The 259,540-nt window shown below is 34.6% G+C and overlaps 27 protein-coding genes, 3 long non-coding RNA genes and 2 other non-coding genes across 48 annotated transcripts; 17 read left to right on the top strand and 15 right to left on the bottom strand.

Annotated features, from left to right (window-relative positions):
* Positions 1 to 22,600: 22,600 nt before the first annotated feature.
* On the bottom strand, positions 22,601 to 37,834 carry LOC108219273 (uncharacterized). Of its 2 annotated transcripts, none has more exons than XM_017392630.2 (14): positions 37,429 to 37,834; positions 35,152 to 35,228; positions 34,369 to 34,527; positions 33,636 to 33,849; positions 32,343 to 32,429; positions 32,088 to 32,227; positions 29,952 to 30,032; positions 28,850 to 28,914; positions 27,320 to 27,495; positions 25,362 to 25,492; positions 25,176 to 25,263; positions 24,176 to 24,389; positions 23,685 to 23,791; positions 22,601 to 23,412 (listed from the first exon to the last, which is right to left on the bottom strand). In XM_017392630.2, the coding sequence occupies exons 1-14, from the start codon at positions 37,594 to 37,596 to the stop codon at positions 22,942 to 22,944; spliced, it is 2,178 nt and encodes a 725-aa protein (XP_017248119.1). In that variant the 5' UTR covers positions 37,597 to 37,834; the 3' UTR covers positions 22,601 to 22,941. The 2 variants fall into 2 exon arrangements, with proteins under 2 accessions (XP_017248119.1, XP_017248120.1); XM_017392631.2 differs by having other exon boundaries at positions 34,369 to 34,505; positions 37,429 to 37,491.
* Positions 37,835 to 41,381: 3,547 nt separating this feature from the next.
* On the top strand, positions 41,382 to 43,113 carry LOC108219316 (histone H3.3). The gene is made up of 5 exons (XM_017392683.2): positions 41,382 to 41,523; positions 42,188 to 42,259; positions 42,340 to 42,416; positions 42,507 to 42,597; positions 42,680 to 43,113. The coding sequence occupies exons 2-5, from the start codon at positions 42,188 to 42,190 to the stop codon at positions 42,848 to 42,850; spliced, it is 411 nt and encodes a 136-aa protein (XP_017248172.1). The 5' UTR covers positions 41,382 to 41,523; the 3' UTR covers positions 42,851 to 43,113.
* Positions 43,114 to 45,350: 2,237 nt separating this feature from the next.
* On the top strand, positions 45,351 to 48,019 carry LOC108217998 (protein WEAK CHLOROPLAST MOVEMENT UNDER BLUE LIGHT 1). Its single transcript, XM_017390920.2, has 2 exons — positions 45,351 to 45,627; positions 45,746 to 48,019. Exon 2 carries the CDS (start codon positions 45,764 to 45,766, stop codon positions 47,741 to 47,743), a length of 1,980 nt encoding a protein of 659 aa, XP_017246409.1. The 5' UTR covers positions 45,351 to 45,627; positions 45,746 to 45,763; the 3' UTR covers positions 47,744 to 48,019.
* Positions 48,020 to 49,340: 1,321 nt separating this feature from the next.
* On the bottom strand, positions 49,341 to 51,680 carry LOC108219070 (14-3-3-like protein). Its single transcript, XM_017392325.2, has 4 exons — positions 51,032 to 51,680; positions 50,169 to 50,291; positions 49,714 to 49,830; positions 49,341 to 49,625 (listed from the first exon to the last, which is right to left on the bottom strand). The coding sequence occupies exons 1-4, from the start codon at positions 51,506 to 51,508 to the stop codon at positions 49,575 to 49,577; spliced, it is 768 nt and encodes a 255-aa protein (XP_017247814.1). The 5' UTR covers positions 51,509 to 51,680; the 3' UTR covers positions 49,341 to 49,574.
* Positions 51,681 to 60,455: 8,775 nt separating this feature from the next.
* On the bottom strand, positions 60,456 to 62,046 carry LOC108218445 (ras-related protein Rab11D). Its single transcript, XM_017391377.2, has 2 exons — positions 61,631 to 62,046; positions 60,456 to 61,127 (listed from the first exon to the last, which is right to left on the bottom strand). The coding sequence occupies exons 1-2, from the start codon at positions 61,855 to 61,857 to the stop codon at positions 60,683 to 60,685; spliced, it is 672 nt and encodes a 223-aa protein (XP_017246866.1). The 5' UTR covers positions 61,858 to 62,046; the 3' UTR covers positions 60,456 to 60,682.
* Positions 62,047 to 63,027: 981 nt separating this feature from the next.
* On the bottom strand, positions 63,028 to 67,215 carry LOC108218443 (phospho-2-dehydro-3-deoxyheptonate aldolase 2, chloroplastic). Its single transcript, XM_017391375.2, has 5 exons — positions 66,480 to 67,215; positions 65,502 to 65,779; positions 65,001 to 65,277; positions 63,812 to 64,057; positions 63,028 to 63,491 (listed from the first exon to the last, which is right to left on the bottom strand). The coding sequence occupies exons 1-5, from the start codon at positions 66,951 to 66,953 to the stop codon at positions 63,225 to 63,227; spliced, it is 1,542 nt and encodes a 513-aa protein (XP_017246864.1). The 5' UTR covers positions 66,954 to 67,215; the 3' UTR covers positions 63,028 to 63,224.
* A 6,526-nt stretch (positions 67,216 to 73,741) lies between these two features.
* Positions 73,742 to 78,469, top strand: LOC108218444 (uncharacterized). The gene is made up of 3 exons (XM_017391376.2): positions 73,742 to 74,492; positions 76,818 to 76,928; positions 78,095 to 78,469. Exons 1-3 carry the CDS (start codon positions 73,878 to 73,880, stop codon positions 78,293 to 78,295), a joined length of 927 nt encoding a protein of 308 aa, XP_017246865.1. The 5' UTR covers positions 73,742 to 73,877; the 3' UTR covers positions 78,296 to 78,469.
* A 459-nt stretch (positions 78,470 to 78,928) lies between these two features.
* On the top strand, positions 78,929 to 92,763 carry LOC108219381 (uncharacterized). Of its 4 annotated transcripts, none has more exons than XM_064091864.1 (15): positions 78,929 to 79,176; positions 79,336 to 79,401; positions 79,483 to 79,534; positions 79,827 to 79,960; positions 85,938 to 86,039; positions 86,342 to 86,413; positions 86,493 to 86,602; positions 86,699 to 86,780; positions 88,947 to 89,039; positions 89,165 to 89,229; positions 90,350 to 90,362; positions 90,459 to 90,539; positions 91,660 to 91,768; positions 91,877 to 91,987; positions 92,400 to 92,763. In XM_064091864.1, exons 1-14 carry the CDS (start codon positions 79,036 to 79,038, stop codon positions 91,984 to 91,986), a joined length of 1,230 nt encoding a protein of 409 aa, XP_063947934.1. In that variant the 5' UTR covers positions 78,929 to 79,035; the 3' UTR covers position 91,987; positions 92,400 to 92,763. The 4 variants fall into 4 exon arrangements, with proteins under 4 accessions (XP_063947934.1, XP_063947933.1, XP_063947932.1 ...); XM_064091863.1 differs by lacking the exon at positions 92,400 to 92,763 and adding an exon at positions 92,077 to 92,205; XM_064091862.1 differs by lacking the exon at positions 92,400 to 92,763 and having other exon boundaries at positions 78,930 to 79,176; positions 91,877 to 92,205.
* Positions 92,764 to 95,167: 2,404 nt separating this feature from the next.
* On the top strand, positions 95,168 to 96,186 carry LOC135152332 (uncharacterized). The gene is made up of 2 exons (XR_010291366.1): positions 95,168 to 95,628; positions 95,714 to 96,186. It is a non-coding gene; the product is annotated as an uncharacterized LOC135152332 (long non-coding RNA).
* Positions 96,187 to 99,384: 3,198 nt separating this feature from the next.
* LOC108215671 (haloacid dehalogenase-like hydrolase domain-containing protein At4g39970) lies at positions 99,385 to 105,163 on the top strand. The gene is made up of 11 exons (XM_017388210.2): positions 99,385 to 99,847; positions 100,048 to 100,141; positions 100,249 to 100,293; positions 100,391 to 100,441; positions 100,835 to 100,909; positions 102,788 to 102,821; positions 104,096 to 104,151; positions 104,245 to 104,304; positions 104,461 to 104,520; positions 104,639 to 104,685; positions 104,763 to 105,163. The coding sequence occupies exons 1-11, from the start codon at positions 99,492 to 99,494 to the stop codon at positions 104,809 to 104,811; spliced, it is 927 nt and encodes a 308-aa protein (XP_017243699.1). The 5' UTR covers positions 99,385 to 99,491; the 3' UTR covers positions 104,812 to 105,163.
* A 456-nt stretch (positions 105,164 to 105,619) lies between these two features.
* Positions 105,620 to 105,692, top strand: TRNAE-CUC (transfer RNA glutamic acid (anticodon CUC)). The gene has a single exon. It is a non-coding gene; the product is annotated as a tRNA-Glu (tRNA).
* Positions 105,693 to 111,306: 5,614 nt separating this feature from the next.
* Positions 111,307 to 112,862, bottom strand: LOC108217844 (transcription factor MYB93). The gene is made up of 3 exons (XM_017390733.2): positions 112,622 to 112,862; positions 112,406 to 112,535; positions 111,307 to 112,293 (listed from the first exon to the last, which is right to left on the bottom strand). The coding sequence occupies exons 1-3, from the start codon at positions 112,752 to 112,754 to the stop codon at positions 111,612 to 111,614; spliced, it is 945 nt and encodes a 314-aa protein (XP_017246222.1). The 5' UTR covers positions 112,755 to 112,862; the 3' UTR covers positions 111,307 to 111,611.
* Positions 112,863 to 123,003: 10,141 nt separating this feature from the next.
* On the bottom strand, positions 123,004 to 124,953 carry LOC108216241 (large ribosomal subunit protein uL29c). The gene is made up of 2 exons (XM_017388948.2): positions 124,514 to 124,953; positions 123,004 to 123,363 (listed from the first exon to the last, which is right to left on the bottom strand). Exons 1-2 carry the CDS (start codon positions 124,835 to 124,837, stop codon positions 123,184 to 123,186), a joined length of 504 nt encoding a protein of 167 aa, XP_017244437.1. The 5' UTR covers positions 124,838 to 124,953; the 3' UTR covers positions 123,004 to 123,183.
* Positions 124,954 to 125,822: 869 nt separating this feature from the next.
* On the top strand, positions 125,823 to 130,407 carry LOC108215592 (ubiquitin carboxyl-terminal hydrolase 3). The gene is made up of 6 exons (XM_017388097.2): positions 125,823 to 126,192; positions 126,327 to 126,443; positions 128,569 to 128,667; positions 129,017 to 129,205; positions 129,436 to 129,617; positions 129,827 to 130,407. Exons 1-6 carry the CDS (start codon positions 126,076 to 126,078, stop codon positions 130,236 to 130,238), a joined length of 1,116 nt encoding a protein of 371 aa, XP_017243586.1. The 5' UTR covers positions 125,823 to 126,075; the 3' UTR covers positions 130,239 to 130,407.
* Positions 130,408 to 130,928: 521 nt separating this feature from the next.
* On the top strand, positions 130,929 to 136,339 carry LOC108216311 (cyclin-dependent kinase C-1). Of its 6 annotated transcripts, XM_017389040.2 has the most exons (13): positions 130,930 to 131,109; positions 131,203 to 131,322; positions 131,446 to 131,527; positions 131,611 to 131,701; positions 131,959 to 132,071; positions 132,154 to 132,226; positions 132,313 to 132,433; positions 132,529 to 132,676; positions 133,266 to 133,381; positions 133,493 to 133,550; positions 134,594 to 134,664; positions 135,371 to 135,434; positions 135,987 to 136,339. In XM_017389040.2, exons 2-13 carry the CDS (start codon positions 131,210 to 131,212, stop codon positions 136,011 to 136,013), a joined length of 1,077 nt encoding a protein of 358 aa, XP_017244529.1. In that variant the 5' UTR covers positions 130,930 to 131,109; positions 131,203 to 131,209; the 3' UTR covers positions 136,014 to 136,339. The 6 variants fall into 6 exon arrangements, 5 of the variants coding, with proteins under 5 accessions (XP_063948833.1, XP_017244529.1, XP_017244531.1 ...); XM_064092763.1 differs by having other exon boundaries at positions 130,929 to 131,322; positions 132,358 to 132,433; XR_010291621.1 differs by having other exon boundaries at positions 130,931 to 131,322; positions 135,366 to 135,434.
* Positions 136,340 to 137,258: 919 nt separating this feature from the next.
* On the bottom strand, positions 137,259 to 141,124 carry LOC108215854 (probable LRR receptor-like serine/threonine-protein kinase At1g53430). Of its 2 annotated transcripts, XM_017388445.2 has the most exons (7): positions 140,965 to 141,123; positions 139,561 to 140,848; positions 138,817 to 139,136; positions 138,418 to 138,553; positions 138,101 to 138,237; positions 137,841 to 137,985; positions 137,259 to 137,769 (listed from the first exon to the last, which is right to left on the bottom strand). In XM_017388445.2, the coding sequence occupies exons 2-7, from the start codon at positions 140,837 to 140,839 to the stop codon at positions 137,441 to 137,443; spliced, it is 2,346 nt and encodes a 781-aa protein (XP_017243934.2). In that variant the 5' UTR covers positions 140,840 to 140,848; positions 140,965 to 141,123; the 3' UTR covers positions 137,259 to 137,440. The 2 variants fall into 2 exon arrangements, with proteins under 2 accessions (XP_017243934.2, XP_017243935.2); XM_017388446.2 differs by having other exon boundaries at positions 137,465 to 137,681; positions 139,561 to 141,124.
* A 16,408-nt stretch (positions 141,125 to 157,532) lies between these two features.
* On the bottom strand, positions 157,533 to 161,325 carry LOC108216082 (receptor like protein kinase S.2). Of its 3 annotated transcripts, XM_017388757.2 has the most exons (7): positions 161,218 to 161,325; positions 159,808 to 161,115; positions 159,066 to 159,385; positions 158,667 to 158,802; positions 158,382 to 158,518; positions 158,122 to 158,266; positions 157,533 to 158,045 (listed from the first exon to the last, which is right to left on the bottom strand). In XM_017388757.2, the coding sequence occupies exons 2-7, from the start codon at positions 161,096 to 161,098 to the stop codon at positions 157,717 to 157,719; spliced, it is 2,358 nt and encodes a 785-aa protein (XP_017244246.1). In that variant the 5' UTR covers positions 161,099 to 161,115; positions 161,218 to 161,325; the 3' UTR covers positions 157,533 to 157,716. The 3 variants fall into 3 exon arrangements, 2 of the variants coding, with proteins under 2 accessions (XP_017244246.1, XP_017244245.1); XM_017388756.2 differs by having other exon boundaries at positions 159,808 to 161,282; XR_010291367.1 differs by having other exon boundaries at positions 157,905 to 158,045; positions 158,399 to 158,518; positions 159,808 to 161,290.
* A 1,817-nt stretch (positions 161,326 to 163,142) lies between these two features.
* On the top strand, positions 163,143 to 169,709 carry LOC108218808 (cyclin-dependent kinase C-1). Its single transcript, XM_017391927.2, has 12 exons — positions 163,143 to 163,433; positions 164,372 to 164,453; positions 164,572 to 164,662; positions 164,755 to 164,784; positions 164,989 to 165,101; positions 165,182 to 165,254; positions 165,333 to 165,453; positions 165,564 to 165,681; positions 166,767 to 166,906; positions 166,989 to 167,046; positions 168,615 to 168,685; positions 168,823 to 169,709. The coding sequence occupies exons 1-12, from the start codon at positions 163,321 to 163,323 to the stop codon at positions 169,349 to 169,351; spliced, it is 1,539 nt and encodes a 512-aa protein (XP_017247416.1). The 5' UTR covers positions 163,143 to 163,320; the 3' UTR covers positions 169,352 to 169,709.
* Positions 169,710 to 170,248: 539 nt separating this feature from the next.
* On the bottom strand, positions 170,249 to 172,487 carry LOC108218810 (probable mitochondrial adenine nucleotide transporter BTL3). Its single transcript, XM_017391928.2, has 4 exons — positions 171,809 to 172,487; positions 171,362 to 171,665; positions 170,766 to 171,233; positions 170,249 to 170,431 (listed from the first exon to the last, which is right to left on the bottom strand). The coding sequence occupies exons 1-4, from the start codon at positions 172,279 to 172,281 to the stop codon at positions 170,360 to 170,362; spliced, it is 1,317 nt and encodes a 438-aa protein (XP_017247417.1). The 5' UTR covers positions 172,282 to 172,487; the 3' UTR covers positions 170,249 to 170,359.
* Positions 172,488 to 179,671: 7,184 nt separating this feature from the next.
* On the top strand, positions 179,672 to 184,058 carry LOC108216152 (uncharacterized). The gene is made up of 5 exons (XM_017388839.2): positions 179,672 to 179,839; positions 180,748 to 181,035; positions 181,188 to 181,284; positions 182,801 to 182,909; positions 183,846 to 184,058. The coding sequence occupies exons 1-5, from the start codon at positions 179,816 to 179,818 to the stop codon at positions 183,922 to 183,924; spliced, it is 597 nt and encodes a 198-aa protein (XP_017244328.1). The 5' UTR covers positions 179,672 to 179,815; the 3' UTR covers positions 183,925 to 184,058.
* A 1,621-nt stretch (positions 184,059 to 185,679) lies between these two features.
* On the bottom strand, positions 185,680 to 188,900 carry LOC108217367 (ras-related protein RABH1e). The gene is given in 7 exon segments (XM_017390202.2): positions 185,680 to 185,984; positions 186,200 to 186,290; positions 186,461 to 186,572; positions 186,796 to 186,884; positions 188,396 to 188,466; positions 188,690 to 188,767; positions 188,769 to 188,900. Coding segments are annotated over 7 exon segments (624 nt in total). The 5' UTR covers positions 188,808 to 188,900; the 3' UTR covers positions 185,680 to 185,840.
* Positions 188,901 to 191,506: 2,606 nt separating this feature from the next.
* LOC108216694 (uncharacterized) lies at positions 191,507 to 194,367 on the bottom strand. Of its 2 annotated transcripts, XM_017389523.2 has the most exons (3): positions 194,120 to 194,367; positions 193,547 to 193,977; positions 191,507 to 191,811 (listed from the first exon to the last, which is right to left on the bottom strand). In XM_017389523.2, the coding sequence occupies exons 1-3, from the start codon at positions 194,240 to 194,242 to the stop codon at positions 191,805 to 191,807; spliced, it is 561 nt and encodes a 186-aa protein (XP_017245012.1). In that variant the 5' UTR covers positions 194,243 to 194,367; the 3' UTR covers positions 191,507 to 191,804. The 2 variants fall into 2 exon arrangements, with proteins under 2 accessions (XP_017245012.1, XP_063948823.1); XM_064092753.1 differs by lacking the exon at positions 191,507 to 191,811 and having other exon boundaries at positions 193,423 to 193,977; positions 194,120 to 194,365.
* A 726-nt stretch (positions 194,368 to 195,093) lies between these two features.
* On the bottom strand, positions 195,094 to 196,367 carry LOC108217831 (short chain aldehyde dehydrogenase 1-like). Its single transcript, XM_017390721.2, has 2 exons — positions 196,195 to 196,367; positions 195,094 to 196,020 (listed from the first exon to the last, which is right to left on the bottom strand). Exons 1-2 carry the CDS (start codon positions 196,350 to 196,352, stop codon positions 195,213 to 195,215), a joined length of 966 nt encoding a protein of 321 aa, XP_017246210.1. The 5' UTR covers positions 196,353 to 196,367; the 3' UTR covers positions 195,094 to 195,212.
* A 667-nt stretch (positions 196,368 to 197,034) lies between these two features.
* Positions 197,035 to 205,357, bottom strand: LOC108219078 (UDP-N-acetylglucosamine transporter ROCK1). The gene is made up of 6 exons (XM_017392335.2): positions 205,097 to 205,357; positions 200,195 to 200,470; positions 198,894 to 199,092; positions 198,653 to 198,796; positions 198,102 to 198,176; positions 197,035 to 197,477 (listed from the first exon to the last, which is right to left on the bottom strand). Exons 1-6 carry the CDS (start codon positions 205,234 to 205,236, stop codon positions 197,316 to 197,318), a joined length of 996 nt encoding a protein of 331 aa, XP_017247824.1. The 5' UTR covers positions 205,237 to 205,357; the 3' UTR covers positions 197,035 to 197,315.
* A 3,895-nt stretch (positions 205,358 to 209,252) lies between these two features.
* On the top strand, positions 209,253 to 212,015 carry LOC108216812 (annexin D2). The gene is made up of 5 exons (XM_017389653.2): positions 209,253 to 209,520; positions 210,207 to 210,352; positions 210,464 to 210,682; positions 211,023 to 211,235; positions 211,564 to 212,015. The coding sequence occupies exons 1-5, from the start codon at positions 209,445 to 209,447 to the stop codon at positions 211,858 to 211,860; spliced, it is 951 nt and encodes a 316-aa protein (XP_017245142.1). The 5' UTR covers positions 209,253 to 209,444; the 3' UTR covers positions 211,861 to 212,015.
* Positions 212,016 to 215,324: 3,309 nt separating this feature from the next.
* On the top strand, positions 215,325 to 217,367 carry LOC108217366 (glycine-rich cell wall structural protein 1.0). The gene is made up of 3 exons (XM_017390201.1): positions 215,325 to 216,168; positions 217,093 to 217,166; positions 217,269 to 217,367. The coding sequence occupies exons 1-3, from the start codon at positions 215,325 to 215,327 to the stop codon at positions 217,365 to 217,367; spliced, it is 1,017 nt and encodes a 338-aa protein (XP_017245690.1).
* Positions 217,368 to 217,739: 372 nt separating this feature from the next.
* Positions 217,740 to 221,985, top strand: LOC108218096 (uncharacterized). 2 transcript variants are annotated; one of them, XR_010291070.1, is made up of 4 exons: positions 217,740 to 217,951; positions 218,101 to 218,312; positions 219,801 to 221,417; positions 221,697 to 221,985. It is a non-coding gene; the product is annotated as an uncharacterized LOC108218096 (long non-coding RNA). The 2 variants fall into 2 exon arrangements; XR_010291069.1 differs by lacking the exon at positions 221,697 to 221,985 and having other exon boundaries at positions 217,760 to 217,951; positions 219,801 to 221,686.
* Positions 221,986 to 228,786: 6,801 nt separating this feature from the next.
* Positions 228,787 to 230,555, bottom strand: LOC108218767 (uncharacterized). 2 transcript variants are annotated; one of them, XR_010290865.1, is made up of 3 exons: positions 230,351 to 230,555; positions 229,811 to 230,232; positions 228,787 to 229,591 (listed from the first exon to the last, which is right to left on the bottom strand). It is a non-coding gene; the product is annotated as an uncharacterized LOC108218767 (transcript). The 2 variants fall into 2 exon arrangements; XR_010290864.1 differs by having other exon boundaries at positions 229,811 to 230,555.
* Positions 230,556 to 231,009: 454 nt separating this feature from the next.
* Positions 231,010 to 232,642, top strand: LOC108218766 (cell wall integrity and stress response component 3). Its single transcript, XM_017391860.2, has one exon. It carries the CDS (start codon positions 231,205 to 231,207, stop codon positions 232,474 to 232,476), a length of 1,272 nt encoding a protein of 423 aa, XP_017247349.1. The 5' UTR covers positions 231,010 to 231,204; the 3' UTR covers positions 232,477 to 232,642.
* Positions 232,643 to 239,238: 6,596 nt separating this feature from the next.
* LOC135152106 (uncharacterized) lies at positions 239,239 to 241,242 on the top strand. 2 transcript variants are annotated; one of them, XR_010291308.1, is made up of 3 exons: positions 239,239 to 239,753; positions 239,828 to 239,924; positions 241,115 to 241,242. It is a non-coding gene; the product is annotated as an uncharacterized LOC135152106 (long non-coding RNA). The 2 variants fall into 2 exon arrangements; XR_010291307.1 differs by lacking the exon at positions 241,115 to 241,242 and adding an exon at positions 240,015 to 240,148.
* A 2,234-nt stretch (positions 241,243 to 243,476) lies between these two features.
* On the bottom strand, positions 243,477 to 245,461 carry LOC108219279 (uncharacterized). The gene is made up of 2 exons (XM_064091937.1): positions 245,082 to 245,461; positions 243,477 to 244,827 (listed from the first exon to the last, which is right to left on the bottom strand). The coding sequence occupies exon 2, from the start codon at positions 244,792 to 244,794 to the stop codon at positions 243,709 to 243,711; it is 1,086 nt and encodes a 361-aa protein (XP_063948007.1). The 5' UTR covers positions 244,795 to 244,827; positions 245,082 to 245,461; the 3' UTR covers positions 243,477 to 243,708.
* A 6,582-nt stretch (positions 245,462 to 252,043) lies between these two features.
* LOC108216414 (protein SCO1 homolog 2, mitochondrial) lies at positions 252,044 to 259,076 on the top strand. The gene is made up of 7 exons (XM_017389167.2): positions 252,044 to 252,363; positions 253,624 to 253,747; positions 253,925 to 254,003; positions 255,269 to 255,469; positions 255,572 to 255,661; positions 255,730 to 255,862; positions 258,604 to 259,076. Exons 1-7 carry the CDS (start codon positions 252,293 to 252,295, stop codon positions 258,710 to 258,712), a joined length of 807 nt encoding a protein of 268 aa, XP_017244656.1. The 5' UTR covers positions 252,044 to 252,292; the 3' UTR covers positions 258,713 to 259,076.
* The last annotated feature ends 464 nt before the right edge of the window (positions 259,077 to 259,540 follow it).

Below are 259,540 nucleotides of genomic sequence, written 5' to 3'. Positions count from 1 at the left end.
GCTCCTTGAGCCTTCTTTTTCTTCTCTAACATTACATTTTATACAAGAATTTAAGATGATAACGATGGTTTTTAGGTAAGAAACCTGAAACTGGTTGTCTAAAGGGTATATAGAACTCTTAGGTTTAGTAGTTTTGAAAATCGACCTCCAAAATTAGGATTCTAGTCACCACTTTTCCGCTTTTCCAGGACCGGCTCAACCAAATTTAGGGCCCTAAGCAAAATTTAAAAATAAGACTCTTTTATAATTATATATAATTTTTTGATATTATATAATTTTATTAATATAAGGCCCTTACCTTAATATTGGATGTTGAACGATGAAATGAGAAAGGTAGCAAAAAAATATTATAATAGTTTAGTACTCCCTCCGTCCCCCTCAATTGTTTACATTGGAGGGGGACACGGAGACCAAGACGATGTATGAAAAATGAGTAAAGTTAGATGAAAAGTGGGTAAAGTGGTGGGACCTCTCAATATTTAATAATAAATTTGAGATAGTGGAGGAAAGTAGTGGGTGTAATAGTAGTTTTTATTGTTAAATATGAGATAGTGGGGGAAGATAGTGGGTGTAATGATGAGAAAATTTTATTATTTATAGTAACGTAAAGAAATGAGAGGGACAGATGGAGTAGCTTACACCAGAGTCATAGATGCACACACAGCACTGAAAACTGAAAAGACAAGCTCAAAGAGTAATTTTTTGGTCTAAACATTTTTTCATTTATATAGATAGAAAAAAAAATTAGTAATTTTAAAATTGATAATTAATATTTACCTCGATAAACTTGATATTACATTTAACTAGCAATTATTTATGACACATATTTGTCTTTAGACTTCTTTTACGTCCGTTGTTATTATTTTTTATATTTGATTCTATACCTTTTGTACATGATATATATTAATAAATATAATAATATATTTCATCATGATTATTCGTGATATATATTTTTTAATTTTTTTAAACAAATATTCATATAAATATGATAAATATTATTTATAAAAACATAATAAAAATAATTTATATTTCAAAAAAAATGATAAATTACTTAATTATTCTCATTTTTAAATAATAAATCAATTTTTTATATTAATTAAATATATTAAAAAATTAAAATTTTTTGGTAAAAGTTTGTTTTCAACAAATTTTTAATAAAACAAATACTAATATTTATGTTTGCATATATATAAAAGAGTTTTAAAATTTGGGGGCCCTTTTTTGTTTGGAGGCCTAACGCCACTGCTTAGCTTGCCTTATCGTGGAGCCGGCCCTGCGCTCTTCCACCCTCATCCTCTTTATTGATTAATAATCTTCGCTTTTCCATCTTCTATCATGTTTATCAATTTTATTAATAAAATCAAGATCTAGCTTTTTAGGATGAATTCTTGTTCAATACCTTGTCATCAGAGTTTTTAGTCGTATCCATCTTTTTGGGATGTATGTTTTTGTTTTGATGTTCTTGGTGTGTTTTGCTATGAAGTTTCGTAACGTTTCTAAGAAGGATTTACAGTATATTTTTGGTGATCGCAATACCTATATCGAATATGGCACAGTGGTGAATATCGCAAGAGCTCATCTTTCAAGACAAATACTGATCATGGTTTGGGATCATTTGTTGATCTAATTGATAATTTTGAATATTGTGTTACGGACGTTGGTGCTTATGTGAAGGTCAATTGCGATGCTACTATGTTCATAACTGATGTAATTTGGTTTGTTCGAGATTTGATTGTTATACTTTTTAGATTAAAAAATTTAATTATTCTTCTTCTTTTTTTTTTTGGCAGAAAAGAATTTAATTATTTTATGTGTTGTGTGTTAAGTGATAAAAAAAAAGCGGCTATAGTCAATATCGTACTTGTTTAGGAATTGACTATGTAATTTCAAAAAAAAAAAGAGAATTGAATATTTTGTCTGTGTATTTTTCTATAACACTAAATAAAAATAAATATATAAAAGTATCATATGTTTGTATATATGTGATATTAGAATTTTAATTATTTTTACATAAAAATGTATGTGTATATTTTTAATCATGTACGTTAGCTTTTAGGAGGTCATCGGATTAAATTCAATTAACAACTAGGATTAATTTTCATCTTGATTTTAATTTCTGTCTAATAATTTAGATATATATATATATATATATATATATATATATATATATTTGATATAATTTCATACTCCCTCCATTCCTTTTTAAGTGTCGTTTTTTGACTAGGTTTGAATTCCAAATTAAGTGTCACATTTATATTTTCAGGACAATTACTTATGTTCTCAATACAAATGTATATTCTTTTTACCTCAATACCCTTATCTTTGAACTCTCATTAAAAATTATTCATGGTAGTTTGATGGACAAAATTAGAAAATTAAACTTACATTAATGATAGTATAGCATAATAATTGCGCATCTTAATAGTTGTGCCAAGTCAAAAAATGACACTTAAAATGAAATGGAGGGAGTATACAGTAAACGAAATGAAGGTAGGAAACTATTTTAATTTTTGACAGTGAAAGATCTTCTAGAAAATTGTACAGTAGCCCGCAAAGCCTCCAAAGGGCCCTCGTGAGCTTAAAATATTTTAGATGGGGCATCTCATTTTCAGCAATTTGAATATTTAGGCCGTTTACATTGTCTTATACGTATCGGTGGGGACACATGAAGGTGAAAGGCTAAATATAATACACATATAAATTAACAATAACACAATTTTTAATGCTAATCTAGCTGGATTAAGAAAAGAAATGGGATCTGGGAAAGAAGAAAGGAACAGCTCCGTCTCCATCAGAACTACAGCATCATGTATCATCAGCTTAGCTAAAGGTGAACTTAGCCGGCTAGCTTGTAAATCCGGCACTAAAAAGTCTTCGGTCTTTTCTAAAGCTCATACACCACCATTGAAATAACTTTAATTGTAAATTTGTAATTAAGTTATGAGTAATTATTTGTTAACATGTTTCTTGTTGACGTTGGGATGTTGATACTTGATAATCTGCAAGAAGATCTAATTTGTTTTTGCTTTTTCAAATACAATTATATTTATGATAAAAATTTATGATATTTCATCGTTTAATCACGTAACACCTACTTTATACACCTGCTTCTCGATGTTAATCCAATAATTACATTACAAGTCGATGATCTTTCAAAATTTTTGTCCTTCCACGATTAAAAAAAACACATAAAAATGTATTATCAACAAATTCTTGTGAGGATTCTACACATTTTCATATAAAAATTTATTATATATATTTGTTATCTAAATAATTTTTTACGAAACAATCATAATTATAACTTGTAACAAAATGTACTTAACAGTTATATAGCTATAGAAAAATTAAGTGGGCGTTTGGCAACCTCAACTTATGGCTTATTTATAAAAAAAAAGGGTTTCAGCTTTTTTCATGATGTTTGGATAACTTATAAAAGCACTTAAAATGGTGCTTGAGAAGCCAAGAAAAAAAGTTAAAAAATCTAACTTTTTTTCTGATTTGAAACTTATTTACGACTTATAAGTCACGGGTATCCAAACAGTTTCAATAACTTATAAGTTTAAACCAACTTTTTACTTATAATTTACTTCTTTACTTTTAAACAATAAATTATTTATTTTAAGTCGAGCCAAACGGCCCTAAGAATGGCGCATTCTTTTTTTCTGCTAGCCAGGGTAGAGTAACATATTCTTGCTTATAGTTATAGCTAATGCGTAAGAATTAATAATACTATCGTTTCAGACCAATTTAATAAGTTGCAGATCCGAGATTACAGATACAATCTCTACTTAACAATCGACGTCTGGAGATCTTATCTTAAAGCACTGAACCATTCAGTAATCCATTATTTTTTAATACGTTTAGCAGTACATCGAGCAGAGATTTCTTAGATTTGATTAATATACGTCCATATGATGTACAGGTTATTTTATGAATTGAAAGGCGTCTAATTAGGAAAACAAATAAGTAGCAATATTATTGACAGCAGCTGATCCTAGATTAATTCCCCTGGACATTTTCATGTGAATTCACGCTAGAGTTTCCAGTACTTGATATATGCGCATATAAATAATCTGTACGTCAAATTTGAGTATCTTATTCTATATGGAAAGATTCCTAGTTAGGTATTGAATTTCGCTACTATCTTCTCTGGTAGAGAGCCTGCCTGCAGATGTCTACAGTATAGATATGATTAATTATTTTAAATATCTAATATAATTTATTATAAAGAGACATTGAGCACTGTATCCGGTGTTTTAAAATTTTCTTATTTATTAAAAAATCTTTGATAAATTTTTAAGAAGAAATTTGTGGATTTACTGATTGCATCATCTGAATAAACATTTCTAATTTATGCAAAAAAATCTCAGGAAAAGTTTCGTAGGGATCTTAAATCAGTAAATCAACCGATTAGTTACTATTCCCGATTTATACAACTATAACACATTCCTTATAATATTCCTGTGTTTATGGTTATTTTTTTTCTGAATTAGTAAAATCATAACGAGCACAAAAATTTTGATTCAGAAATTTGAATTTATAAAAAAATCTCTCCCAAATTTTAAATTTAAAGATCAACCGATTAATTATGATTCCCATAAATTAAATCAATAAGCACAAAAATTTAAATGTGCTCCAAGAGCTCAATAGAGTTGGTTCCTAGGCTGTGTTCATTTGTATGGAATATAATTAGAGGAGAATAAAATGAAAAATTATATAAAAGTTTTAAGAAGAAAGAAGAAAGTGCGTATGAGATGTATGTGATAATAGTGACAAAATCTGAATGTAGTTAAATTTCTTGTGAGAAGGATTGTAGAGAAACATGATGGAGAAATAGAATAAGCATTCTTTCAAAACATGTATGTAAAAATTATAGTTAAAATAGTAGGATTGGAATGATTAAAATAATGAAAATCATATATATATTTTTTGATCAACACCATATTAGAGTACAAAATTCATTTCATTCCATTCACTCCAAGTGAACACAACCTTATATTGCGTTTGGTTGGAATGAATGGAATGAGTATAAATAAAAGAAAATAATAGAGTGTAGGAGGGATGACTTTGAAAAAAATGAGTGAGTACAAATTTTGTGAAATAAGATTTTGGTAGAAAATTGGTATGATAGGCAATGGAGCATTCATTCACAAAATGCAGGGTTTGAATTCTAATTAAAGTGTGATAAGAATGAAATAGCAGAAGGAATTAAATTATTATAAACATTCAACTAAATTATAATTCAAAACTCATTCTATTCTCACTATGTTCATTCAACCCGACCAAATACAACATAACTACATAACTGATTTGAGGGTACCAACAGTGTCACATTTATTGACACCACAAACGCGTTATCCTTTATTAAAAAAGCGTACCTATTTTTCACAACATTGTTTAAGTTAAAAAAAGTACTATCAATCCGGAATTTAGATCTTGCTAATCCACTTCACAGCTAATGAAACACATGTGACATAAAATGGTGTGTCTGATTAATGTACAACATTAGTTGTAAATGTTTAGGAGAAAGCCAACATGGAAGCATATGTTACAGCTAAGGTAGGTCTCCAGGTTCGTTAAGGGGACATTTCACATGGCTTTAACTCACCGTACTATGTTAATCCTAGCTTAATTAATCATATGCAAGGTCCCCCGCCAATAACATTACGTACATTCTCAATTTTATAAGTTCTCGTGATCTTGATTTCGACTGCATTATTCACAAGACAGATTTATTGCAAAAAACATATCACACAGGTTGCGATGTTATGTTGATGCATTCGTATCGATATAATCTGATAATTAGCAATTTAGCATCATCAGGTTAACAACCTTTTTTCATTACCTGCGTGAGAAAGCCATTCGAGCGCAATATTTACATGTTTTCGACGATTTCCAGTGATTTTACAGGCTTATTCAAAAAATAACATGTCTTAGTATTTCGTAACTACAAATTACACAAAAATTTGGCTGTGACCATGATTATATACTTGCTCAGTTGTTGATTCCCGTGCTAATATGAAAATGGGCATGAGTCTCTGACAATCGCTTTTTACGATGATATTTTTATTATTATTCGGCACACATTAGAATGTTCTCGTAAAATATGGTTTGACAAATTATTTGGAACTTCTTTTTTCAATCTAAATATTTAATGTCTAAATTTTTATAATAAAAAAAAATCTGATGAAAAAATTATGAAATTATGTGTTATATGTGTCTTAAAATACATGTCGAGTAATGTATAATAAGTAAAGAAATAAGCAGTACTACATATAAAATAACGCAGAAAATTTATTAACAAAAAAAAATTTCAAGCACCATCTCCGTGCGAAAATACAGGGGAATATATATTGCTAGCACTCCTATATTAGCACAGGGAAACAGGGGAGAAAAGATGAATGTGACAGAGTTGGAAGCAAGTGGTTGTGGTGGTATTGAAAAACAGGGTGACACCGGATTCCTCCAGCCCGAAGACGGACAGCTCAAACCCAAGAAAAGACAATCCCTCTTTTCTCTTCATTTACTTCTATGGGCCCTGAAAACTAGGGGCTTCTTTTACTGGGCCCCACCTGGTGCAGGACACGCCCCAAGTTACCCGGACATATTGACCCGCTGATGGCAACTCCTGATAAAAGCCTCATCAATCCCGAGACTCACATTTATGTACTTTGTATTTCAGTTTTTAATTTACGTCGTCAATTTATTTCTTTTATCGGTTTTTATATGGTATGCCTATGGGGATATGCTAAGCGAAGAAATTTTTGTGTTCGCGGAAAATTTTGTGTTCAGATCATTTTGATTGGTTCCTACGAGTATTTCTTAATAATGATGGACTCCCCTGCAAATACATCAACCATACCAATCAAAATGATTTAAATGCAAAAATTTCCGCGCTTAGCATGTGCCATGATCATGGGCACACACCAGACAAACCCATCTTTTATTTACACTTGCGTATTCATTACTTTATCCGGAAAGTATTTGATAAATCTGAGATTTTTAATTAAAGTAAGATATATTTGATAAAGTAATTTATTAAATTAATTAGAATATTTTTAATTTTTAATAAATAAAAGAAATTTAGAACACTAATTCTCTCACTTAACAAGAACGCTTTATGAAATTTTCTCGGAAAGGCGAAAAAGACACATTCGAACTTAATCGACGAGAATAAGACAAGTTATGTCCTTGATTAGTACTTCCACTTTTATACTTGCTGTTTTACACCGATCCAGCCGAATTGGTGATTGAACTCAATTGTGTATTTTCTTCTTTCCCTGTCCATGGATTCGACCACAATCTGAAATGTTTTAGAGTTAAAAGAGGTTGATCTCGTTCCAAGGGAGAAGAAACAAAGCAAAGATTTTGATCCTGCATCTCAACTTTCGTGAATAGTCGGGATTACCAAAAAAAGTTACGGCGTAACCGGCAGAAGTTGTGGACTCATATATGAATGCTCACAGACAACACGAACTTGGTTTAACACAGATTTTATGAATTCTGAATCGATTACACCTCCAGGACTTATAAAAAAAAGAGAGACGGGATACTTATTTCGGGAGACATGAGAGATCTGTAACAAATAAATTTTGAATTAATTACAGGCCCGGCCCTTAGGTAAGGCGACCAGGACGAACGGTTAGGGCACCACTATCCCAGGAGCACCAAAAAACCTATACATATGTAATATATAATGATAAATTTATGCATTTATATATTTACATGCATTTGATTTGATTGTGTTGTTGAACTTAAAACAATATTTTTGATTATGTTATTGTATATTGATTTGAATGTATGTAAGTTTTCCTTTAAAATCTTAAAAAATAGAGGCATCATTTTTAAAATTCGTCTGGGGCACCCAAATCTTTAGGGCCGGCCCTGAATAATTATTTTCTATATAATATACGTATATATTGATTGATATTTTTGGATAGGATATCAGTTAGAGAAAATGATTACTTGTGATTAAATATTAGTTATTAATACAAATAATATTAAAAATTATTATAAAATTATTTGCTACGCCGAAAATATGACATTAATACATATGACATTAAATTATTTGTATAACCGATCTTTGACTCACTGCTCACTGTGGTGGCCTCTGCAAACTGCACACAGCCACATGAGAGTGAATCCTCTGCTGAGCTATTCTAATAACAGTCCATACATATCCCTCTTTTCTACGACTACCGCTTGATTCAGAGCCCCCTGTTTTGTTGTACCCCCACCTATTACTGTATCATTTTGGATTCATGCATGCATCATCATCATTATACATTGTTTCTTGCTCACAACCGGTTGTTTCTGAGGACCAACCCGCCTGTTCAGCTGGAGCCAACAATTCCTCCTCTCTTTTACCAAGCCGATGAACATTTTTTTTAAAGGGAAATACTATCCTGTTTTTAATTTCCAGAACAAACAAAACATATATAAAACCAGTGTTCTAAAAATCGCCGAGTCGGCCGAGTACTCATTCCGAGTACTCGTTTTTAACCCCTCGTCCGATCCGAGTTCTGAGTAATCGGGTTCAAAACCGATTTATTAAAAAATCGGTCAAACTTCGGTTTGACTCCGAGTACTCGAGGTCATATCCGAGTTTGACTTATCAATTTTTCATTGTTTTATTTGAAAATTATTTCAAAAGAGACTAAACGTAAATTTATGTATGTTTTGATCTTTTTTTGGTAAAGTATTGACATTAATTAGAAAGTATATGTGTTTTATGATTAAAACTTGTGAATGATTATTATGTCAAAAACTATCAAACAATTAACTTATATTTGAACTTCATTATTCCAAGTGTTTTATTAAAATATTAATATTATTAGATAGTTTTATTATTAATCAGTATATAACTATATATGAGAGAAAAAAATTAATTAAAAAAAATACCCGATTAGTTATCCGATTACTCATTCCGAGTACTCGCCCGAGTTCCGAGTACTCATTTTTCCGGAACCAAACCGAGTTGGACCGAGTTCCGATTTTTACAACCTTGTATAAAACTGATCTGTGCATACATAATAACAACAAAAGAAAAAACAATATGAGGATAAATTCATCTTTTCCTGCCTCTTCTGATCTGGATATAAAAAATCTGCTCTAGACAAAATATTTACCTTTTTTAAACGTGAACATTTTGGAGAGCATATTTCTTCTTTTCTTAAATTCGTGTTCGTATGAATCCTAATTCCAAATATCAATTATTTACTATGGCTAAATTATTTTTAAAAAATTCAAGACACATCTATAGTAATATCTTTACTCATTTCCTAATTATTAATGTACAAATTATATTTTATTTAAGATATTAATACATAATATTATTCTTATTTTTTAAAATTTTGTTATTAAAATTATGGGTTTGTCTAGTGTGTGTCCATGGGCACATGTTAAGCACCAAAATTTATGAATTTTGAAGATTTTAACTGGTGTGATTGTTGTAAATGCTGGGGATCCACCATTATTAAAGAGTGTAAACCAATCAAAAATTTTCAAATTCATATATTTTAGCACTTAATATGTTCCCACGGGCACACCATAAAAAAACCGTAAAATTATATAGACCATTGCTCATAATACATACTCCCTTCATCCCTTCAATATTTGGTACATATTTTAATACTTCTTTAAAAATATTGTTTTACATTTTTTTTTCAAAATTTTCCTTTTCTTCATAAAAGAAAATTTCTAAAAATAAGTTATAAAAATGTAATTTAGAGAAATATTAAAGTGCGTGCCGTCCCTTACGTATACAACTCAGTAGGGGTGAGCAAGAAAAACCGAAACCGAGCCGGAAAACCGAAAAACCAAACCGAAAAAACCCTTAACCGACAAAAACCGCAAAAAACCGTAACCGAACCGATATAACGGTTTGGTAACGGTTACGGTTTTACCCCTAAAACCAAACCGAAAAACCGAACCGTTTATATAATATAAAATTATAATATAACATTTATTATATATTATTATATATAACATATTATATATATGTGCTACAATATATTATATATATAGTTTAATAAGAGAAATTGATATTATAAGTATATAAATATTTTTCTAAAATTAATAATATTATTAAATTTGTATATAATTTCTAATCATATAAAAACCGGAAAAAACCGAAACCGACCAACGGTTAACCGAACCGAAAAAAGGGTTCTAAACGTTTCTGTCACGGTTTCCACCTAAAAACCGAACCGAACCGAAATACACAGTTCGGTAACGATTTTAGGTAGAAACTGAGCCGACCCGACCCGACCCGTGCACACCCCTACAACTCAGGGACAAAGGGAGTATATATAATGCTAGGTACATGGAATTAGACAGATGTCTAATTTTAGTCCGATAGTTTATATACTCCCTCCGTCCCCTTGAATAATATACATATGAAATGGGCACGGAGACTATGAAAAGTGTATAAAGTAGTTTGAAGTAATGGGAAAGAGAAAGAAAAGTGGGTATAGTAGTGGGACCCATTAATTTTTAATATATAAAAGAGAGATAGTGGAGTAAAAAGTAGTGTGAAAAGGAAAGAAAAATGAAAAAGTGGTGGGACCCATTAACTAAATTGGAAAAATTTTGAAAGGTATAGAATTAAGTGGGACATCCCAAAAAAAAAGTGTATAAAATTAAATGGGACGGAGGGAATACTAATTTCTTCCTTCCAATAAAAATACAGCCAGACTATTGACTATTCCTCCCATTTCAAACTGTGAATTTTCCTTTTTTATATATCTAAATGATTGTATAAAATTATTATATGTATACATTGATATATTATTTTTTTCAAAACATTTACGTTCTCGTTTCCTGTAATCCATAGAAGTATAAATCAACCGAACAATTTTAAAAAAATCGCTCTAGTTAAAGTGACTCAAATAAATGGATGGATGTAGTCTTAGAGCAAGTCCAACAATGTCCTAAATTGAAGTCCTGAATTAAAATATAAGATAACCGGAAGAAATGTGTACTCCAACAATCTACTAGTGGTGCCTTAAACCACTGGGACATCCAACATGTACCTTATTTTTGAGGCACTTCTAAACATGTCCTAAACTAATTTTCTCATTAAAATATTAACTTCCCACCATTTCAATGCATCTCTCTCCTCTTACCTTTTCATTTCCCTTCAAATCTAATTCAAATAAATAATTAGTTTAATAATAAGGCACAATTATAAAGCATGTTGTTGGAGTTCATGTATCAAAAAGATGTTCTAAATTAGTGGGACATTATTTTTTATTATATTTATAAAGCACTTGTTAGGACAATGCTGGACTTGCTCTTGAAAATAGAGTGCTGCAAAGACGGGTAGACTGGCAGTAGCATCTGGTGTGCATGAATGGATAAGCACTACTGTACAGGTTAAGTTGAAGTGAAAGAAGCAAACCCACGTGATGATACTTGTGGGCAGAGCTAGACTTGTCCTCACTTCAGTCCTCTGCAACTGTTCAAGTTTCAGGACCACCAATGTCACTTCTTAGTTTTTAATTTCTTACCCAACAGACGGTGTTCACCCATGCATATTTTGTTTAGGGAAAAATTAAATTGTAGGGTGATGAAGAACTGATAGTATTTTTTTTGTCTAGGTTCATAAATTAAGGATTTTAACTTTAAGATCTTTATTTTTTGTTCAAGTCCTTCTGTCTAAAAATCAGAAAGTTAAAATTATTGTTGTCCATACGGATCAAACAATTTCAAAGTTGTTACTCATATCTAAACCTAAAATTCGATAAATCAAATTGAAGCTTAAATCACGATACTTATATAAATTCAATTTTCACAAATTAGTTCTAATTCAAAAAATCTCTAAATTAGATCATATATTTAAGATTCATAATCGAATTTTGAAGATTTATTTTATAAATCCCACTAAATATAATAATTTCTTTAAAATAATAAATGTCACCATAATTTCCTTAAAATGATAAATTTCACTAGTTATAGAATGTCAGAGGTTCTACTCGAAGTACAAAAACAATAATGTAAAACCCACTAGAATCCATAATTATTGTGGCCCAAAGTAGAAATAATCACACCCAACTTCATGGCCCAATCTACCTGAACACATCATGTTCGAAAGATGCGCGCGCGTTATATCGGTCGCGGTATATTGACCAATTTTTTTTTTTTTTGCCTCTTAAAATAATAATTATATATTGAACATTTCTTTCTTTCCAAGTTTATTTTATAATAGATAATATCTCTGTTTTGATATATCTTTTTATAATACTTATTTATCTAATTTTTCGAATAAGTTTCATATCATGTATTTTCATTAAAATTTTCTTCAATTAGCTTATATGTTATTTTCAATATCTTATTTATGATAAAATTTCATCAATTATGAGTGTTATCAAATTATATGTGTTTAATTGATGTTAGAAGTCTTAATGTACGTATATGTCAGTATATTATTTGAAATTCAAAATAACAATATATATGATATATACTAATATGCGGAGAATTGATTATAATTAATATTTTATAAATATTGAAATATCTCTCCTATGAAATAACCTCCCTAAAATGATGTTCCCGTAATGTCAGTTTGAAACCCACCACAATCCATAATTGTTGTGGCCCGAAGAATAATCAAACCCAACTTCTTTGGCCCAATCTACTTGCAATCATGTTTAATCCAGGGTATTAAAGGGATGCTTATAATTTGGTGTATGTGCGCGCTAAATCGGTAAAGGTATATTCAACATTACTTCGTTTCCGATTTTACTTTAAAAAAAAATAATATATTTATATATAAACTCATTAATAATTATTATAATCACCGAGCTTGATATCGAGGCAATACAAGATCGAGATTATTTCTGGATACTTGTATGACCCTTTTATATTCAGTCTACTGCATATTTGTATGTCATGTCTATAACTAATAAGTATTTGCGTATGATACGAGTCTCAACATAACATAGTTGGTTAAATGATGGGGCAAAATACTACTTTCTCCGTCACTCTAGGTTGTTTACACTGTAGACACGCATTTACTAAATTCTCATTCGTTTTTCATGAAACAAATCGAGCCTACGACTATATTGATACTACAATAGGAATTTCAAATGAGTTGCATCAGAAGAGTGCCTTCATGAATTCTCACTTGGTAGTGAAACATATAGGCTCACAACAGACTCGTAAACTCGAACACAAACATTTGAAAAGTATGTCGGATGGAGAATTACGACCAAGTCCTTGTTATCCATCTATGACAAATTCAGCAGATTATATACTGTATAGCTTTCTAATAATTGATCAGCTTTCAAAGACAACATGAAAAGACACAGTAGTAGTGGTAATAAGATGCAAGTGAAAGACCTGACAAAAATACAAGCGGAAGATGCCAGGTAGTCAAAAACAAGGATCCGAGTGGATAAAGAGTAGGAATTAATTATACGAGTGGTAATTTTAACTCATCTAAAAAGAGCTAGTTCATGTCGTAATGTCTTCTTCCTTCGATATTTCAAAAGCTATTACATCATAAACAATGAAATAATCTCATATATAACAGTGAAACAAGTTAAGAACTATTTAATTAATCTATATTTAGGTTGCAATTATTATAAAATAACAAAACTAAAGTAAGAACTTACTCGTAGAGGGAAAAGGTACACAACTAGTCTAAGACTAAAACGAGTGAGGAGTATCGAATCAAACGTCTATGGTACTTGAAAAATATTTAAAATCACAGTAAACAAAAAGATGCTGTTGATTATAATACAGAGATCGAAGGGTTTAACTTTGTTTATGTCTCGTACACACGAACATAACTTTTCGTGTTAAAGCTAAATTTATATAATCCGAGTTTGGATCTTAGTATGCTCTTGGTTAGTTCATAAACAATTTATAAATCCAAGAAGGTTTATATGCAAACGACTTGTAACGAAACTCAAACACGTCTAGTAATATTTGAACGGGTCCACTTATCAACAGGGCACAACATCCTTTCTCTACCACATTATTTGTTTTAATCCTGTCAAAATTATTCGAGGAATATTTCTGTTGCACATGCTACCTCTTTTCGTTCTTGTCTTGACATCTTCGATTTATTTTTTCGCTTTTGTAATTATTACAAGAGTTTTGTTTGTTTCTAGATGTGATTTGCAGATTGTAGTATATGGCAGTTCTGTTATCTCATCTGATCGGTAACTCCGATGCAAACAACGACCCTAATTAGGGACAATACCAAACATCAGTGTTATGGTTATAAACGGCTACTATGTGCTTGTTTGGTTGACATCTAGATATGTGGGTAGATATGTGGGAAGTAGAAGTTCCTAGGAAGTAGTATTTGATGAAACTGTTTGGTTGACATTAATTAGGGAAGTGTAAGTTCCTTGAAATTTTAAATGCCTACAAAATATAGGAAGTTAATGACCTAGATCCCCTTTGGTAACTTGCACTTCCCGTAGGAAATTAAAACCTATCTAATATCAACCAAACACAGATTTTAACTTCCCATTAATTATAATTTCCATAATAATTTCAAATTACATAAGATTTAACTTCCTATTGGTAACCAAACAAGCACTAATTTCTATCAGTTATTGTCCTCAACTAATTTCAGTGATTCATGAACGGGTGCATTTCAATAATGTGAAAATGAATTAAATACTTTGTGTACACACCGGAAACACGTAACTAAAGTCTGAAACGGTGATATGTTGCTTTATTGCGGTCTCTTCCCAACAAATACTCAATAGAATTTAATCATGCATGTTTTCTAGTTTTTGGTTTCTTCTTCTCTTTGCCTGATTTGTTTTGCTTCATTATTGTAATTTACACACATTTTCACTTATATACATGCAGTTTAATATTTGGTTGAATCACACCAGGAGTCAAATATAAGTGATAGGTGCTTTTTATTAATATATTAATAGGCGGAAACTTTTACTTGTTCAATGCACGTTGACGTTGTATTTTTCTTCTGACCGCAGTTAGAGATTTCAAATTCAATAGTTATTTTTTGAAAGTATTTTTATGGTATAATATACTAGCTCTTGTCTCTTCATCCGTACGAATCACGGGTTGGTATATAATTCGTAATTTATTTTTTAAATTTTAACATCATATTATGAATATTTAAGTATTAATGAGTTCAATTTTAATTAAATTATATTAATCAACTGATTATACGTTCTCACGAAAAGTTTTTTACAATTTATTACTCCCTCCGTCCCTATGAGAAGTATACATATGAATTGGGCACGGAGACTAAGAAAAGTGTATAAAGTGAGTATAAAGTAACGAGAAGAGAAAGAAAATGGGGTAAATTAGTGGGTTCCGTCAATATATAATGGATAGATTTGAAAAAGTAGTTGAAAGTAGTGGGTGGGTGGGGTTTTTATATTATAAAAGTTTACTATTTTGGAAAAGTTTTGAAATGTATAGAATTGAATGGGACATCCAAAAGAGGAAAGTGTGTAGAATTAAATGGGGCGGAGGGAGTATCTATTTATAAATATTTTTTTGTTATTAATATATGATAATTTATTATTCAATTAATTTTAAATTAGATTTTTCATATTTCGTATATCTTCGTACGTTTGAAAAAAAAAACATGTATTATGTAATAGATTAGAGTTAGAAACGGTTATGTAATGGTTAATGTTAGTATTGAAATAAAACATGTTTGGGAAAAAAATATATGAAGGTCCTTGTTAAAAAAGATATGTAAAATTGGATATTTATAATTTTATTTTTGACATCATTATAATTTCTTTTATAAAACATTATATGACAATGTATTGTTTTAGGTGTTTTTAGTATTTAAAAAGTTAACAACGTAAGAGTAATAGACTTGCATATGTTGCACACTTATATTTTTAGAGGCAGAGTATCAAAAAAAATATAATTAAAAATTTAGATCAAATATTGACTTATTATAATATAAAATAGATGTTTGGAATGAATGAAATCCGAACCAAACGACCCTAAATAAGATTATTTCGTGGCTTTTCCTAATGTTACTATCGACCGATGAGCAGAGGACCATTCGCCTCTAGGTATACGTAGTAGTTCAGCTCTTTATTTATTACACTAGTTTGTGCAATGAATATAATTATCCAAGCTTCAACCCCCAACGTCTACGCTAAAACCTACGTTCACTTCATCACCATCTACTAGACTCCTACTAACCGCATTGCAGTGCACATTCAATTCTACGAACTTACCACACGTGTGAGTTGAACGGTGGGGCCATCTCACCACATGCATTGTTGACCGAAACCACCGACCCGTGTGACTCGGCACCAACGTTGCTTCCATGAAGCATCCTATCTCCATTTCTCTCAATATATTATCATGCATGTAAATACGTACTCTTTCAACCAATACTATTAAACTCACTCCATTCCAAACAACAACTCGGCTGTCCCCACCTCCGGGCCCCAGCCGGCTATTTTACACATCTCTCTCCCCACGCCCTCTATCATTCTCTCGCACACGTTCTCTCCAGCCCATCTCTCTCCCTTATATACACACAATCCCAAGGCCAAGCCCATAGGCCATATCCACCACATACAAAAATTCACACATTCTATCACAACAACTTTTACATATGGGCTGGTCGGAATTAGACATCAGGGTGTGCAACCACCACCCCGACCACCGTCAACAACCCGGCGTCTGCTCCTGCTGCCTCCGGGAAAAACTCAACCATCTCTCTCAATTCTCCGATCCCTCACGCACCAAGATCAGAACCCTGGTGGCGGTTTCTTCTGCCTCCGCTTCTTCCGGCTCCGAGTCTCCGGTCCACCACCACCGTCACCGCCGTCATGCTTCGACCGGAGGGTCTCTAGGGTTTATTATAACCAACACGGGTGGGCTGAAGAAGAGCAGATCTATAGCTTTTATTGCGACCAACCCATTGACAGAGCATGAGGAGAGTAGGCATCATAGTAAAGGAGGGTTTTGGAAGAAGTTGATTAGATCGACGGGGAAGGGGACGAAAAAGGTTCTCATGCATTCGAGAACTGTTAGACAAAAAGCTCAGGATGATCTCCAGTTCTAGTCGATCATGATTTAGATTATTACATTATATATACACACCACTGTATCTATTGTTTTCGTTCTTCTTGTGTAGATAATATTTAGGTTACTAGGTTTTTATTGATCATGAATAAAAGCGATCAAATAAATTCATGTTCTTTGAGAAACAAGATTGGTTATTTAATTCTGTCAAAAAAAAAAGATTGGTTATTAATTATGGTGATTATATTATTAACTTCTGCTTAATAATTTATCAAATGAATCAGGTTTTTATTATTTAATTAATTATTAAATTGATTTTTGATCAATGTAACTAATATCTGGTTAATTCTTGTTTCTTGTTTCATCAATTAATTTGATTACTATTTTCTATGATAATGTTCAGATAGATGTGTTCCTGTGCCCTAACTGGATGTAAATGATAAGAAATTATACTTGTTTTTTGGTAATATTTAATTCAATTTTAGATTGATTAATTAACACCGTATAATGTGATATATAGTTTACGCTTTGTCTAATAAATAAAATACATTATGTTTTAGCAAAAAACTCAGCAAATTAAGCACGCTTTAACTATGTAAATCCATTGTACACTCTTCAGATAATTAAACAGCAGTAAGATCTAACAAGATCAACAGCTGAAATAGACAGATATTTTCTTTCTTTTTGAGAGCAAAATACAGACAGATCGATAACATTGTTACAAGTTCAACAAGAATATCAATAACATATTTGATCATTTATTACTTAAAGAATACCAGTATTACATCGAATAGGGGCGAGCAGGAAAAACCGAAACCGCAAAAAAAACTTAAAAAATCCGAAAAACCACACCGAAAAAAACCAAACCGCAAATAAAACCGAAAATAACCGAGATAAAAAACCGAAATTAGTGGTGCGGTTTTATTTTCGGTTTTATGCTAAAACCGCACCGAAATTAACCGAACCGAAATATATATATATATTTATATATATATATATATATATATTAATAATAGTAATAAAGCACCTTAGTCATTTTTAAACTTCACATCTAATTTATATGGAGGTTCTTCTTCCATACTTGCATACTTGCTGAGTCACTTAAATAACCGGGCACCCAAATATTTGGAGGAGCGCTTGATCAAAAACTAGGGCTATTGTGATTTGCCACAAAGTAGAAATATTTCTGTTGTTAATCTGCTGATCAAATTTTATTATGAAACATATTCTACTTTTTTATTTATGTACTTTTTGAAAACTTTTTATTTGAATTTCATTATTAGTTGATTTTGGGTAATTTTATTGACTTGACATCATCTAATTTCTTGTCAAAATATGTATGTTTTAGTTTTTATTGTGTATTAAGGTTCTTTAGATGAAAGTATGTAATATTTCCTATATCCTCATATAGAAACAATAGTAAATAGTAACCGAACATATTGTACATGTTCATGAAAATTTTATATTTTTTTAAAAAAATCATTATGCACAAGAGTAGCAAATAATAGTGGAAAAACCGAAAAAAAACCGCAACCGACTAATGGTTAACCGCAACCGAAAAACCGTTTTAGTTGGTGCGGTTACGGATAATGATGATTAACCGAATCGAACCGCATTCATCGGTTTGGTAACGGTTAATGTCCGGAACCGCACCAAACCGCACCATGCACACCCCTAACATCGAAGGTCATGAATTTATGATAGAGAAATAATACTATTAGTGGGTCCAGCGAAATTGACAACGCAATTTATTCTGATGTAACGACAACTTTCCCACCAGTCCCGTGAAATTGTTAGTCTTTGGTGTGCATCTATAATGATTTACTCCCTCCGTCCCATCCTCCGTCCCATCAGTTTATTTACGTTACTTTTTGGCACGCATTTTGATGCTCTTATAAAGTATACTTACATTACATATTTATTTTTGAAAAAAATCCCGAAAAAAAGTTTGACGTTTTAACTTTTATTCAAAAAAAGAAAAAAAATAAAAATACGTTATAGAACTATACTTTACAAGAGCCTCAAAATGCGTGCAAACAGTGTACGTAAGTATCCTGGTGGGACGGAGGGAGTATGTTTTTATTAATTAAACGGTGCGTCAAAATCCAGATGTTGCACGTACTAATATTGTAATGTAACAGACACCAAACTTGACGATTTAGTGCCTGTTTGGGGTTGTGGTTGGCAACCACAACAGCAGCTTTTTGTCAATAAGCTGTCACAAGGTTGTTTGGTAACAACCAAACCAGCTTTTTCTAACAGTGCTTTTTGTCTAAAAGCTGCTTTTACAGAAAGCAGGTATACCCCTGCTTTTCATAAAAGCGGCTGTTGCGCCCCGCTATTACAGGTCCTGGCATCAAACCCTAGCGTGCAATTGTTTTTGTTCTTAAAACAAAACAACAAAAACAAGCATTACACACTTATGAAATATATTTTTTATTCTAATCTGGATTACTTTAAGCATTTAAAATTACGTAATAATAAAAATTATTTTATTTTATATTTGAATATAAAAAATAAATGATAAGTTACTGTTGAAAATATTTCACCTTAATTATATAGTTTTGCAAATAGAATATAGTTTTTAATCATAAATTTTAATAGTTATTCCTACATATTTTTATAATATAAATATGATTTGTATATCATTACTTACTTTATATTTTTTTTAGTTTAATGAAGAGATTGACTTTAATAACTTATAAATGAACTTATGAAATATATATTATTACAAATTATATATATATATATATATATATATATTTTAATAACATATATTCTTTTAAAAACTTGACACATTATTAAACAAAATTAGTTAATTTTTTTTATAAAAAAAGGCAGTATTAATAAATTACAGATGTTAATAAAACTTGCAGTACACGTATAAAACATTTTTATTGTAATAATGTGTAGTAAACAACAACAAATTATCTTTTCAAGTTTTATTAACAACAAGGAGCATCATGCATCCTCCTTCTCCATTACTCCTATAGTGTTTTAGTTGGAATTTGACTCATAATCGTTTTTTTTTTTGTAAAAATAATCCTATAGTGTTTTAGTTTGACTTAATTTTTACCCTTTTTTTTGTGAAAACTTAATTTTTATCTTAATTAATTTTTTATTTTCTTTATTTTATACAACTCTAATTTGTTGTTCAATATTTTTGTCTATAAAATAATGAATAAAATATCATTTTATTTATAATTATAACTCCAAACAGCAATTTAACAAAAAAATTACCAAACAGTTTGTTTTGAGCTTTTACTCAAACAGCACATTTGAAATCAAATTTACCAAACACTGTCAGCTTTTATAAACAGCACTTTTTTAAACAGCACTTTTACTCACAGCAACAGCAATTTTCAACAGCAATCCCAAACAGACCCTTAATCATAGATAGTGGATGCATGATGCTGTTAAGATTGAGTTGTGTGGATTTAAAAGTTGAATTTCAAACATGGAACTATGATATATATATTGGTATATTGTGAGTGTAATTTACTCCAGGATGACGTTCAAAGTTGGCCCATTTGAAATATTTTCTCCCTTCAAACTTTGAATGAATGAGTGTATCTATCTTTTGAGATACTCCTATTGTATTGTTTTCTATCATTGTGAAATTTTCAGGATTTAAATAACATCGTATAAAAGTTGTTCAAGAGATCAGGGTTCAATAATATCTAGAATTACGTGGGGAAAACTTATTTAAATATTACAATCCATATTTTATACATCCAGACTATGAAATATTTGGCTATTAAAATATTTGTAACATAATCTCTTTCGACGAATAAAAGAAAACTACACATAGAGTCTTGAATGGTTTAGATATTTTCCGAATTGTCTATATTTCGCAACGGGGTTGTTTACTCAATGAGAAATATATGTAGGATAGCGCTCAAAGTAGAACCAATCTTTAAAATAGAGCCATAAAATCACTAAAATTCTGCTGCACAACCCAATATTTTTCATAAATTTTCAGCATTTAAATCTAAATACATGTTTTTTTTTCATCGTTGTGTGTGTTTAAAGGTAATTTTAAAATATAATATATAGACATTTTTTTCATTTGAAGTTCTGTTGCAGAACCTTAACTGATATTAGAAAAGGATTCTCTCTTGAACATGATCCAATATTTATAATAAAAAAATTGAAGTAATACTGGGTGTATTAGTGTGTTTCTCAATCAAGGTTCTGTCAAATTAAAGTTTGGTACTGGAGTATGCATGCATACCTATTTATTGTGTATATTTTTTGTTTGAATGTTGACTAGAATGATGTCGTTTTAACTAGGCATTTCCTTTTTATTTTAGCCTCGAGAGTTCCTTCCATGTTAGGAATACATCATTTTTGTGGACATTTTTTTCTCGGTGTTTACTTGGAACGAAGAGTTGACGAACAGCGGGGCGACACCTTTTATAAGTTATTTGGTTTTTTTCACATTTTTATGAGACTGGATGATTAAAATTATTTTTATCCAACAGTTTTTTTGAATAAATGTTTAGTGTGTATATTTTTGGTTAGAAAAAAAATTCTAAAAATTATTTTTATATAACACTTTTTCTTGAATAAATGCTTAGTGTGTCACATGCTCTTGTAAATAAACACCCCATTAATTAATATTTAATCCAAATTTCAAATTCTGATGATTGAGTTCTTGAATAATATATTATTTAAACGACCGAACTATACTTATCCTAGTCCCCTTTTAAATAGTATAACATATTATCTGTGATATCGTTTATATTACATCTAGACGGTTGTTGGTTCTTTAGCTTTTTGATTGTCAAGAACTGAACAGAACAAGAACCAAAATCTTTTAAATTTAAAGAACCAACAGGATCCATAAAATACAAGACCTGAACCAGGACAAAATTTCGGTTGAATTACCAGTAACCTGGGAAATGTTCACTCATACTGGTATTATGTTCCAATCTTGATTAAAAAAAATTGATTTTATGAGGTAAACTTAATCACCCCAATATACTCAAACCACTGGTTTGAAGCATCTGAGGAGCTGAGACATGCCTCAAGTGCTAGAAATGATAGCCATTTTTAACCGAGTAATTGCCAACTTTTCTACTTGATCTTAGAAGAAAATGAAAATCACGGCTACACGTGACGACCTTTCACTGTGTGTATTTGTAGAGTTCGAAAATATATCCATGTCCCTCTACAAATATAGCTAGTGAAGCACTAAAGCAGCTGTTTGTGAGATCATGACGGAAAAATTGCATAGATATGTTGTCGAGGCATTCCTAAACTGGTGGAATGTACTATCATTTCTAAAAAATTAAAATATATATACAATAAAACATAATATGATATGATTATTATTGGTACCCTCTCACCCAAATACATTAAAACCTCCCAATTTGATGGAAGAATTTGTTGTGCAGAGATTGTTTAAAATTTTATACAATCGGTCATTAAAAAACCTCTTAAAGTACCTTAAAATTTGAATACTCTGGACCTCATAAATTAAGTCAATAGTAGTATTCTTTTTAGGTTCTACAGGATCACAAGTTTAAAAATCCAACTTGAATATCCAAAAACTAGTAAAATTCTAGAACTCTGAATTAAACTTATATGATTGTAACAATAAAGGTTGTAATGAAATGGCATATGGGAATATATCTTGATGAATAAACTCGTATATTAATATATCAAAAAAATAAAATGAACTACATGTTTATAAGACAGTCAGAACTCTACACAGTTACTTTACTGTACCGTCCTCCATAAGCCCCAGACTGACAAAAGCATATAACTAAAGCCTCCTTCCCCGGCTTCTCTTTCAGAAGCAAATTATAGTGTTCAATAACCATGGTGTTCTTTCTAGTAGGGCCTGTATGTATCTTTTGTATTTGCTCTCACCTTGTCCAACTTTACAGCAGTGAGCGGTAGTATCTCATCATATTGAGTGAAACTAATATCATTTGAAAAAACTCAGATATCCATTTCTCTATCATCCTCTTCCGGGCGATTACCTCGCTCTAATTCAGGCCGTTTCAATCTTTCAAATATATCCTCAAGCGACTCCGATGAGGAAGCACGGTGAATTAATTTAGAATCCTCACCTTGGCCCAAAGGAAGGAACTTTTTTGCTCCTATTTTAGTTTTAAAACTTAAAAAACCAGATTTCATAGTTGCCCATTTTGCAGCAACACCTGAGGATGTCACTCCTGTATTACTAGTAGAGTTGCCTGCATCCAGCAACGAAACTTTAGCAGAAGATAAATCCTCCACTGGTTTCACGTTAGACGGGTTCCTGCTCTGTTCCCGTATAGCAGCATACTTACTGCTAATGGCTTCTCTGTGCCCACTGTACCTGCGAGTTTCACTAGGCCGTGATAAACTCCACTTTTGATCCTCCTCCAGTAGACTGGATGACGGTTTCATTGGAAAAGAGCTTTTATCCTGCAAAAGCTTGCATTCCAGTTAGCCTAAACGTGTAGCTAAGATTACGGAACAATGTGATAAGAAAAACAAATGATAGTTTCATAATGACAGGGATATGTAGGATCATTACTACTTTGAATCTTTATATCTGAATGTGGTGCATTTAGGCCGAAAGCTACAACAAAATTTGTATTCTAAAGATCAAAAGTGATGTTTCTTCATACACAAGATCTTTATATTTGAAATATAAGGAGTTGCACAGATATGATTTCCATGGGTTGGATACTTACCGATGTGTTGCTGCCAACCTCCACATCCATACTCAAGTCACCAAAATTTCTTGCCAATGGAATGACAAGCTCGCCTACTTTCCGTCCTTGTTCAATCCAGGTTCGTTCTGGGAAACCAGGTATCAATTTCTCTCACAAGGATGTTAATAATTATTTAAATCAATAATGCATAGCCCTTCGAATAATCACAAAATTTTAGAGTAAGTTTGCAATTTGCTATTGATTATAATGGGAGATGGTCCCTGACAATCGATTTTTGGCAACAATCTTTCTGCGCCTATTTATAGCGGAAAGATAGAAACCCCAGATTTGGTATCTAAAGCACTGATAGGCGACGTGGGCCCCTGCTTTCACATAAAAAAATTAGGTATTGTGTCTTTCAGCGATCAAAAACCAAGGATAGATTGTTGCAGAAATCGATTGTTGGGGACCCGGACCCTTACATTATTACTTGACAAAAACAAAAAATAAACATTTGTTAGCAGGGTTACCTCTTTGCAGTAAAAGTAACCCTGACGAATCGAATCCATCCAAGTCATTGGCTTCACTTTGAAAATTAAGCATCTTCCAGTTACCAAAAAAACTTATCATCCGATCAAAGAAATTGCCAGCAACCAAAAGCGTATAAATAACCATAATAAGTGGATAAATTTTGTTGAAACCTTCCCCAAAGAAAGGGACAGCCTCATCAATATTCCCCATTCTCTGCAACCGAATGATATCATTAGCATACAGGAAACTGAAATCTTGTGTTCTAGATTTAAGTTTGCATCTCATACTTTTAATCTGTATATTACTTGCAACTATGAAGGCAGAATACTATACTCGTATGTATAATTAAGATAACATTATAGAAATTTCTGAAAATTGACTTAACAGGTACACAAGGTACATAAAAGGGCAAGGGTAACCATTGCTTAGACCAGCAGCACACTTACTGAAACATTATTTCACAAGATTCAATAGAAAGAGGGGCAAACATAAAGAATACGAGAAGTTCATCAAGCATCTTGCATCTTTGGTTTCTCCATACATATAGTTATAAACTATAGTGGCATTCTTCTGTTTATAAAGATCATGCTGTCCTAATATATTCTGTAATATATGAATTTCTGTTTGTCATATGTAGAGAACATTAAAAAGAGAAAACATATATTAACCTTAAAAATATACATACAAGAGTATGAAGCCAAAATTCCACAGTTCAGCAAAAATGTCAGTAAACAGATCGAAAAATGTCAAATAGAACAGTTCTGGTGCAATACACTACCCGCTTTACCAGACACTCGATCTATTAAAAGTCGTTTAAGTCACTCCACAGTTCATAAAAAAAAATACTTCAGCTAATTTGCTTAAACATTTTTGCAAATACTGAAGATAGATATAGACTATCAAATTTGCCAAAGTGTAATTATAAAACTGAGCATGTCAAAACACGACATATCCCTGTGTAAGAACTTAAGGCAGTTCTAAAATACATGAGAGCCTGACCTTTTCGAAGATTGTTGTCTTCTCTTTTCCAAGACTAATGAGGTTCAAAAAATTATAAGACACTGGAGGAGCATACCGAGCAACCATTCTGGCAAAAACATTAACAATGATAGTTATGAATTCTCGGTCAGAAATTGCCAAAAAAATAAATTTTCATTATAACACAGTTTATTAAAGAAAACTTACGCGCAGATCATAAGCAAGTTGACTGAACTTGTCTGTCTTGGAGTCAATGAATAAAACATCAACATTCCAACTTTAAATAATGAAAAGTATGTGCAGACGCACATATACACCAGTGGAACAAAAGCAAAGGCCTGGGTGGATATCAATAGGAATATAAGATTTATTTAGTCTTGATCTCATAATAATACTTGTTCATGAAAATCCAAAAAAAAAAAAAAAGGGCACCCAACATTGAGTTCAGGCGACATATCTACATACAGTAAATTAAGAAATTGGTCACAATTTACGAAATATAAATTGCCCAGCGTAGTTGTGAAGGGGACTTCTTATGTACATTTACAGATAATAGATATAAATATCTAAATGCCTTGTGGCCATGGCATCCTGGCCCCCTTGCCAGACATCGTTCCGCCATTGCAACGTGTGATTTTTGCTCATTATGCATACATAGTACATTATGAAGATGATTAAAACCCCTTATGAAAACCCAATAGAATCTTTTCTTCTTCCCAACAAGCTTAAATTAGCGTGCAAATCTAGTGCAGCTGGAAAGACGTCGTTATGCACGCTTAAGAACCACTTTTTAAATGTAGCAGAAACTCATTGGTTTCTGGGCTCTGGGCTTAGATATAGCTTAAGAGCAACTCCAAGAGACTAACTAAATGGGCTCCCCAGGTGATATAGAGGGAATTTGGAACCAAAACTTGCTCCAGCAGCCTCCTAGTGAAACCTTAAAAGGTTGAGAGCTTGCCTCATTTTGAAGAGTTCCTAGTCATCCCTTCTACTATTTTTGTGAAAAAAATATTCACTTCCCTCCAATTTCAATCTTCTTCTCTCTCTTACATATTATAAGGTTCTACAGAGTCCGCATTTAACCTGGAGTATTGGAGTACCAGTCATCTAGGAAGCATGAGTGCGGGTGCGGGAGTAGTGCGGGTGCGTGATACGGGAATCGGGCAAAATCAAAAATATGGGGATACGGGTGAAAATATTAAAATTATTTTATATGTGTGTGTGTTACACACACTCACCAATTATACAAGTATACCTGAGTGCAGGAATCAACAACTTATATAAACACACGAGCAACAATTCATATACACGCACAGATATATTATTTTGTTTATTTTGACTAATTAACCTTTTTAAATTGTGTAAATTAAAGTTCTTTTTAAAAAAAATTGTTGGAAATTACGAAAATTGCCATTATGACGTATCCCCGCACCCCCATTTACGTATCCTCGTCTTTGACGTCACCGATACGCCACGCGGCGTATCCCGTACGTATCTCGCCGCACCCCCGCACTGTGAAGTATCCCATACGCAGTTCTTCGCCCAGGTGACGTATCCCTGCTTTCTAGCCGGTCATAATTTTTTAGTTTAATCGTAAATTATCTTTGATTATCCAAATTTATATATAATTTATCATTTATAAGTAGTCTTAAACATAATTATCAATTATATCATTAATATCTTTCAACTTTAACAATCATTAAGATTATTGTTCTCCTTATGAATTATATTGTTGAACATGGTGTCTTGTGATTTATAAAAGTAATTGCTCTATCTTTTGATCATAATCGTTATGTTGTAGAACATAATCTGCAGGTTGTCTTTACAAATATTATAGAACAAAAAAAATTAAAATTTAAATGACTACATTATATTTTATCCAATTTCATACTCCAATACTCCATAGAACTTGACCCTATAATATTAATAAGGAGTATATATAAGAAGTGTTCTTGGAGTTGCAATACTACCTTATAATGTCCTAAATCGCTAAGAGCCTAATTGTTTATATTATATATAAGGACTACACTAAGAGGCTCTTGGAGTTGCTCTGAGCACTTTTATGTTTTTTTCGCAAAAAAGACACTCTTGTAGCAACTATGGTTCCACATGTACTACAGTACTAGATCCCTTGTGAGGAAACATCAATGACTAAAGTAATATACCTGCACAAGCACCTCCTCTTTTCCAACTGATTTTATCATAATTGAGAAAAGAGATAAATCAAGACCACTGGGCAGGAGGGTGGCCTCTGCTAAAAGAATGGCCACTGACATGCAACCAAAAATGATGGCTAAGAACTTCTCCACGTACATCCATATGAAACATCGCCAAATAAATTCTGCAGGGAAACATCAGGTAGTGTAAACATATTTATCAGCAGTATTTTTTCTTAACTAAGATCAAAGCACATTCTCATACATACACGGAGAATTTAGAAAATGCAAGGGAAAATAAACAGAACTGGGAGAACTATATAGTGCTTGCAAGGCCTCAAAACTGATATAGGAAGACTATAGACCCAAGAGACTTATAAGAGGGCATACGGAGTTGGAAAAATGCATATCAACGAAAGAAAAAAGAAACTAGATGACTTTGTTTAGTCGCAACATCATGAGATAAATTCATATCCTTCCGTCAGTGTGTTACCTAAACAAGAGTGGAAGTAATTCACTGACGCAAACAGATCATTTGCTCGCATTTTCGAAGGCTTCCTTGGATTATACATATGGTTTTTAAAGTTAGTGACTGCAGTAATAGACTGAACAATTTAAAGTACTTCTGATAAATATGGAATATCTTATTTCTTTATAACTATTCATTATAAACAAAAATTATACTCTAACTAAATATATTATTCATAAATTAGCATTCATCATTTATACAGTTTGAATTTACACTCTGCGTCTATAATTTAGTTTACCACAAGAACTATGCAAGGTGTCCCAGAATACTCAATATGCGTAAAACAAAAAAATGATATCTGTATGGCTTGGTAAACAACATTATGACTATCACGTAGCTATCATAACTCATGTGCAAATTAGACCATCTGAGATGCAAACTATGTAATATTGACCTTCTGTCCATAAGGCAGCTCTACGGCCCTAGCAATGCACATAATTTTAGCAAATGAAACACTGTTGATTTAGCATTACTATTCCTTTTGGGCAAGTGAAAGCCATATAAGCCCCGTAAAGTAAGCTGGCCATCAAGACCGTATATATCCATATATCAGATGTTCATAAAAAGACAGTACAGTCGCTAAGAAAAGAAAAATTAGTTGCAAAACACATCCCTTTAGTTCAGGCCAATTGCACTTTGTTACCTAAACTTTAAATTATTGCACAATGCATCCCTTAACATGTTTTGGCGCTGCATTTTGAACCCTTTTGGCCCATTTCTGGCTATTTTGACCAATCGCCGTGGAAATTAAAAGGGTGAACAGACTTAAATATTAACTAAAATATAATATTATAGGTTCTTACGTCTATTTTAACCTGTCAAAATAGACAAAAATGGGCCAAAAGGGTTCAACATGTGGCGCTAAATATGTTAAGGGATGCATTGTGCAATCATCTAAAGTTTAGGTAATAAAGTGCAGTTGGGCCAAATCAAAGGGATGCGTTTTGCAATTAACTCTTAAAAGAATTATACAGGCTTAACAATTAGACATTTAATTATATGAATAGTACCTATGGTACTGAGGTAAGGTCCCAATGAGCCTGTCCGATCAGGTCTAAGGCTTGAAACAAATTTCCTGCACTTGGTGTAATATAATCAGTCAAGATGTGTGAGAATTTTCTACAAATACAAAAAATTATATGAATAAGATAAGAAAAATGGTGTGATACTTCTATACAAGTGTACAATTTATATTGTAAAAAAGAATATGTAAAGGTGAAATAAGTGAACTTTGAAACTGCCTTAAAAAAAAAAATCGATATAAATAAATGGAAGAAGGTAAGAATCTCCTCAAATGCCAATCTCCTATTTATATTCATTATATAATACTAATATTAATAATATAAAGTCTTGTCTTCTTAGATTTAAGACAGTGATAAGAATGGTATACTTTTAACTGAAAATTTGTGAAGACCAATATGATGAGGATAATACCGAGTTCTTTTTTGTCGACTCACAAAGTTAAAGTACGTACTTCCTACTTCATCCGCTTAAACTCACAGGCCGATTTTAGGTCATAAGTTAATCTGGACAGAAATTAATTTTTGGCTTGCAAGTTGACAGCCAAGCATGCCCTCTAGTTCACATGTACAATATGTAAGAGATTATATTATTTGGTCAAATACTAAAGCAAGTCACAAGGCCTCACAATGGCTCAATCCTAAACTGTACGAATCAGAAAAGGAACAAGTACCACTAGGGTACCGCAAATTTGGCAATATCATAATCGAAGATACACAATATATCAGTATCTTCATGTTAATTCCTCGTCATATTATAATCTATTTTAGAAGCAGAAAGCTAATGCAATAAAGAAAATTTTGGCTGAAAGGGGGTTAGGATTGATTGATTTTGATGATCCTCCTTCGCAGGTTATGTGAAGGTCTGTTTAGCAGAAAGCCTGGAGCAAATTGACAAATCAGTGATTTTTACAAGGTCCCGCAGAATACGTCACCAGTGTATTTGCGTTTTACCATTTTAATAGTGTCAAATTGTACACATTAAACTACTTAATACTCCAGTAGCTAAGCGAAAACTTAAATAGTGAAATACAGAGAGCTAGAATAAAGAGGTGTACTGGATTATCAAATATTTTAAGAAGTGAAGACAAACCATCCAGTTGATTTTCGGCGTTCATAATTTTTTACTGTGTCTTCGAGTTCAAGAGCCTCCAGTACATATGTCATATACTCACTGCAATACTAAAACAAATTAGATCAAAACAGGCACTATAAGGATAAAGAATATTCAGGTAACTGTTATATATCCCCTAAAAAGTCGATATAGTGATCAACACTGGATGTTAGTGGTTGTAAAGTTGCTAATGACTAAAAATAAAGAAAAGATTCAGGGACTCGAAACAACTACAGAATGTAGTAATTTTTTTAGTAATTAAAGTTATGTGTGAACAGAATCTAGTAAGCCCTGGAATGTAGTACTAGTGTATCATTATAGCTACTAACATTTACCCCTTTGTTTGCTCTTACAATGGGAACAAAAAAATTAGTAATATGCTTGGACAAAGTTCTCCCGAGTCCCAGCGGAAATTATAATTAGTTTGATAACAAATATCATGCAAGCATAAACTATACGAAAGATAACAGTCCTCTAAATAACTGAAAAACATGCCAACAGTTGTAACCCCAAGTCAAGCAAAATTTCCACTTCTAAAGAAGAAAGCAAATTTCTGTCAACGATTAAAAAAGAATTACAAAGAGTATCAAATCAAGGAACATGTCAGGATTAGTAAGATTAGTAAGGCTTGGTAACTCCATAACAGTAATGACTAATGAGTATTAGCAAAATCATAAGGAACTGTCCAGAAGGGTTACTTTAGTCTTTCCACAAACTTTTAAGCTTGTGATAGTAGAAGTGCTATATATAGCACTTGTATTCTGTTATTATTTGAATATATGAAAAGGAATGTTATTCCGCCAAACTTTCTCTCTCTGAAACTCTGTCTTCTACAAGTTTCTAGCTGATTTCTGCCTATCTGTCTACATTTTTGTGCTCTATGACTATCTCTCTGATTCACTCTCTACTGCTAAATCTCTCTGTTTCTTACATGTTTCTTGCTTAATTCTCTCCATACAAAACTACAAATATATACCCAAAATAGTTCAGGATTTCATCAATTCCTGACAAAACACCCATGTGGCAAATGATGGGTGAAATACTTGTTAAACTGAATAAGAGATCATGAAGCAAATCTAAGCTATACTATGGAAAGCTGCATACAAAATATCATATAATCCAGGAACAGATCCCCAAAGTATTAATGAACTAATATTTGAATACGGCACAGGGTTGTTATATGGAACTGACGGGAGGACAAACAGCAATTGAAGCATTAACTAGGAAAATAGAACCTGTAATCCATTCTCTACATAAACACACCCCGGGTGGCCGGGTCAAAAATATTACCAGATCCATATCAAACAAGAGACAAGAAATAAAAGCTATGGTGAAACAAAGAACAGTAAAAAAAGAAACTTCCACCCGTTCTACTACAGGCCACATTTGCCTTTAATCCCTAGGCCAAAAACAGTTCAATGAAAAAACAATCCAGAATTCTACCCACAAGTGTTCATATCATTTATGTAAAAGTGAAAATTCAGGATCCTGATAGGGTGTACAACTGAGCTAGTAATACGCAAAATTTAAATTACGCCAAAATTATTCGAAGAGATTAAATTTTAAAAAATTATAATAAAAACAGGCAATTTTACTTTTCATTAATGACAGAATCATGCTTATCATTTAAAAAAATAAAGGTTTCATCAATGACCTAAGCACAATTTTTAGTAGCGCTTGTCGTTCTAGAAATCTTTAAGTGTATAAATCTAAAGGTTTTAGGGGTTGAACTTTTCTAGATCTTAGCCAGGAGTCGAATTGGCCTTTTATATATATAGACTTAAGTTGTGTGTTAGGGTTTGTCAATTACAGAAATTTAAACACACATTTCCGCTGAGACTTAAATTCTCAACCTCTCGCTACCATTTTCATCCGTGGAGGTTATTAATATATTTGATAAGAGTCAGTGTAAAGGACCTCTGTTCTTTTCTTTTCTGTATTACATGAAATATAAGCCACCCAGTTGGTATGCTAGAATGTATTAGATAAATCGCATATATGACTTTGATATAAAAGGTAAAGGGGAATTGTATATTTGTAATAATTCATGGAAGAGTTAAGAAAATGAATAAGTATCTACTACTCACAGACAAGCAAAGCTTTTATTTATATTACCTTTTGTAACGATAATACTCTTCACGAGCACCCCTCAGATGACGTCTAAGTGTTGCCATAGATTTCTCATCTGTATCATAGTCCATGTCATTGTCCCCTAAACGACCACCCTGTGGTTTAAACGATGGGTCTTCCCTGAACTGCAAAACGGTCAATGATTTTTTAAAAATTGTGGGAAGAACCATGTGAAAAGATATCTAACGCGTGTGTGATAAACAAGTAATGAGAAAGATAACATCATAGAAGCAAATATACCATTTGAACCAGCATATTATCGATGATATCCATGTAACGTCTTAAAGGATCGCGCTTAGAGATCTGCTTTGATGTTGCCTGAGCTACCTAAAGTATTACAATTAAATGTGTTCAGATTCAGTAACTCTTAAACAAAACTAAAGAAAAAATTCCTTACTAAACATATTTAAGAAATACAACAATTATCACTTCCACTTCCAGATATATTGACCAGATTCATCCATTATAAGTTTATATAGGCAATTCTATTAGAGAGATGCAAACTAATCTCAAATCTTAATGACAACGATAGTACTTAACCAAAAACAGGCCTATAGAGATGATTTCTATACCAGCATATTCATAACTAACTGGACTTGATAGAATATTAAGTCAGAGCATCCGGTGCAGCACTTTGGAGTTTGACCAAGTTGGGATGTTTTAGAAGCAGATGAATTTGGTACGCAGTAAAAATAAAAACTCAACTTTAACTAGGGGCACAGTGACAGGTAGCAAGAATAGCTCTTGCTTACAGAGTAATAAGATAAAACAAGAAGACCCAAATCGATGAAAGAAGTACCATCTCATACAACAGGTAGAATGAGGGTGAAGATGTAAGATCGTCTCGACTCTCAAGAAATCAGAAATATTCATGAATGGTTTTTCCTGGATATGATTCGGTTCATTTTTATAGTCTTAATAAAATATTTTCTGCTTTGTCATAATATGTACAGGTCTGCATACAACGAAGGTCGTTCATATCAAATCCCCACATTTCACATTGGGTCCGGTTTAAATTTTCTACATTATTAGCTGAGGTCACTAGACACCCCTTCCTTTTACATGGAACTACCCGCAGCATATTATACTCTTAAGCAGATTAAACACTGTCAATAGCCTCAATGTGATGAAACATATTCAAGGGCTTATTTGCTTTATGTTGCTACAATGTTACTAATTTGAGCTAGAAGTAGCAACCTAGAGCAGTACCGAGAAACTTCAGTTCATTTATACATTTTGCCTAAACAATTGTGGAGAGCAGATTGAGTAGTAATTTACTGAATGCTGCCTCAATTTAATTGGTACAAAAAGAAGAGAAAATCCAAGAAGAGACAAAGTAAAAGAAAAAACATATATTAAGAACAGTCTACTACTGACTAAAACATTATACAACAAAGTAAAAAGTTAAAAGTCAATGACCCAAAGCAGTGTAGCTTTCACTTCATGGAAACAAAAATATCCAAATTTAACTGATAGGTGTTACTTCCACTTCATGGAAACAAAGATATCCAAATTTAACTCATAAGCACTTACAACAATCGCATTTGATAATTCTTGATGTGCATTGTCAAGCTTTACAGCCATTTTAGCAATTTTATGAGAAAGGAACTTCTGGCGAGTAGTCCAGTCAGAATTTCTCCATCTGCTCTTTGGAATTTCACTCAATCCAAAACCAAGAAGAAATGCACCTGTAACAAGTCCAAAAGTATTGGAGCATGCCATGGCAAGCCCTAACACAGTCCCATTCCTGCACGCATAAACACCAAGCAAGTATAAGTAGTATGCTCTATAATTTAAGGGCCAAATCGAATTTAATCAACAGCTAATATGTGCTAGCTTCGCTACTTAGGATCATAGACCTAAGAAACATAGTATAATATACTTGTGCCAAAAAGAGAAGATCCACACCCAGTATGGTATAACAGAAGATCCTGCAGCTATAACGGATACCACCCACTCCCCAAAGAAATATATAGTTCCTAAGAGATTGTAAAACTGACTTCTCTATGCATTAAATTCCAAAAGATACAGGTGCTTCATCGACAATCTATATATTTGCCCTCCCGCAACCCCCCTCTTCCGCCGCGCGCAAAACAATATATGAAAACTAGAAACCAAGTGAACCAACTTACTGTACGAAAAGTTGCAACTTCTGCCATGCAGAAGCTTTTAATCAATCAAAATAATTCGTAATTGTTTATACCCACCAAGAAAATACAGAGATACTATACATTAAAATAATAGCTTGTAACAGCAAGAGACTAACTTATTTTCGCGCATAGTGAAGAGAAGGACAAGCCCCAAAAGACCAACAGATCCCAGAATGAAGTAGAAGATTAAATTTACATGAATGCTGGTCTTTAGCCTTTCCATTACAGTGAAGTCCCCGGCGTCTTCATAGCCCTGAATAAGAGGAGCCACAAGCCTGTCCAATATAAAAGGAAATATATGCATATATGCTTGTATTAACAATGTTCATCAAACACAATAATGTCTTTAGGGAATATAACCAATTACGAATAAAAATAATGAGAAAGACATATCAATTGCAAGCAACGATAAATTGTTGCCTGTAGTGGACTATTAAAGCTAAAAGATTCAGCAAATGTTAAGAATCCATTTAAGAATGAGAACATGTGTTATTAATAAACAGAAGAGGAGCTTACGCTCAAACTAACACAGCTGAAAGTCCAAAATAAATAAATTAGTCAGAAATTATGAAGGTCTATGCTCAAGCCTCAAGGTAGAATTCCTAGTAGGGACTTGATGATTATAGGTGAACAATTCTAGTTTTCAAGAAGCGCCCAACTCTGCATACTTCTTTGCTGGAATCTTCTATATAATTAGATTCCCAAAGGTCATATTATTTATCAAATTAATACAGGTCGTTATAAAGGTACAAGAATCATGTCTGCACCCCAAAAAAAAAAGGATAAGCAGATACTGGACCCCCCAACTAAGTCGTTTTAATCTTCGCATGAAGATCATGCAACAAAACAACTATAAGCAGAAGAATATAGAATCATTCCAAAAGTCTAACCCAGCATACCATGTAAGCAAGAACGTACTCCAATAAGACCAGCTCCAAAAAAAAGAGATGCCCCCATTGTCATGCCCAATAATTGTCTACGTAAAAAAAACATAATTAGCCATCACTAAAAGCAATAAAATAACATATAAAATGCTTGCATAGTCAAAGTTGTATATAATGCTAGTTTCATCTTCTTTTTCCTCTTTTTAGTAGCAAATTTATTTCGAAAAAATGAAGATAAAAACTAATGATCTGCACAAACAGAATGCCAAAAGTTGTCACAATTCACAAAAAAATCAAAGAAAACAACTCTTCTATAACATCTTTTTTTCATATATTGCCTATTAATCAAGTATCAAGTCCTTTCAAAACAATTTAATATGGGGCAGAGAATGAAAAGACTAATTTCTATTCATTGATCTGATTATTTAAGAGTATAGTCAATTATGATATATTATAAAGTTCCATCCTATATTATTAAAAAAAAATGAAAAAATCTTAGCAATTATTGTAGGCTTTGGTAGTAAAGCTATAAAGGAGTCGTTTTATTTATTTCATAACTGGTGTATCAGTATTCGAAAGCAAGCATCGATTAGAAGTACTTTCCTTATCAATTAGACAAGTCCTAGGGTTATACAGGATATGTAATCTTTACTGCTTACAATCAATTAATTTAAAAAATTGTTCATCTTTTAATGGGCTGTAAGCCATCAGTTATCTCCCTAGTGTTCGCAGAACAGCAAAACCCTACGGGCAGTGATTTGATGCTTGATTCGCAGAAGCTCCTATCTTGGGGCTGTGGAATTCATGTGGGTAATCCAGCTGAATACCCAAAATCAACCTTTTTTTGGTTCCCTCTAAGATCTTTTAGTGCACACTTCTATTTTTAAAAAAGAGCCAAGGACTGCAACTTCAGTCGGGCTACAGTCTCCTGTATTCCACTTCCCTTCATTTGATATTGCAAATAAAAAAATAACTAGTGTAGACTTAAAATAATCTGAGGATGATTTTTAGGTGAATATACATAATTTTCAAAATAAACATTATTGATCATTCATAATGAGGTAACAATATAATTATCCAACTTAATATAGTCGGAACAAAACAATAATTTCTCTTTCTAAATTTTAGGAAATTCAGTGTTCTATATTGCTTTTTAGATAGCCAACTACTTGAGATGCCTCTAAACTATCACTACTCTAGTGTATAATCAGGAATAGATCTTAGGTAAGTTATTTTCTAATCTAGCAATATTTTGAAAAAATATAAAAGATATTTGCCTAACAAATGTTTCTAATAATTCTATAAACAAATTTGGTATGTTTTCTTCCATTTGCATGTATTTAGGTGTGCACTTTCTGTACCTTTGTTCTTACTTATTAATGTAATATTTTTTGTTAAGTGTCCAGCTTATTGTTTCCTGTAATTAGTGGTGTTGCTTACCTTGTTTTTTAACTTTCTCCACCACCGTACAATTTTAAAATAAAATAAAAACAATATTATCTTCCTACACCTTTTACTATTTATGCAAACATTTCATTTTACCAATTCAAACAAATGCATTTGCCTCCGGATATTGAATACTGAAGTTGTGTAAAAAGGAGAGCTGACTTACAAAAAATAACTACATTCCTCTCTGTCCCTCCCTACAGTATTATTAACTTAATTTTATATCCAATTAAGATGGCGATATTATAGTTAGACCTACACAGACCGACAATCTTTTGCGAAAGGAAAAATGTATTGATAGATTAATCAACTGTGTTGGCCATCTTTATTACCTATGTGTTTCAGCCAAACCTCGACAAAATATTTGAAGCTAAGCTGAAGTGAAATAATCAGAAAACACATCCCTTCATTATATCTGCATCTCATCTACAACATAACGATGCTACATCGGTCCGAACAAGTCCAATAGTTCACTACTCCTTAAAACGTACCATTGCCTACCAAAGATAGGTGTAAAAGGCCAGAATGCCATAGGTTGTACTTGTACCAACATATGAAAAGTTATTTATATAGGTCTCCAACACAGAGTACCATTTCCTAAAAATCTGCCTTATTTGAATTCGAATTACCTGGAGAATAACTCTGACAACGAAGCTATGAGTTGGATTAAATTTTATGATGCACATTATTATTTCAGACAATTGATCCACAAAAAACATCTATACACACATATTAATAAAAAAAACCGTGTAATCAATCAGATAAACAAGCTAGAACTAGGTAAGCAGGGGAGAGAGAGAGGGAGGGAGAGGGAGAGGGAGAGGGAGAGGGAGAGGGGGGGAGTACCGTCCAAATGTCAGCAGGAACGAGAATGATGATAGAGATAGAGCAGAACCAGGTGTAACCAACAGTAAACAGAACATAGCGAGGCACGTCTGGTCCTGCAAAGTATCTGAGTGTCAATACCACCATTCCTAATGTGAGAGGTAGCGACATCACATAAAACACCCACATCTCTGACTATAGGTTCTGTTTTACAACGATGAGTTGTTCGAATCAGAAAGATAAAGTTGAAGATCGAGAAATATCGGAACAAGTGAAATGGTGGCGTGCAAGTTGTGTTTATCGAAAGCTGGTTAGCGTGACGATGATTGCCTCCGATGACTTGCCCGTAGAGGTTAGGAAACCCCGCTTTGAGTTTGTTCAAAGACCCGGACGCGTCAACTACTCGGTCGGTGTCTAGTGTCTGTTTAACCGGGATCAAAAGTCATTAAATTGGAATTAATACGAGAGTAATAATTGCGTACCACCTCAACTATTGGCCTGTTTATTATTTATTCATGAACTAAAAAGTCCTGTTTTTAACTTCAAAAAATTCTGATTCGCGTCTCTCATTCAGAATTTGACTAAGAGATGTTAGTCAATATTGTCATTAAAATCAAAATAAATTTTTTAAAAAATACCTGAAAAATGACATAATAACAAAATTCACAAATTGAATTGAAATTTCGATATGTTTAACATACTGTATTGATAAATTTCTATATATTATTAAACTCAAAATCGAAAATTCTTTAAATTATTTGGAGATTAACATATAAAAATTCACTTCAATCCGTGAATTTTGTTTACCACATCATTTTCCAAATCATTTTTTTTTATTTTCGATTTCCACGTCAGAGTTGACTAACATCCGTTAGTCAAATTCTGACAGAGGGACGCGAATCAGATTTTTTGAAAATTAAAAGACATATTTATTGGATTTTTTAGTTTAGAGACCTAAATCATAAACAGCTTATAATTGAGAGACTAACGAAGTAATTGTCAATGTCACGAAGGCGTGCGGAAGCGTGCTACGGTTAAAATTTTCGCCTTAGTGATGCGCCAACTCTACTCCTAGAGCTTGGCCAGCAATGCACAGCTAACCTAACCTGCAAAAAAGGTTAGTAATAACCAACAGAATCACAACAGCCACGATATTCAGGGAAACCCCCAACCTTTTTATTTACACAAAAAGGTCTTAACAATCTAGGCCAGCTGTCCTTATATATTGGGATCAGCTACCCACTAACTGCTCTCTCTAGAACTTTAAGTAGTTCTCTCTGTATTTGCTCTCACTTCTCTCTACAAGTGATTGCTCTCTGAATCTGAATGAATGAAGAGAATAAAGTTGCTCCTCCTTTTATAGGTGGAGTCACGGGCTTTTGGGATGGCCTGAGGCCCGGAGTAAGAACAGTTTGGCAAGCGAGGCTTACACCACGAGTGTGTAGTTTTGTATTTTCTATACATATTTTATATTATAAAAAAACGTGAGTTGTTCAAAAAATAAAAAAAAGTTACTCCCTCCGTTTCAATTTACATGTCCATTTTCAAGAAAAATTTTTGTTTCAAATTACTTGTCCACTTCAACTTTCAATGCAAAATCATATTTCCAAAGTCAATTCTACTCCACATATCTCTTATTTGTATTTCCTAGATCAATCTCACTCCACATATTTTAATCATTTAATGCAATTAATTCGTGAACATCCACTTTTCTTAAACTGTGTGATTTTTTAAAAGTGGACATCTAATTTGAAACGGAGGGAGTAATATTTTATTTATTTGAGTGATAAAATCGATTTATATTAAAAAAAACATAAGAATAAGATAAAATATTTAAATAAGTACGTCGTATCAACTTCTACTTTAAATCAATTTATATCTTATTTTTAATTTTAAATCAATTTCTGACTTATTTCACGAATAAACAAGTTTAAGTTTAAAATTGAAAGAAAAAATAAAGTTATACTCTTAAAATCCACGCAAATGGCCGCAACGGTCGGCTCCTTTGGTTAAAGAGGGGACTTGTATCCTCTTGGTCACAGGTTCGAATCCAAAAGAAGGAGGATTTTTGATTATGCTTCCTGGACCAGAACTGTAGCTTAAGTGCATTTACCCTAGTTTGAGCTCGTGGGTTTACGCACCAGAAGGGCCGTAGTTGTGGGTTCTTATGTTAAAAAAATCCAAGCAAACGAACTCTAAATAATGGTTTGATAATTATATAAATATATTTTGTTGTGTGGTGGCCAATTTTCAAAATATACGGTATATATTTCAAAATTTTGACTTTTAAATGATGTGTGAGGATTTCACGTTCGTTACAACAAATAATGGCTTGAATTAAACTAGAGGTAATATCGTCTTTTCATTATAACAACTCTTTTGTATCATTATCTATATATTCTGTCTTTTCTTTTTACCTGTTTACAAATTTTAAAAAGAAAATAAACACAAATCATGACTCATATCTCATATGTGTTTTTTAGATTTTAGACAACAGAGAAGAAGTTATTGAGTAAACGATATGGACGTAGGTTCTTAGCATATGTTAATGCTAGTTGCAACTATTTTAGTAGGTTGAAATTTAGATTCACGGAATCGATGTGTTATTAGCAATTGTGTTTTTTAGATTTTGGGCAGTAGATAATAAATTATCAAGTGAATGACATGGCCATAGATTCTTAGCACGTGCTAACATTAGTTGCAACATTTTAAGTAGATTGAAAGTTGTATTAACGAAGTCAAGGTGCTGTTGGCAGTCTTATGACACAGTTAAGGAGACATGCAACAGAACTGGATAGCTTACGAATAATACAAGGAGTTAACACCATTAAAGAACGCAACTTGAAAATAGCTATGCTTTTTCTTTTATTATTATATGTTTTCAATTACTGAGTTGGCTATGCCATGAAGGATGAATAAAACATGAAGGCTCATGGTCATTTCCGTCTCAGCTTGCATGGATATTGCTCTCGAGGTCTCTATCCCCTCTCACTAAACCACTATTTATTGTCTTGCCCGGTTCATGATCAATTCCGTCTCAGCCTGCATGGATATTGGTATTGAGGTCTCTATCCCTTCTCACTAAACCACTATTCATTGTCTTGCCGCTTCATGTTGGTCTTTCTAGCCATGTGGACCTGGCCCCGAGAGTTATGAGTTTCTTGACGGTGGTTTTCATGGTCTGGTGAACTGTGGCCTTGATAGATTTTTGCAAACGATCTAAGTTATTTCTTTATAAAAAAACTACATGCAAACTTGAATCTCGGTAAATAAGGTGCGTAGGATTCTTATATCAATTCTATAATTTCGTGAGTGAACAATTAGATGACACTTTCTTCTGCTTTCGCGAGATCAAATGCAACTATATAAGATCAAACACTCTTAATCACTTTTCGCACTCTATTATTCATGATATTCTTCACTCTCCAAGCAAATTATCGAATTTGTTGTCAATTATTTTCGCTTTTCGATAACTAGACTTCTTTAAATAACTACATAAAATTATAATTCAGGTATGAGATGAAGATGATTTTACATTTAAATTTTTTATGAATTATATAACAATAAATCAAAAAAGAATAAAAGTGTTAATTCCGTATATATCATAAACATTTTATTTATATTTTTATTTCTAGAATCATGTTTTATATCATAAATAATTTATATATCATAATAAGAAAAATGCAGTAATTTATAAACAAAGAGTATGCAATTTTTTTTGCTTCCATATATTTCCACCAATTTTTATTTCTAGAATCATGTTTTATATCATAAATAAGAAAATACAGTAATTTATAAACAAATAGTGTGAAACTATTTTTTTGAATCCATTTATTTCCACCAATTAAAAGAGAGATATCCAGCTCAGCGATCCGGCACAAACAAATAAGACAAATCTGAACCGTACATTGAACTGCAGAAAACACAGACGACCCAATCACAAACCGTCCGATAAAACCGAGTAAAAGCACACGGATAGCGAATCCTAGCCGTCCATCATCTAATCTCCCCCCTGTTGATCTAACAATATAATAAATAGATAACCACCACATCTTCGTTCAAACTTTTCATTCGCCCCTCTTTCTCAGCTTTGTATTTTCTCAGCGATTCAAACAGGTGATTCTTCTTCCCCGATCTTCTTTTTCGTATGTTTATATGCTTCTTTTGTATCTGTATGTGTTCATATATATGCCTTCAATTACAGTGATACGTGTTGATGTTTTTATTCTGATTCGAGCGAAGAAATCTAGGGTTTTGAATTTGTTTTTAGGGCTTGCGTCGATCTGATCCATGTTCTTGCGATTTGTATATCTAGTTGTGTATGTGTGTGTGTTTAGTTTTATGAAGATTAGTTTTACTTCTTGTGATGATTATGAATTAGGGTTAGGTGAATTGTTAATGTTTGTATATATTATGTGTTTGGGGTTTATAATGAAAGTTCATGTTATTTAATTGATGATTTAATTGATCACTCTTTCTTATCTTGTAATTTGAACTCCAGATGCTTGGATTGTGTGTGATGTACATTTGTGTTTGTTTTTTTATGTTGAGGGCTGTTTTTGCCTAAAATTTGGTTGAGAAGATTGAATTAATCCGATGGTTGTCAATTGGGGTGGTTTGAAGAGTTTTTTTTATATATAAAATGAATGTCAGGTTTTGAGCTCTTTAAGATGTTTATGCATTGAATTGGTGATTGGATGTGATTTTGTTATTATAAGGTGCATTGAAATAACTTGATGAGTGGTTTGGTTGATAAAGAGATTTAATTGTTGGTTTGCAGATGGCTCGTACTAAGCAAACTGCTCGCAAGTCCACTGGAGGAAAGGCACCAAGGAAGCAACTGGCTACCAAGGTTGGTGTCTGTTTGTATAGTGTGATTTTGCTGTATGTTTGATATCGAGCTTCTATGATGATATGTGTTGGTTATTACAGGCAGCTAGGAAGTCTGCACCAACCACTGGTGGAGTGAAGAAGCCCCACAGATACCGCCCTGGAACTGTTGCTCTGCGGTATATATTTGTTTATTTAGTCTTGTTCTATATTATGTCAAAATTCCTGTTGGTGCAATTTTTTTAATAATTGTTTTATTGATTTTCCAGTGAAATTCGCAAGTACCAGAAGAGCACTGAGCTGTTGATCAGGAAATTGCCTTTCCAGAGGCTTGTGCGTGAGATTGCTCAGGACTTTAAGGTAAGCTATTGTTGATAATTTGATATGATGTGTTTACTGATGCTTGGGTGATGCTGATTCTGACTCTGTTAATTTGGTGCAGACTGATCTTCGTTTCCAGAGCCATGCAGTGCTAGCTTTACAGGAAGCTGCGGAGGCATACCTTGTGGGTCTTTTCGAAGATACCAACTTGTGTGCCATCCATGCTAAGAGGGTGACAATCATGCCAAAGGACATCCAGCTAGCTAGGAGGATCCGCGGGGAGCGTGCTTAAGGTGCTCTGCCGGATGATTTGGGGGCATGGGGTGGTGGTGTTTGTGTTCTGTTTTAAGTTGGTAGATATGGGTAGCGTGGTGGTAATACCTCCTTGGTTATACCTTTAGTTAAGAACTTAAGATGTAGCTCTGCTGATGATTTTATTTCTAGGATATGTTTTCTCTGGTCCCTATTCGGTGGCTTGTTTGTGGGAACCCTGTATTGTATGTTTTTACATAACAATCTTTTATATTAACTGCTGGTTTGAATTTGTTAGTACTAGTTACTTGTTTGAATTTCCATATACTCATTCTTTGGTCTTTTCCTTTTTGATGTGTTTTTTGAATCGCACTTGCTGTGCTGTGTTTGAGAGTTCTTGCATCCGTTTGAATTGTTTATAAAGTAGATCAAGGAGTTTTTTCGACTGGGAGTATGTTCACATGCTTGTTAGAGAATGTAGAGGTTAAGTTATTGCTGTTTTGATAATTCTTATCTGTAAAATCTCTTGCAACTCGTATGATATGTATTACCCTTTTGAAGTTTTGATTGTGGTTTGTGGTTCATAACTTGACAAGTCGTGGAATGCCAGGATTTATTTCTTTCGTGACAAGCTATGATAAATTCTTGTCTTCATTGTGGAATGTTTCATATCCATTGCTGCCTTCTATAGTTCTATGGTCACATTTTTGAAATAGCATGTTGCTGACGAGTCTGTAGAGTTAGAATAGCTATGCTAATTCATACAGTAATTAATTTATATAGTAAGATATATAAGGTGAAATCTCAGCGGGGAGAAAATGAGAATGCACAAAAATGAGAATGAGAGTGGAGGAGGAAGTTAATGTACGAGGATCACTATGCTTTAACATAAGTTTCAATTCAAACAAGTTTGCAATCAGATCCAGATTTCCACTCCAAGAGGCTCTTCATTTAGGCTACTAACTTGAGATTTGAGGAGATTTGAGGAGGGAGAGGAAAAATGTTACTCCGAGAGACTCTTAAGTGGCTCTTAAATCTTAAGAGCCTCTTGTTTCTCTCTCCTCTCTCCTCAAAGTTAAGAGTCCACATGGCTCCTAACTTATTTTTTTACAATAAAAAAATCTTTCCCTCCAATTCACCTCCATCTTTCACTCTCTTTTGTTGTAGTGGAGCCCAATATATGAATAAAATATGAAATATAGAAGAGATGTAGAGAGTATTGTTGGAGTTTACACTCTTAACTTTGTTCTAAATTGCTAAGGGTCACATTTTTTATATTATATTTAAAAACCAACAAGGAGACTCTTGGAGATGCTCTTAGACGGCTGCAACTAACTGGTCCTTCTCTGTGTACATTACAATAGATTATAACTCACTGGTCGTTCAGTTCTCCGGGGCTAACATAATTAGTGAAAGCGACTCCTAAAGTCTTTTTTTTGGACTAACATGGCTTGTAGCCTTACAATTAAATATCTGGCCAATTAAGCTATCTAATCGTGCTCGACTCCTAAAGTCTTTTAAGACGATTTTAACGTGGATATTTTATCAATCCAAAGGATTAGACAATATACATGTTCCTCTGAATTATCGTCGATGAGTATACATGAACCCGGGGTGATGTGAATATATATTAGTCTTCACATTTCGGGTTAATGCTTCTGGAAATCCGATAGCTATACCGTTCAAGGTGACAGATCCTTCACACCAAACTCTCAAATCTTAAACTGAATTGGGGATCGCCGGAGGTCAAGATGATGTTAAAAGCAGAGTAAAATACTTAATGGTCTTATTTTCATTTCGGGAAAAGCCTGGTAGGCTCAGTTTTCATTTTGATTCTTCTTAGAATTAGGTAATCTGATTAAACAATTCCAAGATAAATCAAACTATATCACAATTCCTGGTAGACTTCTAATTGTCATTTACTGTTAATCATCTATATCAGGTAATCTGAATAATGGTGTACTAGTTACAATCCAAACTAGGAAAAATAATCAAAATTAACTCTGAAAGCTGTAGTAATTTCGTTTTCAAGCAGAACAACAAATGTAGAATAAAATAGAGCACACAATATTACTTAAAATAAGTCCAATGGTGTGTTATATCTCGTTCTAGAGCTATATTATAGAACAAAACTAAAAATCATCACTGGTGTTTTGTATCTTGTGCTAAAATAGAACAATGTTAGAGTTTATTCTAAATATAGATTAAAAGATTGATACAACTGTAACACGGAGTTCTAAAATTAACTTGAAATTTAAAATTTATAGATAAAAGAATAGATTAAGATACATGAGTATAGGACTATAGGTAAAGAAGGAAACACCCCCCAACCTCGGAGTTGTCATAACCAATAAATCTTTAAACAAACCCCTCCCTCTCAATTCCTGGATTTTGTTGTTGTATGCTGTTGTAATATTTGTCCTACATTTTCTGGTCATATCTAAAGATAGAGGAAGAGATATTCAACACTCAACTACAATCTCATTCCCACATTGTTAGCCCCCATATCAAGGTACTATATTTCCTCTCCCTCTTTTCTTACCAATTTTTTTTTTTAATCCATCTCCATTTCTAAGCTGGAAAATCATCTCTTTACGTATTTATATATTGATTGTTGTTGTGCCACACTCATGCAGGAGCCTCGTGCACTGAGCAAGACGTTTATCGCATTGCTATTGTGATCATCCTCCTCCTCCTTGAATTTGGAATCAAGACTATGTGAGTTGCTGTGTTTTTTTGGATCAGGGGCTTTAGATTTTCGAGCAAAGCACCATTCTTCAATTCTTTCTGGCATTATCTTCCTCAAAAGCCATAGAGGTATTAAATAATCAAATATATTTATTAGTCTGAAATTGTTATCTTTTGATATTATTCATTGATGAATAATGTTGTATCATGTTTTTGTTATTGTCTTTGGTTCTGGATCTATAATCAGCCTGTTGGAGTTTTAATTATGCAAAGGACAAAGAATCAATTGGATGCAGAAGAAGAAAGAGATCAAGCCCTTGATCAACTCCGAGAAAAAATGGTGGCTCACGAGGTCAATACGAAATCAAGTGAAGCATTGTCACCTCGGAGGGCTAGTAAAGTATTTGCTGAGCTTACAACCGTGAAAGAGTTGCTGTCCAATTCTCAAAAGGAGTTGGCTGCAAAAGAGAAGAGTTTCGAGTCTATGAAACATGAGCTTGACCAGGCAAAGCAGTTGGAAAAACAATTAGCTGACAGAGATTCAACAATAAGTAGATTGGATGAGGAACTTCGTAATGCCAAAATATTTGAGCTCCGTGCTATGGATTTATATACAGAAAGTAAGATGAGGAATAAGGAACTCGAGAGTGAGTTGGAAAAAGAGAAACAATCAGAGAAGAGAGTGTTGGAATCAGGAGTGTCCCAGACCAAAGAACTCGAGGCAGCAAAAACTGAACTCGGAGAATCTAAGCTTCTAATTGCTTCTCTTCGTGAGCAGTTGCAGAAGCTTCAAAGTTCATCATCAGTAAGTAGCAGAGAGAAAAATCCTAAGAATGAACTGGCTGAGAAATCTGCCTCTTCAAAGACAGTTAGTTCACAACAGGAGATCGATGCACTTAGGAAGGAGCTAAAGGTTGCCCTTGAGGGAGAAGAGCATAACATGAAGGCCATGAACGATCTAGCTTTAGCATTGAGAGAGGTCGCAACAGAGGCTAATCAAGCAAAGGAAAAGCTTATCACTGCTGAATTGGAACTAGAGCACATGAAGGAGGAGGCAGAACAAATGAAAGTCAAGGCGAGGAGCACTGAAGAGAAGTACCGGAAGCTTTTGGATGAAGCCAAAGAAGAACTTGAGCTACACAAGAACACTGCAGATAGACTAAGGCTGGAAGCAGAGGATGCACAGCTTGCATGGAGCGGTAAAGAAATGGGATTTGTTGGCGTCATAAGACAAGTTGAAGAGGAAAAAGCTCTTACAGATCAAGAAAATGCTAAATTGACAGACTCCCTGAAGGCATCTGAAAATACGAGCAGAAAAGCAAGAGAAGAAAATCACAAATTGAGGGAAATAGTCAAACGGTCCCTTAATGAAGCCAATGTTGCTAAAGAAGCTGCAAAAATTGCTAAAGAAGAGATTTCTGCACTTGAGGGCTCTCTAGCAGAGAAGGATGAAGCCCTTGATTATCTCACTCGAGAGATTGAAAGACTAAGGATAAGTGAAGCTGCAGCCAATGAAAAAATGAAGGAGCTAAAGAAACTGCTTTCTCAAGCTAATTCAGAACTTAGGACCGAGGATAGGGAGGAAGCTAGTACAGCTTTCATGTCACCAGAGTCCGTGTTTGAGGATCATAAGGAAGATTATAGCAAAGAAGACACGACAATCAAAAAACGTTTTAGTTTAGATGCAGCAATCAAGAAAGGATTTAGTTTTGATCTTCATGATATAAAGTTACATACCAAATTCGAAGATGAAGATGATGAAATGCTGATAGATGAGGACCCTGCAAAAGCTGAAGCACTCAAGGGCTCCATATTTGACCCCTCCAGTGAAACGCCAAGATCAGAGTCTTATAGATCAATGTCTTTTAAATCAGAGTCTCATACGCCAATAATAGCATCCCCAAGGCAACATCATCGCCACCATCAGCGAAGTAGTAGCATTACGGATGTAGGAAATGTGAACTCAGTAGATGTTGATCCTCTAGATGCTTTAACGCACAGCCTAGATCATTCACACTCACACCATAGTACTGAAGGGACGCACCCTGAGGATTTAGAAAGTGATAGACAAGCCCATAAAAAGAAGAAACCAGCATTGTTAAAGAGCTTTGGTTCTCTTCTGTCAAGAAAAAGTTTTTCCCATGCTCATCACCACCACCATCAATCTCATTCTCATGCTCATTCAAGTCATTCGAAAAAGGAACCAACCACCCCGACCTCCAGCACTACCTCTGATAATCAGTAGTCCCTTCTTTGAAACTACAGTCATCATATAATGTCACACTCTGTAAATTACAATCTGGCTTGCCAAATACAGGGCAGCATATGCCAGGTTCGGAAGAAACGATTTATGTCAACAGTTACAAGATTAGTCACAAGATTTGCCTAATCTTTAGAAGGAAACGTTTATGAGGTTTTTGGCACTTCTTTATCTTTATATTCACTGTGCATAGGAAGATTGGAGGCCATCTCTTAGTTGATAAGCATTTGTACTAATTTTGAATCTACATATTCTTTCTGGTCAGTCATTGCTACTGCTTAGTATTTCTAACTGAAAGTCTGAAGTTTCATGTGATCTAAGTTATCTTTTACAGGGGACCCCAAATATTTTCTTACTTGATTTGAATTCATTGACATTCAAAATCTGGCAGAAGAAAAAAGAACAAAAAATGGAAGAAATTGTTCAGAATTGTTCTTACTTGAGTCTTAACTTTTAAGAAAGTTAAATTATCACGGCGATTGTGTAATTAATTTGAAATTGGTGTTCAATATGTACTCACTTCCATAGGTTATTTGTTTATTATTGTTCAGATATGCACTATATCTAAGCAGTCCTACATCCAGAACATAAAGTATAGAAAGGTATTAAAAGAGAAGGTGGCACAGGACCACCACCGGCCATGGCTTTAATGTAATCTTCAAATGAACTGTTGTATCTTTTCATCCTTTAGATTTGGTCAAGGTCATAATGAAAATAGCTGATGAAAGGACAGCAACATTACCCATGGAGAAGATACTGTCAAGTAGCGAGATGAGACTGGCTCACAGTACAAGTGGAAGTGGCCGCTATTACAGTACCAGCCACCAGGGACATTTTGAAGTCGAGCATAATTTTAGCACTGAGAATTTAGCTGAAAAGTTACTAGAGATGTTATGAAGACAGTTTAAACTTGTAGGAACACATGCAAATTGCAAAACTTGCTACAATCATCTTAATTCAATTAGACGAAGAATCATCAAGCTTGGGTGGAGCAGTCTAATAACAGGATAGCACAATCACAAACATTAAAAGCCAAGGGAGAAGCACATACGATAAGGCTTAAGAGCCCATGGAGAAACACAAAAGAAGAAACAGCATAGTTAGACCACATGAACTCACAAATGCACACTCTGTAGTCAACTATGTAATTTTTAAGTTTGGTTTAACGTTTTAACTTGGCGTCTATACGGCATACGTTAAGTAAAACTTATTGTTATTACTTTTATTTCCACCACAACAGTAATCACTATATTTATTATTCCTTTGCATAAAGGTCTTTGTGCGCACCTTAATTTACAAAGTCACAGCTCTTAACGAGTAAGAGTGGTCACCTTCATGGGGCATCACATATCTCAAGTTCAAATGACTTGGTCCTTAGATTCAGGTTTCAAAAAGAATCTGCTTCATCATTCACCCGGCTATTAGATACAAATCTTCACATCAACAAATTATTCTTGCAAGACTGCTGCTGTGTGGGAAAAAATGGTTTATATTTTCTCTGTCAAACCGCCCATTAATTTAAATGGATGACCATATGCCCTGACGGCACATTTTTTGAGTTTAATTAGCCAGTTGAGACCGCTTCAAAACTAATCGCCCACTTCATACATCTGAATATCTGATGTGTTCAAATGGCAAGTTTGACAATCAACTAAATAAAGGGAGGTATCAAATAGTCATAGCACTGCTAAATGACCAGAATTCAAGACATCCTAATGCTAGAGTTGATACTCAACAGAAATACACAAGCAACACTTCCAATTTATAAAGGAACTATTACAAAGCATAGGCATGACCAATCCTGAAAGAAACTTCACTACTCATTCTCAGGCTTGGGTGCATCTTTGATCTCCTCTGTGCCATCATCCTGTGGGACGTAACCAAGAAGAAAATTTTGATCAATAAGAACAACAGCATAATAAACAAATGCCAATGAAGAGCAACACAAATTATACCTGCATATCTGAAGTCCATAGAGTGAGGTTATCACGGAGAAGCTGCATTATCAATGTGCTGTCCTTATAGGACTCCTCTCCTAGAGTGTCTAACTCCGCAATTGCTTCATCAAAAGCCTTTCCACAGTGACAACAAACATAAAATCATTCAGGGATGATTATCCACAAGGACCTTTAACAGTTTTTCTTTACCAAAAAGATGACCATGTAGAAGGTAGAACTACACAACAGCACTATTGTATATCCAAATCAAGTTCACATTCAAACCATGTAAATCATGTGATTGTCAACTATAGACAGATGCAAATGTATACAATAATCATGGCCTACCTTATATAATCAATTACAAATATTAATCTTAGTAATTATTTCCATACAAGCAATTATGCTAGAAGTATCCATAAAAAAATAGAGACTTGAAAAGAAAGTAGATAGATATTGTAGGCTATCATTACCTGTTTTGCAAGATTACAGGCACGGTCTGGAGAGCTCAGAATCTCATAGTAAAACACAGAGAAGTTGAGTGCCAACCCTAGACGGATTGGATGAGTTGGAGCTAACTCCGCATTTGCGATATCCTACAAACACAGGATTATCACATCAGCAAGGTTATATATATAAAACTGTTGCAACATACTTATAAATGCTAATCTAATATACCAAAAGCAGAGATTAAATAATAAATGTGACAAAAGCTTGCAAGTACAATAAAACATACAAAATACACAATAATTTTCCATAACAAAAAATGTTATACCCTATAGACCACAAAACATATATGTTTAACACAATTGCCACAAAATTAGCCATAACAATAGATATAACTAGCCAATTGAAAGCATAACCTAGACCAATATTAAAAACACTATCAGGTTAGATCTTCTATAGATACGTATCAGCATTAAAACTTTATATATCAACGACTATTACAAATTCTATTATACATCCAACAGAAAATAGAGAATCTATAACAAAGAGAATATATGCGGCATTGACATTCTTCACACACACACACACACTACAAATAAATCAACAATAAAAGAACAAAGATTACAAGTATAGTAGCATAAATAGCTATACAATTATCAATTTACCATAACAATAACTATATACTCCTCAACTATTTAGACTGCAACAAATAAATGCTGAGCAAAATTTCCATAAAGTAGCAGAAGAATATATTATAGCTACCTAGAAGCAAAATCTAAACATACTTAGTGGAATCATAACTAAACACTATCACAAAATTCATATATACACCATACAAATAAATAATTTACTTAATATGATCTGTATTCTTAAAGCGAAATTGTCGAACCTGAGCAGCTTTGTAGGCGTTAAGAGTATTCTCAGCAGCTTCTTTCCTCTCGGAAGCGATCTTAAACTCAGCAAGATACCTATAATAATCACCTTTCATCTTCAAATAGAAGACCTTGGAATCACCGTTAGAGGCAGCACCGATGAGTTTGGAGTCGAGAAGCTTCAAAATGCCATCGCAGATCGAGGAGAGCTCGCTCTCGATCTTGGATCTGTACTCACGGATCGTTGCCACGTGTGCATCGTTGCCGCGACTCTCCTCTTTCTGCTCGATGGAGGAGATGATGCGCCAGGAGGCACGGCGAGCGCCGATGACGTTTTTGTAGGCAACGGAGAGGAGGTTGCGCTCCTCAACGGTGAGTTCCTCGCCGGAGTCGGAGGCGGCGACGACCTTCTCCATGAACTCGACCATCTCTTCGTATCGCTCGGCTTGTTCGGCGAGTTTCGCCATGTAGACGTTGTCTTCGCGAGACGCCATTGATGATGGGAGATAGAGAGGTTGTATAGAGAGAGAGAGAGCGAGAGAGAGAGAGAGAGTGTTTGGGACACGGAGAGTGGGATGGAAAAGGGCGTTTGGGGATTTTGGGTTTCAATTTAATTTTGTGTGTGTAGTGTGTGTGAGAGAGAGAATGAAAGGAATACAGCTGTTGCGGGCCATCTAGGTTTTGTTTGAACCTATGTGCTTCTGGATCGGGTCGATTTCTAAGGGATTGATCTGGCCTTCCCAAATCTTTAATGTCGTGTATTTGAGCCCAACTAGTAATGCATTCAAACATGTTATATATTTTTCGAATTATTTGATTTTATACATTACCCTATTTTTAAAGCCATCGACGTCTATGCAAATGAAGATTGTAGAAAACACAAATAGTTCGATGTCAGGAGCGGGAAATGTTGTTAGTTAGTTGGAGATTAGCTATTAATACAGAGAGCATAGCAAGTAGAGCTCAACTTTTGGTTCATGTTTTTCATTCTGTTCTCAACTGTGAAACAGATTCTACTCTTCCCCCATTCTTGTAGTTCATTCTGTTAATCAATATACTTTTATCGTTACAAGTGGTATCAGGAGCGAGACGTTTCTCACACATCCATGGCGTCGAGCACTCGTTCTCGCGCCTCTGAAGATCAATGGAAGGAGTTGGATAGCAGGCTTAATGAGATCAATAACTCCTGTCATCGATTGATTGAGACAAGCAGTAATTCATTGGAAAACAAGCTTATAGAGAGGATTGATCAGTTGGTCTCTCTGGTCACAAAATGTGATGCTAAGATTGAGTCGTACACCGAAAAAATGGATGATCGAATTAGAAATCACATGACTGGGTTCTTGAAGAATAAAGGGTTGGAGAGAATGGTCTCTAGGGATGGTGAAATCTTGGTGGATAGAACACCATTACTACCAAGTCCAGAGGGGGAACCATTCCGTAAAGAAAATGACAGATCAGGAGCATATGAGAGAGGGCATAAAGACAAAGGGGGCAAGAACAACTTGCAGCAGCCAAGAATTGAGCTATCTTCATTTCAAGGGGAAGATCCAAGAAATTGGATAAGGAAGTGCAACAAGTTCTTTACAGTTAATTTGGTAAGTGACCTTCACAAGCTTGATTATGTAGAAATGTTTATGGATGGTAAAGCTGATATATGGTTTCAAAGCTTTAAGTTGGGTAAAGAAAACATTTCTTGGTCAGAATTCTGTGAGGCAATTACTAAGAGGTTTGGCAAGAAAGGGGGTCTGGATGAGCAAGAAGAATTTAATAAGTTGGTTCAATTGGGGTCTGTTTTAGAATATGTGGAGAAATTTGAGGAACTTAAGTCTGTGCTTATTTGTAGAAATCCACAGTTAGATGAAAAATATTTCATATCTAGTTTTATATCTGGCTTGAAAGCAGAATTAAAGCCTATGGTCAGATTGATGAAACCAAGAAATTTGTTAGATGCTATAGAAGTGGCACAATATCAAGAACAGACTATTGAGGTAATGATCAGGAAGCATGAGGTTAAGAAAACTGTTAGTAATATCAATGTTAAATGGAATGCCAGTGAGAAGAAAGGAGAAGCAAAGATGACAGAAGAGAAAAAGGAGGGAAGTTTTAAAGAAAACTTCAAGAAGATCTCTCCTGAAGAATTTCAATATAGAAGAAATAATCACTTGTGTTATAAGTGTGGTGAGAAGTTTAGTCAGGGTCATCAATGCAAGAATCAGCAGTATACATTTATGCTGTTGGAGGAAGGAGAGAAAGATGAATTAGAGGAAGTTTTAGAAGAGGGCCTAGAGGGTACTGTAACAGAAGTATCTCTAAATGCCTTGTCAGAAAAAATGGCAAGGAAGACAATTACACTGGAGGGAATTATTCAGGGATATAAAGTACAGATGTTAACTGATACTGGAAGTACATTAAGTTTCATTGATAGTAAGGTTGCAGCAAAATTGGGGTTACAGAAACAAGCCTGCAATTCTGTCACAGTCAAACTGGCAGATGGAAGGACTGTAATCAGTTCATTTTATATTCCCAAGGTGAAATGGAGAATTCAGCAGTATGACTTTGAATTTGATTTGAGAATGATAGATATTGCAGGGTGGGATATGATCATTGGAGTGGATTGGCTGGAGCAATTTAGTCCTATCATGTTTGATTTTAAGAAGCTATATTTGAAGTTGAATGCAGATTCTGAGGATGGAAATCAGATGTTATTAAATGGAAGAGTGGAGTCAGCCACCATACAGTTGGTTAGAGGCAAAGAGTTACAAGTAATGAATAAAAAGTTGGCACAGCAAGCATTAAAGGAAAATGTGTGTGTTGCAGAAGAAATACAGGTGTATCCAGGGAAGATTAATGACATACTGCAGCAGTTTTCAAAGGTGTTTGAAGTGCCAGTAGGATTGCCTCCTAATAGGAGTGTGGACCATGAAATTCCACTACAACAAGGCTCTGTACCTTTCAAGATGAAACCCTATAGATATCCTCATTCACAGAAGACAGAGATTGAATCACAGGTGCAACAAATGTTAGAAAGTGGAACCATAAAGCCAAGTAACAGCCCTTTTGCTTCACCTGTGATTTTGGTGAGAAAAAAAGATGATACATGGAGATTTTGTGTGGATTATAGGCACCTCAATAAACTCACAATAAAGGATAAATTTCCTATTCCAAATATTGATGAGTTATTGGATGAATTGCATGGAGCCAAGCTGTTTTCAAAATTAGATTTAAGAGCAGGATATCATCAAATCTTGGTGAAGCCAACAGACACCTACAAAACTGCCTTTCAGACTCATCATGGCCATTTTGAGTTTGTAGTTATGCCCTTTGGGCTGACTAATGCTCCTGCAACTTTTCAAGGGCTTATGAATCAGGTTTTTAAACAATTTTTAAGAAAGTTTGTGCTTGTGTTCTTTGATGATATACTGGTTTATAGCTCTTCACTGGAAATGCATGAACAACATTTAGCCACTGTTTTAGAGTTATTACAAGCAAACCAGTTATATGCCAAGATGTCTAAGTGTAGCTTTGCAGTAGATTCAGTAGAGTATCTGGGGCATTTAATTTCAGGAAGAGGAGTTAGTATGGATCCTGCAAAGATTGAAAGTATGGTGAAATGGCCTATTCCTGATTCAGTTAAGACTTTGAGGGGATTTTTAGGTTTATCTGGTTATTACAGAAGATTCATAAAGGGATATGGAATGCTGACTAAACCATTAACTGATCTGTTGAAAAAAGATGGTTTCAAATGGGGACAACAGGCTACTGAAGCTTTTCAATTGTTGAAGAAGAAACTGTGTGAGGCTCCAGTTTTGGCAATGCCAAATTTTGAGATTCCATTTGTTGTAGAAACAGATGCTTGCTCTACTGGTATGGGGGCTGTACTTATGCAGCAAGGCAGACCTATTTCCTATTTGAGCAAGGCTTTCAATAAAAAAAATAAAGGATGTTCAGTCTATGAAAAAGAATTATTGGCACTAGTTCTTGCTGTTACTAAATGGAGACATTATCTAGTAGGGCAACACTTCATTATAAAGACTGATCATCAGTCATTAAAGTACTTGTTGGAGCAGCCCTTACACACATCACTACAGTACAAGTGGCTATCCAAGATGTTAGGAATGGATTATGAAATTCAGTATAAAAAAGGATGTGAGAATGTTGCAGCTGATGCACTCTCCAGAATAGTTGAAGATCAGCCTGTTGAGATTAATGTAGCAGCTATTTCAGAGTTGCAACCATTGTGGGTACAGCAGGTGGGGGAAAGTTATGAGGGAGATGAGGAGTGCCAGCAATTAATGGCAAAGTTGATATTGATGCCAGATGAAACTTCAGAATATCAGTTAGTTCAAGGCATGTTAAAGAAAAAGAACAGGATATATCTGGGAAAGGGTGGAGATATTAGGACAAGAGTAATAGAGTCATTACATAATTCAGCTCTAGGGGGACATTCAGGCCAGACAGCCTGTCTGCAGCGCATTCAGATGATTTTTTATTGGCCAAAGATGAAACTGGATGTGGTTAATTGGATACAACAATGTGAGGTATGTCAGAGGTATAAAAATGAGCATGTTAGTTCACCTGGATTACTACAACCATTACAGATACCTAACAGCACTTGGAGACACATCTCTATGGATTTTGTGGAGAAACTTCCAATGTCAGATGGAGCAGATACAGTGTTAGTGGTGATTGATCGACTTTCAAAGTATGGACATTTCATCCCACTAAGTCATCCATTTACAGCTGAGAAAGTTGCATCCTTGTTCTTAGATAATATTTTTAAACTGCATGGGTTGCCAGACACAATTGTTTGTGACAGAGATAAAATTTTTACCAGTATTTTTTGGAAAACATTGTTTGAGAAGTTAGGAGTCACTTTGAATTTTACATCTGCATATCATCCCCAAAGTGATGGACAGACTGAACGGCTGAATCAGTGTCTGGAGGCCTATCTGAGATGTTTCTCTGGTGACAGACCTGCTAGCTGGAAAAATTGGCTAAGCATGGCAGAATATTGGTACAATACAGCTTTTCATGCAAGTTTGGGAATCACACCTTATGAAGCTCTGTATGGAACAAAACCTGTGCCACTGAATTTAGGCACATTACAGGATATGATTATACCAGCAGCACAAGATCTATTAATACAAAGAGAGAATGTCATGAAACAGCTTCAGGAGAATTTGGTCAAAGCTCAGCAAAGGATGAAATATTATGCTGATCAAAAGAGGACTGAGAGGGAATTTAAACAAGGGGATTGGGTCTTTCTCAAACTTCAGCCTTATAGGCAACATTCAGTGGTGGGAAGAGTCTCATTTAAGCTGGCAGCAAAGTTTTTTGGACCATTCCAGGTTGAGGAAAGAATAGGTGAAGTTGCATATAAACTTAAGCTGCCATCTCATTCAAGAATCCATCCTGTGTTTCACGTATCATTGTTGAAGAAGTTCGTAGGCAATACACCTATCACTGCAGGGGAATTACCAGATTATGATCAAGAAGAAGTATTGGTGTTGGTTCCTGAGAAGGTCTTACAGCGCAGACAAATTGAGAGGGGAGGCAAAAATATCAACCAGTGGTTGGTGAAGTGGAAAGACTTGGATGACTCAGAAGCATCATGGGAGGACTGCACTTTCATTAAGCTTCAATTTCCTCAGTTTAAAGCTTGAGGTCAAGCTTAAATTCATGGGGGAGCTATTGTCAGGAGCGGGAAATGTTGTTAGTTAGTTGGAGATTAGCTATTAATACAGAGAGCATAGCAAGTAGAGCTCAACTTTTGGTTCATGTTTTTCATTCTGTTCTCAACTGTGAAACAGATTCTACTCTTCCCCCATTCTTGTAGTTCATTCTGTTAATCAATATACTTTTATCGTTACATTCGACTAGGTTTTGTTTGAGAGTCTTTGAAAAGAGTGTCATGTATTTTTCTCATATTTTATATTCGTTTCAATCAAATTACGGTGTCCAAATCTTTAAATCTAAAAATTAACAATAATAATAATTTCATGTTATATAATATATAGGTAAATACTATATATTTATACTAATTATATAATAATATTAATAATTTATTAATAATTAAATAATATTATTGACAACACATTAGCAATAATTGAGTTCCAAGTATACATACTTGATTGTTTTTGACAATACAATAAAACATATTTAATAATTGATCATGTGTAAAAAATTTTAATCATTACTCATATTTTACGGAACAAGTTAAATCTAATTTTGACCGATTCTTAATAATCATTTTACATCCGATAATTCGAATTTTAGATCGAGTTAGGGTAAAAACAAGTAGTCAACTAAGTTATATTTTTGATTTTTCAAATACCATTGAAAATACATGTAATTATATTTATCATTTTTTTGCCACATTATATTTATCATATAATTTTCATATGAAATCAATAACCAATATCTATTTTTATTTTTTTTAAGAACCAATATCTATTTTTTTTAATAAACTAATTAAAACTTCTCGTTATATAAGAAATTACTATAATCAGAGAATTGATACTCTACCCTGCATATATGTAAGAAACCATCCATCATAGTATTTTGATATAAATGTCATCCATGTTATCGACTTATCGGATTGTTAAAAGTTCATCAGAACCGACATAAGTTTTGGATTCTGTTATAACATCTTATTTATTAACTTTGCAATGAATTAAGAAATGCAAGTGAAGTTGATTTACAGAAAATTAAGGGTCTGTTTGAGATTGTTGTTGAAAATTCCCTTTTAATCTTGTTTTTTTCTACTCCCTCCGTTTCAATTTATATATCCACAAATAAAATTTGTTTCAATTGAGTTGTTCACTTTTCAATGTAAAATTATATTTACAAATTCAATAGTACATCTGTACTTCACATATATGTTATGGGATTTTCTGTGGTGTGCCCAAGGGCACGCAATAGTTCCTAACTCCCATAAAAATAGTTCCCTTTGATTGATGGATGAATAATAAATGATGATGGCCCCTGCATTCACATCAACTCCACCAATCAGAATAGACCATTTTTATAGAATTTAGTGATTATTGTGTGCATTCACATCAACTCCACCAATCAGAATAGACCATTTTTATAGAATTTAGTGATTATTGTGTGCCCTTGGCACACATTAGAAAGACCGATATGTTATTTATCTTTCAAGATTATCTATTTTGACATTCAAGGTGTCCTGCATTTACACCACGTGTTAAATGTCTAGTCCCTGCTAGTCTGTGACCAGAAGGAAAATGTCGATTTTGGTTCGTAAAAAACCCGGCTTTTGCCGTTGGTACTTGGTAACGGCAGAAATGATGAATGATGCATGTCTTGTGATGTCCATGATGGTCTCTGAGTGTTGATAATAATGTTGGTATGCTAATATCTGTGCACATTGCAGGGCATACTTGATTCTGTGCTAGATTCATGCTGTAACTGTAATTCAAGCCTGTTGATGTCTCAAACTTAAATTCGAGTGCTTCAAGACCTGACCTGACCATGATAATTAACTAATTAAGAAACCTCATTCTTATCTTATTATTAATGCATTTCTATGCTGCTTTCACGATCATTTGATCTGTAACCTTCTCGTTGTGATATAAATCTTTTGCAGGAGGGTTTTTTCTGTTATTATTTTCTAATCTCTCAGTTGGACCCTAGGAAGGAGGTCTTGGAATATCCTACGATCTTCTTTGTGGACCTGCAGGGTTCATATGGACTGCACATTTTATGAACAAGATTGTGGGGTAAGAATTGGTACCTTTGGATTTCTATATGCCAATGGCAGTCGTTGAAGGCAGCCCTGGGGATAAGCTGGTACCATGGTCTTATATTGGAACTGACTCCGCAATCACACTGTGCAAGGCAACCAACGTATGTCATACATATGTCAGGGACCAGGATCCATTAATAATATCAGGTTTTTTTTTTTTACAAACTAAAGTGTTCTATTTGCAAGAAATGAAGTCTATATAATGTGTGCTTTAACTATCTAATATTTCAACACAAGATTTAGCAGCCAATAAGTCTGTTTGTCAAATTGATCAAAGTTCTGTTATAAGTTACTATAACAGAATCACAAGGGAGTTGCATCTGAAATATTGTTCTGACCTCTCTGTATACAATAATTAGCTTCTTGTTATAAGTTATACTGTAGCTGCAACTTGCAGCTATAGAAGATGCAGAGGCAGTGTGGAAGAGAGGGTTGGTTGAGAAGCTGGGACTTGCCAATGGACCCTCTAGAAACACTTAGGCATTCTTGGCTCTCTATTGTTAGTCAGGCATAGACATACATGTAGAACAAAAGAATTTGCAAGGTTTTCTAGCCACCAACTCAAAGGACTTGTGATGGTCAGAAGCTATTCAGAACCCAACTACACTTCCTCTTTCCCTAGGACTTGCCAGTACAGTATGCCTATCATTTCATTTGCCTAAGCCAAGCACCATCGACACTAATGTAATATGGTAAACTAATGTTAGTCTTCACTAGTTAAGACGAAGTGTTTAGACTTTCATATGTATTACTAGTTACAACTAAGATCATCCCTCAGGATTTCCATATTGTTTGATTTGATGTTAGAGATACTAGTTTGAACCATGGAAGCTAAAAGAAAGGGCTTAGACGGGACTTGAGACTGATAGATTGTTATAAGAACTAGAATTCTCCAAGTACTTTCCATGTTGCAAAGATATAGTGAACACCCGAGTCAATACTATCATCCTACCAATAACTACGGCTGTTAAGAACCAGTGTAAAATTACTCTGAATTGGTGAATACATGTTCTAAGGTTCAAGCCAAGATTGAACAAATATCTATACAATCGGGATCTTTTTTACTTCAATTGTGAGTCAGATGTTCATAAACACCACCACTTTTCATCTTAATCATACACAGATAAATATTATCAGGTATATTCATTATATCTCACGCTCACTGCCTGCAAATTCTTCTATTCATATGCATGTTTATACGTAAATTGATTCAAATTTATCTGTAACAATACGTTTCAACTCCCTTGACTGTTTCTTGTAATGCTAGCTAGTTGCTTATTTCTATCTAATTCTGAGTGTATCAGTGTATCACTTTAACCGCTCTACTTGCAAGGAAAGAAGTCTCAAACATATGAAATGCATGCTTCAGCTAGTATAATTTTTAAACATACTGTAAGATTTAGCAGGCAATAAACCTGTCAGTAAATTGATCAAAGTTCAGTCGTGACAGATAAATAACTAGGGAATTGCATATGAAATATTGTTCTGACCTCTCACTGATTCTCTTCCAGATACGAACTGGTTCATCTCCACTTTCCATTAGGATTCAGGAACTGTAGTTTCTGCTAGGCTTGAAGAACTTCGACTGCTTTTCTTTGTAGACACTAGCAATTTTTTCCTGTCTGTGTAGATAAGTTTGGTGCTTCAAGGTTTAACATGAGAAGCTCACGAGATACCAGAAAAAAAAAACCACATCTTTATTTTTTGCAAGCAGCAGAAGAATACTAAGTTGTATAGCTTATAAAAAATTTACACCAGCACAGCACACTGCAACAAATAACATAACAAAATCCTCCAACAAATAACTCTGGTAATGAAAATTATACACCAACCAATACGCCCACTGCTTCCTGAAGGTGTCAAAAAATCTCTCAAGAAAAACATCAAACTTCAAAACATATCAAGAAGAACAGCACATCCCCTTCTTTGCTGGGACTACTTGTCCAGGACCAGGTACAAGTATTTGCTTGCTAGTAAGCAATGCAGGGTTGCCATTACTTTGATCCTCGCTGGCAACAAGGGTTTTCTTATTGACAATGTTAAATATTTCTGTCAAAACGGTCATAAAGGCATCTTCGACATTGGTTGCTTGCAGTGCAGAGGTTTCTAAGAAGAATAGTCCTTCCTGTTGAGCGAACTCTTTGGCATCCTCCGTGGAGACAGCCCTCTCATCCTCCAGATCATTTTTGTTTCCAAGCAAAATAATTACTATATTTTTGTCTGCCTGACCACGTAATTCTTGAAGCCAACGTGGTATGTGGTCGAAGGTTTGACGTTTAGTTATGTCATAAACCAGCATAGCTCCAACAGCACCCCGGTAATATGCACTCGTGACTGCTCTATACCTGACCATTAAGAAGAATGCAAAACTCAAAATTAAAAGGCAAGAAACCACCGATTGTAACACCTAAATAATGAAACTTTCTCAGAAACAAGTGAAATAACCATCTGTAACTGCCGAGAACAATGAACAAGTTACAGAAAAGAGGCAATTGTACAAGATCTGTAATCACATATGAGAGCTTTCTTGGTAGATACCCAATTATTGTTAAACCATTCGTCGGAGAAGAGCCTTAAATAAGCATCCCCTACTCATATAGATCGTATTTATACACAATAAAACCACAATTTTCACTTAAATTAACTATCTCTAGGACCGAGACTACTTCTAAATTGTGGTCCGTGCCTCATCGCCATCTAATAAATGTTTTCAGTACAAGGTTGTCCTAAAACCGAGCTTACATGATATTCAATTTGCAAGTGAAGTATGTTGAAAAGCTGATATGAGCTAAAAGCTGAGACTAACATAGTAAATGAAGCTAGTAAAGAAATGAGCAATATAAGTTACCGTTCTTGGCCAGCGGTGTCCCAGATCTGAGCTTTAACAGATTTATGTTGAATGTTCAAGGTTCGAGTTTGGAACTCCACGCCAATGGTTGCTTTAGAGTCTAAACTGAACTCATCGCGAGCGAAACGAGCCAGTATCTGAGACTTCCCCACGGCGGAGTCTCCGATGAGCACCACCTTGAATACATAGTCTATCTTCTGGCTTGAGTCACCATAACCACCAGCCATTTTGCTGCTGTTGCTGCTTTTGCTTATGCTCAGCCTTCTTCTCGAGTAGAATTAATGTTTATACGGATTGTTTTTCGGAGAATCTTGGAAAGAAACGAGCCGACCAAGATCTTGAGAAACTCCAATTTGCTCTGCGAATCTTATGCTGTATTATTTTGATACTATGTGGTTTATAATCAACTGAATGATGGCTTTGCAATTTTTGTTTACTCTTGGTTTTAGATTTGATATTTTTAAGACTAATTTATTTTAAATAATACAAATTCAATGTTTTAAAAAAAAATCGATTTAACTGATTAATTTTGATGATCGGCCGATTCGATTTTTGAAATCCGATTAATTCTTATAAATTTTCCTTAATCGAAATAGTATATAAAGGCAGATGGATAACTTTAAAAAAAAATGCTTATTGCTTAAAGTAAAGAAGTAGACCGGAATTGATAAGTAAATTAAAACTTATAAGTGATTAAACTGTTTGGAAAAGAAGTAGAAGTCTTAAAACATTTTTCCAGGGTTTAAAGGAGCATATCTTTCCAGGGTTAATTTTTACTAAAAAATAAACATTTTTTAAGAAATAAATATACTTCTAAGGAATTTATGATCTGCAACTGAAGCATCCAGTGAAAACACCTCAAGTAAGTGTACCACAGGCCACACCACAGCTTCGTATAACATGGCATTTCCCAACAGACATGTAAGTTTAGTGAGTACCGTAGGTGGCTTGAAAGGATAATCCAGAGGGAAATGTATAGTAACAAGAAAGACGCCACCTACATACGGGATGAATCACAGAGTCAAAGAGATTAAGCTTATGCTGCAGCCCTGCAGCACAGAATCTACCAACACTTTCATGTTTGTGTTAGTGCCCTCTACATCACTCGAGCAAATTCAACGTTGGCACTGAATAAGTATATATACATCTATCTCTTGCCAGATCATTGATCAAATTTTATATTATTTGGTCCTTTTAAGGGAAAAAACACTCATGTTTTTAATATTAGTAATACTAACAAAAACCCTAGAAATCTATACCTAAATCAAAGTCATCAATCTTTTTTTTTTTTGCTACTTTCACATTGATTTCAACACAAATAATCATTTAGTTTTTTTCTACATTTAAAAGCAGAACTACTTACTCTACCCTTGATGAAAGAAGAAGAAAAAGAAGAATACTCCAATAATTCATTCTATCATATAACATCACATACCAATAACTACCACAACTGCGAATTGAATGCATATCTTAGGTTTCCTGCAAACCCGCATCGAAAGCACGGTTTGCAGTTGGCCAGTCTCAGATTTATTTTACACCACCATGACAAGCTTACGACTACTTGGCAGTTCAACAGAAAAATTATGCTAGGCACCTAGAAGGTTAAAGATGGGAGTGAGCTTGGGGATTTGACCCTTCTCCTCCTAAGTCTCTCAGCGACAATGAAAGCCAGCTCGAGAGATTGAGAAGCATTAAGTCTTGGGTCGCAATGCGTGTGGTAGCGGGAGCTTAAGTCATCATAAGTCACTGTGCGTGACCCGCCAATGCATTCTGTCACATTTTGTCCCGTCATCTCAAGATGAATACCTCCAGTGTGGCTACCTTCTTGATCATGAACATCAAAGAAGGCTCGAACCTCAGCCTGCCAGAGCAAATTAAATGATTATGTCTTTGTATGCAAGAGCAAGGAAAACATGAGATTTATTCAGTCATATCATATCCATGCTAACAAATTTGTAATGAATTCTTCTGTTCTTTATCAATTTCAGGCAGCAGAAAGTAAAAAATAGGGAACTAATAATACTTCTTGGATCTTATGGATATAAGAAATAGCAGTCCTGCATAAGATTTCATTTACTCATCTTGACCAAGGAACTAAGGAAAGCTATCTAAAGGTCCAGAGACTGTATTGGCAGATGAAAAACTGGACTGACTTATAAAGGTTTGTTTGAGAGAATGTACCAGTATAGCATCAAATGGGCGCGTTTTGTATCCATTTGGTGCCTTTATGGTGTTCCCGTGCATTGGATCACAGACCCAAGTCACAATTTGCCCTGCACTACGCACCGCTCTAATCAGATGAGGCAATTTGACTCTCATGTTCTCAGCTCCCATTCTTACAATCACAGTGATCCTACCAGCTTTGTTGCTAGGATTCAAAATTTCAACAAGCTTAACTAGCTCTTTTGGATCCATCTTCTGGCTAACCTGCAAGTCAAATTATATGTTTTTTAGCCATCTGACTGATAAGAAAAAATCACATATATGACGAAGTCCAACAATTATATATTTGAACATGTATCCACATAAAGTAACATGATATATATTCAATTATTCAGACATTATTACAATAATACGAAGAAGGTAGTAAAGACAGCATCTGCGAATAATCCATGCACATTTAGAAATTAGAGGCTAAACAAGTGCAAAGATATTGATCTTTAGATATGACCGACTATAATGGGCACAAGTATGAAAAAGAAAGATATTCCGACTATACCAAAGTGCCATGGCTACACTATCATTAGTGGGCCACATAACTTTGAAGCGACTACATCTTACAAGTTTGAATAAATACTTTAAAGTTGCAGGTGTGGCGAGTAATACCTGACATGATCTTAAACAAGAAATGTGAAGTGTATATAGGAAGTACTGGTGAAGTAGTTTACAGAATATCCTAGGATCCAAAATTAGTCATTAAGGTGTCACACAAGTGAATTTTTCTGTAAAATAACTTGTTCATATTCAATACACATAAGTGTAAGGAATTAGTCTTGAGAAAATAAGCAAAACATGAATGACAAAATTAGGATCATCCTCCCTGTTCTATCATCTCTGTCTTTCTTAAAAATGACAGATATTTCTACCTTCCTGACTATTAATTTGTTCCTACATTATGCTCTAGTTGGTTATTCTATCGTTTACCTCTCTAAGTCTCAGCCAGGCTGTGAAAGTCCTAACAAATAGTATTCCATTAGCCTGATTTTAATTGTGGCGCTTGAAGCAACACTGACTGCAGCTCATGTAATAATCTAATTACAGATACTAGTATAACAAACAATTAACAAATGCATATGCACAATTGAACACTCCAGTCAATAATTAAGCACTATGAGTAATCTAGTCGATCAATATTAGCCTGATGCAATACCTTGATTCCAAGGGGATTAGCAACTCCTCGTAGAAACTCCACATGTGCCCCCTCTAGTTGCCGAGTGCGCTCCCCAACCCAGATCATGTGAGCAGAACAATCATAGTAAAGGCCAGAGGTTGAATCTTCTCTAGTGAGGGCTTGCTCATAAGGCAAATGCAGGCACTCATGGGAAGTCCAAAAGTCAGTTGTTGCCATTATAGGGTGGTCAATAGTTAAGCCTGCAGCACCCATAAATCCCAAAGCTTCATCAACTCTGTGAGCCAATTCCTGGTACCTATCAAACCATCAGATTGTGAAAGTTAGACCTTTGAAACCAATTGCAATTGTAAATATCAGCTCTAGAAGCCAAGATATGTGCCTTCATGTTGGCATGACACATATACTATAACTCATCAGACGTTCAAGTATTAATTATTTAGGATAGATGTCAAAGAGACATATATCACCCATATGACTCAGAACAAGAGAATATGTCAAAATTGTTGCAGCTTAAATTACCTATCTCCTTGCTCACTGTTTTCAACGAAATCAAGATTCCATTGTGTAACTCTCTGCATTGCAGCATAACCTCCGGTTGCAAAGGACCTGAGAAGATTTAGTGTTGCTGCAGCTTGAGTATAAGCCCTTATGAGTCTTTGAGGATCTGGGGTTCTGGATTTAACATCGAAAGCATCACCGTTTATGTTGTCCCCTTTATAACTTGGCAATTTCACTCCATCCTTCTCCTCGTGTGTATCTGACCTGGGTTTGGCAAACTGACCAGCCATTCTTCCCACCTAAAAAATTTATTTAGCAATTTAATAACAATCAGTAGATAGATGGTTCTAAGATTGTAGTTTATTTTTGAAAACAAAACTTAATATAATCGATTTTAGAATCAAGTAGCAAAAGAATGAAAACGAATATTGTCGGTTATCATAAACCGACATACCTTGATAACCGTCATACCGAACTTTTGAATCAAGACGTTATTAATGTCTATATATGTTCAAATACGACAAATTGATATCTAATTTCAAAAATTAATTGAAAGCAATGCCTTGCCAACAGGCATCTGTCTGCCACACATAACGAACTAAAGATACAGACATGTTACACTACTTTCCAACTAAAAACATATTCGTTAACCCTTTTGATTTAGGCTAATTTTAGCAAAGCTTAATATCTAATCAAATTTCAACATCACTATCAATATTACGATCACATATCATATATGCAAGGTCATGTCCCCTACATGCTATTTAGGCCGACAAACTCTACAAACCACAAATCACCATCACCACACAGTAGCACAAATCACCATCACTGTACTACCAGTCACCAGTCTCAGCTTTGCAGGTAAAATTCATTTAAATCTACACTACACACACATACACGGAAAGTTATAATCTTTGAAGCATAAACATGATGCAAGTATATAATCAAACATAATTGAAACATGTAAGAATATAATCAGGCAAGAAAGCAGAAGAATACCTTAACAATAGGCATTTGACCACCAAACATGAGAACAACACTCATCTGAAGAATAATCCTGAAAGTATCCCTTATATTATTAGCACTAAACTCCTTGAAACTCTCAGCACAATCCCCTCCTTGCAGCAAAAACGCCTTCCCCATGGCCGCATCAGCCAATCTCTCCTCCAAATGCCTCGCCTCTCCGGCAAACACAATCGGCGGGAAATCCTCCAGCGTCTTCAACACCTTGTCAAGCTCATTCTTGTCAGGGTACTCAGGGAGTTGCAAAGCTTTCTTGGTTTTCCAGCTGTCAATGGACCACTTTAGCGGCGGGGTTGCTTTGGTGGTCTTGCTGGGGTCGGCGGCGTGAACGGCGGAGATGGGGTTGTGGGGTCGGTTGGATCTGAGGAAGAGAGATGGGTTTTGAGTGTGGGGCGATTTGGTTGAGTGGAGAGGGGAGATTGTGTGGAAGAGGGTGTGTGATAAGGCCATGTTTGGGTTGTTAGAGAGAGAAGATTGTGTTTTTCTTTTTCAAGGATTGGAATGGAAATGGGGTTGTTTAAATATAAGAGAGAGGTGTTAGGTGGAGAGAAATGAGCAAAGGAGAAGCTTGTCGAGAGAGAGAGAGAGAGGGTGGTTGGGCGGGGGTTGGTAAAATATTTATAAAGGGGGCGGAGGAGAGATTGATATCCAGAGTGCACCAGGGTTAAAACTGAAGAGAGTTAAAAATACGAGTTTTCAAGCTGCCACGCACGAATAATAAAATTGGGAGTTGCCAATTTGTACCATACTTTTCAGAACGTGCGTTATCAGTTTTTACCGTATATTCCGGTATATCAGATTTTATAAATTAGTTCTGCATACATAAAAGATTGGGTATGTCTGGTGTACTCATTGCGCATACTTAAATCTTCCGCTTGAGAAATTTTAATTGGTGTGATTTTTATATAGGTAAGGGATCCACTATTATATAAAAATCAATAAAAATGAGTTAAATTTATAAAATATAAAATTCCGCGCTTAGCATGTTTCCATGGGCACACACTAGAAAAATCGTAAAAGATTTTGTCGATCAATATTTTGATAGAGGATAATCATTATTGCAGTTGAAACTCGATTAAATAATAATCGATAAAATAATATCCTCACTAAAGTAATATTTTTTTTAGTCCCAACATAATATAAATAGTATATTTTTACTCTCAATAAAGTAATAAACTTGATAAAGTAATTTTTTTCATTAGTATCAGCGTTATTACTTTAAAGAGGTTTAATTGTACGTGTCCACACCCACACACGTGTAGTTCTTAACTATATTTCCTCGCTCTCAAAATATATATCCTTTTTGAGATAAATATATATGTTTCATATATTTTGAAATGTAATTTTTTTATTTTCTTTATAAAGATATATAATTTTTTATGTAAATATATATTTTGAAATGTAATCCCTTATAATTTAAACTTAAACTTAAGGAGGTGTGTTCAACTAGTATTATAAAGATTTTTCATAATGATGAAATCCGAGAGTATTTAACTCTGATTTAAAAAAATTATAAAAATATTAGGATATTCAATTAAGATTTTATATTATACTACAAGATATTCAACTAGGATTATAAGTTAGGCTTAAAATCCAATTGTATTCAATTGAGATTGTTTAATATCCATCAAAATGATATTGAAATGATGATATATTTTTTTAGACATGGTGGATATGGTGGATTTTGTGAGATTGTTCAATATATTTTAAATCTTTCAAATCTCACCAAAATTTATAAGATTTTACAACATTGTGCTTAAATCTTAAAGTATCTATATCAACTCTGTGACATGTTATCAATAATCCTAATAAAAGTAAAAGCATATATATTTCATTAAAATTTATAAATTAATATTAATTCATTAAAATTCTAGTTAAATACACCCCGTTAATTCATATTAATGCAAATTATAAATAGAGGAGAGGAGAGGAGGGCGGCTGCTGCTATCTATAACTTAGTGGGAATTTGTTACTCCCTCTGGACCTAATAAGAGGCGTTTTGGTTTTTTACACGTAATTAGAGGTGTAAAAAAGAATTTCTGTATATATTATTTTTCAAAATTTTTTTTAATAAAAAAATAGATATTAAACTTTTATCTTGAAAAAAAAATTGAAAAATAATATATAGATGTGTGTTTTTGTAGACCTCAAATTAAGTGTAAAAACGACTCTTATAATGAGACGACAAATGGAGTACTCCTCGTGTCCTTATTCTATACGCTTGGGCCATAGAAGTCGACACATATTTTAAGTTTTTTTTATATAATATGATTTTATAAATTATTTTAAAATTCTTATTTTTTGTACAAAATTTAATATTTAAAATATTTTTTTGTTTATAAATAATTTTTTTATAAAAAAATTAAAATATGACTTAAACAATTAAAAATGAAATCATATAAAATTGAGACTACTAATAAATTTGTCATGTACTAGTAGTACCGGCGACTAATGGTTCCCAAGTCCCAATTCCCAACAACCGGTCAAAGAATAAAACTTAAAATTTGTACTACAAACTACTCCTAGCATCAGTGTGTTCGCATTTAAATGATTTATTTATCTACCCAATTTGATACTACTCGTTCTAGACTTTATTATAAGATACCAAGACTTTTGGCACATAATTTTAGGTGTTTTGACCATCTACTTAAAATTATTTTTTTTTAAAATTTTTTTTTTCCTTATTATAAGACACCAAGACTTTTGGCACATAATTTTAGGTGTTTTGACCATCTACTTAAAAAAAAAAATTCTGAATTAAAATATATGATATATATTTTAATTAAAAAAAATAATTTAAAAAAAATAATTTTAAATAGTTGGTCAAAGCACCTAAAATTGTGTGAAAAAATCTGAATGCCTTATAATAAAGACCAAAAGAGTAATCGAAAGAAATCTTGTGGTATATTCTCTCGTCTCTGTCGGCCGAGTTGAGTCTACCAGCAACAAGTCACACCAGTCCCCGCACAACCTAACCCACGGCCCAAGAGTCCCAGACATGCTTCACATTGCACGAATTTTAAAATTGTTTCACAATTATTCCCTCCCGCGTGTGTATATATGTGTATATACATTTGTTTTAATTTTTATTAGTATGGAGTGAATTTTTTTTATGTATAGATTTAACACCCATGTCATAAGCAATTTTTAAAAAAAATTATAAATATTTCATATTATGCATTATATTTTTTAACCATGGTTAACAACTATATTTAAATTACAACCGAACATAAGAAATAAAGATAGTAATTATGAATTTAAATAAGAATCATATTTATTTTATAAAACCTAATTCTAGTTAATTTTAAACATGAAAAGAATAAAGACTATTTATACAAAAATACGACTTGCAGCTTATGTAACATCATTTGTAACATCAGTTTGCAACTGTTGCAAATGAAATTGCATAAGTCAAATGAAATTTCTCATTTGTAATTGTTGTAGATGGCGTTGCAAATGAGTTTGCAGAAGTTGCAAGCCGTATTTGTTACAGAAGTTACAAATTAATTTCTCATTTGCAACTATTTGCAACTGTCACAAAATGTTGTTAGCAAATGAGTTTGCAGAAGTTGTAAGTCGTATTTTTATAAATAATTTATAAAAAATAGTATTTTTAAAATATTGAAAATTTGCAACAACATTTTTGTAAAAAAATTAAAGAAGTTATGTGGTTATGAAAAAACTCCAGAGAATAAGAGTCACATTCTATTCCCAAAACCAATTCCTGACATAAAAAGTATAATTCATATTTATATATTCAAATATTGCATAGAAATATTATTTAGTAATCATGAACGTTTATCAAATATTAAGTTATATTTTTTATTTATTCTACTGTACCATATTAAACAACCAAATAATCCTCATGATATGATTGTATAACTAAAACAACAACAAAAAATATATCATTGAGGATATCTAGTATACTTTATAACGTGTCTTGTTATTTTGTAAAATTATAAATAAATACTTTTTAATATTTAGTTAAATATATATAAATTTAAATTCTTTAATTATAAAATGAACATGTAACTAGCATCGAAGGGAGTATATTTTATTTCCAGAATTTTCATTTTACACGTCTTCTTAGATTATTACGAATACAGGATACTGTCCAGGTTAAATCCTATTTGGACATCTTATTAATTATTATACAACTCGAGGATCGATCTCACGCCTCCTCCATTTCTGTCTCATGAATCTATTGTTGGAAATAACATCAGCAATTGAACAACTAAAATAGAACAATTACATTCAAGTTATATTGCAAAAATCTAAGAATACCAAGCAAAATCAAATACAAAATTCAGGAAGGTGCGATGAAATAATAATCGGCATTAATAATTTAACTATTCCGAATTATTATTGAAGACAAATCAGTAATAAATACTTAAGTCTAAATTGTTTTAGCGAAAATACTACATTTTTTAAAATATTTTACAAAAATACCAAACTTTTTAAAATATTTACAAAAATACTATATGCGGCCTGTTGCAACCACATGCAACCTAGTTATTTTGCAAACATTTCCTAAAAATTTAATATTTTTACAAATTTGTTTAAAAATTTAACATTTTTACAAATTTGTTTAAACTAAGCGAACCTAACTCGATAATAGCACAATATTGTCCGTTTTGAATCTTTTGATCCTAACTCGCACGATTTTGTTTTTGAACACCTCCCAAAAAACCACATTTCATTGGAGTTGTTCTAACTACTTACTCCTTTCCTTTTCTGGATGTCCCACTCAATTGTCAATTCTACGCATTTCAAAACTATCCTTAAAAGGTACTCCCTCCGTCCCTTTTTAGTTGTAACATTTGGTTTTGTGCTGATCAAATTGACCAAAGTTTGACTGAAATTTATTAATATTTTATCAATTGAAAAAATTAAAAAAAGATGTCATTGGAAATAACTTTTAATTTACTTTAAGATGTAATTTTCAGTTTTTTTTTTTGACGAACAATAAGATTTTATTGAACATAAAACATAAGAACACAGTCGGGACAAACCACCAAACTGACAACTACAACCTGATTGTGAAACAAAAATCGAGCTAAACAAATAGCCGCTTTGTTTTCAGATTGCTTAACAGATAGAATATAAATATTCTTGATAATAAAAATGATTACAAAAGTTTCTCGAGCAATCCAGTCGACACCAACATCACTGAAAATAGTGGAATCACAATTGACCTGCGCACATAAAAAACCGATGATGGAACATTGTTCATATCCATCAGCACTAACTGAGGTTGGGGGTACAGATGCCCCATATATTGAACAATCCTTTGTTATGCGAGGTGAGCTCTCGTGATAAGTATCACAATTCCAGATTTGAAGCGGGTTGCCCAGATCTCCCAATACACCGTAGAAATCATTCTTCACGCAACATGACAACGAATAAAAAACGCAACAAGACATACACCCAAAAATTGAGGACAATCAACAACCCAAAAAGATGGGTACGGTAACAAGATCACACCCAAAAGGATTTAGATCTCGATTTTATTGAAACTATTATAATAGAAATTAAAGATATAGAAATGGAGGAAACGGGATGAGAGGATGGATGGGATGGATGTGGTTTTGATGGAAGAAGGGGACGGTGAAGGATGAATGATAATTATGAATGGCGGCCGACTCTCATTAGATGGTGTGTGTTTAGGAATTGGCTAGGGTTTTAATTTTCAGTTTTTTTAAAATGATGAAAGAGTGACTTATAATCTTTGGTCAAAAATTAGTCAATTTGACTAACAAAAATAGAAATGTGACGACTAAAAAGAGATGGATGAAATAACTTTTTATAATATAAAAGCCTCAACCACCCCTTATTTTCATTCACTTTTTCAAATCTCTCAGTCAAATATTGATAGCTTCTGCCACTTTAACCACTTTTCTTTCTATTTTGCCACTACTTTATCTTATTTTGTACACTTTTCTTAATCTCCGTGTCCAATCCAAACGTATATCTTTCTGAGGTACAGAGGGAGTATATTATAACTTTCTACTTTTCCCACAAACAACCTAGACGACTCCTAACAAAACTTCATACACTTTAAAGTGACTCCATATATTATTAAAAATTTCTATCAACTTCAATATTAAAAAGTTAAAATTTTATATTAATTTAATATTTTTAATTCAAATTTTCAAATTAATAATTTATACTCCCTTCGTTTCAAATTAGATGTTCACTTTTAAAAAATCACACAGTTTAAGAAAAGTGAATGTCTATAAATTATTTGCATTTAATGAGCATAATGTGGAGTGAGATTGATCTAATAAATATAAATAAGTGATATGTGGAGTATAATTGATTTTGGAAATATGATTTTACATTGAAAATTGGAATGAACAAGTAATTTGAAATATTTTGTTTCAAAAAAAAAATTAAACATGTAAATTGAAACGGACTAAGAGCAAGTCCAAGAGTGTCCTAGTGATTGCCTTATAAATATTATAAAATTTAGTGTCCTATTCGTTTAGGACATCACTTTTGTACATCTACTCCAATAATGTGTCTTATCTTGATGCCCTATTATTAAAATATTAATATATTTTAATACAATCACATGTAAGACAAGTGTAAAAAGGAGTGAAAAAAAGGAAGAAAGTGAATATTTTATGAATAAAAATAGTTTTGGACAAGTCTAGTAGTGCCTTAAAAATGAGGCACATGTTGTGTGTCCTACCGTTTTAAGACACCACTAAGACACTCTTGGATTATATTTTTTTGCCTCAAATACTTTAAATTCTAGATTAAGACACCAATTTAAGGGTATACACTTGACTAAGAGCAACTCCAAGGGGCTCTCTAAACAAGCTCCTAAGTCTAAAATTTAGGAGCAAATCAAAATTTAGTGCTCCAATGGGCTCCTAGATGCTCTTTAAAAATTTAGGAGCCTACTCTCTCTCCTTTCTTTTTTAAAGAGCATCTAGTAGCTCCTAACTCAATATTATATTATTTTTCCTTCAATCTTCTCTTTCTTTTAGTTAATTTTTTCCTCTCTTTTATATAAAATAAATATAAAATGTGAATAAGGAGCCAAATATAAAGAGTAGCATTGAAGTTCTCACGTTTTCCGGTGTATATACTTACTAGGAGTCACATTTTATATTACTATTGTTTAGTGAATGATTTAGGAGTACTGCTGGAGATGCTATGAAGATTTGATAGTGGACTATTGAATTCAGAAACCATCGTAAAGGGCCAAAGGCTACTCGTAATCAATTTTAACTACGTTGGCACATCGAATACATCGACAAAAGTCAGTTCTTGAAATTCTAGCTGGGCAGTTATGTACAAAACCCTAGAAATCATGTCTTCTTGACAATCCTATCCACTCAAACATTGATCAAATTTCACCCGAGAATGTCACTCTCTACTCGTAACCTCCTCAAAAATTATCAATCACACTCTTCTTTATACTCAAAAACCCCATCATTACATCCCTCTTCAACCTTTATTCATTTCACAAAACCCCCCCTTTTTCAATTTTTAAAATATCCAATCCCATGTAAATCTTTGTATACATTTCACTCACCCATCAGAGCTTTTGAATCAGATAATGTAAACACATATAATAATCAAGAAGATAATGCTAGAATTCTTGATTTTGATGCTTTTCTTTCGATTGCGGAGTTTCTTTGTTTGGTTTCATCTGCTGTTATTTCATTTGGGCTTATCTTGAAACCCCAGAAGCCAATTTTGGTTTGGTTGGGTGATAAGGTTTCTGTGTGTCAGTTTTTGTTGTTGGGGGCAGGGATTTTGATAGGTGCCGTGATTCGGAGAAGGCAATGGAGGAGGGTTTGTATGGGGTTTTCGAAACCAGGGAGTTTAGAGGTTAATGTGGTTGATAAGATTGAGAAATTAGAGGCAGATATTCGGAGTTTAGCGAGTCTGGTTAGGCTTATGTCGAAGCAGTTGGAGAAGCTAGGGATTCGTTTTCGGGTTACTAGGAGGACTTTAAGAGACCCTATTGCGAAGGTAACTATACTTTTGATGATTTCGTATTTAATATGTTTGATTGGAGGATGGTTGATTGGTGTATGGACAAATGATGAAACACAATGTGTTGCAATTTTTTGGGGTGGTTTGAGCTAATTTTAAGAGCTTAACATGTTTAAACGTGGTCTCGGTAGTTGTATATTTATCCGGCTAGTAACTTAGTAGACATAATTTTCTGAACATGAATCCATATTTTCCCGTATCCATCTTATCTGGTGGTAATATAGCAGTGTTATTAACTTATTGCAGCTTTTGTGAATGGATAATGTCATCCATTTCTTTGGCCTATTTTTTTGGTTAGTGCTATAAGATTAGTCCTGATGCTTAAACCTCATCTTGTTTAGTAGAAGTTTGGACACGGGAGCAGTTTTGATTTTAGCTTCTTGTTGGATGTTGAAAGCATTTAGAATGAAATTGAATTGGTGTGCACTGTTTCTATTGGATAGGTTGTGTATTGTTCGGAGATTCTTTTTGCTTTCGTTTCCCAAATTAGAGAGTAGTTGACACAGCACATAAAATAAAATTAGGATTATAACAAAACTATGATTACAAATCTTGTGAGATTGAACTGCAGCCCATATTAGAGAGTAGTTGACACAGCCATAAAAGGAAATTAGGATTATAAGAAAACTATGATTACGAATCTTGTGAGCTTGAACTGCAGCCCAATCTTGACTCCAAGCTATCCCCAATTGATAGTCCATAATGTTCAGAGAAAGAAGTTTATACTATTCAAATTCTGTTATTATGATTAGCTAATACAAGCATGAAGCATAGATAGATATAGGAAAACACAACACAGGCGGGCTAACATTAATATGCTGAACTACAGTCATACACAAACCCAACTATCAACTACTCCCTTCGTTTTTTTTAATTTGTTGCTTTGACCTTTTGGCACACATTTTTAGGTGCTTTGACTGTATAGTTAAGATTGCAATTTTTGAATTTTATTTTTGTAACAAGTTTAGTTCACAAAAAGAAATTTTAAAAAATAATAATTTTAACAAGGCGGTCAAAGCACCTGAAGATGTGTGTCAAAAGTCAAAGTGACATAAAAAACGGAGGGAGTAAGTAGTAATTATATCTAGCTGCAACGCCTAGCTTACAAATTCCTGGTACCAAGCAACATAATAGTAAGTAGGATAAGCAACATAATAGTAAGTAGGATACAATGCCTATCAGTATTCGGTGAACTATTTTATTTGTGGTCAGAATTATGGCCATGTGTTGCTGGGTAGTATTTTTTTTTTATATAAAAGATATCTTAAAGACAGTAAGCATGTACAATTGTACATAAAGCAAATACTGGTGTGCAAATGTATGGTGTTAATAGACAGTTAAATATAGATAAAAGAATTAATCAGAAATTGTTCTCCAGGATTGGATTGGAACAATAATCATTAATGGGTCTTAGCCTCTTTCCATACTCCTATAAATTAAAGGAATGTAATTTTCAATGGTTATTAATTTCTTATGGAATTTGTAGAGGCTATAAACAAGCTAGATAAAGTCTTCTCTGGTACAAGATGATTTAGCACATCTTGTGATCTTCATATCTTTATTTGAAACCTAATGCCAATGCCTAATTCACCCACAGACCATTATCTTCAAAGGTGGCTAAACATAAAACAAATAAGTTCCTTGCAATATGAATGTAGTTCTAGACCTAGTAGTCTGAAACTGTATTGGTCTGAGTTCAGGACACCCGAAGAAGACTGAATAATCGAGGAGGGTAATTTGGAACAAGTTGAATGACAAAACATATCCATACAAATAGTTTGATAAATTGATGTAAGAAATCTGCGAGGAAGAATCTAACCTCAGCTATATAATTTGAACTATGAAATACTTGAATTTCCCTAAAAGAGAACTTTGTGGTATATAGTTAAAAGATTAGTTTAGAATGTGCTAAACTGTGCTCTGACCTGCTTCAGTGATTGTCACATACAGTGATACAGTAATACCAGGAGATACATCCAACAGTATTTCATGATAAGGAATATTAAAGAAGAACAAGAATGTTATCATCTAGAATCTTTAACAATGAGGATATAATACAGTTAGGTATTTGGGTTAGGATATATCTGAAGGCACAGTAATGGTGTTGAAAACTTCAGTTTGAGCAGTATATAGTTTGTTACAGCAATGTAAAATAATGTTTCTATGTTTAACTGATAGAGTGAGGCACTTGCATTAGTACTTAGTCCACTCACGTTACTTTGAGACAGTGAGTTCTACCTTCATCTGCATGGGTCTCGTTCATTTAATATGATTATTAACCCTATACTTCTGTATGTGAAGGCTGCCGATTTGGCCCAAAAAAATTCAGAGGTCACTCGTGCACTTGCTACGAAGGATGATATATTGGAGAATGAGCTCGGTGAAATACAAAAAGTTCTTTTGGCAATGCAGGTAAATGCTTCAATTTTCGGATCCCTATTGTTGTTGACTTATTGTTAAGAGCTTATCGTTGATGTGATTCAGATATTCACCTGTTTAATTTAATGTTAAAATGCGCATGCTGACTCATTTTGGTGGAATGAGAATTGTTAAATTGTTAAATTGGTACAATATCGTTGATGGCAGATACCCTCCCATTACTCCTCTCTAATCAATAATGTAAAAGATGAGGATAATCATAACAGTTGTCGACATCATAGTCACTATTCTTAAATCAATTTTTTTTTCCAACATATAAATGCCGGTTTATAAATTGTCCCTTTCATCTTCTGAAAGCTCCCAATTCATGCGCCAATATAACATGAGTTTTAGAGAAAAGAGGGATAGAGATTAGAGAGTAACGAGAGACTAGTCAGTATACAATAATTAGAACAAATTCAAAAGCTTATGGTGCTTTATAGTTTATGCTTTATATTGCTAAACCTTGTTGTGGGTTTTGCACTAGTACACTGGTGAGTCTATTGTACGAGAGGGAATGGTGATTAGTATCCTGGGTGTCTAAAGGACTGGCTCTCCATTTTCTCATTTCGTTTCTCAGCTACATAGGTATGAGTGTGCAAAAGGACGAGTAGAAAGTTTAAAGATTGTCCTAACAAGTAATCAAGTCATGTTCGTGAAACAAGAGACTATCTACGGGGCTACATATAATTTGAATTGTAGGGGGACAATCTTGTATTCCTTTGCATGAGTATTAATTTCTTATGCTACACGTATGGACATTGTTCTTTTTCAAAATTCATCTAGGAATAAATTTCGAACTTTGTTGTCCTTTAGTGTGTCCTATGCCAATCTACAATGAATACGTTGGAAAATAAACCTTATTTGATATATGGGGTGTTACATCATATACAGTAATCTGATCATATATTGATACTTTAGTAGGCTTGGAATTAGATGATTGATGACAGTGTACTCTCCCAAGGAGAGCTGCATATTTTTTAATCCACATTTCCTGTATCAATCATGCATTCCAAATTTGTAGGAAAAGTGTGTATGTATGCATGTGTTTATCACAAAATTTATTTTCGACTCTGGATTGTTATATGTTTGTCTAGTTGCAATGACTCTGTTACTATGTAGCTGATGTTTTTGTTATCCTGTGATCTTATTTATTATAGGAGCAACAGCAGAAACAGCTTGAACTGATTCTTGCAATCGCGAAACATGGGAATTTGTTGGAAAGCAAGAAGGGACCTAGTCGAGATCAGGAAAGTGCAAAGGAAACTCGCAAACCTGCAGTTGAAAGAATCAAGCAGATGTCAATTAACCAAAATGAAGCTTTGGCTGTACAAAAAGATATTAGCAATGAGAGTGTGTAGAATTTGATGAATATGCTCGGTAATGCAAGAAATTAAGCGCCTGATTATTTTGCTGTGTGCTCTATTGGAGACTTAGTTCCTGTACTTGTAGCAAATTTGTAGCATGTCGATGTATGTTTTATCATAATATGAATATGAATTCATTTAATTATGAATATGATATAATTTTTGGAACCTCCATATTTTTACAAAAAAAATTCAAAAAATTGTATTTTTGTAATTCTTATTTAGAATATTAGTATATTTTTGCATATTCTTTTAAAATAATTAAAGTATTTTTTGAATTTTTTTCTAGTTGGATATTTATTAAAACTCTTTGTAATTATATGCAAGTTCAAGCAAATTTAATACAAAATTTGGAAGAGTTGATATATTATTTTTATGATTTAAGCATAATCATTAGAACTTTCATGAAATATGATAAATTTTTAAAACAAAAAATGCCCTCATCAATTTCACAAAAAATGATTTTTTTTATGAAATTGCAAAAAACCATCAATATTAAATATTATTAAACTTGAAATAAATCTTATTTAAAATACAATCAGATTTTTTTTTCTTATTATCAAACTTTTTAGAATAACAATTCTCCTGCCCGAATACTATAAAACTTCATCCTCCGTGTGTCCAATAAAAAAAGTACCAATTTGCTATCAGCAGCACTCTACTTGCCGGAACAACGGAGGGAGCGAGAGGGAGAGGGAGAGGGAGAGGGAGAGATAGATAGATAGAGAGAGAGAATGGAAGGATTAAAGAAGCTGGAAAAAGTACAAAATACGATAATGTTCCTACAAAACCATAACCTTATTGACTCCTCTTCTTCTCCTCACTTGAATCATCCTGACTCTAATCGTTTCCTTGCTAATCTTTTGCTTCTCCTGGTAATCCCCTTTTCTAATTATATATTCTTTTCATTTTCTTTATTCTTGATTACAGGAACACGAACGAAACCTTATATGTTAATATTTCTACAGTGCAAGCAATTGATGAAGTTCCATTTAGCTAATTTGTTTTTTTGTTTTCGAAATTTTGTGCTCAAGATACAACCATGTGGACAACTGGATATGGAGGCTAAATCCCATTTAATTTCTGCAACTTTGCCCAAGGTTCGTATTGCTAGCATGTTGCGCATTTTAGTAATCACAAAGGGTTCACTCTCACTGACCGAGGTTCTCTACCATTTTCAGATTTCAGCATCATTTCTCGAGGAAGCATCACTTTTTCTCGGTGAAAATATTGGTATGACCTTGATGGTAGTCTCCCCTTCTATGTTATTGTTCTTGTATAATATTAACTGTTTTTATCACCACTTCCTTATGTTATGCAATTCCAGGGGCCTTTGTTATGATTAAGTGAGATTTTTGAATTTTGGTAAAAAAAAAAGGGAGTTGTCATTTGTCAATAATTTACTTTTTGTTTATGTCTCATCAACCAAGCAAATTGATGTTAACTGTTAAATGTATATCAAGAGAAATCTATAGCATTGTGATGGATGGATAAGTCATATTGTCGAAATCTAAATATGTAACAGGCGAAGAAGGTTTTTGCAATGGAATACACTCTGATCAGAAGGCTGTTGTACAGTCTCTAAACAGCGAAATTAGCGATATGGCTATTGTTGGTTACGATGCAATGCAGAGAGCAAATTCTACCTTGGAAGATTTTGTAAGTAGAAACCTTACATCAGAATATACCAAACAATTCAGATTGTAGCAGCTTTCTCTCTATATTTTTTCGTTCACTCTTTTCTCTACATTGAGACTAACTGATGATCTGCAATTTAAATCAATTATGGTAGTACTATGATGCCCAAATTGTTTGGGTTGTATCTGAAAACTTTTGTAAATCTAACATTCTAAGAGATGAGTGAAGTTACTCTCCTTGTTCATTTCATTTCATCGTGTTTCATAATAGACCTTAACGTCTCTTTTTGTAGAGCTGAATACAGATATGGACCACTTACAGATATGGACCACATGTCCTTTTCGACCAGTACTAGGTGGAGACAAAATATGCTAACTAACCTCCTAGCAGAGACAGCAGTAACAGCTGCTACTGTCCCCTGAATCCCTCTGGGATCAGGTGCACTATTTTAACATAAGACAAATACTTAAATAATTAAACTTCTAACTGGACTGGATCCTGAATCAGCTTCTAACTTGGGCCACATTCTCATTGGGCTCTTCAACACTCCCCCTCAAGCTGTGTGTGTTGGAACACAAACGCCCAGCTTGTCAAGTAGAATGTGATGTTGTCCTACTGTGAGGACCTTAGTAAAAACATCAGCAAGTTGCTCTTTAGTAGAAATGTATGTTGGAGTGATTTCATCTGCAACAGCCTTCTCTCTAATGAAATTGCAGTCAATCTCCACATGTTTTGTTTTCTCATGGTGGACAGGGTTAGCTGCAATAGCCAGAGCTGCCTTGTTATCACAGAAGATGGTAGTAGAACCAAGATGACTGAGGCCTAAATCTTTGAGTAGCTGCTTCACCCATAGCACTTCACAGACAGTCATTGCCAAAGATCTATATTCTGCCTCAGCTGTGGATCTTGCAACCACAGATTGTTTTTTAGACTTCCATGCTATAGGAGATTTTCCCAACAAAATGCAAAAGCCAGAAGTTGATCTCCTTGTGTTGGGGCAGCCTGCCCAATCACTGTCACAATAGGCCTTTAATTCTGCTGCAGGACCAGATGCCAATAGAATACCTTGGTTTCTTGATCCAGCTAAGTACCTGAGCACTCTTTTTGCTGCTTGAAAATGCACAGAGGTTGGTGAATGCATAAACTGGCTAAGAACATGGACAGTAAAGGCAATATCTGGTCTAGTTATAGTAAGGTAGATCAATTTACCTATGAGCTTCTGATAGATGTCAGGATTAGGAAGAAGGTCCCCTGCTGTAGTGGTTAACTTCACATGGGTATCCATAGGAAGTTTTAGAGGCTTACAGTTTGCCATTTTATACTCTTCCAGAATATCATTGACATATTTCTTTTGTGACATAAAGATCCCTTGATCACTTCTGTCAAACTCAATTCCCAAAAAATACCTGAGCTCTCCCAAGTCTTTCATCTTGAACTGTGAGCTGAGAAACTTCTTTGTATCATTGATTATCCCCATGTTGTTACCAGTGAGCAAAAGATCATCCACATAAGCTAAGACTGCTATGAACTTGCCATTAAACTGCTTAGTGAATAATGTAGAGTCAGCCTTTGATTGAGTGAATCCATCTTTCTTCAAAGCTGCACTCAGCTTGTCAAACCAGAGCCTGGGTGATTGTTTGAGGCCATATAGAGTTTTTAGGAGCCTACACACCTTGGTCTGTAATTTAGAATTATCCATATACTCCCCCTGGCCTGCAGTTCTGAATCTGAATCCTGCACCTTCATAGCCTGGTGGAAATTTCATATAGACCACATCTTGTAGTTCTCCATGTAAGAACGCATTCTTTACATCCATCTGGTGGGTATACCATCCTTGGCTAGAGGCAACAGCCAACAATGATCTGACTGTTGTTAGCTTTGCTACAGGGGCAAAGGTCTGGTCATAATCAATGCCATATTTTTGCCTGTTCCCAAGTATCACAAGTCTTGACTTGTATCTGAGACTTTCTCTCTGAGGGTCATACTTGGTTGTATATAACCATTTGCACCCAATGGCTACCTTTCCTGCTGGTAAGTCAGTTATTTCCCAAGTATGGTTGCTTTCAAGGGCTTCCAACTCTTCATTCATTGCTTGCAGCCAATGACTATGCTGAGCTGCTTCTTTGAAATTCTTTGGATCTGGCATTCTTGAAACACTGTTCATGAAGCAAGAGAACTGAGGACTTACTTCAGTTTCAGTTGATTTTCTAACATAATTTGAACTCATCTGATAGTCATTGTGCCAAGATGGTTTTTTATGTTCTCTGGTTGACCTTCTAACAGGGGGTTGTTCTGGTGGATTCTGTTCCTGCTCACCCTCTTCTTCTGTTGTATTTACTTCCACATCATTGTTGTTTGTTGGATCTGTGTCTTCACACTCCATCCATGTATTCCTGTTGCTTCCTTCTTCCTGATGTATGATTCCAGATTCCCCCTCAGAAGCTGTTTTGAACACTTGATAAGGGTAGATTGTTTCATAGAATTTCACATCCCTTGTTACAAAGGTTACACCTGTGAGCAAATTGTGCATTCTATACCCTTTCTGTGAGGAGGAGTATCCAGTGAACACACAAGGCACCCCCCTTGGCTGGAATTTATCTTTACTTCTGCTTGGATTGTAGGCAAAAGCAAGGCACCCAAATGCTTTCAAGTGTCCATATTCAGGTTGTTTCTTGTACATCAATTCATATGGTGTCTTGCCCTTTATTACCATGCTGGGAAGTCTGTTAATAATATGTGTAGCAGCAAGAATGCAGTCTCCCCAGAACTGAAGTGGAAGACCAGCCTGAAATCTCAAGGCCCTTGCCATCTCCAAGATGTTCCTGTGCTTTCTTTCTGCCCTTCCATTTTGCTGTGGCCTATCAACACAGGAGGTCTGATGCAAGATACCCAAAGCACCAAAGAAAGCCCTGCATTTGTAGTCATCAAACTCCAAAGCATTATCAGACCTTATGACTTTAACTTGTTTGTCAAATCGATTGCCTGCCATTTTTACAAAACTTTGAATGGCATTTAGAGCATCAGATTTGAGTTTAAGTAGATGTACCCATGTAACTCTTGAGTAGTCATCCACAAATGTGAGGAAATATCTGAATTTCCCCCTATACTTCACCTTATAAGGCCCCCATGTGTCAATATGGACCAACTCAAACAAGTCACCAGCTCTTGATTCACTTTTACTAAAAGGGAGTTTAGTAAATTTTGCCAGAGGGCAAGCCAAACAAACATCTTGACTATCTTCTTTGACTCCAATTTTCTTAATCATCCTTAACTTTCTCATAGGTGCATGACCTAGCCTTTGGTGCCATAAGGTCTCTTTACTGACTTTTGGCACATCCTTAATCACCATTGGTATCTTTTCTCCAGTATTCACAGACATGGCCACCTTACCAGATAGGTTTTTCTTAGACTCATAATTATTACTAAGAGTCTGAGCTTTAATTTCCCTCAGGGTTTTCTGAATTGGTTCATTGATCAAATAGTATAAGCCATTCTCACCTCTGCCTATACCCTTAACTTCATTAGAATTCTTATCCTGAATAATGCAATAATCAGCATGGAATACTACATTACAGTTCTCATCACAGCATAACTTGTTGACTGATAGCAAGTTATGTTTAAAGGTTGGAACACATAAAACCTTTTTTAGCTCCATGTTATTATTCAGCTTCACATTTCCACTGTGTGTTATCAGAGATGTTTCCCCCGTAGGTAAATTAATTTTAGGTGTGTTTTGACTCTCACCTACATCTCTTAAAATTTCATACATCCCTGTCATATGATCAGAGGCTCCTGAATCTATAATCCACTCCTTATTTTTTATTGAATCAACAAAATGACAGGAGACCATACCTGCATACAGACCATCAATTTCCTCATCTGTATCCCCTCCTCTTGAAGTGGTTGGGAGCAGTTTCAGCAGCTGCTCCAGTTGTTGAGAAGTGATGGTTGTACCAGTACTGGCTACAGATCTGTTATCATGGTGGATTTGGCCTTGAACATTGGCTGCAATCCTTTGTCCATTGTTTTGCCTGCCTTTGTTCCACCTTTGTTGGTTGTTGTTACCAGTCCCCCTTCCCTTCTGTCTTTGAGGAGGCTCACTTGTTGGTTTAGCTTTAGCATGCCATGCTGGGTATCCCACCACAGTCCAGCATTTCTCAGTGTTGTGACCTGCCTTGCCACAAGCACCACATTGGACAGACAAGGCTGTTTGGACATTTGTTGGTGCTCTTGACTTGCTGTACATTGCAAGTCCATCTGACTCTTCTTTAGACTGCCCAAGAACCTCCCTCTGTGCTTCTTCTTGTTCTAAATAGCTACAAGCCACTTCAACAGACGGCAGAGTACTCATCATGAGTATTTGGCTTCTCTGAGCTCCATATATTTCATCCAAACCATTAAGGAACTGAAAAAGCTTCTGCTCCTCTCTTTGTTGATTTAAGACTGTAATAAGCCTTGTGATGTCTGTGGTAACAGCTGTGACATCTGGGAGTGTGACCAAAGACTCCAGTTCCTCCCATAATGCCCTCATTTGAGTGTAGAACTCACTAACAGGTCTACCACTTTGCTTTGTTTCATACAGCTCCTTGTTAAGCTTGTATTTTCTGGAACCATTTGTAAGGGCAAATCTCTGTTCAAGATGGTTCCAGATGTGGTAGGCACTGTTTACAAACATGATTGATTTTTTAATGGACTCAGAAACAGACCCTAATATCCATGATATGATCATGTTGTTACAAGTGTCCCAAGCTTCACTCTTAACTACATCTGTTACATCCTTAGTTAAAGTACCCTTTACAAACCCCAGTTTCCTCTTAGATGAGAGAGCAATCTCCATTGACCTCTTCCAAGATCTGTAATTCGAAGATCCTTGGAGTTTTTCAATGGTCATGAAGTTATTCCCATCAGAGGGATGAAGATAAAGAGGGCTCAATACATCTATTGTTGTTGCCTGGGAACCTGACCCACTTACAGCTGCCATCTCACTTCTCAGGAGCTATAGACACAGCTTTAAGAAGTGAAGAAAAAAAATAACGCACACAAAGTAAGGCTAATACTAACTATAGAGACACCAGGTGGTAACCTCGCTCTGATACCATGAAAACTTTTGTAAATCTAACATTCTAAGAGATGAGTGAAGTTACTCTCCTTGTTCATTTCATTTCATTGTGTTTCATAATAGACCTTAACGTCTCTTTTTGTAGAACTGAATACAGATATGGACCACTTACAGATATGGACCACATGTCCTTTTCGACCAGTACTAGGTGGAGACAAAATATGCTAACTAACCTCCTAGCAGAGACAGCAGTAACAGCTGCTACTGTCCCCTGAATCCCTCTGGGATCAGGTGCACTATTTTAACATAAGACAAATACTTAAATAATTAAACTTCTAACTGGACTGGATCCTGAATCAGCTTCTAACTTGGGCCACATTCTCATTGGGCTCTTCAACAGTATCCTTCCATGAAGGACTCCATATCAATATTTGTCAGCTTGATTTTGTTAGTAGGCTGAACACAAACATATGTTGCCCAATATTGCTAGGTAATGTGTGAACATGCAACAAATGTGTAAAGTAGACATCTAATATCTTCATTTCTTTACGACTTTCATTATCATTATCCTCTTGGGATTTGTGGTATTTCCATAAAAACCTATGAATTAAAAAGGTTTTGAGATAAAACTATACATCAACATCAGTAAAAACCTGCCATACGAAGCCTCATGGTTTGGTGAGTAAACATTGAACTGTAAACAAAAACATGTGATGTGCATAATATCGTCATCAATTGCATTTGCAAGTGTCTTAAGACGATCATGAATGTGTAAAATCTCTATCTCATGCATATTTGCACACCTTTTTTTTTTCTCTGCATCCCCCCCCCCCCCCCCCCCCCCCCCCCCCTCCCAAGAAAATTTTAACGATATTTGTGTACAAATTTTTTCTTTCCAGATCTTCCCGGTTTAGTATATATTCTATTTGCAATTATCAGTGCAGGTCTTATTTTATGTTTCACGGAATGGATGCTAACAAGCCACAAACAACTTTTAGATATCTACCGTTGCTTTCATTCACTGAAAGTTATATTTACCAGGTGAAGAATCTATCCCTAATCAGCAACATTGTGAATGTGAGCTTTGAATTTAGAGATATAACTTACTACTATCATATTGTCAGAAATGGGTACCTCCGCCGTAGATCTCACATATAGAAGTGCCCAAACTTTTGTTAATATCCTAGAATTTCTACTAAGAAAAAGACAAGTGCATTTGGCCTAAAATAATTGAGATAAAAGATTATTGTGCCCCCCTTGAAGTTAATCGTGTGTTTTAACAAACATATGCTGCCATGTTTTGTCAATTATTTATCGGACAGTCTCATGCTCTTCTATTACAGTTGGACAACTTAAATGAGAAACTAATGCAGTTGCCAACCAGCGGAGATCCATTAAACAAACCACCTGATGCGGTAATACCGAAATTACTTTGCATGATATGATTCTTTGTTGTGTGTAAAACTTTTGCTTAGAATACTTGGTTTTCATGAGGTACAGGAGGGAAACCGGAGCTGCATTATTAGTTCAGCGGAATCATTCAAAACTGATCCTTTTAGACCACTTGTCCTTCTCCTGGAGCGTCTTGGACTTCTGACAGAGCGGTACAACTATTTGTTAAGTTGCAGTGCTATAATAGAATTGGTTTTATTCAATATGATTTATCAGTTTTTTTGAATTTAGCATCTAATAATGCTCAGGATAAAGGAAGAATTCAAATGCGGAGAGCAATACTGGACCATTGAAAGAAAGCTCTGTAGTGCACTAACAAACAGATTGGAGGTAGGATATAATTATTCCTCTCAAAACTTTTGTTTATTTGTATACTTGTATCATATAGGATAAACTCTTATTAAGTGGAGTTTCATCAAAACAGTTATTTAGCAGATATAAATATGAGTTTTACATGTACTGCGTTGGTGGCTGAGATCCGGTTTTAGGAAATGTTACCCATCCCTTTGTATATGGATTGATCACTGTAAAGGGGATAGTGATATGTGACCTGGCCTGTTTCGGTTTTATAAGTTAGTGTACAGGTTTTCACTGTAACCCTCATGTTTATTTGTTCCCTTTACACTTTGCTCTAATTTATTTCAGGAAAATTTGCAAAAATACCCATGTTTTCAAATTTATTTTCAAAAATACGGTCAAAGTTGCATATGAGGTTGCAACACTTGTCGAAAGCAGTTGTTTTTCAGGTTGCGATTGAAGTTACATATATGGTTGCCCCTATTTTTGAAAAAAGAATTGCAACTTGGGTATATTGAAAAAAAACAATTTTTTTTTAAAGAGTATGTATTTGCTATATATTTACTATGTATTTAAAGAGTATGTACAGGTTTTCACTGTAACCCTCATGTTTATTTGTTCCCTTTACACTTTGCTCTAATTTATTTCATGAAAATTTGCAAAAATACCCATGTTTTCAAATTTATTTTCAAAAATACGGTCAAAGTTGCATATGAGGTTGCAACACTTGTCGAAAGCAGTTGTTTTTCAGGTTGCGATTGAAGTTGCATATATAGTTGCCCCGTATTTTTGAAAAAAGAATTGCAACTTGGGTATATTGAAAAAAAAAACAATTTTTTTTTAAAGAGTATGTATTTGCTATATATTTGCTATGTATTTAAAGAGTATGTACAGGTTTTCACTGTAACCCTCATGTTAATTTGTTCCCTTTACACTTTGCTCTAATTTATTTCAGGAAAATTTGCAAAAATACCCATGTTTTCAAATTTATTTTCAAAAATACGGTCAAAGTTGCATATGAGATTGCAACACTTGTCGAAAGCAGTTGTTTTTCAGGTTGTGATTGAAGTTGCATATATGATTGCCCCGTATTTTTGAAAAAAGAATTGCAACTTGGGTATATTGAAAGAAAACAATTTTTTTTAAAGAGTATGTATTTGCTATATAACATTTAGTTCTATTTAGACGAATTTTTACCTGCCCATGTTAAGCAATGATAGATTAAGTTTGATATCCTGTGATAAAGGGAGGTCAGAACGTAACCTAGTTGCAATTAATTACTATAACAGAATTTTTAATCGCCCAACTGATTGCTTCAACTTCCGCTTCTTCATACTAAATTACATCATAAAAGTGTCAATTGAAGTAAAAGTTTTATTTTGAACTTACCTTCAAAAAATATTGAAATATTAAGTACTGGTATATTTTATATCTACAGTGCTTAAATGAGTAGGCAGGCTTAGGACTGCATATTCTACAGTATCAAACCAGCAATAGTGAGCCTCAGTATAAAAACTTTGCTATCCTTGTTGTAAACATTAGTCTAAATGCAGTATAAATCTTCTATATGAATAGTGAAATACCTAAAATAAGAGTAAAAGACGAACCCTTTATGTTTCTTATTTAATGAACAGGACCTTAAGACTATAAAGAATGTAAAGTTGAAATTACCAAATGGTATCTAAGCAAATGTTTAACTATAAATCCATGCATCAAGATCTTAAAGTGAATTGTCAAAAATGTTGAAGCTTTTGGCTAAATCAAAAGTAAAGAAGGGTTTGCATCCATTATATTACCTGAAATCGGGATCTTTAGAAAGTGGGGTATTTTGAAGTTACATCATGTTAGGCTCTTAGAAATAGGGGTGAGATTTCTCCCAGAATTATAAAGAACAGAGGCCCAAAATTTTGGGCGACTGTGTGTGTTCGAGTAGTCTACTCGAGAGTTTAGAAAAAGTAGTGCACTGTCCTCACCTCCAACTCCAGTGATGGAAAAAACATAACTAGGTTTCCTTATTTTTTTTTGGATTTGTATTCCTCTTTACTTACAAATCTTAAGAGCATGTACACAATTTGGCAAGTATAAAAATCGATAAAAGAGCATTTTTATCATGGCAAACTACCTTCTCATGTTCATGAATTTTGTTTAACTTAGCTACATCTAACTAGTTTTTTTTTTTTTTTCCTATTATCTGTACAGATATCTATTGATGATGTGAAGATGGCAATCCACCTGAAGTCATTTGATTATCGAGTTCTTAATCTTTTGTTGTATCAGTTGAGAGGTGAAAAGGTATACTACTGTCACTAAAATAACCCCTTGAGTTTAAAAACTAAATGTATTATCCTGCCTTAGCTTGAATATTAAGTCCTTGTGGCTTAGCTAGGTTGTTTTGTTTTTGCTGAAGCGGCGTAAAGGTTAATGAATTGCATATGGATTTCCTTTCGGTATCAGAATTCCTCGTCGAAGTATCTGATGATTTGTAAGTGCTGTTGCAGCTAGTAATGGAATTTTCCTTGAATTTTGACTTGGCTTATTGTTATCTAATTTCTGCTTTTGGTTTAAGAATTCTATATTGTTATTATATTTAGAGATAAACTATAAGATATTTCTTGACATATTTTTTGTTTTAACTTATCAATCATATACGAAAGAAATTATCCGAGGAAGAGGTCTGTGTAAAGTCTTTACTTATGCCCTTGGATGGTTGCATGGTTTGCATCTCCGAGGGCCTATCCTTTAAAGAATGGGATTGAACTAATGACTATTTTGCTATGTTGTTAGCTGTTGGAATTGTTTGTTTTGACAAATTTAAAAGAAGAATGTTCATGAATTAACTATTAAGTACCCGTGCTGAATGCAAATGAATATGCATCTTATTGAAATTAATCGAAAGTTGGTACCGTCCTAATATAAATATATAATATGGGATAAAAGGTGTGTGTCACACACATGCTATCTCCATCCAATTCATTATGTAAAATGAAAGAAACGCTAGTGTGCCAAACATTTAAAAAGAAGAAGTTAATATTATTTTAAAATATCTGAAGTTATATTAATCAATTGTTTTGTAAAAATGCAAATCAAAATATTGTATCCAATCTGCGTACTAAGATATATACCCTTGTGTTGAAACTGCATATATTAAAATTTTCAGTCGTAAGTTCGCTTTTAAATTATCTTTAATCAATATTTAACATACATACATACATATTATTAGTGAAACATTATATTTGTGTTTAGGGTTAAACCAAAAACTTAAAAGTTATTCAGAATCTCCTTTGATTTAGTTCTTTAACAGGTTACTCATTAATATTTAGATAACTTAAGTATCTGGCCGAGATAGCTTAATCATTCATCACTTATTATGTGTGATATTTTTGTAGTATCCATTGTGTGCTTTGCCACCTCCAAGCTGCTACAAGTTTTCAGTTTTTTGCCACTTCCAGGCTGCTACAAGTTTTTTTTTTTTTTTTTTTTTTTTAATGTTGGTTATTACTTATTAGTTGTTACCCTCCTTACTAATTTGTATTTACATTTCAAAAACTGTGAAAGCATATTGACTTCTTAATAACTAAGGTGCTATGTTGACTATGCTGCAGGTTTGACTATGAGGTGACTTTCTTAAGACTCAGGCCCTCTGTATCTGATTTTTGGTTCTTGAAGCATATTTACTGTTCTTTAGAGTTAATGGTTTCCTTTTCTTTGTAGGATGATGTATTAGAAAACAGTTTCAATGTTCTTCGAATGTTTGTTAGAATATATGGTTCTGGCAGAGCCCCAGTCATGTTGGTAAGCTATACTGGCTCATAACTAAAGCTTTCTTACAAATATAGCCCTTGTCATTGTATTTACTAATTGACCAACTAATTGATGTAATTTCTTAGATTACCAAACATTGGTAACCAATGCAAAAGTTGGTTGAGAAAAAATCAAAATCACTAAGTTTACACTATTCTATGTATCTATATGATCAGAACATATGGCACCACGATGATTATTTTTGATTTTCGTTTAAGTAGGTGGCGAACGACTTTCTGATATTTTCTTATTACAACCTAACCTCTTCTTGATCCCTTATTTCATTGAATAGTCAACTTGATGCTCGTTTGCTGCTATTGAATTATCAATCACCATCAATTATTACAAGATCTTGCATAGTTTGTGTTTGGACAAGCCTAAGTAATTCTCTGTTCCAGTTACCAACTAGTGTAATCCAGATCTTCATAATCTATTAGAGTAACGGGTTGATGTTTTAATTTTTAAAGCCAGTTGGTTGAGGAAAGTAATTGAGCATATGATGGAGTTCTGAGGTGCCCTTTATAGATCTTCATATATAAGTTTATGTTTCAGGTCTCAGTTAATGACATCAACCTTGTATTGTTCTCTTGAGTTCCTGGTTTGCTTGATTTCATGATAACACACATTAAAGCTTTTTATACATGGTACAAGTATCTTTAGCTCAGAATGTTGAGGTTGGCTTTATTTTAAAATCAACGTATATTGTGGTCAAGTTATAGAAGAAGAAATATTAAATTTAAATCTTCGTTGGAAGCCCTTTATTATTTGCTAATATAAAGTAGTGAGATGTAAGATGGTGAGATGTAAGGCAGTAGTGACTGGGAAGATGCTAATTGAGCAGTACTTGTTCAATATCCCAGAGCGTGCTCTGTATAAGGAGACTGCTTTCACCCATCGTGTATAAGGAGACAAATTCCTCTTGTAATACAATACAATTGCTATAACAATCACATATGCACACATTGTCCCATTTCTCTGCATTCTATTTATACGAATAATATTATTGTCTGTTTTAAAAAAAATAAAAAATCTTAAGAGTTTTTTTTATGTTACCAAATAAATACCACTTGGAACCTATCAGTGTCAGAGGGCTTTCTTATTATATTCCTAGGCTAAATTTATTGCGGAGGCTGAAGAGAAGTACAATTGTTTGCTAAAAGCTCTGGATCCTATTTTATCTGTTAAATATCAGAGAAGATGTGAAGAAGCCACGAGTGAAGGTAAACTATTAAATTACCTTTGCTGATGTAATTTCCAAGTATGTATGCTGCATAAATATTTACATTATATTATACAAGCTTTCAAATTATTAATCATTTACTTCACAGGTGGTGAGAAGTCCACTTCACCTCTTGGATCTTGGACTATTCCCCCAATTATAAAAGACGAAGAATTATATCGATCTGAACATTTGAGACCAACAACTGCAACTAATTGAGGTTTGGATCGAATTTCCAGACTCCTAAGTTGAACATTTGATAGGAGCATTTCTCTGAAAGACTTTTAATCAGAAAGATTTTCAATGCAGAAGTTATATTTGAACTCAGCCTACACACAATAGTTCTCCTCTTTTCTGTCTTTCATGGGCTCATATTATTGTAGGGCAATGAAGTCTTCGGTGCATCTTTTTTTAAAAAAAATTTGTATTTGATTTCAAGATTTGATATGCTTTTAAACATATTAGAGGAGTGATCGAGTCCTTCACATCGTATCCACTATGTATCCACATGAGACTGAGGTCTGAGGGAGGCAATTTTGAGTTTCTAAAGCACCTTTAAACTTAGCTACTTAAATAACTGAGGTTAAATATTTAGTGGTTAGACTAATACATGTATATTGTTATTATACAAGGGATAAAAGCATTCATCTTTGTTCTCAGAGGCACAAATACATTAATGCTCAACCCTATGTTACGTTGAACATAACAGGAAGCAATGAGTATTGACTAGTTGTTGCACTTTGACTCACTTGTACGGTTCGCACTATGACTCAAGTCCTGGTACGACAATACTGTTGATATCTGTGGCTCTGCGTTTTTATTTATTGCAACGTCTTTTGATTGAATGAATGAATGAAATGTTCATTGCAGTCTTTCACTGTACTTGATTAGATTGATTGGTTATTTAACGTCAGATCAGCTGTAATTTTGCAAATTCCATATATCCAAAAAGATAACGCAAACAAGTTGAGGATCAAAATATTACTCTGCTTTTCTGGATTGATAGTAATCGGAACCACAGTCAAATATTAATGCTAATATATATACTATTCTTAAATGTTTGCAGCTTTATTCGATAACTCAATTTTGGCCCGCTGTTGAGATACAGGGTGTCTATCTAGGATATACTCCCACCATTTCAATTTACATGTCCACTTTTAAGAAAAAAATTTGTTTCAAATTACTTGTCCACTCCAACTTTCAATACAAAATCATATTTTCAAAGTTACTTCTACTCCACATATCTCTTATTTATATTTCCTAGATCAATCTCACACCACATATTATGATCATTTAATCCAATTAATTTGTAAACATTCATTTTTCTTAAACTGTGTGATTTTTTGAAAGTGGACATCTAATTTGAAATGGAGGAAGTAATTTAGTTCATCATGTCTATAAAGTCACCGGTTTGTGTTATTTAAAAGTTTAATGGAAAATTTTGGCAAAAAATAAAAGTTCAATGGAAAGTAAAAATCTATAAAAATGATATTCCTTCCTGAATTATATATGGTTGGGACTTGGGAGGGTGGGCTCATAATGAGTCAATTTTACCGTTAGAAAGTACTCCCTCTAATAAGTCACCAAGAATTTTTGCACACAATTCTAGATATTTTGACCACCTACTTAAAATAATTTTTTTAAATTTTTTTTTTTTCTGAATTAAAATATGTGATATATATTTTAATTCAAAAAAAAAAAGTTTAAAACAAATAATTTTAAGTAGATGGTCAAAGCACCTAGAATTGTGTGCAAAAAGTCTTGGTGCCTTATAATAAGGACCAGAGGGAGTAAAAATAGGACAATTAAAATGGGAAGAAAAAATATCAAATAATTAAAAAAACTGTATAAAAATGAGTAACCTCGCTGTCATAATTACTGTCATCCTCCAAACCATACAGATTTGGCATTAAAGATAACAGTGATCATGTCTGCTTACATGTTGTTTATATAGTAGTACTTGCAGGGGTAGCTTGCAGCAAACTCACGTCATTAACGTGTGTTTGGGATAAATGTTTGCCGAGTCAGACCTGCTCGTTTCCGTATTATCATCGATTAATTCATATTTGATGTGTCTATCAAGGTAACACTTGGGATTCTCGTTGTCGAATTTTCATTTGTAATTATACGGTTCAAGTTCGAACATTCTTAGTTATTACTCTAAAATGTAGTAGAAGTTTGATTCATAATGTAGTCGAATCAAAGAGTATAACTTGTTTGGGGGTTTGACAAGATAAAGGAGCGCTAGTTATATACCGGTCCCAGAGCTGGGGTGTTGCAGTAATTTATGAGGAGCTCTCTTTTGTTGATGGCCGAACGTAAGTATCTATTTTGGTATATAACCGCATGCAGGACGGTGGGTATGGTAAAGCTTAATTTAGCTTCCATTCCGCTTATGATCATCTTCCTGCCCATCTTATGAATTATTGTCTTTTTATCCGTTTAAAACGGATCGAGTATGGTTAGGTTTGGACCATTTTGAATATAGATTTTGAACTAATGAGAAAGAAATCATAGATGATTAGGGCTGTAATTCGATTCGAACGAACCGAGTTTCGAGCCAAGTGTAATTCGACTCGGGTGAGCTGGCTCGTTTAACTTAATCGTGCCAAAACCTTTGTCCTCTTTGTCCTAGCTCGACTTGTTTAATTTAGCGAGTCGAGCTGATCCAACTTGTTTAGCTAAATAAGTAGATTTTAACGAGTCAGCTCATTTAATTTATTCTTAATTGAGTCTAAACTCGGTTTTTTTAATTTTACGAGTTGAGTGGAACCGTCTTGTTTGATTAAATGGATATGAAATCTTGTTCGACTTCAGTTTATATACAAACTTAAATTGAGTTGAGTCTTATTAAATGAGTTCGAGCTCCTGCCAGCGGTCCGACCGATTGATAATTATAAGAACAACCAAGATGGTCTTAATACATGTTCATGGTCAGACTTGGAAGAAAATGAATCTATTAATAGCATGTATGAGTCATACATGCTATTAATATGACACATTAAAATCCCTCATATGCTCCATTGGCGCAATATATACGCAGGTAGACGCAGATTAGTGTATTTACTTATCTAGGACACCGTACATTGATTTTATTTGTATTATATTCTATATTATCCCGACTCTTCATTTTGTCTGAAGTACCGGACTCGACACTCGGACATGCATATGAACAATCCGACACTTATTTTAAACTAAAAATATATAAAATTTTCGAAATATTGTCGAGTCCGACACTCAAACACATTTCCATGTTGGACACTTTTAGTCGAGTCTAGATAATATAGATTATATCACACTTAAGTGAGTGTGATGGTGATGCTAAATAACAATAGTTTGGCACTGGACTCCGAAATACTGCCACTAGTATACATGTATCGTACTTTTATTACTGTATTACGTTAAGTATTGAGCATACCTAGGCAAACTAATGGTGATTAGGTAAAATGCCAAGGGCTACTGCCAAGCAAAGACATAGTACTACAAGTAGGGTAACAAATTCGAAAGAGCTACCAGTAGTAAGCAGGAGTGTGTGTATTTTGGTCCAAAAAGTCTTCACTTTTCTGTTGTTTACATTTCTGGTCTTCCTCCTCTTGGACTAGTTGTTTTCATCTCTAGCTCTCTCTCTTCTTCTCTCCTCTCTAATTGAACTCACTCACTGACTCCTTCAGTCCCCTTCTCCCTCCTTTTCATTTCTCTCCTCCTCTTTAAACCCACACTTCACTTCATTACCTGATCATCTCTTTTCATGGCAAGCTGAAAATTCTACTATACATGGATTCCTCCTCTTTATACATAATTTTACTCCTTCACTTACTCCTTTCTCCATCATTTTGCTTGGACAGCCAAGACTCAACAGAGGTGAGGTTTCCTTAGTTTATAAGCTATAACTCTGTTTTACATCAATTTTGGTCTAGACATGCATGAACTTTTATTTTTGGTGTAGGGATTGACGTTTGAAGAGAAGACTAGACTGGGTTCAACTCCTCCGAGCTGTCACAACAAGTGCAACCAGTGTCACCCCTGCATGGCAGCCCAGGTTCCCAGCTTAACGACTCAGAATGGGCCAGTTCAGCCCAGGCCTCGTCGACAAGCTACTACCCATCCTTTGGACTACTACGATCCCACACCATCACCGGTTGGTAACAAGTACTCTAATTACAAGCCACTTGGCTGGAAATGCAGATGCAGAAATCATTTTTACAATCCTTAGATTTCAATTTCTCAAATATTGTTATTAGATTGTTGGTAAAATGTTTTTTTTTTCTTGAATATGTTCTCTGTTTTCGGTTACTGTATATGTAGGAGTAAATAGGTAGGGTCCTCTGGGAATCTAACTGTGACTTATTATAGGCTCATTTATTAAGTGTAGCAGTTGTTGGACTAGAATTTAATACATGTGCATACCTTTTCACGAAATTTGTATACACAAGTAATTCAATTCCTGATGCATGCGTAGAAATAGATTTATCAACTTCCCTCTTGTTCTTGTCAAGTACTACTACATGATGACAGTTTTGGGTAACAGGTCGTGTTCGTGTCAGCAATTAGATCGATTTGAGTCGATTTCGGGTCAAGCTAAAATCACTTAAAATTGAATAAAATTAAAAATTGAAGTTATTAGAAATGAAATTCTAATTTCGGGTCATGTCGGGTCCATTTCGTGTCAAACGAGTGATTTTTGGGTCACTTTCGGGTTTTGTCTCAGTAAATCGGGTTGCGTGTTCGGATCGGGTTCGGGTCGGGTTCGAGTCGTGTCGGATATTGCCAGCCCTGATGTCTAGATGTGTGCTAAGCTTCATCTACATGCCCGTCTTGTTTGTTTTCTATTGATATTATCTATTTTTATGATTTTTATCATACTCAAATTGAATTTATCTATTTTATCATATTCATTGAGACGGAAGGAATATTATGGGTATATATATAATATTTAATATATTAAAATATGTATCTGATCGGGTTGTGATGGATTATCCTAAATCCATAAACATTTATATATTATTCAATATTTTAATTTCATTAAAATAATTTCGAATTGAATCGGATTTTAGCTCAATGGACTGCCCTACCCGGATGAGTAATGCTAGGCGTACAGAAAAGAATACAGAAATTGATACAGAATGACGTGGAGTCCACTCACCTGTGTATTCTGATGTTCTTTTTCTTTTAACTTTGTACTCCGCTGGGTTGTGCTTGTTTTAGTTTTGAGTTTTAAATGCACTGTTACTTTTTGCTATACACTTAATTATATATTTAATCATTTTTTATTTTTTTATCTTAAAATATATTTCTCTTTTATTTTTACTTTCCGATATATTTATTATATGTGTATTATTATTTTTATAATTTGACATTTTTTCCTTCTATTTAATTTTTTTTTAAATATAGAATAAACAAGTTCCGTATAATATATATTAAATATATTTGTTAATTGAAAGAAATACAACATATCGTATACAAAATTTACAAATATATACATTCCAATCAAAATTTATTCAAATTTATATCTATAAAAATGGTTAAATATTCAAAAGTGATGTATAAAAAAAACTGTTGACCAAATATAAAATTCACAAAAAAAATGACAAATTTTAATTTAAAAATATTTATCTTTATATTTATTTTGTATTTGATAAAAATTACAATAGTACGAAAAATTTCATGTATCCCACATACTTCCTCCATGTACTTATTTGCACATATTTCGAGACTCATATATAGTATAAATTCACGATATATTTTTAAAATAAATACTTAAAATATGTTAAATATAAAAGAAACTAGTCCGGTACAAAAATATATTAAATAAAAATCTAACTTTAAGAGGTAATAGTATATACATGATAAATGTATCGGATAATAGAAATTAGAAAGATGGAAATCAAAGCTATAATACAATATATTTTTCTATATAAAAAAAGGTTAATAAGTAATTAAATATATAACTGTGTGTATAACAAAAAGTGATGATAGATTTAAAACTCAAAGTTAAAAAGAGCACAGCTGAGTACAAAGTTAAAAGAAAAGAACATAAAAGAACTGCAAGTGGAATCCACGTCATTCTGTACCAATTTCTGTATCGCTTTCTGTGTACCTAGCATAACTCCTACCCGGATATGTGTATGTGACTTTTGGTCGTTGGTCAGCAAAGAAGATGTTTAGCCGGTAATGCATGAAGAAGATATCGAATCATGGTGCATCGCAATTAAATCTACTGGGGCACTTCGTCCTTGTAGATTGTACATTAATTATTTCATTACACAAGAGAGATAATGACCCAAAGCAATGGACCATGTTCAGACACATTATAATGTCTGTGTGCATTTCTGCCAAGCCTGTATATATTCATACAGTGACACAGAAGCTCAAATGACATGTGCTTCGATTCTGTTCGATTTAAACGTGGTTAGAGTAGAGAAATTAATCATCTTTTTTGGCCGAGCCGGTCTTCGAAAACTGACCAAGTTTTATATGAATAAAATATCGAACTCCGCGGATTACGGTTTTTCTAGTGTGCTCATGAGCTCACACTAAGCACCAAAATTTATAAGTTTGAAGGATTTTAATTGGCTCCTATTTCTTTATAATGGTTGACCTTTCAGTAAATTCACTAATCACATCAATAAATTTACACCAAATTTATAAGATTTGGTGCTTAGCATGTAGCCATGGCATACACCAGACAAATCCTTCTTAGAATCATGGTTCCGTTTCCCGTTTAATAATTTAACCAAGCTCAAACGTTGTAGTCTTGTCTCTCTACAATGTCTGACTCCATCATGCTAGTAGTAGTGTTTCAGTTCTTGAAGTGTGTGATTTTCAAAAGGATAACCTTTGTTTGGACACAGCCTTTGTGATGATGACTCGTGAGTCCGTTAAAACACTAGTGCGCAAACTGGAAAAGAGAGTGAAAGTTTAGAATCGCTTTAACCTGACTTCTGTTTGAAATTAAGAAAAAGTGCATAGCCCTACTATAGTTTCATAGATTGATATCTCTAAAAGTGGATTTTCCATGGAAAACGCCAATGCTTTCAAGTTCACAAAATGACATTTTAGGTGTAATGGCAATTTACACAGTGGAGTGAATCAGGTACTTGGAAGAACTGAAATTTCATGGTTGGGTCAATATCACCCCTGCAAAAATATTTTGTTTGATCGTTCTTGCACTCTGCGCACAGATAAGAAGGAAAAGGGGCAGGTCCAATTACCATTATTTGTATTAAAAACACTCTAAAATATTGTGATATTAAAGAGCTTCTTGCCAAAAAATCATCAATCTTTTTCTTTCTTTGCTAATTAATCATCAATGCTTATATGAATAAAAATATAAACTATAAATTTTAGTTTAGAAAATAAAAATTTGAAAAATAATAAATGGAAATATGTTTTTTTAATCATTTTAAATTACGTGTAAAAAGTCAAAGTAACAATAAAAAAAGACGGAGGGAGTGCTATGTAACTTTTTTCTTAGTCTATATGTAAAAACTTAACAGAGACGGACGGAGTGGTCAATTTAAAAATATTTAATAATATAATTAGTTGATTGAATTTTTTTTTTGATTTAGTAGTTCGAGTGAAAGTTTTGATAGAACGGTGAAATAAAGTATAACACGCAGAAGATACAAGAGAATGAGGATTGAGGCGGGTAAAATATTAAACGGTTGGAACAAAAAGCGAAGAAACCAACGCCACTAAATAAACACTATCCACCCCTTCCATCAATGGCGTCCACGACAGCGACGCTTCTCTTCCCCGCCATCCACCACCGTCGTCATCGACTCTCGCCGCCAATCCACACCTCTCTCGCTTCCGCTTCTCTGCAGCAACGGCGCCGAGCAACTTCTCTGTCAGTTTCAGCTTCTTCCCCTTCATCATCTTCACGGTCGCTGGAAGCTCTTATATTCGACTGCGACGGCGTCATTCTGGAGTCCGAGCACTTGCATCGCCAAGCTTATAACGACGCTTTTGCTCATTTCAATGTGGTGGTTCCTCCCTCCTCTCAGCCACTCAACTGGTCTCTTGAGTTCTATGATGTTCTTCAGAATCAAATTGGTGGCGGCAAACCTAAAATGAGATGGTAACAATCATCTTTTTGTTTAAATTTTTCAATATCGGTTCTGATTGAATGAGATGTAATGTAATTTGATTAGTTAATGATATTCATTTACTTATAAAATTCTACGGTTGCGGAGCTGATGTTGAATTGTTTGTTGCATATGTATTTAGTTATATGTGTGATTGTGATGAGTAAAATGCTGTCAATGTGTAAACTATTAGGTATTTCAAAGAACACGGATGGCCGTCTTCCACGGTTTTTGAGACGCCTCCAGAAGATCATTCTGATAGGGAAAATTTGATTGATACTCTTCAGGTCAGCATAAGAGTGTGAGTGTGAGTGTGTGTGTGCACACACGGCTTAGCATTTGTTAGAACTGAATATACTGAGACAGTTCGTTTGTTGCTTGAACCTTTTTAAAGGATTGGAAGACTGAAAGGTATAAGCAAATTATCAAATCTGGCAGTGTAAGTAGTGAGTTTGTTCCGATAATGTTATTAGGTGATGGTTTTTGTTTATGACTGATTTTGGGTCAATAATTGGATTGGTATTGCTTTCTCACAGGTGGATCCCAGACCAGGAGTTTTAAGATTGATGGATGAAGCAAAGGCTGCAGTAAGATTTAGTAATGCTATGAATACAATTTAAATTCAAGATTTATAGGGTACTTTTAATTCTTGTTGAACTTGTTCATGCTGTTTAAGTGTTCAATTATTAAAACTTTGGAAGCGTTCACAGTTGAATGAAGTGTAGTTGCCCAATCCTTTTAAAACTTTTATTGTTTTGCAGATTCGGTATCTATTTACATTTTATCAATGTCACTAATGTGAAGGAGTAATGTCATGAGTAATTAACTAGAAATTAGGGAATCCATGATAAGACCTGGAAAACGAGCACTTTGTCCATGTTCTCTTCTCTTCATTCAGAATCCAAATTTTCATCTCTAGTTCCTGTATTATAATGTAAATTTCATTTCAACAGTTTTACAGGCATAATTCTTTGCTGCAGGGAAAAAAGTTAGCTGTTTGCTCTGCTGCAACTAAAAGTTCTGTAATACTCTGTCTTGAAAGCCTTATTGGCGCTGTAAGTACGTCCTTGGATACTCTTCTTTTATTTTCTTTATTCCCTTACCTATTATAGAAAGTAGAGCATAGCTAAAAGATAAGAGATCATCGGAGGCATTTAGCATTCAGTAAAAACAGATATAAGAACCAACAGAAGGCTGTGTCCTTGAAATAGCTCCGTGATAAATAATTATGCAATCTTATTTTTACAATATTACAGATACCAATGACTCAATGAGAATGACACTGATTCAAGACATTATTGTTATGATCTGTTCTATTTCCTGCAATCTGTAAGTTAGCAATCAGAATGAATTTTTTTGACTATAAGTAATGCCCATATCCCCAAATAAGAATTTATATATCCCCAAATAAGAATTTATGCTGCAATGATCGGTAAAGTAGATAGGGCAAAGAGATGAAACTAGAGGTTCTAGTTACAATCGAAGAGAACTTAAATAGCCAACATTTAAACGATAATAAAGGAAAATAGTCCTCACAAGGAAACTGGTATAATAATATAATTATCTCATAATGCAATGCTAATATAATACATATGTATATGCTAACATAGCCTCTAAAAGTCATGATAATGAAGCCATGAATACAAATGAATGATAAGCTGTAACTGAATAACATGAGAAGAACACATCAATGTCATGAAATAGCAAAAGAAAACAGACCACAATCCATGTAAGAAAATCCAACCAGCAAGAGAAGATTCATCGAATAATCATCCATGCCATTTAATAACCAACCAAAACTGCATATGAAGAACAAGAAAACGAAACCAAACCAAAAATCGAATCCGAATCCAAATCTAATATAAAACCAAAACTGAATCCAAAATATAAACTGTATCCCAATCTATAGTCTTAAATCAATATAGAGGAAAAAAGAGCAAGGAAAATAATCACACCAAGGGGCCAATGTGCCGAAGGCTAATCCCATTACAGTGCATCAGAAAACAAAAAAGTCTCACGAAGGTGTCAATGTGCCTAGGGCTAATCCCATCATAACGCTCCAGGAAAAAACAATCCCATGTGGGCCCAGTTCCATTGAAGGGCAAGACAATGAAAAAGAATACGAAAACAATTAATCCCTGGTAACACAAAGTCAAGGAGAAAACAAGATCGGGGAGAAATTAGCTGAATAGCATCAAACAATACAAAAAGTGCATGCAGATAATTAATTACTACCAACACTTCAGAAAACATTCACTGAAAAAGTACTTGGCCGAAAGTTTTACTTTAAGTATTTTACCAAAAACCTAGGGGATCAAATCAGTCAATCTTCTTCGGAAATACACGGAGAAAACGCTCCTCTTAATCATACCAGCAAAAACCTAATAGCATAACCAATAAAGCTGAGATATAAATAGCTTTACTACCTGCCTTCCTATATAGTTAGTTTAAGGTAGGCTGTACTAAAAGAAAACGTAGTTATAAAATTTCAACAGTTTATAATTGTTTAAGACATGAAGTGGCCATTCACAGTGACCTAACTATAACCAAAGTCTGCATTCCCAAATATCTTAGAACAGGTAATAATGTCTATATCTTATAAATTACAGTGCAGTGGAGTTTGTAACAAAGGTTCATGCCAAAGGGATATTGGTTCCATGGTTACTCAGTACTGGGAGTACTGACATGCCTTATCCCTTAATTGCAGAACCTCCTGCCAAATCCAAGAGCAATTTCTGAGGGTCTATATCCCAGAAGTATTATGCTTCAAAATTGTAATCCTGTCCCTATAATTCAAATGATTAAGATTGCACCGGCAAAGTGAAAAAAGATGCAGTTGCTTTTCCTAAAAATTTCTTTTCAAATTATGTTGTATTTTCCTGATTTTTCTTGTTCTGACAGTAATGTTTTCCTTCTTATATTTACTGTTATAGGCGCGCTTCCAAAGTCTTGATTGCTTTCTTGCAGGTATATGTTTGTAAAATACATATTTAGACATTTACCAGAAAAAAGTAAAGCATCCATAAGAAAGGCATCGAACACAAGCGTGCTTGAATTTGACATATACTCTATTTGCCTACTAGGCTACTGCTATATGATGATGCTATGGAAATACAAAGTTTGGTTTCCACATGTTTTCTGATCTCTCAAACAAAAAATAAATAATCTTTTCACTTCTTTAGCCATAAGACAGGAATTTTTTGTGCATTCTTGATTGGCTTTATAGATAATGTTTTCTAGTTTTGATGGTGATGCTCTCATGTATGTCGGTCTATGTTATGAGGAGAAAACAGTCCCATTACCCAGCCTTAATGTGATCTATAACCAGAATTTTCTGCATATTACAGTGTAATTTATAGTTTTTGTGCCTGAATGATGCTCTTGCTACTATTGTCATGTTCATTCCCTTGAATAAGATTTTAATGATGTTTTTTTTACCACTAATTCATCATTTCCTTTCTAGTTAAGGCTTTGATAAGTCCGGGCCAGTTAATTTGATGAATTATATATAACAAAAGCTCCAAGCCTCCAACTCTTATTATTTGTTGTTTTGACTTTGCAATAGATAATATGATGCCCTAGCCTGCGGACTTAATTTATTAACCTGCATGGGTCCTTGATACTTAAATTACCCTTCCCGTTGCATCTTTTGCTCATAAGGATGCATAAATTAGATTTGTATTGTTTTAAGCTCGTTGTGCTATCAGTGGAAACCCAGACCTTATCTTGCTCCTCTAGGTCTATCCCCTTATATCTGATGAGGAGATCCTTACTTGACCATCTAATTTTTCCCGTTATTTGACATTCTAATTTTCTCTCTAATCAAAAGAGGTTCCTTGTTCTTGTTTGTTGCATCACATTATTTAAGATTGGTACCTAAATGGAACTTAAGTTGCGTCCTAATATCCACGTGGTCATAAAATTAGCTGCTAAACACTCCTTTGAAAGGACTATTGAATTATTGATACTACTATCAATAATTCAATAGTCCTTTCAAAGGAGTGTTTAGCAGCTAATTTTAAAGATCATTAAGATCATGAGTTTGTCAAGTCAAGTCATAATCCGTAAATTCTCGTCATGTTTCACTGATGAATAAAAAGTGTTTAGCTCTATATTTACAAGGCAGGGAAAACCGGAAATGTAACCATACAAGACAATATTTGCTTTTTCTATACAAGACAGTCTCACATGCAATACAAATTTATTTTGTTGCTTATTTATGGTTTAAATTTGCTTGATAGGTGATGATGTTAAGGAAAAGAAGCCCGACCCTTCAATTTACTTGACAGCACTTACGGTAATCAAGATAACGTCACACTCCAGATTTCATGTCTACAGTGCTCAGGTTTCTAACTAGGGCTCCTTGCTATTAAACTGTCCAAAATTTCAGAGACTTGGTGTGTCAGAGAAAGATTGTCTAGTGGTGGAGGATAGTGTCATCGGGTTACAGGTCAAGTACTAATTTTAAAGGATACTATTCTTCTTGGTGCTAGATTGTAATCTTGGCCTATGCTAGAACTACAATATCTGAGTAGAATACCATTATTTACAAATATTAGAAGAAGACAAATATAAGAATTTGAGGCTAAGCTAATGATATTTGCAGGCAGCAACTGGAGCTGGGATGTCGTGTGTGATTACATATACATCATCAACGGCTGAGCAGGTTGGTGCATAACACAAGTACAATCAAATTTTTATGAGGAACAACATATTAGGCCATCACTGTCTTGTCAATTAGCTGGTAATGCAATTGAGTAACATACTTGGTGCTGCACTTGCAGGATTTTGGAGATGCCATAGCCATATATCCCGACTTGGGTGAAGTTGGGTATGACCTGTTAACTAGCTATTATTACTTAATGCTGTCTAGAAGATTCATTATTCATTTTGTTCATTGCCATACAGATTGGGAGATCTAGAGTCCTTGCTTGAAAAAGTTGCCGTGGTGAATTAAAAATCATTGATGTGCATATATATATAATCTGCAAAGCAAGATCTGTTTGATCCCGATTGATCAAAAATGAAGGGACGGCTGACATCAATATTCTTTTAAAGTAAGTATACGACACAGCCATATGAATAAATGATTTGGTGGACTTCGATAATTAATACTAGTTTTAGATAGCTGACATTGGTTATTACTAGTTTTTATAATGTAACTGTTTGTTGTATGATGGGGATGTAAAACGATACAAGACTGGCCCCGTTTTGTTTGTGACATTCTGTTATTATACGAGTCATGCTCAAATTCCCAGCATTTGATTTATGAGAGGAAGTTTAACTAGCTATTTAACCAGAAAAACAAAAAGCTACTGTTGCAGTATGGATTAAAAAACTGATGCATGCTCACCCCTGGTTAAACCCTCAATATTCAGTAAAAATATCATTTCCTGTGATATCATACACTTCTGATATATGATTTGACACTCATTGGTCATTACCGCGGTAAGCAGGATGGATAGAACGTGGGGGCAACATTTATATTTCTACTACCACTTTCATCAGATAATTTACCTGTCTCACGATTGAGGTGTTGTATGTTCTCCGAGAAGATGTAATTCTCTCATGATTTGATCCATGGTTAAGGTTAATGCATATGCACTTCATAGTATACAACTTCCGTTACAACCACGTAGACTTTATGGAAATACCTGATGGATGCACCAGATGACCCGATACACAAATATGATTGAAACTTGAAATAGTGATTATGGGAATAATTCTATAATTACAATATTATTACATGCTATTTTTCATCACAATCCGTTGTAGTCTAGTTGGTCAGGATACTCGGCTCTCACCCGAGAGACCCGGGTTCAAGTCCCGGCAACGGAATTTTTTAAAATATTTTTCCCTTCGATTATTGATTGCCTCTACCTTTTGCGCTTGCCTTGTATGCCTCGACCTGCCTTGCACATTTCGTTATCCTTTTTAATCCCTGCTTAAACGTTACGATGCTATTGTGATATAATTTACAAACGAGGTGGATTAGGTTCTTGCCACTTGCTTCTACAATAGAAAATAACGAGTTGAGAAAAACTAGTTACACAATTCTTCCGAGGACTTAGCTTGTTGAGTGTTGACAAGTACATACATATATTTATGCGGCTAATTAAGTATGCTTAATGGGAAAAACCAACTATTCTTTCGTTCTAGAACATGTAATTAGTGTTTTGTAAGCTTATGTTAATTGATGTATTAGTGTGATAGTCAATCACTTGTTAGAAAAGGAACAAAGTCCACCTACTCACCGAAGAAATTATAGTCCACATATGACCTGCATTATATATTTTCCTTTTATTAACATATTAACATATAATTGAATAACTGAGGTCTTGTATTAGATAACTAGTGAAAAAAGCCGCGCTTCGCGGCGGCGTCATAAATTTTTTATAAATTTAGACAAAAAATTGTTTTAGCCACTTTCCCTTCAAACATAATACTAATAGAATATTTATTATTACTTAGATAAAAATTAATTTTTGTCGCCTCCCCTCAACCACAATACTAATAAATAATCTTTTTTATAAATTTTGATACGAAATAATATTATAATTGCATAAAAGTTATTTTGAGTCGTGTTCCCGTTAAACATATCAGTAATAAAAAATATTATAATTAATATAAAAATTTGTTTAAGTGGCCCTCATGTCAAACACAATACTAATAAAAAAATTGTTTGACCGCCCTCCTATCAAAGACAATATTAATTAATAATTATTATAATTATGATAAAATTAAATATAATAATATAGATAAAAATTAGTTTGAGCCGCTCACTTGTCAAACACAATGCTAATAACAAAACATTATAATTTAGATATTAGTTTGAGTCTCCTTACTCTCAATCACAATACTAATAAAAATTATTCTAATTATGATAAACTTAAAGATTATAATTGGATAAAAATTAATTTAAACCGTGGTCCCATTTTATAAAATATATATTATAACATAGATAAAAAATTATTTTAGCCACTTTCCCGTCAAACATAAACTGATAGAAAAATTATTGTTATTTAAATAAAAATTAGTTTGAGCCGCCTCCCGTGCCCATCAAACACAATACTAATCAAGAATCATTTACATTATCAGAAAATCAATATATTATTCCTATTTTATATATTCCATTTTATTTTATTAATTATTATCATTTTATTATTCCTATTTATTAGTTAAAAATTATTATTATTTTATGGTTCTAATTTTTTTTGCTATTAGTTTTTTTAATGATTATTATCTTTACAATCCTTAATTTTATACTCGAAATTTAAGGAAATTATAACACTAAATTGAAAATAATAATTGTATGTATTATCTTACAAATTTTAAATATAAACTATATTTTATCTATGATTGTTAGTTTAAATAAATATAAAAATTATTTTAATTATTATAATTGGATAAATTTTTTTTTTGAAGAATTCTAATCGTTTATAATTCCTAAATAAGTAAAAGAATTGTACTATCTTTACAATCCTTTTATCTATACAGTACTTGAACCTGATTTTAGATTATAATTTTATTTTCTATCCGAAATTTAAGAAAATTGTAAGATTGAATCCAACCATTTTGTTCGAATGAAGCTGCTAGACAGAAGAAAAATGCAAACATGAATATAATTAATTCTGGTGTTGCAGCTGAAACCGGAGCTTATCATGAGAATTTTATGCGATCATCACTTGGGATGAAACTCAAGGCAGCACTTTGAATATTTTTACTTCCTCGGTGCATGCCAATGTGCGAAATAGCAAGGAAATTTCTCGTGCTTGCAGTTGGCACTTGGATAAAAATAAATAGTGAATATAACGAAAGATTTAAGATTATGCGTCTCTTAAATAGTTATTTTTTTAAAAGAATAATATTATTATCACAGTCCTTTTGTCTTTATAATACTTGAACCTGATTTTCAGAATTCTTTTTCTAGATTCTAAAGTACTATCATGAGAATCCAATAAAAAGAGAATTGTATTATCTTTAGAATTCTTGAACTTGATTTTTTGAATTATAATTATAATTTCTATCCGAAATTTAAGAAAAATCAAAAGACTGAATCGAGCAATTCTAGAGACGCCCGCATCCTCCTTTATATATATATATTGACAACAAAGTACGGCCTATCAAATGTCTTTCTCGCAGTTGTTAAATTAATACATAATTTATCTATTAATATTCAGCATTGTTTATTTAATGTTTTTGCCAGTAAAAACCCAAAGACAAAATCAAAAGATCGGCTACTTTAATTGTGGACTTATCTGGTAGTACTATTTAACTGTTTTCAGGATAAGAAACACAAAAATCAATTGCGTAACATAATTTTCACAATATATAAATCAAAAGGTAAAATAATAAATAAAAAATAAATGTTGACTTATCCCACAGCTGTGATTGGACAAGTCTCCTAGTCAAGCTTTACCCAACCCACCATTTACATGTTGACTAATGCCCAAAGCCTTATTAGTCCTAGCACATAGTTAACTATTTACAGTGATTAGAAGGTTTGTTTGATTATAGCGCACGTTTTCAACTAGCACAACTTTATACTTGCCTGTACAGAATACACAAACTTCATGTAAATGTCAACTACTTTGATCACTGTATTCAAACTGACAATGCAATCTATTTCTTACTCTATCAAGTTATGAAAAATAAAATTTATATTAGCCCCTAAAACGTCATTGTGGTACATCGGACGTAAGGATGGTTCGTAACAAGGTTCTAATAATATATTATGATTCCGGGAAATTGCAAGCTGATCGATCGACATTGTGTTCTGGTAATTAGGATGGTGGCAGCAATCTATATCCAGTATCGTTAGCAAAATCTGGATCATGGTTAATATGTTTGTTAATGAAAACCAAACTTCAATTTGTTTAAGGGGCCGTTTGGGTGAGTTTAAAATACGTGTTTTTTGCTTAAAATAAAAAAATGGAGTAGAAGTTAGAAGCAAGTTAAGACTTATAAGTGATTAAAGTGTTTGGGAAAGAAGTAGAAATCCTTAAACAAAAGCTACGTTACCAGCTTTTTATAAGTGCTTCTTGACTTTTTACACAAACAGTACGAATAAGTGTTTCTAACTTATAAATCAGAAGCCGGGCTTTTAGAGCAAGTCCAAGAGATGCCCTATATCATGTCTTAAGTTATAATTTAGGGCAATTGACCAAAAAACTTGATCCAACAATGTCCCAGTGATGCCTTATATCACTAGGACAACCTCCCCAAGCCCTATTTTTGGGGCACATCTCACCTTGCCCTATTCAATATTTTATTATAAATTCTCATCACACTCTCTTTCTCTCTCTACTTTTATATAATGCTTAAATGATGAAAGAGAGTCTTTAATAATAAAATATTAAACATAGTGTGAGAATAAGACACATTGTTGGAGTTCAAGTTAGTAAAATATGTCCTAAATTACTAGGACATAATATTTTATATTATATACGGGGCATGAATTAGGACACTTTTGGACTTGCTCTTAAGCTCTAAACAAACACCACCTAAACACCACCTAAATAAGTTATTTCATTTTTCAAGTGATTGTGTTGTATCCTTCTCGCCTCTTAGATTTCATTATCATATTCCAATTTCTAATAATCCCTCACTCTCGTGTTCCTTGATCTCTGTTTTTATTTTCGATTCTCATTCTAATTTCCTAACTCGACACGAATACCGCAGAGTTACATCAGACCCGAATTCGTTACAAATCCCTGTGTTTCCTAACAACTTTCAATTGCAAAATCCTTGCACGTCACTCTTTTGACTTGAATGTTTTTGTCAATACCCTATCTCAAGCAGACACGTACACACATATTTTAAACCCTATAGTACCGTTTCTGTCGTGAAACAGGTACAAAAATTACACACATAATACATAATGAGGAAGATGATAGCGAAATGGAAATGGAGCTGCGCAATGAGCTGCTCTCCATGTATAGATTAATATATCTTGTAGTGGTTGAGTAATTGTAGTCGAAACAGGTAGAGAGGATTCGGTCAGTGAGATGATTGATCATTATTATTCACAATTTATACTTCTCAATATGCGATGTGTGTACCGGAGTTATTTTTTCTATTCCGTAGAGCCGATTGGTATAGATACATGCATAAATAATCGGCATTTACACAATAATGAATCGTTAAATTATTATGCATAAAATACTTCAAGTATAAAACTAACTACTATAAATGGGAAGAGGAACTATCACTTCAAGGTTCAACAACGAATCTGTTTTCTTGTTCATTGACTTTTGTCGTCTCCAAGAGGAAGAGCTGCATGAAGTATAATTATACGTACGTATGTAGTAGCGTGTTCATTAGTGCTTCTTGTGTCTTCTCTTTACAGTTTACACCTACGCGGCTACGCCTTCAAGTGGTGTAAATAAACTGATATATTCATCGACTCGATGTTTGGTTTAAATACAATCGATTTAGATTTTTTTTTGTCAAGATCTACATACACACGTATAATATGAATTATATCGAATACAGAATGAGGATTAATTGAAGATTAATTGAATTATCGGGAATTAATCGGATATGATTAATTGAATAATCAGATATTTAATCAGTTCGGCGAGTTGTGAAACAGAGATTAATCGTAATTAATCACCGACTTTTTGAACAGAAGTTTGAAAATAATAAGTTAAAATTGAGTATAATATTATAAATTAATTTATTAACAAGTCGAACACGATAATAGCATAATTTGATTCGACAATTTGTGCAGAACTTTACTAATATATTTTTGAGGATAATTCGCGTTCGTGAACTCGCTCAAAAACAAATTTGTAAATAAGTTCGATTTATAAGTGCATAACCATGCTTATTTTATTGATTTGTTAGTAGTTTATGAATATGTTGCAATAAAAAGCTACTTGGTAAAGAGACAAATTTTTTAAAGAAATACATGCCGTCTAATTATCGAAACAAGTTATAAAATTTCCAATCTCTAAATGACACTAACTATTCATCATAAAAAATTAAATTCAGACTCAATCATATTTAGTTATTATAATATCTTGTACATTTTTTTTCATAAAATTTTTCTATATCCTTCTAGTAAGTTCTCTCTATTTCATTGAATTAAATTCAATTCAAGTAAACGTAGCCTTATATTATTCATCTTAATTCAACTCGATACTCAAGAATACTTCAGTTATCAGTTATCACGCCCTGAAAACAGGATAGACAATATATAACTCTGTCAACCAAGTGAGCACAGCAGTAAGATTACCGAGACATATATGTCAAATAAAAGAGTTGAAATTACTCATGAGTGATTGATTTACAGATTTTGTCATGAATTCTCGATTACTAATCTACATAACCCCACGAGAGAGCTTCAAATTTTCATAATTGACATTATTGATCCTCTAATTTAACGAATATACATAAGTGCCGCTGGATAACAATATACTAACAGGGTTGAATTTAAGAACAAAGCCTATACATAGAACAATGATGAAAATTATATTAATGAAAAACGATCGGATATATAATACATTGCTGATCATTATTTACAAAATACGTATTATGGACACATATACGTATACACTATATATAAGATAAACAAGAAACTACATATATTGTGAAATGTCTATACTTAAACTCAACACTGTTCACGTACGTATGCTCTTACATATATAGAGGAAAAGGTGCCAACTCCATATTTTTTTCACACGCAGACTTATATCTGGACTCTATTAATTAATGAAAAATTAAATATTAGGTATTAATGATGAGATAAAATGATCAAGCAAGTGAATTAAAGAGAGGATCTTCAAGGAAAAGCTCAGACCAGTATGAAGTGGTTGGCCCTCCGTAGCTTGAAGTACTGCAAGCATCTCCGGTATTCGAGATCGAACTCTCCGTCACAAGCGGAGCTGCTAGAGGAGGAGTGGACGCACAAGGCGATGATAAATTGCCCGGGATTTGTAAATCCGGCATATGAGAGAAAGGCATTTGCAATTCATTGATCATGTCCTGATTATCCGAACAAGATTGGAGTATAGGATCAGTTGATGCATTGGCTTGCGGAAGAGTGACGTGATTATCCTTGTTGAGTGACGAGAGTGAGGCGAGGAGATTATAAGTCTCGATGTCGTGGTTGATCATGTTGTTGCTGTTAGAGAATGATGGGGAGTTGAGATTGGGGGGCTGAAGGAGGAGCTGGAGGTACTGAAGTTTGGCCATTTGAGCCGCTTCGGTTTGCAGTCTTGCGGCTTGCACTTCTTCCCATGAATGCTGGTCCATGAGCTCTTTCAGGTTTGCGAGAGCTATGAGATGAGGCAGGCTGGCGAAGATGTCGGTTCGAGGCCGGTGAGTCATCGGATCGAACCCCATCTGGATCAGCTTTTTCTTTAGGTGAGTGTTCCAGAAGTTCTTGATCTCATTATCAGTCCTTCCTGGCAGATTCGTTGCAATTGCTGACCATCTATTGATCAGAAACATATAATTAATATTTATTTCCATTTTTCGGAATTTTTTTAATCTATATTTTTAGAAAGAAAATTTAAATAAAAGAAACTATAAATTTAAATGTTTACTTGTTGCCGAGGATAGAGTGAAGATTGAGAATTGTCTGTTCCTCCTCTTCGGAAAATTTTCCTCTCTTAATATCCGGCCTCAAGTAGTTCGTCCATCTTAGTCTGCAGCTCTTCCCGCATCTATTAAGACCTAAATTAATACATAACAAAACAGAATCAGATTTTCTGGTAGTGATAGACGAGATTAATGACGGAGGTATACGAATGAATATGAACCTGCAAGTTTGGGAAGAGCTCTCCAGCTGCCATGGCCATGATTCTGAATGTGTTTGGCAAGTTTCTGATCTTCTTCAGGTGTCCATGGGCCTTTCTTGAGCCCAGTTTCATCACAACAAGGAGACCTTCCCATTTCTAGCTAATAATTAGCTAGCTGCAGAGCCTCTACCACAAATTTTGGGTATTAGTTATAATATGTTTCCACACAATCTGACTGCCTCCTACCAAGTAACTGGAGATATGATGAGTATTTATATATAAGGAGTCTGTCATAGTCCTCTTGTCTTTTTCTTGTGTACCAATAAAATGACTTTCGTGGGATCCTACAATTATAATTTATTTAATTGCTCCTCCTCACAACCATGTCCTTTTCGGAGATGAATTGTCCAATATGCCCATAATCCCCAGCAGCCAACAACTACGTCTTACTTTTATGTGCACAAATCAGGAGTCGCCGGTGATGTATAGCAGTAGGACCATGCATATTTGCAAGAACGAATCGTGAATTTCACGATTTTAACTGCTTTTCCGTAATTTTAATGCTCCTTTATTTCCTTTTCTTTTGCATAAATCTGTACGTAGTCGTCGTGTTGGTGATGTTTTATATTGAGTTTGTAATCTGTTGTTTTTTCTCAAGTACTGAATTCATATCACCTCGTGACCTAGAGTGCGTATGTTCGTGCATTTAGAGCATATCAGAGGGTGTTGGTATGATTATGTAAAATTTGTTTAACCTGCGAGATTTTGAAATCCTGTGCTATATTCTATATTATTATTTTAAATTATTATAAATAAAATATATTATTTAATATGGTAAGAGATGATTTCAAAATTGATACATGCCGCTAGTGATTCCATAACTATAGTCAAAATTATGAGACGCACAAAGTTTTTAGCCAAGAAAAATGTAATATTAGACTTGATATTAATTTTAACGTATGCTCTATCATTCGTTTTTATACAATTTTCTATAATGTTCTTAATACATTATTAGAATGTCCATATATTCCGATCCATTTTTGCATCAAATGTGACTTGTTATATCTGGGTAGCTCTATGCATACTGCAAATTGAACCGGCCGAAGAGCTGCATATCCCATAGTGTGAGACTGTGAGACAACTAATCTGTTTCCAAAATCCAAATGCATATAAGCCGGATTTCTGCATGAAGTAAATAAATTGTCCCAAGTGCATAGAATATATTAGAAATAGTAAATATACACAAAACCAATCACACAACAATACATGAGTAAGTGGTTAAAATAAAATAAAAACTCAGATACATATATAAGGTGATGAACCGATATATTATTATTACAATAATAGAAAGAGGGCGGGGGTAGCAGCGGAATGAGAAATGGAAGTGTTACATCAACGATTATTAATATCAAGAACACAGAAGAAGGAGAAAAGAAAGGTGAGTCGTTTTCAGGGAACAGATGGCAAGTGGCCGCTCGTCGGAACAACTCGCTTCATGCACGCAATTGTAAAAGCATTCATCTTCCGTCATCAATAAAATTGCATGGATCTTATTTACTCTTATATCTACGTACGTTCTCCTACTACATATATAAATTATCTTTTTTGTTGTATGTTGATAGCTAACACATACTACTGGGTCCTCTCCCTCTCACTTTATTTCTGGAATTGCTGGCCACCTTCCACAGAAGCGTATTACTCACTCAATTTATAATTAAGCTTTCACTTCTGAGCTGCTTACAGAGATTTCAAAAGCTTTTTAATCTTAGAGAGTCATCAGAAGCGTATAAGGGCTGCGTTCGTTTGGATTTATGAAATCAAATGAAATTGAATAAAATTAAGGAGAGAATGGTAGGAAAATTATAAAGAAGTTTAAAGGAAAAAAAATATATAAAATAATAATGATTAATTTTAGTGATTCTAATTTTTGGGATGAAAATTGTAGGTTAAATAACGAAGCAATCGAGTGGGGTATTTTTTTAAAATCATGTGGGATTAATTTAAATAAATTGGAATGGATGATTGAATGAACAAAAATTGTTCTTAAAATTTTTCTGATAATCACCCCAGATTAGAGTAAAATTTTCATTTATTCTTCTCATCTCAGTCTATCTAATTAAGTGAAGAATCTCTTGTTTCATTCCGTTTAAGCAAATACAGCCTAATGGTAATGGTGGAATCAAACATATACACTAGCTAATAAATGAATAAAAATTATATTCAACATATTTTATAACTTTTGTTTCCATTCCATTATTCATGGAGATGATTCTTGGCTGATCCTCAAAATATGGAAGGGACGAGTGAAAGATATAAGAAAATATATATACCAAAGCGAAGAATAGTATTAGACATTAAGACTAGTTGGAAAATACTGCAGTATTTGACCTAAATGTAGCCTAATTAAGTTGTGTTTTCCACAATGGCGTCGTCATGGAAGAAGAGTACTTGGGTTTAGGCACAAAATTACGTGAAAGATACAGAGAAGAAGTGAAAATCACGCAAGTTGACCATACAGAGAGCAAGTTGTTGCATCAAACTACTCTCTGATTTTCACCACCTTTACCTATACACACATTTTACTCATCAGGCCTAGCTGCATTCATATCATTTTTCTTGTTTATTGTACTTTTTTTACCTTAAATTAAACCGCCAGATACCGTTGTCACCATGTGCATTGTCCTTATATACACAAACATATATGTAAAAACAATCTTCTGCAACAATGTCCAATTAATTTTTATTTTAAATCTTCAATCTCCATGATATTTAATTATATATACAAATATCTCAATTGTTATTTATCTTTTGTTTTCTGAGAACCAACTTTATGACAGCTAAAAAGTCAGATCTGTTTGTTCATGCTTCTCATTACCGGAACAATAGTTTTCTTACATAATTATCAATATACATGTACGCACTCTCTGTCTTTCTTGTGTATATAACTCAGATATATATCAGTGCCGCTGCTGTGGGGCACAAAGGTCTACACACATTGTCCTCAAGCTTTAAGATCTTCTGGCTGCTAAAGAATCTAAATCAACTTAGCAGGGGCTACTAGCTAGGTTATTCCGAACTCTATAGTATTATAATTAACCAGAGGTCACTGTGTCCGTGATCACCTGCATTTCATTTTTATTTGGAGTATTTAATTAATGAAACATTAAAGAAAAGGGCAAGTATTATATATACACAAAAGCAATGCTGCATAAATATAAATATACCTGCAGTATTTACTTACTAATTATTTACTACGAGTATATGTCCTACATATACACGTACAGGGGGTGCAATACTGGGTGATGGGTGATTAATTAGTATGAAATTAGGGTATAAAAAAGTTGGACCAGTTCTTTAATTGGAAGGTCATGTCACCTTCTAGCTATCTGCCTCTGTTGAAAACCTGATCAGCGCATAATATATTTAAGCCCCCTCTTGCTAAGCATCACATCGATGGCCACGTATGCGTTTCCGATCGCGCCATCTATCAATATTGATGACATGCATGATAGAGATACTGTTGAATTTTTAGACTCAAAGGAGAAAATGAGTGCAGTAGTTAAATTAGACTGTGAATTTACTGGAGATTAGTTGCCTTTCGCGATTAATTAATTTTAGTTTAAGGATTCAGAGAACTCATCGATCATATGTATGTCATGTTTAGATATTTCTACAAACTGTAATGGATTAGTCCATCTATTAGTACCTGGACTTGATACATTTTGAGGTTTTTTAACCGAAAATGAGATTAGTTTCAATATTGTAGCTAATCTAGCTAGGAGATTCATTCATCAACAATTACCCCAAGCTTGATCTCTGTAAAATACGGAGACAACTTGTACGATTGATCAAGAAATTGACGAAAATACGAGAAGCGTGAATACTCTACTAATATTGATTCGTGTAATTACATGATTCAATCGGCTACTACATTTTTTTCACTCCAGAAAACCTGGAAAACAATGTTAACAATTTTCTCCCATTACCACTTCGCAGGAAAGATTGAAGTAAAAGAAACGGCCTGTCTAGAGCATCTACAATAGAGTTTATAAGACATTATGGGTCTGTTTGGGAGTGCTGTTAAAAATTACTGTGCGGTTAGAAAAAGGGCTGATAAAAAAAATGTTATTTTAGAAATCGGATAACTGTTTGGTAATTTTTTTGATATTTGCTTATTTTGAGTTAAAAATATAAAAAAAATAATTTTTTGGTGAGGTTTCACAGTGAAATTTATAACTGCTTTCGCAGAAAGCTGAAAACAGCTTTTTCCAAAAGCATGTGAGGACCTGCTTTTTCTAAACGCAGATTTTCAGCTAAAAGCTTCTGTTCAAAAAAGCTGATTTTAGATTTACCAAACAGTTTTTTACCTGCTTTTCAGCGAAAAGCTGCTATTGCTGTTTGCAACAGCAACCTCAAACAGTGCCTATATCTTGATAGTTTTGATTATATTGATTTACTATTTAAAAATAGTATGTTGTTATAATTCTAAATTACCATAAGTAGAATATTTACTATTTTTTTATACGATATGTGAAATATTTTTTCAGATTTCTTATAAGTCTATAAAAATTCGACAAAAATAGTCAAACAAAGGAACTTGACTATATTTATATATACAAGAAGAATGTATTATAGAAATGGATTTTTTTATATAATCTCTGTTTTATATTATAATATAATCTCTGTTTTATATTATAATATATAATATTCGTAACTTTTAGATAAGAATTCTACGTGGACCTACTCTCATAAGACTACCTTTACTCTTCCGCATTGCAAACCTTCGTCTTACCTTCTAATATGTATATTGTCGGCAGTCGGCACAGTTTACTTTAACTCAAGATATTGTAAATCGGAAAAGGAATAAATGCGCGCTCTAAGTGAAATCTGCTAAACAAAATATATAAATTATATAAACAAATAAGTATGATATATACTGTAGTAGAAATAACAGAGAAATGACAAAGGTAGGTTGCTTCTTGAAGTGAAGTTCCTTGTCTGCTGGACCACCAAAATCACACATCAAAACAAACAGGTTTAGTTAAAAAAAAAGGGCACTGTGTGAGGTCAGTTACATAGAAATAGATTTTTATTACACAAAATATAATCATTGAATTAGTGTCAGCTAAACAACTGATTTGCTTGCTCGATTGGGTTTCTACCCACCACCCAAAATACATGTAAATTTGGACTGACTTTTTGGGCGCCTCCTTTAGGGCCACGTGTAATTTCCAAAGTCCTTGCAGTATGCAAGTACGCACCAGTTACTTTTATAGAGTTGTTATAGCATAATTATAAAGTCGATAATTATATAAAATAATATAGTTTTAAATACGATTATCTTATTTCTATATTTTTATATATAGTAAATTCTAATTTTATTAATTTCCGCCGATTGTGTTGTTGCTTATTAAGTGAGGAATTCTCCCATTGTAGGTTCACGATACTTCAAAATCGTAAGTGAACTAGAGAACCTGAGTAGTCTCTGCACCGTGTTGAGCTAACAAATTTTGACTACAATTTTTAATTATTTGAAGTTATAATTTTTATAACAATCTAACATTATTTCTTTTCAAATTTGACAAGTAATGCGTAATCATAATTAAATTTTAATACATATAATAATTCAAATTGTGAAATCCGGAAACAATAGGATTTTTTGTAATGATAATAAAAAGCTTTTCTTAACTAATTGGATATAGACTCCTCCGTCAAACCTATAAATTGAAATGTTGGCAGTCCTCTTATCATCTTCAAATCAAAACATGGGATCCTGGAATATCTGTTGACTTTTGTACCATGCATTCGTACGAAAGAACTCCAAAGAAGAAAGAAATCCTGAGAAGAAGAAAGATGAACGTCCTCCTATGCTCTCAAAATTTTCCGATAGTTTATTTTAGTTATTATGAGAAGAGCAACTACGTGTCTGTTTGGCAACATGGACTTCCAAATTTTTTCTTCAACAAATCGTTTTCTTTACTCGTTCGTGTAAAAAGTCAATAATATTTATAAAAAGTTAAGAATACTAACTTTTCGTTTGAGCACTTCTTCTTATTTACCAAAACAAAAAAACATACTTTAATATGTTTTTTCTAAAAATCCTTAACGAATTTTAAATTATACTCCCTCCGTCCCCTTTTATATGTCCATTTTCAAAATAATTTTTATCCCTATTTACATGTCCATTTATACTTTCAAAACTAATTTAATGGTAGTTTTTCAAATATATCCCCATAATTTCAATTTTCAAGACTTGACTTATTTAAAACTTGGTTGAATTTATGTTTTCAAGACATAAAGTAAGGGTATTCCACCATTTTCAAGATATTAATCAGAGGTATTTAATGAAAAAGTTTAGACAATCAATTATTCCTTGATATGTATTTTTTTCCAAAATGAACATGTAAAAGGGGACGGAGGGAGTATAACAGTAATATAATACAATACATAAGCTCTCCTCAAAGCCCCATTAGGTAAAACTTAAACCACTTTTACTTGGATATCGTACAATACACGTGAATTATGATAAAAACACCGACTTCAATAGCCTTTTTAACCAGTTAATTAAGTCAGTGATAACAAATTAATTGCGAATAATATATAACCCTACTACAACAGTGATATGGCGCTGATCAAGACGACCAAAGAATGGTAGGTCGAGGAAATCTGTGATCTTTTAGCGTATCGGGCTTTCATCATTTCGACAATCAAAGATCACATATAATTCACGAGGGTCTATACGTAAGTTTAATATATATTGCTTGTCGTCGTCGTCTCCGCGTACAAAAAAGTTCTCAATCTAAACTTGTTACAGACTCTTGTTCCTCAGACAACATTGTTTTCTAGTTTCTCAACCGTTATAGACACTGCTAGGGGCAATGCAAAACAGTTGACTTATCTGAAAGGAATTACAATAATCTTGTTACTTGTACGTAGGCCGTAGCTGCAGATGATCACTTTGCCGGAAGAAAATGGTGGTGTTTGTTTGCGAGAAGCAGAAGTTGCTTCTGCTTTTCTTGACCCGTTTGTGTAAAAAAGTAGAAACATTTTTAAGAAGCTGAGAATGCTAGCTTCTTTCTCACAGCTTCTGCTTCTTTTCCAAACACTTTCTTAACTTATTTACTTCTCACTTCTACTCCACTTATTTACTATAAGTAATAAGTCACTTCTTTTAAGTTAACTCAACCGGCCCTTATATATATATATATATATATATATATATATATATATATATATATATATATATATATATATATATATATATATATATATATATATATATATATATATATATATACATACACACACACACATGAGTGCACCAGAAGTCACAAATCGAATATGCAGGTTCCTCTTTTGTAGCTGGTGTCGTGCTAAAAATAATGAGCCCAGCCCAGGCTTCAATTAAATACTCCCTCCGTCCCTATTTATCTGTCCACTTTTGAAGTAAAAATTTGTCCTTATTTATCTGTCCATTTATACTTTCAAAACTAATTTAATGATAGTTTTTCAAATATATCTCCATAATTTCAATTTTCAAGACTTTGACTTATTTAAAACTTAGTTGAATTCATGTTTTCAAGACATAAAGTAGGGGTATTCCACCATTTTCAAGATATTAATTAGAGGTATTTAGTGAAAAAGTTTATACAATCAATTATTTCTTGGTATGTGTTTTTTTTTTTCCAAAATGGACAGATAAAAAGGGACGGAGGGAGTACTGATTTGCAGAATTGTAAAAGTTTGTACTAATCGAGTTAAGATTCTACGCGATAAACCAAAACCTACGCTAAGCAAGATGAATATGGGTTGTATTTAGTCAAATAGCTTAGTGAGCTTATTTATTAGAGTTTATAAACTTCTACGTACTCTATATATATATATACACTACTATCTTAGTAATATTCTTGTCATTACCGGCTTCAACGAATTTTCTAGTTGTAGATTTAATTTCTCAATCATACAAAATTTATCAGTTCCTGTTATTGTTTATGCAACTACTACTACGTTTGGTCATCAAACACACACTTAAAAACATATTTATAGCCATAGTATTGCCAAACAATTCCAGCTCGCCTCGTGAGAGAAGCTGACATGGAAATTTTTCTCCAAGAGACGAGCAAAAACTGTGGTTTTTTACGTTTATATGCACAGAATATTCGATGACTACGCCTGTATATATGTTTACTGAATCGTACAAAATATATATAAAATTATCACATCAGCTACCTCCTTTTCTTCGTATAACTAGTTATATGAGAAGCAAAAAGATAGCTCAAACTAATTCTTCAGGAGTCCTGATTTAGTTATTTCACGCTTTTCTGTTTAGTATTATTGTTTACTTTTTTGGTTTCAGCATACAATATTTTCATTTTTTTAGATTATATTTAAATTATATGTTTTCCGCTAATTGTTAAACAATGATCTGTTATCTATTGAATTATAAAATCTGCTTGCTTAAAAAATTCATTTTTCAAATAATAAAATCAAACATGTACTTAATCAAGTTGGAGTAGCGGGGAAGAAGATGATCTATGCTGCTCGTAGTCGTAGTTAGTTTTCATAATTGTAAAAAATGAACTTAGCTGATGATATATATAATATAAAAATATTAATTTTTCATTTATTCATCTTCATTAAAAAAATATATTTTAATTACACACCATCCACTTAGGTTGTGTTCACTTGGAATGAATGGAATGAAGGGGGAATAGAATGAATTTTGTACCCTAAAATGGTGTTATCAAATAAAATGTATATAATTTTCATTCTTTCGATCATTCCAATCTTACTATTTTAACTATAACTTTAACCCACATGTTTTGGAAGGAATGCTCATTCCATTTTTACATTATGTTTCTTCACAATCTTTCTCACAAAAAATTTAACTACATTCATATTTTGTCACTATTATTTCATACTTTCTTCTTTTTCCTTAAAACTATTATATAATTTTTCATCCAATTCTCCCCTCATTCCATGATTCATGAAGTGAACACGGCCTGTTCTTGTCATTCAGCCACAAAGATTCCGACGTCATTCCGACTGACGTGTAATTTATATTACTCAATTATAAGTAGATTTCTCTCCAGAATAATGTATATACATCGATATAAATTTTGTGACAACATTTTTCTAAATAAGTTAGGTTGTTAATTGTTGACTAACTTCATAAGGGTTGAGCTCATTACTATATTTTAAGACTTGACTCGAAACTTAGGACTGTCAGATCGAATGCAACTCTATTTAGGTCCGGAAGCGTGGCTTAATTTCGTCCAGTAAATAGATATAAAATTATACAGTACAGTAAGAAAATATACCTGTAATACTGCATTAATCAATCTCACGAATCACCAAACTGCGAAGTCCTAATGTAACATTAGTGAATTTACAGAGAAGGATGATAGCGATTGTCTATAATATAACTATATAAAGATAATGTTCCTGATTATAAATAATATATTTTCAGCTAGAGAAAATGTTCGATATTGAAAATTCTCGAATGAGAAAAACACTAAAATATATATTAATCTCTGTATTTCTATAAAGAATCTAAAATTAATATCATTCAGTGAAAAAAATAGTTAATAATATATTGTATCATATATATATGAAGAATACAAAATTTTCTATATAATATTAGGAGTATTAGTATATAATCTCGTAAAGAAGTTCACGAAATGTTACAGTACAGAACAAGGGGTCCATGAACAAATAACAATCCAATACTTGCCATTAGTAAATTTTAAAATTTGTCAAGACATAAACTAGACACTTTGATAGTTAAAGTTGGGCCTAAACTGACCAGGCCTCGAGAATACAGATCCAATTTTGGGCTGTAGGTAAGGATCACCTGAAAATAAGTATTATCCAAATAGAGCTACCACACTAGCATATTTACCAGAAAGGAGAGTTCACTTTCTCCAGAATTTGTTGAAACCTGGGGTCACTATATGCTCCATGTATACAACTATAGGTCTTTATCATTAGCAGTTTAGCACCAGCACATAGTAGGACAATTTATCATTATCACCAGCACATAGTAGGAGAATTTAAAGCAGATGTTTTGTAGGGAAACAGGGAAACGAAGATGCCCTGTGTATACTGTATAGCATATCCTGGAATGTAATATATTAGTGTATCTTTCTCAAAAACGGAAGTAGGTCACCCTCAAGAACGACAGTAGGTCACAGTTAGTCTGGTAACAGTTATATATGTACATATATCAAAGCGATTTCAAACGATCGAGAAACATCTAGATCTTCCAGAAACATAACGGCGGCTATCAAATAAATTAAGCAGAATAAACCCGGCCTTACAAAATCAGATATCTGGAGAATATTTTGGCATTTAAATGAAGAAATGATCAGTCTAAGGCAGGATTCTCATAACAACGCATCAGATGATTATAATAACAATGCTTCTGAATGCTTTTTTCCATATTCTGAGTATTAATATGATGAATTGTGCTCAACAAGTCTAATACATATAACTGAACCACAAAAGACAAGTCATACCATACAAACAAATTTAATAGGTAGATGGCAGCCTAACAACTTCACGAGCATACAAATGGTAAAAGCTTATGCACTAGAAGCTTCCTTTGCCTCTTCAGCTGCTTCTTCCTCTCGTAACTTTATTAAAGATGGAGGTGGCCTAACAACAATGCTTTTCTTCCATTGCCGATCACGCTTTCTTGACAACCTCTTGTTTATACCTTCCTCAAGTTCTCTCTCTCTTCTAACAGTGAGCATACGTGCAACCTGACCCACATCAAGCCAATAGTAAGAGTGAATTTAACTAAAATTCTGATGTTATTTCATAATTCAATTTCGAACACCAGCAGGAGTAAACATAGGTGAACGCAAAGACAGAGATGATGGCCAACATACTACTGTACACTCGCTCCTTTCAGAGACAACTAAGGAAAGAACAACTAGCATTCTAATTTTTAATGGAGAAAGTATGTCCAACAGATAGGGTATTATAAGAGACTCTTCCTTGTAGTCTTCTGCTGAGTGTGGAAGAGGCAAAAACACACACAGCTATCATAGATGTATATAATAATACATACACAATAGAAAAAATCTATGAGCTCGCCAATCGTGTTACATCTAAAAAAAATAAAAAAATTGCCCAGTAACATTGCCTTTCAGTGCTTTGCTCTGAACAAATATAAGACGTGACTGCTTCTATACCAGCTAATACTGTGCTCACCTTTTCAAACAAATATAAGCTTATCAATTGAGCTTATATATAATAATGAATAACAGCTCTGATTATGACACTATACCCTCCTTAAGATTTCCTGTAACATTGAACCAGCATTTCTTTAAGGAATAATTCTACATTAATATTATATTCTGCAATACCATCGGAACTCTCAGTAAATTGGCCAAGCTAGTATATATTTATAACGTTTCCGGGTTTAGTTCTTACACAAATTGTTCCGCGTCAAGCAATCCTTTTCCCTTTATAGTTCATTGTCAAAACATCTACTTATAGAAGCATAACACGATTGGGCCTGCTATCCAAAAACAAGAAATGCATAAAAGCGCTCAAGATAACTCAAGTTGAATTACAACCTATAAGTCGTTATTTTCATCAAAACATACTAAATTATTAAATGAATCTTAAGTTGCAATGCAGAAGTAACTGCTCAAAACATACGCAATGAGCACACATTGCATACCATAAACTCCAAACATGTAACAATCAACGGCCCGCACTTAGTGCACAGGCCTCCCACATCCCAGTACAGCCCCAATGTACACAAACTTATCAACATTATACAACAAATTGTTGTAGCATGTCAAAACTCATGAACAAAACATATATCACATTACATTATGCAAAAACAACACAACTTAATTAACGGATAAGAAAAGCGTAAAAGTGAATAAAGATGAATACCCTTTTACGCATACGACGAAAATCACTAGACTTGAACTCATTACGAGCAGAGCGCTGAAGACGGAGCATAAAGAGCTCTCCTTTAAGATCGACAACTTGTTCTTGAATCTCTTCGGTAGTCAAAGCCCTTATCTCCTTCAATTCTTCGTCTTTTTTCGACATTTTCACAGGAGCAATTTGAACAGCTCGAGTGCATTGAATTCGAGGTGGGCAAAAGTGGGCTATTTTAATTCCGTGGAAAGATGATGATTTTGAAATTAGGGTTTTGGGGAAGGGGGAAAAGCTGGTGGGTGAAGCAGCGGCAATGGAGAAACTGCTCAACATCTTTCTTTCTTTTTGCTGAGCAAATGGTTGTTCTATCTCTGTGCTGTTTTATTGGATAAGGAGAGGACGAGGACGATTGGGGAGATTGCTCTGTATGTCAAATCTATCTTTCTTTTTATTTGTTTTTGTAATGTTAAATTTACATAAATGTGATTGTATTTATTATTTTTATTGAATTATCTTTTTCTACAATTGAAAATGAGTAAAAGTACTATTAAAATATAATTAATATCATAAGAAATTATTTTATATGATAAGTTTAACTAGTCATATATGTTCCTACAAAGATAACTACAGTAATAATTTATATAAAAAATGAATTAAAAAGGCTGAGAAAACAATAAAAGTACATGGATTAAAGAATTGAGAAGTTGATGGAAAAATTACTGTCATGTTCTTTATTATTAATTTCTGGTTATAATTTTTTATAATTATATATTTACCATCATGCAACAAGAAGAGAAAAATGATAGTTTATAATATTTTATTATAAAATTTAAGCTTCATCAATTTTGTTAGAAGAAGTTTAAAAATTAAATATGAACAAAATTTTTAATAATTCAAAAAGTCATCACAATATAATCAAAACTTAAAATAATTTATTTTTTTATATATTTTATGAACCGCACTCAAGTATCAAAATTCGTTTCCTCTAAAAAAAAATGTACTCCTTCTGTCCCTTTTTAGTTGTCACATTTTTATTTTTGTTGGTCAAATTGACTAATTTATGACCAAAAATTATAAGTTATTCTTTCATTATTTTAAAAAACTGAAAATTACATGTCAAAGTAGATTAAAAGTTATTTCCGATAATATATTTTATTTATTTTTTTACTTGATAAAATATTAATAAATTTCAAGTGAAATTGACAACTAAAAGGGACGGAGGGAGTAAATATCAAAATTGGTTTGCACCGTAGTTTCCATTTTAACCCTAGGAAAAAAAAAGGCTACGTAAAAGAAGTTGCACAAAAAAAACAGAAACAATATAAAGTAAATAGGTGCCTGCCTGCCCCTTCTTGTTGTGTTGATGTTAAGCTGGCATTCAAGTGAATTAGGGCGATCTCTCATCTCAATCGGGTCAAAACCAACAGATCACAACAATTCACACTCCTCCTCGTCTCTATATATCTATCTATATCGTTTAGATTAGTATCCTATCCTACTATATAGATTAGATTAGTATCCTATCCTATCCTATCGGGGATGTATAGCAGCAGTCAATAGTCGGAGCTCCGATGGGTGCAGCCGGGTCCAAATTGGAGAAAGCACTGGGCGAGCAATTCCCCGAAGGCGAGCGTTACTTCGGTCTCGAGAATTTCGGCAACACTTGCTACTGTAACAGCGTCCTTCAGGTCACCTGATTTTCATTTTCGATTGTTAGGTTTTCATTTCTGTGAATTGCGTTGTTGAATTAGCTTTGCTTTAGGTTATGTTTAGAGTATGTGTGGAATTATAATTGGTAATTTATCGTCCTGTTATACTGCAGGCTCTCTACTTCTGTGTTCCGTTTCGTGAACAGTTACTAGAATATTACTTGAATAACAAAACTCTTACGGATTCCGAAGAGACTCTCTTGACATGCCTGGCCGATCTTTTTATGCAGGTATCAAATCTCTCAAGTGCTTTTTATTGTTAATTAAGATTTTAGATTCGACTAGTTGGTTAATACGAATCATTCAATTTTGTATTTTACATTTGACACCCATGTTGTGTTTAATTTCTACTTACTTTTTTCATTTTGTTCCCGTAATCCATCATCTTGCGTCTCTTGATTTGTATTTTTAGTAAGTGGTTGACTTCCCAACTTCTAAGAGCTTTAAAGTTGGCTCAGTTTAATTCTGTTTTCGACATTGGCCCTTCTAGTATATGCGACTACTTGGAGTGTAGGCTTGGTACAGTCTGATTTCATTTTAGAATTTACTATCACCGTCCAGCTAATCTATTTTAAGCGTATTTTTGTTTGTTTGTTGCTCTTTAATCGTATTCTTAGTTTTGCATGCTATTGAGATGTATACAACAGCTCTTTGCTGTACGGGGATAGCAACAAAATTAAAGTCAGTTTTGTATCGATATTCATTTTGCATCAATGATTTTTTATGTATTCTACAACTGTAGGGTGAGATTAAATTATTTTTTTTTTCTAAGCTATACTTAAAAAACATTATGTGTACATTCTCTAATTTAGTGTTCTGGGCTGCAATTAGGTTTTAAAATGTTCTTTTCCTCATTTCTGATTGACACTCTGGGGCCTTCACATATCGCTCTTAAATTGAATGCTTTATATTATAGTTAATTTTTTGATGTATTTTGAATTTAGAGGTTTTCGCTGGGTTATTCTCTGTTTTCGTAGCTTCTAATTCAGATTGCGAGTTTGTAACTAGGTGTCTGACACTTAATATCAATAGTGTTAAAGGCTTTGCGTTGCCAATGTCTATTAATGAGAAAATTTATCCCTACTGTCAAGTATCAATTTTATTGATATTAGTCCAATGAGATAAGAAAACACCTATATGTATTTCGGCTAAGAATATTAAATATCCTTGAGTGTCCTGAAAATGACTAATTTTTATTTTGTTGCTGAATCATTATATAAATAAACAATTTGTTTACTGTTAGACTTAGTATGATATAGCATTCCTCCTTGGAACATGTACCATCAACCTGAGCAGTAGGAGAGGAATGGCCATTGGCTCTAGAGCCCTTGTTTGACTATAGAGCGCATTAGTGCAAAACAGAGACATTAGGAATAATGGGTGGCTCCCATAGAAGAAAAGATGGTAGAGCATCATTAGTGATGGTCTGCTCATGTGTGGGGTAGACAGATAAGTGCACCAGTTTGGTGGATGGAGGCTTATATCTTGGCATGCGCAAAAGAGCGAAGGGGAGACCAATAAAGACTTGACCATATCGTATTCACCAAGTCACTGAAGATAATGACTAATTGCGAATCTAGTGATAGAAAATGGCTGAAGGAGGAGAGTGATATATACTGTACCTTTAGAATGCTTGTGGACTTATGGACGCATAGAGATACTTTCCTACTGTCTTTCAAGCTTTCCACCGGCAAATTCGCTTAATGCCTTGTTATTTGTTAATGTATGCTTAATGTCAATGATATAAATTTATAAATGCAAAATTATTGCTTCAGTATCTGTTTGCATAAAAGCAACCAAACTTTATCAAAGATTCCATTACAGGTGAGCTAAACTTGTATTCAAAGTTATTGCGGAATTACGCTCTGATTAAAAAAATTTAAATTAGACCAGTTTTTGTTGCAGTTAACAATGTTGTTTTTTATGTTCTGTGTCACCACATTGGTGTCATGATTTATTTCCACCATCCTTTTTGTTCAATGTGCCTTGACCTCTATAGCGAAAATTACTGCATGGTGAAAAACAATATACTATGAGATTTTACATACACATGTAATTGCATCAGGATTTGTGTGTTGAGATATTTAGTCATAGATATGGATGCAGAGATAAGAGGTATGGTTGAATTCTTCCCATCAATCATCTGTTGTCAGATTTGGCAAGCAGAATATCTCCTTTCCTCCTGTTTTCTATACAATTTTGATCTTAGTTATGCATTTTTGTCATTGTTTGTTATAAAAACCTTTTGTACCCCGACCTTGACATTGCTTCACCTACAATTCTCATGCACATTTGTAAAAGGTTACGACTTCGATATTCATTGATGTTGCTTGTGTCAACAATTCTTATTTGTAGATTAGTTCACAGAAGAAGAAGACAGGCGTTATTGCTCCTAAGCGCTTTGTACAGAAACTGAAAAAGCAAAATGAGATTTTTCGAAGCTACATGCACCAGGTACGCTTCTGCACTTCTTGTCTAGCTTGAACCATTAATACAAGTACATAAAAATTGATATTGTATCCTGGTATAAATGAGCTGCATATTTTTTTTCTTCCCTCCCTCTTTAAACCTTGTTTCCCTCTCCTAGTCTTCTTTTTCTCAATATAATACTTGTATTGTTAATTTCACTTAAATATCACCTCTTTTTATGTTCCAGAGCATTAGATTATCCTAATATTGCATTTGTGCTAGCTACTGCTCTCTCTGTGATCTCTTATTTTTTTTAGTCTCTGGTGGTGGCTTATTGTGTTGTTGGTATAGCTTTACTACCAGGGCATGATCTGATTAGAAGTTTTTTCTGTAGGACGCGCATGAGTTCTTGAATTATTTATTGAATGAACTTGTCGACTTACTGGAGAAGGAGGCTCGTAAGGCAAAAAATGATACCGCAAGTTTATCGCCGCCTGAGAATGTAGCGAACGGACCAAAAAATGGTCATCCTGATGGCGCTCAAAAGGAGCCTCTTGTCACCTGGGTGCACAAAAACTTTCAAGTAATTTCACTTTTCTGTTCATTTTCTTGGCAGTGCTTAGTGCTTACCTTACAATTTCATGCACTACACACCTTGGTTATAATATTGTAGGCAGTGGTAGCCTGGTAGGCACAGTCACATGTTTCGTTTTATACTGTGTTGACCTGATGTCTTGTTTATTTACAGCATATGCACGTGTACATATAGTAACATACCAAGTTTCTCACGCCCCCTTTATCATTAATTTCTAGGGTCTACTCACGAACGAAACAAGGTGCTTACAGTGTGAAACAGTAACCGCTAGAGATGAAACTTTCTTGGACTTGAGCCTGGATATTGAGCAGAACAGTTCAATCACAAGTTGTTTAAAAAACTTCAGTTCCACAGAGACTTTAAATGCCGAGGACAAATTCTTTTGTGACAAGTGTTGCAGGTACACACTACTTATTCTATGATTCTTCTTCTTCCTGTATCAAATGAGCTGTATACGATGAATTGGAGATTTTTTTTCTTTGCACATTCTGTGCCGTCTGTTGCAAGTTGGACCTAGGCATGTATGATGTATCTTATCCATATTTCTTTCATTGCCGTTGATGCATAAATCCGAAATTGATGATTAAAAAAAACCTCATCTGAATGCAGTTTGCAGGAAGCACAGAAGAGGATGAAGATAAAGAAACCTCCACAGATTTTGGTAATTCATCTGAAGCGGTTCAAGTACATAGAGCAGCTTTCAAGGTACAAGAAGTTATCGTATCGTGTTGTGTTCCCACTAGAGCTGAAGCTGAGCAATACAGTGGAGGATGCAGATGCTGAGTATTCCCTGTTTGCTGTAGTCGTTCATGTTGGGAGTGGGCCCAACCATGGACATTACGTCAGCCTTGTGAAAAGCCATAATCACTGGTTGTTCTTTGATGACGAAAATGTGGAAATGATTGATGAGTCAGCTGTGCAGACATTCTTCGGGTCAGCGCAGGAGTATTCTAGTAATACAGATCATGGGTATATCTTGTTTTATGAAGGAGTTGATGCCGGAAGTGGCATCCCAAGTTGAGAGAAGAATCGCAGCAATATTACAATTTTGAACAAATGAACTTTCAGTTTTCTATTTTAAATACATTCTTTAGCTACTTCCCTCTCAATATTTCTTACAAACATTTCTGATATGTAAGCTCAGGTCAGACAAGGTGGATTTAGTAAAATTAGTATTAGTTGATTTTCAAGTTGGCATGTACTAAGGTCATCTCCATGGCAATTGTCATGGCTTGATTCAGAATTTTCAAAATAAATCATGCATGGCTGTTTTGTTTTGAAATATTCAGTTCACTCTCTTTCTTGAAGCAAAAAAAGGTTAAGCTCTCTCTGGATAAATTTTATTAACTAAAATATACTATTAATTTCGAACAATTTTACAGTCCCCATTTAAAAAATAATAATTATCTGAAATTATATTTATGTAAATATCAAAAAAAATTATTAAATAACTACTAATATTTATAATGGTTTGAGTGACAATTTCGGTTAACAGGTCGTGTTCGTTTTAGCAATAAAACAGATTTTAGATCAAGATAAAATCATTTAAAATTGAATAAAACTGAAAATTGAAATTTTTAAAAATGAAATAATAATTTTGGATTCATTTCTGATCAATTTTCTAGTCATTTTGGATCTTATTTCAGTAAATCGGGTTGAAGTAGTCTTATTTGGGTCGGGTTTTCTGATATTACCCCAATTTGCCACCACTATTTCAGAGTACAACAGTACACTATCTCAGAAAACACCATGTTATAACAGAACTTCCCATCAAAAACAGCACAATGATTTTAACAGAACTCCCCATTCATTAATAACGACATCACTTTTTGCCAGCACTATTTTGAGACATCACACAAAGGCTCAATATCTTCATATTTCTTTATCTGGAGGTTTTATATTTTTCTTGATAAATATACAGTTTTACCTGGCTTTAAACGAGAGGAGAATAGTATAAAAGACCCTAGTTAAATTTGGCATTGCAGAAGAAAGATGTGTGCAGCAGAGTATGGCGTTTTGAATTTACAAGAATCTCCCAGATTTGGTTCTCGAAATCTCGAAAACTCTTACGAGAAATTGCAACAGATTGGCCAAGGCACTTATGGGTATCACTCTCAACGACAAATTTTCTTCACCATATTGATTTTTAATCGACTCTGTTGTTTTCATAATCAAGAATCAATGTCTTTGTTTATAATTGCTTTTCTTTTGTCTATGTTGTTTTTTAGTCTAGTGTACGTAGCTAAAGATTGTGCAACAGGAGAAATTGTCGCCTTGAAGAAACTCATCATGAATAAAGGGTTACCAGGGGTAATTATTTTCTTCATTCTCTAATTGTTTAGTGCTTGTGGTTTTCTGAATTTAATATCTGAATATGTTATTTTTCGCGCAAGTTTCCCGTTAGTGCAATTCGTGAAATTAAGATACTGATGAAGCTGCAACATGAAAACGTAACCAGGTTGAAAGAGATTGTGACATCTGCAGGTGTGTATTTAAAGTGATGTATGTGAATGTAATGTTTCGAGTTCTAGTTTTTTTTACTATATGTTCCAATTCTTAATTGGTCCAGAAAGGGATAAGTGAGCGATGCCAGGTGAGTAGAATACCGTGTTAGCTTTAATCGGATATATGTAGTGTTGCCTTGATCTGGGTCTTGGTTGTCTTGTATTATCTTCTTCTCATTTTAGTAGATGTGAGTGTCTGACACAAGTTATTAATATGTATCTTTTATGAAATCACAGAAGGTGATAATAAGTATAAAGGAGATATTTACATGGTTTTTGAGTACATGGATCATGACCTAGCAGGGCTTGTTCTTCGTTCTGGATCAAGATTTACAGTTCCTCAAATTAAGGTATTGCAAAATAGATGATCCGCGACGATGTTTATCATAATCAATTTTGAACTTTTAGATTGCTGAGAGTATCTGTTTGCAGTGTTATATGAAGCAACTACTGGCAGGGCTTCATTACTGTCATGTCAATCGAATTCTTCACCGGGATATTAAGAGTAATTTCTATCTGAAATTTTCGTATTGTCTTACGTTATCTAATTATTTGTGAAGAAATTTTTCCATCTAATACTTTTCCTTCCAGGTTCGAATCTTCTCCTTGATAACCAGGGTAACTTAAAGCTTGCAGATTTTGGTCTATCTAGGTCATTTTCTTATAATCACAGTGTAGATCTCACAAATCAAGTAATTACACTGTGGTACAGGTAGACATTTGAATATGATAATAATAACTTATTGTGCTTATGCAAGACTTGGAAAGACACTAAAAATCTGATTTGATAGCTTTTTGTTTGAGCAGACCTTCAGAGTTACTTCTTGGCGTTACCAAGTACGGTCCAGCTGTTGACATGTGGTCAGTCGGTTGTATCTTTGCCGAGCTTTTGCAAGGGAAAATAGTTTTACCCGGAAGAGCTGAGGTCTTCTTGTCTATACTTATTCTTTTTCCAGTAGGTACATCTTAGCAAAGTACCATAGCATGTACCAATGGAAATATTATTTATTCTTGGAACCTGCTATAACATGCACCTTGCAAACTTTCACTGCTCGGAGTCTTGAACTGATATGTAATCAGCTGATTATGTTAATATGGTGAAGCTGCGAGATCTTCTATGTTAATAATTTTTTTCTTCCTTTGATACATATAATGCTGCTAGTAAAGAGGCATCATCTGGAGATATTTTCTGCACATGCTTCTTTGCTAATCATTATGAAATTTCAATCACTTCCTCATACTGTGTCATGTGATGTCATCTATACTGATGAAAGTCTGCTGACTGATCCATGACAATATTAAATTGTTGCCCCTTGAGTTCATCCAAGTTCAATAGCTCACTCTAATGGTGTCCTTCGCCTTTAATGCTCCTTAATTATATTGATTATTGCCTCTTAAGTCTGGGACTAAATTGTAGTCTTCGTTTAGGTAATCATTTTTCAATCACATTGTTACACAAGGAAAATAAATATACAAATTTTACCCTGTTTGTCATGTACTCCACTGCTCCATTAAGTTGATATGCACTCATTGAATTTTTGTAGCCCGACCAGTTGAAAAAGATATTTAAGCTTTGTGGAACTCCTGATGAGATTAACTGGCCTGGAGTGTCTACAACTCCCTGGTATAACAAGCTCATGCCGGAAAGGCATATGAAGAGGTGAGTCCGGAAGACGTTTAGGCAGTTAAGTGAATGAAAATATAAATGTAAATGGTTTCATCTCATAGCATGATGGATTTCAATTGCTATAATGTTTCACATGTTTTACAGAGTTGATAGTTATGCTATTGATTTACTGGAGAAAATGCTTACTCTGGATCCAGCACAGGTATAGCTTTTGTTTGGCATATTAGTAAAACTTGCAAGTCCTAGTCTAAAAACTATTTGTGAACACCGTTGGATGTGTATCTGTTCATTAATGACTCCTTAGCTGTGCAACTTGTGATGAACTTCAATGTGAACAAAATAAGGCTTCAGTTATATTGTTATTCAATTATGTGAAGCTACATAGGTTCATGGTGAAGTGAACACAAGCCAAAGTGCTCTAATTACTGATCTGGTCTCTTCCTTGCTAATTCTTTTCTTTAAGTTGCTCAAATATAAATTGTGAACTTAATTAAAAACATTTCGAGGGTTTCTATGTGGAGGTCTTGGGCTTTGGGATGAGGACACATGACTGATTGTTGAAGGGTTTATCTCGTGCAGACCTCCAATTTGAGCATTTAAATTTAAGTTTTGAGGGATGGTAGCAGGAAGTTTTTTGACTGTGTGCGTATAAAGTGCTTGTTTAGTTGGAGTGTTGGCTTTCTGGAAATTGCAGCATTAATTATGGTGCTATATTGCTTAGTTCCATATTTCTTCCTTGCCTAGATTTGGGGGTATCGAGGCACATACTCTTAGTTGATCGTAGGGCTGTTATTTGCTAGTGAAGTATGGATTCGTAGTGTTTTTTTGCTGTCTGTTGGGTAGTGAACAAGTTTATGGAGCTTTTTTCTTACAAGCATATGATTTTTTAAAATCAAGGGTAAAGATGGTTATGTTGCAAGCACGCGGTTATGTGACATATAATTTTGTATTCTGATTTTTCACTTTTTTGTAGTTACCTCACTTGTATCCATGGAATTGGTGCGGTCAGAGAGAAATTGTAGTTTGAATTTCGAAAGACCTTTGTTTTACTTTATCTTATTGTTTCCATTTTAAAAGCAGTAAAAGTGCCATGTGGAGGAGGGTTATCCAGTAATTTAGTATTATATCTAGATTCTACAATACTTGGTCACTGCACTACTATATATCAAATGTAAGAGTTTTCTCATTTAATTGTCAAGCTTTTAAATTGAAAATTTCCTCATTGTCTCGTTTTAACTTCTGTAGAGAATATCTGCTGAAGATGCGCTTGATGCAGAATATTTCTGGACTGATCCCTTGCCTTGCAATCCCAAGAGGTGATTTGCTATAACTTTAAACGTTTCAAAACCATATATATTTTGTCTTTAAAAACGTTTCAAAACCATATATATTTTGTCTTTAATAAATACAGCATATGCTTTTAAAGCTAGTTCAGTTCCGGCTGATATCAACTCAAATCTGTATGCTTGTCTTAATAACCTCGTAAGCGATCTCTCAGAAAGTAGCTGAAGTTTGTTCAACTCATAAATTACTCTGGAACTATTACAGACAATGATCTAATATCTCAGTCTACCTGAATATGAGACTTCACATGAGTTCTAGACCGAGAAAAGTCTCAAGTATTTTCCTTGTGTTTCACTTTCTTGTATGCCTCAATGTATTTGAGGAATATCTGCTGAGAATGCAGTAATGCTGAATGTTTCAAATAGAAGACAAAATTACCACAAATTCAATGTCACTGTCCTAATTTAGCCTTTATTTTCCATCATATCTGCATCTCAGTGATGTGTAGCTGGTAACATATCTAATCTCTCTGTTTAACTCAAAAATGCATCTCGTCACATATGAAAATGAACATAGATTTACACAAAGCTTCAATAGAATACTGTATATAATTTATGTATAAAGATCTAGTTATCTTGGGGTTCAACTTTACAGAAAAAGAGTGAACCTTATGAATCTAATGAGGATATGGATTATGTATATCTTATTTGTGAAATTCTGTTTACATCCGTAGAGCAGGCCACTTATAAGCTGGAGAGGCAGTCAAGGAAAAGAGATGGAGGGTCAATATATGTATATAGAGGCATGTATGAATTCGTTCATGTATTTATAATTCATAGTAGTCCTTTAAATTTGTAGAACGCCTTGCCAGCTAAAGGCAGTTAACGGAAACAAGATGAGAGTATGAATGGGTATAGGTGTGTATATAACAGGGTTGTATATGCAATTTCCTAATCTGTGTCCATAGAAAAGAGGCACAAATTTAATATGTTCGGTTAAAAGGGCCATTCTTTTCATAGGTGTTATTCCAGTTATGTTTGTTGGAAAAAGGTTAAAATGGATAAAGACCCAAATATGTACTGATCCCTTGCCTTGTGAATATAAGAGGTACATTCCTGTACAAGTGTAGTCTTTTTGATATTTTGCAGATTTCATCTTCTTTCCTTTAGGTATTCTTTAAAGTACATGCAGCTCCAAGCCTCCAACTTATGCCGAAATGCTTTTATTTTGCATTTTTTTTTTTCAAAATTTACAGTAGTTCTCGGAAATGTAGCTCTTGTTTTGTTTGTCTAGATGACTGCTCTGCCTTCTCTAGACACTGTGAAAAAAAAATTAATTTGTTTAATTTTTGCAGCCTACCCAAGTACGAGTCTTCACATGAGTTCCATATGAAAAAAAGACAGCGGCAGAGTTAGTGTAAGGTTGCACTTTCAAAAAGACTGATTTGGAGTACTTGGAAGAAGGAACTACCAGTTATCGTTTCTTGTGTTAGTTCTCCAAATTGTAATATACACACACGATAATAGACACGTGCAGAGCTCTAATAAATGAATAGTTGGAGTTTGTATCCAAATCCAAGTATTGAAGTTGACAGATAGAATACGTAAGCACTACACTCCACGGTTATGTTTACATCTACCAGATTATGTAATTACTTTGGATCAGAAAATTAGAGCAACAAAATAAGAACACTCTTTCTTGCCTTGAGGATCTCTGTTGGAAAGAAGAAATCTCTTGAAATGTGCTGTGTGACTGTGTGTTTGTGTTTTCAGTTGAGGAATGAGAAGAAATTGCATTGCAAATTATATATTACTTCTGATCAGCACACCACACCAGAAACATAGATTTGTACTTACTTATGGCGAACATTTAAAGAGTGACAGATGCTTTTATTAAGTTTAGTAGTGTAGAGTAGGGCTGCTCATGCGTTGTTCAACCCGTTAAAACCAACCCAACCCTAAACTGGGCCGACTAAACCGACTCATTCAAAACCGTGGGTTAATTGGGTTGATTTTTGGTTGGGCCGTTTATGATGGGTTGGGTCAAAATATAGCTCTTAAAAACCTTAAACCAACCCAACCCGGTCCCATACATAATTACATACCCTAGCAAGCTGCTTCTTGTGTTTCTAATTGTAAGTTTTGGTGGTATTGTGACATAAGGTGTTACGTGTTAGTGTTTTTACATCTTTAACACTGTGATAGAATAAGACTTTGTGTTAATAACATTGATGCATCTAATTCAGCAGTAATGCACAATAGACATGCATGTCACTCAAATTAGTCTCTGCTACCTAATAAATTAAATTGTTATTTTATTTTATACTTCGAATTATTACTAAGCATGAATTTAGTGATTAATGTGATCAAAGGCTTTTGTTTTTCAATCTTAATTATTTTTATTGTTTGCAATACATGATATGAGTGCAACATGATATTGTCTTTTTCAACCCGATCAACCCTACCCTAACCAACCCAACCCGTCCTACAATTAGTAGGGTTGGGTTTATAATTTTTTTTATAACTAATGAGTTAATTTTTTATAACCCGTATTAAATGGGTTGGGTCGCTTAAATGGCCAAAACCGGCCCAACCCAGCCAATGTGCAGCCCTAGTGTAGAGTAGTGTAGAGTAGAAATAACCTTTATTCAAATTTACAGGTGAACAAATTGACTGACACTCAAACCAGAATATGGTGAAAACACTGTTCTTCCAGATATCTTTTTACTTTTACCTAAAAACTTAACTCACTTCCTTAAACAAACCTAACAAAATTTGTAAGGAGAAGATGCATTTTAAAGTGTATCAATTACTTTATAATGCTACTAAGCTCTTCCAAGGTCTCCACAACTTGTCTCATTGAAGGTCGTTTTTTAGGGTCAAGATCAAGACATTTTAATGCAAGTGCAGGAACATCTGATAAAATTGAATGCACAACCTTCGGACAATTCTCTTTCTCTAGCAGCTTTAGGTTCACAACCGTCTTAAACTTTCTTTCGCATGCTAGAACAAGTCTGGCCTTGTCCACCAAGTTCTTGTTCTTATTCCTCCTGTCAGTGTCAACCACCCGAATTCGTGTCAGAATTTCCAGTAACACCACGCCAAAAGCATAAACATCGCTCTTCGAGCTCAAGTGGCCTGATTGGTCAGAATATGAACATTAGAACTATCCAAATACTATTATCAGTCTACAAAAAATAATAACAAACCAGCTTCTCTGTATTCTGGAGATAAATAGGCTTCTGATCCTGAACAACGTAGTGCATTTATATTAGGAATGCCGGTCACAAGTGTATCGCCATCCTCAGGGCCAAATCTTGCGTTTCCACCAAAACCAATCTTTGGACTGAAATCCTATTAGTGTGATAAAAGTTACGAAGAAGAGCAGATTAGTAGAGAGCTTTAGCTGGCCATCTGTGAGAAGTGCTTTAAATTTAGTTATAGTACTTGATTAAAAATTTAAATGTACCCAATCCAGGAATATACTAGAGAGCGTAAAGTCGCAAAAGATGATATGATCGTCTGAGGAATGTAGAAAATCCAGATATCTCGCTGCTCCTGTTAATATTTTGAGCCAAACAACCCAGGAAAGTGATTTCCCTTCATCTGCATTAACATAATATATATGTACAGATTACATAGTAAAATCAAATTTTAAACTTTATTTATATATAAACAATTACATAGACGTAACTTCACTGGAATCAAAACGTTTCTAGATGTTGAATACGAGTTTATATAATCAATCAACAGCTGAAACTCAACGTGCAAGTGCACAGCGCTCACCTCTGTACGTGTATCTTTCTGCGTTTCCCTTTGGCGTGTTTTCATAAACAAGCAGGAGCTCCTGGCCTTCTAAACAAAAGCCCAAAGGCTTTATAAGATTCGGATGATAAAATTTTCCAACCAGATCCACCTCTGCCTTCAACCACAAAATTCCAAATACCAAAAATCTCAACAACATCAACTACTCTTTATTTTTGATAACTATATGAATGTTGCACTAAGAAACAAAGTTAGATTGGCGTAGAAATAGTAACATTCATCAGTACCTAATTAAGTGTCAAATGGACGTATTAGAAAATTTTCTGTTTCCAAAATCAGTCATTAAAGTCATTCTTAATACACTTCAGTTAAGAATATCTGGATTTGTACTAATTAGCAACAAAATTTAACAGAAAATACCTGCATAGTTCTGAATCTTCCAAATGGATTCATACACTTGATACCAACTGACATCCCAATGCCGATTCTTGAGGGAGCAAGTGTGTCTTCATCAAGCCAACCCATGAAATTCCTTCCATAACTATTCCCCCAAAATAACAAATCTGGACTAAAGCCTCTTGTTGCACTTTCCAGTTCAGCTAAGCTGAAAATCTTTAAATTTGCATTTGCCAATAGGCCCCTTGCCTCTGGAACTATGCCAATTTTATTTAGGCTCACTCTGCTATCTACCCTACTGTTTTTGTTTCCGTTGTAGCATAAATTCTTAGCACGACTATGTACTGAAAAAAGTGGAGAGGAACTTTAGAAGAAGCTAAGGTATTAAAAATAAAAACTAGACAAATATAGTAAAGACCTGGGTCAAGTGGAACTCTGAGGCCAATTTAGAACTGACGGGTCAATCTCATGAACAATTTGCTAGTGAAGGGAAAAAAACAAAGACTAAAACTTTAAACTAGAAGAAATGCTGATGCATTAAGACATTTCAGGGCTGCAATGCTTGGCAATTGTAAAGGCACTAAAGAGGATGAAAATATGAATTGTTCATGAAATAGAATCCCGATTCTCATGTTGTACACCTACTAACAATAGTCCTTTGAAGCGATAAAATTCTGACAGACCAATATGATTTTTTTTTTAATGTCCTAAAAAAGCAATAATGCCACACAATATTTTAAGGTATATGCACATGTGCAGATAACTAACCAGATAGTGCCCGGATCGAGGTTGAGAGAATCTGGCAGACCTTCCTTGAGAATGTTGTCCTTGTATGATTAATCTGAAATGACTTATTTTGATCATTACCATATACTACTTCCATTGCTGAAGAATATTGTCCACTATCACTTGCGAAAACTTCCCCCTCAACTAGTGTAGAATCTGAATTTCTGTGCAATGACAATGCAAACTCAAGAACTACCACGATTTCAGCCATTGTTGGTCGGCAACTCGGTTTTCTCTTTAGGCATTGGCATGCAATTTTTACAAAAGCCGATAAAGAACTTTGTGATATCTGCATCTTTGGATCAGAATCAATTATCTCATTTATCCTTCCTTCTTTGACACAATGCTCTGCCCATCCAGCTAAACCTAATTGCTCATCATCCAGACTAAAATCCACCGCTCTTCTTCCAGACAAAACTTCAAACAGCACAATTCCAAAAGCATACACATCTGATTTCCGTGTCAATCTGCCAGTCAAAAAATATGCTGGATCCATATACCCGAAGGTCCCCCTGACAACCGTACTCACATAAGTGTATCCCTGATTTGCTTCCACAATCTTGGAAATTCCAAAATCTGCGATCTTAGCTTCCAAATTATCATCCAACAAAATATTAGTACTCTTCACATCACGGTGTATCACTCTTTGATGAGTGCTCGTTCCAGTGTGAAGGTAGTTCAACCCCTGCGCAACTCCAATACAAATCCTCAACCGCTGAATCCATGACAGGGACTCATAACCTTTCTCAAAACTTCGATGCAGGTGATCAGATAGTGTACCACTAGGAACATACTCAAATACAAGTATCATTTCATCCGATTCCTCGCAATAGCCTATAAGGGTGACCAAGTGACCATGCCTAAACTTGGAAAGCATCTCAATTTCTGACAAGAACACTGAACCTCCTCCAGCTTGTTTGGAAATGAAGCTCAATCTCTTGATAGCAACACTAGTTGCTCCATCATCAACCAATCCTTTGTAGACTTTCGCGGAGCCTCCCTGGCCGATCAGATACTTATCATCAAAGTTGTGTGTCGCGCATAAAATCTCATTAAGTGAGAAGCGACGACATATCTGCCCTGGTGGCAGCAAAACCAGCTTCTTGTCTTTATCATTGTATTTGGGTTCATGATATTCAAGGAGCTTGTAGACGATAATATTCAATATAGCTATGACTAATATCATGAAATTTACAAGTTTGTTCTCCGCAATAATGTTGTTAAACTTACTATCAACAAGTGATGATACAGCAAAAGACATGTTTCCTTTCTGAAAATATAGCAAGTTTGAAATAAGAGATGCAAAAACATAATAATTTGTCGTCAATCTATTAAAACATCTCTTTAAAACCCAGAATTTAGATATGCATATATGTTAAATCTTACTTTATCAAAACCTGAGTAGCTTGGCTGCAATATCTGATCTCAGGTAAATCATTATGAACGTTTCATTTTTTTTCGGAGTCAATATTGAACATCTCTGCTGACCAGATTGTGGTGTAGCCCCGCCTTCAATTAGTTTACTCATAAGTCATAGCAAGGGAAAGTAGAAAATTCAAGTTGAAGTTTGATGGAAAATAAAGCGTCGAGGTGCGAAAGGACAAAAGTACTTTTTTTTCCTTTTAATTTTCATAAGAATATTATTTTTTAAATAATCAAAAATATTATTATGATATACGTTCTTAAAATATGTATTCTAAAACATGCATCATATGTAGATTGTTATTATTTTTTATATGTAGATTACTTTTTCATTTCTCAGAAAAGAGTAATACATATTCTCAAAATGGGTAATCATAATAATACACTTTTATTTTCTTGTTATTTTTAAATTTTTATCGTATATAAGAAAAAAAACGTCTCCATAAATATATTGATTGAATTTGAGCCGAATGTGAATTGAATATGAGTCCGTGTCGTATTTTTAAATTTTTAATCGGGTGGTTACGATGCGGAATATTTCTGGACTGATCCCTTGCTTTGCAATCCCAAGAGGTGACTTGCTATAACTTAAAACGTTTCAAAACCATATAAGTATATTTTGTCTTTAATAAATACTGCATATGCTTTTATATAAGTTAGTTCAGTTCCGGCTGATATCAACTCAAATCTGTATGCTTGTCTTAATGAACTCGTAAGCGATCTCTCAGAAAGTAGCTGAAGTTAATTCAACTCATAAATTACTCTGGGACTATCCCAGACAATGATCTAATATCTCAGTCTACCTGAATATGAGACTTCACATGAGTTCTAGACCGAGAAAAGTCTCAAGTATTTTCCTTGTGTTTCACATTCATGAATTATGTATATCTTATTTGTGAAATTCCGTTTACATCCGTAGAGCAGGCCAATTATAAGCTGGAGAGGCTGTCAAAGAAAAGAGATGGAGGGTCAATATATTTATATATAGGCGTGTATGAATTCGTTCATGTACAGTATTTATAAGAGGTACATTCCTGTACAAGTGTAGTCTTTTAGATATGTTGCAGATTTCATCTTCTTTCCTTCAGGTATTTTGTTAAGTAACTGCAGCTCCCACTTATGCTAAAAAGCTTTTATTTTGCATGTTTTTTTTTTTTTTTTCAGAATTCACATTAGTTCTCGGAAATGTAGCTCTTATTTGTTTGTCTAAATGACTGCTCTGCCTTTTCTAGACACTGTGAAAATAATTTAATTTGTTTATTTTTTGCAGCCTACCTAAGTACGATTCTTCACATGAGTTCCATATGAAAAAAAGACAGCGGCAGAGTTGGTGTAAGGTTGCACTTTCAAAAAGACTGCTTTGGAGTACTTGGAAGAAGGAATTACCAGTCATCGTCGTCTTGTGTTAGTTCTCCGAATTGTAATATACACGTGATAAGGTACCACGCTACAGTAACCGCCAACAGTACCCGCCCCCGCTACAGGACTTGAAGGTCCCCAAAGTCAGGCCTCATCATTACCAAGTACAAGGCAAACAGGATAATAAGCATGCACAAATCCCAAAAGGACAGAAAAAAGGACAGTAGCTGCACCAAAACAGCCACCCATGCTGGGGGGTGCCTACAGGCCCATTCCCGCCACTGTAGCAACAGTGGCGGCCAAGGGCCTATATAAAGCACTCCCCAGCCAAAGTGGAAGGTAAGTGCAAATTTCTCCCCAAAACTCTCTCAAAAGCATCTATCGCCATATATTTAGAGTGAAAACTCTCTGATTTCCCTTACTTGTCAAGCACATCCAAATCACTGATTATCACGCCGGAGGCGCCTCACGGGATGTCACCCCCCGTGTAGCGTTGTTTTGCAGGTTAGGTCTTGCCTGAAGCTTCCCGGAACAGTGCATTGGAACCCTAGACGAGATTTGGAGTTATCATTTGGCGCGCCAGGAAGGGGGCTTCTCCCTAAGAGAAACCTAATCGCATCCCTAGAAGTCGGGCAAATTTATGCAAACTCGATCCGGACTTATAGTAAGTCAGACCAGCAACATGGCAAACCCTCGCCCAAACATGCAAAACACCAACCTGCTAAACCCCGACCCTACCGACCCTAACGTTCAAGTAGTCGGCGACGACGTACTCCTGCAAAACTTATCTCCATCCGGGAACTCCATCCCCAACGCGGGACCAAACACCAACGCAGTACCTCCCCCGCTCACTCAGGGAGGGCCCATCGATCTGACAAAATTCACGCAGCAACAGATCGACATAATGCTGAAAGTAGCATCCGCCTTCCCCCAACCTAAAGGGGAAGCACGCGGAAACCATGAACCCCAAGAGGAGGAGGAGCGAAGTGAAGCTCATAGCCAGCCTCACCCACAAAAATCCACAGCATCACACCTCGGACCGTCACAAAACACGAACCACAAAAACCACGGTGGTCAACAACACCGCCCCTCAACCTGGAAGGAAAATAGGAGAATCCGGGATCTGAAAAAAGAGCTCGAAGCCAAGCAAGCAGAATACGAAAAGGCCCGCGCCCGTCTCGAAGGCCGTCGCACCGAGACCCCTGAAGCCCGCAACGACACAGGGAGCGTCAACCCCTCCAACGCGGACATGCTCAATACGCTCATGGCCCTAAAAAAGCGCCTCGAAGATGGCACCAGTGGTGAAGTCGGAGAATCCCCTTTTACAAAGAGACTAGAGGACGAACCCAAGCAAAGGCACATCAAGCATCTCAACCTAAACCCCTTTGACGGGATGGGAGACCCCGAGGAGCACCTTAGCTACTTCAACCAACTGGCCCTGCACTACGAGTACCGCGACCTCACCAAATGCCGCTTCTTCGCCGCCACCCTGAGGGGAAGCGCACAGCGGTGGTTCAGTCGCGTCCCGGCCAGGAGCATAGACACTTGGGCCGACTTCAAAAGGGCATTCCTGAACAAATTTAGGGCAAACCAACCCCAAGAGGTGCACACTTCCTACTTACAAACCATCGGGCAAAGAGAAGGGGAATCCCTGCAAAGCTACATCAACCGCTTCAAGGAAGCGGTCAATAAGATCATCTGTGTAAACGAGATAGAAGCCCTCGTCCACTTGAAAAGAGGTCTTGACCCGTATGAATGCGAGAAATACGTTGTCAAGCTGATGGAAGTACAGCCCACGACATTGGCTAAGGCATATGACCTGGCGTCCCAAGCCGTCACGGAAGCGGAATCTCTGGCCGTGTTGAAACGGGCACGAGCACCTCCCGCTAGCAATCAGAAACACTACCCCCGTGAGCGACACGCCCCGTACCAAAAGCCCGTGGAACAAATGCAAGTTCAAACTACGCATGGACCTCCTGCCAACAAAAACAACAACATATCTGTGAAGGATCGTCTGGGGCCCGCGGTGGGTTCCCGCCCCGAGAAACGCCCTGAGCCTAATTGGACTAAGTTCAGCCTCACCCGGTCTGCCCTACTAAGAGACATTAAAAACAAGCCCTTTTACCAGGCACCGCCAGCCATGTGGACAAACCCGGAGGACCGGAACAAAGAACGCCACTGCGAGTATCACGAAACACATGGACATTCTACGGATAGCTGCCTCGCACTCAAACACTTCCTGGAACGACAAGCTAAAGCGGGAAACCTAAACCAGTACCTACCTCGCGATTTGCCACCACCACCGCCACAGGACCACCGAGACGGTAGAAATGTGGTCAATCCCGTCTTCGGCGGCACCGTCACGCCCCCTGTCCCTAGCGGGCCTTCAGTGTATGCAATCGCCCAGGGAGAGGTGCACAGCCCCATATACTTCACACATGCAGACTACGAGGGCATCAACCCGGATCACAACGAAGCCCTAGTCGTATCCCTGGACATAGCAGAAAATGAGGTAAAAAGAATATTGGTGGATAATGGCTCCTCTGCGGACATCTGCTTCCAGCACACCTGGGATCGACTGCGCCTCAACAACGCGGTTCCCGAACCCTGCCTTGAAGAGACACCCTTATATGGTTTTGGACACAACGCTGTGCCCATAGCGGGAGTCGCCCATCTACCGGTCATCTTCGGGTCACCACCCCACCAAATCACCAAGACAATCAAATTTTACATCATTAACGCAGTCTCCTCATACAACATGATCCTAGGGAGACCAACCCTGAATGCGCTCAGAGCAATCCCCTCGACCTCACACCTCAAAATGAAGTTTCCAACTCCCACGGGAATAGGCGAAATCAAAGGGGACTCTGAAACCTCAAAACGGTGTTATGGGATAGCCCTGGTCCTGGCGGCCACCGAGCCCGGGAATATCAAGCGGGAAAACGCCGACAAACGAAAGCAAGAGAAGCGAAAGAAACACGCTGAAAACCTCCAAAGGAAGAACAAACGGCACCGAGAGGTGCAAGTCATAGAAACCCATGATCCCACGCACGAAGAGCCCCCACGCATGGACGCCGAACTCAAGAAATGCTTGTTACGGGATGAGCAGCCCGTGGCAAAACCCGCTGTGGCAACGGAGCAAATTCAGCTCTCTCCCACCGACCCCACACGAAAAATCAGCATTGGGGCCGGTTTGGAGTCAGTGTTCAAGAAGGAACTTACAGATCTGCTGCGCGAGTACGCAGACGTTTTTGCATGGAGCCCAAAAGACATGCCCGGCCTCGATGGATCCGTGGCCATGCACAAACTGAGTGTCGATCCCAAGAAGGCGCCAAAAAAGCAGAAGCGGCGCAACTTCGCGCCTGACCGCCAAAAAGCGATCGACGCGGAAATAGATAAACTGTTGGACGCAGATTTGATCTGCGAGGTCTCATACCCGGATTGGGTGGCAAACGTTGTGCTCGTCAAAAAGGCTAACGGGAAATGGCGCATGTGCGTCGATTACACAGACCTTAACGCAGCGTGCCCTAAGGACCCGTACCCGTTACCAAGCATAGACCAACTCATTGACGCAACGGCCGGGCACCTCATGCTCAGCTTCATGGACGCCTTCTCAGGGTACAACCAGATTAAAATGGCACCGGAAGACTGCGAGAAAACCGCTTTCATCACCCATAGAGGAGTGTACTGCTACAAGGTCATGCCTTTCGGTCTCATCAACGCAGGCGCCACCTACCAACGCATGATGAATAAGATCTTCGCACCGCAATTAGGGCGCAACATGGAAGTCTATGTCGATGACATGATTGTCAAATCTATGCTCCAAGAGACGCACTTGACTGACCTGCGGGAATGCTTCGCAAACCTCAGAAAACACAACATGAAACTTAACCCCGACAAATGCACTTTCGCCCTGGGTGCGGGAAAATTCTTGGGTTTCCTGGTAAGCCAACGCGGGATCGAGGCCAACCCGGAAAAAATCCAAGCCGTCATTGACATGCAGCCCCCAAAAACCATCAAGGACGTTCAACGCCTCACGGGACGCCTCGCAGCATTACGACGGTTCATATCCAAGCTTGCGGAGCGGTGCCTCCCTTTCTTCGACACCCTCAAAGGAGCACTCAAAACCAAAAAGCTCACATGGACAGAGGAATGCCAAAAGGCCTTTGAGGACCTCAAGACGTACCTGGCGTCCGCGCCGCTCTTGACGACCGCGTCCCCTAGCGAACCATTGTCACTATATCTGGCGGTTTCCGACAAAACAGTGGGCGCAGTGCTTATTAAGGAAGCAGAAACGGTGCAAAGGCCGGTTTACTATGTCAGCCAAACACTAAAGGACGCAGAAACCCGCTACCCCAATACAGAGAAAACAGCCCTTGCCCTTGTCATGGCAAGCAGAAAGCTTCGCCACTATTTCCAGGGGCGAGAGATACGGGTCGTCACGAATCAACCCCTGCGCAAAATCCTCCACAAGCCCGAGTTGTCAGGACGACTTATTAACTGGGCGATCGAGCTCAGTCAGTTTCACCTCACTTACGTCCCGAGAACCGCGATCAAAGCACAGGCCCTGGCAGACTTCGTCGTGGAGTGTAACTTTGCTAAGCCCGACGAAGAAACACCGGACAACCAACAACCCCTCCCGGTCGCGGAAGGGTGGAAGCTTTACGTGGACGGCTCCGCCACCAACACCAGGTGCGGAGCCGGAGCCATACTCATTAGCCCGGATGGTTTTTGTATAAAGCAAGCCCTACAACTCAACTTCAAGGCCACCAACAACCAGGCAGAGTACGAGGCCCTGCTTTCAGGTTTAGACCTCGCCATCACCTTACAACTGCAGAACCTAACCATATACAGCGACTCCCAACTAGTAGTCCGCCAGACGACGGGAGACTACGCGGTCAAAGATTCTACTCTAGCTCAATACCAACAACAAGTGCAAACCCGTTTGTCCACACTCAAAAGCTACCAGCTCCACCAAATAGACCGGGAAGACAACTCACTGGCTGACAGCCTATCCAAGCTCCTAGAGGGGGAATACACGACCTCGGATGGTCCCGTCTACTTCCTATCTCTCCCGCATCCCTCAACAGAGGCTAGGGAACAGCTCAGCATTACGCTCAACGAGGACAACTGGATGACCCCCCTCGTCGCTTACCTCCGGAACGGAACTCTGCCAACCGAGCATAGCAAAGCCCGGCAGGTCAAGGCACACGCAGCCAAGTTCTTCCTACAGGACGATGTTCTCTACCGTCGAAACTTCGACTCCCCCATTCTCAAATGCGTCGATGACGATGAAGCAACATACTGCATGCGGGAAGTTCACGAGGGCATATGCGGGGATCACATGGCGGGCAAAGCCCTTACACATAAAATCTTGCGCCAAGGGTATTATTGGCCAACCATGGCAAAAGACTGCAAAGCCTTTGTCAGAGCATGCCACCAATGCCAGCTTTTTAGCAACGTGCCACGCGCAGCCCCCGCAATCCCAGTCTCAATACTCTCCCCTATCCCGTTCGCAGTGTGGGGAATCGACATTATGGGACCATTCCCCAAAGCCCGCGGGGAACTCCAATTTGTCATGGTGGCCATCGATTATATGACCAAATGGGCAGAAGCCAAAGCACTCAGGACCATCACCCAAGAAGACGCAATCCGGTTTGTCCGCAACCAGATAATCACCCGGTTCGGTATCCCCACGACTCTCATCTCTGACAACGGGACACAGTTCGTAGGAAAGAAGTTCACCACCTTCCTCTCTGATCACGGGATCAAGCACAAGAAAGCATCAGTATGCCACCCGCAAAGCAACGGACAAGTCGAAGTCACAAATCGCATCATCCTTCGCGGGTTAGAAAAAAGCCTCACAGAATCCAAGAAAAAATGGCCAGAACACCTACCCCAAGTCCTATGGTCCTACCGCACCACGCAGAAAACAAGCACAGGGGAAACGCCATTTAAACTAGCATTCGGAGCAGAAGCACTGGCACCAGTGGAAATAGGATCACCATCCTTCCGCATGCAAAACTTCAACATCAACGACAGCATTGAGGGAATGCGGACTAACTTGGAACTACTGGACGAGGTCCGAGCGGACGCAGTCCAAAAAATGGAGCTTTACAAAGAAAAGACAAGGGACTTCTTCGGAAAGCGGGTTCGAATGCGGGCATTCCAGGTGGGCGATTTAGTCAACAGAGCAACCGAGGCATCAGACCCGCGCCACACGGGCAAGCTAATGCCCAAGTGGGAAGGTCCATATAAAATAGCACAGGTCATCCGTCCCGGCTCTTACAAGCTATCTCACTTGGATGGCACGGAGGTCAACAATACTTGGCACGCAGAAAAGCTCAAGAAATATTATCAGTAGCAGACACGGCCTAATGATTCATAGCATGTAAACGGGCATCCTTTTGGACTTATATATATTATTAACGATGTTCTCCGCTAATTTGCGTCCTGATGATTCATCCAACAAGAAGCACATAAAAAGCACATTATATAAAGCACATCTCAACAAAAAGCACATAAAAGCACATTTACGCACAAGACACAAAGACAACTTATAATATATAATCAATATCTTACAAAGATCAGCTAACGGCCGCCGCGGGAACAGCGCTACCCGGGTCAAGCCACTTCGACGTATACCAAGCATATTACAAACGCACACACGCGAAAAATACAAACAACAATGGACCCCCGAAACATACAGCGGGGGTACTTAGGAAGTACAACAACTGGCACGGCGATAGCAACATCTAAAATGCCTCATCCTCCTCGCTCGAGTCACTCGCGGAAAGCTCATTGTGAATAAGCTGCAACTGCGCCCAGATCGCACCGCGGCGCTTCACCTGGCGGGCACGAACACGCTCCATCTTCTTGTGATAAGATGCATGCAGGTCTTTATTCTTCTGCATCAACTCCTCAAGGGCACCTCGAGCACGAGAGCTGAGCGGCTCGTCAATCCACACTTCATAGTAACAATCACCCGCAACACAAGCCTCCATACGCCTCCCAGCATTCCGGCCACCCCAGATGGTCTTCATCACAACAGGACGATCACAATAACAGCGAGAGCCTACAAGATTGGACATGATTAAAACAACTTTTGCAACACACAGGGATAGAGCAACAAAAGAGTGAAGGAGCGTGATACCTTCGTTTGGGGGGCAGCCTATTTATACTACTCCCACGCACGTGCCTGGCAGCCACCTGTCAAGAAACAAGCATATCGCCTAGGGGGAAGGACGACCACCGCCATCCCTCCCCTAGACTAAATCCACACGCAACAACAAAAATATAGCAAGGCATGGCCGCGTATCTGCAACCATGCCCTGGCAACGGCAAAGCTCCGACCTGTAACAACGAGCAAGCAACACAAAGCACAAACACATACACGCAACTACAACAGCAAACAAAAGCATATTATAAGCAAGCACAAATCCACACACAAGTCGCCCGCCATTGTACGGCAAATTACAGTCCCAAAAGAATAAGTTCAAATAATCCAACCAGCCAAGTTCAAACGACACTTAAAAAGCAACAGTTTAGAGACAAAGGAGTTAAATGGTGGGGGTCTCGGTTGAGTCATCAACAAGCTCTTCATCTCCCTCCGGGGTGGCAACTTCGGTTCCAGGTTGCTTCTCTGCGTCAGCCATGACCGTGTCCGGATCCCCCCTTTCCTCAGCCGCGGAGCGGGACACCTCTGTTTCCTCCGCCGCGGGATTCTCCTCCACGGTTTCCAAAGCTTTTGGACTCTTTGTCCCAGCACTACCTCCAGAGCTACCACCCGCGCTCTCAAGCTCTTTCACCCGGTCGGCAAGCTTCTTGTTCTTCTTCTTCCTCTTGTGTGCCTTAGACTTTGCCTTCTTCAAGGAGGATGCCAGGTCTGCTACCCGCTTTTCCAAAGCGTCAACACCGGAAGAAGAACCACCCGCGCCCGACACTAAGCTCAAATACTCTGCACTTTCTTTCACAGAAGAGACTCCCTCCTCAAAAGCTTTGGCCAAGGCAGCCCGATATTCAACACTGGCCTGATATTTCCGGATGGCCATCTCCTCAGTGGGTCGCGACGCAACCATAGCTTCAGCTTCTTCGGCACGCTTACGAAGTTCGGTGAAGGTCCGCTCCGAGGCCGCCTCCTTCCCCTCCCAAAACAGCCTTTGAGTCTCCAACTCCTTGTCCACAAGGCCCCTTCGATCCGAAAGCACCTGCCAGTCAGCCTTGAGAGTCTCCATCTCTCGGGCGAGCTCTTTCTTTTGATCCTCGACTGCATGAAAGTTCTCCACCAAGGTTTTCTTTTGACCTTCAAGATCAGCAACCTGCTTCCGCAGGGCAATGTTGTCCTGGCGGAACATCTCTCCCCGGGTGCTTAACGCCAAGTCATACCCTCGAGCCTGCAACAACCATCAGAAAACATATCACAACCCACATACACAAAATTAAACGCTAAGTACAAAAGCAACTGCACAAACACATACCTTCCTGTGATGGAGCTCGGAACGACGCAACAGCTTCTTCCATCCCAACCCGTCCAACTTTTCAAAATCATCCTCAGTGAGGCCAACCTGCCCTGGTGGCCCGGCTCCAAACAAGTTACCTCGCCCCACACGGCGGGCATCCACAGGGCCCACCTCATCTTCGGTCCCGGACGCATCCCCAACACTGACACCCGCCATCAAATCCACATTGCCGCGGCGCTTCACACGGCGCCCAATCTGGGCACTCAAGGTCAACTTTCGACCACTGCCAGCACTACGAACCCGTTTCCTCCGTCTGGGAACCTCGGGGGTCTGTCCCTCTGTCGTCGGGTTCTCCAGCATCAATACAGTTGGCGTCCCGCCAGCCTCAACACTCTCTTTTTCTTCAACTGCACGGGATGATCCCGCCTCCACAGCTTTCCCGCCAGCCTGTGTGCTGACCTCGGTTTCACCCTCACCGCCCAGACCATCGTCAAACTCGCCCGCGGTGGAATGCCCGCCACCTTCTCTCTCTTCGCTGTCCGCAATCTCATGGATCTCCGGGCTCTTTTCAACAACCTCCTCATCATCCTCCGCATCCCCAAACACATCTTGGGTTTCCACCTCCTCACTCGGCACATTTTCTTCCTGATCAGACACGGGCTCCGGTTCATCCCTCAAAAGCGGCACGCGGCCTCGGGACGCCGTCCCCGAAGTAGAGGCACCAATGGCCGTTCCCGCAGGTTGCACCACCGCCCCCCGTGTCGCCCGGGCAGCCGCGCGTCCCGCTCGGCTTTGAGCCGGCGTGCGTCGCCTCGCCTGCGACCGCCCCTCACCTTCAACCCGGGCAGCACCCCTATACCTAGGGGGATTTCGGTTCAGCAGCCCCGTGAGCAATTTTACCTCTTCTTCAGCAGTCATGCCCTCCAGGGGCGGCAACTCCGTCAATCGCGGGTCCAGAACTGCAAAATCAAGCAACATATCACAACACTATAAAGCCAAAAACCCACCAAACACAAAACAAACTCACCCAATACTTGGTAAAGTAAACACTCACGCAGGTATAGTTGCAGCCTCCCGTTCTCAAAGAATGCACTCTTGGTCCAGGTGCTCCCCAACGCCTTTGTAATGCCAACCAGTATCTCCACGTCAACCTCGGACAATTGATCCCGCGGCGCGCGATAGCTCTTCTCCACTTTCCGAGCCATATTAGGCATCCACGCCAGCTCGCCACCCTCCACCACCAAAAACTCATACTGCCAGTCCGTCATGCTATTCGGAAAATCAAAGGGCATATAGTCCACAAGCTTTCTGCCAATCACGCTGCTCCTATTGGCAAAAGGCAACTCCACAAACGGCTTGGCCGTGCTCGTCTTGATGTTAAATAGGTGAAAGAATGCCTTAAAGGTAGGCTGCTTCGCCAAAGCGGTGCAACTCGCTATAAACCAGTTAATAGCCCGGATCGCGTTCGGCGTGATCTGCGAGATGGAGCACTTCAAATGCACGCAGACAAGATCCCACATGAAGCGGTGCATCGGGAACCTTAGACCCGCCTTCAGTTGTTCGAGGGTCACGCATATAGACCCGCCAGCACCACGATGATGTAGCCTCTCCTCCTCACGGGCAGGCCTCCAGCTATAGTCACTCCCAAACCTAAACAACTTCGCCATATATGGCCCATACTCCGCAGCATTGAACGTACTCCTCCTCTGGAGATGATCACAGCCTGCCAGCTCTTGCTCCACTTTGGCATTGTTTATCTCCACTGAGCGTATCTTGAAAGTCCGGTAGAAACTACTCTGATCCTCAAAGAACCTGTAATGCAGGTCCTTCGGCGGGAGTGGAATGGTAAACCGCGGAAAATCCCGCCATCGCCCAGACAAACTGATCAGCGGCCTTGCCTCCCTCGTCACGGGATCAAAACAATCCTCCCCGGGCATAGCAGCCATTTCTTCTTCAGAACCCGGATGAATAGCTTCCAGACGCACCTCTTCAGCCACAGCAGTCATCAATTACCTGCAAGAAGGCCACACAGAGCACAGCCCGTTACATACATTGTCTCCATCCCGTCAACAATAGCGGCATACAGACAGATAAAAAACACCTACAGTACAAACACGTGCAACCGCCGCATATTACAAACCTTAAAACTCCAACCTAACCCTAATGGTGCACAACCCGAGACGACAATCTCGAGGTCGCTGCACCGCCCTCAGACCACAAACGCCACCGTAAAGACGGCAGCCACGACAACAAACGCTTCAATACTACCACCACAAATCAAAGACGAAAACACAGACATTCAGACATTTCAAAAAAACTGAAACGACAAGCCCTAAAACACCGATCTACCCACACTACGGCGCAACAACACGATTACAAGACGTATAAACGCCGGCGAGCAACCAAATACGCAAAATACAGTAAGAGCGGCAACAAACGCGATGAACAAAGCAAAGTCTAACAGCATCAGCAAAATATGACTAAGCAGCAACATCACGAGCAAAGACAAGCATAAACTTAAAGGATCGCCGGCGATGCTTACCTGTTAACGGAAAAGACAAAGAGAACGGTGGCACTTTACTCCTCCGGACGACCTCTCGCAACTTACAGATGAAAAAAGCAGAGCACTTCGGAAAAACTAAAGCTTCAGACAAATATACTCAGAACTGGGTTTTAAGACATACATATATACCCCCACAGTTACCAAGAGATGCATTAACTGCATGGCCACGTGCACGTGCACGATTGGCTAAAAAACTGCACCACCACACCCACCCCTCCTCAAAAGCCGCATAAACCGTACTTCATCCCCAAAAAACCCCCAACTTCGAAAACCGGTGCCTCTTCGATTACCCATGTACACAAATACATATACGCCATTCTACTTATCAAATCTCACCCACAACATTCTCGCATTCAATTTTATTCCCCATTTATTACTCAATTTATTACCAGTCATAAATTGGTCGAAGACAAAAAACATAAATACAAGCAAGCAAAAAGCCAGCGGGAAAGTAAAACACTTCACATATATATATCAAGGTTCTTTTTCATTACAAACCAAAGCGGACTCAGTCCGCGACAAGAAAGCCCTATTCTACAGCTGAGCCTCCAAGTCCGCAATGCGGGCTTGAACATCCTCTAACCGCTCCTGCAGCTCGTCCCTCTCTTCCCGGGCCGCGGTCAACCTCTCCGCCACCGTAGCCTCCGGCGCGGGTTCCGGCCTATCAATGGGCACATACCACCGCCCATTGATCTGCACCGCCGCCCGTCCGCGTCCCGGGACCAACATCCTCTCATACACCTCCTCAAGGAGATCATCATAGGGAAGGCCATCCTCCAGCATATCAGCCAACCTCCTAGCAAAGGGGTCGGTCGGCAAATCATTGAACAGAGTAAGAAGTTCAACTCTCCTCATCCAACGCATCTGCGTCCTATAGCTCCCACTGGACACATCACTCCCGTTGCTCACAGATGCCGACGAGTTATCAGACATTTTTTACAGTACTTTCCCAGGAAAAAGAACGATTCGACGATTAGAAGAGAAGAAAGAAGATAAACGCACAGATGAAGTGCACAAATGAACTTCTCTAGCCTTTATATAGCCACAGCCATAGCCCCGTAATAAAAGCAAATGGTGTTCCCAAAGCGTTCAAACTTCCCACAGGCGTTTCCTAGGTCACATATAACTCAAGCGCACCTGGAAACCAAGCGGTCAACAGTCTCCTCAGTGAATGTCTGTGCAGTGCATTTAATGCACACGGACAACCACAAGCTACAATTCCGCACAACTTCAACACCCACAACCGAACCGCCACCGCCCCCTAATCTTCCCGCCACAACTTCCCTCATTATTGGCCGCGTCCAATACTTGGGGGGCACATTTTCATTTTTATTCAAATTTTTACAACTTCCCTCATTATTGGCCGCGTCCAATACTTGGGGGGCACATTTTCATTTTCATTCAAATTTTTACAACTTCCCTCATTATTGGCCGCGTCCAATACTTGGGGGGCACATTTTCATTTTTATTCAAATTTTTACAACTTCCCTCATTATTGGCCGCGTCCAATACTTGGGGGGCACATTTTCATTTTCATTCAAATTTTTACAACTTCCCTCATTATTGGCCGCGTCCAATACTTGGGGGGCACATTTTCATTTTCATTCAAATTTTTACAACTTCCCTCATTATTGGCCGCGTCCAATACTTGGGGGGCACATTTTCATTTTCATTCAAATTTTTACAACTTCCCTCATTATTGGCCGCGTCCAATACTTGGGGGGCACATTTTCATTTTTATTCAAATTTTTACAACTTCCCTCATTATTGGCCGCGTCCAATACTTGGGGGGCACATTTTCATTTTTATTCCAATTTTTACAACTTCCCTCATTATTGGCCGCGTCCAATACTTGGGGGGCACATTTTCATTTTTATTCAAATTTTTACAACTTCCCTCATTATTGGCCGCGTCCAATACTTGGGGGGCACATTTTCATTTTTATTCAAATTTTTATCTTCCCTCATTATTGGCCGCGTCCAATACTTGGGGGGCACATTTTCATTTTTACTCAAATTTTTAATTCCTTCACTATTGGCCGTGCCCGCTATTTGGGGGCTACCAACCTCATTTTTCACTCTGTATTTTGTTCGCTTTAAAACCTTATCGCAGGGGCAAAACACAACAAAGACAAAACAAGGCGATAGGCGAATCCAATAAACAGCTTTGCATTAGGACAGGAATAAAATTACAATCAGACACGGGCTATTCCCGCATCGAAACTACCTAAGGAAGCTGAGCCCTCAGCTCCGCTATCCGCTCATCTACAGCTTCCAGCCTGGTAAGCAGGCCTTCCCTCTCCGCCTCCGCGTCCCGCAACCGCTCCCGCACCGTGACACCCGGAGGGACCGGCGGGTTGTCAATCGGCACCATCAAACGTCCGTCCACCTCCTCCGCGTCCCGGGCACGACCCGGAAGCAAAAGCTCGTGGTAAACAATCTCCAGCGCAGACTCATAGGACTGCTCCTCGTCCTCCAACGCCTCCGCAATTCTCACCGTGATAAGCTCGGCCGGCAACCGGCGAATCCGGTTGATCAGATCCTGCCGCCGGCGCCACTCGATCGACCGGCCATAATACAAACTCGAACTAGCCGCAGAACTGTCGGAAGACATATCACCTGCACAAGACAAACCAAGAAGAGGCGACTGGTTAAAAGTTCCGATCAAACGAACAACACAAAAGACAAAGGATCACTACGCCGGAAAAGCCTAGAATCGAACACTAACCAAGTTTGCAGAAACAAGCTTTTACAAAGATAAACGATGAGCTGAGCACTTTTCACCGGACGAAAACTCCCTTTATATAGGCAGCACTACCCAGCCCTTTGAGCTTCAGCCGTTACTTCCCTAGGCAGTTGAAGCGCCAAAAAATACACATCCATCACCCCAGTCAAAAGCCTAATACATGTATCTGTGCCAGTAGTTAATTGGCACAAATATCCGCACAAAATACCATCAGTCAAATTAACCTTGCATGCAGTTACGCCATCACCCACTCACAGCACGCCACGTGGAAAAACCGTACATTCCCTATACGGAACGACAAGACCAGGCGGCAAAAGGCTTCGCACCTTTTTGAAAATTTTGAAATCTATGGCCCAGCAAAAACAACCCGGACAAATAGCGCCAATAACCCGTCACCTCAACCCAGATGCTCATAACGACATGCTCGCCCAAATACAACCCGGAAATGCACCCTACGCGGAAAAGATTTTACTTACTCCCCCCACCCGCTAAAGCAGATGGAAGGAGTAGGGGGGCAATGATAAGGTACCACGCTACAGTAACCGCCAACAGTACCCGCCCCCGCTACAGGACTTGAAGGTCCCCAAAGTCAGGCCTCATCATTACCAAGTACAAGGCAAACAGGATAATAAGCATGCACAAATCCCAAAAGGACAGAAAAAAGGACAGTAGCTGCACCAAAACAGCCACCCATGCTGGGGGGTGCCTACAGGCCCATTCCCGCCACTGTAGCAACAGTGGCGGCCAAGGGCCTATATAAAGCACTCCCCAGCCAAAGTGGAAGGTAAGTGCAAATTTCTCCCCAAAACTCTCTCAAAAGCATCTATCGCCATATATTTAGAGTGAAAACTCTCTGATTTCCCTTACTTGTCAAGCACATCCAAATCACTGATTATCACGCCGGAGGCGCCTCACGGGATGTCACCCCCCGTGTAGCGTTGTTTTGCAGGTTAGGTCTTGCCTGAAGCTTCCCGGAACAGTGCATTGGAACCCTAGACGAGATTTGGAGTTATCAACACGCACGATAATAGACACTTGCAGAGCTCTAATAAATCAATAGTTGGAGTTTTTGTATAAAAATCCAAGTATTGAAGCTGACAGATAGAATACGTAAATACTACACTCCACGGTTATGTTTACATCTACCAGATTATGTAAATACTTTGGAACAGAAAATTAGAGCAACAAAATAAGAACACTCTTTCTTGCCTTGAGGATCTCTGTTGGAAAGAGGAAACCCCTCGAAATGTGCTGTGTGACTGTGTTGTGTTTTCAGTTGAGGAATGAGAAGGGATTGCATTGCAAATTATATATTACTTTCTGATCAGCACACCACACCAGAAACATAGATTTGTACTTATGGCGAACATTTAAAGAGTGATAGATGCTTTTATTAAGTTTAGTAGTGTAGAGTAGAAATAACCTTTATTCAAATTTACAGGTGAACAAATTCACAGACACTCAAACCAGAATATGGTGAAAACACTGTTCTTCCAGATATCTTTTCACTTTTACCTAACAACTTAACTCACTTCCTTAAACAAACCTAACAAAATTTGTAAGGAGAAGATGCATTCTAAAGTGTATCAATTACTTTATAATGTTACTAAGCTCTTCCAAGGTCTCCACTACTTGTCTCATTGAGGGTCGTTTTTTAGGGTCAAGATCAAGACATTTTAATGCAAGTGCAGGAACATTTGATAAAATTGAGTGTACAATCTGTGGACAATTCTCTTTCTCTAGCAGCTTTAGGTTCACAACCGTCTTAAACTTTCTTTCGCATGCTAGAATAGGTCTGACCTTGTCCACCAAATTATTATTCTTATTCCTCCTGTCAGCGTCAACCACCCGCATTCCTGTCAGAATTTCCAGTAGCACCACGCCAAAAGCATAAACATCGGTCTTCGAGCTCAGGTGGCCTGTTTGTCAGAATATGAACATTAGAACTAACCAAATACTATTATCAGTCAACAAAAATAAAATAAAATAACAAACCAGCTTCTCTGTATTCTGGAGATAAATAGGCTTCTGATCCTGAACAACGTAGTGCATTTATATTAGGAATGCCTGTCACAAGTGTATCGCCATCCTCAGGGCCAAATCTTGCGTTTCCACCAAAACCAATCTTTGGACTGAAATCCTATTATTATGATAAATTTTACGAAGAAGAGCAAATCAGTAAAGAGCTTAAGCTGGCCATCTGTGAGGCCTGCTTTAAATTTAGTTATAGTACTTAATTACAAATTTAAATGTACCCAGTCCAGGAATATACTAGAGAGCGCAAAGTCGCAAAAGATGATATGATCGTCTGAGGAATGTAGAAAATCCAGATATCTCGCTGCTCCTGTTAATATTTTGAGCCAAACAACCCAGGAAAGTGATTTCCCTTCATCTGCATTAACATACTTGTATATGTACAGATTAGGTAGTAAAATCAAATTTTGAAACTTCACTGGAATCGAAACGTTTCTAGATATTGAATACGAGTTTATATAATCGATCAACAGCTGAAACTCAACGTGCAAAAGCACAGTGCTCACCTTTGTACGTGTATCTTGCTGCGTTTCCCTTTGGCGCATTTTCATAAACAAGCAGGAGCTCCTGGCCTTTGAAACAAAAGCCCAAAGGCTTTATAACATTCGGATGATAAAATTTTCCAACTAGATCCACCTCTGCCTTCAACCACAAAATTCCAAAAACCAAAAATCTCAACAACATCAACTACTCTTTATTTTTGATAACTAAATGAATGTTGCACTAAGAAACAAAGTTAGATTGGCGTAGAAATAGTAACATTCATCAGTACCTAATTAAGTGTCAAATGGACGTATTAGAAAATTTTATGTTACCAAAATTTGTCATCAAAGTCATTCTTGATACACTTCGGTTAAGAATATCTGGATTTGTACTAATTAGCATAAAAATTTAACAGAAAATACCTGCATAGTTCTGAATCTTCCAAATGGATTCATACACTTGATACCAACTGACATCCCAATGCCAATTCTTGAGGGAGCCAGCGTGTCTTCATCAAGCCAACCCATGAAATTCCTTCCATAACTATTTCCCCAAAATAAAAAGTCTGGACTAAAGCCTCTTGTTGCACTTTCCAGTTCAGCTAAGCTAAACATCTTTAAATTTGCACTTGCCAATAGGCCCCTTGCCTCTGGAACTATGCCAATTTTATTCAGGCTCACTCTGCTATCTACCCTGCTGTTTTTGTTTCCGTTGTAGAATAAATTCTTAGCATGACTATTGACTGAAAAAAGTGGAGAGGAACTTTAGCAGAAGCTAAGGTTTAAAAAAAAAAACTGGACAAATATAGTAAAGAACAGGGTCAAGTGGAACTCTGAGACCAATTCAGAAATGAGGGGTCAATCTCATGAACAATTTGCTAGTGAAGGGAAAAAAATAAAGACTAAAACTTTAAACTTGAAGAAATGCTGATGCATTAAGACATTTCAGGGCTGCAATGCTTGGCAATTGTAAAGGCACTAAAGAGGATGAAAATATGAATTGTTCATGAAATAGAATCCCAATTCTCATGTTGTACACTTACTAACAATAGTCCTTTGAAGCGATAAAATTCTGACAGACCAATATGATTTTTTTTTAATGTCCTAAAAAAGCAATAACGCCACACAATATTTTAAGGTATATGCACATGTGCGAATAACTAACCAGATAATGCCCGGATCGAGGTTGAGAGAATCTGGCAGACCTTCCTTGAGAGTGTTGTCCTTGTATGATTAATCTGAAATGGCTTATTTTGATCCTTACCATGTACTACTTCCATTGCTGTAGAATATTGTCCACTATCACTTGCAATAACTGCCCCCTCAACTAGTGTAGAATCTGAATTTTTCTGCAATGACAATGCAAACTCAAGAACTACCACAATTTCAGCCATTGTTGGTCTGCAACTAGGCTTTCTATTGAGGCATTGGCATGCAATTTTTACAAAAGCCAATAAAGAACTTTGTGATATCTGCATCTTTGGATCAGAATCAATTATCTCATTTATCCTTCCTTCTTTGACACAATGCTCTGCCCATCCAGCTAAACCTAATTGCTCATCATCCAGGCTAAAATCCACTGCTCTTCTTCCAGACAATACCTCAAACAGAACAATTCCAAAAGCATACACATCTGATTTCCGTGTCAATCTGCCAGTCAAAAAATATGCTGGATCCATATACCCGAAGGTGCCCCTGACAACTGTACTCACATAAGTGTATCCCTGATTTGCTTCCACAATCTTGGAAATCCCAAAATCTGCAATCTTAGCTTCCAAGTTATCATCCAACAAAATATTAGTACTCTTCACATCACGGTGTATCACTCTTTGATGAGTGCTCGTTCCAGTGTGAAGGTAGTTCAACCCCTGCGCAACTCCAATACAAATCCTCAACCGCTGAATCCATGACAGGGACTCATAACCTTTCTCAAAACTTCGATGCAGGTGATCAGATAGTGTACCACTAGGAACATACTCAAATACAAGGATCATTTCATCCAATTCATCACAATAGCCTATAAGGCTGACCAAGTGACTGTGCCTAAACTTGGAAAGCATCTCAATTTCTGACAAGAACACTGAACCTCCTCCAGCTTGTTTGGAAATGAAGCTCAATCTCTTGACAGCAACACTAGTTGCTCCATCATCAACCAATCCTTTGTAGACTTTCGCGGAGCCTCCCTGGCCGATCAGATACTTATCATCAAAGTTGTGTGTTGCACATAAAATCTCATTGAGTGAGAAGCGACGACATATCTGCCCTGGTGGCAGCAAAACCACCTTCTTGTCTTTATCATTATACTTGGCTTCATGAAATTCACGGAGCTTGTAGACGATAATATTCAATATAGCGATTGCTAATATCATCAAATTTACAAGCTTATTCTCCTCAATATAGCGATTGCTAATAATGTTAAACTTATTATCAACAAGTGATGATAAAGCAAAAGACATGTTTCCTTGTTTTGTTTCTGAAAATATAGCAAGTTTGAAATAAGAGATGCAAAAACATAATAATTTGTAATCAATCTATTTAAAATACCAGAATTTAGATATGCATGTTAAAATCTTACTTTATCAAAACCTGAGTAGCTTCGCTGCAATATCTGATATCAGGTAAGAACATTATAAACGTTTCATTTGTTTTTAGAGTCAATATTGAACTGCTGACCAGATTGTGGTGTAGCCCCGCCCTTCAATTAGTTTACTCATAACAAGGGAAAGTAGAAAATTCAAGTTAAAGTTCGAAAGAAAATAAAGCGTCAGGTTGATTAAGGGCGAAAGGACAAAAGTATTTTTTTTCTTTTTATTTTCATAAGAATATTCTTTTTTAAGTAATCAAAAATATTATTATGATATACGTTCTTAAATTATGTATTCCAAAACATACATCATCATATGTAGATTGTTATTATTTTTTTTGTATGTAGATTCCTTTTTCATTTCTCAGAAAAGAGGAATACATATTCTCAGAATGGGTAATCATAATACACATCCTCATAATGTAAATTTTTTTAAATTTTATTTTCTTGTTATTTTAGTTTTATTTATCCATATATAACAAAACATCTTCATAAATATATTGATTAAATATTATTTTTAAATTTTTAATCAGGTGGTTATGACCACCGAATATGATCCACTAATATTAAATATTATTATTTTAGTTATTCGAATAATCATTATTTATTCTAAATAAAGATAATACTATAAAAATATACAATAACTATAACTTATAATTATATGATATATAATTTATTAAATATGTACGAAAATAATATGTATAATCACGATGAGTAAACTATATTTTATGATAATTTAAATTTAAAAAAGTTATTAAAATTTTATAAAATAAATGATTGTTTATTTACAAATGTAATTGGTTAAAAATATAATGAGTATATATGAGTTCGAATCCAACATGAACATAGATCATATTCGGGTATTTTAAGATAATTATGAAAAGTGATACTCATGTTCAAGATCAAGGGACCGTTTGAGATAATTTAAAAGAATTGACTTTTTATTTAAATTGAAAAAGTGAAGTATAAATGAAAAATAAATAAATTAATACAAAGAAGATCTGGGAGAGAAGTTAACCTTCTCAGTTTCTCAAAATGCTTCTGGCTCAGAGCAGAGGTGACTTCCGCCAAACAAACCCGCCCTATATTGTATTCAAAAAATTTAATTTTTTTCAGGTGGATCGTTTCAAAACCAGTGTTCTAAAAATCGGTCTAGGCGGCCGCCTAGGCGGTGCCTAGGCGCTAGGCGGCCCCGAAACGCCCCGATTCGGTCCTAGGCGGTGAATTAGATGTTTTTTTACAAAAATCGGTCCTAGGCGGTCAACATCCCGCCTAGGCGGTCCAAATCCCGCCTAGGCGGTCCAGGCGGCCAATAACAAAAAAAATAATATTTTTAATAAATAAAATCTTAAATTATAATTATATTATAAGAAATTAAGTATTCACTTGTACTTAACTTAATATCTTATAAAAAAAGTAAAATGACTAATATTTTTATTTAATATTTCTTACATTATTTATAAGAGACTGATTGGTATATATTTATTTAATCAACGATTTTGTATTACATGTATTAAGTATTTATTTTATATATAATATTATATTGTTTACCGGTTTCACTCTACTAGTAGTGAAAAGTAGATAAAATTATTAAATACATTTAATTATAATAATTTAAAAATAATATATGTCCGATTAATGCTCCGATTAATCTTTCCGATTAATCCCCGTTTTACCGATTAATCGCTAGAAGGTACCCCGACCGCCCTGGGACGCCTAGCGATTTCTAGAACACTGTTCAAAACACATAGATCATATATTTGTGTTAGACTGGACAGCGAGCGGGTGGATTAACAGCCCTGATTATCGTCTAACTGGTCTCTATTCCGCGACCCATTTACGAATGGACTGAAACTTCAAACCCAACCCATTAGTGGCTGTATAAGCCCAATATCACACCGAACCAAAAACAAAACGCCTATTCTGCGGCCTGCTTATACACACATTCATATTCGCAGACGCAACAGTAGTCATCCCATCACCATCATCATCGTCTTTGTTGCCCATGTTTCTTGTTGATATTTAATTATCACTTTTATCATCTGATATCTGAAGAATTCTACATCGCATCAGATTAGAGCGATATATAATTCGATGGGTGCAGCAGCGGGATATGGGCAGCTCAATTTGGAGGAACCGGCGACATGGGGTTCGCGAAACATCGATTGCTTTCAGAAATTAGAACAGATTGGCGAGGGCACTTATGGGTATCTCTCCTTTTTTTCTCTATCTTTTTTAATTTTGTGATATATCTTATGTTTGATTGTTTAAACTAGGGTTTGTATTTTAATTTTTATAATCTTCTCAGTGTTGGTGATGTATGTTTGTTGATAGCAGAATTAGTTAGTTATGGTTCAATTTTGTAATTTTATATCAAAGTTTTGATTTTTTGGGAGTTTTGTGTGTCTTGGTAGTTTGTGTTATGCTATCTACTGGAAGACAGAATTGAATTACTCTTGAGACCGGCTGATGGATTCTTTCAAGTTGTCTGGGACAGTTCTTTTTTGTAATGTTGTTAATGCTTACAATTGTCGTTGCCTAATTGTTTATATGTTGTATATATACGTTGTCTTACGGAAAACGTCAGCGGAAGTTAATGGAGTAATTTAGTAGTTGTACATTTGACGGTTATGCTGTACTGTGCCGTACAATCACTTTATATCCGGAATTTTTCTTTTATTGATTAATGTAGGTCCATGGTGCTTATTTTTATGCCATTTTCAAATCGTTACGATCACGAGGCTTGTTGCTCTATATATTTTCTTGTGTGATAATAATTGTATACCAGCAGAACATATGCTCGGTATTCGTTAAACTTTTAGCTATGCAATCCTTGTTCTGTGATTTTACAATGACCCGGCTTACTATTAAGGCATGAAAGCTGACTTGTACCTTGAGTTCTTTTAGGGAAAATCACATATTCGTGTGTTTTGGTCTTGCAGCATGGAATTCTATCAATGTACTAACTACTAACATGTGTCATACTGTGATCGCAGCTCTAAGCACTTATCATTGAAGTTAAAATACGAAGTAGCATATAAAAAAATGCCTCTCAAACATGAGCAATTTGTAATTAATTACAGTGTTTCAAAAAGGAAAATTCGTATTATGTTTTTGTGATTGGTCTTTTTACACTCTTTCGCAGACAAGTGTACATGGCCAGAGATAATAAAACAGGAGAGATTGTTGCTCTGAAGAAAATCCGCATGGACAATGAGAAGGAAGGGGTATATTTTAATCAGTATCTTGATTACTCATATTATTTTTCGAAAGTTATTTGTTTGCAGTTTATATGCTTGTAGTTGTATGAACTTTATATCTTACACTAGTACTCGTATTCTGTAGTTTCCTATCACTGCAATCCGTGAAATTAAGATCTTGAAGAAGCTGCAGCATGAAAATGTCATAAGATTGAAAGAGATAGTGACATCTACAGGTACCTACTATACATGTTAGCACATTTAGATGTCAGCTTGATAGTTTTTTATTTGATCTGATTTATAAAACATTATATGGGATTCTTATCAGGTCCTGAGGCGGATGAACAAGCAAAGCCAGGTAATAATAATTTGTATGACATCTGCACACACTCACACACATATGAATTTTCTCTCACTAGCGTACTGTTGTACCATTTTTCCATGTTAATGATCTAAAATGAGTAATTTGTTGGATTCTTTATTTGTCTAGTATTATTCAATTCTATTGTGACAAATGCGAATGTGAGTGTTTAATGCTTGTTTTAATACCCTTGAAATGCAGATGGTGACAATAAGTACAAGGGAAACATATACATGGTTTTTGAATACATGGACCATGACCTAACAGGGCTTGCTGATCGTCCTGGGCTAAGGTTTACAATCCCCCAGATCAAGGTAATACAAAATAGATATTACAGAGGATATTATACTGATCATCTGTAATGTTACAGTTTGCTGATAGTATCTGTTCACAGTGCTATATGAAGCAACTACTGACAGGACTTCATTACTGTCATGTCAATCAAGTGCTTCATAGGGATATCAAAGGTAATTTATAGATGATGTATTTTTAATATTTTTTTAGTTTGCTGAAGGCTTTTCCCGTCTAAAAACCTGCTTTTCCAGGTTCGAACCTTCTCATCGATAACGAGGGAAATCTTAAGCTAGCAGATTTTGGCCTTGCTCGGTCATTTTCTAATGATCACAATGGAAATCTCACAAATCGTGTAATCACTTTGTGGTATAGGTAAATATTTTAATATGATATTGGATAATTTATGTTGGTTGATATTTATGCTTACTTTTAATGTCTATTATCAGTTTCAGCACCTAAATTAGCCTGCTTTGTGTAAACAGACCTCCTGAGTTGCTTCTTGGTGCTACCAAGTATGGCCCAGCTGTAGACATGTGGTCAGTTGGTTGTATATTTGCTGAGCTTCTGCAAGGGAAACCAGTTTTACCTGGGAAAGCTGAGGTTTGCTTGTTATAAATTCATATTTTTTTTCCAGCTGATGATAATTTGCAAATATTTGGCTTACATTTCTCTTCACTCCGTCCAAATTTCATTTGATTGTTACCATTCTTCAAAATTCTACCATATTTGGCCTCTAATATTTAATGCAATACCACTCTTCAAAATTTTACCATAGAACTAGTTAAACTAAACAGATAATTGGTGAAATTTGTGAATCTGACAGCATTTAGTCTAAATAAGGTTTATGCTTGACAAGTTGACATAGTGAAAGCTGTATAGCCGAGAGAATGTAATTAATCAAATAGGAACTAGATCAATATACCTGGGCGGCGTGGGCCAGTAACTAGTATAGATCTTAACTTGATTCGTGTTAATGGGAAGATTAATTGAATTAATTATGCAAAATGTGAAAACCTACTCATAAACTTTGTGGACGGGTTAATTCCTACGGGTCACCTTATTGAATCATCAGGCTTTCTATTTTCAACCTCAGTCAGACCATCATTCTGGAGGATAACACATCTTTGCTGTGATTTCTGAAACTGCTGAAGCTTGCTAGCACTTTAAAAAACAAAAATACCTTGAAACTCTGATTGCAATTGATTCTGATGACTAATCTTTATACTGTTTTTTTTTTGTTGTTGAATAAATAAAGTATTGGCTGATATGTGGCATAGCTGCCAGATCTTCTTGGTTATTAAGATTTTTTTTTCCTGAGAGATGTAATGTTGCAAGAACATCATTCATTAAGGTCCATCACCTGAAGGGATTTTCAGCATATGTTCTTGCACCAATCCTTTATGAAATTTTCATTATGCTCTTACAATGTCTAATTTATTGGGAGCGTGTTCACACTGTTGCCTCTTAAGTGCATCTAACTTGAATATTTTATCCTAATAGTGCCATTTTAGCTCTCTAAAAAATGCATCTCAATCTGTGCCTAAATTTCTAGTCATCAGTTGGGGTAATACTTTTATTACCAGTTTACTACTTTTTTACATATGAAAGATGAATATGCACTTCTTACCTTATATGTTATGTACTGCATAAAGTTGATATGTATGTATTTTATGGAATTATTGTAGCCTGAACAATTGAACAAGATATTTGAGCTCTGTGGAACTCCTGATGAGAATAACTGGCCTGGAGTGTCTAAGACTCCCTGGTATAACAAGTTCAAGCCAACCAGGCCTATGAAAAGGCGGGTCCGGGAGATTTTTAGGCAGTAAGTGAATAAAGTTACAAATGTAATTCATCTTATAGCACAGGTGATTTTCAATTGCTATAATATTTTATGTTTCTTACAGTTTTGACCGTCATGCTCTTGATTTGCTGGAGAAAATGCTTACTTTGGATCCAGCCCAGGTATAGCTTTTGTTTGGTAGAACATGATCTTTATATATGTTGTAAGTATAACTTATAATAAGTTATGAGTCTTAGACTAAGCTCAAATGTCAACTCCTTGGATGTGTACCTTTATTTATCTCCTTAACTGTGAAACTGAAGTCCGCAGTAAACAAGAGAGATCTACTTGTGTAGTTATATAATTATGTGAGGCTACATAGATATCAGTGAACACAAGCCAAACTATTATAATTGTTGACCTGGAATCTTGAGAGAGATTTACTTGTGTAGTTATCTAATTATGTAAGGCTACATAGTTTGCAGTGAACACAAGCCCAAGTGTTGTAATTGATCACCTGAAATCTTCCTTGCTTCTTTTCTTCTCTACATATAAGTTGCTAATACTCTAATTTGCTTATATAAATTTTCTTTGTATTGAGAACTTGAGGGTTTTGGTGAATGTCTATCTTGGGATCCCTGATATTGACAAATGATTAATGGCTCTTAGGTTTTAGCTTGTCCAAACCACTAATTTATTAGGGTGGAACTAATATGATCCATATAATGTAGGCTTCAAGTTACAGTCACAAGAAGTTGCTTAAATGCGTGCATATGAAGTGATTATTTAGTCAGGTTTTCAACCTTTCTTAGCTTTTTTTGGAGTGCTTCGGTTTTTCCTAATTTCTATAGTGGATGGTCTGGTTCTGTATGTCCTTAGGTTTGGATGGTATTGCTGCAGTTACTGTTTATGTGCTAGTGAATCATTATTCCAATGTGTTTTTTGCTGTCTATTGGGAAATTGAAGTTGGGAGGTTGTTATCGGCAGTTAAATTTTAAGGTCATTGCAAACTGCAATGTGGCACATGATTATGTAATCTGCTGTGTCACCTTGGTTTTCACTTGTAACCTTGGATATGCCTGTCACTGAAGAATTGTAATTCTAAAGATGTTTTAAGTTATTTGATAGCTGCACTGCAAGTGTAGTCAGGGATTGACATAGAAGACGGTTATCCACTGATGCCACAATCTGTGATGCTCGGACTCTCCGGAAAACCCAGCCGTACCCGTGTCCACAGGACACGACACTGACACTGACACTGGGATCCGGATCCGAACATCATCCAGAAACCAGACTCTCCATCTTAGACAACCTATCTTTAATTTTAGTGACCTATCTCTAAGAGGAAGATAGGAATAAGAAAATATATGAAGAAACAGAGGTGAAATGGATGTAAAAGGAGAAAAGAAGCAACTCTTGCCTTAATTTGTGCAATTGTTTGTTATGCAGTATAATAGAATGATAGGTATTTATTTATAAGAACAATCATATTAATTAAAATAATAATTGCAGTGTCCAAATCCAAGTGTCGGATCCTTATAAAACGTGTCCCCGAGTCTTTAATTTTGTAGTTTGAAAGGTCTGACACCCTGATATGTGTCCGTGTCGGATCCTTCTAAAAGAGTCTGAGCATCATAGGCCACAATACTTATTCTCTGCAACATTTATGTGAAATCTGATATAGTTATTCCTCAGCTATGAAATTATTCTTCTATATTCTTTTCTCATCATCTCACCTCAACTTGTGTAGAGAATATCTGCTAAAGATGCACTTGATGCTGAATATTTCTGGACTGACCCTTTGCCTTGCGATCCCAAGAGGTGATATAACGCATAAGTTGAAGTGTTGAACTTTTTAAGAATCATGTGAATTTCTCAAGTCTGCCTTTTTTTCAACTTAAAAAAGATCACACATGGCCTTTCTTAGCCAATGATCTGTTTTGTTTTTTTTTCCTCAGTCTACCCAAATATGAATCTTCGCATGAGTTCCAGACAAAGAAAAAACGTCAGCAGCAGCGGGCAAATGAAGAAATTGCCAAGAGGCAGAAGTTGCAGCACCCACAGCAACATTCTCGCTTAGCTCCCCAAATGCAATCAGGACAAGCTCATCCTCCACAGTGGTCAGGCCATAACCATCACATGAACAATTCCCAGCCCCCAATTTCTGCTGGACCTGGTCATCATCACTATGGAAAAGGTCGCGGCCCTGGGGGACCGAGCCGATACCCTCCTGGTGGGAACCCCTCTGGAGGATATTATGCAGATCGTGGGGGCCAAGGTGGTGGTTTCAATAGTGGGCCATACCCAGCACAAGGGAGAGGACCACAAGGTGGGGTACCTACATCGGGTTCTCGGGCAGGGGCATCTGGTGGCTATGGTGTTGGCCCACCTAACTATCCTCAAGGCGGTCAGTATGGAGGTTCTGGTGCAGGACGAGGCTCAAATCCACTGCCAGGTAACCGCAATCAGCAATTTGGCTGGCAATAAATATGTGGTGCTGATGTTAAGCAGTGTTGAAATGAAAAAGACTTGGTCTGGAAGTACTTGCCAGAGCAGAAAGGAGACCAACCTTCGGGGAATGCAGTAAATAGTATTTCCAATTGTAGGACTTTATGGACATGTATGGTTAAAGTCTGTGTCGATCAAATTCAAAACACACAACATAATGACTTCTGACTTTTAAGTGCAGAATTGCATGAGTCTGAGAGGGGGGAAATTATAGACATTTGTGTTTGTTGTATTGGTCATTTCTCTTCCATTCTCATGCATTCTTTCTTAAACATCTCTGTAAGTTTTGTCAAAGACGCTTTCTGTAATTCTCTGGAATATGTAGATTTTGATAATCTCCCCATAGTGTTCCGGAATGAAATGAGATACAAGTCGTTCCGTTGAAATATATAGTCAAGTTAATCTCTATGTAATGTGGTGGAAGTTGTATGAAATTTGCATATAAAGTTTCCGTTTCTTCAAAATTTAAATTAGCTGGATTCCATAATAACTCATCTTTTGCCTTCAATATATTCTGAGTATCAGCATGAGCTTGCCAACGGCTGGTCTGTTCGATTTAGTCTCATTAATCATTATACTTAAATAAGTTATCACAAACAATTGCAAATGCACGACCAACAAGGGAACAAAATGCAACTAGTTACACAGGACGCTGTTAGGCATTGCGATTCCAGTTTGATATTGTGAATCCCTCTTCTGTATAAAGATTTTTCGGCAGAGTAAATTTCTCGAATCCGTTATATTGGCTGCATAACACATCAGTTCTATCCAGAAACACCATTAGGTCAGCTTAGCTTGATTTATTCACACCACAGATATACCTACTAAATAGTCTTCTAGCTAAAATTTGCGAGTCTGAAAGCAAAGAGATTGTGATATCTTAAAACCTTGTTAAGTTGATTTTCAAACTTCAGACAAGGTAACAAGCAGTGTGTTGACAAACTTCGTCAGCCTCACATCGAGAGAGCTCAGCGGGATGCATCTTTACTATGACTCAACCTTAAGAACCACCTTCATGAACTCGTATACCAAGTAACTAATGGCAGCCGATGGTAAGACCTGCGCAATGATAAACACTGAAGTATAGAGACAAATATAAAGAGTTCAGGGGTGACACTAAGCGTTTCCAAATTCCGAGAACAGACAAGCAAATACAGATGCAGTTGATATCATGAGCAGATGCAGTTGGTATGATTACTATTAGCCTATACACGGTGAAGGTAAATAGAGAGGCGGAAAGAGAAATAGGCTTAGGTGGCTTGACTGCAAAACTGAGAAACCTTGGATTTGATGTCTACAGATTCACAATGGTATCTATGCAACTGTTGCAACCTTAATACTAGCAAAGGATTAATCTAATATCAGCAAAATAATCAAAAGATCCACTGCTTACTTGTAATAAGCTTGGAGTCAATCCTGCATAGAGTGCAGGAATCCCACCTTGGTCCATTATCTTGAAACAGGTAGCTACCGCGCTCATCTTTGTTTCCCTGACTTGCATCTGAAGCTGTCTTCTAACAACTTCAAACGGGTACGTAGCCGCCTCTGCACAAGCTCCAGCAATGGCTCCATACATTAGTGTTCTGATGGGACCCAACTCCAGTTGTTCAAAAGCATTTAGCTCCTGCCCAGGTTGTTGCATATGTTGAATTCTTTGCTTCCCTTCAGGTGATTGCAGATAAGCTGATTTCAGAATGTCATAAACTCCGTAGAAAACAGCGCCTGAAGGTGCCATGCTTATTATGGAAGGTCCTAGACCTTTGTATAAAGAGAAAAATCCTTCAGTCTGTATCATATGGCGGAAAGCACCAATTACGCCACCCAAGGCTTCTCCCCCTGGCGCCACCATCTTTGTCCTGATCTGAAAATGTTGAGATCATGAGATCATTATATTATTTAAAAAAAATATTTATTTTTGACAAGGTAAAGGTAATGTAAGGCCACTGCATTTCAACAAAGTATTTTCATTTCTTTCTAAATGCAACATACAGTGTCCATGGGTATGCAGAGTACTGTTGCTGTAATTCCAGCTGCAGCACCAGCAACAAATCTTTCAAAATTAGTTGTTTCCTCATTTCCTGTTATTCTGAGGAGTTCATTTCTGTACGTATCATAGGCGTAAAAGTTAATTGCCTTAAAAGGAGCAGTGCGGAGAATATTGACAAAATTTCCTTTCCAGAATCCTTTCAGGCCTTGAGAAGCTCCTATTGACTTGATAAGCTCAATCAGGTTCTTCTGTTCACCACGAACGATGTACTCAAGCTTTAGTCTTTCAAGTGGAGCTACAAAAGTCCTGATACAACAATGTCAAAAAATAAAACCTAACAATCTTGTACACGATCAATATCTAAATCAGTTAAATCCACAAGACCTGATTAACATAGTTATGCACAAACACGCGACGTTATGTACATAGTATAAAAACGAAAACCAAACCTTGAAACCATAGCAGAAACAGCACCAGCCCAGAGATGCTTAGTAGTGTTAAATGCACTTGCTCCGCCTCTCAACTTCACCTTCTCTTTCTTCACCTTTTCGCCCTCATCAACCATCTTAAACGCCATCATCTCATCCTCTGAAATATTCCTGTCACCATTTTTCCGTAAAATATTACCAGGCTCCTGATCAACACATTCAACACTTGCCTTAACAGACGACAAACTGACTGACATGAACATTCCTCTCCGTCTAGAACCACAACCGAATACATCACTCCTGCAAGTCATCGAAAAATATCTTGAAGCATGATCAGGCGAGGTCCGCAAAGAAGCAAAAGGAAGTGATTGTTGTAAAAATAATCCACCAGTAGTAAAACAAAAGGATTCAGAAGCATCTAAATAATTGTCACATTGTATTGGTGATTCCTCCCCTGAGATCAACTTGTTAAACCATAATTCTAATCCTCGCATCGTATACTATTTGGTTGAGTCAGATGAAATGTTAAGATTTAGATGGAAACAGGCTAGCAGTTTAAGAAGAAGAAAATGTGAAGAGGAGGATCATATATTTATATACAAACGCAGACATATTCGGGAGAATAATAATGAAAAATTGACCGGAAGTTGCTAGGAGCAGCTCCACAGTCTACAGGTTGCATTGCTTCCACCGTCCCATTTCTTGTTATTTTCTCAAATTATCAATACATCGGTCTCTGTTTTTTTGTGCTTGTATATTTGTTTTTTGGTCTGCTGTTCGGAAATTATTGTCACAAGAAAACTGGTGTAATAATACAATATCCAAGATATAATAATAATATAATAATATTATATATGATAACAATATTCAGATCTTTCTGCGTTTCATATATTTTTGGTCTGAAATTGTTTTACCAAATTATGTTTTTCAAATTTCATATATCTCAGTTAATTCACTTGTGAGAAATTATGATAATATAACCTATCACGAGTGTCGTTATGACTTTAAGGACTTCCACTCCAAAGATCATATAAGTTCGATTCTAATGCAAGATACAGAAATAAGTGTATTGTCATATTTGGTGAGTACGAACGTGCTAGCAGTTTTTCGAATTAGTCAAGGTACGCAAAAACTAAACGTGACACCAGATTATAAATCTTTTTTATAATAATAGTCGAAAATTTTAAATAAACTGTCATTCAACTACATTAATACTTGAGATTTACCAAAAAAAATTAGAAGCTGTCAAAGTTGTGTGTGTAACACGAACACCACAACAATCTAAAAGATGTGGCATGTCAGTGTCTTCTCGCCATATTGAAGGAACCCGCTACCTTATAGCACGACGAATAACACCAACCATGTGTATAAGAATCATGTATTTGGTAATGCACATGCTGGATGATGGAACAACTTGTTTTAAGAACAAATTATGTACCTGATGCATACATCTGTGTTCTACACTTCTACTTGTTATGTTGTGAATCTGATTCCTCATTCTCCCATCACAACTCCAAGGCATCATTTGCACAAAGTAGATAAACGCGGCTTGGGCCATAGCAGCCCAATTAGCTGAGAGGTATTGGGTGCTGCCCTGGGAGAAATAAAATTAAAATGTGTTTTCAAGTCCAAAACTATCGGAAAAACCCAAATATTCTCTCTATTCTTGTAGCCTTGAAGTAGCCGTCTTCGTGGGCTTTCAACCGTTTTCGCCTGTGAAGAGTCCCAAATTCTTTTATTTGTTTTATATTATATGTTTCTTTCAATAACTTTCCTCGTCGATGAAGCTCATTTGTTTTGTTTTTTTAATCTACATTGTCAGAGTTTCCGGTTTACTTTTTTATTTGATTCAAACAGAGCTTATGACGGGTAATTCAAAAATTGTTCTATCTCGTAAAAAAATACCAATGATAAATAAATTAAAAGAAGCAGAGCACCGGATCTCTGTAGTTAATAGTCTGCTGCTGCATAACCTTTATGCAAAAAAGTACGGAGAATTAAAATATGACATGACGGACATATATCATAATTCCTCATTCATTTCATCTGCTGCTATCTACCTATCGTTATTGCAGTTGTCTCCCAACTTGAGCGTTGACCTTACACTTGCGATAGAACACAACTGTGTCAAACTTGAAGACTTTTCAGGGAAATCATTTCACTATTTCTATCTGCGTCACGCTAAAATACGTGTGTCGAAAATTACGATGGTGAAATACGAGATCTCACTTATTTATTTATTATTTTTATACGTTACTCGCTCATTTTTAAAATATTACTGTAAAAAGCACTCCCTTCATCCCGATCATTTATTTACATATAGTTTGGCTACGAAGATTAAGAATTACAAAGTAATAAAAAGTTGGGGAAAAAAGAGAAGAAAAGTGAGTGAAATAGTATGATCCATTGATTTTAAATGCATAAAAGGAAGATAATGTGTGTGTTTGGCGATGGAATACAAGGAGTTGGAATTCCACTTTTCTTGATCCATTGCGTAAAGAAGCATTTTAAGAAGTTAAAAATGCTAATTTTTTGTACTTTTCCAAACATTTTAATAGCTTATAGGCGTTAATTTGCTTCTTACTTCCACTCAACTTCATTATTTTAAGTAAGAATCACTTTTAATAAATTTACTCAAACAAATCTCAATGGATTAAAAGTAGTGTGAAAAATAGAGAAATGATGTGATTCATTGACTATTTTTGATAAGTTTTGAGATTTAAAAAATTATATGTGATACCTCAATAAAAAAACCCTAAAAACGTGGGTGGGACAGAGGGAGTATAGTTTTCTGATTTATTTGTAAAAAAATTGTTTTTGAAAAATAAAATTAAATATTAACATTTAATTCGTTTTGCTTTTAATTTATAAAACTATATTTTTTAAGAATTTTAAAATATGTGTCTGTCTCAAACATGAATAATATGTATAAATTTTAATTTATTATTTTTGCTTATCTAACACAAGTTACAATAAGGTCCTTGTAGAGAGATGACAAAAGATAAATAAATTATATTTTCGAAAAATGTTGAAATAATTCTATGATTCTTTGTTAATGCCAATGATTTTTATGGAATACAAGTTTTTTGTTTTGTCATACTCCCTCCGTCTCATTTTATAGGCTCCTTAAAAATTTGTCCGAATATATTTGTCCCGTTTTTTTTCAATACAAATTTATCTCTATATTAATTATAACTTTTATGAAACCAACATCATTCTCAATTCTCAATGCACTAAACTTTTATAATTACATACATAAGATAAAATTACATCTAACCAAATATTTTTTTAATACGCGTGTATTATCCAGAAGAGACCTGTAAATTATGACCGAGAGTGTAAAATGTTATATGAATGATAACCGCTAGTTATCAACGAGAGGCCAGAGCCCAGAGGTGTTAGATGGAGAAGTACTGGTATGGAAATGTGATGCAAGATAACATAAAATGATTACAATCACATGCTGAGCTTCGAGATATTACCTACTTACTGCTCTTGGCCCTGTTCCTGCTTCTAAATCTGTTCAATTATTGGCTATTTAGGTACCCATTCATCTTATCTTATAAGTAATTATTATAGTTGATGGTTGTTTATACGTACCCAATTGTTATACCCAGAATTTAGACAATGATGCGTGTGGCTTGGGTCTTGAAGACCATTTCAAAAGGAAATCATTTAACGTTTTATAACTTATGTTCTCCTGCAAAAGATCGGGTAAAATAACTAATTTGTCAATATAATCTCTAAAAATTTGTAAATAGGTCCTTTGAAAAGCAGCAACCTCCGTCAGTTCCGTCAATTATTTAAAAGGAAGTTTAAAAAATAAATAAATAAATTGGAAAAAATCCTAAAAAACCTTAAAAAAATATTTAGAAATCTAAAAAAATTCAACAAAATTTGATTTTTCTTGAAACAATCTGAAAATAATAATAATAAATCAAAAATTCAAAAAATATCCTGAAAATATGGGAAAAGAATAAAGCCGCAAACCTTTTTTTCGTTGTTCTTTTCAGACTTTTCTAAAATTTATCTGAGATTTTTTATTTTAACTCATTCATGCCTTTTATTTGACTGAAAATTTTGAAAGAAAATTCAAAAATTTTAAGAAAAAAGTTCAAAATTTTAAAAGGAAATTCAAAAAATCCAAGAGAAAAAGTTGCCACCTTATTTTTTCCATTTTTTTCAAAGGTTCTTTTAATATTTTCTGAATCCCCCCCCCCCCCCCCCCTAATTTGATTATGAATTTTCTTGATTTTTTTTCATATTTTTTTAAAAAAAAATCGACTTTTAAGATTTTTTAAAATTGTTTTAAAACTTCTGGTTAGGTAATTAATTGAAACTGACGGAGAGAATGTGTTTGAAAGATTTTAATTGCTCGGTGATGTCTTTGAAAGTTTTTTCAACATCATGACCCACTCACACGTTTTCTGTGTACTTTAATGAATTAGCTATTTAAGCATGTACCGTAATGAATTAGCTATTTAAGCAGTAAAAGATACGAGAATATAAATATGACATAATTTTAACAAGTCACTTCTGATTTTTGTTAGCATAACGGGTGTAAAACATAACCACCGCTTTTTAATTTACTCTAATAATCCACACTTTTCTAAATTCCAGCCACTTATCATTCATCCGAATTAGGCAAATTTTATTATTTTAAAAAGTATTTTCCGAAAATAACAGAAATACTAAACATAAGTGATAATATTATGATTGTGGTCGACTACAATTATATTAGGAAGAAATTAAGGTAACATCCCAGATCCATCTATGGCCTTCTTTGTTTGTTGATACTTCCTCCGTTCCTTCCATTTCTTTACACTTTTCTTTTTGGGGTGTCCCATCCAATTCTTTACATTTCAAAACTTACCAAATATGGTCAATGGTCCCACCACTTCTCCACTTTTCTTTTCTTTTCACACTACTTTTACTCCACTATCTCCCTTTTATACATTAAAAATCAGTGGGTCCCACCACTTCACCCACTTTTCTTTCTCTTTTCAACTACTCCTACTTTATTCATATTTCTTAACCTTCGTGCCCAACCCATTCGATAAGAAATGGGAGGGACGGAGGGAATATTATTTATCTTCAGGGAGTAAAACAAATTTGGAGTCGGTGGAACATCCCTCTTTCGCGTCTCAAGTACCTTTCTCGGTGATATGTTCCTCGATAGTATTATATTATTTTATATGAAATTTAAAATATGTGTCGAGTCTGAGCATGATTGGATAACTCAAGTGGTGGGCTTATCTTCTGTTGTTCCGGAAAACTTGGGTTTGACTCTGGCTTACTAAAAAATTATTGAAACAGATACTAGCTTCATTGTGAAAAAAATATGTGAATTGGTTGGTCATCAGAAAAAATCGACGATGGACAAAGTCATTTGACAAGCTCATTCAAAATTATCAATTAAGTGAATATCTAAGTATATTGCTTATTTTTGTACTTGGCGCTATGCCTATGCGAGTATGCGCTCCGGTTCTTGCCCGGAAATCCATCTATTGTTGTTGTATTGATATTGTAGTGAACGCCGTCATGCAATAACGCCAAGTACATAAAATAATGGTTCAGATGTTGATTAAATAAATTAAAAGTATATATAAATATATCAACCATCTATATTTAGAACATTTGTTTCAAATAATCCTCCAAAAATTTAATTAATAAAATATCTTACAATTCTTAGATTGTGATCTTTAGAATCATGATACAAACAACTGCCTACAAATAGATAGATGATAGATGTATACACATGCATGAACGCGTGTGTATGTTTTGTGGAAGAATCCCTAATATGTCAAGAACCCGTGAATGTGTTTTGTTGTTATATTGTGATGGGAAGCTACCTTAGGACGCAGCTTTAAATTCACATGAAGCTAAGTGACAACTACACAGTTCTCTTGGTAACATTTGCCTACCAATCAAACAAAGATTCTTCCTCCATCCTTCCTAACATCCCACCCTTCGTTTTCTTCCATTATTTCTTTCACGTGTAACGGAATCTTTAACTTTAACCTAATTAAATATTACTCTCTCCGTCTCAATTTATAGGTCCATTTTGGAAATAAACACACATATTAAAAAAAAAAATTGGTTAGATAAAAATTTATCTCATGTATCATTAATTAATGCATTGATAAGTGAGAATATTGTTGAGTTTAAAAAAAATCACAATAAATATAGGGATTTATTGCATTGAGAAATGAGAATAATGTTGACTTTCAAAAAAAATCACAATTAATATGTAGATAAATTTATATTGAAAGAAGAGAAGGACAAGTATTTCGGGACAAATTTTTTTTCTAAACTGGACTTACAAATTGAGACAGAAGGAGTAAAACCGAAGCTTTTGTCCACCGAGTACGAAATTTATGTATCATTTGCTCTATTCCATTCCAGAAGTCGGTGATTAATCTTACAATCCAATCTTTTGTCCGTTGAGTGCAAAATTTATATATGATATTCATTTGTATATATTGTTATTCGTTTTAATATTCTCAAGAAAACATTTGCAAGAACATATATTTCTAAGTTCTTAGCGTTTGTTTGATTATACTTGCAATACAGTATTATTAATATCATGCATACATATATGCATTTGTTTTTTTTATATAATTATGTCATGGTTATTATTTATACTATTCATCTAGATTTAGAGGTGAACTAGAAGGTTCTTTCTTCTTTTTCTTTTTTGTCATGTGTTATCGAAAGTTAAAACTATAATATTATTGTATTTGTTCGGGAAGATTAGAATGGAAGGACAAAGATTGAAAATAGAAGCTGGAGTGATGTTTTGAAAAACAATTGTGCTAGTGTAATATTGCATGATGAAATTTGGGTGATGTATAAGAAATGAATCTGATGAATGATTTTTTAAAAAATTATTTATTTATAATATATTTCAAATTTCATTCACGACAATCTAATATAATTTAAGTAATAGAAAACATTTTCTAAATTTGCTATTCTATTTTAAATACGTTGCCCTCTCTCTATTGATATTTATCACTATATACAATATAATTTGCAGTGAAATGGGATCGTTTAGTTGTTATGCACGAAATAATATTACATGTACTGTTACAAACCGACAAGTACGTCATGAAAATACACAAGTAAATTGCATTATTTATAATTTTAAAATAAATTATAAAATTCTATTTTATAAAAATATTAAAATACGTCTCAAATAATTAAAAAAATTGTATAGAAATAAACGAGATAGAAAGTATATATGTCTTTGATAAAACTCAATTTACAAGACTTTCTCAATATTTATAATTTATAATTCATTTAGTTTAGGTTATCAAGTTTTGTTCATTTCATAATATATATTGGTTCAATTTTGATAATATATTCATCAAATTAACCATTAGTTGCATGTTTATCACTTAGATTGGTTTTATTACATTCAAATGTATTCATGATTTCATCATTTATTCATTTTGTCTATTTCTTTTTACTTGTACCATTTTATATACTTTGAGTGTTTTCTCAAGTACTCTTCCACTTATGAGTTGAAAGTGCTCAAGTGGTATAACTATATATCAATCGTGGTCCTGCAAGATATCAAAAATTTAAATATCGAACAGATACTATAATTATAATAATTGATAAAGAAAAAAAGTGCTCCCTCCCTCTCCAATCGTAATATAAAAATTTTGGATGGGAAAAAGTAAACAAATTTTGGATGGGAAAAAGTAAACAATAGAGTTATGCTCCTTTCGTTCGTATCGACTCATTTGCGACCTGTTTGTTTTCGTTTTATAGTAGTACTGTTTTAGAAATTTATATAAAATAAAAAAAAAAAATCCGCTCCTGTTTTCGATGTATCTGTATTCGTAACGTTCGTCTCTGTCTCCGTCTCTCTCTGCAGTTAGTACGACTATTACATTGTCTCTGCGTGTGAATATCTGTGTCTATACATATACTACTGCACTTTATTTACACAAACTGTGAACCCTGTCTATTTAAATCCCTGTCCTCTCTCTCTCTCTCTCTCTCGTCGTCATTTTGTCTGCAATGGCGGTGAACTCATGCGAAGAGGTAAGATTTGTAGTTTCATCGACTCAGACTCTAATTATTGCGTCTCCATTCAAGCTCTAAACTCTAATTCATCTGCATTTTCGTGTTTTTAGTTAAAAGCACATCTCTGCAGATTTTTATCTAAACTCTAATCCACAAGTACATGCTTTTAAAACAAGTTTTTTATTGTGAATCTGCATTAGTTAATTACTTCCACTAAATCAACTCGCTCACGAAGACTGTGTGTGCGGCAATGTGCGTAGTTCGCGAGATGTAACTTATATATCTGCTTTTTTTTTTTACTTAAATCCAGGGGGCTCAGGGAAGCTGCTTGAATTGTAGATTGATGTTTTAATTTAATGAACTTGTATAGCCATAGATTTTGTGCAAGCTAAATGCATATACCACATGCTTAATCTTGTGATACTATCGGCTTTCACTGTCATGGTCATTTATTTTCCCCGAATTGCAACCTATTTATTCGATGAATTTTCTCCGGCTATAGTTTTAATTAGGTTTGCTTGTCATGCTTTCTTTAGTGAGTATGTAAATGTACAACTTCAGTTGGAACATTCAATGAGTGAGTTGTGAGTTATTGAAGCGACATGAGTAGTCGTTGTCCTCAGTATGGAGAGGAATTGGTAATAGCCTTTAAGATGATATATTGGTACAAAATTACAAATGGTCCATCTTCACAATGAATTGAGCATTAGAAAGTGAGTTTTTATGCTGTTTCCTACCATATTAAAGACTACTTTTCTCTTGCCTGTTTTATTAGTTTTTCAGCTTACTGTTATACTTCTTCGAATTCGGCTTTGATCTTTACTTCTTATTACCTCCTTTTGCTGTTTTCCGGTGCTTTACTTGAATTAATATGGCTTTAGTAAGAAAGATGAATTGATAGTTTTGGATTAAACTCTTCTGTGCAGGACCAAGATTCCTATAAAATTGCAGTGCTGCCTGATCAAAGCACTACTATTCGTCAAGGGGAAAGTAAAGTTTATTTGCTAAATGGCCTAGGGGCTCCCCAGGCCTTGGAGCGTTCTCTATCCTCGGATGCCGTTTTTAGTGGTCAAAATAAAGTCAAAGGGAATATGGAAAATGTAGATGTTTATTTTCCATGCATTGCAGATGTGGATCTTGAGAAGGGAAGATCAGAGAAACCTATAACCAAAATTGAACCCATTGGAAGTGGAAATATTGAAAATCCTTCAACGGTAAGCTCCATTGAGAACACTACACATATTATATGCTCTACCCTAAACTAACATTTCAATTTCAACTTCATAGAGTTTTTTAAGGCATCTTTTGTTTTTATACTGTATAAAAAGCAGTTCAATATGACTTAACAATCATATACATTTTGCAGAAGACAATGCAAAGACAAATAAGCATACAAATGGGAGAGAAAATTATGCAGATGTTAATGGACAAGAACCTTGTATTACCGAAGTTTGATTTTAGAGGTGCATACTATCTTATAGTTCAAGCATGAGCTTTCTTTTTATATTATTTTTATTTCCATGCCAAAAAATACCGTGTTTGGTGTTTTAAAATTTACATCATAATTCTCTTTCTTTCTCTGTCACCACTAAAGTTATCAAGGCACCAAGTAAGCTCATACAGTAATATGATAATAATAATGTTTTATGGATGAAAAGACCACCTCTTATACATTTCCTTTTAGAGATACCTTGCAAAGAACTCCTACTTCCGAGGAGAGCAGTGGCGCAACTAATTGCGCTTCACGAATAGGCGAAGCTTCTGCGACTTGCGATTATTAAATTGACATTCGCGCTCGACTCACGCCTATTCACTAAAATGCCCAAAACTCATAATAAAAAGATTAAATTACCCTTAACTTAAAAACCCTACTTGTCTTTGTAACGGCTGATTTGAACATCAATATAAATACTACTTTTAATGTGTGCTAGGTTCTATCATCTTAAAATAAATAAATATATCGACAAATAATTTGATACTTATATATGATATTCTACTATGTTGAAGAATTTTCATAATGTTTAAAATTATATCAAGTACTATTCTATTGTTAAATATTAGAACTTGCATTTTAAAAAGTATATATGTATAAATATAGGTAACCTTATGTAAAATGTATCTTTTGACAAATAATCGAGTAATCGCGCTTCGTGAGGTGCGCTTCAAAATTGAATCTTGTGCTTTTTCCGAATTTGCGCATTTCACAACACTAAATGAGAGATACTGTTATCCTCTGTATCTGTTAGCAAACACCTACACCCCTTTAAAGACGTCTGCTAAATTTACTAAAACTAAGATGTGAAACCGCAGGAGTTGTTTATTGTGTTACATGGTTGCTATGAACAAAAACTTTGTGAAGATTAGCTGCGCACGCTGTCATGAAGGATATCGCATTACAAACATTTTAGTCTAAAATATATTTAAATACTACATCTTAGAATGTTTTATTGGTCTGGTGATTTTGTCTTTTAAGTATCCTGAAGTTCTGAACAGTTCTTTAGTTTTGAGAAACCAACTTAAAATTTTCTACAGAAACTGAGCTGTAAAATAGACTCTTTACTTCTGATACTTTAATTCAAAGAGTTCAGGTATATGCTACATTTTCTTGGTGTTTTTCTGAAAAGAATACATCTGACTATATCTTGCTTCCTCTGTACCACCAGAATTTCTGGATCTATTCTCGCGTCATGTTTACGAAGGCCTTAGTTGGCCTAACTTAAACAATTCCCAAGTGATATGTCAGCTTTATTAATCATTTTTGACATTTTACTTTCAGCTTTTTTGCAATTTTTTTTTGAGAATAAGAATGCATCGTGTGTTTGCATCCTTTGTACCAAGCAGAATTCTTATTTTTCATATTTTGATTTTTTTCATGTACTCTATTACATATTACAGGTTTGAGAGAGTTATAAAAAAAATATGAGATTTATGCATATTGTCTATTAATTTTGACATAATGTTGCTCTTTATGATTTACAGATAAAACTGTCCCTGAAAGAGTTCATGACATGCCAAATAACAGGCTGAGGAAATATAAACGGTCTACTTCGTTTAATGCAAGAAAAGTTGTTCTCCTGTTCTCAGTACTGTAAGAACGCTACCTACCGTATCATGTGTTATGCTTATTTTATTGATTGTTTTATTTATTACAAAATAGCTATTAATTCTGGCGATGCAGTTGAATTTACTTGATAGCTAAACAAGAAGATACCAGTCATATTGTTTTCGTTTGATAGCTAAACAGGAAGATTTTGGTCACATTCAGAATTTGTTAATATACTCCCTTACAATGGTTTTTGAAAAATATGTTTGATAATTGAGCAAGGAACTTTATATAATAGGGCATGAAGGACAAGTGGTTTTAAAGTTTGAATCTTAGGGGTAGGAAAGTCCGCACATTTTAATCTTCACTTGTCGTGACTCGTAGTTGGCTTAGATTTTACATTTTTATTGGACTTAATAATTTTTTAGCTTAAATCTGAATTTATCATTTTTCCAATCCAGCACATTTTGAAGTTCTGATATCATCCTTTTAGTGAAGGTGAACCTTGCTACTCGTATACATTTGACTATGAACTGCCTTTTCAATGTAACAATAACCAGAATCAGTAGCGGAGATAGCATCAGAATATGCACCATGCCACAGAATTATAGGATTCTTTTAGATGAAGCCACCTCATTGAAACTTTGATGCTTCTTTAGATATCTAATCCTACCAAAGTACTCTTGACCTAGCGGTATTATCCTCATATCGTTTATAGGGAGGTTAAGGTTTCAAGACTTGCCAAATGCAAGGCAGGTGTTTGAGTGTGTGCAATCGTTGCATGTTGACGCTTGCATACAAGTCATAAAGGCTTTGATTTGTTTAACTCAGGGCTAACCCAGATAAACAAAATTAATTTTCCTAGACTTTGAGAACTTTTTTTGATACATTTGGATGCACAGTGTTGATCAGCTTATCAATATGCTTGTAATCTTTCCTATGCTTCTGAATAATGGAATAATATTTTTAATTTTCTTTCAGATCGAGTTTGGGAACAATGATTCTGATATTTTTAACCTTGAGGGTTAGGCACTTGGCCGATGGATCACTTCATGGATGAGCAGACTTTCCTTCCTAGAGTCATGTAGCTTCTTCCCTTTTCTGGGTTGTGTTATCCTGGCATCTTTTCTACTTTTGTATATATAGTTGAAAATACATTCTTCACTAGTTTTATATAATCCCCATTCCAAAATATTCGCTGCTTAATTGCTGTTGCTGGTTCCACTGTTTACAACCGGTGATGGGTGTTTCACTTCCAAGATTGATCTGTTCTGGAAATTTTAATTAAAGCTCCATGCTGTAGTAATAAATGGATAAAGTGATAGTCTATCAAGGACCACATCCTTGCTTCTCGAAGTCCACATGGGCCGAGGAGAAAACAGTAAGCAATCAATATTTAATATACTTAAAGAACAAATTACACCTTGAGCAACTACTGAAGAGTCCAGAATGCTTTGCCAAACTTGAATTTTTAGTTAACGTACAAACGTCTCGTTATTGAATGCTAGTTTCTTTGTTCCACCTACTATAAAGGAAAATAGAGATGACCAAAATCCACCTACTATGCGGCGAAGTCTCTAACGTGGATGTGTGTCCAAGACTCTTTTTACATTTTCAAAGCGAAGAGTTAGGGTTATAGAGACCAAAACATTCTTTCTGGAACTGGAGACTGACAGATCTTGCTCCATGGAAAGCTCAGTTATCAGGAAGGCATAAACTTTTAGGATATTCTAGAGTTGAATATGTTGGTGAATACTCCGATGGAAGTATCTGTGATTTCATGCAAAGTTTTGTTCAGATTATAGTTTTGCTGGTCAGTTGTCCAGTTAAGGTATGATCTTTAATTTAATGTGAAGGATAATCCTAATCGATTTCATCAACATAAGCATCACACACCATGATCTTTGCCTATGGGTTTCAGATATCGGCATCTACATAGGGGCGTCTGGTGCGCAAACTAGAGATGAGCATGGTTCGGTTTGGTTCGGTTTCGACCCGAAACCCAACCGTAACCATATTTATTCGGTTTCTAAAATCAAAACCAAAACCAAACCAAATTATGTTGGTGCGGTTTCGGTTTTTTAATATGGTTTCGGTTTGAAAATGGTTTGGTTTCGGTTTTAAACCAAATTAAAAATTACCTCGTACTTTTTTTCTAATTGAAAAAATTCCTTGTTATCTTTTTAATATTAGGTAGATGTTAGAATTTGAGTACAAGAAAGCAAGGTGCAAACAATAAGTAAATGAATAAGAATAAATTTTCACTATAAAGCAAAGAATAAATTTGGATAAACTACTGAATACTTACTGCGGGCATATAGAATCAAATCTATGAATAATAATATTCTGACTAAAAAAATAAATCAATCTATGAATAATACAGAGTCCATGGCAGGCATCATTCGTAGTATATCAAAATTGACCCAAAGAGTATAATTCAATCATTAAATATAATAAAAATAAAAATATTATTATTCTTATATATATATATATATATATATATATATATATATATATATATATATATATATATATAATATAAATTTATATAATTAAGTAATTTGGTTCGGTTCGGTTTGTATTCGGTTTTGAAAAATTTAAAACCAAACCGCAACCATATTATTTATTCGGTTTTTATTCGGTTCGATTTTTAATTGGTTCGGTTTTAAATGGTTCGGTTTTATTCGGTTTTGTCCGGTTTCGGTTTCGGTTTCGGTTTTTGGTTCGGTTTTGCTCATCCCTAGCGCAAACAACTGCGTAATTTAACAGGAAAAAAACAACGAGAAATCTAAACTGGCGCGGCGTTCACATGGTATTGTATGCAATCACCTTCAAATTCCTCGTTTTTAGACTGGAAACAACTTTGACACTGTACTTATAGAGGAAGCTGATTTACCAACAGTATTTTCGTTGTACATTGGAGCCTAGAAGAAAATGATATAGAAGTCAGCATGGAGAGACCTTCATTGGAGTTCTCTAGCACATACAGCCTCCCCCTTGCTGATCTGATTGGGTAGAGCTACTAGCGGGCTTTAGGTTCACGTCAACCATGTCATCCTGTTTCGTTGATGAGAGGGTTTCTATCCCTGGCAAGGCAGCAGCAATCTTTCGAAACAGGTGCTGAAAACAATGTTTACATCAGATCATTAAATCTTGAGAGAAAGTTCATTTAGTTTCATCAGTAGGACGTGTATTTATTGATAAGCCATGTCCTCAAGCCACAAAATACAACAATTTACGACATGTTGAAACCGAAGGAGTGCTAATTACGCATCCTAGTTCAGCTTTTCTATTGTAAACAAACTGAAATCAAGAACAATGCAGAGGATTTCCACCTTGATATTGAATCCAGCTTTTGCGCTCGTCTCAATAAACATAACTCCACACTCTTGAGATTTTAAATTTCCTTCTTCAATTGATACTTGCCTGTTTGGTTTTCAGCAACTTCATCAGTGGCACAACAAAAAGAAAAAAAAAGCTAGGAGAGGAAATCAATTGGTGAACTGGCATGGAATATCCGCAAAGAATATGACTTCATAACATATGCAATATTTACAGACTTGTATGCATTCAAGCTGCAGTCAAATTGTGGTTACCTTTTATCAACAAGATCAGTTTTGTTACCAACAAGGACTATGATGACATCACTTCCTCGTTCTGTCCGTACCTCCTCGATCCACTTGGCAGTGTTCAAAAATGATTGGCGGTCTGCAAAGTGAGAGGACATAGAGAATATAGAGATGAACATATAATGAACAATCATAACCACAAAACACACAGAAGTTAACAGCTAGCTTATATTTGATCCTATATGCCTTGATCGATTTTTAAAATGTTGATCAGACTGAGTTAAAATATGTCTGAGCATTACAAACATGAGCAGAAATACAAGGGGCCATGTCAAATTTACTCTACTGAAGTTTCTACTCACTTGCAACATCGTACACGACCACAGCAACAGACGAATCTCTGATGTAGCTGGGAATCAGACTCCTAAACCTTTCTTGCCCAGCAGTATCCCTACAGATTAGAACCAATTTAAGTAGAAAGCAAAAATTGATTCACTCTAGCATATTTATTTCAAAGAGGAATCAGATCAGACAGAGTAAGAAGCCAAGATGCAATATAAATTAATTGTTAGAAAATGGAGTTTTAAGCTCATAATTTTATTATGTTCTTGTTGTTAATTCCATAATCTAATGATTGGAAGTTGTTTCTAGATATCGGAACTTAAACTTTCATGTATGGGTTTAAGAATTTTCTTAATGAAATCCATAAGAGAAATGAAGTTGAAGTTAGTAGCTTGAAAGAGCTTGTTTAGAGAATGTTGTTTGTCCCACATTGAAAGAAATAAAGGGGGTGTTGGCTTTATATAGTATAACCCACATGGGTAGTGCACAACTACTAAGGTGTGTTATGGTGCGTGGTGTTCTCACGAGCCCACGCGCGCGCCGCCGCCGCCCCGCCCCGCCCCGCCGCGGCACGTCACGGGTCGGGTCGGGTCGAAGGGCGATTTGGGCGAATGTCTCGGCGTCTCGCGTACGCGAGGCGACCTGGGCGGGGAATTTTATTTCGTATTGGTTTAATATAATATTTTAATTAGAATCTATTTATCAGTTGGGCTGGGTTGTGTCTGTTGGGCTCAATTGGACTGGGTCTGATTACACAATTGTGGGCTAAGTCAGATACAATGAACCTGGTCTTGTAACTGATGATATATTCAGAAATTAAAATATATATATATAAAACGGCTGGTTTAATGTGTGGATTAATATATATCAGCTGTTACGATTTATTTTTAATGTGCAGCTTAAATTCTTATATTAAATTTGGGTGGTCAGTTACACTTAGCCTCTAGTATAAATAGAGGACTAAGTTGCTGAGTTTACACACCACACCTACATTCTCTTCTTCCTCTCTACTTTCTCTCCCAAACACAGTCAGTACAGAAGTTGGTTTTCCGGCGAGTGAGGAGTTAGTCGTTGTTGAGCTTCGAAGGTGCTGTAGTTCAAAGCTCTGAGCTGTTTTATCCTGGAGGAGGTGTTGCAAGCATCCCCAGTGCAGCAGGTGGGGGCAATATTCTCTTCAAGAGCAGTCAGGTCTTCGTATAAGGCCTGACGACTCAGCTGTTCTTGTCATTTTCGTGTTGTACATGTCGTTGCCTCAGGCTATGGCTACTGGTACAATTTCTCTCCTTCCTCTTGTCTTACAGTCACTGACATGCATGTATTTTACCTTCACGTTTTGTTTCAACTTGCTTGGCCTTGGCTTGTTTAATATGATATATAACTGCCTCTATGTTGCTATAATAATCAGTATTTCCAACATTAATATTATTCATATACACTTCCTTTTTTCTGCGAGTCCAGTTCATAATCCTAATATTTTTCACCAAATGTATAAACTCTGATACATTATTATTACATGAAAAAAAATTATCGCTTTCTGAAACTGGGCACTAAAGAATTTAAAGTTCACGAGGAAGCAGCTAGCTTTGAATCCAGACAGAGAAGTCGGAAAATGAAACATACCAGAGCTGTAAACGTATAGTTCGATCTTCAAGATACATTGTTTTCGACAAGAAATCAATTCCAATAGTAGCCTGCAATTTCAACAACTTTCTCAGTTACCATCAAACACCAAGTCCCAAGATATTTCTATTCAACTTGCAATCCGCTGCGAGCAGTACCTATATCTCATACTCGAACTAAAGCATAAATACTAATATCCTGAGGCTAAAATATTTCCGATAAGATGTTTGCAAATTTTCATTTGAAAAAAAAAAAAAAAAAAAGAATGAAGGGAGGGATGATTATCGATAAAACCTGATAAGTGGCATCGAATTTGTCGTACATGAAGCGTGTGATGATGCTAGTTTTACCAACAGACTGATCGCCTAGAAAATACCAACTTAAACTTTGCCAATGGTGATACCATCGCCATCTTCTTGTATGTTCTTTTTATGATATCAGATGATGTTCTTATTTTTATATCAGTTTTTTTTGCTAGAGAGAGGAAAAAATGCAATATACAGAACGCGGCTTTGAATCTCAATGTATATATACGAAGATTTATTCTTATGACAGAGAAGAAAAACACGCCAGCTTCACACGACGAAGACGGTGGCTTGGATTAAAAACTGTCTATGAGAACAGTGCTGCACTGTGATTCTGCTTTTTTCATGTTTAACGTACGTAGAGTGCGTTTAGCTTATTTATTACATTTAATTCCTCGCCAACTCAAATTTTAAATGGAGAGCAAAGCAGATGAAGATAATAATAAAATTTACTCCTATATTTGAGCTATTAAAACTTTTTAGGAACAAAAGTTATTCAAAGTTCATCCCAAAACCCAATCCAAAAATGGGATGAAAAAAAAGGTTGGTGATAAGAATAAGAATAATTTAAAAAAGGTTAGAAGTGACGAACATATCTTTACGAATTAAAAGTATAACTTTCCCAAATCAAAGGTTAAAATTTATAATTAACAATTAATTAAGTAATTTTCTTCAAATTTGGGAGCACATTAATATAACTAGTCATTTTTTTAACTCAAGAACAAGCCAGTGAAATGTCTTCTTTTATTTAATTCCACTTACTTTATTTTACTTTTTGTCCAGAAAAAAAGAGAGGAAGTAAGCGTTATTTTTTTCGTAAATAAAGCATAATAAAATGTAGAGTATAACTTGGTTGTCAAACTTCATACATTTTAACATTTTATTTGTCGAAATTTCAAATTTATAATAAAATGATAATTTATTATTTTAATTTATCAAAAAGATGGATAAAGAACACTTTTTTGAAAAAAATATATATTTATATTGAAAAAATTGGTCGTTAGCTGTTTATTTGAAACATAAAAAAACAATATCCGCCGTCATTAATAAACTTAAAACTCTGGTCATTGAAATGTAAAATCCGATAAAATTCAATCACAACTAAAATATATTAATACTGAAACGAGTATTAACACGTTAAAGCTAAAGTTCCGCGCAGAGAAAGTTAGATGACGATCCGTATTGAAACGAAGCGTTAACAAATCTATTTATTAGTCACGTCGGATTATATCTCTGTATTTTTAAATTAAAAAATTTGCTTTCAAAAAAATTTGGTAAGAGCATCTCCAACCATCTAAAACCTTTGGCTAAAAGGTGAGTTGGTTTACTTAAAATAAAAAAATTTAGCCAACAGCTCCAAAAACTCAACTCCAACCATACTCACCTGTTGTCTATAAATTTAGCCAACCTCCTATGGATGGCTAAATTTGTCTTGGCTAAATTTGTCGAACCTCTACAAGTCTGTAAGAAAATCTGTAGATTGTACATCATTTATTACTATATTTAACTGATATATTCTATTTTAACCATCTAAAATATTAATAACATACTATTTTTAAATTATAGCCAACCAATATAGCCAGTACCATTGAAGCAAAATGTCTTACAGGTTCAGCAAATTTTACATAATGTCTTAGAGCATCTCCAACGGTGTTGGCTATAATCGTTAGCTAAATTGGACCTGTAAGACATTATGTAAAATTTGCTGAACCTGTAACACATGTTGCTTCAATGGTATTGGCTTATACTGGTTGGCTATAATTTAAAAATAGTATGTTATTAATATTTTAGATTGTTAAAATAGAATATACCAGTTTAATATGGTAATAAATGATGTGTAATCTTCCTACAGATTTCTTACAGACCTGTAGAGTTTCGACAAATATAGCCATCCATAGGAGGTTGGCTAAAATTATAGACAACAGATTAGTGTGGTTGGAGTGCTATTTTTTCAGGACATTGGCTATATTTTTTAATTTTGGAATGCCAACTCATTTTTTAGCCAAGGGCTTTGTATGGTTGGAGATGCTCTTATAGGTCCAATTTAGCCAACGATTTTGCATAATGTCTTATAGGTCCAATTTAGCCAACGATTATAGCCAACGCCGTTGGAGATGCTCTAATATCTGGAATGTAATTTGGACTCGGCTATTAGAGGGATTAAATTAAGTTGAATTCGGCTTGTGTATATTCTAACACTGCCTTCCTTGGTTTGTGCATTCATACAATGGCTTTTCTTGGATTCAAATGCATCTGAATCAGGAGCCTTCCGTAACGTATGACTTGGTTAAAGTTGAGCAAGATTCCACTCGTCTTGGTGCACTGCAAAGTAACTGGTTGACTTGGATATAAAAAAACGCATAACTACTCGATTAGCCAAAAAAATCACATGAAGCTAAACAGCAACATGCAAAGACCTTTCCACAGACCATTGAAGTCATATGAACCCCCAGCTTCTGTAACTATAAATTCCACCTTTAGTGATGCATTATCAACTGTATATAGTATAGATTACCACACAAGTAGAATCGCAATTTGAGGGAACACCTACAAGTATAACTGCTACCTCCTATTACTAAGCTATCTGTTCATTATAGTCTAATCAGAAGGAGCAGCATGTTTGCTTGTGCAAGGGTTTTTGACAAATACTGTCGTGACAACGTTTCAGTGAGCACGTATTTTAACATCAGTAGCTCAAAGAATAATGTGTCAAATACTGATCAGTCATGGTAGATCATGGTAAACAATGACAATTCTTACCAGTGCTAGGCTAGGAAGTAGGAACACATAATTGCACATAACAGTTCAGGCAGTTCAAACAATTAGTACAAAACCAAAAATCTTAGGTTCTTACATCATGAAATACAGAGACAAGGTTGCCTAGCATGGATGAAGAGACTGGAGTAGAAGATATATGGGCTTTGAAAAAATGAGCTAGAATTTAAGAACACTGTTAAAAGTAAAGGTCTTTCTGTAAGTTCCTACTCTGCATGCTAAAGATGGGCAGACCAGCAGACAGCCACAGTCCGCTTAATCTCACAGGCCTTTGTAGTTGAGCTTAAGAAATGATTGGGATGACACTTGGAAATGCCATTGTGAATGATCTAGTTCCTAGTCAAACAACAGGGAATCAAGGATTGTCAATGTAGTAGTACAATACTAAAGTCTGCCAAATAAATCTATTATCCCTTTGGGCGAGTCTACTAATTGCGAACAATATCATAGTAATGTGCAGTTAACCAGCAATTTAAACGGTGTTGTGCGGCACAACAATCTCTAGTTCAGCAGTAAATTTTCTGATTGCAGTTTTAGCTATTCAATATATTTGGTAAAGGAAAGAGAATTAATGCCTGATTACAAGTTTTAGCTATTGCAGTCTTACATATAGTAATAACTTGTAATCAGGCATTAGTTCTCTTTCCTTTAACAGTTTCATGGTCACAAATTCATATTGAAGTTTGAATCTTATCTATTCTTCTTCTTCTTTTTCAATTGATTCAACTTCATCTCCTTATTTTATGGTGAATTAGTATTAGACTAAAATAATATCAGGACTGAATGCAAAGGTCAATTTATTTACACCAAAAATAATTTTTGATGGTATCTTAAGTTGACCAGAACCATAAGTTGTTGCATACTTTATACTTCAACTCTTTTGTGTTGGTGCTACTGAAATATTAGCTTAGATGTTCCCTACAGTCATTTAAGTTTTTTCGCATTTTGTTATTATTTATTATTTTATTATTTTTACAAAAAACTTAAGGAGTAAACCCCGGGTGGGGAGCGAACCCTTAACTATAAATTCTCCAACACTCTCCACAACCACTAGGCCACTCTTGGGGGTTCTGTTATTAATTTTTACTTATTCTGCTTCTAAGTTTCTGGCATATTTTGGCACCCCCTGAAATCCAATCCGCCTCTGCAACTGTATCATAAATTGTATAAAGGAACATATTATATTGTAATTGATTAGTAATTTCAATTATATTAAAAATTTAGTAGGAACATTACAGATAATAGTAGTAGAATAACAACATTTTAATTACAGAGGGACGTTCATATAGATAAAGATAGTTTGTTTATCAGTTTGGAATTTATGTGACTTAGAGGTAAATAGTATTTTTATGAAAAATTGTAATATTTATTATTTTTAGGAGGAATGACTTTTTAGATTCTAAACTCTATATTATAATGATCTCGGAAAACCCTAGCACACACTGGACAAGAACATTAGCTCAAACTGTAGTACGCTAATAACAAAATTTGAATTGGATACAACTGCTTGAACAGGCTAAGACACTTTTCACTAACATCACGAGTGGTTCATTTGTCGCGCTAACTCCAGCAAACAATCAAAGATTATTAACCAGGAAAGCTGTTGCATACCCCATTGAACATCCAGCAATTGTGCAACACCTCAAAGTATGTAGCTTAAAGAACTTTGAGCATGCAAACTAGAATTATTTATCCATCATTTAAACAATTTAAAAGGTATAAACTCTACCGTGAGGCCATTGCTAGGATTTCCAACATCCTAAGCAACAATTCACTATTCCAAATAGCCAACAAAATGATGCAGCACATTGAGAAAGAAAGATAAATCCTAAAGAGAGCGAATGATCAAAAATGTTGATCTGCAAGTGTCAGCAGCAGCTACGATTAATCAATGTTGGTGATCAGATTACAGAAGCATTAACTATTTCCACATTCGTGCAATGTTAATTCTCCAAAAATAAATGTAGATACATTTCTTAAAGTTTACCATATTATCTTTATTATCATGAATTCAGCCAGACTTCATCAAACACCAAGGCACTAGAAATACAAAAACAGAAAAATGAACTACCTAGACGAAGACTTCATACTGCTCCACGGAAACTTCACTTGTCCACTGCTGCCCGCACCTCCCTGGCTAGCACCGCGATCTCTACCACCACCCATATGGCTACCACGATCCCTGCCGCGCCAACGTCCACCACTCACTTCAGGCTTCCCATTCCCTTCCAGCCAATGCGACTTCTTCTTAGCCTCATCACCCTCCACAAAACTGGATTTAGACTGCTTATTCAAATTCTTTTTATCCTCCTCAATCAACCGAATCGGGAACAAATCAGGGGAAATCGACAATGGATTCCTTAACGTGACATAAGCCTTTTTGTAGTCAGGTTTAGCAATTAAAATCCCACCCCTCTTCTTCTTTTTCCCATCCATATTCAAAGTTTGAACCTTTTCTACTTCAAAGCCATACAGTGATTCCAAAACCCTTTTAATCTCAATCTACATTTCCAATTAAACAAAGTAAGAATCCCAATCATATTATTAGTCAGTCTCTCTGTATCTGTGTGTGTGTGTGTGTGGGGGGGGGGGGGGGGGAGAGACCATTTTATCAAACAAACATTACATGAGAGAAAAAGTGTACCTTAGAGGCAGAGGGGATGGTTTTGAGAGCAATTTCAGTGATGTTAGAGAAAGAAGTAGGCATCAAAAGCTTGATGGGTATGTTGGCAAAGTTCACAACTCTTCTTCCCAATCTGCTTCCCATCTTTCGTATTCTTTTTTCTTGCAAGATCGATTTTATTATTTTACAGTTCAAGATTGTTGGCCTGCTGTGTTCTTGATTTTGAGTGATAGTGATTCTTTGAAAAGGGCTGCAGGGTTTATGATTTTAATGGGCTTAATAGATGGACTGGCCAATTCTGATCTTGTTTGCAGGCCAGAGAAATAGAACGCGGTTGATTAATCAATTAGAATAATACAATATAAAATTATTGGAGAATAAAATCAAGTCCTCCCACTTTTTTTTATATTTTTTTTTGTGCTGGACATGTATTTTTATATTCCATAAATCATTAAAATCTTGATCGCTACTTCACTGTTTATAAAAATTATAAGATCACTTATATGCCTAATATTTTAGTGTGGAATCACAAAATCTATACATTTAAACAGCCTTTTTAGTTTCTTTTGTATAAATATAAACATATAATGAATATTATGATTTTTAGAAAAAAATATAAAAAGTAATTTAAACCACGGAATCAATATCGAGGGATTGCAAATCTCTTTTGAGGGAGTTGGGAGGTAATAATGTTATAGTTAAGTTTGTTAACAGTCTGCAAATATGGTAGCTCATTTCTTAGACAAGTCTACTTATTTTATAGTTTATCATATTTGGCGGTGAATGATAACCATTGAGGATTTATTGATGTATTGATGAACAATTTTTTGAATAAATGAATCGTATTTCCTCCTGACAAAAAAAAGTGAATGGTAGAAAAGAAGTAGTTATAAAAACAGACCAGATGGGTATATTTAACTATTTATCATAAGGTGAAAGGTTTGATTTACCTCCAGCAATGAAATGTGGATATGATTGATCGGTATCATTTCACATTCACAATCAAAAGAAAATTTCGTATTAGAATTCAAATTTCATTATTAAAACCAAAAAATCAATTCCATATTATATATTTGCTGGCTCCGACATTATTTAACGGACAAAACTAAAATGATTAAGACTTGCGCATCCTGATCATAGTCTCCTTGATAGCAGTATTAGTAGTACTATACCCCCCATCAATCACAAGATTCAACCCACTCACAAACTTCGCTTCATCACTGCCCAAGTACACCGCCGCCGCCGCCACATCCTCCGCCTCCATCACCACCTCCTTCAAGTTCGCAATCCCCGAGAAAAACCTCCTCGCCGTCTCTCCATCCTCCACCCCAAACTCCTTCCTAAAAATCGGCGTGTCCACTCCAGTCGGCGAAAGACTATTCACTCTAATCCCATACTTCCCCAGCTCCACTCCCAGGTTCTTCGTCAGCCCCACCACCGCATGCTTCGACGCCACGTAAGCATGCGAAACATCGCCGCTGGTCACGGAGGCCACACTGGCCATCATAATAATGCTGCCGCTTTTGGCGGGAATCATGGCTCTTGCGGCGTGTTTGGCGGTGAGGAAGGAGCCGTAGGCGTTCACAAGCATTACTTTTTCGAAGACTTGGTTGTCGGATGATAGGATTTGGGTCTGGTCTTTGCCATAGGCGGAGATGCCTGCATTGGCGAACATGATGTCGAGCTTGCCGTGTTTGGATAGAGTGGTGGTGACGAGAGTTTCGACTTCGGAGTCTTTGGTTATGTCGCAGTGGATGTAGGAGAGGGAGCTTGGGGCGTCGATGTCTTTGCAGAGGGAATGAGCTAGCTTGTCTTCGATATCGGCGAAGACTACTTTGGCGCCGTGCCTCAGGAATTGACGGACTGTGGCCTCGCCAATGCCTCGTGCACCGCCTGTGATTACAGCCACCTTACCTTCCAGCCTAGACAAAAACGCCAATCGATAATCAGAGATTTAATCAGTTAATTATGTAACAACGATCAATCGGTAATTAGTTATTTTTAGAATAATGAGTGATACTAACATGTTTTTGTTTTTGAACGTAAGGTCCAGCCTTAAATTTATTTTGAAGAAAGGATGAATATCTGGAAATTACCTTCGGGCAATGGGAGCTAACAAGGAGGCTTTCATGATTTTCAGCTTAAAACGAGAACGCAGAGCGAGAATCGGAACTGAAGCGAGCAAATTTTTCGAATGATACAGCCAGGCAGGACTCTTTAAGTACACAAAATGCCCACATGGGCAATTGAACATTTGACTAAAAAACTGGCTACTGAATTTTGAAGGCTATGCATTTAGTATTCAACATCTGCGGCCCAAGGGTGGCCGCTAATACAGTAATACTACTCAATAATACAGTGTTAGGTCTAAAGTCCCCAGTACTGGAAACTCCATAACCACCCAATGTTAATCAATCAAAGTACGAAGCCCTCGTGTTTTTTTTTCTTTTCGTGTCAGGACATGAAGCCTAACTAGGACAATAATATGTTAGTGCAAAATTGTTATAGCGTACTTGGACAGTAAAAACTAAAAAGATCCCAGCTTCCAACTGGAGTCTATTTTAGCCCGAATTTGTAAAGGAATGAGGTTTTTAGTCGATTTTTCCGATGTATTCCACATTACTCAGATGGATATTATGCGTAATAGCATCACAAACCAAGTGACAGTTCACAAATTTAACCATTTGCTTTACAGGTATTGAGGATATGAGCAATGTGCATCACAATCATATAAACAGAACATCAGACTGCACATTACCCATTTTTTACCTGACAATTCTTAGATGCACGATACAAAAATTCTCCAATTTGCCATTTTTTATCCTCGCTGATCTAGAAACCTGAAATTGGATTCTAACCTTTTTATTCTTAAAAACCCCGGCACAAGCAAATTTGCTGCTCCTTATCATAAGAAAATAATGGATAATGGACAGATAGCTTATAAGACAACAATTATACTTTCAGCTCTTGCCAAAAGGTGTGACTATACTTGGACGATAATCTACAATTTGTACAGTTCATAATGCATTCCTAAAGATATCAATTAACTTCTGAACCAGATTCTGCAGTTAATGCCTTCTTAAATTCCTAACTACCAGGTGCGACTATACTCATAATAGCCTGAAGAGGCTGTTGATCTATAAAGAGTCAAATATAAGTTATAAAAGGAAAAATGTAGCACTGGGGCATTACTGGATCTGGCATTGTGAATAAAAGTCTAGGCTTCCTTCTTTTTAATGCTGTATGGGTACTTCTGATATATTGCAATGCTGATGATAACAATTGGAAGGGCAGCAAGACAATATGCGGAAGGTATTATCCCATCCACGAGGTATTGCAGAAAAGCGGTGACAAGAAGTGCAAACACAATGACGAATCCCTGCACAATCAGATATACAACTGAGTAAGATGTTTTGCAAAATGTAAACCACCACAAATAGAATGATCTTTAATAGTAAAAGGTACAGATATAAATACTGGGTTTGATCCATAAATATAATCAATTGTGGACTTGCTACAGTACAAAATTTTCATAAATAATGATTTAATTATTTTTTGTGTTTCTCAGCAACAATGTCTCAGAACACAATGTTCAGTTATGGCTGTTTTTGGCTTTTTGCTAATGCATCATCGTGTCTAGACTCAAACCAGTTTTTCTTGCTCGTTCCAGAAAAGTTGCAACGCTTCAAAAGTGTTATGGTTTATAAAGCCATGATCGAGAATACATTGACATCCTACAAAATCTCGATACGCACATAGATATATCATATGCCAACTAGTGGCTCTAGCCTAGTGCTTGCCTCTTTAAAGACAAGAGGCTTATACAGTTTGCAAAATTTGAATTCTGCTTTATCTGGTAACAAGGAGAGAGAGATTGATCATATTAACAAGTCATTTTTGCTTTTTTCTAGCAACAGTAGCATTTTGTAACGATAAGGAGGCATATTGAGATTTCAATTGTTCATCATCTTACGACTTTCTATATGCTATTAAACAGACTTGCCTTTCGAACACCACCAGCATAGGACGTTACAAGGCCCACTAGAATTCCACCAACAGCATTGAACAATACAGGGATCTGTAAAAGAACATTAGAGCATTATATCATTCAACTTAATAGCTATCATTTCATTCAGAATATCTCTTTACAAACTAAAAGCATCACAAAGTCGAAGTTCAGAAGCGACAATGACGCCATTCAAAGATTAAGGGATGAGGTTTTGTGAAAAATTAATAAATGAAGATTTCATGAGCTAAGATGCAAAAAATAAAAATAAAAAAAATACACAATTCAACATAACCTAGGTAATATGACCATATATGTGCGTCAAATCATAAGGTTCTAGCTTTAGCTACTGGATGAGATGAGTTAGCAGATCGCACACAAATGTTTTTGGTCTAAGGTTGACAATTTTTATAGAAAGTATTATATATGCATATTAGTTATTCGGAAGAAAAACCTTCAGCGAGGAGTAACAGTTATACATTGGGCAAAATCTTAGTAGCAAACTAGCAATCAAGAAAATAAAAAATACAGTCACTAAAATGTATTACCCAAGTAAGTAGAGTCCAGCCGTAAGACAGTCCATGTTGTCTAATCGCCTCTCCATCTGGAGACTTATAGGTACTAGCTAGCAAACAGAGGCTCCCAACTACAGACATTTCTACGGTCATCAAGTATGATGAGCGTTTCTTGACCTGCAAAGTTCATAACAGCACATAGTAGGAGAAATTTACTACTACAGTGGGTAAATTCCGGGTACAAAGTTTCAGATAATAGACTTCTTATGCTAACCTGTGAAGCCCACTGACACAATGCAGAAGCAAGACCAGAGAGAACAGATGCTATCAGGACAGGAACAATCCCATAAAATAGAATTTCATCAGGGTCTCTGCTAGTAGATCCTTTGCGGGAACCTTCACCAATGCTCAGAAGAACAGCTGCAATTATTAACAGGAGAAGAGCCCCAATTTGTTGAATTGATTGCTTTTGTCTGATTCAGAAGCAAAAAGAAATTATTTCAGAACCAATGGGGTCGGGAATAAAGCTTTTCTTGGGTCAACGTTTCACATCTATCCAAGAATTTGACCCATCTGAACTACACAACCATATGTCCTACATTTTTTGGAGCAGGTCCAATAGATAAGTAATCATTTACAATATAAATAATTATGAGTTATGAGTACATAATAGCATATATGACAGATCATAATTGTCACCAAAATTTGATTGACGAGGTCAACTTGCGAATTGTTGAGAAGTCGGTAGACTTTGGCTAGGTGACAATGATCATAAAAATATCTTGGTCTTCTTAACAATCATCTTGGATTGATTTTACATTCCTATATTAATCATGGTTGGGAATTTCCATCACACTCCAATGAAAAGAAAAGAGACGTTCTTATAAAAAGACATATTGTACACCTCCTCCAAAAGTTGACAAAAATTATTTTATTAATTATAAAAATGCATGTACTATGATCAAAACTTGAACGGAGATAAATGTGTGGGAAAGTAATTTGTGAATAGTAATTATTACTAGTTCATACAGTTGTCACTACAACAACAATTATAGGAATCTCAAAATTAACTGCAGTTAATTTAGAAGTCATAATTAATCTTGTATCATAAGATGAAGAGCTTACAACTATATGCAGTAAGTATTGACTTCAGCATTCTTCAGATAGTAATTCACATGAACAAAGAGTGACATAATACACTTCAGCATGGCAGAAAAAGTATCTTATGCTCATGACAACAGATTCTACCAGTCAGGCACATATGATCTTGTGAGCTATTTTGCAGGCATCCAAACTAGTGTTTTCACAATAAACTTTGACTCGTCATACTACTGGCATATACATCAGTTGTGATTATGGAATGCAAAATTGCTAAGCAGTGTGACATTTGTTAGGGTTTAATTTTTAACCTTAATAACTTTTGTAAGATATTCAAATTATTGATCGATAAATAAATCACACAAGACACTCTCCTACACATTAAGCAATTTGAAACTCACTCTCATGTAGATAAGGATTATTTATTGGAGCAGAGGTTAAAAAAGCATTTAAAATAAACTGGATTTAACAACCAACCTCAACAGAATGTAAGTAAAGAAAGCAGTGAAAAACAACTTTGTCTGGTTCAGCATTGAGAATGTGAGTGAGTCGAGATTTTTATATGAGATTTGCAACAAGCTATTCTGCAGTGCATATGTAGCTGCTGGCAACCCTGACAAAGTCAAAGAGTCGACCAAAGTCCATTCCTTGAATACCTTCCCAAAACTGCCATCTTTTGCCATGAGAATCAGGGCACAGACAACCTTTGCAAGCTCGCATGCTAATACAGACGAGGTCACAATCACTTCTCGGCTACAAAAGGATTAAATCATAATTAGTAGAGAACTAATAGACAGGACGATGAATAACAAAGTTTAAGGGGGCACTTGGTTCATGTTTAATGAGCCCGGATAACAGGAATTGGAACCTCATTCCCTCTAGGTGTGTAAATCATTCCTTCCACATGCCTTGATATACCCACTCCCATACCCCCTATTCCCATACTCCTCATTCACATTCCCGATTCCCATTACCAACCACCATCCATACGCCCCCTAAAGTATGAGGTAGATGATTGCAGTCTGTATATGTATGCAAAGGACAGATAGTTGATAGAATATGTAAAGACAGAAAGAGAAAATGCTGTAGACACAACAAAAACCAACTGGGTTTACACAATATAATGAAGACATTAGTTATCTTGCACGTGTACGTAAAATATGAAATTATTACTATGTAAATCAAGAACCAAAAACACAGACATTACCGTCATTCCTTAGCAGACCTGGCAGCAGCCAAGAAAGAAAGGAAAGAGTTGGGCAGGGGAGTAACTTGGACTCACAATTATTTTTTCTATATACTATAAGTTTTATTAAGTACTTCATATTAGTCTAACTGAAAACAAAAAACTAATAGCATGCCAGTTACATGCCTCATTTGGGAACTTGATAGCAGGTATGTCATATTGACTAGATTACCGTCACTCACGGGTACTTTTTATTTGACAACGGATTAAAGTTGAGAAGTATGAGGTAAAAAACAGGAAAAGTTGAAGGAAGAATTCAACGAAAAGTAAAAAATTACAATAGAGGGTAAAAAGACATAACATGGCCCACACTGACGATGCAGCTGCAGAATAGAAGGAAACATCACAAGACAAATGGATCATACTAACTATTAACGAGCCAGTACAAAGTCTAATACACTGTCACATACAGTGGTCCAAAAGTTTCTCTTCCCTTGTTTAATGTTTGATGTCTCGTCCAAATAAAAGTTGATCCTATACCTCACTTTAAGATGCCATCACCTTATGTTTTTCAAGTGGAGATGCATGTCTTGTTAACGTATATTTAGAGGCAACTCGTTGAAACTTGGATGCGGAGGCAGGTCTAGGCATGCCCAAAAAAACCAAGGGGGTGTTTAATTCATGGTTAATGAACCCAATTAACAGGAATCGGAAACCTCAACCTCATGCATTAGCGTTTGGATTAGTTATTTGGTTGTATGGAATAGGAATCCTATTCATTTTGGATGGTTAAATCATGCCCTTCCCACCCCTTGGGTTTTCATATCATTCTGATTCTGATTAACCCCCATTTCCAATTCCCATTACCAACCTCAACTCAAACGGCCCCTAAGTTGAGCTTTAACTCCTATACTACTAGTTAATACATCAATACCAGCAAAAAGAGGAATTACTGGATACCATATCTATCCTAATTTAAATCTCTGACACATTCCTTTAACTTCGAAACTTGTATATTTTATTATTTAAATATCAAGTTCCTTCTAGAAGGCATAGATCAAATCAAAGTATTTCACCATTAAGCAACTTATTAGAACAACTATTCACCAACTAACCATCTTATAATGAAATTTGCCTAATGCTAAATCTCCAATTCACATATTAAGCATCCACAAATTTATTAATATCAATTAGAAACTAACATTATACATAATTTAGTGCTGATTAACATATTGAGCCTCCCAAGCTTTCTCAATTTCAATCAATGACCTTAACGCATAACTAATTGCTATTTTCTATTAGCGACAGTCGACACATCACACTCTATCAAAACTTCAACTACCAGCAATCAAATAAAGGTAATTAAATAATTATAACATATCCCCGAACAAATTAAGTTAATCTTTTTATTTTAACAGGCTTGTAAAATAGATGACGATAAACACAGATAGTTATTGCTAAGAGGAACCTGGTGAAGCGCATAGAGATAAGAGGCTGAGCACCCAACTGTAAAGTGAGCAATAAGGAGTAAAACCAGATGTGTGAGTTAAGAGCTTCGGGGTCTACTTTCGAATCTGATGATTTAGGTTTGATGTCTGCCATTAATGGAAGCCAATTGCGAGAGATGTATAGCCTTTCTACTGTAACTTTGTGATATCAAGTGAAACGGCTTTGTTTTCTCCTCTTATTGATTCTTATGTATCTTTTTTAGCAGTAAACGAACTTCAGGTCCTAATAAAAGTGATATTATTGTTATTGAATATTTTTGGTTAGCTATCTTTTATTTTAACTTCCATAGTTCCATTAAATAAAAAGTTTATAAAATACCATAAAATGTTAAATCTTCTATGCTATTTATATATAGTATATAATTAAGAAATGAAAGTTGATTGGATACATCGAAAGATAAAATATAAACAAATGATAATTTTTGCATAATTGATCTAAATATATATATGTAACATGTGTGTTGTTAGGTACAAGGAAAAAAAATTATTTGTGTTTACCTTTTAGGTACAAAAACAAAAAAGTATACGGTCAAATTTAGTGTCGTGTTGGGGCTTACTCCTAGGTACATGACATGACACAAAAGTACACGATGTTTCCATTCAGATATTAGTAATATTTATTTATAAAAATATACAAAATTTTATAATATTGTACACAAATATATATATATATATATATATATATATATATATATATGTATATTTGTAAACAATATACCTAAAAATATAATGTTTTCATATTTTCACATATTTATTAGTGTCACAATATCACATGAAATTACTGTAGTACTTAATGGGTCATGTGGATTTTGTATTCAGTTACAAAACACGAAGGTACAAGATACGAATTGCCATGTCTACTAAAAGAACATGATATAAACTTGCATAATACCACCATCATAAAATAATTTTAATTCAATTGACGGATAACTAATAAAAAAAACTAAATAATTTAGTTGAAATTAAATTATATGATATTTCTAGTCATCAATGTTGTATCTATTTCAGATTTTTGTGTTTATTATTTTAGCTGTTACAGGTTGTTAATACACTAATAGAAATATATCTGAATGTGATGTAAGTATGCTGAAATTTGCTTACGTGTATATATAAACCGACATCAGATCTAACAGACCAAACTACAAATGACTTGATATTCATGTCTATGATAACATTTCGGTATTCATTTTTTTTTTTTACTTAACGATATTAGATCTTGTATCACTATCGAGATTAATAGAATATCTAGTGTGAAGTGTGAACAAAAGAAATTGGCGAGGAGTTTCTAAAGGCCGCCATAGAAAACTTTTCTATTAGTGCGCCTCAAATTCACTATATTTAGTTGTCTAATTGAAAATCCAACCGCATGGATGTCCTTAAAATACGTAAACATGAAGATTTTGTTGCATGGAATCTACGGCTCTAATATACATAACATTAATGAGAGGTTCTGAACTGCCGGCAATCTAGTGTTGAACTGAGGGTAACAATTATGAGGCCAGTGTCGTCCTACAGTTAAATTTCAGCGAAGGTCAGAAACAGAAGTCAAGGAGACATTAAAGGAAGAACTAATAAAAAATCAACCAAATAAAAAAACTTCATAATACACAAGAAGTCGAGAAGTGTACATAACATGAAATGCAACAAAGATGCAAATGCAGAAGAGAATAGAAGCAAACATGTTAACATGACATGAAAAATGAATCATATTAACAATGAAATAGCTAGCACACAGTCCAACTAAAAGATCACATACAGTGGTGCTGAAGTTTCTCTTTCCTCATTTAGTTTTTTTCTCTCATATCCAAAAACATGTGATCCTAAACCTCACTTTACTTTCAAGAGGAGATGAATGCCTCGTTAGCGCAAATCCAAGGCAACTCGCTGATACTGTGAAGTGATGGAGGGTCTAGGCATGCCCCAAAAAACTAAGCTAGACAGTTTTCTTTATTTAAACTACTAGTCAGTTCGCAGAAGAAAGAGTATTTACTGGATATCATACCTATCCTGATATAAATCTATGACACATTCCTAAACTTTGAATTTGTAAATTCTACTATGATTTAAAATCAAGTCCATTTGGCAAAGCATATACCTACAAAGTACAAAAGCACTTCAGTATAACTATTATGTAACTTAGTAGCACAATTTGTCATTTGGTCATTTAACCAAACATCTCATAGTCAAATTATGGTATGCCCATGGGGACATGCTAAACACTAAATTATATGCATTCAACTCATTTTGATTGGCTCCTACTTCTTAATAATGGTGGACTCATGCATATACAACAACCACACCGATCAAAATGAGCTAAATGCATAGAATTTAGTTCTTAGCATGTGCTCATGGACACACACTAGACGACCCGTTTAATATTTACATACCTAGAGCTAATTCACATTCTAAATATATTTTGAAGCTAACACTAGACATAATCTAGAGTTAGTCCCCATATCGAGCCTTGTTTTCTGAAGTTTCAATCAATGACATAAATGCCCAGCCAATCAACATTCTCTTCTTATTTATCTGACATGACAAAGTCATATATAACTCGCACTACATCAATTGTGAAACTACCAGTAATCGGCTTTTTACAGAAAAATTAAGCTAATCAACCTTATTCAACAAACGAGAGAGAGAGAGAGAGAGAGAGAGAGAGAGAGAGAGAGAGAGAGAGAGAACCCCGTGAAGCGCTTAGAGATAAGAGGCTGAGCACCGTATTGTAAAGTGAGCAACAAGGAGTAAAACCAGATGCGTCTGTTAGCAGCTTTAGTGTCTTTTGTCGAAGATGACGATGACGATTTAGGTTTGACTCCCGCCATTAATGGCGGCCAACTGGGACAGGTGCTTCGCCTTGCTCCTGTAAATTTGTGATCTCCGGGTACTACTTTTCTTTCCTTTTCTGATTCTTATGTCCACATCTACGCAAAAGAATATAACTGTGCAGGAAAGGGTTTATAAACAGAACTGAGTGTTATATGGTTTCATAAATTGTAATATCAAATTATTTGGTAAAAATATTATTCTAAAAACATATTTCTTAACTAAAATTATAAGTCAGACTTGATATGTGATGAATTTCATAATTTATCATTAAATAAAAATAATATATTCTAATCATATAAATATAAAGTTTAAATTTAGAAGTTTATAGGATGTATATTTCCGACGATCTTTGTGCTTTAAGAAATATTTAATAAAAGTCAATTACATTAGTCACACATATAATTTATCAAAAAATTTTAATATTATTTTTTATAATAATTCATAAGTCATTAAATACTCAAACAAATAATTTAACAATGCACTTATCTCACTATAAATTATAAGTCATTATTCTAATCCTACCTAAACGAACTCATTATCTCATTCATAAGAATAAAATAAAAATAAAATTACTACAAATTAAATATTATAGGCTATCTGTCTATAATAACCTATTTAAAATGTATTTTTGGGTCCATGATATCACTTTCAAAGGAGTCCTTATAACAATTTCGAAAATTGAAGGGAAATATAAATTGTATTAATTTATTAAAAAAAAGCAATATAAATTTGTTGATATATTTTCGAATGGCAAAAAGAAATCAAGAGATATTTTTTGGTACCGAAAAAGCATCAAATATTATAGCTGTTACTTAATAACATAATAAAAAACAAAACAAGTAACATAATAAAAAACAAAACAAAAAATGAGAGCAGTTGGACAAACTTAAATTTCATTTACACCACGTATTTTACGGTGTTTTTAGATTTGGTCTTTAAACATTGACATATTACATTCTAAATTTTTGATATCTTTCGTTTTCCATCCTTTGACAAAGTTTCTATTCAAATCCTAGTCAACCTTAATAGATCAAAGAGCCATGATTAAAACTACAAAACTAGTTTAAATAATTTAGTCATGAACCATCTTACACTGCCACTAGTTTTTTCCGTGGAAAGCCCAGCTCCTCTCTTTTCTTTCAACAAAATCCAATTTTTTAGATGTTTGTGTGTTTCTTCTTTTGTAGCATGTTTGTGTGTTTTTTGGATTTTATTCGATGTTAGATCTATTGAAATTGATTTATAGCTCACTTTTCACAAACAAAGGTTGTTCACCCATCAGGGGTTCACATTTTCGACAATGTCTATAGCTGGTATCCGGCGTGTTGATAGCTGCCCGATACCACTCCTCCAATCTCATTTTATGAGATTAGAGTTTCTGAACATTAGTCTAACAATGAATTTTATGTGATGTTGCTGCTTCAGCGATGTTGATGCAATTTGGATTGTTTAGAATATCTTTGATTTTTTAAATTATTATATGTTAAACGATCAGGAAACAGACTAGCTAATTGTTTTTGGGATGTTATCTGTTTTTCAATTTGGTTATATTGTATTATGTTCTGCTTAATGAAATTATTTTTATTTTGCGTAAAAATAATAATTATAAGCCAAACCAAACCCATTGGTACGGCTGAAATGTCTAGATAATGCACAACAAATAATTGAACATGTCCCATTTTTTCTGATAAATCACTAAGAAAGCCCAACCTCTGCTCTAGGTTGTAGTATACCCTGCAGTCTATCAGTAAGGCCATCTCCATCATTTGTACAAATTTGAGTTTTGGAGTTGTAACAAGAGTGTGCCCCAGTCTTGAAACTTGAACTGGAACCTAATCTGTAAAACATTCATAAGAGCATCTCCAGCAACATCTTAGCCTATTCCTTAAATATAATATAAAATATTGGATCCTAGTGATTTAAGATAATAATAGTTATTTTCACCTCCAACAATATTCCTTATATTCATTCCTTATATACTGTTTTATTATTAAAAGTTACCATTATTGCAATATGTGAAGAGAGAGAACATATTTGCATTCAAAATTTATTATAAAATAAAATTTAGGAGAGGAGAGAGGTTACCTAAAGATAAGGCATGGCTAATGGCTAGTGGATCTTAGTGATTTAGGGAATCACTAAGATACTGTTGGAGTAGATTATTTTCCCATATTCCTCATATTTTGGTTCAAGACTCTAAATAGGTAAGCTGCTGGAGTTGCTCTAAGCACTTGAGCATATGAATAATAATTTTCTGCCGATCTCAATTCCTAAAATTCGATCACTTTTCACAAAATACTACTCGGTGTTTGCAGTATAAATTTGTAACCTGACAAAAAGCTCTTGCGAAGTTTCCGTCACAAATCACAAGTATTCGAGTTCAACCTAAAATCTATTTTCGTCCGGATAAAAGCCAAATTTAAGCATCACTTGATGAAGCTCAGATATAATAAAAACATAAACGTGATATAAGTATAAGCATCTTTGGGATACAGTACATTTTTTAACTTCCCGTATCATTACTTTCTTGTCTGTTTGAATGCTTCTACCGTTTTCTTATTTGTAACGTCGTGCTTCCACAATTTGCTTGTTGGTCTTGCTATTTTACTCGCGGTGCATGCTTGAATCTGTCCTCATCCAATAAAAACAAGACACACTACTGTCACTAAATTGTCCTATTACGCACGTATTTGGTTGCTAACCTAACGTCTTGCCTACCTAAAAATTTATAGTATAAAATAAGGAAAACTATCGTACAGATAAATTCAAATATTTAGAGTGAAATTAATTAAAAATTAGCTTAAACAAATTAAAAAAATATAAACTATACATGTCTTAATTTTAAAGGAACACAGTGATGGAAATTGGTCAATTGGTCAATCGGTATAAGATTCCCCATATTTCAGGGTTCATATTTAAGTGATATTATTTCCATTATCTCACGAAATCTATATTATTTTTGTTTAATCTTTTTACAAGACCCTTATGATTATTTAAATCTTTTGAACAAGTACCGGACGGCAAGCATGAAACAAAAATGGTATTTATATATGCAATTGACTTGTGTTTAAAATGATCAACAAACTGGGTTAAGTTAGTATTCGGGTTGTTTATGTTCACTGTTTGCACGCATTTTGAGATTATCATAAAGTATAGTTTTATAATCTTTTTTCAAAACTTTTTTTTTTAATAAAAATTCATATATCAAGTTTTTATTCAGAGCAAAAAAATTTAAAAAATATATTATAAAATTATATTTTAAATGAGCGTTGAAAGTGTGCCAAAAAGTAACGTAAAAAAAATGAGGGAACATAGAGAGTACTTAAGAGCTTGTTATTTGTGACGTTGTCTCAGCGTCTAGGTTCAACCCGGTTCATCCCGATAATTCATTAGAACGAATACTCACTTGTCAGTCTATAATTCATATTTGTCAAAAAAAAACTCACAAATTTAAAATGGAAGGTATTAGATATGTTAGAAATTCTAAAAACTGTATTTGATTTTTTCCTCAAATCGTAATTGATAATATATGCACTCAATGGACCATATAAACAATCCAATTAAAATCAGCTATTTATCTGTATCATTTAAAAAAGATTGAAATAAAATATGGATACCTAAGAACCTCTTCATTTCATTTTTTTATATGTATTTTGATATACTCAACAAAAATATAAATACTCCCTCCGTCCCAGTCATTTGTATACAAATGGCTGGGACACGGAGACCAAGAAAATGTGTAGGAAATGAGTAAAGTTAGATGAAAAGTGGGTATAGTGGTGGGACCCATTTATATTTAATAATAGATGTGAGATAGTAGTGGATGTAATAGTGTTTATATTATTATAGAATGGAGATAGTGGAAGAAAGTAGTTGGTGTAATGATGTTTTATATTATAAAAGTTGACTATTTATGGAATGTATACAATTGATGGGACGTCCAAAAAAGGAAACTGTATACAATTCATTGGGACAAGGAGTAAATAAATAAAGAAACTTGTTACCACTTACCAATCAATTGGTGGTGTATGAATGCACGAGTTTCGGCAATGCAATCTTTGCATTGGAAATAGAGCCCAAATAATCGGTCCCTCTCCCCTTTAAATACACGTTTTACCTCTTCATTTTCGATTCAGACAACAAGTACGGCATTTCTCAAATACACTGGAGATCAACTGAGAATCTGAGATATTATTACACAACAATGGCTACCCTGAAAGTCCCTGCATCAGTCCCTTCCCCAGCTGAGGATGCTGAACAACTACACAAAGCCTTTTCTGGTTCGTGTTTAACTCTCCTCAATATCGTTCTTATTTATCTTGTTATAATTTTAATCTGTTTCTGCTACCTGTTTATCTTAATATGTGATCATTAATTTACGATGTATTTAGCCAAAATGCTGATTTCATTTGATTTCTCGATTATCATGTCTGATTCAATTTATTAGTAATGCCAAGCAGATGAAGCGATGTTTTAGAGATCTGTTATGCACCAGCACTATCCATGCGTTTTCTTAATCTGCGTTGTATATTTGAGATGTTTAAATTGTTCGATTGTTTTGTATTATTCAAATTTCAACAATTGATGTCCTGTACTCGACAAATACAGTGAATTGAAAGAAGAAACCAACAATCTGTTCCTATAATCGGACTTATATGTCTGTGATTTTTAATTTTAATGAATAATTACTGTACCAACATTACAATTATGTCTGGGTTTTAGCAGCTGGCAGATACTATGTACATGCAAGTGTCCTTTTTCTTTTTTCACTCAAGTTTTTGTACAAGTTTGTTTTATTTGTTTGAATGTTTTATTTGTTTGAATGGTAGATCTGATTCTTTGGTTCCTAAAGTTTTAAGTCTTTGCTTTGTGCTGATAACTAGTTAGATTTAGATAAGTTTGCTTGTTATGCTATCATTTTTTTAGATCGGTTAAATCATTGACTTCTACAATTAATCATTTGCAGGATGGGGAACGAACGAGGCATTAATTATCAAGATTTTAGCTCACAGGAATGCCTTGCAGCGTAAACTTATTCACGAAACTTATGCTGCAACATATGGAGAAGATCTGCTCAAAGCTTTGGACAAAGAACTGTCAAGTGATTTTGAGGTAAAATAAACAAGCAAACTTTGATCTATTGGGTTTTCTGACACTCTCAGTAAGTTCACATATCTTGATTATGAAAGATAATCATTTTATTTATATTGTATAATCAACCAGCGTGCAGTGTTATTATGGACTCCAGTACCAGCGGAACGTGATGCATATTTGGCAAACGAAGCCACAAAGATGTTAACAGCAAACAAGGCAGTTCTCATGGAAATTGCTTGCACCAGATCATCCCATGATCTCTTTATGGTAAGGCAAGCTTATCATGCTCGCTACAAGAAGTCTCTCGAAGAAGACATAGCGCATCACACAAGCGGTGACTTCCGTAAGGTAAAAGTATAATCTCTGGTTTATAATTATAGTACCCGGTGAAGTTGATGCAGAAGAGCTGTCTTAGTTGTTGTCTGTAATAAAAGTCGGTTTTATTATCAAGCAGAATTTGTATAACTAGTGTTGAAACAAATCAGCTATTTAACTTGTTACACTGGCTCAAAATGATAGCAAATGTGATTATTGGAGAACCTAGTATGATCTTTATTTTGACTAGGGCTCAAGAAAATAAAGAATCATTACTTATAAGAAGTCTTCTGCAGTTCTTTGTAAAATAGTTTTGACGTGAAGTCTTATCATGTGTTAAATTTTGTTATTTTGTTCTGTTTCCAATTTGCAGCTTTTGGTCCCCCTTGTTAGTTCATTCAGATACGAGGGTGATGAGGTGAATATGACTTTGGCGAAATCAGAGGCTAAGCATCTGCACGAGAAGATATCTGAGAAGTGCTGCAGCGATGACGAGATCATCAGGATCTCGACTACAAGGAGCAAAGCCCAGCTCAATGCAACGCTCAATCACTACAACAATCAATATGGAAATGCTATTAACAAGGTAATAGTTTTTTTAAATAAAAAGTGCTTCAACATGTATATGAGCATGAGTCGATACAAATTATTAATTCAATTTATCTACTACTTGGCAAATTGAAGTTTCCAAATTCTTTCTAGCACTTATGTCCTACAATAATTTTTAGATAAAGATTATGTATAATGTAAGAAATAATTTTTAACTATTTACATGTGAGGAAGGTAAACAAATATGAATTGGATAGAAAACAAAAGGCCATACGAAGATTTTAAGGTTGAATTTCTTTTTAGTCTTGTCAGTTCTATACACATGGAAATGCCCCTTAAAACATTAGTCATGAACATTCTTGCAGGATCTGAAAACTGATCCAAAAGATGAGTACCTCTCTTTGCTTAGAGCAACAATAAAGTGTTTGACTTATCCTGAGAAGTACTTTGCAAAGACTCTTCGATTGGCTATTAACAAGATGGGGACGGATGAGTGGGCTCTTACTCGTGTTGTCACTACCCGTGCTGAGGTTGACATGCAGCGTATCAAAGAAGAATACCAGCGCAGGAATAGCATCCCTCTGGATCGTGCAATTGCCGGTGACACTTCTGGAGACTATGAGAAGATTCTCCTGGCCTTGATTGGGCATGGTGACTGCTGAGTAAATGTCTACTTCAGGCAATTTCAGATTTTAATGCTTTATTTGATTTTGTAATGGATCAGTTTCATTCTTAGGATTATTCAGTTTTCAGTTATTCTGAACTTTAAGGTTTAAAAACTATATGCTTGTATCATAATAAATATTGTGTTATGACATGCCCAGCCCTGTTGTCATTTATGTTCTGTAATTGCAACAAGTCGTCCTGTTTGCTCAAATTTTTATTGCTTGCTCAGTTATGATCAATGTTACAGCAAGGCAGAGCATTTTTCTGCCTTCCAAGAGGTTTGGCTGCTAGCTTGGTGGATAGAGTACACGAGCAGTGACACCATAAAGGTTGCGAGCAAACTCAGACCAACCGTTGTCTGTTGCTCCAGTGCAAATTAGAGTAACCAGTTCGTTTTAGGTGCCCCAATGATTGAAGTGAGCTTACATTATGGATACTTTTAGATCAGCCCCTGCAGGAGCTCAATTGTTTGTGTCTGGACTTTCAAAAATGACATGGCCATATGTTTTTAAAGAACATTTGTATTAGATAGGTTCTCGAAAAAACGGTCAGTCCCGCCTCCATTGTCACTGTCCATTTCATTATTTTGTGATGTCCTTCTTCCTGTTTGTTTATTTTTCATTGGAAACTTAATTTTCTGTACTTATCATGAAATTGATCACTTTTTTTTTTTTTTTATAAATCCACTTTTTCATTAGTTGGCATGAGACCGGGTAGGATGAAAGTGGAAGTGAGTTTGAGCACTCTAAATGTTTATAGAGAAAAAAAAAAAAACAGAGACCAGGTCTCCTGTATCCGCAAGCTCATCTCCAGCTAAGTTTTTCTTGCATATTCTCTGCACTTTTCTTTCTTCGCTTCGGTTCTTCACGTTTCTGCTTCAATTAAAGACATATCAAGCATCAAATTATCAGGTTTTTTATTTTTACCTTCTTTAATTCTCTGTTTTCTTTATTTTTTTTCAAGTGTTTTTAATGTTCTTGAATTGTGATGATTGGTTTAGTTACTTTACTAACTCTATCCCAATTTATTTGTCCTTTTTGTTCAAATTGACTAAACTTTAACTGTATTTTACATATATTAAATAATTTTAAAAAAATTAAAATGTATTTTTTCGATTTTCAAGATCATGTAAGAATAATTAGTAATTATCGGTCAAAGCGAGTAGTATACTTAAATTCGTGCACAGGTTCATGAATTTTAAACTCATATTATTTTTTTAATCTTGTTTTCAGCCTGCTCCTATATTTCTCTCTTAGATACTGGTTGATATTATTGATGTTATTTTGCAAAAACCGTTTTATTTTTTAGCTTTTACAAGAAACATTTCATACTTTTATCATTTAATTCATATTTTATGTATTATAATTTTAAAATCATATTTTTGTTTGATGTTCGTTCATTTTTAGATATAATTTAATAATTTTTCTTCTCTTAATATATTTAGGAAAAATTATTTGACGCTCATATATTTAAAAAATGTTATATGTTATATTATTTTAGTTTCTTGGATTGATTTTTAGTTATTAAATATTATATATGTGATATATTTTTTTAGAATATATATTTTTGTTGATTTTATTCATCAAAATGATATATATGTTTTAATTTAAAGTTGGACTCACGCGTCATCCCATCTCTATTGTTTGCCCTGGAAAATTATATTTATAACATATACCAACTATTTGTGTTAAAAATCTCTTGTTTTTATAATTTGTCTTTACAAAAATATGTTTAATTTTGTTTTGTTATGATACGATTATATAAATTTATATTTGTTTATATTTTATATATCTTTTAAATATTGTGATTTTAATATTATATTTTAAAGAAGGTTTGTTTGACATTATTTCATTGTAATATAATTAAATTATTGTTGTTTTATTTTATATATTTAGAAAAATTATTTGTTTCTTTTATTTTAATATATAATTATAGGGTGAATGTTCTATATACCACTTTTAACTACTCATATGCTCAAAATACCGAAGTGCATAGTGCCCAAAATCACATATTATATTCGCATTTTATAAATGTCATGTGTATATACTCATGGTATGTAATGTGTGTTGCTCTCAATCTCCCTCTCCTCTTGTCTGCTTCCGTGTATATTTCATGTTACTCATCTCAATACTTTAAATATACTCAACCTCAACATCCCACAAAAGCCATAACATATCATGCTATGTATTCAGTATTCACAGACTTAATTAATCATGTGAACTGTATGCATAAAATCATGCTTGGACTATACGTATAAAGATTATGTGTGTTTAACAGCTCGGTGCGCTTTCACCGGATGCGTGTACCTGCTTGGCACCAATCCATCAATCACATCTTTTACCCTCCATTAAATTGCTCGATACCTCGATCTCTGTGTGTTGTTTTCTCCAAATTTTCAAATCACCTGCATGCAAAAGTCGTGTGTGCTTAGTTTGTGTGTGTTTAGTTTAGGAGTATGGGTAGGTACGCATAGTATTTTGGATAAGTGGGTACTATAAATGTAATAAAAAAAGCATTTTCTCTATAATTATATCCACTTCATATAATGTTTTTATTATTTTTTGAGAGCACTTTATATAATTTTAGATACTAACTATTGTATATTATATTTAAACTGATATTATGATTAGTCATTTGTTTTTATATTTATTATAAATTTTTATTTTTATTTTTTATTTCTTAGTCATTAATTAGCCAGTTTTATAATATATAGGATAGGATGTATAATATAATTACATTCTTTTAATATAATTTTAGGTTCAAATCTTAGTTATTATATTATATATTTATAAGTTAATTGATATTATTTTTATTCATAATACATATATAAAATAAATATTATTTATTTATATTTATCATTAATTATTATTTAGTTTTACGAGATATATTTTTTGATATTTATTTATTTTAGTATTCATATTTTTCATATAATTAGTTTAGTTTCGTATGAGTAGACACGGTGTAAGACCAATATATTTGTAAGAGTTTGGTATTGATAATATATATTTTATTAAAATATATTAAATGTATAATTATTTTGTTTATATAATTAATTACGTAATAATAATTCAGAAATTATATTCATATACATTTAGAGCCTTCCGTCACACAAATCAGTTAATTATCCCACAAATTTACTCTCATCACAAATTACATATCCGAAACAGCAATCACTTAATTATCAAACAAATTCATCTTCATTAAAAATTACATATACAACTTTTTAATATAATTTTTAATAAAGTGATCTATAAATACGGGAAAGATAGAAATATATGACATATCCCGGAGAAAAAAAAGTTATCAACGCAGAGTTGAATTAGTTTTACTTTGGCAAAATTATTAACAGATAGATATGAAAAAGCGAGGCTGTTACAAAAAAATATCAACAGCTAGATTTGATACAAGTATAAATATCAGCCCTCGGGGGCTAGTTTTTTCACTGAGAGAGTGGTTAATCATGAGGAGGGTTCATATTTCAGCTCACTGTTTCTCAATTTTCTTGATTATCTTGTTAGTCAACCAGTGTTTAGCCACTGTGGTTCAAAATGATGCAGCAATGTTGGGATCAAATGATCATGTTTCTAAAGAAACAAAGGCTAAGGTAGGTGGATTTGAAGATTCTAAACTACCAGGCTGGGGGTTTGGAGGCCGTGGATTTCCTTGGGGTGGTCCAGGAGGTTTTCGGGCCCCTGGGGAAGCTTTTCCTTGGTTTGGTGGAGGAGGTTATCATGGCCCTATAGGTGGTGCTGGTGGTGGTTGGTTTCATTGGGGGCGGTTGCCTTGGGGAAATGGGGGAGGTCATGGTGGTGCAGGTGGTGATGGTGGAGGAGCAGGAGGTGATGGCGGTGCAGGAGGATTACCTGGAACACCCGGAACACCGGGAACACCAGGAACAGCGGGTGGTATTTGGTTCCCCTGGGGAGGTTGGGGAGGTAGAGGCGAAACACCAGGTGTTATTTGGTACCCTTGGGGAGGTAGAGGCGGCCAGGGTGGATATCCTGGAGGAACACCCGGAACACCAGGTGGTTGGTGGGGAGGCAGGGGTGGTAATGGCGGAGGCTCTGGAGGGGGTGGTGGAGGTGGAGGAGGTCCAGGTGGTTCACCTGGTTCACCGGGCAGTGCTGGTTGCGGTGGAAATGGTGGAGGCCCTGGTGGCGGTGCTGGTGGTTGCGGTGGCAGGGGTGGTGCTGGTGGAGGATGGGCGTCAGAAAAGACAGCAATACCAAAACCTGGCAATGCAGCATGTGGAAATATGAAGATAGTGCCGGGTTCCAATGGTTATACTGTAACTTACGATTGCGGTAAGTGCAAGTATAAGTACACCGTTGATAACAATGGCATCGCGACCGGTGGCAGTGACAATTGCTCTTAGGTGATTAGTATTTGTGATTGTTTCTAGTAGTAGATTAGATTCAGTAAGGTATTGATGAATTCCAGGTGATTTCTCTCATTCTCCTGTAGTATGACATAAATAAGATGTAGGAGTAGTGTTTCTTTTTGTCATTTCTTTTTTTTTCAATGATAGTTTTGTTTCTCAAGTATTTTGAGGCCTATTCAAAATGGACTGAGAATATTATATGCTTTGATTATCACCGTATGCTCTCTTACATGATTGAGTTGAAGAGTTGAATATGAATAAGTATCGTGAATCAAGAGAACATAACTCATATAAGATGAACATCGTTATTGTTAATTTTAAGTTCATGGGGATCTTATTTGAGATAATACTATTACTTGGAAGAAGTTCTGTTTGGCCATTCCTTAAACAAGTCGTTCAAGAGATAAAAGCCAGTGGTATTTGTTAGACAAGTACATACCTTACTGGTTAAGATTTATTTCTGTCATATTTGTACATGAATTTGTTATAAATATATTCTCCAAGTTGCTTCACAGAATTCTTACGAAGTTTATGATAGTATCTCAGTAACTCTACGAGGAAGCTAACCTCAGACATTTTGTGAAAGTGATTTGTTGCAAAATAGACATATGGTTGCCTTTTCATTGTCAACATTATATCACGGTGTCCTTTCTGGAGGAGAAGAATTTGAATGAATGAGATACAAATTCAAGCTTGCGCGGATTTTTTAACTGTTAAAAAGCATGAAATGCAGTGATTATCTTATCTTCACTACTTCTGGAAACAGAATTAACTCCAGATCAAAGACTTCTTATGGACCATTCAAAGTATTGCAGCCTGCTCTAGGTACTGATAGATGATGTTCTAGATCTTTCTCGACCAAATGATGGTAGCCTGGAATTAGACGCAAATATCTTCGGTGTTCATGATATGTTGGCAGAGGTAATACTGAAAGCTTGATATTAGATTTGCACATATATATATATTAGATTGACAGACTCATTTGAAAATCATCACAATGTTATTGCTTTTCTCCAAGTGCAGGTGATAAATTTAATTATACCAATACCTTCTGCAGAGAAGTTATCATTGGATTTGAATTTGGACAGCAATTTACCTGTTAATGCTACTGGTGAATGGTGATCGGAAATGTCTCCCGCATGTCATTTTACACATCGTAGGGAAATGCTGTCAAGTTCACAAAGTAAGGTCAAGTTTGTGTAGAGGCCTCAGTTGCAACACCAGAGTATTTGGAACTCTGCAGGACTCCTGAATTTTACCCTTTGCAAAGTGATAGCTCCTTCTATTTACTAGTACAGGTTGGATAATTAAACCTCATCATATTATTTTATTTAAAAATTATAGTATGTGTTACTAAATGTTTTTGAATAAAATTTAAGAATAAAATTTTTATTCAGAAAAAATAGAATTTTAAAATAATTTATGGCACTATATTTATAAGAGGCTTCAAATGCATGCCGAGTCCTCTTTTCAAACATATAGAATTCGCTGGGACAGAGGGAGTTCATTTTTCTTTTAATTAGTTAAATCCTTATCTTCTACAATAATCATTTGCAGGATGGGGAACAAACGAGGCATTAATCATCAATTAGATTTTGGCTCACAGGAATGCCTCGCAGCATAAACTTATTCAAGAAACTTATGCTGCAACTTATGGAGAAGATCTGCTCAAAGCTTTGGACAAAGAACTGTCAAGTGATTTTGAGGTAATCTTTATTTTGAATATGGCTCAAGGAAAATAAAGATTGATTACTTATAGAAAGTCTTCCGCAGTTACTTGTAAAATGCTTTTGCAGTGAAGTCTTATCATGTGTGTTAATCTATTCACATTGTTCTTTTTCCAATTTCTATGCAGCTCTTGGTCCCTCTTGTTAGTTAATTCAGGTATGAGGGCGATGAGGTGAATATGACTTTGGCCAAATCAGAGGCTAAGCATCTGCAGGAGAAGATATCTGAGAAGTGCTGCAACGATGAGGAGATAATCAGGATCTTGACTACAAGGAGCAAAGCCCAGCTCAATGCAACCCTCAATCACTACAACAATCAACTGGAAATGCTATTAACAAGGTAAATAGTTGTTTAAATAAAGAGTGCTTCAACATTTATATCGAGTATGAGTCAGACAGTCAGTACAATATATTTTGTTTTGTTGAAACTCTTTTGTTATGGTAAATATTTAGTTATAACTAAGCTGTTCTTCAATCATTTTTCTGGAGCAAAGTGTTGATTGTTACTGCTTTTGAAAGTCCTATGAAATAGCTAATCGTTTAGTTGTTTATGACACAAACAAGCAGCTTCCATAAACAGTCAGAAGCCCATGTATATTTAATCTACCCTTTTGTTTTTATCTCATTGTATTGTTTGCATCTTACAATTTTTATTATTTGATTACTGATGGCATGTAAAACCGTAGGCTCTCAAACACTGCCTACGACCGATGTTCCCCGAAGCCTACGGCCCCCTTTGGGATAGGCCTCTCCCAAATAACCCGGAGGCTTCGTATGAACAGGTGACAAAATAGCTTGTAAGCTTCCTGCTGGCAACCCTCAAGTAGTTGGACACGTGGCAGCTTCCCCAACACCAAGTCATCCCGGAAAATTGGGGTTAGACTCCACCTGCCCAGAATAGCTTGTCCTCATTCATCTATAGAGTAGACTAACCCTCTCAGCACCTGGAAAGTCCCCTCTGCAGAGTTTTTAAGCACCACACACATAAACCACAAAATTAACCATGAAGGCTACAGACCTCGCTTAAAATCCTTACGGCCATCAATTACCTAGACAAATAAATCATAGGTAACATCAACTCATAACCTTGAAAATACTCCTGTGCCCTGTTTCTGATAAATTTGTTGAGATATGAACATAGTTAACTGAAGATATGGCCTTCATTTAGATTGTTTTATTTTGTTAATACAATATATCAGTTACTATGGATTGTAAACTCTGTATTCCTTAGTAACTATGTTAGGCAAACTGGAGTCCCGCAGCATCCTTTGAATCCTCTGTACTTTTTTTAATGTTTATTAAAAGGTATGTAGGAGCCATTTTGTATAAGCAGCTCCACAATCTTCAACTATATTCATACTTACTTTCGGATAACTTCATAATAAACAACACAAATAAACTTCACAACTTGGCTATGATGGAATATTAAGTTTGACACCACCGTCACTCTCTTCCAACAACTTTTTATACGTAATGACTTGACTATGAACGTCCTCCTAGTCCCTGGTCCAAACCAGGTCCAATTATTGCAACCTCATGGGGAAAATTTATATATAATAATTCATACAACTTCCATCACACTGATTTCTTTTCTCTTATGTATCATCTTAAGTGGAGGAGTTTCAGAACTTAGTGATCCTTGAATTGGTGTATTACGATTCCTTATCGATAGTCAATCTTTTGCAATAAATTTTGTGGTATTTTCAAACCCAAAAGGATAAATTATAAATATAATAATAATAGTGATATAAAGGCTGGGTAATTGGTAATCATTGTACGTAGAGATTTGTTTCTTCTGCATATAATTGCATTTGTTAATGTCTCACAGGGCCATCCTAGAATTGATGAATGTAGTTGTCAACTGGAGTAGAACATTATTTAGAATGCGCGCGCAGCTGGAAAGATCAGCTAAGCATGACCTACAAGTCGTTTTCCCTCTCTATTACCTACTTGATTCCAGACTATCCAGTTGATAATGATTCCCTTCCCAATGGAATGAAACTACAAACCATGGAATAACATGTACGAATAAGAGGTAAAAGCTGATCCTTTCTTCTCCGTAATGGATCCTAAGTACGTTACTCTCCCTCAGGCTCTTTGATTTTTGTATACTTTTCCTTTCGGATGTGTCACTCAATTGTTTAAATTCCACAATTTTCTCAAAATAATAATCTTTATAATATCAAAACCCCAACCACATGCCGCTTTTTACTTTTTCAGGATCCGATCATTTTATCATTATTTTATATATTTTTATACATTTTTCTTAGTATTTGTGTCCAATCCAAACATATCAGACTTAGGAGAGTAAACCGATAACCATATCTCAATATCATCAGTACTGAGATCACATCAAACAAATTATTACATTTGAATATCATTGGTGTTAAGATCACACCGAAAAACAATCGGTATCGATAAAACACGATTATGCAAAACAAATAGCACAAATTTCCCGACATCGATAAGTTCTAAGGAATTATCAACTACAGTTTCGTTATGTGATCTATTTTTCTCTCCATTGCGTTTTTCTTTATTTCAGCACCCCTTTTCACCAAGCACTACATGAAACTCAAGACACATACTCCCTCCGTCCCCCTCAATTCTTTACATTAGAGGGGGACACGGAGACCAAGACAATGTATGAAAAATGAGTAAAGTTAGATAAAAAGTGGGTAAAGTGGTGGGACATATCAATATTTAATGATAGATTTGAGATAGTGGAGGAAAGTAGTGGGTGTAATAGTAGTTTTTATTGTTAAATATGTGATAGTAGAGGAAGATAGTGAGTGTAATGATGGGAAAAACTTACTATTTATAGTAACGTAAAGAAATGAGAGGGACATCTCAAAATAGTAACCGTAAAGAAATGAGAGGGACAGAGGGAGTACTATTATATTTACATGAATCATTTAGTCAGCGTGTATTCAAAATCATGGCCGGCTAACTTGGGGCCAAAGCAATTACAGAACCTCACGTTAAAAGCGATCTGAAATTAGTTTCCTATACATAATTCAAAGAGAAAAAGATCGAGAGAGAGGGGCAATTAAGAAGATGGGTTTGTCACATGATGCTGCTCCGACTTTCAAATCTTATGGGGTTCCTCATGTCTCAACGAGTATGCCTTTTTATTACAATTATTTACAATATTCTTTCTTTTTCTCATGATTTTGAGTGGAATTGCGAAAGGTGTTGAATTTAATCTTATTTGTTTGTGTGTATTTGTTTGTTTGTTTAATCCCTGTGTTTTGTTTGGTTTTTGATGTTTTTGGCGATTTTTCGTGTTACATGTGATACGCTTCGTTGTTCGCTTTGCATACGACGAGGCAACTTGATCGATAGCATAGCGGTGGTGGCCGATGGTGGCGGTGACGGCGGTTTCAGGACGGGATCCAGATCCGGTTTCAGAAAGGAAAGCGCGCTAATTGTGCCTTAATTGAGGGCGGTAATTGTGCCTCGTTAATTATACCTCTTTATTGAGGGCATAAATTGTGCCTCAATTATTGAGGGCGTAAATTGTGCCTCTTTATTGAGGGCGTTAATTGGGCCTTATTTGAGGGCGTTAATTGTGTCTTAATTAAGGATATTAATATTTTATTATGATGCCTTAATTAAGAGATTAATTGTCTCAATCATGAGTTATCATAATTGTGGGAATATTTTGATGTAATCTGTTAAATATATCGACTTATATTCTTTTTGTTTTCTCTTGTTTTATTTTCAGGATTCTTGGAAGAAGGCCGGTTTTCTTTTCGGACATTAAAGTTTTATTGTCTAAATTTCCCCGGTCATCTTGCATGTCCGACGGTTAGGTAATAAGTTTTCTTGAATGAAAGAATTATCACGGTGAATTGCCGATTCTTGTTGAGATTTATTCTCATTTTCAAAAAAAAAAGATAAAAAAAAAATTTCCCGACATCGATTGTATATACAAATAGTAAAAGAGGATCTGCCGTTGACTATAATAAAGTGGTAGCAAAACCGCGTGTGCTTGGCAATAGAGCATTTTATTACAATAGGCTCCGATCCCAATCAATTCTATTCTGTTTCTTTTTTGGGATGTCCAATCATTTATATATATTTCCAAATTAACAATTTTTTATAATATAAAACTCTCCTACACCCACTACATTCTCTCACTATCTCTATTATATGATAATTAAAATATTATAACACTCACTACTTTACTCCACTATCTCAAATCTATCATTAAAAAATATGTGGGTCCCATCACTTTATCAACTTTCCATCTAATTTTACTCATTTCTGGTCTCTGTGTCCGATCCCAATGTATATAATTTATTGAGACAGAGAGAATACTACTATATTCATCGACATGTGATTGTGAGTGACCTTCCTTGCCTCCTCACCTTTGCATTAAAGTCTCCCCAAAATCCTCTCTTTTCTTGCTCTCTTTCACATTCGCCAAGTACTCCCAGTTCACCACCTACTTGCCTTTGCTACTTATTAAAACTAGGACTTTTGCCCGGCTACCGCCGGTATATTCTTACTCAGGAGTACAGGAAAAAAGTTGAATGGAAATTTTTCAAACAAAAGGCCCACACAAAAGCCTCTTCTAAAGTGCTACCATAAGTCCCTAAGAATTTCTGTTTGATACTGCATAGGTATATACGAAACACAGTGAGCATTCTTATTTAACCAATTGGGCCCAAGCATAACAATTGCGCTAACGCTAGGAGGGAATTGCAAATTTTTCTTTTCACTTAATTGGCGTTATAACTTTGTGAAACACATATCACATCTTAATATGACCCAACCACATACTTAATAATTTTATTTCAAATTAATTTTTGGATCGAATTGAAATATATATATTTATTCGTATTAAAAACTTAGAACTTAAACAATGATATTTTTTAAGTTATCTTCTCTTCAACTCTTCGTTTTTGGCTCACGTATTTAATTGAGATCATCAAATAATTAACATGATTAATTCTGATGGTTTTTTGCTTAGATTAAAATATTTACGGTCATTTAATTTTTATTGGTATTATACAATCGAATTTTAGTTCACATAACTGAAATAAAAATAATAATAATTAACAACCGCTATTGCCAATTAACCGTTCAGGAAGTTTTATTTTGAATTGTTTAGTTACTAATCAAAAAATACTCCCTCCGTTTCAATTTACATGTTCAGAAAATTTTTTGTTTCAAATTATTTGTCCACTTTAACTTTCAATGCAAAATCATATTTTCAAAGTCGAGGGAGTACTCCTTAAACGAAAGAACCCTCACTTTTCACCATCCCAATACAGAATTCCTGCTCGGTTTCTTACTTCACTTTTCTATATCACTACTTCATCTTTTGATTTTGGTTTGCGTGGCCAAGGCCAACATACTTGATTTCTTCAAGTTTCTAACCTGTGATGACTGCTCTTTAAACTAAAAGCCCACAGAGAAACCTATCCGTGAGTGCTATGATAACAATTTGTTAGTAATATTGAGTAGGTACATACCGACAGTAAGCATTCGTATTTAACCAATTGGGCCCATACATCAAAAATGGCCTCACGTTAAGAGGAAATTGTTATTTCTTCTTTTATTATTTGAAATATTATTAATTTTAATTGATTTTTCGGTGTTAATTAAAATATAATATAATTATTATTTTTGATTATCTTTTTGTGAATTAAGATATTAATTATATATTTTTAGCCTGGAAAAAAAATTTAACAAATTATATTTTTTAACTACGGGGCCAAATCACTTAAAAGTACATGCCCAAAGTCAAAACGTCAAATATAAAATACAGAGGGAGTAGTAAAAAATTTAAATAATCAACCCATAAAAATATATTTGTAACACAAATATATAGTAAAGAAAAATGTATATATTATGATATTTAAAAGTGTCAAAATTTGATCAATCTATTATTAGGTAGAAATATATTAATTTTTATTTGTAAATAATTTCTTACAAATAAATAATAAACACTTTTTTTAAAATTAAATCAAACATATTGTTCATAGTAAAGTGGATTTTTTGCCCGCTTTACATAGGTTTATAAAATTATATAACTTTCTTGAAATATTTACATTATGAGGTAATAATTATGAGGTAATAGTACTAACAAATTTTATTTTTTTTAATAATTAAAATTGATCATTCTTGCATAATTATTATACCAAGGTTCCTCGGCGTGGCCGAGCGACCACGCCTCGATTTTAAGTATATATATTCTAAATATTATCATGATTTTAACATATCAAATTATAATAAAATATAAATTAATTTTTAGTTTTATTAAATTTAAAATTATATTTTTTTAAAGATTTCAATTAATATAAACATATTTTTCTTTCATGATGATTTGAACATATCAAATTTATAATAAAATTTAAATTAATAATTAATTTATTAATTATACTTTTCAAAAAGATTTTAATTAATATAAACATATTTTCAGACAGAATTTATAAAATTATACAACTTTTTGAAATATTTCCATTATGAGGTAATGTTATTAACAAATTGTTTTTTTTGTTACATTAAGAAAAATATGTAAAACTATGACAATTACAGGAATTATGAAATACCGACAAATCCTTTTTTCCGTGACCAAATAACTATTGTAAAATAATTAAATTTTTAATAACTTTTTTAAAAATAATCGTATATACTAAAGTACGACAAAGAAATTGAAGTACAGTTCCTCATTTGCAGAATTAATAAAAAGACATATTGGATGGACTTATGTTTCGCGCTATATCAAAGTAGTTGGGTGATATATGTAGTAAACCGGATTAGCAAGTTAAATTTGAAATGGGAGTGTTTAATAAAAATAAGGTTCATTTCTTCCGTAATTGTATTTATGTTTTTATCTAGGCGATTTTTAATAAGGTATGCTATTAAAATTGGTTTCCAGACATTATTGCTATGATTATGGAATAATCTTTTCTGAAAGTTAATTTGAAAGTGCTTGGGGAGATGTATTAAACAAATTATACAGAGGAGCTTTTGAACATTTGCTGTGATAATAAATGAACGCAGTGGACTTATGTTTGCTCCTATAATAAATTAATGGACAAAATATATGGCAGGCCGTACTTAGAATATGGAATGGGCTTGTTTACTAACTTCCTGTTCATTTGCTGAAAATGAATTTATAATTGAGTAATATTAATTCTATACACTCGAGTAGAACTGCTGCAGATAGTCTAAAGAACTCTGACACATGACTCCCAATTCAACGCTTGAGTACATATCACTCTCACTCGTGTAATGAGTTGGGAGTAGATATGTGTTGCGAGCAAATATTAATTTTTATTTATAATTAATTTCTCACAAATAAACAATAAACACTTTTTGAAAATAAAACCAAATGTGTTCTTTATAGCAAAGTGGATTTATATTGCCAATTAGATTATGATATAATTCTCAACTACCCTTCTTAAAAAATATAGGCTATTTAAATATTTATATAATATTATTAACAAATCATAAATTATTACAAAGTTGATTATTCTTGCATTATTATTGTACAAACGTTTGTTCAAAACCGAGTATGTGTTAATGGGTGAAGGATCTTTGGAGAATCCAGTGCATGAAAAAGAAGATTTGTTAATATAGGTGATGTAGTTGGGCGGTTTGTTCTAGATATGGTAAAGAAAAGTGGAAGAAGAGAAGTGTCCTCAATGCATCTGTGTGGGGTAAAGACCGTGTGACTTATTTAACACACTTGTATATACCTTTTTTTTTTTTTTTGACAAACACTTGTATATACTTAAAAGTTGTCATTGAAGCATTGTTGCACAATAATCAAGAAAAGATAATGATGTTGTCTCCATGCCTATACTTATGTGTAATTGATAATAATAAAAGAGAAGAAGCAGTTTCATGTTTATATATTTAAATATTAGCATAAACTAACGGGAGAGGAGTCTATTATTTCATTTATAAAAATAATAAAATTTTAGGTATACGAAAGAAGTTTGTCAGGACTATTTTTGATGATTCATCCTTTTAACGTCAAAATATATGTGATATTTTGTGTCATATCAGATATCTTTTTTGATAAATACTCTTCCGTCTCAATATACATCTATATTCTTTTTAAAAAAGCACCCATATTAAAAAAAAGTTAGTTAAATATTTTCTCCGCCCCCTCAGTTATATATATTGGGAAACGGAGACTTTGCACGGACTTAATTTTAAGATTTTATTTTACTGAATAAAAATTTGAATGTTATATTTTTATTCAGAAAAGGAAAATATTCAAAATAAGTGATAGAACTGTAAATTATAGGAGCATTGAAGTGCGTCAGTGAAAAAGAAACGAATAGAATTAAATGGGACAGATGACGTATGATTTATCTCATATATCATTAATTAGTGTATTGAAAAGTGAGAATATAGTTGAGTTTGAAAAAAAACTACCCCCTCCGTCCCCCTTTAAATGTCCATTTTGAAGAAAAAAAACACACATACCAACAAATAATTGATTATCTAAATTTTTTTTTGAATACCTCTGACTAATGTCTTGAAAATGGTGGAATACCCCTAATTAATGTATTAAAAATGTGAATTCAATTAAATTTTTAATAAGTTAAGGCTTGAAAATAGAAACTATGATGATATATTTGAAAAATTATCATTAATTTTGTTTTGAAAATGTAAAATGGACATTTAAATAGAGACAAAATTTATTTTGAAAATGGACATGTAAAATAAGACGGATTTAGTGCATTGAGAAATGAGAATAAAGTTGAGTTTAAAAAAATCACAATAAATATAGAGATAAATTTGTGTTGAAAGAAGAGAAGAACATGTAAGAGGGGACAAATTTTTTTCTCTTTTTATGTATATTGAGACTGAGGGGTATAGACTGAGGGGTATCATAAAAAAAAAGTTAAATTATCTCCATACTCGCCAATTTTTACCGTTGATTAATGATTATAAATTAACCATCACAAATTTCTTTTAATTATTTTTAGAGTAAATTTCAATATGATCGGCTTATAATCCCAGTTTATGAGCTTATAATCCGCAGCTTCTAAGTCATAATTTGATGAGTTGAAAATCATAATTTTTTTCAATTATTGATTGTCATTTTTTATATTTGAATTTATAAATATGCAGAGGACCATTAAAAGATATTCATATATTTTATAATTCATATATTGTTAATTTTCCACTTATCAACAATTAAAAATGAACATGATTCAATGAAATAAGTGGACATCACCATTTATGCTCCTAGATTTTCCACTTATCAACAACTTTTTATTCAATGGGAATTTAATAAAAATAATATATATTTTACGGGATTAGTATTTAGTGTCTCACATTTAGGGTTTGTGCTTATGGTATAATAAAAAAAATTTTAAATTATTTGGTGGTAATATATACTCCCTCTATTCTATTTAATTCTATACGTTTTTTTACCGCTCGACACGCATTTCAATACTCTTACAAAATATAGTTCTATAATTTAATTCTAAATTTTTTGTTTTTTGTATAAAAATATAACATTCAAATTTTTATTCAAAAAAGAAAAATTCTTAAAAATAAGTTATAGAACTATACTTTAGAGGAGCATTAAATTCCGTGACGCGTCCCTGTCTTCCAATGTATATAACTCAGGCGGACGGAGGGAGTAACCAATTATAATTTGTTGTTAAAAAAACGAAATCATGACATATATATTATTATAATAGTTAAACGTATATGGGGAATCTAAAAAATCATTTTGTTAAGCTTAACCTATATTTTTTATGATTCATCCTTTAATATGAATAGATAGGTGATATTTTGTGTCATATTAATTTTTTTTTTGTAGTAGTGTTAAAATCTACATGAAAGTTCATAAAATAGTTTATAAGTCAATTCCGACATATAAGAAAGAATATGGAAAGTTGAAAATCATAATTATTTGAGTAATTTTTATTTATGATATTTCTCACAAATAAATAAACACTTGCGAAGCCATCATATGTTCACTTGCTGTTGCAAACGGAAAAAATAGACAGATTAGTTGTGGATTGCTTTGACCAAATTCATTCACCATTAAAAAAGGCAGCAACAATCGTCAGTGTAAATCCGAATAGAATAAGGACAGCAAAAAGGTACATCTATACATAAGCAATAAGCAAACATCATCTGTTAAATCAGGTTCTTGACACTCCCTCGGATTCTATTTATTTTTCTCGTTTGAAATGTCGGGACTGTTCATAACATGAGATAAATTACTAATTTTCGTCTAATCTATAAGATTAAATATAGTCATGAGTGATCTTGTTAGATTCGTATTCATGAGTACTTTAATACGGTGAAATTTTTATATTTAATACTAATATAAAATTAAAGATATTAACGATCAAAAATACGTGTTGGTAAACGTGATAAAAGCAAAAAGGAAAAGTATTAAGAGACGGAGGGAGTAACAAAGTGGACTTTTTAAAATAATGATTTGGTTGTACAAAATTGGTGGGGTACCAAATTAGAGTAGTTGTTGTAGAGTGAGACCAACGTGCATAGCAGGAAACATTTTTTCCTTTAGCGAGCTAAGTATGAAGTATGAACCAAAAAAACAGAAGTACTGAGACCATGCTAGTACTCGCTGTTATGTTCAAAATTTCAAAGTTTAATTTTATAAAGAACAACAGAGAATATTAAACTTCCGTAATTGTATAGTGTCGCTCTTCTCTGCTCTACCGGATCACATTTGAATTACTATTGTTGCTAGGTAGACACGGTGCTTGCCAAAAAGGGCTTTAGGTCCAGCCAGACTGACAAAGTGCTTGTCAAAAACCAATGAGTCCCAATATATAAAGAGAGTCATAGATGATAAATGAATGCATCTAATTAAACCAACATCTGCATTTATAAATCTAATTACAACTCCGATAAATCCTTTAAACCCTGGAGAGTTCAGAAAGCAATGCCACTTGATTGATTTTCTGGCCTATTACTATTATGAAGTTCACAACTCACAAGTATCCTGTTCGAAGCCAAGTTTTACCGGCTATCTACACAAAATCATACATGAATCCACCCCATGCAGTCCTGAACCATTTCAAACAATTCTCCGAGATGTACAAAACAAAATTATCCACGGCACCACACATTGGCAAAGTTCTAACTTCTTTGCTTATTTCCCTTCAAGTGGGAGTACTGTTGGTTTACTTGGTGAAATTCTTAGTACTGGCTTTAACGTTGTCTGATTCAATTAGATGTCTTTTCTATGCTTGTTAGCTTGTGGTCGTTCAAGGTTGTGCTGGCCTTTGTAAACAATTTCAGGTACTTGGCCATCAAGGGCACGCTCAACAATCTTCTTGACTGGACAGTTTGAATGTGTGCACTTGTATCGACTTCGCAAGTTGTAGCCATCATCCGCAGGCTTGTCGACAGTCGAAGAAGAAGGTTGGGACCTCATATCATCAGACTGAGACAACTGTGATGATTGCTTCAGAAGACTGTGGTCTGGCACAGAAGTAAGCATTTGCTGGTATGCGGATGTAGTGGAAACTGAGGCTGTAAACTGTGGGAAAGATACCGCTGGAGCTGCTGATGATGGATATTCTAACTGGTTCTGTGGCTGTGAGCCTGTGAATTTGGTGATCATTGTAAAGCCTGAACCGTAACTTGTGCTAGTGCCTGTTGGTGAGACGTTCCAAAAGCACCCATTATCAATAAATAATCACCTTGTCAAAGGATAGTAGCTATAGTGAAGGTCACTTCTTGAAATACTATACCACCATAAACATGCATAGTTTGAATGTCTGTCTTGCAAATATCAATATAACATGACACTGTACAGATACTTGGAACTAAAAAGGTAATAGATCATATATAGACTTCTAGAAAAGCTGCTACCTGATAAAATGAATATAGTTGAGCAGAAGGAAACTTGGCTACAATTAAAAGGCCTACGAAACTCCATGGACAGACAGTATGTCTTCTTATGGTCAACTTTGTGGTAATGCAGATAGGTCTCATTCCATTGCTACAGAACAAAAATTTCTTATCAACAAATCACTTCTTTGGCCTGAGAATTTGAGCTCCAGGGTGAAGAACTAATTCTCATTAGAACAACAGATTATAGAAATTAAGCACACTTTTACCAAAAATTAATAAAATAAAAAAATTAACAAAATGAGAGTAATTGAGAAGACACTAAAATAACTTCTGACCTGGTATTCAAATCTAAAACTGAGAGCGAGGGAGAGAGATGCTTGGCTTATAGAGGAAGCACTAAAAACCTGAAAATCTGCGAACTAATTTATTCCACAAACAATCTACAAAACAAACACAACAACAAAATTACAAATAAAACAAACACAAACATATAGAAAGATTGTTAACCTATGAGACAAAGAGGGAGAGATAGACAGTGAGAGACAGAGAAACACAAACCTGAAACGCTGGGAAATAGAAAATTAGAAACTAATTCACTCCAAGAATACACTACAAAAGAAACCCAGCAAAAATAAAAGACAAATTAAAGATGAAACAAATACAAACATAGTTAATCTAGAAGAGAAACATAAACACGCGCGGAATATCAAACTACAAAACATAAATGACCAACATAAATATAAATTAGGAGAAAAGGAGAGGAACATACCTGAGATTGAAGAAGCAGCGAAACTAAAACAAAACCGAAACAAATCACAAATTAGAAAACAGATACAGAAAATCATCGATTCCAATTTGTTAATTACTTTAAAACATCAAGCAAAACATATAAATGAATGCAATTATTAGATTTTAAAGCAAGAACAAAGAGATGAAGAACCCGGGAGAGAGAGAGAGAAACTTACAATAAACTTAGTGCATGAGTGGAGACTTTACAATTAAAGATTTGAAGGAGGAAAGCGCCTCAACTGGAAATGGAGAGATGGATCCGGAGCGAGTAGAAGAACAATAATAGAGCACTGAAATTTGAATTTTCAAAATGAAAGATAAAGTTAAAAGAGGAGGAAAGAGGTGGCCGCATAAGTCAACTGCTGCAGGGGAAGTAATGATCAATGGCAAGTTTTGTAAATAAGAGGTCCGCGAGGGACAACCATAGTAAAAGTGACTCGTATTTGCCTTCAGGATTTATATTCTGTAGATAAACACTTATGTGATATGTCTCTCACTTTAACAAATCTAGATCTCCATTTCCCGATCTGATATAAACCATATCATCCCTACTTCATTACATTATTCATGTACATGTTCTGAAGCACAAGGTTCAGACACAGTTTCTTGAGTACTATACACTCATGTCTCCACTTTGTGATCTTGGTGCAAGAAAGGTACTGATTTTCCTGTGTTTTTTCTCTTCATTATGTCTCAGTTCTGCTGCTACTCAAACTCAGCCTCTGCTTCTTGCCAAAACTGGCAGAAAACTTCTTGATTCAGAAACCCAAGAAAATCAGCTTATTAAGAAAAAAGCTACTTCTACTAGCTCCACTTCCTTAGAAAACCAGACAAAAACCATACCTACTTCCTCATCTAAGAACCAAACCAAGCTCATCAAGAAAACCTCAAATCCTGCTACTACTTCAACTAGTAGTTCATCTTCAACTAAAAACCAAACCAAGATTCTCAAGCCCACTACTTCAACTTCAGAGTCTTCACTCAAAAACAAAACCAAACTCATCAAACCCACATCAACTTCCAACTCACCCACCATCAAAACCCAAATAAAGAAGCTGAATTCCACCACACCAAAGCCATTAATCACAGCTAAGAAATCCTCAGATCTTACCACAAAGCCCAAACAGACCAAAACTGAAAAGCCCAAGCTACAAAAACCAAAGCAGCCCGTTTGGATAGATGAAGATGAGGAGGAGGATTTAGTTTCAGATTTCAGAGATCTGCCATCAAGATTCCAAGAATCATTAATTCCAGATTTGGAAAGATTCTCCACATCTTCCAAAGTTTATCTCACAAGAGCCAATAAAGATCTGACAAATGGGTTCAAACCATTGGTTGGTAAAAAATATGCACCTGCCATTGCTTCAATTGTATCTTGTGCATTCATTTTAATCCCATTAATTTTAGTCTCCCTCATTTTCAACAGAATCAAAGCCTATTTCTCCCTCCAAAAAATAATCATTTTCATCCAAATTTACCTTGCAATATATTTCTCTATACTCTGCCTCTCTGCCCTTGTCACTGGCCTTGAGCCACTCAAGTTTTTCTATGCTACATCACAGTCCACATACATATGTTTACAAGTGTTGCAGACACTTGGCTATGTGTTATATCTCTTGGTTCTGCTCATGTACTTAGTTTTAGTGTTCTCTACTGAGACTGGGCTGGTTTCAAAATTACTTGCTCTGGGCCAGACATTTGTGGGCTTTGCAGTTGGGTTGCATTACTATGTGAAAGTGTTTCATCGTGCTGTGTTGCATCAACCGCCCAAGAGTAGCTGGAAAAGTCATGCTATATACGCCACGTGTTTCGTTGCCATTTGTCTGCTTGATAGAGCTGAGAGGAGGAAGAAAGCTTACTTAGAAGAAGGGGGTGCAGAGGGGAAAAAGAGTTAAAATTCTCACTTTTACCATTCTTTTTACCACCTTATATTCACTTTTTTTAAAGTGAAAAATCGCGAAAAATTTCGCTTTCTTTCGAATTTTTATTACTGTCATAAAATGTGTAAAAGTTATATTGATTCTATAGAATAAAGAGCTAAATGCATAATGTGTACCTGAACTATAAGCTTTGTGCATACTGTGTACCTCAAGTATCAATTTGACATTTTGTGTACCTCATGTAAATGATATGGTGCAATCTGTGTACTAGACCATAACCGCCGTTAACTACGTCAGTAACACAGCCAATACATTATTGTATTTTTAATTAGATTTTTGACAACTGCATTTCTATTTATTTGAATTAGCGTTAGGAATACAGTTGTATATTAGTGACAAATGTTACTATGTATACATTCATATTATTTATTATTCTTTATGCATATATTCAAGCGTTCGAAAATAAAATATGATATATTTATTTTGTATAAAAATTTTATCAACTGAATTTTAATCTAAAATAAAAAGATTTAAATTTTGGACCAATTATAATTATAATTATTTTATATACTAATATACGTATCAAAAAAGTCAAATATAAAAATCAAAATAGGTAAATAACAAAATATATATTTTGAAAAATACTCTTTTCATTTCAAAAATAAACGCTTTGACTTTTTTCCACCTAATTTGACATGCTATCTTCCGTTCTTATCTAACTTGTATTATACTATTAGAACTCAAATTTTATAAGTTTGGTCGATTGGTATTTGAATTTATGAATATATTTAAGTTTTAACATATTTTTTTATTATAATTGAAACATACTTAAACATTTTCATTAAAATAATTTTTTAAGTCAATTTTTAATTAGATTTTTGACGAATTTAAGTATTAAGAATCTGTGCAATAAATTAAATAGAAAATTTATTAACACACTCACTAGAAAAATAATATTCCAAGTACATTTATAATTATTAAATAATATATATTAATTAATAAGAAATATATTGCTCTCACATAATTTTATCTTCACAATAAAATTATTAATGACAGGTGTTATAAGTTCGTTACATATAATTGATAATATATCTTAGGATTTTTTTTTAATTTTGATGTATAAAAATTGAATAGCAGGTTAAAATATAAATTAATAATAAATTTTTTGGTTAATTAATTTTAAAATATAAATTAGCCCACGACAATAAGTTTTTGGTTACTGCCCGATTACTACACTAGAAGGGGACATGGAGGGGGAAAGAAATGCACGCGGATGGAAAAGCAGTGTATACACTGTACATAGAGACAAGCTAACGGAAGTTAACTAAAATTAACGGTAGTACACAAATTGCACATAATTGAATAGTTGGAGTACACAATATCTTCAATTGATAGTTTAGATACACAAAGTGTATATAGTGCATAGTTCAAGTACACACTTTGTATTTAACTCTAGAATAAACAATAAACATGTTTACCTTTATCCATAGCCAGCATTCTTTTCTTTTTTTGGTAAATATTGCTAACCGACGCATGGAACTGTTATTACTATATAAGAAAAAACCAAATCTTTTTTCCTTATAAAGAATCGAATAATAACACCGACGCTCCGATTTCCGCTAAAGCCCTGAAAAAAATACCATCAGATCAAGAGTTCATGAGACCTCGCTATCTATTCAGGTACAACAGGGAAACAACAAATAGTTCGCTTTCATCTACGTCCTTGCATCCAACATTGCACATGTATAAATAGCCCAAAGCAATCGACTCCTTTAGGTGAATCTGGGGAAGAGTCCTGTATTTTGGATTGATCCCAAATTCCAATAGCAAGTATATAGAAGAAAAAAAGTAGTGTTAAAATTATACTTTAGCATGTTTGGTTTAATTTAACAGACATATAAGAAAGCTGAATGTGTTCTGTCACGAGAAAAAACAAGACATGTTTGGGAAATAAAGATATAAATGCAGAGAAGAAACATAGGAAATGGGGCAGAGGAATGAGAAGGATGTGAATACAGTAAAATTAGTGACACAAACCGTAGAATGGGTGTCTAAACCGCAGATAGACGTAATTATGTGTTTTATATAAAAAAAACCCAAAAAGATTGCGGTAAAAGACGATTATCAGAGACCCGAACTCAAAAATGAAAATGCGGTAATAATAAAAATGTGAGTAGACAAACAACCCGGTATGTTTGGAACGTGTTTGTCGGTAAGAGCAGTATATTACTACCGACGCTGCATCCTCTTGTGTAAATTTCTACCAACACTCTGTGACGTACTGCTTTTAACTCTGTCGGTGCTTCCATATATTCAGTGAGCTGCAGAGTTACTGAAAATATAGGGTTAAATAGCTAATTCATCACCAACCTGACTCGAAACTTGCAACTGAGTCATGTTGTTGAAAAAACTTTCAAACGCATCACCAAGTAATTAAAAACTTTCAAAAGCATCATTCTCCGTCAGTTCCGTGGAGTAATTAACGGAAAATTCAAAAACATTTTTTAAAAAAAATGAAAAAACTCTTAAAAACTCTTAAAAAATTCAGAAAAATCTGGAAAAAAAACAGAAAATTCATAATAAATTCAAAAAATTCTGAAAAAAAATTCTAAAGTTCAAAAATATTCTGAAAAAAATTCAAAAATCTTAAAAGAATATGAAAAATTTTAAAAAAAATTTGGTGTCATGTTTTTTTTTCGGATTTTAGAAAAATTGAAAAGAATAAAATAAAGGTTTGAAACCTTTTGTTTTCCATTTTTTTAATTTTTTGATTTTCTTTTATTTTATTCACATTTTTCAAAAAAAAATAATCAGATTTTGTTGAATTTTTTCAGAATTTTTAACGATTTTTTTCCAATTTTTTTGATTTTTTTTAATTTTTTTTTTAACTTTCCGTTAATTACTTAACGGAACTGACGGAGAATGATGATTTTGAAAGTTTTTAATTACTTGGTGATACGTTTGAAAATTTTTTCAACAACATGACTCAGTTGCAAGTTTCGAGCCAGGTTAGTGATGAATTAGCTATTTAACCCGAAAATGATACGAGTAGAAACTACCAACTGACTAGTTATTGGCATGTACCATAAGTTGAGGTCAGTCAGATTCAACTGATTAAACCACTTAACCAATGATGTTCATTCCACTGACACAGATACATCTCACTGGTTAAATAACTAATCAATGTATTAAATTCGAATTAATTGTTCATTGTTTAGATCTGTTCTCATGCTTTGGTTAAGAGTTTTTACAAGGGAATCCAGCATATTTTAACTTGGTTTTAAGCTTTCATATACATCTATAATGCAGATTTAGATCGGAGTACTTTTGAAGTCCCACTTAATTTTATACACTGTTCGACATGTATTTTAATTCTTATGTGAAGTATAATTTTGAAAAAACAGAAGAAAAAGTAAAATATTAAATTTTTATTAAAAACAACAACTTAAAAGCGAGTTATAGAACTGTATCTTACAAAAGTTATAAATTCACACCTTTGTGTGTGTGAATTCCAGTGGAAAACAAAGGTTTCTTTGAGGATAATTGTGTTTGACAAATTTCGTTGAAAATAATTGAGTTTAATATAACGACAATTTGGCATTCCTGAAATGTTGCAGTCGTAACATCTAATAAAGGTCATAACTCATAACTATGGTCCATGCCGGTGTTTGCAAATTAGAGATTTTGGATAAAATTAGAGGTTTGGAGATGTTGTCCAGGTTTGATCATTTTAATTTGTTAATCTTAGTGTTTGATAGTTAGGTTATTGAGATAGAGGTTTGGACTAAAAACTGATTTTCGAAAAGCTATTTTGAGAAGTTTTTGAGGTTAGAAGTTTTGTTATGTGTCATAAAAAATTGATTAAACCTCTATTTACCAAACAGTTTTACAAGAAGCCGTTAATTCAATCTGCTCGTCAAAATATCTTTCAATCAAATAATCTGAAAATCTAATTCAATTCGTTAATAACTAACTACTAATTTTCAAACACGACCAAAATGATTTATATCAATATTAAACATTAAAATAATTCTAGTGCCAAGACTCATTTATACTCCTATTTGGCTGCTAGAAAATTGCAGGGGATTTAAAACAAGCAAGAGGCCCCGTTGATCTTTACCAGGGTCGCTTGTCCATCAAATCTGGAAATTAAAAGTTTATTTTGACGTGAATTAATGCGTACTTGCTAAATGTGAATTGTATGCATGCTTTATACGAGTTATCTTGCTCACGGAAGTCTGCAATTTTTTTGTAATTTAAAGTACGGAAGTATGCATGTTTATAATCTCAAATGTAATGCTCATTCATTTTTGTAATTTTTCTTTGGTAAAAAAATATTTCATACTTAAATTCTTATCTGTAATTCTTTTTCTAATTAAATTATATAATTATGCAATTAATACACTTTAAGTCGTGTGCCAAATCATGAAATAGACACAAATCAGAATATAATCGCACGCGTTAGAATAGAGTTCACTGTATAATAGACAGGTACACTCTTGTTATACTTCTCATTGTCTTGCAATTTGGATGTGTTTTGGACTTTGGTATATCACACATCGGATAACTCAGGTCCAGCACACTGTAAAAATAAAGCTCATCATCGTGAAAGTTCCAATACATACAGTTATGGGGTGTGTATCAGATGATTTGATCGGGTTCGGATTGAATAGTTCAAATCATAAATTTTTGATTTTTTGATTTTTTGAATGATGATCAAATCAAAAGGCATATACACTTGAATTAAACCAATTTAATTTAAACGATTCGATTTAATCACATGTGATTTAGAAATATTATTGAAACTAATAGATAGCATAATAACATCAAATCTCATATCCAATAAGGGTTAATTATCTAATTGGTCACTGAAGTGGATTTAATGTATCAAATTGGTCACTGAACTCAAAACGGTATCAAGATGGTCACTGAAGTGGCCATAAATATCAAACAAGTACCTTGAAATATAAGTTCAAGCATTAAAAATATTATTTATAAAGTTTTACACATTATTTTAGAATGTTACCAAAACCAAGTAAAAGACTACGTGGGTGTTTGTGGTCGACTTAAAAGCCCAGCTTCTGGGTTTATAAGTTAGAAGCACTTATTCGTACCGTTTGTGTAAAAAGTTAAGAAGCATTTATAAAAAGTTAGGAATGCTAGCTTTTGTTTCACGACTTCTACTTATTTCCCAAACACTTTAATCACTTATAAGTTGTAATTTGCTTCTAACTTCTACTCCACTTTTTTATTTTAAGCAAGAAGCACTTATTTTAAACTCACCCAAACGACCCCTATGACTTCTAATATTTATGATAATATATTTAGATTTTATCAAGTTTATTTATTATTTATTTTTAATTAAAACAAAGAAAATAACTATATAATAAAATATAAATAATAAATAAACTTGATAAAAATATAAATATATTATTTAAATACCAGAGTCATAACCTTTTAGTTGGTTGTGATAATATTTAAAAATAATGTGTAAAACTTTATAAATAATATTTTTACTACTTGAACTCATATTTCAAGGTACTTGTTTGATATTTATGGCCACTTCAGTGACCATCTTGATACCGTTTTGAGTTCAGTGACCAACTTGATACATTAAACCCACTTCAGTGACCAACTTGATAATTAACCCTATCCAATAACTATAAAAAAATGTGTCGTACAAATTCAAATAAAATAAGAATGAAAAAGCCAATCCGTTTTTTTTTTTTTTGAAATTATACTAGTACTGTTTACATCAAATTTCACTTCATATTCAAAGAACATAGGATTCTTTTATGAACATCCAGAATTATAGGTATATATCATGAAAATGGTACAATAATTATGAAAATGATGTGATAATTTACATAATGCACGCACAATGTGACAGAAGCGTATAAACAAAAATAACTCAGAGAGAAAACTAACTAATTTCACTAAACTACAAAGATAAGGATCAAAACGTACAACAAATTAAAATAAACAGATCTATTTTTATACCGCAAAAGAGGAATACTTATTCTGAAGGAAAAAAAAAGAAGACATTACAATTTTATCATTTATAGCGATTTTAGTAGAACCAGATTATCCTACTGTGATAAAAGCCAAATTATATAGTATTTAAAATATTTTATAATATATAAAACTACCATTATAAAGTCAAATTATATAGCATTTAAAATACTTTATGATATATAAAAGTTATCTTATAAAGTTATATTTAATATATATAATATCTTGGTTCGCTTCAGATTATTTTGGATGGAAATTTGATAAAACCAAACTTAAATCAAAAAATTTTAATTTTAAAAATGTGAAATTAAAATAAACCACAAATAAAATCGAATTTTTTGTCCAGGTTCAGTTGGACCGGTTTTTGGTACACCCTGCATATAGTATAGCATAACCTTGTGGGCCGGGTAAGTTTGTAAGAAATCTAATCAAACGATGTAGTAAATTGTGGGTGCACCCTGACCACTTGAATGGTAAAATATTTAAGCTTCTCGAACGAGACTGAAAAGTGAAACTTTTTAACAGGTATTATGCCAAAAAGTGGCAACACTTTCCATGTCTCAATGCACAGTATATAAATATTCGAAATGTAAATCGGGCAGGAACAAAGACATGATAGAGTTTGGTGATTTCAGGCTATGATGCCACTGAGCGTGGTCAGTGGCACATTCTGTGGGCTGAAATCAGAAGAGATTGATGAGAAACAAGAAGCATCATTACTATAAGCCAGCTTGTTTACTGCCATGGGCCACATAATCAGGGGGGATCTAGTAAAGGGCACGGGGGGACACGTGTCCCCCCTAATTAAAAAAAAAAAAAAAATTACCGCCGTGATTTCGGGAAAAAAATATAAGTGTCCCCCTAAAAAATTTGAAAATTTAGGGGTGTCCCCGCGAATTTTAAAAGTTCAAGTAAGTTGCAGTGGTTTAATAAAATTATAAGGAACTAAAAGGTAATTTGTACACATATATTTATATTAAAAATATGAATAGATATAACATATGTTTTAGTCTCTGCAGTCTGTTCTCTCGAGCAGAGCTTGTGCCTGGCTAGTGTAAGTACTCACCTTTTTATTAATCCAAATTACCCACCGATCAAATACAAACCGAATACAATCACTGAATCATCTATCAGCTACTAGTTAATTAGATATGTGCTTGAGGCTTCTGATGTGGAGCGCTGCGTTTTCTGTCCTTACCTGTCCGAGCTCCGCCTAATCCATGGATGTTTCTTCTTCAGTTCTTCTGCAGAGTAATTCCGGAATCTAAAGATTAAACAAAGTATGTTTATATTGTCACTGTGTGTCTAATTTATAGATATCTGTTGTGTTTATGCTTTAAATTCAAATTATTAGGTCATGGGTGATGGCCTGATGGGTACCAGCAGGCTAGCAGAGTAGCAGGCAACAGCTGAAAAGGGGGAATTCTCAATTCTGTGATTACAAAATTAAGGTGTGTTTATTTTTCCCCTACTGTAACTTTGTAAGCTTTTGATTATCGTTAGTTGATACTTAAAATGTCAACCCTATATTTGTTAAACAGTTAATCAATTATGCATCGATTCTATAAAAAACTCCGAACATCTCCCCCCTCATCTCCAACACCTCCCCAGCCAATAGTAAATGAGTCTCCAATTGTAGATGTTCCTGAATCTTACCCACCAGATTTAAACCCGGAAACTGTAGTAGATGAACTTGAAGCTGATCCAGGATTGCGAAAGAATTTAAATACTGTCGCAAAATACTATACTTTTGGCTTGGCTGTGACTTGTGAGACTGTGGTTGCTGCCTTGCTGGTTCTTGACTAGCATGCAGGTACATTTATCAATCTGTTATGACTTATGAGTTAATTAAGAAAATATTTTGGTGTCCCCTCTAAGATTAGATCCTAGATCCGCCCCTGCACATAATGATGCTTCAAACTTGCCACTCCTAAAGGAGTTCATCTCATATGAATCAGGTTTTGTTTCTGTAGCATTTCTCAGTTTTAGTGCGGTTTTGAATTTGAATTTCTAAATTTTGGTGCTAGCTAACAATTCGAGCCAGTTTCTTTCTCAAACTCTGCAAAAGAGTCTTCATATCAGCATTGATATGAGATGTAATGATGTATGTTATTGGGCTGTGAAACTTTTTCTTTTTTTTAATTTATAAATAATATCATATATGTATATTTATTATAAAAAACCATTTTCAAGATTTTCTAGGGAGAATGAATCACACTTAAAAATGCAATCTTTAGCCTATAACCTATCCATATAATACTGATAAAAGTTTAAAGAATAAAAAATATATGAATAACATTTAAAATTTATGATTAATTATTATTCAAAAAATGATGCATGATACTCGTCACCAATACCATGTTAATTACTAAAGATAGGCCCCTAGTATCATCACAAGAAACCTCAAACCAGAGGTGTAAATACGCTATAATTGGAGGAGAAAAAGCTTATGATTCACCATCCATCAATGACACGAAAAAGATCAAGGCCTTTAAGAGATAGATACACCATCAAGTAAAGTTTCTCACTTTGTATGTAGTTAATGGAATCTCAGCCTTTTTTATCCCTGTTTCTTCCTTTTACTTAAAGCAAATAATTTAACTACATATATTTCTTAACCTTATCAGTAAATACTATGCAGGAATTTCATGGCACCATTTGAAGCAATATCACATACTTTCAGCAGCGCCATACCGACGCAACCCTATCTTTAAACTTTTAACCTAGCTAAAAAGTAAACCTAGTTAATGTGTAGAGAGACCACTGACCACTCAGTATGTGGCTAGCTAGGTAAGTCCTCCATCGGTATAAAATCTAATTCTCTGATTTTGTACCCTTATGTCTGGAGTATAATGTACATGGCTAGCTTGTGTATTTTTGTTAGCATCATCATGCACATGTATTATGTAAATGATGACAAAACAAAGCATATATCTTCATCTTCGTGTCTATGAGCTGTATACGTATATGCGTCAGAATGAAAATATTCTATGTTCTCAATCGTTTACGAACATCAAATATTAGGCGGTTTACTCAGCTCTGAAGACGACAGATGAAATAATATTGACTAGCATAGTATAAAATGTACTGGCTAGCCCATTCTTGTTGACCTAATTCTGATGGACATAACGCGTTACCTTCTCAGTGGTGCAAGATACAAGAGTCTGAGACAGTTTAACACTAACTTGCGCTTCTACAGTATTCATTTATAAATCTAGCTCGTTCATGCTGCTTTGGAGTTCATGATTAATGTCAGTGAGTTAATAAAAATCGAAATCTCAAATCATGTGACATTGGCGTTATCTATTTTAAGATATAAAATGGAAAATCTTATTATCAATTGATGATAAATCATTTCTTCCAAATACTCATTCATATCGTTCATTTTCGTTTCGGAGGGTGTTTTGATGGTTGTACCTGAGGAAAGGATTGAGAGTCCTGTCCACAAAGTTCAATCATGAAAACCCTTGCGTATGACCATAGCTAATGTCATCGTTATTATTATTCTCAAACAAGAGTAAAATAAATTATGTATATTCTCCCAGTAGTATTTATTGTAGCTGCTCTTTCGTTGGCCCTCATTATTTTCTGCAACATGGATTTGGATACAGATGATGTCATAACGTACAAAACAATCTTACGAAACACATCACCATTAATGCAAAAAACTACTGCACCATTAGATATTTTTAAAGAAATGACGAAAAGTTACACCCTACGTGAATATATGATATAAATCACCGTAGGTTGTGGAGTCCGAAATAGTTTAATATTTTGGAAAATTACAGATTGTCAGTAATGAGGCTATTTCAAAATTATAAAATTTATCTAATATCTTGTTATTAGTTAGGTGTAAACCGAAATTTTTTGCTAAGGTATAAAAATTAAATAAATTATTTTAATATTAACTGATTTAAGATGAACATGGTCATTTACTAGCAATTTTGGATCAAATTCCTAAAAGTTATTAGGCATGAATATATTTGTATGAGTTATCCTTATTATTAAAATTAAGTAAAATTGTATATTCTATATTATAAATGATAAACAAAATTAGCAAATTATTCTCATCGATCTACCATTGAAAAGCAGTTATAATTATGATTCAAGTTCGTTATAATTATTTCGATTTTTCTAACAACTTCATGCTACTCCTATAAGTAAACCAAACATCAACAATTGGATGATAATAAAAAGAGGATAATCATAAAATAGGGCTACTACTATAAGGAAACCAAATGTCAACACCTGGATGATAATAAAAAGAGGATAATCGTAAAATAGGAGCTAGTGAAAATAATTGCTAAGTGCTGTTTAAAAGGAATTCCGCTTATTAGCAAAATTAGAAAAGCATGAATAAATTTTTCATAAATTAAAGTGTATTATATATACTCCCTCTGTCCCATTTAATTGTATACGTTTCTTTTCAACTGTTCGACACGCATTTCAATGCTCTTATAAAATATAGTTCTGTAACTTATTTTTGAGGGACGGAGGGAGTATGTCCCTAATACGCAATCTGCAAGTCATATTTGCTGATAGAATAATCTAAAGCGAAGGAAGACCTGACCGAATTTTAAAAAATAGAAATGAAAATTAAAACCAGGCTAGGTAAGTACAGCACAGACAAACATAAAAACAAAAACAATGAGTAATATCTTTCGGAAATCTTTAGTAAGATTTTCTCTCTCTGTCAATACACATTCCTTTGAACAGTAGTCAAAGACCATGATATACTGCCGTACGTCTTAGAACATACACTACATATTACCAGCATTGTATAACACACTCATCAAACTAAGAAACCAACAAATCACCCAACCATGTATAATTTGAACATAATGTGCAATAAATTAAAAATCATTTTCAATTTGAAAATGGGGAACCAATTATGAAAAAAAAAAACCAATAAATAGTATATATTACTCTACACATAAAATAGTGAAATATATTGAGATTAAGCTGAAGTATTGACGAATATATATAATACAAGAGGCAAATAGTGAGAAAATTGCTGACATTTTACTAGTAATAGTGTACATAATTTACATGGATAAACTAAAAAAAAATAGTTACAGTAAGAAAAATGCAGAAGTCATTGAAAAGATGATTAATAACACAAACACTGATTAAGCACTTAATAGAGAGTCTCTCTCTCGCCATACTTTCCATGATATAATCATTTCATTTGTTCTAATAATTCAGTGAAATGAAATAATAGTACTGTAATAATAATTAATCCGAAGAACATATCCATGACTCCATTAGACCCTCACCTCTTGTAGTCGAACCAGATGCCGATACATTATCACCCACCGCTTTCCCTCCTGAAAAATTCAAATTCGACGAGGCTGAACCCGAAAAATTGTACCCGTTTCCTTCCTCTTCCTGATTCCTCGGGGACGATAAATGAGCCGAGGGGTTATTCGCATTGAGCTGGTGGGTATTTATCCCGAACTGATGATCACCGGAAGACGAGGGCTGGAGGAAGGATTGGAATGTGAGGGGGTTTTGCATTTGCATGTTGTTGAGTAAATTATAATTATTAGTGGCGCCGCTGCTGCTGTGAGGTGGTTTTAGAAGGCCTAATTGTTCGGAAGTTGTGGCGGCGGCGGTGGTTATAACGGTGTTAATATTGTTGTGGTTAGTTGTGAACGGTGAGAGTTGGGGTTGGAATTTCTGAGGGAATGGACGGAGGAGATGATTTTGATTGAAACTCGAGGGTTGAGATCTGAAGGATGAGGGAGAAGGGGAAGTAAAGAGATCGAGCCGGGTTCTCGGGAATGGTGAGGAAGTGAAAGGAGGCGCGGGGATTCCAGTGAATTCCTGAACCATGGCTCGGAAATTGGAGGTGTCTGTGGTTAACACAGTGGTGGGTGCGCGCCTAGAGGCGCGAGATCTTTTCTTCGGGTTTCGTGTCTGAGTCTGACTAGTCTGATCTTGCTGGATGACTTGATTCGTATTATTCCCTGGTGTTGTTGTGGGAATGGGTTCTGAAATATGGGGGAATGAGGACATGGGAGTTTGGGGTGTGAAGAAAGGATTGGGTTGGGATTTGGGCCATGAAGGCATGTCTAGATTGAGGAGGGATGTGTTTTGGTTTTGGTTTTGGTTTTGGTGGGTGGGTCGAGATGGGATGGGTGGGTCGAAGTAGTTGGATAGAGGGTCAAACATGGTGGACGATTGGGAGAATAGTAGTGGGTTGTTGGTTGTGGTTGTGGTGGAGGATGGGTTGCTAAAGGTGGATTCACCGGCGCGTGACTCGTAGTCATCGTCTGCGCCGCTTGAGGATTGTATGCTCCCGCTGTTTCCAGAATCCATATCTAAGATTTTCACGAATATTTACTCGAATATCTAGATAACACAAAAGAAGAATTTTCAGACTATATCAACAAGAGAGATTTTGTACACACACTGTCACAACTTACTCATAGTACGTTATGTTTGCTTATGTAACACACACATCCACTACTTGTACACCTCTAGCTAGCATGTATTTCGAAGAACTAAGAGGGAGAGAGAGAGCAAGGAGAGATGGAGGGAGAGAGAGAGAGAAAGGGAGAGAGAGAGAGAGAGAGAGAGAGAGAGAGAGGGAGAGAGATTCTTACAAGGTAGAAGCCAAGCTGCTCTGATGATCTGCAAAACAGAGTTTGATTTCCTTGTTCCTTAGCTTGTTTTTTGTTGGAGCAAAATGGTACGTACGTTTATGTCAAAAAGTGAAAAGTAAAGATTTCACGGATTGTGATGAAACAATTGATGAGAGAGAGCCGTTGATCTCAACCTTTTTACTGCTTCAATAGATTTGAGCTTTTGGTCTGAAATGCTGAAACTTATATTAGGGTTCCGCTCTGTACATATTTGAAAGGCTGAAAGAGAGAGAGGGAGAGAGTGAAAGGGAGAGAGAGAGAGAGAGGAGTTTGGTTTTTAACCATTCATCATATCCAAGAAAGTGAGAGAAATAGAGTTATAGAGAGATGGAGGCAGAAGGGAGATGGGGCGGCTTAGGGCTGTTTGGCTAGCTAAAAATACTTTCTGGTCAAGTTATTTCTTTTTTACTTTATTTATATCATATATATATATATAATTAAAAAATATATATATATATATAACCTAGCATGTTTTAACTTTAAATCATAAAATGAAATTATAATAAATTTGTCGCAATAACAATATCTAATAAATTAGAATGTTTACTCTAAATAATTAATGAATACATATTCTACAACCTTGAATTTATTCCGCCGCTTGCTATATGCATTGTCAACTTTTACAAATTAAAAAAAAAAAACTAGCCAAACAAGGCCCTTGGATTTATTTAGCTAATATTTCCACCAGAAAAAGATGGCTATGTGGGGACTTCTCCAAAGGACTACCGCATGCATGTGGACTGCAAACGGTCAAAGTGCGGTACACAGCGGCTACTTGAGTAATATTCTACCATGTTTTAATTTTTTTGCAGAGTCTCAAAACAAAATTATCCTTATTTTTACATTAAAATCTAATATAATAATTTCAGATCATTCTGTATAGATATATACGCATAACACATGAAGGCTCCACTTCTTCATACCCTTTAATTTCTCTTAAATATATATGTCACCGTCGCCCGGATAAAAGACTTCTGAAACAGGAGAAATATAAACGTGCGAGCAATAGCATTTTAAATACGAGATAGATGCTTTGAACGATGGTCTAATTTACCAACATATCAAATCGAATTAGAATAATTCTCTGATAAATAATTTAATCTGTTGTGAAGATCGTATCAACGACCGATAACAGATTAGATACCTACACGCATGATATAACATGAGCTGTCGTAGATTTATATAGTTCGATGCTCCCTTCGCTGTGTGCCCGAGACTTTAGCTACAGTTTTAATAGTCTTGTCAGTTTCGATAAAAATGCAAAATTCATAAAATTCCAAGCGTCTCGAAGGTTAATGGAGGGATGAGAGGTTGATATCAAAGGGAGGTAATAGTTTATGTTTTGTTTCTACGTAAATTTCAATAATGAGATGAGAATATTCAAACAAATTAGAGATAAAAGTTGTTGGGAGGTACTATGAAAGAAACAATTGCTTGCTCTGAGATAGTGAATTCTACACTACACCTACTTGCTCTAAATAGTTGGTTATACACTTATACAACTTACAATTTAACTGAAATATCTAATTAATTAATTAAAAGCATGGAGAGGTAGTGTGGGTGGAAAAAAAATACCAGTTAAAATGTGTTGGATAGTTTTAACATTTCTCTAAATTGAAACGATAGCGTTGGTATGTTAAGTTGCGATTTTTCCACAAACAATTTTTTTCATGTAGTGATAAGCACCGGGTCATGGACTTGTTAGTACGGGAAAATATTGACAACAACGTTATAAAAATTATACTTGTGTTTATTCCATAAATAGCTGCTTTTGTGTGTAGTGATAAGCATCAAATCTCAAAAAAAATGTGATATAATGAAATTGAATTATATACAGTTAATATAAAAAATTATCATAAATTGATGATTAATCAGGCAAAATTGAATTAATAAATCAGAATTGGATTAATCGATAAAAAATAGGCAGATTATTAAAATTTATAGGAAAATTTTTAAATTTTTTAAAAATAATTACATATATATAATTATATTATGAATAATATTAAATTTATTCAAATTAATGATCTTACTAATCATCGTTTTTTTTATTATTCACTAATATGTGTCTTTACCGATTAGTTTTTATTATCATTTTCTAGAACACTGATTATATATTGTAAATTCAATTCTCAGACATATATATAATGGACCGAAAGTATGGTAAAACAAAAATTTTATTTTAATAAATAGTACAATTTAATTGTTACATTTTAAAAGGAAGTTCCGAAGTTCGTTTAAAAACATCTGAACTCGGTAATTACATGATACCTGCTCCCTCCGTCCCATTTTAGTTGTAACATTTAATGAAAGAGTGATTCATAATCATTGATCAAAATTTAGTCAATTTGACCAACAAAAATAGAAATGTGACAACTAAAATGGTACGGGGGAGTAGTTACGCACTTTCTCCTTTTTAGCAAAAATTAGGTGATATATTTGAACTAAGATTCAGGAAGAATGTATAAAAATTAAATCGGGACCAAATTTTCCTTATAATTATAATCGAATTTATCACATTGACTATACATACTTGTTGATACGAGATATATATTTATTGGGCATCCAATGATTGCATATATTTTTTTAAAGGATCTTCTAATATGTGTTTGTGGGCGCACGATTAATGAATTTTTAACTATATGAAAGATTTTGATTACTGAAGTTTTTTGTGCTTACTTTATTAATAAAAATCCGGAACTTAATTAAAAAAATGGTTTTGGCAAAAAAAAAAAATTAAAAAAATGGTCATTAGTATGTGTCTATGGACACACACTAAAAAATCGTTTCTTAAAATAGTTGTGCCTGAATATAATACTCTCTCTCTCTCTCATCCCAATGTTTATATTTGGATTGGACACGAAGGTCAAGAAATGAGAAAATATCAACAAAAAAGTAAGAAAAAAGCGAAGATAATGATAGGGTCTGTTAATATTCAATATATAAACGTTTTGTGGTGGAGAAATTGTAGATGAAGTAGTTGACTTTTATCAGGGCCGATCCTAGAGATTTGGGTGTCCTAAACCATTTTTAAAAATGATGCCCTATTTTTCAAGGTCATAAAGGAAATTTTTTACATGTATTCAAATCAATATTAAATGATATAATTAAAACATTGTTTTAAGATCAACACAATCAATTCAAATGCATGTAAATATATAAATGCATAAATTTATTATCATTATATACTACATATACATAGATATTTTGGTGCCCTTGAGACAGTGGTGCACTAGGCGTTAGCCTTGTTCGTCTAACCAAGGGTAATTTTTATATTATAAAACTTTACTATATATTAATATGTTTTGAAATGTAAAGAGTTAGATGGGACGGAAAGAGTACCAAATAAGTAGAAAAATACCAATAAATGCTGAGCCCATTTCAATAAATAAAGATAGTTTGCCCAAAGCTTGTAATGATTGGAATATATTATGAAGCTAAAAACTTAATTTTATAAAAAAAGATACTTATAGTATTTATAAAACATTTTAATTCATTGTTAATTGAATATATTCAATTTGTGTTGCTATTAAATATATATAACTATAAATAATTATAAATTTCAAACTATGATCGAAAACGAATATATTTGTATGAGATGATAAGTAACATTGATCATCTTCAGACGGATGAAAATAAATATATTAATTTTGGTGACCAGATGAACTTGGACACCTCACTGCTGATATTTTATTACTCAGCAATGTGACACCACTTACAAAACCTAGTTTTAGGATTAACTTTCCAAATAAAAAAGATTAAGTTGCTGCTAGTTTGGTGAAGAATGGGAAAAATGAGAAATCCACGTCCACCATAGATATGAAATATGGGATATGATTCCGTTGAACAAACACTTGCAAGTTCGCTGCAACAATCAGAAGTGAAAAGCCATTAATCAATCCCGAACCTTCTTTGTAATAAACAAGTAATAAACAAAAGCGGTGCATGTACTAAATCCACGCTTCCTTGCTTGCTTGTGTTGAGAATAAACTGTCTTTGTCACCCTCCCCTACCTTTTTATTCCTTTTCATCACAAGCACCATCTTTTATACGGATTCTTCTTCTAGCCGAACTCACCACAGGATAGACTCGCTATCACAATTATTTCATCTCTCTTTTTTTTTTTCCTCTTTTATTATCAGCCGAGTATTTTTTTTTAAAATCTAAAATACGATCAATTATCAGAATCTTTGATCTAGCATTATTTTTCCAGCTTTTCTACTCGTTTTTTACGGAATTGAAACATAATAATTTTTTGACAAAAAATAACATTGTGTCTACATATGTTTCTTAACAGCCAGCGAGTGAACTACAGAATCCCGGCCCTGGATGAGGGGGATTTTAGTGTTTTTGTGGGTGATAGAATAGATATAATAATGAGCTCTACTTGTTCTACACGTAATGCTATAAAAGCCGGTGGAAAGTGGGTTACCATGGGTTTCCTAACATTCAATGCTTCTATTTTCTGGTGGATCGAATGGCTACTTGCTCTGATAAAAAGTTTTTCTCTCGTGCCGAATATCAGGTCATTTTCATGTATTTCTCATCAAACCATCGTTAGTTTAATTATGCGTCGAATCATAATAAAATTTGTGATCTTATTTCATATATATTACTTCTCATCAATATTTATACTGTATATATCTTATATTTGTTGTACTTATATACAAAACTCGCAAATTTCTTGAGCTTAAATACTGTTGGTGTCCTAACCATATACTATGTCTTATCGCTCATAGAAGACTAACCTAGAGTGTCGCACAAAATGAAAGTAGTACAGTTACGGGTACAGATTGATTGTAAGAAGAAAATGAACAATTTACGAATACATTCTTTCCGTTTGATACACGTTAAAAATATATACAAAAATTAACCGAAAAGTATAAAGATATTACTGCTGTCATCTTGAATTTTTTTTGTTTCGGGGACCGGTCTTGAAACGTAATTTAAACTCTTGTAAAATATAATTTTATAAATTATTTTAATTTTTTTCTCTGAAAAAAATAATATTTAAATATTTTATATATATTTTGAAATGTATGTTAAACGATGAAAAAACTGTGAAAGGGTCACACGAGCACCACAGTAGAGTATAAGATTAAATTATATATCTACAAACATAGTTCCCTTTTTAAAAAATAATCGATATTTTTTTTTTTCAAATTCGTGTGCGCTCCGAACTGAAATGCTGGATGTCTTTTCCAAAACACAGTCCACACTCCACACAAGTGTCTGTATTTCTGTATAGAAAAAATAATGTAGCCACGCTTAAGTAATCATGCCTCCTTGGCCCCGCTATAAAATTGATACCACAGTAGTACCTCCACTCTTTTACATGTAACCGGCGAATTTCGCAAGTTAAAAGTTAAATATTGACTTTTTCCGAAATAAAGGTTAGATATTGATCAACTTGATAAAAACAACTTTGCAATATGATTGAATATTGTTTTAAGTGTTGGTTTCTATTTTCTTTTTCACCACAATTACATTTTTATATTAATACAAAAGTTATATTGAGTTACCAGTGGCGGAACCAGTAAGATTATAAAGTATTGATTGAAATTTGAATACCGAACCTCGATACCACATTCATCAAAGAGAGACGACCATATCCCCCTCTGGTTTCGCGTGAGTTACTGTTAAATACTACCTCTGTCCCATTTTAACTGATGTTTGACTTTTTGACACGTATATTAAGATGTAAAAAAAAATATCTACGCTCAATAAAAAAATTCAATTCTTACCTCAAATAAAAGTTTAGATTCTAAACTTTTATTTGATATAAATTTTATGAAGAATAATTATGTTTAGATATAATTTTTTCAACACCTTAAAATACGTGTAAAAAAGTCAAAAGCGGTTAAAATGGGACGGAGAGAGTATCTAAATATTTGTATAATATCTCGAAATATTCAAAACCCTAATCGCACGCGGCACGACCTCCATTCATGGGCCGCGAGGCGTGTTTACATATACTACTACAAAGTACAACCTACAAAAGAAAACATATGAACCCCAGAATATCAGCAATGGACAAGTACGCTAATGCGGATGTCAGTCGGCCCACAGTTAGATTTCACTCTACAAGCCCACTTCACATTATTAACCGCGGCTTATTTTAATTTAAAATTCTAGTTGAATATTTTAAGACTTTGTTATAATTTTTAAAATTCGAGTTGAATGTTCTCGAATTTCATAAATAAAAAAATCATTTAAAATCTCAATTAAATATACCCTCCCCACATTCAGATATTAAAACTAGTTGAACTTAAACCTGAACCGAATTTATCATATTTGAGTTTTCGAGCAGAGTTCAAAAATGTAAAAAAAAAAATTAAACTAAATTATAAATTTGAATCACACGCTTAAACTTGAGTTAAAGCAAAATATTCACTCAAATTCTCAAATTTAATAACTTTTGACTTGATAGGATCAAATTCAAGTTAAAGCAAAATATCTACTTGAATTTAATAATAATTTGACATGATATAAATATATAATTTCTCAAAGAACATCTTAAAACCACGCATTCTATAATTTTTACAAACTCAATCTCATTAATGAAAAAGATCACAAAAAAATTCTTGAATATACAAAATTTGTAAAATTTATAAGCAATGAAACTATTTCTCTACAGCGATATGAATTTTATTTGTTCTAAATATATATAAATATTAATTACTTGGATGTTTATTATTTCTACGTATTCATTCCGTAACATGTATCTAATTAAAATTATTCATCTATACATAATATTATTATTCTATTTAAAGAAGTCATATTATAATCCTTATAGATCTGTATAATAATTTTGGAGTAATATGTTTCTCTTTGGATAAATACTGTTTTAAGCATTTATTTTTCAGAAAGTTAATGTTCTAATAAGTTTTGTCCGGCAAACAAAATTTAAAAGGCGAAGAAAAAGGACAATAACTTGGACAAGAATTTTTGTTGCACGAGAAACCAATACGGCGACGTGTTGCCTTGTCATCTTCATCACTTTTATCATGCCTCACCGAAAAAATCAACTAAACCCAGACAGTAAAATAGAGATTTTGGGTTTGCTAGCTTGTTAAATAGGCGGTAATGCGATATATACAAAACACACACGATTCTCAATTTCTTGATAAGACGAGCTCCTCTTTTCCACTGAAAGAAAAATTAATTTAGAAGTTATGTTTTCTTCACGCCTTCTCTTCTCCTCGTTGAGAAATCGCTCTGCAGTAATTTCAAATTCACTTGCGCGGTAATTTCTAGCTCGATTTGATTAATGTTTATCTTCTGCTTTCGTTTTTTCATTTTCGATGTTAATTTAACTTCAATTTTGTGTGTGTACTATTTTTATATGAATGAATTGTGGTTGTGAGATTAAATTTAGTTAGTTATATGATCGGTGCTACTGTCTATGCTGTAGCTATAACACATAGTACAGCTGCACATCAGTTACATGATGAATTGCTCGATTACTGTGATATGATCTATTGGTACATAAGGCGGAAGCTAGTGTTCCTTGTTTACGACTTTTTGTAGTATGCTAATGACTTGTAGCGCATAGAAATGATGTTTTCACTCAATGACATGCTGTTAAATGTATTGTGTGGAAGTAACTGATAAGTTAATACTGCTTAATCTGTTTAGGCAAATTACGGATGTTGAAGGAAACACCTCAAAGGGCATTAGAAAATCGAATCAGCATTTGAGTTTTAGGTGAAAAGAAGTAATTAATTATTATAAATAGAAAATTTTAGAGAGTATCTTGATATACGACTAAGAGGATGTGTCTAGATAGTTAGGGTGTTTCAGAGCTCTACTAGTCCAGAAATCTATGTCTTCAAATTTTGTGGAAATTTGGGACGGATTACTGATTTATTGTTTACTTCGATTGACCTCGTCACTAATTTGTGGATTCTGAAAAAAATATGTTAATTAATTCAATTGTTTCAGATTTGGGGAACTTGGTGCATTTTCACTTTCTACTCTGCTTCAGTGAGGTTTTAATTATGATGGAATTCTGTTCAGGTGTAACTGTTTTAAAAAAGAATAAACAATGACTTAATCACTATATCGACTCCAAGACTTTTTTTTTTATTTGATGATTAAGGAGGCATAAATTCTTAAAGTTTGAAAAGTAAACTCGTCTTTGCTATATCCTTGTCTTATCTTTGCCAGTTCCCGTGTGCTCCTAATTCTTTCCTTTTCTTCATAAATATCTGGTGAAGTAATATGTTTTTAGTCATATTATTCGATATGCGATATGCCTACTTTGTTAACTTCAAGGTTCAATGTGTATTTGCTCACATATGGGGTTAATATGTATATCGAAGGGTGAATGTGGAATCAGAATGGTGTTTAGGCTAACAAAAATTTATGTAGTACTGATCGTTAGAGAGTCCACATTGTGTTTCTTCTGTTCCATTAATTATCATTCTTGTCTTTCATTGTCTATTATCTGTTTTTGTCTTTTGACTCGGACTTGTACACATAAGCAAACTTTCTGCTTTTGTAGGTTTGATTGTTCAAAGAGATTTCATAGTTCAAGATACTTAAGATCAGTTAGACAAACTAATCAACATCTGATGGGCACCACGACACAAAGGACTCAGTCAGGGTCATGGACATCCTATGTTATTGTAAGCAATCTGAACCCTAGTATCATTTTCTTATATGTTTTTGGATATTGTGGTATAATTTAATGTATGAACCATGTTTCTTATTGATTTATTGATGTAGAATTTGAATTATGTAGAAATATTCCATAACCGCTCCTTTCAGTACTTCCCCTCCAATTTGTTTTTCCGTTGTTGCAGCCACCTATAATTCTAGGTGGAATCGGTGGCGTTGCATATCTCATCCACTATAATGATGAGAGAAGAGTCATATTGAAAGGTAAAATTACATCAGAATTATTATTGAAGTTACTTTTGGTATGATCCTTGTTGGAAATCTTGTAGTCATGGTATATTGGTAGCACGCCTGCAGCATAATAATTAATAGGTCTAGATTTTAGTATATACCTATGTTATCTTTCGTACTGCAATAATTAAACTTTTTTAATCTGATCTCCCTCTTAAAGATTCTCATTGCCACACTATTTTATTAGTCTCTGTAATAGATCCGCCACAGCCCTACTTTTCCTTCTATTTCATAAGAAGTTTAGAATTATTAAAGTTCATCTGACGAATGCACTTCTCTTGTAACTAGCTGATAACAGGTAGTAATCTAACCTATCAAAAAATTAAGTCCTTTCATTCTAAGAAAATGCTGACTTGACTTTTTAACGTACAACATCATGCTAAGAGTGTCCTACCAGTGTTTTAAAATTTTGTGTGAGTACCTGCAGGATATGCAAGTAAAAAAGTTGCAATTTATGCAGTTCCAAAATGGCACTGAAGTGCCTTCCAATGCAAAACTCGAGAGTATATGTAAAATTATCCCTTAATGAGGGGAAAAAAAAAAAAAATCAGAACGGAGAACAGTTAGTCTTACCTTCTCCTCACACGAACCCTGGTTTATCTGCCTCCCATTCTCTCATATCTCTTTTCTCAAGCAATTACATCTCTCTCAAAACTAAGCTCTACCATCTCTTTTACTGTGATTCTCTACAATTTTTAGTAGCATCTATAATCTGCTGTATCTGTTTTTTTACATAGAACAAACTGTTCTGAACTAGACATGTTTCATTTGTGTTGTTAAACTTGATTGATAATGTATTGCCAGCTATTTTCATCATGTTTCGTGAGAATGCTATGTACTATCACCTTATTAATTATCAAATAAACAATATATTTGTTTCGCAAAGATGCGGATTGCGAGTCGCGCTTCAGCATATACTCTTGCATTTTTTATATGTTTGTGTTTTCATAACTGAGAATACTCTTGAACAATTCATTAGTCGAATACTTTACTATTCAGTACTATGGTTCCTTTATATAGGTCTGTTACATCTACAAGCATTATCTCTTTATTGCAGCACACATCTCTGAAAATATTCATTAAATTTAATTTAGCCAAGACAAACATCTCCAGAATGAGCACCATTTTATTGCATTGCAAAATCATTCATTTGTATATACATTAATTTTACTTAGCTAATCTGTACATTACTGGGAATTTGCATTTTAATTGAACTACTGATTGTTTTACGGGATCAGGAGATGCAGTGAATTGTGGAATAAATTCGACCAAGGGACCGGTAATTGGCGGTCCTTTTAATCTAATTGATACTGAGGGCCGATCTATTTCTGAACATAACCTTCTTGGAAACTGGGTTCTTCTCTACTTTGGTTATACATCCTCTCCTGATGTTGGGCCAGCAGAAGTAGAAAAAATGTCAAAGGCTGTCAATATATTAGGTTCTGATTTGGTTTTTTGTTTTTGAAGTTGATATAAAATCGAATTACTCACAGCCTGACAGTTAATCTTTATTTTTTTTCTTAAAATTAAATCCAAACTAGAGTCCAAACAAGATCTGAAGGTTCTTCCAGTGTTTGTTACTATTGATCCACAACGTGACAACCCTTCACAACTTCGTGCTTATCTGAAAGGTCAGTTTTGTAGGCTACTTGATTTATTTATTCGAGGATTTGTGCAGTTATGCTAACATAGAATACAGAATTTGACTCAAGAATCGTGGGACTGACGGGATCAGTTGCTGCTATAAAAGATATGGCACGGGAATACAGAGTATACTACAAGAAGGTGGAAGAGGATGGAGATGACTACCTTGTTGATTCATCTCACAACATGTAAGCTGCAAGCTTGTTTATATATATATATATATAGGCTCATGATCAAATACAAACCAATCTTAAAATAAAAACTAAAAACCACTATTGAAACTCCTTTAATTACTAAAGGCACTCTCCTACACTTATAACCCAGCATAGCAAAACCAACCATCCCCCCATCTGCCCCAGATCTCTCCACTCGTTCTATCTCTGCTGTCATACCCAGGCCAACACTACCACCTACCTCACCGTCCCGATTTCACCATCATCTTCACCAACTCTGTCCATTCCTCTCCCCGTCATCATTATCCTCGCCATCTCTCCGCCATCACCAAATACTGTACATTTTAGTAATCTGCGCTTGAGAGATTAGTGATAACCGCTTGAGAAATTAGTGATATTTGTTATAGTCTCAAGAACTTGATGAAAACTTCCAAATCTGTTCTTGTTTGTTGATTCTGGTGGTGGTGACGATGGTGAAGCTGGAGGTGGTGGATATGGAGGGGGCGGGGGCATGGGGGATGTGGGGGTGGGGTTGAGATGGCGTAGGTGGAAGTCGAGGTGGATGTATGGCAAAAGTAGGGGTTGAGATAGCGCGCGGAGGTGAAGGTGGTGGTGGTGGTAGAAGTCGAGGTGGAGGTGGTGGTGGCAGAGGTCGAGATGAAGCTGGTGGAAGAGATAAAGGTGGGGTGGTTGTTGATATAGTTATAGAAATCGATGATTTATGTTGTGCAAATTAGTGATATTCGCTTTACAAATTAGTGATTTTCGCTTTATTAATTAGTGATATTCGTGAACTCCAGAGCAGATTCTCAGATTTGTTGTGTTTTAAAACCAAAATCACCTGTAAACGAGAATATCAGACTTTAAAACAGAAATTTTTTGCTTGAAACACAAATAACACGCTGTAGTTACATCTTGAAATCGAAGAAGATGAAGAATTAAGAGAAAGTGGGTTTGTGTTTAGTGCTAACTGTATGTATAGGCGTATGTATCGGAGTTGTTTTAATTGAGCGCGCAACAGGTTGCAGTTTTGATGTAAAATAATGGGTTGGGTTGGGTTTCATTGGGTGGGCTGGGATGTTCTTCATGTGGGCTGGGCCGGTGGTTTTTAGTTTTTATTTTAAAATGGTTTGTAGTTGAGTATGACTCTATATATATATATATATATATATATATATATATATATATATATATATATATATATATATATAGAGAGAGAGAGAGAGAGAGAGAGAGAGAGAGAGAGATAGAGTCCTACTCTAATAGAAACCAAATTAGCCTAAAAACTAAAAACCAGTTTCTGGACAGTTTTTTATCACTATTTTTAACTATAGAAATCACTAATTTGTACGTAAAATATCACTAATTTATATATAGCATATCTCGCGAATATAAATATATATATATACACATATATGCAACGTATATGACCATCATCTTCACCTAAATCATAATAATGGACCTTTTACCACCATTACCAAACGTTTCCATGACTTGCCACCAATGTCTGTCATCACCAATAGTCACATACACTTTTCATCATAACTTACAAAACTAACGACTACTTACCATCATCATACAACTTCTCTTGCGGCTTCCTACCACCAAGAACCTTCCTACGGATGAAATTAATCATCTATAATCGATATCAATAATTTAGATAAGTAGATTTTCACAATTTTGATAATATAAATCGCTGTTTACATATTGTATAAAAACAGTGATCAGTGCAGTATAAATTAGTGATACTAGTAGTTATAAATAGTGGTAGGGAAACTGGTTTCTAGTTTTTATTTTAAGAGTGGTTTCTATTTGATCATGAGCATATATATATATATATATATATATATATATATATATATATATATAGAGTTAAGTTCTATGGAGTACATAAAAACATTGGAGTATTAGAGTACAAATCATAATTTTTTAGTTTGATCCTATATAATATCTTTGATTATCCAAATTTTTATATAATCTGTCATTTATAAGTTGTCTTGCACATAATTGTCAATTAATCATTAATATCTTTCAACTTTAACAAGTATTAAGATTATTGTTCTGCTTATTAGTTATATTGCAGAACATAGAGTCTTATGATTTATAAAAGTAATTATTCTACCATTTGATCATGATGTTTATGTTGCAGAACATAATGTGCAGGTTGTCAAATATTTACGAATATCATTGGACAAAAAAAATTGAAATTTAGATGACTAGATTACATTTTATCAAACTTTGTACTCCAATACTCCAATTTTTTTTGTACTCCATAGAACTTAACTATATATATATATATATATATATATATATATATATATATATATATATAGGGAAGTGCTCAAATACAAACTAAGTTAGTGTACAAACTACAAACCTTAATCTCAACCATTGGATGCATTTAATCTAACGGCCCCGCAGGGGCAACCACACACAACTCAAATACACCCTCACACACACACTCCCACCTAATCCCCTCCGTTTTTAAATTAATTTTTCCCGTTAATTGGTAAACTTTTTTCAAAATCCGACTTCACTGAATTTTTATTCATATCCCAACGATCAATTTGCATACCATATGTACTATATTTCGATTCGATTTAGAGATTTTTTATTTTAGTTTGTAGTTTGTACGCTAAGAAAGTTTGTACCAGAGTAAGACCCTATATATATATATATATATATAGAGAGAGAGAGAGAGATTAAATTCAGGTACATATATGTTAACTGTTTTAAATATTGATATTAATGCACAGGTATCTGATGAACCCAAAACTTAAAGTATTAAGGTGCTTTGGGCTAGAGTATAGTGCAGATGAACTATCGGAGTCTATTCTTAAGGAAATGAAGTCAGACGGAATTTAATAGATGCATATTGAGATACAAGCATTTGGAATTTTGACATGAGTTCTACTGATACCGCTGGAAAGAAAGCCTACCCATTTACACTGATGTTTCACATGATTAGAAACTATGCAATACTTTCTTGTTAACCATATGAGGTTTTAAGTGCAAGTTTTTGTTTTTAATTACATATGCACTTGCACTGCATCTGGTTGGAGGAATGAAATGGACACTTGTGCCTGGTTTTTCGTTCATCCTCCATTTTATTTGAAAATTAAAATTAGATTTCTAACTTTCAGTTTACAGATAAATGTTTGTCTTCTTCTATCACAGCCTTCACAATTCTTATTGTAAATATATATATTTGGGCAATGTATTACTCCTATCTCCTCCAGCCTTCTTTTAGTTCCTATGCTTCATTATTTTTCCTATTCCCGCCTTGAAGGCTAACCATTATCTGCTAATCAGTGATGGGATGGGGATCAGCTAAGAAGAGTTTTCTGGATGGAATGCAATTTTTTGTCAAAATAATTTTATCGTCTTGTTGCAGAAGCACCATTTGTTAAATATCTACCATTTCATTTATACCGCTTCTACAGGTTCGGACCCCTGGCACCCTGTGGTTTGTCACTTGCCTTGATTTTGATTCATGCATTTAAATGTTTATCGCATCATTTTTGTCTCGTATAATCTGTTTTCCCTTGCAGAGAGATGTTTACTGTTTTGTGTGTGTATTGTGTCACATTCATATTTGGAGAGTGCCAGATTGGAAACAATCTGTAGATGGTAAACTTGAAACCATCTACATAGGGTTGCTGCGAATAACTTTTGCATTTAGAATTGGCAATT

Source organism: Daucus carota, chromosome 4, assembly GCF_001625215.2.
Source record: "Daucus carota subsp. sativus chromosome 4, DH1 v3.0, whole genome shotgun sequence".
In the NCBI taxonomy this organism is placed as follows: Eukaryota; Viridiplantae; Streptophyta; class Magnoliopsida; order Apiales; family Apiaceae; genus Daucus; species Daucus carota.
This window is presented reverse-complemented; position numbering and strand designations above follow the sequence as displayed.

Coding starts and splice junctions, on each gene's coding strand:
- LOC108217998 (XM_017390920.2), top strand. CDS start 45,764: ATGCAAAGGACAAAGAATCAATTGGATGCAGAAGAAGAAAGAGATCAA.
- LOC108218808 (XM_017391927.2), top strand. CDS start 163,321: ATGGGTGCAGCAGCGGGATATGGGCAGCTCAATTTGGAGGAACCGGCG. Junction 164,663..164,754: donor AGAGATAGTGACATCTACAG/GTACCTACTATA, acceptor GATTCTTATCAG/GTCCTGAGGCGGATGAACAA. Junction 165,454..165,563: donor GTAATCACTTTGTGGTATAG/GTAAATATTTTA, acceptor TTGTGTAAACAG/ACCTCCTGAGTTGCTTCTTG.
- LOC108216414 (XM_017389167.2), top strand. CDS start 252,293: ATGTTTTCTTCACGCCTTCTCTTCTCCTCGTTGAGAAATCGCTCTGCA. Junction 253,748..253,924: donor CATGGACATCCTATGTTATT/GTAAGCAATCTG, acceptor CCGTTGTTGCAG/CCACCTATAATTCTAGGTGG. Junction 254,004..255,268: donor GAGAAGAGTCATATTGAAAG/GTAAAATTACAT, acceptor TTACGGGATCAG/GAGATGCAGTGAATTGTGGA.
- LOC108216082 (XM_017388757.2), bottom strand. CDS start 161,098: ATGTCTTTTGCTTTATCATCACTTGTTGATAATAAGTTTAACATTATT. Junction 158,803..159,065: donor GAAGATTCAGAACTATGCAG/GTATTTTCTGTT, acceptor TTGTGGTTGAAG/GCAGAGGTGGATCTAGTTGG. Junction 158,046..158,121: donor TCCAGAATACAGAGAAGCTG/GTTTGTTATTTT, acceptor TCTGACAAACAG/GCCACCTGAGCTCGAAGACC.
- LOC108217844 (XM_017390733.2), bottom strand. CDS start 112,754: ATGGGAAGGTCTCCTTGTTGTGATGAAACTGGGCTCAAGAAAGGCCCA. Junction 112,536..112,621: donor AGCTCTTCCCAAACTTGCAG/GTTCATATTCAT, acceptor GTATTAATTTAG/GTCTTAATAGATGCGGGAAG. Junction 112,294..112,405: donor CACTCTATCCTCGGCAACAA/GTAAACATTTAA, acceptor TCTGATCAATAG/ATGGTCAGCAATTGCAACGA.
- LOC108219316 (XM_017392683.2), top strand. CDS start 42,188: ATGGCTCGTACTAAGCAAACTGCTCGCAAGTCCACTGGAGGAAAGGCA. Junction 42,260..42,339: donor GGAAGCAACTGGCTACCAAG/GTTGGTGTCTGT, acceptor TGGTTATTACAG/GCAGCTAGGAAGTCTGCACC. Junction 42,598..42,679: donor AGATTGCTCAGGACTTTAAG/GTAAGCTATTGT, acceptor AATTTGGTGCAG/ACTGATCTTCGTTTCCAGAG.
- LOC108218766 (XM_017391860.2), top strand. CDS start 231,205: ATGTCTCCACTTTGTGATCTTGGTGCAAGAAAGGTACTGATTTTCCTG.
- LOC108218444 (XM_017391376.2), top strand. CDS start 73,878: ATGTCACTCTCTACTCGTAACCTCCTCAAAAATTATCAATCACACTCT. Junction 74,493..76,817: donor TAAGAGACCCTATTGCGAAG/GTAACTATACTT, acceptor CTGTATGTGAAG/GCTGCCGATTTGGCCCAAAA. Junction 76,929..78,094: donor AAGTTCTTTTGGCAATGCAG/GTAAATGCTTCA, acceptor TATTTATTATAG/GAGCAACAGCAGAAACAGCT.
- LOC108216311 (XM_017389040.2), top strand. CDS start 131,210: ATGTGTGCAGCAGAGTATGGCGTTTTGAATTTACAAGAATCTCCCAGA. Junction 131,528..131,610: donor TGAATAAAGGGTTACCAGGG/GTAATTATTTTC, acceptor TTTTCGCGCAAG/TTTCCCGTTAGTGCAATTCG. Junction 132,677..133,265: donor CTATACTTATTCTTTTTCCA/GTAGGTACATCT, acceptor GAATTTTTGTAG/CCCGACCAGTTGAAAAAGAT.
- LOC108216152 (XM_017388839.2), top strand. CDS start 179,816: ATGGCGGTGAACTCATGCGAAGAG. Junction 179,840..180,747: donor CGGTGAACTCATGCGAAGAG/GTAAGATTTGTA, acceptor TCTTCTGTGCAG/GACCAAGATTCCTATAAAAT. Junction 182,910..183,845: donor GTTCTCCTGTTCTCAGTACT/GTAAGAACGCTA, acceptor ATTTTCTTTCAG/ATCGAGTTTGGGAACAATGA.
- LOC108216812 (XM_017389653.2), top strand. CDS start 209,445: ATGGCTACCCTGAAAGTCCCTGCATCAGTCCCTTCCCCAGCTGAGGAT. Junction 209,521..210,206: donor ACTACACAAAGCCTTTTCTG/GTTCGTGTTTAA, acceptor AATCATTTGCAG/GATGGGGAACGAACGAGGCA. Junction 210,683..211,022: donor CAAGCGGTGACTTCCGTAAG/GTAAAAGTATAA, acceptor TCCAATTTGCAG/CTTTTGGTCCCCCTTGTTAG.
- LOC108219078 (XM_017392335.2), bottom strand. CDS start 205,236: ATGGCGGGAGTCAAACCTAAATCGTCATCGTCATCTTCGACAAAAGAC. Junction 200,471..205,096: donor ATCTCTAAGCGCTTCACGGG/GTTCTCTCTCTC, acceptor ATCCTTTTGTAG/CCGAGAAGTGATTGTGACCT. Junction 197,478..198,101: donor ATGCTGGTGGTGTTCGAAAG/GCAAGTCTGTTT, acceptor CTGATTGTGCAG/GGATTCGTCATTGTGTTTGC.
- LOC108217366 (XM_017390201.1), top strand. CDS start 215,325: ATGAGGAGGGTTCATATTTCAGCTCACTGTTTCTCAATTTTCTTGATT. Junction 216,169..217,092: donor TACTGTAACTTACGATTGCG/GTAAGTGCAAGT, acceptor ATGATGTTCTAG/ATCTTTCTCGACCAAATGAT. Junction 217,167..217,268: donor TTCATGATATGTTGGCAGAG/GTAATACTGAAA, acceptor CTCCAAGTGCAG/GTGATAAATTTAATTATACC.
- LOC108215671 (XM_017388210.2), top strand. CDS start 99,492: ATGGCGTCCACGACAGCGACGCTTCTCTTCCCCGCCATCCACCACCGT. Junction 100,294..100,390: donor AAATTATCAAATCTGGCAGT/GTAAGTAGTGAG, acceptor GCTTTCTCACAG/GTGGATCCCAGACCAGGAGT. Junction 102,822..104,095: donor TCTTGATTGCTTTCTTGCAG/GTATATGTTTGT, acceptor TTTGCTTGATAG/GTGATGATGTTAAGGAAAAG.
- LOC108217831 (XM_017390721.2), bottom strand. CDS start 196,352: ATGTTCAATTGCCCATGTGGGCATTTTGTGTACTTAAAGAGTCCTGCC. Junction 196,021..196,194: donor TTAGCTCCCATTGCCCGAAG/GTAATTTCCAGA, acceptor GTTTTTGTCTAG/GCTGGAAGGTAAGGTGGCTG.
- LOC108216694 (XM_017389523.2), bottom strand. CDS start 194,242: ATGGGAAGCAGATTGGGAAGAAGAGTTGTGAACTTTGCCAACATACCC. Junction 193,978..194,119: donor CCATCCCCTCTGCCTCTAAG/GTACACTTTTTC, acceptor TTGGAAATGTAG/ATTGAGATTAAAAGGGTTTT.
- LOC108219381 (XM_064091864.1), top strand. CDS start 79,036: ATGGAAGGATTAAAGAAGCTGGAAAAAGTACAAAATACGATAATGTTC. Junction 86,414..86,492: donor TAAACAAACCACCTGATGCG/GTAATACCGAAA, acceptor GGTTTTCATGAG/GTACAGGAGGGAAACCGGAG. Junction 86,781..88,946: donor CACTAACAAACAGATTGGAG/GTAGGATATAAT, acceptor TTATCTGTACAG/ATATCTATTGATGATGTGAA.
- LOC108218443 (XM_017391375.2), bottom strand. CDS start 66,953: ATGGCCTTATCACACACCCTCTTCCACACAATCTCCCCTCTCCACTCA. Junction 65,780..66,479: donor GTCAAATGCCTATTGTTAAG/GTATTCTTCTGC, acceptor TAAATTTTTTAG/GTGGGAAGAATGGCTGGTCA. Junction 65,278..65,501: donor AACAGTGAGCAAGGAGATAG/GTAATTTAAGCT, acceptor ATGGTTTGATAG/GTACCAGGAATTGGCTCACA.
- LOC108218445 (XM_017391377.2), bottom strand. CDS start 61,857: ATGGCTGGTGGTTATGGTGACTCAAGCCAGAAGATAGACTATGTATTC. Junction 61,128..61,630: donor GACACCGCTGGCCAAGAACG/GTAACTTATATT, acceptor CTTAATGGTCAG/GTATAGAGCAGTCACGAGTG.
- LOC108216241 (XM_017388948.2), bottom strand. CDS start 124,837: ATGTTGAGCAGTTTCTCCATTGCCGCTGCTTCACCCACCAGCTTTTCC. Junction 123,364..124,513: donor TTCGTCGTATGCGTAAAAGG/GTATTCATCTTT, acceptor GATGTGGGTCAG/GTTGCACGTATGCTCACTGT.
- LOC108215592 (XM_017388097.2), top strand. CDS start 126,076: ATGGGTGCAGCCGGGTCCAAATTGGAGAAAGCACTGGGCGAGCAATTC. Junction 126,444..128,568: donor TGGCCGATCTTTTTATGCAG/GTATCAAATCTC, acceptor TCTTATTTGTAG/ATTAGTTCACAGAAGAAGAA. Junction 129,206..129,435: donor GGGTGCACAAAAACTTTCAA/GTAATTTCACTT, acceptor ATTAATTTCTAG/GGTCTACTCACGAACGAAAC.
- LOC108215854 (XM_017388445.2), bottom strand. CDS start 140,839: ATGTCTTTTGCTGTATCATCACTTGTTGATAGTAAGTTTAACAACATT. Junction 138,554..138,816: donor GAAGATTCAGAACTATGCAG/GTATTTTCTGTT, acceptor TTGTGGTTGAAG/GCAGAGGTGGATCTGGTTGG. Junction 138,238..138,417: donor AGAAAGATACACGTACAGAG/GTGAGCGCTGTG, acceptor ATGTTAATGCAG/ATGAAGGGAAATCACTTTCC.
- LOC108219070 (XM_017392325.2), bottom strand. CDS start 51,508: ATGGCGTCTCGCGAAGACAACGTCTACATGGCGAAACTCGCCGAACAA. Junction 50,292..51,031: donor ACGCCTACAAAGCTGCTCAG/GTTCGACAATTT, acceptor CTGTGTTTGTAG/GATATCGCAAATGCGGAGTT. Junction 49,626..49,713: donor TATGGACTTCAGATATGCAG/GTATAATTTGTG, acceptor TACGTCCCACAG/GATGATGGCACAGAGGAGAT.
- LOC108219279 (XM_064091937.1), bottom strand. CDS start 244,794: ATGGATTCTGGAAACAGCGGGAGCATACAATCCTCAAGCGGCGCAGAC.
- LOC108219273 (XM_017392630.2), bottom strand. CDS start 37,596: ATGTGGGTGTTTTATGTGATGTCGCTACCTCTCACATTAGGAATGGTG. Junction 27,496..28,849: donor ACCTTACCTCAGTACCATAG/GTACTATTCATA, acceptor GTTTCCCTGCAG/AATTTATTTGGCGATGTTTC. Junction 23,792..24,175: donor GTTACTTTTACTGCAAAGAG/GTAACCCTGCTA, acceptor CTGGTTTCCCAG/AACGAACCTGGATTGAACAA.
- LOC108218810 (XM_017391928.2), bottom strand. CDS start 172,281: ATGCGAGGATTAGAATTATGGTTTAACAAGTTGATCTCAGGGGAGGAA. Junction 171,234..171,361: donor TCTGCATACCCATGGACACT/GTATGTTGCATT, acceptor CAACATTTTCAG/ATCAGGACAAAGATGGTGGC. Junction 170,432..170,765: donor TGACTCCAAGCTTATTACAA/GTAAGCAGTGGA, acceptor ATCATTGCGCAG/GTCTTACCATCGGCTGCCAT.